This window comes from Homo sapiens, chromosome 6 (genome assembly GCF_000001405.40).
Source record: "Homo sapiens chromosome 6, GRCh38.p14 Primary Assembly".
NCBI classification, from domain to species: Eukaryota; Metazoa; Chordata; class Mammalia; order Primates; family Hominidae; genus Homo; species Homo sapiens.
In genome coordinates, this window is record NC_000006.12 from 4,402,399 (window position 1) to 4,690,756 (window position 288,358).

The following is a 288,358-nucleotide window of genomic DNA, read 5'->3' on the forward strand; positions in this document are numbered from 1 at the left end:
CACACGTCCTGTAAGCATCCTCCAACTAACCCATTGCAGAGAGTCCTTAACTCCAGTTACTTTCCCCAGAGCCGCTCTGCAGATGCAAAGGGCTCGTGCTTTCATTTGTTCATTCATTCATTCAGCCATTCCTGATGTTTACTCATTCACTGCCAATCCCACACGCCTCTATGCTGCTCTCTTCCACAAGCATTTGGCTCTTCATTTCAGAATTTCCGCTGAGTCATAGCTGGAGCAGGCAGTGAGGGTGTCCCTTCAGCTCTCTAAATTTACCTCCCTGAGCTTGATTTCCCATAGTGGCCAGTTGACCTTGACCAGATTGACTTCAGAGAAGCCAGCTGTAATTAAGCAGAGGCAGAAATCTCCAAGGAGGAAGGTGCCTCAGGTCGGATGCGTCCCTCCGGTCCTGTGGCCAGAGCAGTTGCCCTCAGTGTGTGTCTCCTCCCGTCCTGGCACTGCCCATGGCAGGGCTCTTAGTACATGCCTGGCCCTGCAGCCGCATGGAGGCGTGACATGTGACCATGACTTTCGGCTGGAGGTGGGGGTCATGTGCACGTGGCCTGGGGCTTAGCTCTCACCCTGCTACTCACTCAGAATTCTCCTCTGGGTTTGGAGGTCTGTGAGCAAGATGAAAAAACACAGAATTCTGTTATTCTGTTCCTCGTAGTGTAAGCATTCTTTTTCTTGGGTTCTTTTTTAGGAACAGAACAAAATTAAAAGTAAAGGGAGCCAAAAGCAGCAACACCCAGGGCTGAAGCGTAGGACTGAAGGAACACATTTAGAAACACGTGTGACCATCGCTGCCATGGCTGTGTGACTATAGGCCAGTTGTTTAACTTCTCTGGGCTTTGTGCTGCTCATGAGACCCAAGGTCGCTGTTGTAAGACATCTGTGTGCATGTGTGTGTGCGTGTGCATATCCCTTGATCGTTCTATTTTTCTATGTCTGCTTACTCTAGCAATAGAGAGAGCACCCAAAATGCTAAATAACACCAAAGGCCACAAAATGGATGGCACGGTGGCATTGCACTCGAGGAGCCCGGGTTGCTATTATTTTCTGTTTTTCCAGAATGTTAACAGGAAACACAGAGTTCTATTGTGAGGCAAACCTTCTCCTTTTCCAATGGGGCAAATGTTCCAGGCACACACCCAGCTGAACAACATCGACATTCTTGCCTTTGGTCATTGAGATGCTGGCACCTTTTGGAAAACTTGCCAGAAGTTTTTCTCTTGCTGCTCCACAGCGTAGGGGAAGAAGAGGTGGCTGGGTTTTGTTACTCAGCCATCAACAAAAATGAAGAAAATGGGGGAGTCTTCCCAAATAAATGACTCCTGCTTTCCAGGGAGACACATTATTGGAGATAAATACACTAAATTTTGCTGTTTGACTGTCTCCATCTGAATCCATGTACCAGGAATATGACAAAGTCAAGGCAGGTGTATGTAGAATAAAAAACATAAACGGGGGAAGCTGAAACGTTAGAATATGCATAGTGGATATCCTGTGTTAAGTCAAGTTTGCTTCTGAATGCCAACAAGCAGGACAACAGTATGGTAAATACAGAACTTGCCAAGAAGCACAATGTGTCCCACAGATACTATTTCATTCTTCACAGACCAGTGAGTCCTCAGCTGAGGGTGGGGACAAGGAGGGCAGCACGTGACAGTCCCTTGGAAGTTTTTCAAATCCCATACACACACTCATGCTTCTCCTTCCCACCCTTCTGTAGAGATTTCAGCATGCCGCCCCCTTTGAGAAGTGCTGTGCTTTTTAGGGACATTCTCCCAAAGATAGCCTGTGGTGCTTTCATGCTATTAATGGACCAGAGCATTAAAAATGAAATTCTGCTACTTCCTGCCAATCAAATTCTTCCCCGAGCCAAAACCCCAGCCCAGGTGATGGAGTCTTAGCATAACTCTCAAGGCTCACCAGTCTTTATGAACTTGATCCTTTTCATTTAGTTAAAAGAAATCATTTAAGCTTACATCCAACTTTAAGTCATTGATAGTCATGGGAGACCAGAAGGTTATGGATAATTGATATCCACTGATAATCCCCAAGCCTCATTTGGATCAGTAGTTTCAACTCTCCCTCCCTGAAAGCTCTTATTGGAGCTGCTTATAATGCAGCTACCCTCACTGGTTTGTGTTATCTCCTATCCTTGTATCATTCCATCTCCCAGCAGAAGCGGAAAGTATTGAAAAGGCCCATGGGCAGCCAGCCAGCAAAAAGAAGAAGCTGAAACATCCCACAGCAGGGAATTGCTATGTATGTAAGCCCCATTTCAAGAACAACTAATACAGAAAAATCCAAATCTTAAAACCTACAAATTAGTGCACGAGTACTACAACTGATGTGCCTTACAAACAGATTTTTACTTAATAAACAGACTCTGTGAGATCTTTGGCCAATGGTTATTCCTTTGTATGGCTTCTTGAAATTCCCTGAGAAATTAAAGAAAGTGATGGACCCCTTTTCCAGAAAATTGTATTCACACATACAGACATAAAATTTTGCTTATAATTTCAAGGGTTTCACAGAACTACCAAGCAGCTTATAGATATAATGCAATATATTGAACCTAATGCAAACAATAAATAGATGTAGCCAGGCATGGTGTTTCATACCTGTAGACCCAGCTAATTGGGAGGCCGAGGCAGGAGAATCACTTGAGCCCAGGAGTTCAAGACCAGCCTGGGCAAGATAGTGAGACCCCATCTCAAAAAATCAATTATTTATTAATTAAGAAAAGAAATGTAATTCCTTTCTTCTATTAGATTACGACCTATAAGAAAGAATAGTAAACACTACAAATCTGACTGTATTATGGGTTATAATGAAAGACATACAATGCACCAATATGATGTATACATAATTTAATTATATATATTTTATCAGGCAGAGTGGACAAGCCTTAACCAAACCTGTCTCAGTTACTCTAAAGACTACACTCTAGGTGGAGCCAAGATAGCCGACTAGAAACAGCGGCAATCAAAGGCTCCTATGAAAAAGAACCATAATTGGTGCGTAAATCCTTCATGGGCAACCAAGCTACCCAGGTTCTCTCATCAGGACTGACTTAGGCACCTGATGTGATCCATGATAAGGAAGGAAGAGCAGTGGAGTGTGGCAGCCACCTAAGAGCCACACGGGGCAGGGGAGTTCCACCCCCAGCAAAGGGAGGCGGTGAGTGAGCGTGCTACCCAGCCGGGGAAACCGTGCTTTTTACACAGAACTGTGCAACCTACGGATTGGAAGATCCCACTGGCAAACCCATGCCACCGGGGCCTAGGGTCCCAAACTTGGAGCCGCGCACATTCTCAACAGCCCCTCACTGGAATCTGCTTAAGCCTGCCAAGCTTCCGGGGGGAGGGGTGACCAACACCACAGCTGCAGCTGCCTGCTGCCTAAGCCATTTGAGCTCCTTGGGGTAGAGGCAGCAGCCAGCACTGGGACTCATAACTGCCTAACACACTAAGCTCCCTGAGCGGGGGAAGGGCAGAAGCCATTTCTATAGTCAGGCCGCACTTTTCTCCTGCTGGAGTCAGGGAGGCACCACGGCTTGGTCCCCAAGAGGTGTCCCCCACAGCCCAACATACCAGCTGTGGCAGACTGTGGCCAGAGCGCCTCTTCAGGCCTGACACTGACACATCCTTCCTCACTGGGCAGGGCTTCCCTGCAGGAACTCCAACAACTGCAGCCAGAGGCTCAGGGACAGAACCGAGATCTCCCTGGGCCTGAGCCCCTAATGGGAGGGGTGGCCGCACCTCCATTACCAGGAGGAAAGGAAGATTTAGCCTTTCCTCCTGGTAGTTCTGAGGAATCTGGACAGCCCAGATGAATGGGTTTCCCCAAAGCGAAGCACACTCCCTCCACCAAGGGACAGTCAAAATGCTTCATTAAACCAGTCCTGTTCCCTGTGCCACCCAACTGGGTGAGACCCTCCAACAGGGGTTGTCAGAGAGCCTATACAGGAGTGATACTACTGGCATCAGGTTAGTGCCCCTCAAGGTGAGAGGTCCCAGAAGAAGAAGCAGGGACTCATCTTTGCTGTTCTCCAGCCTCCTTGAGTGATATCTGTAGGCATGGGAGCGAACCAGATGAGTAGGGTCTGAAGTGAACCCCCAGCAAACAGCAGCAGCCCTTTAGAAGAGGGATCTGACTATTGAAAGAAAAACAAACAAACAGAAAGCAACAACATCATCAACAACAAAAAGTCCCCACAAAAACCCCATCCAAAGATCAGCATCCTCAAAGAGCAAAACTAGACAAATATGCAGATGAGAAAGAATCAATGAAAAAACACTGAAAAACCCAAAAGGCCAGGGTGCCTCTTCTCTTAAATGATTGCAACTCCTCTCCAGCAAGGGTACAGAACTGGACAGAGGATGAGATGGATGAATTGACAGAAGTAGGCTGCAGGAGATGGGCAACAAAAAACTCTGCTGAGCTAAAGAAGCATGATCTAACCCAATGCAAAGAAGCTAAGAACCTTGATAAAAGGTCAGAAGAGCTGCTAACTAGAATAATCAGTTTAGAGAGGAAGATAAATTACCTGATTGAGCTGAAAAACACAGCACGAGAACTTTGTGAGACATACACAAGTATCAATAGCCAAATCAACCAAGGGGAAGAAAGGATATCAGAGTTTGAAGACCACCTTGCTGAAAGAAGACATGCAGACAAGATTACAGAGAAAAGAATGCAAAGGAATGAACAAAGCCTCCAAGAAATATGGGACTTTGTAAAAAGACTGAACCTATGATTGACTGGAGTACCTGAAGGAGATGGGGAGAATGGAAACAAGCTGGAAAACATACTTCAGGATATTATCCAGGAGAACTTCCCCAACCTAGCAAGACAAGCCAACATGCAAATTCAGGAAATACAGAGAACACCACAAAGATACTCCATGAGAAGACCAATTCCAAGACACATAATCATCAGATTGTCCAAGGTCAAAATGAAGGAAAAAATGTTAAGGGCAGCCAGAGAGAAAGGACAGATCTCCTACAAAGGGAAGCCCATCAGACTAACAGCAAACTTCTCAACAGAAACTCTGCAAGCCAGAAGAGAGTGGGAGCCAAAATTCAACATCATTAACGAAAAGAATTTTCAACCCAGAATTTCATATCCAGCCAAACTAAGCCTCATAAGTGAAGGAGAAATAAAATCCTTTCTAGACAAGCAAATGCTGAGGAATTTCATTGCCACCAGGCGTGCCTTGTGAGAGCTCCTGAAAGCAGCACTAAATATGGAAAGGAAAAACCAGTACCAGCCACTGCAAAAACACACCAAAAAAATAAAGACCAATGACACTATGAAGAAACTGCATCAACTAGTATGCAAAATAACCAGCTAGCATCATGATGACTGGATCAAATTCACACATAACAATACTAACCTTAAATGTAAATGAGCTAAATGCCCCATTTAAAAGACACAGACTGGCAAATTGGATGAGTCAAGATCCATTGGTGTGCTGTATTCAGGAGATCTATCTCACATGCAAAAACACACATAGGCTCAAAATAAAGGGAAATGAAAGCGAATGAAAGCAAAAAAGGGAAGTGAAAGCATACCAAGTAAATGAAAGCAAAATAAAGCAGGGGTTGCAATCCTAGTCTCTGACAAAACAGACTTTAAACCAACAAAGATCAGAAAAGACAAAGAAGGGCATTACATAATGGTAAAGGAAACAATTCAACAAGAAGAGCCAACTATTCTAAATATATATGCACCCAATACAGGAGCACCCAGATTCATAAAACCAGTGCTTAGAGACCTACAAAAAGTCTTAGACTCCCACACAATAATAGTGGGAGACATTAACACCCCACTGTCAATATTAGACAGAATGAGACAGAAAATTAACAAGGATATCCAGGACTTGAACTCAGTTCTGGACCAAGCAGACCTAATAGACATCTGCAGAACTCTCCACCCCAAATCAACAGAATATACATTCTTCTCAGTGCCACATGGCACTTATTCTAAAATCAACCACATAATTGGAAGTAAAACACTCCTTGAGCAAGACTCCATCTCAAAAAAAAAAAAAAAAGAAAAGAAAAGAAAAGAAAAACCACTCCTCAGCAAATGCAAAAGCCCTGCAATCATAATGAACAGTCTCTCAGACCACGGTGCAATCAAATGAGGACACAGGATTAAGAAACTCACTCAAAACCACACAATTACATGGAAATTGAACAACCTGCTCCTGAATGACTACTGGGTAAATAATGAAATTAAGGCAGAAATCAAGAAGTTCTTTGAAACCAATGAGAACGAAGAGACAACATACTACAATCTCTGGAACACAGCTAAAGCAGTGTTAAGAGGGAAATTTATAGCACTAAATGCCCATGTTAGAAAGCTAGAAAGATCTCAAATTGACACCCTAACATCACAATTAAAAGAGCTAGAGAGGCAAGAGCAAACTAATCCAAAAGCTAGCGGAAGACAAGAAATAACTAAGATCAGAGCAGAACTGAAGCAAATAGAGACACAAAAACACCTCCAAAAAATCAATAAATCCAGGAGCTGATTTTCTGATAAAATTAACAAAATAAGTAGACCAATATCTAGACTAATAAAGAAGAAAAGAGAGAAGAATCAAATAGACACAATAAAAAATGATAAAGGAGATATCACCACTGACCCCACAGAAATATAAACTACCATCAGTAAATACTATAAACACTTCTATGCAAATAAACTAGAAAATCTAGAAAAAATTGATAATTTCCTGGACACATACACCCTTCCAAGACTAAACCAGGAAGAAGTTGAATCACTGAATACACCAATAACAAGTTCTGAAATTGAGGCAGTAATTAATAGCCTACCAACAACAACAACAAAAAAGCCCAGAACCAGACAGATCCACAGCCAAATTCTACCACAGGTACAAAGAGGAGCTGGTACCATTCCTTCTGAAACTATTCCGAACAATTGAAAAGGAGGGACTCCTCCCTAACTCATTTTATGAAACCAGTATCATCCTGATACCAAAATCAGGCAGAAACACAACAAAAAAAGAAAACTTCAGGCCAGTATCCCTGATGAACATCAATGTGAAAATCCTCAATAAAATACTGGCAAGCTGAATCCAGTAGCACATCAAAAAACGTATCCCCCATAATTAAATTGGCTTCATCCCCGGGATGCAAGGCTGGTTCAACACACACAAATCAGTAAACGTAATCCATCACATAAACAGAACCAATGACAAAAACTAAATGATTATCTCAATAGATGCAGAAAAGGCCTTTGATAAAATTCAACAACCCTTCATGTTAAAAACTCTCAATAAACTAGGTATGGATGGAACATATCTCAAAATAATAAGAGCTATTTATGACAAACCCACAGCAAATATCATATTGAATGGGCAAAAGCTGGAAGCATTCCCTTTGAAAACTGGTACAAGACAAGGATGCCCTCTCTCACCACTCCTATTCAACATAGTATTGGAAGTTCTGGCTAGGGCAGTCAGACAAGAGAAAGAAAGGAAGGGTATTCAAATAGGAAGAGAGGAAGTCAAATTGTCTGTGTTTGCAGGTGACATGGTTTTATATTTAGAAACCCTATCATCTCAGCCCAAAAACTCCTTAAGCTGATAAGCAACTTCAGCAAAGTCTCAGGATACAAAATTAATGTGCAAAAATCACAAGCATTCCTTTACACCAACAATAGACAAGCAGAGAGCCAAATCATGAATGAACTCCCATTCACAATCGTTACAAAGAGAATAAAATACCTAGGAATACAGCTAACAAGGCATGTGAAGGACCTCTTCAAGGAGAACTACAAACCACTGCTCAAGGAAATAAGAGAGGATGAACAAATGGGAAAACATTTCATCCTCATGGATAGGAAGAATCAGTATGATGAAAATGGCCATACTGCCCAAAGTAATTTATAGATTCAATGCTATTCCCATCAAACTACCATTGACATTCTTCACAGCATTAGAAAAAAACAACTTTAAATATCATGTGGAATCAAAGGAGATCCCGTATAGCCAAGACAATCCTAAGGAAAAAGAACAAAGCTGGAGGCATCACGCTACCTGACTTTGAACTGTAATACAAGACCACAGTAACAAAAACAGCATGGTACTGGTACCAACAGACATATAGACCAACGGAACAGAACAGAGACCTCAGAAATAACACCACACATTTACAACCATCTGATCTTCAACAAACCAGGCAAAAACAAGCAATGGGGAAAGGATCTCCTATTCGATAAATGGTGCTGGGAAAACTGGCTAGCCATATACAGAAAACTGAAACTGGACCTCTTTCTTACACCTTATACAAAAGTTAACTCAAGATGGATTAAAGACTTAAATGGAAAACCCAAAGCCATAAAAACCCTAGAAGAAAACCTAAGCAATACCATTCAGGACATAGGCATGGGCAAAGACTTCATGACAAAAACACCAAAAGCAATTGCAACAAAAGCCAAAATTGACAAATGGGATCTAATTAAACTAAAGAGCTTTTGCACAGCAAAAGAAACTATAATCAGAGTGAAAAGGCAACCTACAGAATGGGAGAAAATGTTTGCAATCTGCCCATTTGACAAAGGCCTAGCATTCAAAATTTACAAATAACTTAAAGAAACTTACAAGAAAAAAACAACCTCATCAAAAAGTGGGCAAAAGATATGAACAGACACTTCTCAAAAGAAGACATTTGGCCGGGCGCAGTGGCTCACGCCTGTAATCCCAGCATTATGGGAGGCCGAGGTGGGTGGATCACGAGGTCAGGAGATCAAGACCATCCTGGCTAACACGGTGAAACCCCGTCTCTACTAAAAATACAAGAAATTAGCCAGGCGTGGGCACCTGTAGTCCCAGCTACTTGGGAGGCTGAGGCAGGAGAATGGTGTGAACCCGGGAGGCGGAGCTTGCAGTAAGCTGAGATTGTGCCACTGCACTCCAGCCTGGAGAGCAAGACTCTGTCTCTAAATAAATAAATAAATAAATAAGACATTTACACAGCCAAAAACACATGAAAAAAAGCTTAACATCACTGATCATTAGAGAAATGCAAATCAAAACCACGATGAGATACTATCACATGCCTGTCAGAATGGCAATTATTAAAAAGTCAAGAGACAATAGATTCTGGTGAAGCTGTGGAGAAAAGGAACGCTTTTACACTGTTGGTGGAAGTGTAAATTAGTTTAACCATTGTGGAAAACAGTATGGCGATTCCTTAAGGATCTAGAATCAGAAATACCATTTGACCCAGCAATCCCATTACTGTGCATATACCCAAAGGAATATAAATCATTCTACTATAGAGACACATGCACACGTATGTTTATTGCAGCAGTATTTACAATAGCAAAGTCATGGAACCAACCCAAATGCCCATCAATGATAGACTGGATAAAGAAAATGTGGTACATGTACACCATGGAATACTTCACAGTCATAAAAAAAAGGCATGAGATCGTGTCCTTTGCAGGGACATGGATGAAGCTGGAAGCCATCATCCTCAGCAAACTAACACAGGAACAGAAAACCAAACACCGCATGATCTCACTTATAAGTGCGAGTTGAACAATGAGAACACATGGACACAGAGAGGGGATAATCACACACCAGGGCCTGTTAGGGGTGTGGGGCGAGGGGAGGGAACTTAGGGGATGGGTCAACAGGTGCAGCAGACCACCATGGCACACATATACCTATGTAACAAACCTGCACATTCTGCACATGTATCCCAGAACTTAAAATAAATTTTAAAAAGACTATAATACTCTTATAAAACATTACTTCAAAACATACACATCTGTTATTAATATCTACCATCTATTGGGAACTTCTACATAGCTGCATATTCAGAGGGCAGAGTAAGAATCAGTTATTTCTAACAAGGACAGGACTGTCAGGAATGACATCACAAAGAAGCTGACATTTAACTGGAGCCCTGAGTGTGATTTTTTAAATAACTCAATAGCCCGAAAGACATAACATTAATGTGTTAGGAATCACAACCAATGGAAGGTGAACCAGCAGTAAATACTGTACCTCTCTGGAATCAAGAGTCATCGGCATTTATAGAAATTTAGGAGCACATGAAATGCACAGATAATAGGTCTATTTGAAAGCCATTTTCTCTTGCCTTTCCTCATTTCCTCATAATTTTATCTAAAGAAATGTGTGGCCTCTACAAAATGGGCCCTTGTGAACCCCCTCTGAAAGGTCTGTCGGCTCTCCAGACCTTGGGTGGCGACAGTCTTTCCCAATAACAGGAGATTGAAATGAACATGTGTAAACCATCAAACTCCAACCCTGGCATGGGGAGAGAGGATTGTGTTGTGCCAGAAGCAGCTGAAGTTTTACAGATAGGATTCCCAGGTCAGAAGAGCCAAAGATGGAGATTTCAACTTTGCAAAAACTAATATTAGACAAATTCAGCATTTATGGTGCTTTGAACAGAGTAGCCTTGCAAAAATTATTTCTTGAATGAATGAAAACTGGAACTGAAAAGAATTCCAGAAGATAACAATGGAAACTAGAATGACTTGGTCGTATGTCTCTCTTTTTTTTAATTGAAAATTCGTCATGAATATTTAGGCCTATTTTTTTAACATTAAATCTGCTTTAAATTAGAGCTGCTTTTTTTTTTTTTTTTTTTAAATAAAATCTGAGATAAGACTTTTGTAAAAAGGCTGGGGGCTACTCTGGTTAAAGCACAGTAGTACAGCTGGGGTGGGGGAAAGCCGGACCCATCCCTCAGCCCTCCGTCAATGTTCTCTTATCTTTAAAAACTAACCACTCCCAGCATGGCCCACAGAGCAGCAGCAGCAGCAGCATCTCCCGGGAGTGTGTGAAAAATGCAGCATCTCAGACCTCACCCCAGACCTCCTGAGTCAGAGTCTGTATTTTGACAGATCCAGGGTGACTCAAATGAACATAAAAATTTGAAAAGCTCTGTTCTCAAGAACTTTCATCCTTGGAGATGTGCAGTGTTTATAAATGAGAAGATGAACTCTTGGTTGGGGTTATTTTCATTTTAAGATGGAAATAAATTACAGGTAAAATTATTTTCTCAGGAAGTTTATGCAAGGAGAGACCTCATTATCAAGCAGCCTCTGCCTAAGATCTGGGCAGGTCAGGTCACCTGCGTTCCACTCGGGCCCTACTGACCTTCTGAGGAGCCATGACACCTTGCTTCTGGCTGTCATGTGCTGCGCTGGGCTCTGCCTTGAGGGATCCCATACTCTTCCCTGCAATCAGAGCCCACTTGAGAAGCAGCAGTCCCCCACCTTCCTCCAGGCCCACCTTCTTCCAGGTGCAGTGGACAACCACTACAGGACCTTGACAGGATGTGCATGTCCCTGTCACCAGTGAATTTCTCAATGACTCTGGGCCATCTTTGGGACGTAGTTAGGAGGCTGGTGAGGAGGTCATACCTAATAAATCCACTTTAATAGTCCCATCTCCCTACGTGTGTGTATGCTTCTTTTACAGCATCATATTGTGAACCCAGAAGTATCTGAGACAGGTCTCAATCAATTTAGAAAGTTTATTTTGCCAAGGTTAAGGACACACCCATCTGGTAAGGTACTGAGAGGTGAAGCCAACTGGACTTCCTGGGTTGAGTGGGGACTTGGAGAACTTTTCTGTCTTACAAGAGGATTGTAAAATGCACCAATCAGCACTCTGTAGCTAAGATTGTAAAACGCACCAATCAGTGCTCTGTAGCTAGCAAGGGGATTGTAAAATGCACCAATCAGCGCTCTGTAAGAATGCACCAATCAGGGCTCTGTAGCTAGCAAGAGGATTGTAAAATGCACCAATCAGCATTCTATAAAAAACGTATCAATCAGCACTCTGTAGCTATCAAGAAGATTGTAAAATGTACCAGTCAGCACTCTGTAAAATGCACCAATCAGCGCTCTGTAAAATGCACTAATCAGCAGGATTCTAAAAGTAGCCAATCGCAGGGAGGATTGAAAAAAGGGCACCCTGATAGGACAAAAATGGAACCTGGGAAGGGACAAATAAAGGAATAAACACTGGCCACCCCAGCCAGCCATGGCAACCCGCTAGGGTCCCCTTCCACGCTGTGGAAGCTTTGTTCTTTGGCTCTTCACAATAAACCTTGCTACTGCTCACTCTTGGGTTCATGCCATCTTTAAGAGCTGTAACACTCACCACGAAGGTCTGCAGCTTCATTCTTGAAGTCAGCAAGACCACGAACCCACCGGAAGGAACCAACTCTGGACACAGTACCATGACCTAGCCAAGTTGACACATAAACTTAAGCATCACAGCCACTTTGATTGAACTGTTTTTCTACACTTAGTTAAGATGCACTTTGTTCTCCCTTAAGGAAACTTGGAAAACTTGCTAATGATCAAGCAACAGACCATCACTCCAAGTGGTTAATCTGATTCATTTTATATTGGATCTTATTGACTTCAGTTTTCAGACTTGACTCCCAAATTTTCCTTGATGTGCCTTCTTTGGGGTGTGTGTCTGCCATGCAGACTATACTGAACATGAGATGGGTGAGTGTAGAAGCTAAGAGCCTGGACTCAAGAGTCAGACCTGGCTTTGAATCTCAGTTCTGCCATGTACATGATCTGTGATTGCAAGAGGTCATTTAGCCTCTCTGAGCCTGTTTCCAGGCAACGAAATAGGGGAATTATAGCATCTTAAAGATGCTGTGAAAAGTTGATAGCATTACACATATTACTTATATTTATTGAACACCTACTCTGAGCCAAGCACTGTGGGAGGCCCTGGCCAAGGAGTGGCAAAACAAGAGGTCTATGCGTGGGAGCCAACGGCCAGCAGCAGAGCTTACATGTAAAACACTTGGCACAATCCCAGACTCATGGTTAGTTGTGGCTGTTATTATTTACTGCTGAGAGTCATTGATTACCAATGAAGTCCTCCTTTGAACAGGCAAAAAACCCTTGTACACTTCCAGAGGAGAGCAAAGAAGTGAAGAAATATTGTCAGCATGCACAGTCCATAGTCATTCAGACCCGACTATGGCCCCTCATGGCTCACAGAGAAACAAAGGTATTGTCCATTCCAGCAGATAAGCTTTAATTTGATGAAAAGGGGAATGCAGTAATTCTTGGGGAGGAGTAACCTATCATTAGCATCTGTTGTGTTCCTTCTCTTATGTAATTGGGATTTGGGGCATCAAAACCAGGACCCACAATCTGAACATATTCGGTAGAACAATGGGCAGGGGCTGTATGAAATTGGTTTTACCCAGTGAATCCATGATTTGTTGCCACTAAAGGAACAGGCTGCACTTCCAGCTCATCTTGAAAAAACTGCCAAATTCTTTTGCAGTGTCACTCCCCCAGCATGAACTTTCTACCTTTTATGTCTTGCCTGTGTTATACACCTCAACCACCCCATATCCTCAGAGATGCCCAAGGCCAAATCCCCAGAACCTGTGAATATGTTACTTACATGGCAAAAAGGAATTAAGCATGCAGGTGAGGTTGATGTGGCTGATCAGCAAATGGGGCAGTTGGTCCCATGTAATTATCCAGGTGATCACAGTGTAATCACAAGCATCCTTAAGTATATTCTTATACTTAAGATATAAGTATCTTATAAGAGGGAGCCAGAAGCGTCAGGACCAAAACCTTGGCATTGTAGGAAGACTCAACTGGCCATTCTGACTTTAAAGATGGGGGAAGAGGGATGGGGTCATGTGCCAAGGAATGTGAGTGGCCTTGAAAAGTTGGAAAAGGCAGGGAAATGCATTCTCTCCTAGAGTCCTCGGAAACAGTAACTATTACACTTTCTTGTGTATCCTGCTATACATGTGCATGTATACGTATATAAAATGTGTGGATAAAGCTGACTTTTCAACAGATAAATAGAATTTAGAAGATAATGAAATGACATCCTTAATGCTAAAAGCAAATGACTATCAGCCTAGAATCCAATACCCAGTGCGAATATCCTTCAAAATAAAGACAAATGTTGTTATTTACTAGCTAGGTAACCTTCAAAGATCTGTGGCAATCTCAGTTTTCTTACTTGTAAAGTGGAGATGGCCAATTCTACTTCCTTGGACTGTTGTAAATATTTAGTGAAAAAATTATATAGAATATTAAATACAGTGCTTGGCACAAGTGATTGTTAAAAAATGATACTATATTAATTAACATTTTCCCAATTAATAAATTAAAAACAAAGTAATGATGTTTCAGACAAAAGCCAAAATAATTTGTCACAAGCATACCAATTCAAAAAGGAATACTGAAGAAATTTACCATGAATGAGGAAAATTATCCTGAAGGGAGCATAATGATGTGGGAGGAATAAGAAACAATAGAATAAATAAGAGGATAAAACTGTTTAAAACAATAACAATCATGATGTTTGTATTTGTCTCTGGCTGACATAACAAAGTACCACAGACTGGAGGGCTTAAACAACAGAAATCTATCTCACAGTTCTGGAAGCTGGAAGTCCAAGGTGTGGGTAGGGGTGGTTTTTCCTGAGGCCCCTCTCCTTGGTTTGCAGATGCTGTCTTCTCCCTGTGTTTTCACATGGTCTTCTCTGTGTGTGTGTCCGTGTCCTCATCTCCTCTCCTTAGAAGCATACCAGTCATATAGGATTAGGGCCCAACCTAATGACCCATTTTTCCTTTACTACCTCTTTAAAGGCCATATCTCTAAATATAGTCATATTCTGAGATGTTGGGGGTTAGGACTCCAACATGTAAATTATTAGGGTGAGGGACACAGTTCAGTCTATAATAATGCCTTCGGGGGTTTAAAATATATACCAAATTAAGATATATAACTAAATAGTATAAAAGTTGGGAAAAGGATAAAAGGAGTTAAAATGTTGTGAAGTTCTAGAGTTGTTCAGGAAGATTATGATATATAGAAGACTGATAATAAGATACAGATGGATGGTATACTCTCTAGGCCAATCACAAAGGGAATGATACAGAAGGAAATAGAAATCATAAAAACATTAATTCAAAAGAAGCCAAGAAAGGAGAAGAAAAAGGAAATTTTAAAACATAGCAAATAGGAAACAAAGGGTAAATGATAAATTTAGATTTAAATATATTTGAAATCACATTAAATGTAAATTAAATAAATATTCCAATTAAAACACAATGATCATCAGATTGGATTTTTTAATAATAGCGACACTAAGCTGCTTACAAAAGAGACATCCTAATATATGGTTAGGTGTAAGAATCTGGAAAGTGTGAAAGTAAAATAATAGAAAACGATATACCCTTCAAATATCAACCAAATGAAAGTAAGTACAGCTATGCAATTATCTGACAAGTTGATCTTAATTGAGAAAGCATTACTAAAAATAAAGAGATATATTTAATAATGATAAAAGGATCCATCTATTAGAAAGTCACAATGATTCTAAATTTGAATATACTTCAAAATATAGTTTTAAATCTGTAAATCAAAAATTGAAAGAATTAAAAGAGGAAATATATAAATCTATAATCATAGTTAATTTAACATACATCTCAGTAACTAATAGAACGAGGAAGCCTAACATCAATAATTATATAAAGAACTTGAAGAACATGATTAATAAGCTGTTGGCATAGTGACATATGTAGAATACTAAATTCAACAACCACGGTATATATTATTTTCAAGTGCACTTGGAACAAACACCAAAACTGACCTGAGCCACAAAGTGAGTCTCTCAAAATTTTAGAGGATTGAAATAATAGAGAATGCATTCTCTGACCAGGATAGAATTAAAACATTTTTAAAAAGCAGAGATAGCTAGAAAATCACCAAGATTCTTGGCCGGGCACGGTGGCTCACTCCTGTAATCCCAGTACTTTGGGAGGCCGAGGCAGGTTCATCACGAGGTCAGGAGATCGAGACCACGTTGAAACCCTGTCTCTATAAAAATATAAAAAATTAGCTGGGTGTGGTGGCGGGCGCCTGTGGTCCCACCTATTTGGGAGGCTGAGGCAGAAGAATGGCATGAACCCAGGAGGCGGAGCTTGCAGTGAGCAGGGGTCGTGCCACTGCACTTCAGCCTGGGCAACAGAGCAAGACTCCGTCTCAAAAAAATAAATAAAAAACAAGAAGAAAGAAAATCACCAAGATTCCACATACAGTGAAGAATACATTCTAAAGAATCTATAGATCAAAGAGAAAAGCACCATATAACTTAGAAAATATTTTGAACTGATTAATGAAAATAGAACATGTCTAAATATATGGGGTATAGCTAAAGCCATAATCAGAAGGATAAAGTGTTAAATGCATGTGTTAGAGAAGAAAGGTTGAAAAAGAATAATCTAAATGTTGATCTAGAAAAGTTAGAAAAAGAATAGCAAATGAAACCAAAATACAGTACAAGGAAGGAAATAATTATGATAAGAGCAGAAATCCATGAAATAGAAAGCAAGCATACAGCAAAGAAACACAACAAAAGGAAAAATTGTTTGTTTGAAAAAAAGTTAATAAAATGGATAATCATTGGCAAAATGAGCTAGAAAGAAGACAATACATAAATTATCAATATTATGAAGAAAAGGGGATGTTATAAAAATGTCATACCAATAAATTTCAAAATATAAATAAAATAGGCAAATTCCTGGTAAAGCATTACTTGCCAAAACTAAGATAAGATGCAGTAGAAAATCTGAATTGTCATCCATGTATGAAAGAAAGTGAGACTGTAATTTAATTCTTTCCCACAAGTAAAATTCTATGCCCAAATTCTTCACTAATGAAATCCTTCTAAACATTTAAGAAGGAGTGACACTGATCTCACACAAACTCACCCAGGGATAGAAAAAGGGAACACTTTCCACTTCATTTTATGAAGCCAGTTAACCTTGATACCAAAATCAGCAAAGAAAGAAAACTTATAAGCCAGTCTCCCTAATAACGTAGTGTAAAAATACTAAATAAAGCATTAACAAACCAAATTGAGGACCTAATCAAAAGTATAATAAAACAAGTCCAAATTGGATTTATTCTAGGATGCAAAGTTGATTTAATGTTCAAAAAATTAGTCAATGTAATTTGCCACACTAAGAAAATAAAAGGACAATCAACTAAATAGATGCCAAAAAAGCACCTGATAAAATTCAACACCCATTCACGATAAAAGAAAAAAAAAAATTCTGAGTGTGGGATTAGAAGGGAACATTCTTTAACTGATAGAGTAGCTTGGAAGAGAAAGAACTCTAAAATAAACATCACACCTAATGGGAAATATTGAAAGATTTTACCCAAATAAAGAATGAAACAAAGATACTCAGTCACCACTTCTATTCAACATTATAATAGGCAGTAGTTGCAATAAGGAAAAAAAAAAAAAAAAAGCTATCAAAATTAGAAATAATGGGAAATGAAATTGTAATTATTTTTAAATAACATGATTGTGTACATAGAAAATCCATTTAAAAATTAACAGAAAATGCATTAGCATTAATAAGTGAATTCCACAAGGTGATAGATATAAGGTCAATATACAAAGTTTAATTATATTGTTATATTTCAGCAACAAAAGAACACTGAAATTTAAATGATACAATTAAAGTAGAAGCTACTGGAGCAAGTAAGTAACTAATGGGCAGGCAAACTTAAGTGGTAATTGACTGATTTATGGAAGCTAAGTGTGGACTAGCTTGAAATTCAAAGACTCTTTTGGGTTCAGGCTGGCAGGAGGGGTGGTGGGAGAGTTCATAATTTCATGAGTTTTACCTCCTAGAGACAACAAAGTTACCAAAGTGAAGATCAAAGAAAAATCACTTCCTTCTTCCAGCAAGGGGAGAGGAAAAGCAACCATTTTTAAATATACCCAGGGAGATCTGTTCTCTTTAACAAAGGCCTTTTCTCAGAGGAAACTACTTTACCAAAACCTGAAGCCTTGAAAGAAGGAAGTACCCAGCTCTATCTCCCTCTAACCTTCTTATCTCACCTACACAAGGGGAAAGCTGAGAAGCACTTGTGAGGGTCACAGCCCAGGGGCACAGGCTTACTAAATGACTAAGTCCTAATCATGGGACTATAAAGATTTTTCCCTCTCCTCATACATTACCACCACATTAACAGGCTCCTGTGTGATAAACAAGATTACAGCAGAAAGAACGATAAAGCTAAGGCTCAATTTAAGAAGGAGTCTCTAGGAAAATCCCAAGACAACAAAGAACACAAAAACAAAAAGGCTAGAGGAAATGGAAGGCCCTAGCACCTCCAGCTACAGCAGCCGTTAAACACAGCTTAACTTCTAGCCATATAAACATAAACGCTCATAAACTAAAGGCCTGTTTAGTTTCTATTACTCAATAAATCATTTCTGGCTTTGAAAACAAAATTATAAACCATACTAAAAGGCAAAACACCAAAACCAAAACAAACAAAATTGTCTGAAGAGACAAAGCAAGCATCAGAACGTGGCTCAAATATGACACTGATTTTGGAATTATTAGACCAGGAATTTAAAAACCCTATTAAATGTGCTAAGGGCTTTAATGAAAAAAAAAGTGGACAACATGCAAGAACAGATGGGCAATATAAACAGGGAGAAAAATTCTACAAAAGAATCAGAATAAAACATTAGAAAATAAAAGCACTGTAACGAAAGTGAAGAATGCCTTTGGTGTGCTCATTAGTATGCTGGACACTGGCAAGGAAAGAATCAATAAGCTTTAAGATATGTTAATAGAAACTTCCCAAACTGATATGTAAACAGAAAAAAATAAGGGGGAAAAAAGGAACAGAATATTCAAAAGCTGTGGGTCAATTACAAAGGGTGTTAAGATACACATAGTAAGTGGCCAGATATGGTGACTTATTCCTGTAATCCTAGCACTTTAGGAAGCATAGGGGGATACTGTTTGAGCCCAGATGTTCAGGAGCAGCCTGGGCAACATAGTCAGACACCATCTCTACAAAAAATACAAAATTTAGCCAGGCATGGTGGTGTTTGTCTGTAGCCCCAGATACTCAGAAGGCTGAGGTGGGAGGAACTTCTGAGCCCAGGGAGGTAGTGGCTGCAATGAACTGTGATCATGCCACTGCACACCAATCTGGGTGACAGAGTGAGACCCTGTCTCAGGGAAAAAAAAATAAATAAATAAGAATATCAGAAGAAGAATGAACAGAAGAAATATTTGGATTAATAATGAGAATTTCCAAAAATCAGTGCCAGAAAGCAAACCACAGATTAAAAGGGCAGAGAACACAATGAGGATGTTTTTAAAAATCTAATTATAGCATATTCAAATTGCAGAAAACCAAACACAGAGAATATCTTGAAAGAAACCAGAGGAAAAAAACACCTTACTTACATAGGAGCAAAGATAAGAAGTATACCAGAATTCTCTTGAGAAATTATTCAAGCAAGAAAAAAAGTAGAGTGAAGTATTTAAAGTGTTGAAAGAAAAAAACCACCAACCTACAATTATGTATCCAGCAAAATTATTCTTCTGTATTTGTCCATTGTTGCACTGCTGATAAAGACACACCCAAGACTGGGCAATTTATACAAGGAAGAGGTTTAGCGGGACTTACAGTTCCACGTGGCTGGGGAAGCCTCACAATCATAGTGGAAGACAATAAAGAGCAAGTCACATCTTACATGGGTGGCAGCAGGCAAAGAGAGAGAACTTGTGCAGGAACTCCACTTTTTAAAACCATCAGATCCCATGAGACTTATTCATTATCCCCAGAACAGCACAGGAAAGACTTGCCCCCATGATTCAGTTACCTCCCATTGGGTCCCTCCCACAGCACATGGAAATTCAAGATGAGATTTGGGTGGGGACACAGCCAAACTGTATCACCTTCAAAAGCAAAGGAGAAATACTTTCTCAAGTAAAAACTGAGAGAATTTTTTACTGGTAGATCTGCCTTGCAAAAAATTATTTTTAAAAAGTTCTTAGAGAAAAGGAAAGTATATAGGTTAGAAACTCAGAAATATGTAAAGAATGAAAAAGTGTCAGAGAATGAATAAATAAAAATAAAAATCTTTATTTTATTCATAATTTTTAACTGTCTGCTCAAAACAATAATAGCAACAATGTGTTCGATGATTATAGCATGTGGATAAATAAAATAATTGGCAGCAGTGTACTAGGGGATGAATCAGGAATACTTTACCTGCACTACCCATTAAGCAGTATGATGTCATTTGAAGGTGGACTTAGATTAGTTGTAAATGTATTAATGTATTGCAGACTCTAGAGAAACCACTAAATTTTTTTTTAAAGAAGTATAATTGATATGCTGAGAGAATAGAACATTGAATTATGTAAAATCCTCAATTAAGACCAAAGAAGGCAGAAAAAGAGGGGAAGATAAAAAACAGCTACAATAAATAGAAAAGTTACAAATATGGTAGATATTAATTCAACTGTATCAATTATCATTTTAAGTGGAAATGATTCAAAAACACCTTCTAAGAGACAGAGATTGTCAGAGCAGATCAAAGAACAGAAACTAACTATATGTTGTCTACAAGAAATACACTTTGAATGTAAATCCACAGATAGATTACAAATAAAAGAATGTCAAAAAGCACACCATGCTAACCCTTATCTAAAGACAGGAAGAGTAGCTACGTTAATGTCAGACAAATCAGACTACAGTTTAAGGAAAACTATTAGAGATAAAAAGCAGCATTAGAAAAGGATAAACTGGTCAATTTTCCAAGAAGACATAATTCTTAAAGTATATGGGCCTAAGAACAGAGCATCAAAATACGTGAGGCAAAAACAGAACTGCAAAGAGAAATAGACAAATTCACTATTATACTTGGAGACTTAAACACTCCTCTATCAGTAATTGACAGACATGGCAAGCATAAAGTAGTAAGAATTTAGTTAACTACATATCATTATCAGTCAACTAGTTCTAACTGACATGTATAGGACAGTTGTTGACTTCATACAAGAAGAGCATAATACACATTCTTCTTAAGCTCACATGGAACACTTAACAAAATATACCACATGCTGAGCCATAAGACACACCTTAACAAATTTAAAAGAATAAAAATCATGTAAAGTATTCTTTCACATCACAATGACATTAAATAGAAATCAATAACAGAAAAACAGAAGGAAAATAACAAATTATTTAGAAATTATACCACACACTTATAAATAATGCATGGGCCAAACAATGAGTCTCAAGATAAATTTAAAACTATTTTGAATTAAATGAAAACAAAAATACAACTCAGTATTTGTGGGATTCAGTGACTGAAAGCAGTGTTATTTACTTCAGTTTCTATTACTCAATAAATGATTTCTGGCTTTGAAAATAAAATTACATATACAGCACTGAATGCATATGGTAGAAAAGAAGAATAATCTAAAATCAGGATCTAAGCTTTCAACAAAGGAAACTAAAGAAAAAGAACAGTATAAGCCTAAAGCAAGCAGAAAATAGAAGTAACAAAAATTAGAGCAGAAATGAATGAAATTGAAAACAGGAAATCAATAGAGAAAATTAATCAAACCAAAGCTGGTTTTTTTGAAAGATTAATAAAATTCATAAACCTGTAGCCAGTCTAGCCAAGGAAAGAGAGAAGACATAAATTACTCATATCAGAAATGAAAGAGGGATCATCACTATTGATTCCATGGACATTAAAAGGATAATAAAAAAAAATACTATGAACAACTTCATGCCAACAAATTTAATGACTCAGATACATTGGACCACTCCCTTGAAAGGCCCAATCTACCAAACTCACACGTGGAAAAAACAGATAATCTGAAGATCCCTATGTTAAATAAAGAAAATAAATAAATAAATAATAACCTTCCGGAAAAGAAAGTGTCCAGCCCAGGCAATTTCACTGGGGAATTCTACCAAACATTAAAGAAAGAAATGATGCCAATTTTTCATAATCTCTTTCAGAAGATAAAAGCAGAAGAAATACTTTCTAACTCATTCTATGAGGCCAGCATTATCTTAATACCAGAATAGGTATAAGGACATCATATAAGGACATTACAAGAAAGAAAAACTATGGACCAGTATCTCTCATGAACATAGATGCAAAAATCTTCAAAATATTAACAAATAGCATCTAACAATGTATAAAAGGAATTATACACCACAACCAAGTGGGATTTATTCCAGTTATATAAGTCTGGTTCAATATTGGAAAGTCAAATAATATAATTTATCATATTGGTAGGCTAAAGAAGAAAAATCATATGATCATATCAATAGATGCAGAAGAAGCATTTGACAAAACTCAACAGACATTCATATTAAAAATTCTCAGCACTCTAGGAATAGATGGGACTTCCTCAATTTGATAAAGAACATCTACAAAAGCCTACAGCTAACATACTTAATGGTGAGGAACTGGATGCTTTCCTCCCAAAATCAGAAAACAGGGGAAGGATGTCCCCCTCACCACTTCTATTCAACATTGTACTTAGAGTCCTAGCTAATGTAATAAGACAAGAAAAGGGAAAGAAGGCCGGGCACGGTGGCTCACGCCTGTAATCCCAGCACTTTGGGAGGCTGAGGCAGGTGCATCAAAAGGTCAGGAGATCGAGACCAAACTGGCTAAAACAGTGAAACCCCATCTCTACTAAAAATACAAAAAATTAGCCAGGCTTGGTGGCTTGTGCCTATAGTCCCAGCTACTCAGGAGGCTGAGGCAAGAGAATCACTTGACTCTGGGAGGCAGAGGTTGCAGTGAGCCAAGATCGTGGCACCGCACTCCAGCCTGGACAACAGAGCGAGACTCCATCTCAAAATTAAAAAAAAAAAAAAAAAAAAAGGAAAGAAAAAAAAGACAAGAAAAGGGAAAGAAAAAAAGCAATATTGGGATTGGGAAGGAAGAACTTAGTTCACAAATGACATGAATGCTAATGTGGAAAATTTCAAAGAATTGACCAAAAAAAAAAAAAAAAAACCCCACAAACCACCTGAAACCAATAAATGAGCAAGCAAGGTTGCAGAAAACAAGATTAATACACAAAAGTCAGTTGGGTTTCTACATACTCCAATGAACAATTGGAATTTGAAACACAATACTATTTACATACCAAAAAAAACTTTACACATAAATATAATAAAATATTTAAAAGATCTATATGAAAAAAAGTACAAACCTCTGGTGAAAGAAATCAAAGAATATCTAAATAGAGAGATCTTCCATGTTCATGAATAGGGAGACTCAATATTGTTTAGATGCCAAATCTTTCCAACTCTATCTATAAATTCAACATAATTCAAATCAAAATCTCACAAGTTATTCTATGGATACTGAAAAAATAATTTCAATGTTTATATGGAAAGACAAAAGGCTCAGACTAACCAATACGCTCCCCAACTTTAAACTTACTGTAAAGCCACAGTAATGAAGATAAGATGATACTGGTAAAATAATCAACAAATTGATCAGTGGAACAGAGTTAAGTGCCCAGAAATAGACGCTCACAAATATAGTCAACTGAAAAAGGGGCAAAGGCAACTGAATGGAGAAAGAACAGTCCTTTTGATAATAATACGGGGGTAACTAGACACCCATATCTTAAAAATGGGAGATAATACCTAAACTAAAATCTTCCCAAAGTTTTAATTACTGGTGTTAAACTTCTTGGAGCGCAATTATTTATTTATTTATTTATTTAGAGACGAAGTCTTACTCTGTAGCCCAGGCTGGAGTGCAGTGGTGCGATCTTGGCTCACTGCAACCTCCGCCTCCCAGGTTCAAGCGATTCTCATGCCTCAGCCTCCCAAGTAGCTGGGATTACAGGCCTGCGCCACCACACCCGACTAATTTTTTTGTATTTTTAGTAGAAACGGGGTTTCACTGTGTTGGCCAGGCTGGTCTCGAACTCCTGACTTCAAGTGATCTGCCCGCCTCGGCCTCCCAAAGTACTGGGATTACAGGCGTGAGCCACCGTGCCCAGCCAAGGAGAGCAATTTTAGGAGGAAGGTATGGGGAGTAACCACTGGGCCCCAGGAGTTGTTTTGTTCTGTTTGTGTGTGGTTGTGGGTGGGGCAGCTGGGAAGGAAATGTCAGTGGAAAAAGGAATGCAGAAATGGATTTTTCTTTGCACCCCATCCTACCAAGCTGCACCTCTGCCTTATCCCTTTCTTCTGATAGCATCTTTTATGACTCCATTTATTCCAGAAAGCCTCACCCCGCAAAGCTCTTCCTGATATCCTTTCCACCTAGGCAAGCAGGTAAGGTACTGCCCCGCACCCACGACCCTGGAATCCTGTTATTGTCCCGACTCAGTCTGACCCGTGGCTGGCTGTGATGCGCTGGGATTCCTCAAGACCCCTTTCTGGGTTGGGTGCAAACCAAGGGTGACTGACTCATGCTAAGGAGCCTGCACTGCCTTCTCAGAGCACAGCTCTGCCCTCCAGGACTTCACTCTGCTTCTGTTTGGGCAGGGTCTGCCCACTGCTCCTTATCTTGGTGCCACAGTAGATCTTTGGTATTCAGGTTAATTAATCTCACCCAAGCGTGCCCTTTGCTTCAGAGAAGTATTTCTCACACTTGGCTTTAACAGAACATCAGGTCCAGGTGCAAAAGGCAACACAAATGAGGTCTATTTATCCACCCACAAAACTGCCTTTCCCTCCAGAAACAGGCTGACAGAGATATCGCCTACTGTCATTCTGATTCCTTCAGTCCCAAGGTCATGAATAGTAAAATAGGCAAACCAGCCACCCTTGCCTGCCATTGGTCAATAATCTATTACCAAGTAAAATCTTACCTGGAGCCTTCCTATCAACCCCACCTGAACAAAGCGCTGCTCTAAACCTTAATTAAACCCACATTGTTCTGGGTGGTGTCTCTCCAGGCAAAGCCGTCCTTTGAAATTCAGATTCCTTGCACAAATGCATTCTGGCATGACGCTCCCTGTTGCGAGTTTGCTAGTCTAGCTATCTGAGAATAAATTATGCATTTGTCCAGGCTACAGAAAGCTACTGGAAAGTGGATTTTCCATTTAGCATTTGTATCACTCAACTCTCTTTACACTGGAAATGGACTCCAATCCACTATTTGCATTTATAGATCACAGGGCTAAAACAAAGTTAGTTTTCTCCTCGCAAAGAAAAAAAAAATTCCCTGTAATATTTTAGCTGATGTGACAAATGAGAGAAACCTGGGGACATGCTGAAGTTTGAAGCTGGTGCTCACTTTCATCATTGCCTGAGTTTTCCCAAGCAGCTTTTGAAGAGTGAGGAACTAAGTTTTCTTAGAAGAGTAAATGTCTCACAGAGGGGTCACCCTTATACCTTGGATGTTGAAACTTTGTACTTCTGGAACTAAAGCAGTTACCACGGTGCTGGGCATTGGGGGTAGGGCTAAGGCGTTCTAACCTCAGGAGGGCTAACAGTTCGGGGACACTCTTTTTATCTTTGGCGACCCCATTTTTTTCAAGCCCAAAATGAGGCCAGGTGATCTGGCAAGTTTTGTGTTTCTAACATTGTGACAAACCCCAGAATGATATTGCATCACGGAAAAAACTCCTAGGCCCAGGCAACTGGGACCCCTGGGCTAGGCCCCACACTTTGGGGGGCCCATCTGGCCTTTTCCAGCCACGTCTACGGCCATACCACCCTGAACGCCCCCGATCTCGTCTGATCTCGGAAGCTAAGCAGGGTCGGGCCTGGTTAGTACTTGGATGGGAGACCGCCTGGGAATACCGGGTGCTGTAGGCTTACTTTGTGTCTGACCCATGTTTCCCTGAGACAAAACACCAAGCTCACACCACACTCACACCACAAAACAAAGAACGGGTAAAAAAGGCACACACACACTTTTTCAGTTTACACCAAACCAGAATCAAAACCAAAATCAGAGTATCCAGAAATCCAAGCCAGGTCAAAACCAAAACCAAAGTATCAAGCAATTCAAGTCAAGTCAAAAACAAAAACCAAAGTGCCAGTACAGGCACGCCGTGGGTGATCAGGCCACGCTTCCACTCAAATGGAGTGGGCAAGTTCCAAAGACCAGTCTTACCAAGTTTCAGATGTCCGGACTCCAAGTGCCAGTTCCTTCCCGGTGTTCAGCCACTGCATTGATCCTCCACCGGGGCCTGCCACGCGCTGCTCTGACGAGGTGTCCAACCGGGGCAACTGCCTACCCCGGAGCGCTCTCAGGATCCGCGTCACTCAAGCTGGCCAAATAACTCTTCGGCCAGTTCTCCCTTGCACGGCAGCAGCACAGTGAGAATGTTCATCACAGAATTTATTCAGTCTCAGGGCGGTGTTTCTCCAGGTGTGGACTTCAGAATACCACCAGGTCAGAACCACCTGGGACCGTCTCCAGACCTACTGAGTTAGAATCCCTAGTCAGTGGCTCGCAGACCAGGGGCTGCAGACCAGCAGCATGAGCATCACCTGGGAACGTGTTAGGAACAGGCTCTAATTCTCAGGCCCCACCCCAGACCTTTTGAATCAGAAATTCTGGGTATGGCACCTGGAAACGTGCTTCACCAGCCTCCAGGGGATTCTGATGCAGAGCAGTGGCCAGGGGTCAGCCCCAGCAATTTCAAAGAGCTCCCCAGGTGCTTCTGACACATGGGTAAACTGAAAAAAAGGAGAAATCAGGGGGGAAACAAACAGAAAGTCCCAGGAGTCAACAGAATCTGACTTGGGATTTATGAGACATGCTCTGGGTCCACAGCCCCCTTCAGGGTCTTGGCCCTGACCTCGTCTCGTTCTTCCCTACCTTCACACGTGAGATGCTACTGTTAACACTCTAATAACAATCGATGCTTTTAAAGCTGCGACCCTTTAGGTCCACCCCAGGAAAGACCAATCCCTTGCTTATACCTAACTGTGGCCTGCCCTCTTTGTTCTGTTACTTTCTGATTATAAGTCTCTTCCCTGATAGATGATTCTGGAGAGAAAACAGTATTGGAGGCTGTTGATTGGAAAAGTAGCTCCTAATACCATCTTTGCATGAGCTCTCTGGAATAGCCAAATGTTCTAGATTCTGTATTTGATATTTTGGCATCTTGGAGCCTGGCTGATGGTAGAGACACAGCCCCTCCCAGAGTTAGCCAGTTCCCACAGACAGTACAGGATTCACCTACAAACACATCTTTCACATTCAAGCCAACCAATCCAGAGCCCACACCTCCAACCACCTCCTTTATTGGGCTCTCACACTCAAGGCCACCAGTTACCAGTCCCAGTCACTCCAGGGCCAGGTACCAGACAACTAAGGCAATTCTATGGCCCAGAGCCTGCTGTAATTTTCCAAGCCAGCCAATCCTAAGCCTGCCTCACCTGTTCCTTCTCACAATAAAGCCTTCTGCCCATAGCTTCCCCCTTTCCCTCTGCCTCCTGACTGACCTGATGCTTCCCTGTGTGGCCCAGTGTACGCCCTCCTCCTGGGAACTGTGAGTAATAAACTATCTCTTCAATGGCCATCATCTCCTGGTCTGTTGGCCTCACCATACCTGAATAATAATAAAACCTACATTTTCAAGCACCTCTATCTTCCCTTAGGAAGGAAGTGGATATCCCTGGAGACATTAAGCTTTGGGCTGATCCTTAAGACATCTGGCATAGAGGTGTGGGAAGGTCTGTGCCACCAACCATGTTGCAAGCAGACTAGGATTGCAACAACTGCCTTCTTCAGAAGCACAGCTCCCCCTCTCCCAGGAATTTTCCTGACAGATTCTTCCCTTTGTCTCTACAGAAGAAAAGGGAGTGAAGGGGCAGCAACTGAGTGAGCACAGGTGGGGAGATGGGTAGGAGATCTGATGCCAGGGTCAGTCTGCCTCATGCAGGCCCACTCCTCCACTAACTGGCTGAGAGATCCTGGGCAGCACCTCCCAGAGTAAGCCAACGCCTAGAGGCATACAGGACTCACCTGCAAACACACTCTACTTACTTACATCTGCTTGTGTCACTGTTTTCTTAACTGCAAAATGGGGATTTAACCCCACCCGCTTCATGTAAGGAATAAAAGAGATAACATACATAGGGCTCCAGGACTGGGTGCAGCCCATGGAGGCACTTCATGAGTGGTTAGCTGTGAGTGAGGTGCACATTAGCCCTGTCCCAGCAATCCCCTAGTCCTCGTGTCACCACCACCAGGAAGCCTTTAACTTTAGAGACTAAGAAACTGCAGTATCACATATTGACATGTAAAACTATGCTGTCACTGATGCAACGGTTTGATGGATTAATTTGGGGATGTAGAGGGCCACCTGAGATGGCCCCTTGAATGGAAGATGTTCCATTCTCTGCTTCCCCATCCTTTGAATGCCACTTTTTTTCTCAACAGCAGTGGTTTTCAAAGTGTGGTCTCTGGACCAGCAGCATCAGCATCACCCTAGGCCTTGTTAGAAATGCAAATTCTTGGGCCTACTAAACCAGACACTCTGGGTTTGGGGTCCAGTAACCCATACCCTAACAAGCCCTACAGAAGATTCTGATGCATGCTTGCTATGGACTGAATATTTGTATCTCTCCAAAATTCCTGTGTTTAAGTCCTAATCCCCAATGTGAGGTATTACGAGGTGGGGCCTTTGGGAGGCTCTGCCTTCATGAATGGGATTTGCCCACATAAAAGAGGCCCAAGAGAGCTCCCTTGCCTCTTCCACCATGTGAGGATGCAGCAAGCTGTGCGTCTATGACCCAGGGAACAGGCTCTCACCAGACATCAAATGTGCCAGTGCCTTGCTCTTGGACTTTCCAGCCTCCAGAACTGTAAGTAATAAATTTCTGTAGTTTTTAAGCCACCCAGTCAATGGCAATTTTTTGTTATAGCAGCCTGAACAGAGTAAGACAACACTCAAGTTTGAGAACTACTGCTTTATCACAGTGGAACCACTCATGCAGTGCTGGATCTAGAGCTAGCTAGGGAATAGGGCAACTTCCTGAGGGGTTTGGAATCCAATTTCTAATCAATGGAGCATATAATAAATAAAGACAATATGGCCATATCTGAAACCTGCTGTCCCTAGGCCCACACAATTTATATCATCCCTGCGGGTGATGAAAAACGTTCCACCTACCATGTCTTCAGCTTGTCCACTGGCCGCTTCTTCAGAGGGCTCCCTCGCCTGCCAAGGCCTGATTGATGCTGTCACAGCACCTGAAAAAGGGTTTAAGGCAGGGAGATAGGGATGAGAGTTTGCTTAAGATAGGGCTATTTGTCCCTGGTGGGTCAGCATTCCTTATCAGAGACTGCTTCAAACAACATTGCTGATAATAACATATCCCCTCAAAGGCACCAAGAGAGTCTGTCCATCTTAGTTTGTGCTGTCCATAACAAAGTATTATAGAGTGGGTGGCTTATAAACAACAGAAATTTATTTCTCACGGTTCTGAAGACTAGGAATCCAAGATCAGAGGGCCGGCATAATCATGTTCTGGTGGGGGCCCTCTTCTGTGTTGCAGACTGCCGACTTCCCATTGTATCTTCACAAGGTGGAAAGAGGACCAGAGAGCTCTCTCTTTCATAAGGGCACCAATCCCATTCATGAGGACTCCACCCTCATGACCGAATCACCTCCACAAAGGCCCCATCTCCAAATACCAACACATTGGGGATTAGAATTCAACATAAGAACGGGGCAAGGAGTGGATACCAACATTCAGTCCACAGCACTCACCATCTCTCAGAAGGTGGAAGGAGATGTCCGTGTCTAAAATCTGAATTGCTCTTGGCTTGTTTAGTACTGTCATGTAAAGTAAAGCACACAAAATCCACATAAACTGCTGAGAAAGAGATCTATTTGGAATGCAAATGGAGCCTGTCCTTAGGTCTACACAGGTAAACATGGAAGATACCTGGGAGAATTTAGCTCTGAAGTTGAGGGTGTAACTACAGTTGCATTTCTGGGACATCGCATCGCAGGAAAACTCTTTTCCCATTGATTGAGACCTCCACTCTCAGCCCCTCTATTTCCTGCCTTCTTGCACCCTTGCCTACCCCTCCTGCCCTAGCTCAGACATGGTCCATCAATTTCAGCCATATTTGCCAGTATCCCCTACCCCAGTTCTCCTCAAACTTGGACCCCAGACCAGTTAAAGCTGAATGTCTGTATTGGGATTGAAGCCTCAGTATATCTTTTAAGTTCCCCAGGTGATTCCCATATGCAGCCAAGTTGGAGGACCAGGGTTCTACTCTGCGCTTCCTTCACACCTGCCACAGACACCAACTCTCCAATAATTGCAGTGTCTGCCTCCTCAACACCTGTCCCTGGCCACAGAGCCTGGTGGGGACAACCACATCCTCTCATGCTCACCTCCTTCAGTTCTTCCTGGGCCTGCCAAACTCTAGTGTGCAGTTGGCCATCACTCCCCCATTTTCCATACTGGTCATTTCCAAACTTCTCCATCCTCCTCAAAAGCTTCTGTCTTCTGCTCAGCATACCCTTCCTCAGGGAATTCACCTAACTCCTGCCACCCCACTTATGGATTTACTGCCCCATTCTTTCTGTCACCCTCTCATCACAGTGAAAGGCTGATTCCAAGTTCTGCCCAAGACTAACCCCCTTTCTAGGTTCTTTTCTTTTTTTTTTCTTTCTTTTCTTTTTTTTTTTTTTTCAGATGGAGTCTCGCTCTGTTACCCAGGCTGGAGTGCATTGGTGCAATCCCGGCTCACTGCAACCTCTGCCTCCCAGGTTCAAACGATTCTCCTGCCTCAGCCTCCCAAGTAGCTGGGATTACAGGCACCTGCCACTACGCCCAGCTAATTTTTGTATTTTTAGTAGAGAAAGGGTTTCACCCTGTTAGTCAGGCTGGTCTCAAACTCCTGATCTCAGATGATCTGTCCGCCTCAGCCTTCCAAAGTGCTGTGATTACAGGCATGAGCCACCGCGCCCGGCCCCCTTTCTAGGTTCTAATCCCCTTCCCAGACTGTCGCATCTATTTCAGTTACCCCTTCTTTCTTTGGTTTTCAGCTCTTCCTCTGGATGGACTTTCCCAGCAGTATTTAAACATGCTCAGGCTTCTACCATCAGTGCTATTTTTAAATGTCCATCACATTCTGTCTCTCCCTGATCAAACTCTTCCACAGCACCTTGTCAGCACTTAGAATAGAAAGTCTGTATGCAGGAAACACAGACTCTTTGGTCTGGGTATGATGGTTAGTTTTATGTGTCAACTTCACTGGATCACAGGGTGCCTAGATATCTGGTTAAACATTATTTTGGGTGTGTCTGTAAGGGTGTTTCTGGGAGAAATTAACATTTGAGTCAGTAGACTGAGTGAAGCAGATGGTCCTCCCCAAGGTGGGTGGGCATCATCCATTCCATGGAGGGCCTGCATAGAGCAAAACGGCAGAGGAAGGGAGAATTTCCTCTTTGCGTGCTTGCTTGAGCTAGGATATCACCCTTCTTCCCTCAGACAGAAACTTGCACTATCAGCTCACCTGCTTCTAAGGCCTCTGGACTTGGACTAGAATTTATACTACTGGCTGTCTTAGGTCTCCAGCTTGCAGATAGCAGATTGTGGAACTTCTCAGCCTCCATAATCAAGTGAGCCAATTCTGCATAAATCTCATATATAAATATATATATAACCTGATGAATGCACTGGACATGCCATACAAATATCTCTTCGTCTCAGAAACCTGACATGGCAGGCCTATTTTAGGCCCTCTGGGCTCTTCCATGGGGGTTAGGAACACAAGTGTCCCCTGTTCTTAGACCCTAAACTTATCCAGGTAATTCCATCTCCATCTCTCCAACCACCAATACTGCCCCTTCTTGGGGACTCACAGCAGCATCTAATCCTCTGGCTTCCTCTCTGACTCTTCTCCTTCCCTCGGTCCAGGAATATGTATCTAGGCCTAAATGGGGAGGAGCTATTGGGGGGAGTCTAGCTCTGGCTGGTGATATAGTCTTCCAAATGGATCATGAGTCTTTGATGGTTTTGAAATCCAAAAGGCAAGAATTATTTTCTTGTCTTTTGCATTCTACTATTTTATCCCTTCTCTAAAGTAAGAAAATAAAAACGATTGGGAGGCCGAGGCAGGTGGATCATGAGGTCAAGATATCGAGACCATCCTGGCCAACATGGTGAAACCCCGTCTCTACTAAAAATACAAAAAATTAGCCAGGCCTGTGGCGGGCAGCTGTAGTCCCAGCTACCTGGGAGGCAGAGGCAGGAGAATCACTTGAACCCGGGAGGCGGAGGTTGCAGTGAGCCAAGATTGCACCACTGCACTCCAGCCTGGCAACAGAGTGAGACACTGTCTCAAAAAAAAAAAAAAAAAAAAAAAAAAAAAGAGTAGCTAGCTGATAGGTAGGAAGATATATAGAGAGGAAAACAAGTATCTGTTAATATTTCAAAATCTCTTTCTCACCTCATGGGTTTAATAATGTAGCCAATAGTAGATCTTAATATATCTAAATCAGAGCTAACAAACGGAAACTGTGGTCAAAGCACAGTGTGATGACACATTTGGGAGTGACAGTGATTGCTTGACCAGCATAGGGGTAGATCTTTTGTGTAGGAGCCCCGTCAAAGCTGACGCAATGGATACAACCAAATCCTTCATGATTTCCAAGAGACTGCTGGCTGTCTACAGTATCTGATCTCCTTTTCTCCATACTAATTTCAGCATTTTTAGCTGAGCACATGGCCACCCAGAACAAAGACTGCATTTTCCAGCCTCTTTTGCAGCTAGACTTAGCTTTGATAGTTCTGGTAGACGGAATGGGAGCGTGTGTTATATAGAGTTTGTAGGAGCTTTCCTTAGAGACAATGATGGTGTGAGTGTGGGTGCGCTTTGCCTCTTTTCCACTTTGTATCTTCATGCTGGCTAGACTATAGATGTAATGGTTGGAGCTAAAGCAACATTTGTGAACCATAAGGTGGCAGCCACATATTGAGCATAATGGAGAATTAGGAGAGAAGGAACCCGGATCCCTGCTAATCATGGAGCTGCAACAGCAACCTTGGCCTGCCTACATTTACCTGAAAGGGAAATAAACTTCTATCTTGCTTAAGATCCTACTACTTTGGATTTTCTGGCCTGTGTAACTGAACCTAATTCTAATATATCATGTAGCACCAGGAATGGGATTCTGAAGATAGCTTATTTCAATAAACTTTTGCTGTGAAGCAAAAGGCAGTGAGGACTCAATATCGCAGTTTGGAAAGTTGGTGACTCCTATTATTTCAATTGCAAAATAGTTAGCAAAACCATCAACTGTGAGCAATGCCATGCCAAAGCACCTTGGAGCCAAAGGCAAAAGGAAAAATCAACAACACTGATACTGTTTTTATTTAAAATTTTGATATTCATCATATTTTTGCATTAATTTTTATTTTAAAAAAAATCACATTAAAATATTATTTATCTTGATTACTGAGACATTCTCTGTGCCCCTTTAAATTTTGCACCTGAGGTGAGTATTTCACATATTACCTCGGTTTTAGCCCTGCTGTGATGTGAAGTATTATGAGGTTATACCACATCCCAGCCAAGGGCATTACCCGTAAGAGGTCTAGAATACTTATTTGTGTTGTCACTTCTGACTACCTTCAACAAAGTCCTATAAGAGAGAAACTAAGTCCAATTATAGCTAGTTTATCTACAGGCAGAGATGAAAGTGAGGCTTTTTATGCCTGTGTTTTGCAATCTAAATTCACTGAGAGCCATTTAGACCTCCTCAGCTGAAAACGTCAACTGCTTCTGCAGCCCAAACTAATGTTATTATAAGCAGTGACTTCAAAGTGACAGCCTGTGGCCACATGTCTTTTTTAAGCAACTTCCTTTAGGTTATCTCTGCTGGACAACAGGAGCCTCTCCAGCAGCAAAGTCAAATTAAGGTTTTTGTCTTTCCACTTAACCCTATGCATCAGATGGCCTCAAGGGAGCCACCGTGGAGTTGAAAGAGAGGTAGGTGGGTAGAGCACAGAGGCTGGTAATTCAGACTAGATCAGGCATGTTCAGAGTGGGATGGCCATAGATAGAGGCTGCTCATTCAGTCTTTAGGTTAAACACTTTGTCTAGACAGATATTCAATAGTGGTTGTTTGCACAAGAAACCAACTGAAGCCAGATAGGTGAAAAGCTTAAACTTTTGAGGAACTTAAATCACTAAACTGACCTGATTTACAAAGCTGACCTGAAATAGCCTGAATTATTCAAACTTTGAACAGCTCTATGACCCCCAGATCTGGTCCAGCTGGAGGTGTGTGCAACCCATGAAAAGCACACACACACACACACACACACACACACACACATATATGTATATATATAGTCTCTGCCTCTAGTTCCTGACACAGAGCTCCCAGTTTCTCAGAATTTCCTGGGGGGTAGGAGCATCTTTTGATCTAATGAGATGACTTTTCCTGGGCTTCTGCATGAGGGCTGGTGACTAGACAAACCAAGCCATGATTAGAAGCTTGAAACTTTCAGTCCCACCCTCTCATCCTCTTTTTTTTCCCTCCGTTTCTTTCTCCAGAAAAGGGAGAGGAGCTGGAGACTGAGTTAATAACTGATCATGACTACATGATGCAGCCTTCGTAGTAATCCCTGAACTATGGGGTTTGGAGAGCTTCTAGGTTGGTGAACACGTGAAGGTGCTGGGAGGGTGGTAAACCAGGAAAGGCCATGGAAGGTCTGCACCCCTCCCACATACCTTACCCTATGTACTTCTTTATCTGTCTCTATCATTTGTATTCTTTAGTAAATAATAAGCCAATAAATGTAAACAAGTGTTTCCCTGTGTTCTGTGAGCCTTCTTAGCAAATTATTGAACCCAAAGAAGGGTCGTGGGAACCCTGATTTGTAGCTATCAGTCAGAAGTAAAGGTGATAACATGGGATTTAAGATTGGTTTCTGAAGTGACGGGCAGCCTTGTGGGACTGAGCCCTTAACCTGTGGGGTCTGCAGTAACTCTGGTTAGTGTCAGAACTGAACTGAATCGCAGGACACCCAGTCAGTGTTCACAGAAAACTGGAGAATGCCTTGGTGGGGAAAAACACACTCTCCTTATTTCAGTGATCAGAAATGTTCTGTGTTGTGAGTGTGATGAAATGCTAGTATAATTTATTTCACACATTTTGAAAGTTCTAGCACATTTTCAAGAGTCAGAGAAAATTTTTTTCAAAAGCATATTCATTGCTTTTTCTGTAAAAAGGCATCAACAATAGCCACACAGTATTTATTATTGAATTAAATGCAAAAATGCATATGGAAATTCTTAGGAAATTTCAAAGCTTGGTATAAATACAAGGATTTTATGTAATGTGGGTTCACAAGTTCATGGCTAACTCAAAATCGAGACTTTTTTACAATTGGAAATCAACCCCTGCAAAATATGCTTGAAAATAACTACAAAAATAAATCACACCAACAATTTTTGGCCAATAGACCAGCTATTTTGCTCTTTGGTAAACTCACTAAAACAGAGGGATTTATTGATATTCCTTCTTTGCTAAACAGAATATTCTGGGAACACATGCAGAAAAGATAAATAAATATGTGTTCTGATAGAGGAGTTGAAACGAATATGGAATTGAAAGCCATCAGAACAAAGCCAATAATCATTTCTGAGACTATGATGATTCCACATATGCCAAATAAGTGTTTCAAGATGCGTCGGATCCATTAACTATCACTGGCCAATTCAGAAGACACCAATTCTGGGTACCTGCCAACCTAATTAGATATTTTTGTTTCCCCAAGAGATAATTGCAACATGCTTATCATGTATTATATACACATTGAGACTAGGTTCATTTGAAAATATACTCATATGTATCCTGGGATTCATTGAACTTGGAGAACATTTTCCTCTATAAATGAGGTACTTTCAGATCTCTACAAGCAAAATTACAAAAACTGATGAAAGAAATGGAAGAGGACACAAATAGAAAGACATCCCATGCTCATGGATCAGAAGAATTAATATTATTAAAATGACCATACTGCCCAAAGCACTCTACAGATTCAATGTAATCTCTATCAAAATACTAACATCATTTCTCACAGAAACAGAAAAACAATCCTAAAATTTATACAGAACAAAAAAATATCCAGACTAGTCAAAACCATTCTGAACAAAAAGAACAAAGCTGGAGGCATTACACTGTGTGCCTCAAAATATATTACAAGGCAATAGTAACCAAAACAGCATGATATTGGTATAAAAACAAAGCATTGACCAATGGATAGAATAGAGAGTTCAGAAATAAATCCACAAATTTACAGCCAACTGGTTTTTGACAAAGGTGCCAAGAACATGCATTGGGGAAAGAACACCCTCTTCAATAAATGGTGATGGGAAAATTGAATATCTATATGCAGATGAATAAAATTGGGCCCCTCTGTCTCAGTATATGCAAAAATCAACTCTAAATAAATTAAAAACTTAAATGTAAGACTAAAACCTGCAAAACTACTAGAAGAAAACAGAGAGAAAACACATTAGGACATTGGTCTAGGCAAATATTTTATGGCTAAGAATTCAAAAGCACAATGAAAACAAAAATAGACAAATGAGACTATTTTAAACTAAAAAGCTTCTGCACAGCAAAGGAAACAGTCAATAGAGTAAAGAGTCAACCGATTGAATCAGAGAAAACATTTGCAAATTATTCATCCAGCAAGGGACTAGCATCCAGAATATATAAGAAACTCAAACAACTCAACAATAAAAAACAAAAGCAAAACAAAACAAAAAACAAATAACCCTATTAAAAAGTGAGCAAAGGTCATCAATAAACATTTCTCAAAAGAAGACACACAAATGGCCTACAGATATATGAAAAAAAATGCTCAAATCACTAATCATCAGGGAAATGCAAATTAAAGCTATTATGAAATATTATCTTATTCCAGTTAAAATGGCTATTACTAAAAAGACAAAAAATAACAGATGCTGGCAAGGATACAGAGAAAAGGAAATTCTTTTAAACTGTTGGTGTGGAATATAAGTTACTACAACCACTATGGAAAACAGTATGGCGTTTTCTCAAAAAACTAAAAATAGAACTACCATACAATCCACTGGGCCCCTATCCAAAGGAAAAGTAATCAGTATGTTAAAGGGATAGCCGCACTCACATGTTTATTGCAGCACAATTCAGAGTAGCCAAGAAATAGAACCAAAGGATGAATGGATGAAGAAAATATGGTTTATATACACAATGGAATACTAAAAAGAATAAAGTCATGTATTTTGCAGCAACATGAATGAAACTTGAGGTCATTATGTTAACTGAAACAAATCAGACACAAAAAGACAAATTCACATGTACTTACTCAACTAAAAAAGTTGACTTCATGAAGGTAGAGAGAAGAATGATAGATACCAGACACTGAGAAGAGTATGTGAGTGGGAGTGGGGCTGAAAAGAGGTTGGTCAATGGGTACAAACATACAGTTAGATGGAAGGTATAAGTTCTAATGTTCCATAGCAGAGTCGGCTGACTATAGTTGGTAATGAATTATTATATATTTCAAAGTAACTAGAAGAGGCCAGGCCCAGTGGCTCATGCCTATAATCCCAGCACTTTGGGAAGCTGAGGTAGACAGATTACTTGAGCTCAAGAGTTCAAGACCAGCCTGGGCAACAAGGCAAAACCCCATCTCTACAAAATATTCAAAAAGTACCATACGTGTTGGCATGCATCTGTTATCCCAGCAACTCGGGAGGCTGAGGCATGAGGATTGCTTGAATCTGGGAGGCCAAAATCACACCACTACACTCCAGCCTGGGCTACAGTGTGAGACTCTGTCAAAAAAAATAAAAAGTAACTAGAAGAGAGAACTTTTTTTAATAGTGAAACAATTATTATTATTTTTTATTTCCACAGTTTTTTGGGGGAACAGGTGGTATTTGGTTACATAAGTAAGTTCTTTAGCAGTAATTTGTGAGATTTTGGTGCACCCGCCACCCAAGCAGCATAAACAGAACTCGATTTGTAATCTTTTTATCCCTCACTTTCTTCCTACCCTTTTTCCCTGAGTCCCCAAAGTCTATTGTGTCATTCTCATGCCTTTGCATTCTCATAGTTTAGCTCCCACTTACAAGTGAGAACATACGATGTTTGGTTTTCCATTCCTCAGTTACTTCACTTAAAATAATAGTCTTCGGCTGGGCGCGATGGCTCACACCTGTAATCCCAGAACTTTGGGAGGCCAAGGTGGGCGGATCATGAGGTCAGGAGCCTGACCAACATGTTGAAACCCGGTCTCTACTAAAAATCCAAAAATTAGCTAGGCATGGTGGTGCACGCCTATAATCCCAGCTACTCGGGAGGCTGAGGCAGGAGAATCGCTTGAACCTGGGAGGCAGAGGTTGCAGTGAGCCGAGATCGTGCCACTGCACTCCAGCCTGGGAGACAGAGCGATACTCTGTCTTAAAAAAAAAAAAAAAAAAAAAAGCCATGAAATTTTCTACCGTGTTGAATGTGGCTTTTTCTTCATTAAGTATTCCATTGGTTGCAATAGATCTTTGACTAATTTTCAGAGCTTCTATACGGTTATTTTAGCCAGTCTCTAGGAGTTTGTTCTTCTTGTTGCTATTGTTATTCTCTTAGTGTTTCTGGGGAAAACAAGGGCCTGAAGCTTACTAATCCACCATCTTGCTAACATTACTTCCTTACATTAATTTTAATAAACTCTTTATTTTAGAATAGCTTTGGATTTATAAAAAAAAATGCAAAGAGAATTCACATGTATCAGTTTCAGTTTCTTGACATTCAGAGGTTTGTTGGGATCTGGATACTAAAGAAATTTATATGGAAAGATAGGAAAAATGGTCAGAGAAAGGGAAGCAAGCACACAATGCTACAGCAATAAACAACCCCAAATTCTCAGTAACTTTGAATAACAAAGGTTTATTTCTTGTTCAGGGTACAAGTCCAACCAGGTTAGCACAAGGACACTATTCATCACTAATGAACACTCATGGTCCCAGACTGACAGCACAGCTATTACCTCAAATGTTGCTGGTCATCGTGGCAAGAGGAAGTGAGGTAAAGGCTCTGCATCTTAAAGCTGTTTTTTTTGTCCATTTCACTGGCCAAGAAAAGTCTCATGGCCAGGACTGACTTCAGTGGGGGAAACTTTAATTCCACCATGTGCCTGAAGTCAGAGAGCCAGAAATGTTAGAGCTGGAGCTACTGGTAATGACAAGGTCTAAGCTATGTCCTTAGGAATGAACAGACAAGATTGGATGAAGGACAAAGCCACTGAAGGAGAGTAGGTCAAGAAAGTGAGAGTTCAGAGTGTAAAACATATTACCTACATGCATATTTAAATCATTAGAAATTAAGACAAGGGTAATGTTGGATAGAATAACAGAAAACCCAGAGTTAAAATTAATAAGAAATAAGATAGGGTTACCCTTGAGGTCAATAGGGTTACCCTTGAGGTCACTAAATGACTATGACCATGAAGTCAAGGTCAAGATAGGATAGGGACAAGATAGGATATTCAAAGCTGCAATATTTTAGGGAGGGAGAAGAAGGGAGAATGGTCTGAGAGAAAAATGAATAGTAAGAAAGACACCCAGGCCATCTCCAGACCCAGGAATTAAAGGGCTGTAGGAGAGAAAATAGCCGCCACTTAAAGGACTGCAGGAAAAACAGGGTCCTCAGGGGGAATCCAGGTTTCCTTAGAGCAAGAAAGTGAAAAATGTTCAGAGAAGAGATGTAAAATATAAAGGATTTTGCTGCATGAGTTTCAGAGGACACAGTGCCAGGGTTGCATCTGTTGTGGAGGAATGGGAGGTAGACATAAAAGAATGTGCTGAGCTATGTGAGCATTTAAGCAAGGGAAATGAGGGGTGATGTGGGAGTCTCAGGCCTCTGATGGAAACTGAAGTAAACATACATAAAGGTCATCAAAGATTAGTCATGATGGACCTGAGAAAATAGCAATGGCAAAGCTGTAAGGGTTAAGAAATACAGAGGAAAGTGTGTCATAGCTCCCTCTGCAAGGTGGCAGTCCAAGTCCAAACACACATATCTGTCTTGATGTCTGTGGATGAAAGGAAGAAAGTATGTGAGGCCAGGTCCTACATTGAGCAATCATAGAAAATGCTTTCTTCTCTGCCCACAGACTGGTCAGCTACAACTGGCCTGGCCTGAAGACAAGGCTAAAGAATTACAGAGGAAGCTGTATCCAAAGTGGACACCATTGCCTCTGACAGAAAGAAGCTCAAATGTTACATTCAACAAAAAATATGTGACAGCTTTTATATATAGTTCCATTAGTTGGAGTTTTAATATTTATGTGTTGTAGTAGAAGTTCTTTTCTTACTTCTGCATTCTTTCCAGTGAAATAGAAATGCAAGGGCATCAGTGGAGGAGGAGAGAGATGGTACAAAACAGTTGATATTGAGTCTTTTTATCCATGAACATTGTATCACTCTCTATTTCACTCTTTTTTTCCAATAAGATTTAACAGTTTTCTGTATAAAAGTCCTAAACACCTTTTGTTACATTTATTCCTAGATAATTTATATTTTGTTTCTATTTCAAGTATACCTTTTTGATAATGACTTTTTAAATTTATTGCTGGTTTATAAAAGTGCATTTGATTTTTGCATATTGTTCTCTATTCTAGCCACTTTGATAAACTCTCATTAATTCTGACAATATTTTTCTGTAAGTTCTCTTGAGTTTTCTATGTAGACAGTCATATCACCTGTAAATAATGAATTTTGTTCCTTCTATCCCAATGCTTATATCTTCTATTACTTTTTATTTCTTCTTTTTCTCTTTTCTTTCCTTCTTTTTTTTTTGAGATGGAGTCTCACTCTGTTGCCCAGGCTGGAGTGTAGTGGCACTATCTTGGCTCACTACAACCTCCACCTCCTGGGTTCAAAAGATTCTCCTGCCTCAGCCTCCCCAGTGGCTGGGACTACAGGCGTGCACCACCATGCCCGGCTAATTTTTGTATTTTTTAGTAGAGATGGGGTTTCACTATGTTGGCCAGGCTGGTCTCGAACTCCTGACCTTGTGGTCCACCCGCCTCAGCCTCCCAAAGTGCTGGGATTACAGGTGTGAGCCACTGTGCCTGGCCTTCTATTACTTTTTCTTACCTGATTTTTCTGGCTAGGCCTTCAAACCATGCAGAATAGAGGCATTGACCCATGAGGTTTTAACTTCAACAATTGCAATTTTTTACTTCTATAAATTCTATTTCATTTTCTAGTCTACATAGCTGTTTTGCATTCTGATTCATTATTTTTAATTTTCATCCTTTATCAAGTTTAATCATTCCTTATGTAGCTATTTTACACTCTGCATCAGAAAGTAAAATATGTGATGTCCTTGGGGGGTCTTACACTAAAATTTATGTTACCTATTGGCTCTGCTTTATGGTGAGGTGTTTCCTTGTGCCTTTGGTAAATTTTTATTTTTTCAGAGGCAGGGTGTCGCTCTACTGCCCACACTGGAGTGCAGTGGCATGATCATAGCTCACTGCAGTTTCAAACTCCTGGTCTCAAGAGATCACCTCAGCCTCACAAAGCGCTGGCATTGGAGGCATAAGCCACCACATCTAGCCTGGTGATTTTTTTTTATTATGAGCTCTTACTTGGTTGAACTTAATTTGTGGGGATCCTGAAAGCCTAACTGGGCATGCTTTACTCCAGAGGTATTCAAGAGACTCCACTTGGTTCCAGACCTCCCATTCGCCATGGACTTCACATGTACTCTGTTGACCATAACTGTGCAGTGTTTGCTTATCATTCATCTTTTGGTTTCAAAGCACTGTTTTATTTGTTTACTTTTTAAACTTAATCTTTTTACTTTGAGATAATTGTAGATTCACATGCAGTTGTAAGAAATAATACAGAGACATCCCATGTATCTTTTACCCAGGTTGTCCCAATGATAACGTCTTGCAAAACTACAGTACAACATCACAACTAAGACGTTGCCATTGATACGGTCAGATACGAAACATTTCCAACATCACAAGAATCCCACAGATTGCCCTTTTATAGTCACATCCACTTCCTTCCATCCTTATCCCCTCCTTCACCCTTAGCACTAATCTATTCTTCATTTCTGCGATGTCGTCATTTCAATAATTTTATATAAAAGGAATCAGTCAGTATGTAATCTTCGGAGACTGACTTTTTTCATTCAGTATAATTATCTGGAGATTCATCCAAATTGCTGCATGTATCCATGGTGTATTCTTTCTTAGTGTTATTCCGTGATGTAGATGTATCATGGTTTGTTTAACCATTCGTCAATCAAAAGAAATCTGGGTTATTTCCAGTTTGGGGCTGTTACAAGTAAAGCTGCTGTATGCATTCAGGTATAAATATGTATTTCTCTGGGTAAATGCCCAGGAGTACAATTCCTGGGTTACAAGGCAATTACATGTTTCATTATTTTTTTTAAATTGCCAAACTGTTTTCTGGAGTGGCTGTACATTTCCGCCAGTGATGTATGAGGAATCCAATTTCTTCTCATCCTCACCACCATTTTGTGTTGTCATTGTTTTTTATTTTAACCACTCTGATAGATGTGTAGTTATTCTTCATTTTGGTTTTAATTTGCATCTCCCTAATGGCTAATGATGTTGAACATTTTTTCTATCCATCACTATATATGTTTATTCCTCAATTAAAAGTATACATATGGGAATTTATTCTGAAAAAAAACAGAATTATATGAATTGTTTGTATTCTTATTTAATGGTAAGGATACAGTAATCTTTTCAATCAAAGCATCGTGTTTGAACAATTAGGACTAAGTAATGACATATTAAATGGTAAGTTATTTTTTTCTTTTTTTGTTATTATATCTCTTTTATTATTATTATACTTTAAGTTCTAGGGTACGTGTGCACAACGTGCAGGTTTATTACATATGTATACATGTGCCATGTTGGTGTGCTGTACCCATTAACTCATCATTTAGCATTAGGTATATCTCCTAATGCTATCCCTCCCCCCTCCCCCCACCCCACAACAGGCCCCGGTGTGTGATGTCCCCCTTCCTGTGTCCAAGTGTTCTCATTGATGTTGAACGTTTTTTCATGTGTACATTTTCCATCTGTGTATTCTCTTTAGTGAAATAGCTCTTCACATCTTTTGACCATTCTCAAATTGGATTGTTTGGTTTTGAGAGTTCTTTATATATTCCAGATTCTTGTCCTTTATCAGATATATGGCTTGCAAATATTTTCTCCCAGTCTTCAGCTCACCTTTTTATCCGCATAATCAGGTCTTTTGCAGAGCAAAAGTTTTTACTCTTGATTAAATACATGTTTTCGTATTTCATCTCATGGATCATGCCTTTGTTGTCAAGCCTCAGAACTCTTTGCCTTGTCCTACATCCTAAAGATTTTTCTCCTATGTTTCCAAAAATTTCATAGTTTTATGTTGTATATTTAAGTTCAGGATCCATGTTGAGTTAATATCTTTTATAAGATGTGAGAACTCTGGTTTCTTGAAAATTTCTCAGACTCTCTCACAAGCCTAGCAGTGGGTGAAAAATAATTTGGAAGGGGAGCAATTTATCTAAAATCTAGCTATATTATAACAGAAAATTTAGACTAGCCCTGTAGAATATCAAATTCACTATACTCTGTTTTAATTCTTGAAGTAAGTAAGTTGAGCTCTGTTACTATTTAGTATCTAGACTAATAGTGTAGCTTTTGCTCAGTTTGTATAATACACAGAGCAAGCCTGCTGGCCCCTAAGGAAGTGGAAGATGTTCATGTTTACTGGGGAAGGGAGGTTGGGAAAACTGGGGTTCTCCCTTGTATGTTTGCTTTCAGATTAGATGTGCCTTTTGCACTTTATATTGCTGATTATGTGGACATGTACATTATAATATTTTAATTAAAGTAACTCTCATAAGATTAAACAGTGACTTAAAAGGTTTCTTCAAAAAAAAAAAAATCCCCTGGACTGAAAATAATACTAATATGGCAAGCATAAAAGAACAGCATGACTGTACCAGAACTGGCACCTCAGCTCCAGTCCTGAGCTCTTACACAGCCCCACTGTGAGTAAAAGCAGTGAGAGTCCAATCTGATTTGACAGGGGCTTAGCCAGAAATCTTCCAAATTTCCAAGAAAACTTTCTAAAATGTGGATTTACCTTCGCTATTATTACCAATAAATCCTGCCCTGTGTATATAATGTTTCTTATATTAGGCAATCATAGCTCTGCACGTAAATTTGATTAGGGAGGCATTCGGTTGCAAGGAACAGAAAACCCAACCACAGTGACTTAAGACAGAAGGAGATTATTTTCTTCTTGTAACAAGAAATCTGGAGTTGGGCAGTCATAGGCAATTGTCAACTGCCTAAGGGAGTTATGAAGAACTCAGGCCCCTTCTGTCTTCTAACTCTACTTTCTTTTTTTTTTTTCTCCATTTATATATTTATTCAATCATTTATTTGTAACATTATGGACTCATAGTTTTTATTATTATACTTTAAGTTTTAGGGTACATGTGCACAACATGCAGGTTTGTTACATATGTATACATGTGCCATGTTGGTGTGCTGCACCCATTAACTCGTCATTTAGCATTAGGTATATCTCCTAATGCTATCCCTCCCCCCTCCCACCACCCGGGCTAATATCCAGAATCTACAATGAACTCAAACAAATTTACAAGAAAAAAACAAACAACCCCATCAAAAAGTGGGCGAAGGATATGAACAGACACTTCTCTAACTCTGCTTTCTTTACCAGGTAGCATTTGTCTCCACGGTTGGAAGACTGCTGCTGCAGCACAGACTGGTGTCTCTATTAATAGATATCTCAGTTGCACTACAGACAGGAAGAAGGGCAAAGGGGAAGAACACGATGGTGAGTAAGATGCAATTCCACATTTCAAGCAGCTTTCTTTTTCAGCGAGTGTCCTCAATTATTTCCCAATTTTTATCTTCTTTCTCACGGGAACGAAAAGCCCACATCTCTGAGGATGTATGCTCCAGGCTACACGCCAGGAATTCTGGATCACCTTCTTTTTAAGAGTCATTAAAAACAGCCCAGCTGTGCCTTGCAGTGGAAATCACTAGCCGCTGTTGTCTTCATGTCAGTTTGTCATTGTTAATAAGATAACATTGGTTTTATTATTCTTAATCTACCATAAAACTGTATGTCAACTCTCCTATCAGGAAAACCTTACCAGCAATGGAAACATGTTAATATTAATATAGCATTGCCATTTAGTAACAGATTATGTGGTTGACATAATATGTCTGAGTTTCTTTGAGGGTGTTATATATGCTCTCTTCACTCAGGGCTGTTGCCTTTCTGAAATATCTCGAGGTGGCGTTTTCCTCGTACTGGTGACTCCATGGTAATATGGAAGTGCCTTCCCAATAGTGAGGCTACTACAGGGATTCCAAGGTGATTCTTGGACACACCTCTTTCTAGAAAAGAGAAAAATACAAATAAATGTGCTTTCTGGCAGGAAACCCTGAGTTGTATGGCGTGTGTGTGTGTGTGTGTGTAAACAAAAATGTGAAATATAAATAGCCGTTCAAGAATATGTATATGCATAAATGTGGTGAGTATGAATCACAGCTCATATTCCCAAATATGCAAGAAACAGAATTTTCTTTGATTTCTTGAACCATTTAATTCCCATTTGGCTACTAAGTTGTTAAGAAATGCTGACTTCAGTCTTTATTAGCCTCTGCTGCACCATGATGGCCAGAGTTGTGCATGGTTTCAGAGTCCCATACAGGGACAAGGCATGGGGAGTTATAGGAAAATGCCTTCCTTGGCCACCTGTCCACACGAGTTGCCATGGAGAATGTCCCCATCCCAACACAACAGCTCCTTCAGGTCCAGATGCCGTCTCCCTTTCCTGAGTCATGTTTGGGATGCGAAAATCTTCTCAGTTTTGCCCACATGACTACATGCCCCTCCCACCTCCTTCTCTGGGATCTTGCCACCTCCCAGCACCATCTTCCTTTCTATTCCTTTTTTTTTTTTTCCCTAAGCCTGGGTGAATCTTTCTCTTGCCTGGAGAATGGAACATTCTGTGCTCTCCACAGTTTCTGGCAAGACTTTCTGTCCATACATCAAATCCTTTTGCCTGCTCTGAAATTAGGCTGCTCTGAAATTAGGCTTTTAGAGATGAAAGTAAAAAAGACCGATAGGTCATTTCTGCTTTTGATCCTGATACATCCCTCCCCTCACACAATGCAGCAAGTACCAATGAGCCAAGTTATCTGATTGAAAATGGTAGGAAAAGGAGACATTCGGAGAGGAAAAGAATCAAAGGTTAATATGTAAAAAAAATCCTCCTGCCATATGTTCTACAGGTGTGTGCGTGTATATATACACACACGTATATATGTTTATAATATAATAATATGTATAATATACACACATATATACATATATGTATATGTATGTGTGTATAGTGTGTATATATATAATGTGTGTGTACAGTATACTTGCCAAAGTTAATAGCTACTGTAACAAAGAAAATTTTTTAAAATTATGCACTATGTTTCTGTTAATATATTCAATTCAATGTTTTTTGCTTCTAATCAGAGAAATAGGGAAAATAAGGTATACTAAAGAAGTATAAATCTTGTTTCTTGCCCCCAAAAAGTCTTAATTGAATTGGGATTTAGGTTATATAAGTATACACATAAAAATAGACAGGAAATTACAACAATTCAGCACACACAAGCATACGCAGATGTAATTCAAGCAGCATATGGTAATGTTGAGCAGGGAGACTCATAATAATTAACATTTGTGAATTGCTTTCCATTTTACTCACATATATAACTTAATTTGATACTCATAATAGCCCTGAAAAGGGTAGTGTGATTATTATCTTCGTTTTACAGAAGAAGAAAAAATGCAATGCCAAAATTAAGTAATTTTGTCAAATTTACACAATTAGCCAATGGAAATTAAAGTAAAGGCGGTTCCTATGAAAAGTTTGTCTGAATATGGACTCCAAAAGGAAGATAAAAGATAAACTATATATGTGTGGTATACAGAGATGTACTTTGCATCATTGAATGAGCAAGCTCGTCCATCCTGCCTTAGTTTGTTGTTGTTGTTCTGTTTTGTTTTGTTTTAGGCTTTTAGCAGCCTGACGCCTTGGTTTTTAGTTTCTGTCTCTAGTGACAGGTGGAAAAGAAGGATGAGGAAGGGGCTTTACTGGCCCAACCAGAAATAGTAACTAAGAACCCATGACTGTATTCTCTCCCTTGGACACCCCTGGGAAGCTCTGTACTGGTAAGTTGAATTGCTTTAAATGGTGACTCTAAATTCAACTTAATCAGAATCTCTAGAGGTGAGTCACAGGGTTGGGTATGTTTTAAATCTCCTCAGGTGATCCTAATCAGCAGCCAGTGCTGAGACCACTGGGTTTTGTAGCTGCTGCTCTATAAATAGGTACTATCTTGTATGTTTTAAAACTCTTTAAAAAAATGTCCTTATGCTATATGTGCCCTTTTGCAACTTTCTTCATGGCTCAGGATTAGGCCTAATATTTTGATTTATTAAAACTGGTAGGAGCAATTAATTTACTTTAACTGCTACATGACATTCTACTATAATTTATCCTCCTACTAATGCAAAGTTTATCTTCTATTCTTATACATCTTTTCTTGTCTTCATGATCTCCTTGTGCTAACTTTACCAAATTGGGAAAAACTAAAAAGTCCAATGACACTAAGTGTGGTAAGAATGTGGGAAAATGTAATCTCTTATACAATGCTAATGTGAGTGTAATTCTGTACATCTGCTTGGGAGTCAATCAGTCGTAATACTTAGTGTTGACAAATGATCAGATCATTTTGTATTTTGGCAAAGAAACTGTCAAAACCCCTTTTATTTGGTTCTAGTTTTCTGTGGACAGTAAACAGCTTATTATTCTAGCCATCTGTACTTTTAGGGGAACAGAGACACCAGGGGGCTGGAAAAAATTTAAAATATTAAAAAGGTTTTAGTAAGTTGATTATATGTTAGATTATATCTGAAATTATTAAAAGAAAGTAAAATTACTGCTCTCTAACTATGTCCTATACTAGCGATGCTTTATGGCTTTCCAAAGCTATTTAAAACATGGTTTATTTAAGTGAATTAGCTCTTAGTGCATAACCTCTTCAACCTGCACCTCCTCTTTGCTCCAACAGGATCACTTTCCAGCCATGTTCTAGTAAATGGTACTAGGCTAAAACACTGGGCTCCATATACAGAACAGTTATTAGACAAAAGGAAGCAGAGAGCTGTAATCCCTGGGAGAAGGAAAACAAGACACAAGCCTTACAATCAAAAAAATTTCTCCCATCCTGGGCAACATAGGAAACCACATCTCTACAAAAAATTTAAAAAATAAAAAAATTATCCCAGCATGGTGGTCTCTGCCTGTAGTCCCAGCTACTCAGGAGGCCGAGGCAGGAGGATGCTAGGCGGAACCTAGGAATTCAAGGCTGCCGTGAGCTATGATTGCCCTATCTCTTAAAAAAGAGACCCTATTTTAAGATGAGAAAGGAAAGAGAAAAGAAAGAAAGAAAGAAAGAGAGAAGGAGTGGAAGGAAGGAAGGAAGGAAAGAAAGACACTTTGCCTAGTGTCTATATTAGAACTTAAAAATTAGAAGCTTGCTTTTTTCATAATATTTCCCTAATTTCAAAGGAATCAATTTCTCTATAAAAACAAGGAAGGAAGAGAGAAAGAGAGGGAGGGAGGGAGGGAGGGAGGAAAGAAATTTAGAAGCTTCTGCCTGAAAAACACTCTCCAGACCAAGAGGTGGGGCAAAAAAGCCCGCACAATGCATGGTAGTCTTTCTGAACTGAAGAGACACATTAAAGTTCAGGGATCCCAAGGTAGCTAGGATTTGTGTGAAAGAATTCAGAAAAGTGATAGCTATGCTGAGAAATCTGCGTAAGTCTACAGAAATTCCATAAGTCTACAGAGGGGGATCTCCATGAGGCCAGACAAATAATTGCTAAGGAACATTATGATCAACAATTCCTGGAACTCACAGAGGAGCAATAGACACTTGTGTTCCAATAATGCAGAGTGGAGGAATTTCAAATAGCTGAAGCATTCAGTAGAATCTCCAGAAGGGGTAGTGAGACAGCTTATCTAGCCCTAGACTAAAGGCTATTCTAGACCTGTCCTAATAATGCTTAAAAGCAATCCTCGAAAGGATCAAGCTGATTTGCAAATAACTTAACTGCCTGACACAACAAAGCTCAGTGCTATTTACAGGGAGACAACAAAATCCACACACTCAGCAACCTAATAACACAATGGTCACCATCCAGTAAAAACTTACTAGACATGAAATGGCAAATAAGACCCATAAACTGGAGTGGAAAATCAGTCAATAGACCCAGAACCACAATCGACACCAATTGTGGAATGAGCAAAGACGTTAAAACAACTATTATACGTATGCTGAAGGATTTAAAATAAAACAACTTCATGTGTAGGGAAGAAGGATATATAAAAAAGAACCAAATGGAACTCCTACAGATAAAAAATATAGTATCTGAGATGGAAAAAAAAAATCACTAGATAGGCTTGACAACAACAGTTTAGACACTGCAAAAGAAAAGATTAATGAACTTGAAGAAATAACAATAGAAATTATTCAAAATAAAGTAAGTAGAGAAAAAAAACTGAATCAAATTAACAGAGCCTCAAAGACTTCTAGGATAACAGCAAGTTGTTTAAATGTGTAATTAAATCCTAAAAAGAGGGAAGGGAACAACATATTTAAAGATAAAGCGGTTGAATACTTTCCAAATTTGATGAAAATTAGAAACTCACAGATCTAAGAAATTCAGTGAACCCCCAGTGAGAATATACTCAGAAGTATGCCCTACAGTCTGTGGCTTTAGCACCACTTTGTATTGTATGCCCCACCTGACCAGCTGTGCAGAGATATAACCCAGAGACCTGGCTAGGCTCATGGTCTTGGGAGTCAGTATGGGAGACTAGTAACAGAATTCACAATCAGGAGATCAGAAATCCAAAAACTGGGACAATGTCAAGTTGAAGACTAAAGGGTTCAAAAAATAGCATCAGGAGTGGAGAAGGATTAGGTCATTGGGAGGTGTAGCTGAATTTCCCAAATCAGATGGGTTTGTTAATTTCTAATTGGACCGAACACTTGTTGTGGCAGTTTTGGGTCACAATCCTAAGGGTCTTCTTGATTTTGAACAGGTGCAAGACTGAACAGTGTTCTCTGTGACTCAGTTCAAGATTTCCCTGTCAATTTTCTTGCCTCAATAAGCCAACAAGGCCCTCCTCTCTTTATCCACCATAATGGTAAAATCAGCTGTATACTCTTCAGCTGCAGGTTAACTTTACTATGCCTGATCTTGGGTCCCTGACTTATTCACAGAACTTCTGAGAACTGTGACACCAACTAACAAATCACTTCTAAGAAGGAAATTCTCCCTAAGGGTGTTTCATGCCTAGAAGTTCTTGGAAAGAGAAAAAGAATGTTCCTTACATTTAGAACACATTAAGGCATTTGAAAGAAAGACGACATTACATCTTGTGTGAATGGTTGATGAGTAGCTAATTTTTGGACAGCCACAAGGAAAATGCCAGGAAAGTTAACCTTTGCCTAGTGTCTATATTAGAACTTAAAAATTAGAAGCTTTCTTTTTTTCATAATATTTCCCTAATTTCAAAGGAATCCATTTCTCTATAAAAACATGAAATAAACACAAGAGCAAAATAAAATAAAATTCATCTATAAAATCATCTCCCAAAAATAATTATTGTTAACATTTTGGTTTCTATCTTTGAAGAACAATTTTGGGGAAAACAATATATAATTAAACTTGGATTCTAATGTATGGACATTTGCAAACCAATTTTCTTCAGCTATAAAAATTTTCCTCATTCATTGAATATTATTTATTTTCTTTCACTAAATTGGGATTATGTACTACATATTCTTTTTTGTCACTATTTTTTCTCTTAATCTACCATAAATATTTATCCATGTGATTCATTCTTTCATCCATTTCCTCAAAAAATCAATAAATACTGTGAGATAATTTTGCCTGTCTTTATAATGGTTATATCTATTTTTTCTGTCGTATTTTTCTTATTCTTTTTTCTTGCTATTAATTATAATGATTATAATGATATAATGATATATATAATTATATAATAATGATATAATGATATAATTATAATGATACCTATTTCTGTCTTATTTTTCTTATTCTTTTTTCTTGCTATTAATTATGAAGAGCATCTTTGTCCTGTTCATGGCTTTAAAGAGAATGCCGCAACATTTGACTGATAAATATGATGTTGGCTGCCAGTCTAAGATAATCTTCGTTATGTTAGTTGTCTTTTTATTTTCAGTTTGATAGGAGGTTTACTTGATTGTGTATTTATTATTTATTTTTAAGTAATGAATGGGTGTAGAATTCCATCAAATTATTCTTTGGCACCAATTGGGGGCTAGGGCAAGGATAAGGACAGAACTTGAGAAGACCAGTTGAGGAGCTATTTCATTGTCTCATTGTCCATATTAGAGGAACCAGGGCTAAGACACCAGATGTGGAAGAGAAAAGAAGAGGAGGTCTGCCACCTGTGCAGCAAAGGGAGCTAAAAGAGGAGAAGATAGAGATGGCTGGGAGATTTAGAGCCTGGCTTCTTGGGAGGCTGACCCCAAGTTCAATGGGAAAGATCATGTGTTCAGCTGCTTGTTGAGCTGGAGGTAACTGAGACATTCACATGGAGGTATCCAGCTGACAGATGAAACTCTGGGTCTTCAATAACAAAAAAGAAGGAAAGTTAGATTCACAAACTTACTGCAAAGAGACATATCAGGATCCCAAGAGGACATGAGACAGACAAGGAGAGAGCACATAGGGTGAAAAACACTGAATTTGAGGAAGGTAGAACTTTTAAGGGGCTCTTGGTAACCCCTTGGTACTTAATGTGTTTATTTTCTGAATGCCTAAGTGCCATTTAACAGGCACAAGGGGTAGAAAAAATGTCTTGGTTTGGGAATTAGGGGTAGAGGGATCTCAAATAGAAAACAAGTCTTTCTCATAGATAAGACAGAGTGGTAAAGACCCACATAAAGTAGGAAGGGGAGAGAGATTGCACTCAGGAGTCTACAAGAGTGACCCTGATCTACCAAGTGGGTAGCGAGGTCTTTGGCTGAAAGAAGGGGATAGGACAAAGTTTAAGGTGTTAAAGAAGTAAGAACAGGAACAGTTGTGGTAGGCGGTTTGTAGGAAATTGGGAATGAAATGAAAGATTGTTCCTCTGAAATGCCAACATTGCAGAACGGTGTTGGAGGGTCAATCAATTTCCACCTCTTAACTTTCTCCAGAAGGGCTCAGCAATTTGGGATTCAGAGGAAAAAGAAAGAATGAGGAGTCAGGATGTCACACAATTTTCACAATCACCCTATCGGTAAGATACATTACTGGCCCCATTTTGTAAAGGAGAAAATTGTCCAAGGTCATGGGGCAAGTAAGTAAAGGAGTCTAGATTCAGACAACCGTGTCTAGGATGGCAAAGCACACCCTAATCTGACCTTGCTCACTCTCCCATGCCACATCCTGTGTTCTCTATGGCCAGCCCCTTATACATGTGGTTTCCTATTTAATTCTCATGACAACCTTGCCAGATAGGTAGTGTGCCCTCATTTCACGACAGATGGCAAAAGAGGGATTTAAACCCAGTTCTCTTTCACCCCCAAAGTCCATGTTAGTGCCTTAAACCCAGTTCTCTTTCACCCCCAAAGTCCATGTTAGTGCCTTTACCCAGCCTCCTTCCTACTGTTTTGATCACTGTGTGTGGATTCTTAGGACTTCCCTTGGCTAGATTAGGTTTATAGACAGTACAGTACTCTGGACCAGACTTATAGACATATCTTCATTTTATTGGAACTAAAATGATGCTAATAGCTTTATCTTGATATTCTTGCTTATTATCTTTGTTTACATCAAAAACCCACTCAGGAGACTTGAAATCCTTAAACCTTGAACTCCCTCCCCCCAAAAATAAACAGTTTTGCACTTCCTCCTCCTATACAATTGTGAAATTTTCCTAGTTTTCCCTTATAAGCTTGTTATTCACTACCAACAAAACGTTAGTGTCAACTGCAAACTGGAAGATTAAAGCCTATATAATTAAAACTCAAAGGTGACTGCCTTTGAGGAAGAAGATCCCAGGAATAATAAGTTCCCAGCTGTGTGTTTCCTCTGGGTACAAATTAAAGAGCCCATGACCACCCTCCAGGGTTTCCCAAGCACAGCAGGTTTACTGAAGAATTTGAAGGCCCTTTTGGTTGATATCACAAGTAGCTAGTGAGCCCAGCTTCTTGCTCTTCAAGTAACTTAAAAGATTGAATAGCATTGGGCAGAGAGCACCAAGGACCCTGAGGAACTGGGCACAGCAATTGTAAGAGTGGAAGGTGAGTCTTGCATCTCTCAGGTCAAGTAGACACCAAACAAGAAATTTATAATGGACGATCGGCTCACAAAACTAATAATCTCAACCCATATGATTTAGTCAAGAGTAGGATCAAATGCATATACAGAAAACCTATCTATCAGTGGCTTAAACGACATAGGGGTTTCATGGTTGTTTGTTTTGTGTCTCATGTAAAAGAAGCCCAAAGGTGGGCAATGTATGGCCAACATGCTGGCTCCATTATGTCATGGAGACTCTGGCTTTGTCTAGCTTTCTGTTCCCTGCTCAGGGCATCCATCCTTGGTTGTAGAATGGCTGCTGCAACTGTAGTCAGTGTTCCAGGCTGCAAGAAGGTAGGGCAGACACAGTGACTTCTGTTAAATCTCTTCAGTCACCCTATTTACAAGGGCGACTGTGAGGTGGAGTTTTCTGCTGGGTGCATTGTTGCCTTTCGTAAACTCAGATCTCGTTACTGAGGAAGAAAGGAGAAATGGCTGTCAGGCATGGTGCACCGTCTCTTTCTATCTGGGTCTGCCTTTTGCATCTTGCAAAGCCCTTTAGCTTGATCCTAGATTCCAGCAGGTGGTTCTCTTCAAGTTTTAGAGCATTATGTTCATTGATGCTGATACCCAGGAAGGAGAACTCTGACGATATTCGCGTTCTCTCTTGTATACCATTTACCAGCAACACGTTGATCACTGTCTTAGTCCATTCTTGCTACTACAACAAAACACTTTAGGCTGGGTAATATGTAAATAATAAAAATGTATTACGGTTCTGGAGGCTGGGAAGTCCAAGATCAATGTGCTGACAGATTCGGTGTCTGGTGAAGGCTTATTTTCTGCTTCACAGATGGCACCTTTTGCTGTGTCCTCACATGGTGGAAGGGAAAAAAAGAACAAACTTGCTCCCTTAAGCGCTTTTATAAGGGCATTAATCCCATCCTTGAGGGCAGAGCCTTCATGGCCTAATTACCTCCTGAAGGTCCCACTTCCTAGTATATTGCATTGGGCATTAAATTTAAACATACATTTTGAAGGAACACAGACATTCAAACCATAGCAACCACCAAACAATCAAACACCACTATGTGCCAGGCCCTGCTCTGGTGTGGAGTCAACAAAGATGAAGGGCAATGCTCTTCTTGAGGGTTCAGACACTAGTGGAGACAGGAAGATAAACAAATTACAGTATGGTATGGCAGGTGCTCCAGTAGAGATTTGAAGAGAGCCCGGGAACACTGAGGAAGTCACCAGCTGCATCCTGGTGGATCCCAAGCTCTAGGAAATATAGGAGCACCCGGCCATCTGGGCAGTCTATAAAAATTGAGCTTCCCAGACATTGTCCCAGGAGTTCCAATATTACATATTCAAATTCCAGATCTACCAAATCAGCATCTCCAGATGTGTCTTAGGAATCGACTCTCTTTCCCCACAAAAAGTCCCAGGTAATGCTGGCACAGAAGTGGACCCCACTTTGAAAAGTTCTGCTCTAAGGGGGAAGGTAGGAACGGACACGCTAGAGAAAGAAGGCTCAGAAACAATGACTTGTGAGTTAACAGGGAGGTCATTCTACACAGAGGAGGGACAGCTTGGGCACTCAAGCCAGGCAGAGTGTGGTTTGTCTGAGAAGAACAAGACACAGGGACCAGAGCATGAGCCAGGGGCTTGTGGAGGTGCCAGAGCCACAGAGGATGAGGCCAGACTGTATTCACAGCGTGTCATGCTGCAAAAGCTGTACAGTTTTCCTTCTGTAGGACAAGGCTGTAAGTTGGGGACCCAGGAGTCTGAGCTCTAGGTTTCCCAGGGCAGGGCTGACAAAAAGAACCAGGGTGCACTTGACCTAAGCGAGTCTGACCCTGAGGCCATGCTGGCTCCTGTGCCCTGCCTTTTGTTCCCTCCTCACCTCTGCTTCAGCCTTGCCTGCCCACCACTCTGCCCTCTGCTCCTCTGAGAGGTGTTGTACTCTGTTGCATGTCCCTGGCTTAGAAACCCTTTCATTTCTGTCTGTGTTCATTACAGGCCAATTAGCTGCTTCTCCATGAAGATAAGGACCACCCTCTCCGTGGAACCAAGGAAAGGCATTTGCTCCCAGCCCGGGCAGCACTTATGCTCACCTTGTTCTACCTGTCTCATCACTAGGTGGGCAGCCTGGGCCGACATTCCTCCAACTAGGTGCACATTTACCTGGGGGACCTGAAGACTTTCCCCATAATACTCAGGCAAGGATAGTTACAGGGGAATCAATTTCCAGTAGTATTTTTCTAATATTAATCAGCTTGAAAATGAGCTATGTTCAGAATGTAGCTTTTCTCACTTTAGAAAAAAAGATGTATCCTTTATCCATCCCAAATCTTGCTTTGGTGCTTTGCTGCAGGAGGGAGTTTAAAGCAATGAGATAAACTTAAAGATAAATCAAGGCCCTTGAGCTCACAAGGCTTTCTGCCTTCTCCTGTCTTATACGTATTTCTGCAAGAGAGAAGGCATATTGGCCCATGAGGGCTCATAATTCAGAATGTCTAAGTCATATAGGGCTGCGATACTGATCCATTTAAATAAATGTAACTGGAATTTTTTGCAGGATGAGTGGATTTTTCAAAATACAATAAATCAGACAAACAAAAATTTCACCTGATATATTTCCGATATGTCATCCTTTAATCAATAAACTAATGAAAATATTTTTTTGAAATAATATAAAATATGTATTCCAATTATAATCAATTCTCATCTTATTTTACCATATAAAATATTTAACATTTTTTATCTCCTGTTAATAAGAAGTAAACTTATTTAACCCTATGATGATGAAGATGTTAGATGTCAATTTAAAAATGTCTGAAGGAGTATGTAGATTTTCAAAATTTTTTAACGAGGTTCACATTAAAAGGACATTTCAGTACAATGAGGTAGGGCGCTGGCCATCAAGGATCACAATTGCTTTTAATTTAAATCAACTTATGTTAAGTTTCTACTCTGTGCCAGGCGCAGTAGGCATCTTTAAAATAAGTGTCTGTCTGTGTCCAGTAAAATGTCTGGTCTCCTGGTGTTGGGTTTCCTGGTCTCAAAGGGTTCCACCATCAGCCTCCTATACTGAGAGATACATGCGTCAAACAACAGGACCAGAAGTTCCAACTTGCACAGAAAGTTATCCCAAAAAGGCAACACCCCCAGCCACACATTTTAGGCCTTATGTTCTCTGGTGTCCAAGAGCAACATGAGATGGGCTAAAGTGCCAAGCGGTGCCTTGAAGCCCCATGGCCGCCAGTGTGCATTCTGTGTTCCCCTGAGAGTAGACCAGTGATCCAGAGAGTCAGGGTACAACAGGACCCACGTCAAGTTCACAGATCATGGACTATGTGTGTTTACTGGGAGTGTGTGCTCAAGCATGTCATCCCAAAAGGGGTGAGAGTTCCACAAAGTGTGGATTTACACCATGAGCCAGGCATGAGGTCAACGTGGGCATCATCCACAAAGCTACCTCAAAGGAAGCCAGACTTGGAACAATGGACAGGATGTAGATAATCAGAGAGAGGCAGGAAAGTTGCCCAATCATAGTGAGTCAGACATTTATCGAACAGCTGGTCTGTGCTCAGCTCTGCTCAGGGCTCTTAGGAATTTAGGAAGGTGGATACAGATTTGATAAGGGAGGCCAGACTTGGGGAAAATTCAGGTCACACTGCAAGGTAGCATGTGTTAGGGCCTGCATCCGTGGTGCAGGGAGTGCCCTAGGAATGTGGAAGCGGGAGAACTCAGGGCAGATCAGATGGGCCAGAGATCAGGGGTCAAGGGCGACCTTGTACAGGATAAAGAACTGAGTGGGGGCTAGCAAAGGTAAGTGGGATGTGGATGGGAAGAGGGAAGGCCTTCTCAGGTAGAGAAAGCAACAGGAGCATAGTCTTAGGGGTAGAAACGACGAAACAGAATGGATGTGGAGTATTAAAAGGCAGGGCCAGCTGGTTGTTAAGAGGAGTCATTCCTTCAACCGGCAAAGACTCACAGAGCACCTCCTTACCAGACACTGCAGACACACAGGGAGGAAGATGGCTCAGCTCTGGCCCTCACAGGGAGCTCACAGAAGCGGACAAGAGGTTAAATGAGAATTGGGATTGTGAGGAGGGCTGGGAAGAGGAGGTGCAGAACATCACGAAGTTTCTAATGGGGTCCAACCTGGTCTGGGAAACAGGAAGAGTCGGGGGCCACAGAGGCAACCCTGGTGGGGTCAGGAGAGGGTTTGGAAAGTAGGATTATGGCAGACAGGGGAAGGTCTCAAAAGCCAAGGAGAGGCAACTGCTGTTTGTTCCCCGTGCATTTCACATGGTGGAGCATGAAGCCATCTCATGTAGGGAAACGACTTATTGCTGGTGAGGCCCTGGGAAGATCCGTGTCATGGCCATTTGCAGGCTGGATTTGGACAGAAAGGAAGTGGAAGCGAGGCAGCCAGTTAGGGAGATGCCGAGAGAACCTAAGAGGGGCATTACGCATCCTGCACAGCTGGGCCCGGGTCCCAGGAGGAGGACAAATGCATTCGTGCGGTTGATTTCCTGTGTCTTACCCCTCAGCTGCCAGAGGCTACCTAGGTGTCACTGCTGACATTCCTCCAAGGGAGAGCTTTAGGCTTCCGCAGGGAGAAAATGCCTGTATAAGTTTTAATCGAAAGCAAATATGAGACGATGCTATCATTTTCAAAGTATACTTGCATTTTCCACATATTCATTTCAAGCTAATACCAGCTTTTTCTGTTCTCCTTGCCCTCTTTTTAACACTTTTAATGTTCTTCTATGAGTTTATTACATTCAAACTACTTACAGCAAACCCTAAAACTACAACCAGAGCTGTTCAGATCCTGCCCCATTAGGGAAGGGAGGCCCAGCAGCACAGAGAGGAAATGAAGAGATGGGGTCAGCCCTTAGACTGCCTGGTGATCAGACAGCAACCTCAGGCTGTTTGCTCATATTTATTTCTGTCAGGCCTTTAGAAAACACATGTGTTTTTCGGTAGCTGTTTCCAGGGCTCTCGGTTACAGGGAACATCTGGGATGTGTGAATAAGTCACCTTCAGCAAAACAAAGTACAGCTCCAGTGAGGCCCTGTGTGCAAAAGGCCAGCGGCTGTCAGTTGCCTGCCAATTGGCTGCTCCGTGCAGAGATTCCAGCCCATTCACCAAGGTCTCGCTGAGAAGCCTGTGCCGGGCAGCAGACGCCTTGTGCTCCGAAGGATTTGTTCCTACATGACTTGGAAACAGTTTGTCCCCGTTAGCTCAGTCAGTCTGTGGCTGGTGCCAAGAAGGCCGAGGTTGCAGGTTTGATCCGGGAATGGGTCAATTAGCTTTGCACAGAGGAAAACTTTGTTCCTCTTCACTGACTGCGCCCCAGCCTAGCCGGCATCCGCCAAGTAGGAGCCAAGTGACAATAGCCGTGTTCTTCCCGGGAAAACCAACAGTGAGTTCATCCACTCTGCACCGTGGGTCGGAAATGTCCTCCTCGCCCACTAAGAACATTTTATTGTATTTGCAGACACATCATCTGTAATGCTTTCAGTTCCCCTCCTGGGAGCCACACTGTGAAAACGAAATGCAGTCTCCTTGATGCTTTAGGAAAGCAGCAAGATCCACTGGGTCGATCAAAGCCTTGCACACTGAAGGAGCCTAGATTTGCTTCCCAGTTTTATAGGAGATAACCAGTATTTGATGTGAAGATGTATTTGGGGCCAAGGGAGATTTGGTGTGAATCATTTTAATCAGAGGCTCAAGAAACCTGAACTGGATCTGACCCCACCTGCCTCCGCATGTGAACAGAAGCAAACAGAAAAGGCTGCTACAAATGAGGGTCTTGAACAGCAGATGTTAAAAGCAAGTGCTACTTAGCGATCTCAGAAATACTCGTGGCTACTGAAGTAGCATTTCTCGTCCTCTTACCACAAGATTTGACAAGCGGACTTGACGCTCTTCATTGTAGCCATTCTCTCTCTCTTTTTTTTAGAAGTTTAAAAATGTGTGTGCAATATGCAGTCATGATAGTTAACTTTCAAATGGTTCTCTGTCTACCTACAGGAAAGAGAAGATATTAAATTGTTTCAGAGCCAGATGGGCTGGCGTTGTCTTTGTTTGGCTCAGAGTAAGACACAGCCAGTGAGTTCTCCGCTGAGGCAACGTATGTGAGTGTCACGCAGGGCATATGTGCACACTTAAGCCATGATCACCCCTTAAAGATCTTCTTAGTTGCTACAGCTAAAGCTATGCCCCAAATGCTGTCAGGCTACAGTTTTAGTTGTGTATGGCATCAAGGATAATAAAGGTGTACTGTTTTAACTTGTGTTACTGGCACCTGTAATTCTTCCAATGATATTTCCTATTCTCCAAAATTGATACCCAGCCTTCACCTATCTCATGAAAATACATCTTTCTGGATTCAATCCTGAGGGGTCAGGAGAAGAGTAGGAAGAACAAAAGGGACAAATAAAACACAAAAGCAGGAAAGTTTTTTTTAAAAAATAGTCCATGGCAATCATTAGCATGCCATCTTCATTACTCAGAGAATTTCCAGATGATTGGATGCTCATTTTGGCAATTAAAACTTCTATATCAAAACATCAACAAAAATATCTATAGCCAATGTATCTAAATTAATTAATATTCTTAATGCATTTGAAAAAACATTTGGCTGAGATGATATTCAACAATGTTTGACTTACAAAAATTTTAATTACACGTGGTTCAATTAAATACTAAGACCATTACAAATAAATGGCTCCAAATTTTTAGTAGAAAATACAAACGACTTGAAACATCGAAAAATGTGTAACTTAGCCAGGCACAGTGGCTCATGCATGTAATCCCACAAACTTTTGGGGAGGCCAAAGTGAGATGATCACTTGAGCCCAGGAGTTTGAGACCAGCTTGAGCAACATGGCAAGACCCTGTCTCTACAACAACTTTTTGAAAAATTGGCTGGTGTGGTGGCACATGACTGTAGTTTCAGCTACCCGAGAGGCTGAGGTGGGAGGATCATTTGAGCCCAGGAGTTCAAGGCTGCAGTGAGCTATGATTGCACTACTGCACTCTAGCCTGGGCAACAGAGCAAGATCTTGTTTCTAAAAAGGAAAAAGAGGAAAAGGGGGGAAAGAAAAGGAAAAATGTGTAACTTTACTAATACTCAAATAAATGCAAAAAGAAACACAAAAAAACCAATCCATTTCCAGCTATCATAAATAGCAGGGAAGTTCACAGAGTAGACCGTCCTGTGCTGAGTGTGGGGAAATCTGCTGTCTCCTATAGTGCTGGAAGGGATGTAAATTGGCACAACCTTTTCGGAAAACAAATTAGCAGTAACAAAAATGGTGGGGTTTCTTTGAATGTTCAATTCCTGGCTCTAGTATTTCCAGTTCTGTGAATTTATCATAAGAAAATACAGGGGAAATAAAATGTTCTGTGCAAAGATGTGCCTTGCAGTATTCACGACAGTAAAAATGAGGAGGTAAACTCCATGTCCAGCAATAGAGAAATTAGGCAGTGATTAGAAGCATGGAAAGTGGAGTCAAGCCAACTTGTGTCTAAATCCCGCTTTGGCTGTTTAATAAGCATTGTTAAACACATTGCTAAAACCTTGAGCCTCAATTTTCTTATCAATTTATATGATGAGACTAATTCCTACCTCACTGGGCTTTTGCTAGAGTCACATGGGAAGAATGTATGTACATTGCTTGGAATAGTGTGTGGAAAGCAGAAAATAGCAGCTTCTCTTTATTATGATTTAGTCATCCTCAATATTATACAACTATTGAAAGAATGTTTAAGAATAATTTATAATAACATAGGAAATATCCATTATATAATGTGGAAAATCTAAGTATGTAGATACAGAGAGGCTGTGGTACAGACTGTAAAATATGCCTTAAAAAAGAAGACAAAAAGGAGTAATATATGAGTCAAAATTTTACAGGGGTTGTCTGGGTCTTGGAATTAGGGATGATTTTCCTATGAGCTCTTAACTTTGGTGCTTTTTCCAACTGTGCTATAATGAACATTATTTCTTTTGTCATTGAAAAGGGATAAACTGTATTTTCTAAAACAAAACACCAGCCTCTGGTGTTTGGCCTCCAGAGACAGCAGTAATAGTTTTGATCCATGGCTCCCAGGAAGGGATGGAGGGCAGCTGGCATGCAGGAGACAGAGCATCAACGAGGAGCTACAGCAGTTGGCTTCTGGGTCCTGGAGCTCCACGGAAAACTCTGCAACCCTGGTCATCATTGGCCATGCTGCAATGAAGACAGCATTAGTTGAGATCAAGCCTTCACTGCAGAAACCACAAGGCTCTGTCTCATTACTCCCTCTTAGGATGATGCACCATACCTGGTTCTCTGCCGTTCTGTGACACACCTTTGGTCTCCTCTCCTGCTAGCAGTTGGCTGGAACCGTTTGGCTGAAATACTCTGTTAGTTCTTACCTTTTGTTATGAGTTCAGTTGTGTCCCCACCAAACCAAATTCATATGTTGAACTCCTAACCCCAAGTGACCGTATTGGGAAATACAGTCATCGCAGATGTAATTAGTTAAGTTAAAACGAGGTCCTTAGGGTGGACCCTAATCCAATATGACTGATGTCTTTATAAAAGAGGAAATTTAGGCACAGAGACATGCAGAATGTGGACACATCCTCTACACAGGGAGAACACCACGTCAAAGTGAAGGTTGATGTTACACTGCCACAGGAGTTCCCAGGAGCTGGAAGACAGGCCTACAACAGATCCTTCTGTGCCTTCAGAGGAAGCATGGCTCTGCCAACACCTTGATTTCAGACTTCCAGCCTCCAGACTGTGAGATAATAAATTTCTGTTGTTTAAGTTCACTCAGTCTGTGGTACTTTGTTATGGCGGCTCTAGCAAACAAATATACGCTCATTTTCTCACTCAATGTCATGTCTTCCTCTTTCCCTCTTTTCCAAAGAAAAAAAATGAAAGCCTTCCAGATGTGTTCTGCTATGGTCCACAGGCTGGAGGGTGCATGGAACCCACCCAGAGGTGCTCTGCAATCAGCAATTCAGTGAGCCATTCACAGTCCAACCAGTTGCCTTCTGATGAGAATGCATCACACCGCATGTGGGGAGGGCCATGTGGGAATTCTCACACCTGTTGCCTAGATGCCTGTGTCTGGTTAGAACCACTGCATGCTTTCTTTCAGTGAGTATTTACGCTAGGCACCAAAAAACAATGGCAAGAACAAACATTAGTGTGATGTCAGTAAGAATGAAACCTAAGTTACTATACAGATTAAATTATAAGTTTCTCTGGATGTAAAAAAGTTCCCAAATGTAGTGTAACAGGTTAGAAATTCACTTCTCAATCACGCAAAAGTCCAAGCAAGCATGGGGACCTTGCTTGTGATGTGTGTCTTTCTTATGAATTGAATTTTGTATCTCCCCGCAAACCTGCAAAATTCATATGTTGAACCCCTGATGTGATGACATTTGGAGATGGGGTCTTTGAGAGGTTAAAGGTTAAGATTGAATGAGGTCATAAGGGTGGGGCCTTTATGCAATAGGGTATGTGTCCTTATAAGAAGAAGAGACACCAGAGATCTCTGTCTGCCTTGTGAGGGCACAGCAAAAACTCAACCCTCTGCAAACCAGCAGGAGAGCCCTCACCAGGAACCGAATTGGCTGGCACCTTGATCTTAGACTTCCCACCTCCAGAAATAAGCTCCCATTGAGAAATAAGCTCCCGTTGTTGAAGCCATCCTATCTGTGGTATTTTGTTATGGCAACCCGAGCTGACTGAGACAATCGTCTTGCCTGTCAGCCTTGACCTTGCTGCTCTGTGGCATCCCCATTTCCATGATAGCCCCTGTCACACTGGCATTCCACCCAGCAAGAAGGAAGAAAGAGACAGGAGCACACACACCTTCCCATGGAGGTGAACAGCATACCACACAGCCCCTCAGGGCCCACTGGCCAGAATTCAATCACATGGCTGCACTCAATGCACTGGAAGCTGGAGAACAGAATCTTTCTCTGTTCTTCAGCCTGTGCCCAGGTTAAAGATTCTATTTCTTTTTCTTTTTTCTTTTTTTTTTTTTTGAGACGGAGTCTTGCTCTGTTGTCCAAGCTAGAGTGCAGTGGTGCTATCTTGGCTCACTAAAACCTCTGCCTCCCAGGTTCAGCAATTCTCCTGCCTCAGCCTGCTGAGTAGCTGAGATTACAGGTGCAACATGCCCAGCAAACTTTTGTATTTTTAGTAGAGACGGGATTTCGCCATGTTTGCCAGGCTTGTCTCGAACTCCTGACCTCAGGTGATCCGCCTGCCTCTGCCTCCCAAAGTGCTGGGATTACAGGCATGAGCCACTGCGCCCGGTCTAAAGATTCTATTTCTATAGAAGAAAGGGACAATGAATATTAGGAAATAACCTGCTGTGTGGCCCTTAGTGACCAAATAGATTCTTTATGAGATGACCTTTTTGTTAAGGTGGGAAAACTTGAGCAGTGCACAGTTTTCCTGGCACTGGAGAAATCTTTCAGCAAGGTGCTATCTGGAAAAGTGGAACCCTGGTCACATGGGAGGACATGGAGTCTCTCAGGCACAATGAGCCATGACATCCCTTTTCCTCTTTCTCTTAGGTCTACATTGAATACGTCTTTGCTGCTCTGGGATCCATCCTCCAGTCTTCAGTCAGCTAAGAAAATGACCTGTGGGCACGTTGGCTTCCTTTCTTCGGATTAAGTGGTTGTTCAGAGAGAGGCTGAGTCTGATTGTTTACACAAGAAGGAAGTGAACACTGGCTGTGTGCCTGGCACTGTTAGGAGCCATCAAACCATGTCCAGAAAGGACGCAGGGAAAGGAGATGTCGATGTTTCCAGACATTTTGTGATGTGAAGAGAGCGCCTGAAGGTAAGTTGGGAAAAACGGTTCTAGTTTTTGTTCTGCTGTTTTCAAGTTTGACTTCTCAGAACCAGTTTCCTCGCCTATAACATGAGACATTTGGATTCTATCTATAAACTTTGGGCTCTTTCTGTAACAGAAACTACCACCTTATCTGGAAAAACAATTATTTTCCTTTTTTTTCCTTTTATCCCCCTTCTTTCTATGCTAGGTTTTTGATGATGCTTAACTCACGTGCTTTGCTTAAAGAACTGCAGGGACTGACCTGAAACGCTAAGCATGGAATCCAGGTTGCAGAACATCCCACTCTGGAAAGAAGGCTGAGCCGTTCATCTGTATTCCTGTTGCAATCAAGCTAATGCCAGCCAGACCACCAGGTGGCCCATTATTCAAGACAGTCATTGAGACTAGACAGACTGACCAGCATGTATTCAGCTCTTGTACATAATTCCCCCAGACTCCCCCTCGCATAACACCCCTGGCCAGCCTGAGAAATTCGAGATGGTCTTTGTGACACTAGCCCACCATCTCCTCAGGTTGCCAGCTCCTCATAAACCTACTTCTCCTCCGACCAACTCTTGTGTCTCCAGTTTGGCTCTCAAGGAGCGAGCAGCCGAACCTAGGTTCAGTGACATTTCTAAATGCTATGACATACAGGCTGTAAGCACTCACAAGGCAAGCAACATGAACTCAATTCCCTGAGTCATGGGAAATGACGGGCTCCTATGACTACCTTTGTTTAAAGTGAAAAGGAAATACAGGTAAACTTAGAGTGCCCAGAATTGAGATGGAAAGCTTTTATTCTTGGGGAACTGTAAGTAAGATGATGTGCATGTGAAAAAAACCCACAAACTACAAGTCCCAAAGAGTAGTGGAAAGCCTGCCCTTTAGATTGGAACAGTGAGCCCAATGGGCAAGGGTTCCAGTTGAGACTCATCCTGTGGAGTGGAGCCCAGGTTTCCATAAAGGTCCCACGATGACTGGAAGTGACTTCGCAAACCCCACCCCTCTACTCCCTCCATGCTGCATCTCAGGGTCAGGGCTGGGGCAGGAAGCAAATTGCACACCTGTAACATGAAGACAAGCGAAAGGATTTAAGGTGAAGAAGGTTAGGATGGAAGCCCTCCTAGTAATTCATTGGTGTTGGAGAGATGACTGTATTTCTACCTCGGTGAAAGCCAAGCTTTTAATTCAATATCACTCCAAAAACACAAATTACAAGTTGTGTGATACACAGACGATTAACCCACCTAATAATTAAATTAAAAAACACTTTTTGAGGGAACAAATTAGATTATGTTTTCCGAATCAGCAGCTTAGAGATTTTTATTACCTATTAATAAAAATTATCTAAACATCCATCACCATAACTTTTCCTCTACTTTGTTTCCATTTCTTTCTTTCTTTTTTTTTTTTTTTTTGAGATGAAGTTTCACTCTTGTTGCCCAGGTTGGAGTACAATGGTGTGATCTTGGCTCACTGCAATCTCCGCCTCCTGGATTCAAGTGATTCTCCTGCCTCAGCCTCCCAAGTCGCTGGGATTACAGGCATGCGCCGCCAAGCCTGGCTAATTTTTTATATTTTAAGTAGAGACTAGAGACAGGGTTTCACCATGTTGGCCAGGCTGGTCTTGAACTCCTGACCTTCAGGTGATTCACCCGCCTCGGCCTCCTAAAGTGCTGGGATTATAGGCGTGAGCCACCGTGACCAGCCTTTGTTTCCATTTCTATAGTATAGTTTCAATTTTGTGTCTGTGCAAATAAAAGTGTCCAGCAATATGAAAGAAAAAAAATTTTTAGGCTTTTTACATTTTTCAATTGTTTTCTTCAGTGTGTCTTGATTCATTTTTTATTTCCCTCTTCAGATTCTCTCCTAGTTTTGTTGTGTTTTTTTTTAAGTTTTAATCAGTGATTCACCATCAATGATTCTCCACCTTATAGCTCTCCTCTTCATCTGTAGTAACACAGTGCTGGCACGTAGGAGGCACTCAATGAATATTTGACAAGCGAATGAACTCATGTCAATGGTTCTCAATATTTGGAATAAAGGCCACTTTAGGCATGTGGTGATAGCAATAGATTCTTTCCTCTGGTAATGGAACACACACACGATTTTACATGACAGTTTCAGGGGATTCATAAAGCCCATCTTCTGACCTAGGGTTCTTTAAACCCCAGATATCACATTAAAGTGCTACTGTGTTTGGAAACACTAGAAGATATTTGTTGTAGGTTCCGGGTATAAGGGAAGATGGTGTCCGATATTAAATTTATGACTTGGTAATTCGAGACACTCTCCCTCACAACTGATCTGGGAGGCACTGTCTGTAATGAAGAAAAAATGGTACCCAAAGCATCAGTCCATAAAACTAATTTAGCACACTCTACCCAAAGGGACGCCATCTGTCTGAATAACAAAGTGTAAATAAGCTCAGAGGATGTAGATATGGTATCTTCTCAGACTTTAGACCTCCACAGGAATCCCACGGGAATCATGTTAGAATGCAGATTCTGACTCAGTGGGCTCGAGGTGAGGCCGATATTCTGCATTTCTGACTTGCTCTCAGGGGTTGCCATGCAGCTGGTCTATTCACAGATCACAATTTGAGTACCCAGGCCTCAGAGCATCCTCAGTACCCCAAGTGTACTGTTCCTCTGCACCTCTCTTCCAAAACGTATCCTCACATATACCAGCTTTCAAAAGCACATTTCAAACTTTGTTACTTGCTCATATAAAGTTGGGTGTTAAAATATGCCCCCTCAAAATAATACCAACAAACAATCCTTTGAATTATCCCATGCAGATGTCACCGTCCTCTTGTTACAGACAAAAGCCAAAATTGACAAATGGGATCTAATTAAACTAAGGAGCTTCTGCACAGCAAAAGAAACTACCATCAGAGTGAACAGGCAACCTACAAAATGGGAGAAAATTTTCGCAACCTACTCATCTGACAAAGGGCTAATATCCAGAATCTACAATGAACTCAAACAAATTTACAAGAAAAAAACAAACAACCCCATCAAAAAGTGGGCGAAGGACATGAACAGACACTTCTCAAAAGAAGACATTTATGCAGCCAAAAAACACATGGAAAAAATGCTCACCATCACTGGCCATCAGAGAAATGCAAATCAAAACCACAATGAGATACCATCTCACACCAGTTAGAATGGCAATCATTAAAAAGTCAGGAAACAACAGGTGCTGGAGAGGATGTGGAGGAATAGGAACACTTTTACACTGTTGGTGGGACTGTAAACTAGTTCAACCATTGTGGAAGTCAGTGTGGCGATTCCTCAGGGATCTAGAACTAGAAATACCATTTGACCCAGCCATCCCATTACTGGGTATATACCCAAAGGACTAAACTTAAAGTATAATAATAATAAAATAAAAAAAATAATAATGAAAAAATAAAAGAAAACTGAGGATACAAGGAGTTAAATAGGTTCAAACTCTAGCCGGGAAAGGGCAGGCCTCCCACCCAGTTACTCTTTGACCAACTCACTGGCTCACATGTGCGTTCAGAAGGCGTTGCTGAACACTGGCAAGGTGCAGGCATCCAAAGGATAGGGAGGAAATTGGTTTTGCCAGTTTAGCACTCTTTCCCAAACGACTTTCTTGGTGAGGCCATGCCAGGCCTTTTTTCCCCTGCACCTCATTGTTACGTAAATGAGTATGTGTTTCCAAGAAGGTTAAACCCCGGGCCAAATAGATGTGGACATTTGTTTGTTTCTTTTCTCTCAGATTGGGGATATTTGAATTGTTTCCACTGACCTCGCTTTAGGGAAAGTGTGGAAAAGCAGGGCATAGTTCTTGCCCTAAACAGAGTTCAGGCAAAGGGCTCCCATGCAAACTTTAGTATCTCTCCTATAAACCCAGAACCCAGGCTTCTGGGTCATAGCGGTAATACTTTGGTCTATATCAGGATTTTCCAGCCTTGGCACTATTGACATTTTGGGCAGAATAATTACTGGTTGAGGGAGGGGCTGTCCTGTTGATAGGGCTCTGCTGAGTGGAGGAACACCAGGACTCTTGTCTCATGCGACTTTGATAAAATGACATGGACACACATGAAGTGGTTTTAAGGAGCAGAGAGTTTAATAGGCAAGAAAGAAGGAAGAAGAAAGAAGGAAGAAGCTTCCCTGTACAGAGACAGAGGGAGGGGGGCTCCAAAGCTGACAGAGGACACCCCAGGTGCAACAGCACAGGGACTGCTTATATGAGGAGGCTGGAGAAGGCGGTGTCTGATTTGCGTAGGGCTCAGGGGATTGGTTTGACCAGGCATGTCATTCACGTAGCCTGCGAAAAAACTGGCCCTCCCACCCTAGCCTTTTAATATGCAAATGCAGGGCACCAGGACGTTCTACACACAGGGATATGTGAGGGCGGCCATGTTGCCTGACACATGTTGGGGCAAGGGCAAGAAGAAGATGGAAGGAATCACCATGTTCGGGTGGACCCAGTTTCTAATGGTTGGCATTTGCATATCAAAGGTTGCCAGCCTGGCTCCTAGAGGCAGGGCTTTCCTGCTAGATGAGAAATGTTTCTGGAGCTGCTTTAAAAGAAACAACTTTCCAAGGACCCCTTTTCCTCTCTATCTGCCTAAAATAATTTCTTAATAACTCCTATAACACTGCGCTTCGTTGTGTTAAATAGAGCGAACTCCAGGTTTCTCTTCAAAGAATCAGTAGGTTAGTATGTTCAGCTCTCTTATTCTTTGTTCTCCATTTTACAGTTTAACTTCCTGGTTCTCTTCGCCCCCTTGCCTCTAGTTTCAGTAAACAAGTTTCCTGCCAGTTCTAATTAGTAGTTCACATCTGTTCCCCTGGTCACCTTCTCCGTCCTGAGTCACCCCGGTCACCTGCTCTGACCTGAATCATCCTGAGTCACCTGTTCCGTAACCGCCCTTCCCGCCAAACTACTCACCCTACCACTCCAGCTCGTACCCCTGCTCTCTTTAAAATAGCCAATCGGAATTAGCTTAGACTGTGCGGTCCAACCCTAGCCAATAGGGGAATGACACAGCAGTAGGGGCTACCTGTGTCAGGAATAAGAACCCCTTCCCTTCCCCTGTTCAGGTGTGCTCTCGCCACTGCTCCATCTGCAAGTCACACCCTTCTATAGAAGTAAAAATTGCCTTGCTGAGAAAATTAAATTTATGTTTGAGTGCTATTTCTTTGGTGGTATCAAAAATTTATTTATAATAGTAGGATGCCCAGCAGTTTCCCTGGCCTGTGCCCATTAGATGCCAGGAGCACACATTCCCCACCCCACATCAAACTATCAAAACTGACCATCAAAAATGTCTCCAGACATTGCCAAACGCCCCCTGAGAGGCAAAATCATCCCTGATTGAGAACCACTGGTTTTGCTTATGCTTGGTCCTGTGAGGGTTGAAAGATGAGAAGCACAGGATTGTTGAAGTCCTAGGAGCAAAGCTACTTCCTGGAGATTTGTAGAGGACAGACCACCAGTGAGTCACCCTTCCCAAAACTCACATTCACACTTGCCTTACCCAGCTTAGGGTCCTCACCATCACTACAAAAGGGAAAAGAAAAAGCAAGACTTCCTTTGCTGGATGCCTTGGGCACGAATTAGCAAGTGAATTGGCTCTGCCCAGCTCATAACTACTCTAGAGAGAGCTTTTTAGGGGAGGGGAGAGAGACAGAGAGACAGAGACAGCAGGGGAAACAAGAAGGCCACACCCACTTAAAAGGGAGCAGCAATTTGCTCCCAGGAGAGAGACAGCACAGCAAAAGGCTCGGGGAGAAATGGCTCCCATCATACCTGGAAAGAGAACAGGGATGTGCTGCCCAGAGTGTCAGGTATCAATGTGCCAAGGTCCAGCTCCTCTAGCATTTCCCAGTGGCTCAACTGCAGGGATTCCTTGGATGCAACTCAGTTATATCTGGCCCCGCATTCTAGCTCTTGCCGAGGTCTTGCACATCCATGTTCTACACTACAACACACATACATCCACTCCTAGAAAATTCCAAAAGTACAGTGTGCTGCCTTCCCAGAAGCTCCCATTCTACAATAAAGCTAAACAGTGAGCTCAGGCACAAGGCCCAGTCAGCACTGTCAGGAACTAACGCCTCAGACAGGATCCAAGATCAAGCCATGGTGCACCAAACCCAGCACCGAATGACAGGCCTTGGTGTGGCCTGGAGTCACCACTATTCACAAAGTGCCAAGTGTTTAACATGGAGAAAAGAAGCAGTAAGCCAACCACCAAAGCGAAACCCAAGCCCACAAAGATCAATGGGTTTTCAATCCCTTTATTGAGCTTCTTACTGCAGGCAGGTTTTATGCCAGCCTAGGACAGTTTGCTCAGCCACCAAATCTCCCAGCAAAGGGAATTTTTCCTTTTCTCTTCCATCATGAACCCTCTTTCCCCCATCCTCCAACTCTGCCTTCCTGCCCATTCCTGGTGCAACTTCACTTTTTTCTCATCCCTTTCCTTTCATTTCAAACGTTTGTTCCAGGAGCTGTTGTGAAACTATGTTGATGGCATAATCAAACCCTTGCACCAGGCCGTGATAGTGTGAGTCTGGGTAACCTGAGACAAATGCCACCTCCATTCTCAAGAAGCCCTAAGCCAGAGCCCTGTAGGGGTGTCTCACTTTCCTCGATAAATACTGGTGTGAAAAATTGTGTTCAAATAAAAACTAATTTGATTTTTCACATAACTTGTTCAGGTTGGGGATGCTTTTCATTTCTGATTGATTTTTTTTTATTGTCATCTGACCCTATCACTTTAAGTGTCTCTGCCCCTAAAGCTTTGAGTGAATAGCGAGCTCTGAACAAGCACTTAAATGTGCTGGAGTAAATTCATCAACATTATCTGCAAGTAGCTAAAAATGGAAGCAACCGAAGTGTAAAAGAGAAAGTAAATAAATCAAACCGCTGTATATTCACACAATGGAGTGCTGGGAGCCATATTCATATTCTTCTCAAAGAACATTTAATCTAATGGCAAATTTTTTTAAAAAAAATTCTAAATGATGATCCCATTATATAAAAAGAAATAAATCAGAATTATAATGGTGTTTATATTTGGGGGGGGGAGTGTGATATTATGAGTGGATTTTAATTTCTTTCTTTGTACATCTCTACAGATTCTAGATTCTTCCCTATGAATTCATGTTCCTTTTGCAATCAGAAAAGAAAAAGAAGTACTTTATTTCACTTCCCCAGTTATGAATGCCTTGGGAGCCGGGATTCTACCACGGCCGAGCCTGCCGTTCTCCCGGTGAGCATGGCTGTGTCATTCCTCTTGAGTTTTGGGTGGTCTTAAACATGATTGGTGTCACTCCAGTGATTAGGCTATGTTATCTGGCAAGGTTGAAGAGATTTTGTAATGAAGTCTCTAATCAGTTGACTTTAATCAAAAGGGATTTTATCCTGGTGGGCCTTTTGAAGCTGGTACAGAGATAACAGACTCTTCTGCTGGCCTTCAAGAAGCAAGCTGCTGTGAGCTCTACAGCTGCACTGAACTGAATTCTGCAAACAACTGTGCTTGGAAGAGGACCCTGAGCCTCACATGAGACCCCAGCCCCATCCATTCCCTGGACTGCAGCTTTGTGAGACCCCCAGTTAAGTGTGCCTAGACTCCTGACCCATGGACACTGTGAAATAGTAAGCGTGTGTTGTTTTAAGTAACTTTGTAGTAATTATTTTTTACATAGCAATGGGAAATCAATACAAATACTATTTTAAAAATCCAAAGTAAATCCAGTACCCCCACCATTACCTCAATACCCACAGTCATTGGCTGGGAGCAGCCTGGGAGAGCAGGCTCTTGTTAAGGGTTCAGGAAGGAATCAAAGGTGTGGTAGCTGGAGGCTGTCAGCCAGGTTCTTTCCAAGGGAGATGGAGCAGCCCAACTCCAGGTCCCCACACCTCCTGCTGACATCTCCACCCACAATTCAGCCGCTTCCCTCCCTCTTTATTAAGACTTTTCTTGTGAAATCACTAAAGACCTGCAAATCCCCAGGCCAGGATGAAGCCCACCATCTCCTTTCTCTGTGCCTGCAACTGTGCCTCTAAGCCTTGGCAATGGAAACGAAAGACACACCTTAGTAGTCACTGTAAATGGATCATTGTCACCTTCCAATGGACACACAACACTGCCCCTAACTCACAACACTCTCTAATAAGTATGTTCTTCTTCTCTTTGCAATGGCAACCTCATACCTTCTCTAAACTTCTCAAACCTCCCACCTCTCCTCCTCATCCCCAACCCCTACCTGGCCCTTCACTTGAGACTCCGGCTGCTTAATTATACTTACTTGAGAAAATGAAATCTATCAGTTTAGCACTCTCATTTCCCCATAACTGTAACCGCCCAATGGGTTCACCTTGCCCGCTGCCTAGACAGAGCCTATTTCCCAAGACAGGTGAATTGCAAAGAGAAAGAGTGATTCACACAGAGCCGGCTGTGCAGGAGACCAGAGTTTTGTTATTACTCAAATTAATCTCCCAGAGCATTCAGGCATCAGAGTTTTTAAGGACAACTTAGTAGGTGGGGGGAAACCAGTGAAGCCAGGAGTGCTGATTGGTCAGGTCAGAGGTGAAATCAGGGGAAGTTGAGGCTGTCCTCTTGTGCTGAGTCAGTTCCTGGATGGGGGCCACAAGATCAGATGAGCCAGTTTATCAATCTGGGTGGTGCAAGTTGATCCATCAAGTGCAGGGTCTGGAAAATATCTCAAGCACTGATCTTAGGAGCAGTTGAGGGAGGGTCAGACTCTTGTAGTCTCCAGCTACATAACACCTAAACCATAATTTATAATCTTGTGGCTCATTTTTTGGTCCTATAAAGGCAGTCTAGTCCCCAGGCAAGAAGGAGGTTTGTTTTGGGTAAAGGCTGTTATCGTCTTTATTTTAAACTATAAACTAAGTTCCTCCCAAAGTTAGTTCAGCATACGTCCAGGAAGGAGCAAGGACAACTTAAAAGTTTAGAACCAAGATGGAGTCGGTTACGTTAGATCTCTTTCACTGTCTCAGTCATAATTTTCCAAAGGCAGTTTCATAACTAATTTACAAAGCTCCCCCGGCCTGTCCCTTTCTTATTTCTTCTTCCTGACAAAATGAAGGGGGCATTGCTTCTCCTAGCAATGGCCAGTCCCTGTCATGGCTCAGGGCCAGGTCTTCATAAGGATGTAACCAAATCCAGGTTGAAAACCAAACGTTGAGAGACAAGAGTTGGGAGGAAAAGCATGTTTATTGGAGAACCAGCAAACTGAGAAGATGGTGGGTTAGTGTCCTAAAATACTGTCTCAAGTCAGTACAAATTCCAGGCTTTTTTTAATGTTAAGGTCAGGAGGAACAGGAGGGCCTTGGTATCAAGATGTAACCGATGATTGTCGACAACTCTGCACCAGCAAGGGTCTGAAGAAGTTGGGAATTTCTTTGTCTTTGGTCAGGTCACAACGCTCCAATAAATCTTTAACCAAACATAGTTGTTTGCAGACTTCTCCTTTAATCCTAGAATTAGTTTTTAAAACTACATGATTGCTGTTTTGCATATCATCTCAGTACCCTAAAATTACCCCAGCCTATGTGCAGGGATGGGTAAAGGATCCTTAAACAAAAATGGAGCTAGTTATGTTAGTTCTTTCGCTGTTTCACTGTTACAGGGACTTTCCTTCCCTGGTGATGATTCTCATGCTGATGACAAGGATGATTCTCTCTCTCGTCTCTCTCTCAGCTGCTGGTGCATTTTCATCAGTACACAGCACCACTTTGGTACCTCCCAACCTATAAGACCCTCCCCCAATTCCGCATCCCCCTTCAGCCACTGCTTCATCTCCTTGTTCCTTTTTATAGCCTGACTTGTTGAAATAATTTTCTACACACTTTGCCTCCACTTTTTCCAGCTTCCATGCATCCTTGATCACACTCTGTTCTGGCTTCTGGCCCTACTCACACCTAAAGAGGCCAACAACCTTCATCAACCTCTTAACCCTTTCTCCTCACCTCTGACTCTACACTTCACACTTCTCTCCCAGGCTTGCCTCCATCACTGAGATCACACACTGCTTTCCCTCTGTGATGCACTCTGCCTCCTGCCCTCTCTTTCTCAGTCTCTTATGCAGGCAAATCCTCCACTACCAGCCCTCAGGGCTCCATCCCTGCCACCTTCTTCCCTCTAAATTTTCTTTTCCATGTGATTGCTTCTATTCCTTAGGCTTTAAATACCAATCCAAATATTGATGCCCCCCAAATGTCTATCTGTAGCTCAGCCCTCACTTCTGAGTAATCTTTAGTACCTCCTGCTTCTCTGACACTCATGACCAAAGTGCCTTTAAAGCTGCTATTTCTGCCTTTAAAATGTATCTCACATATCTGTGCGTGACTTAGCGTCTCATGGCCACAGCATTAGTGCACAGCACCATCAGATTGCTACTAGATCACATCTTTAACCTTCTGGATTCAATGATACACAAACTGCTGCCCATTAGAATCACATGAGAAGCTTTTACAAATTCCAGGCCACACCCAGACCAATTAAATCAGAATCCCTGGGAATAGGGGAAACTGAGACATCAGTATTATCTTACACACTCCAAGGGGTTTCAATCTGCAGCCAAGTTTGGGAGCCCAGGTTCTGACTGGGCATCCACTTGTGCCCGCTTCTGTCCATTCTCCAAAAGAGCCAAAGGGAGGATTTTTAAATGGAAACTGGCCAAGCACAGTGACTCACATCTGTAATCCCAGCACTTTAGGAGGCCAAGGCAAGAGGAGCACTTGAGGCTAGGAGTTTGAGACCAACCTGGGTGACATAGCAATATCTTATCTCCATAAAATTTTTTTAAAAAGTTAGCCAAGCATGTTGGCATGTTTTTCACAGTTCTGGAGGCTGGCAAGTCCAAAATCAAGGTGCCAGCCAATTCAGCTTCTGGTGAGGGTTCTCTTCCTGACTTGCAGACAGCCACTTACTGACTGTGTCCTAAATGGTGGAGAGAGAAGATCTCTTACTATTTCTCTTCTTATAAAGCCACTAATATAAAGACCTACCTCACGACTTTATCTAGCTCTCATTACCACCAGAAGGTCTCATCTCCAAATCATCACACTGGTAAGGGCTTCAACATATGAATTTTGGAGGGACATGGTTTAGTCCATATTTCCTGAAAAACTTGGACTCTTCCTGATTCTGCTTTAAGATAATCTCTTAAACTATTATTTGCTGCCTCCCATTGGGTTCTGCCCCTGTGCCCCCATAGCTTTCCGTAGTTCTTGTGCATTCTTCTCTTAGAGCATTCATCAAACTCTGTGGTCATTATCTGCTACCCTATCCATCCCTCTCATGGAACTGGGAACCCACGATGACTGGGACCAAATTGTGTTCGGCTGTTAATAATTTCTGACATTTTAGGAATGATTGACTAGTAGATGCTTATAAGTAAGTGTTTCTGTTGCAATCAGAAAGGAGAGGAAAAAGGGATAGGGGGAAGTAGAAAACAGAGAATGAGAAAAGGCATTGAACTCCACCTCTAATAGGCAGTTCAGGGACCCCAGTCCTGTAAGTCACACAAAAGGAGGCAGCAGCAGGAATAAGGTAGGTCATATACTCCTTCATAGCCAGGGCAGGTAAGGCACTGAGTACAGTCTGTATTTCTTATCTAAGTGCCCAACAACTACCTTGGACAAGTTACTCTATTCCTCCGTCCCTATGTTCTCTCATCTGTAAAACAGAGATAAGAAAAGCACCAACTCACGTGGTTATTTGGAGGCTTAAAAAAAATAATGCATCTAAAGTGCCTGATACATCATCATTCACTGAATATGGCAAATAAAATAAATATGTGCATATACTGTGCATATCACTTAGCTAGATTTTTGAAATGGCATTTTCAATGCCTGATAAGGTCGAAATTTTATTAACTAGCTATGATTTAGAAACGTATGCTGCGAAGTTCTTGTGGGAAAAAAAGGTTTTAAGTCAACAATAAAAGTCAAATATTAGGAAAAGAGCAAAGAAGAAAACTAATATTGAAAGCTGCTTCTTTCAACAAGTTGACCTTTCCTCCTGTACATATTTTCCTCTATTAGAGCTGAGATAATGGAGTTATTCCTAAGCTTTGCCTTCCCTCTCCCCTGCCCCTTGTCTGTCGAGGAAAGGTTATGCCCAGCAGATGTTTGTTTCAATAAACACCGCATTAAGCCTCCTAGGCAGCCAGGATGGCACAGATGGTCTTCTCAAACTATTTATGTGCTCTTTCTCGATGCGTGATTTTTTCCTTTACAATGATGACTTGGGTGTTAGAGAGATTGACAGCAGCACAGTCCTTGTGACAGGAAGCCCATGATTCTCACTAACATAGATCAGCAGCCAGGCACCCAACACACAGCCTGGGCCTCACCTTGGTCACCTGTGGGTAGCACTGAAATATCACCTCCCTGAGAAACGAGTGGGAATATTGACCATCTACTCACTGCACTCAGTGAGAGGCCCCTAAAAATGGCCAGGGGGCTGCGAATGAAGCCCTCTGAATTCCTGGTTCTGCAGCTCTGTTGATTCACAGATCCTGGAAATAGGGGGAAAGCCTTCCAGGGCTCAGGAAGAGGGCCAAAGGTCCAGGAGGGCATGCATGAGTCAAGAGGAGGTCCATTTTTTCGGTAGCTTCACCCTGAGCCCCTAGACCAGCAGCTCCTCAGACCAGTTTCTTTCACCGATCACTGACCTGTGCTTAAAGGGACAGCTCCACAGAGGACTACAGGCATGTGCCACCATGCCCGGCTAATTTTTTTTTTTTATAGTGACAGGGTTTTGCCATGTTGCCCAGGCTGTTCTCCAACTTCTAGGCTTAAGTGATTCTCCTGCCTTGGCCTCCCAAAGTGCTGGCACTACAGGCGTCAGCCACCGTACCAAGCCACGTTGTCCATTTTCTAATTGATTTTTGTTTTTTGTTTTTTGTTTTTTTTGCTATTGAGGTGTATGAGTTCCTTACATATTTTGGATATTAACCCCTTATTGGATATAGGGTTCACAAATATTTTCTCCCGGTCCGCAGGATGCATTTTCATTTTGTGGATGGTCTCCTTTGATGTTCATAAGGTTTTTTTAGTTTGATATAGTCATATTTGTTTTCTTTTGCTTTTGTTGCCTGTTCTTTTCATGTGATATCAAAAAAAATCATTGCTAAGGCCATTGTCAAAGAGCTTTCCCTATGGTTTCTTCTATGATTTTTATAGTTTCACATATCAGTCTTTAACTCATTTAGAGTTGATTTTCATGCGTGGCGTAAAATACAGGTCCAATTTTATTCTTTTTCATGTGAATATTCAGTTTTTCTCGGCACCATTTATTGAAGAGACATCCTTTAGCCGCAGTGTGTTCTTGGCACTTCTTCATCTTCTTATAAGGGCACAGCCCTACCCGGTTATGGCCCCACCCTCACAACCTCATTTAACCTTAATTACCTCCCAAACACCTCATCTCCAAACACCATCACATTAAGAATTAGGGCTTCAAAGTACGAATCTGGGGAGAATGTAAACATTCAGTCCATAACAGGCATGCTGCATTTCCCCCGGTTAGGTGCTTTTTTCCCTGGATGGGTAATCCCCTACGCGTGCAGCAGGGATGATCTTCTCTGACTAGCTCATTCATGATACTCAACTGTTAGACATATTTTCTTGACACGGAGAGTTTCTTAGATTTCGTTCGCAGGCCTTTGCTTTGAAATCTCTCTCGTCTGGTTTCTGTGGTTTCTGTCTTGTCAGCTCATCCCTTCAATCTCTCTCTCTACTTAGCCCCTCTACAAGGGCAGCGTGTTCAGCATTTGATTTAGCTTCTTCCAGATGCTGCCTCTTGAGCAGGTCCTTTCCCTCTGTGCTCTGCAGCCTGAGGATAACTCGTACAGCCCTAGGCTGTGTCTACCACTGGCTTGGTTGAGGACCTTGACAGTCAAGAGAGCTGGGGCCTGCAGGAAGTAGGACATGGAATGGATTGAATAGTGATCGACAGAAGGGAGATAGGAAAAGATGTGAGCTTTGTCTTAGGCCTGTAATATAGAGAGATAAAGGCAGATATAAGGAAATTTGATTACATAATAAAAATAAGGAGACATAAAATAAAACAGACTTTTATAGCTGTCTCCCCACGTTGAGTTCAGGAGTGCTCAGAGACTTGGATCCCCTCCCATCAGGGAGGGAATGCACATTGCCATTTTACAGATGACCATAAAGGACAGGGAAGAAGGGAAGGCACTCTTCCTCTTGGAGTCAGGCCCCTGTCTTAAGGGAGATAGCCCATGCCGGAGAGAGCCCTGCATGCAGTCAGTGCAAGGAGAGGTGCTCCTTTGCACACACCGAGTTTGCCTTAAGTGAAGCTTTTCCCAGCCCATGTGTTTTCTCCAGCCCTGCCCTCTGTTCGCTCAGGTCAGTGCCTCACCGCCACACTGTCTCTGCTTCACTTAGAGTCCTGGGAATTCATGGATCCAGAACATGCTGAGAAACGCCTGGAATTTGCATGAAATTTATTCAAGTACCTCTTTATCTGCGGCAGTTGATGATCAGGCAGCCTAACCTATCTCACAGAGAAGCAGCAGGCAGGTTGGATGTCAACAAGCAAGTCCTAGAGACACACAGTGCACACCAACGTGGGCATGCACACTCACAGTGTCAGTGAATCCAGTCATGCTCTTTGCCTCCTCAATGGTTTTAGCCTTGTGCTCTCCCCACTCACACCTCTGCGTGTCTATGCAAGAGTGAGCTACTGAATGCACTACAGCAGTACTGCTGATTTTAAGATATTTCCCTGCAGATGAGAGGGTGGTCTTATATGAGGAAGAAGTGCCAAGAACACACAATGAGGAAAGGATAGTCTCCTCAGTAAACAGTGCTGAGAAAACTGGATATTCACATGCAAAAGAATGAAATTGGATACTTATCTTACACCACTGACGTGCTGATAAACAGCAATTCTTTCTCTCTCCTTGTTTCTCATGCTGATAACCACTCCTGTGCTCCTCCCATTTTCTTAGTATAACAAGCATAATTCAGCTTCTCAAATGTGGAGAGGAACATGGTGTGGAGAGGGGGATAGAGAACATTTTATTCTTAATACGTGAATACTGGAACCTCATTTTATATATCCCAAGATTCTGATTATAGGATTCTTCTTGGAGGTAAGACAATGGTTTCCAAATTAAGGACTGTGCAATGTAGTTCACTTGGATGAGAAACTGATGGAGATAACAGGTACTTAAAGAAATCAAGGAAAGCTAAGACCGAGAAACAAATAAGAGCCTCATTCACTAATCATTTCTACTCATTCACTTACTCATTACCTAAATACTAGAGGAGGACCAGGCTAGACATTCATGACGCACATGCAAATATATTTATGCTCCCATGTGCTTACAGCACGCTTCTGCCAAGGAGCTAGAGCTACTGCTGACAGCCTATGGCCAACTTACAGTCTGAGGACTGATCAGTTGATCGTCTCCCTTGCATGGCTGCTAGGTGCAAAAGCGATGGCCTCAAGGGTCAGTATCTGCTCTGCTGTCCTTTCCCCCTGTTCAGCAGAACATAGGTCCTGTAGAGCCCTGGTAGCATCACAAATCAAGATATCCCTGAGGACCCAGCTCCAGAGCTGACACCCCCCTGGAAATTAAGCGTCCTGCCCATGAGGAACTGCCCACCTCTGGGAAGACCCAGGACCCTGAGTGCACAACCCAAAGGGCAGGCACGCAGAGGCATCCAGGATGCAGGGGTCTAAGCCTCAAGGAAAGGGGTTATAACCAAGAGATGGTTTATTAAATTCAACCTTTTAATTCAGCTTTGTGTAAGAAATGAAACTCCCCAGGCAGCCATGCTTTGAACTGTGTTCAGTTCGTGTCGGGAACGGAGCTCTTCCCCCGCCGGCACACAGGCCAGAGCAGCCCAGGCGGGAGCAAGGAGGCAGGAGAAGACCAGGTACCAGGCATCCAGATGGCTGGGGATGCTGCTGGGAGGCGCCGGGGACTCCTGGGAGACGGTGGGCACCTGGCGGTAGTCAGAGCATTGCTGTACTGGGCACCTGTGAGACATCCCAGGCGTTGGAGGAGTAAGAAGCGCCCGCGGTCCTTCCCGCGGCGAGATCGCAGCGCATGTTCCACGTGAGCGTCGGCGCAGAGCTCCGGGTCATGGGAGGCCAGGGGGCTCGGGGACCAGAACGCAGGCCTCCGGCTCCCGCTGCCCTGTGCAGCCTGCCATCGTTGGCAGTGCCAAGGGACAGCGCATTTGGCTGGACGGAAATGGGGCCGACCTAGTTTGTGAAGCAGAGGAAACAGCTGCTGGGGTCCCAGGACCGTGCTGAAAAGCTCACTTGAAATAGCTACGACTTGAGAGTGAGAAAGCACGAAGGAAGGAAGGAAGGAAGGAAGGAAGGAAGGAAGGAAGGAAGGAAGGAAGGAGGGAGGGAGGGAGGAAGGTCCGGTTTCTCCCGCAGATCACTTTCCCTGAACATCTGCACCCTTGCCCTAGAGGTCTTCCCCTGGCTGGTTTAGGGGTGAAAGGAACAGAAGGGAGGGAGCCTCTGAGTGAGTCACAGTGACGGGAACAACTGGCTCCTCCCATCCCCCACCGTCCTTGTCCACCCCTCCCCACTGTAGCATGTGATCTTCTCTCTCTCCTCCCCATCCCACCCCCTCCCCACCACACAGACACACACAGACACACACAGACACACACACACACACACACACACACACACACACACGTGATGTCCTGTCATAATTCAGAAGGCGGATGACTCCCCAGGCCGCTAATTGGATGGGCATTTGGGCAGTGGCTCCCCGTCTATTCTGAGCTTTGTGCTGTGCACTAATTAAAACCATCAGCGTTGAGTCTTTGCTTTATAAGCATTGGCTTCTCTGCGACGTCTATTTGAGAAGATGCATCATCTTCTAGCATGCAAAATAGGCTAACCCCTGTTGATGCATGAAGAGAAACGCCATTCTTGTGCTTTTAGAAAAAGAATGTGGTTGTTTTTTGTGGGCAGTTACCTCCCTAGCACCTTGGACTTCAATGCGACTTAGTGATTGACACAAGCCCCATGGGCTACCATTTTGAGGGCGGTTGCGGCCGAGCTCTTTGTGTCGGGCTGGGGCTCCCTGATCCTCTAGACCACGGGAGCACAGGTAAGGGGGCCCAAGAAGGTAAAAGGGACCCAACTGGGTCCCTTTTTACATATATGTATGTACATATATATACACACATACGCATGTATACAGAGAGAGAGAGTAAGAAAGAGACAGAAAATTCTAAGGAATTGTCCCGCAACATTGTGGGGGCTGGCAAGTGTGTAATCCACAGCATGGGCTGGCCGACTGGGACATTCACCAGGAGTTGACATTGCAGTCTTGAGCCCCGTCCCAGGACAGTCTGGAAGCAGACGTTCTTCCCTCTCTGAGGTTTTCGGGTTGGGTTAGGCTCACATTATGGAGGGTGATCTGCTTTACTCAAAGTCTACTGATTTTTATTCAGATCCAATGAATACCTTCACAGCAACATGGAGACTGTAGTTTGATCAGATATCTGGATACCATGGTCTGGCCAAGGTGACCCATAAAATTCACCATCACACATATCTCAGCTAACCAACTGCTCATACCATTCAACAGAATTATTGGTTTTCCGAGTTTCTGTTGGATCCTCACTCTTCTGAGGAAGAAGCAAAGCATTCATGATAACAGCAGAGTGGGAGCCTCAAGTTTAACTTGATTCTCGCTTCTGTAATCCCAGCACTTTGGGAGGCTGAGGCAGCAGATCACCTGAGGTCAGGAGTTCGGTACCAGCCTGGCCAACATGGCGAAACCCTGCCTCTACTGAAAATACAAAAGTTAGCCAGGCATGGTGGTGTGCACCTATAATCCCAGCTACTCAGGAGGCTGAGGCATGAGAATCGCTTGAACCCAGGAGGCGGAGGTTGCAGTGAGCTGAGATCGTGCCAGTGCACTCCAGCCGGGGCAACAGAGCGAGACACTCTCTGAAAAAAAAAAAAAGCTTAACTTGATGAATAGACCAGCCATAGTTTAAGCAGCAGGAGCTATAGGCTAAGCCACACGAGGTCCCTGCAGGAGGGGACACCCCCCCCAACACACACCAGGAGAAGCAAAAAGGTCTTATTCCATCCCATCTTCCTTAGAATCACTGGCAGAGAAAGGGGTGCCTGTCACCCACCTGGGGTAACATCTGCCCACTGGTTTTCTTTTTCATGAACTTTGGGGAAGGATTAAAAACCCAGAAATGTCCTACTTATCAACATAGCTTTACCTTTTCTTTCATTGGTTATATCAATAGCTCTAATGCCAGTTAAACAATGTGAGACTGTTTGGGGCTTCAGTTCTTCAGAATGTCAAAAATCTCACAGCAATATGGATGGTTTGTACAGTCTGTTCAATTTAACAAACACTTACTGGGCAGCTAATATATCAGACATTGTGCTAGGTAGCATGAGAGATCCAGAAATGAATCAAAGTCTCTGCCACCCAGGCATCTGCCTTCTCTGAAACAACTCACAGATGAGGATGAGAGCACAAGTAGTTCTAGAGTCTGTTGGGTTAGATCATTCTCCCAAGCACTCCTCAGACCCTTGAACAGTCTCCCAGCCCATGCAGCAAAAGGCAAAATCTTCATAGTGACTGCAAGGGCCTATTTAACCCCTCAAGCCTCTTTCATCTCCCTGACCTGCTCTCCTTCCCTGTCCTCCTGCCCCACTCTGCCCCAGCCACAGTGGCCTCCTGTGCACATCAGTGGCCAGCTTACTCCCACAACTGTGGTCTCAACACTTGCTAAACCTTTGTTGGGATTGCTTTTTCTACAAGAGCACACATGCAGGAAGTGACAAATCCACTGCTTTTCCCTATAATTTTTTTGAAGCATTTCTTCCGCATCTTCTTAAAAGGATGGCTAAGAAGTCAAAATAGTTGCCTATTCTTAGGCGCAAATGGTGCTTTCAAAGAGGCTTACATAGCTTTCCTTATCTGGTAGCTGCACAGCACTCCTGTGATGCGGGTTTCCTTATTAATGTATTCTGCATGCCCCTTGTATTTATTATCAATTGCTATGTAACAAATTACCACAAATTTAGCAGCTTTGAACAACACACATGTATTGTCTCCCAGTTTCTGGGAATCAAAAATCTGGATATGGACTGAGTCTTCTGCCGCAGGGTCTCGCAGCTGCAATCAAGGTGATGGTCAGGCTGTGTTCTCATCTGGAGGCTCAACGAGAGAAGCAGCTGCTTCCAGGCTCACTCGGGTTGTTGGAAGACTGTCTTTCACTGTAGCTGTAAGACTGAGAGCTTCCGATGTCTTGCTGGCTGCCAGCTGGAGGCTGCCCTCAGTTCCCTGCCACATGGCCCTCTCCATAGGCACTCCACAATGTGGCAGCTTGCCTCCTCAAACCCAGCACAAGAGTCAGAGTGATTTGCTAGGATGACAGTCTTATATATGTTATGTAATGAAGTCATACAGTCATCACCCTTGCTATATTCCATCAGTTAGAAGCAAGTCACAGGGACTCCCCAACACACACTCAAGAGGTGGGGATTACACTCAGGTGAAACTATCAGGAGGGAGGATCATGGGGACCACCTTAGAGGCTGCCCCTTTTGCTTCTAACTCACCCCAGCCTAAATTATCATCCCAAACTAATGGACAGAAGACTCCAAAGAGTGAATATTTACCCTATTTGATTTATTTTGGCCATAGCGTGAGCCTTCACAGATTTTCCCAAAACCCTTAGAAAGTGCTGATTTGCAAAGACACTCAGTGCTGGGAGGAGCATGTCCATGAAGAAGACAGGGGTTCTCTGTGTTTTCCTACAGGAAATGTGGCCTGGAAGGGCTGGAACTAGCACTTAACCAAGAAGTAGTTTTAGAGACCAAATAATACGTCACTGCTGCTCCCGGAGGCTTCTAAATCCATATTTGAAGTCATTAGCTCCACATGTCTCAGGGAGAGGCTTCCTGGGCAGTCGGGGCCCTGGGAGCCAACAATTCAGAGTCAAGGCCAGACCAGTTTCCAAACCCCAACCCGGTTATGTTTTCTGCCATAGCTGAAGAGCAGAAAGCCCAGAGCAACAAGAAGCAGGGATGGTGACAGGCAACGCAAATAACCCTTAAGCATAGATAGAAAAATCTGCACTTCAATGGCAGGCTGTTGTTTACCAGTTTATTGCACTTGACCTGAGAGCTCTGAAATGTCCCTCTCATGACAAATGTCTTAGCACTGTGCAAATGAAAAAAAGGACTCAAGAAAAACAACTTCAGCTCACATTCTTTAAATACTCCAGCCTTCCAGTGGCCACAGTTTTACAGCCTGGCTAAAAGGTGATCCTTCTGAAAACTTAATCGCTACGACAAGAGCTTTTCTTCTTCGTTTATAATAAATTGTGAATTTTTAAAAGACAACATGCTGAGCTTTAATTTTAAATGGAGGCACCCTGGAGGTGGTAGAAACACAGCCGCCTTTGACTTTCTATTTGGCTTTGCAGCAGAGAGGCCTTGTGGGCTGCCAAAGTGGGTGTTATTGCCTTCAACCTGCCAAAATCACAGCACAGTCCTTCAAGGGGAGGAGGGGAAAGCCAAGGAGCAGAGAGGACAGAGGGTGGGTTCCTGGTGCCACACACCTGTGGGGAACCCAGCCCACCTCCACCAAGTGGTGGAAGAAGAATTTCAGTGTTTTCATCAAGGAAGAGGCTCCAGGAAAAAATGGAGAGCATGAACATTGTGCAGCTCCAGGACCAGAATTTATGTCCTGTCTCCACATTTTACTCTTTGAATGGCTTTGGGCAAGAAGCCCACCTTCACCGTCCTCATCTGTGAAATGGAAATAATACCTACTCCATCCACCAGACAGGCCCAATAAGGACCATTGGTATTAACTGCTTTGTAATGTAGGATATAATAAATTCCTCTTCAAAGGTTTTAGCCTATAAATTGTTAAGTACAATGAGTTCTGAGATCCTCTCCAAGGAACCAATGTATCCGTATGTTCAGCTCCCCTGTCCTTTGTTCTTCATTTTAAAGTTTAACTTCCTTGTTCTCTTTATCTCTTTGCCCCTAGTTTCAGTAAACAACCCCTCCCCCCACCACAGCCCCTATCACCTGCTCTGTCTTGAGTCACCCCTGGTCACCTGCTCTGTCCTGAGTCACCTCTGGTCACCTGCTCTGACCTGAGTCATCCTGAGTCACCCTGAGTCACCTGTTGTGCCAAACTACTCACCCTGCCACTCCAACTCATACCCCTGCTCTCTTTAAAATAGCCAATCGGAATTAGCTTAGACTGTGAAGTCCAACCCTAGCCAATAGGGGAACAACACAGCAGTAGAGGCTACCTGCATCAGGAATAAAAACCCCCTCCCCTCCTTTGTTCAGGTGTGCTCTCACCATTGCCCCATCCATGAGTTACACCCTTCCACAGAAGTAAAATTTGCCTTGCTGAGGAAATTAAATTTATGTTTGAGTGCTATTTCTTTTGCAGCACTGAAAATTTATTTCTAACAGTAGCCTCTAATGCATTTCACAAATAGAAGGTAATATTACCACTATTGGATTAGAGTTTTCCCCTCATTTCCTCCATTTTCCTTGTTTCTTCCATTTTCTATAAGGATTTTTTAAAAACAGTCTTAAGCAAAGTCTTCATAAGATTTGGGAAGTCAGACCTCACATCACTGGGATACTGGTCAGAGGACAGCCCTTGGATGTCTTCTAGAGTCTCCATTCCCTCCTTCGCATGAGTCCTTTCTGTGATTAGGGTATGGCAGCAACAACCAAGATGGGGGCTCTGAAAGGAGGGCAAGGGTTCAGGGGAGGAGAGCATGGCCCCACATGGAATGCTGCCCTTGGTCACCCCAGCCCTCTCTCAATTTCCCTCACAACCCACCATCAGGAGCCTCAGAGTAGGCCAGCGTTTGAAACAAGTTTTCAGTGCCGCAAAAGAAACAGCACTCAAACAGAAATTTTTTTCTCAGCAAGGCAAATTTACTTCTGCAGAAGGGTGCAGCTGGCGCCAGACATGATCACAAGAGCACACTGAGTAGGGTGGGGCAGGAGTTTTTATCCCTAATGCAGCAGCTTCTGTAGCTGTGTCCTTTCCCCATTGGCTGGAGTTGGACTGCACAATCTAAGCTGAGACCTGACTGGCTACTGTTTAAAATTGAACAGGGCTAACTAGGCAGGAAGGGAGAGGCTGTCCCTTACAATTTTAGGGTGCAGTAAAGGCAGAAAGGATAGTTGCAGAGTAGGGAATAGATGTGAGTTATAGATTAGGACTGATGGGAAGATTGTTTACCATAATTAGAGGCAAGGGGGCATAAAGAACGAGGAAGTTACTCTTTGAAAATAGAGAACAAAGAACAAGGAAGCTGAACAAGCTGACTCTTCTTTGAAGAGGAACCCACCGTACCCAACACCAGAAAGACTATAACCTTGGTGAGCAATTTTAAAAACTGGAGTAGTTTGCTAGGGTTACTTTAACAAAGTACCATAGACTGGGGGCTTAAATGACAGAAATTTATTTCCTCACAGCTTTGAAGGCTGGGAGTCCAAGATCCAGGTGTCAGCAGTGTTGGTATCTCCTGTGGCCACTCTCCTGGGCTTGCAGACGGCGTCTTCTCCCTGTGTCCCCACATGACCACCCTTCTCCACCTTAGCATCCCCGGTGTCTCTGTGTGTCCGGATGTCCTTTTCTCATGAGGTGAGGACACAGTCAGATTGGATTAGGGCCCACCCTAATGGACCTGTTTAAAGGCCCTGTCTCCAAGTACAGCCACATTCTGAGATACTGGGAGTTAGGGCTTCAAGATACAAATTTTAGAGAGGCCCACTCCAGCCCATCACAAAGACATAAGGGTGGGGGCCCCATAATGAAGACAGAGTTGGGTGGGGAGTAATGACACATGAATATGCCCCTTTTGTCATCCTTTTAAAAAGTTGTAGAAGGAATAAGTTAGGTCACATATGTAAAAGTTCAATAAAAGGCCATCGAATAAGAATTGGAACTCTAGAAAATCTCCCAGGTTGTCTTTGTTGACAAACTGGTTTCTCTTTCTCTTCTTTCTACTATTATAACCCCAGGGAAGTGAACTTGACATGGTTTAGCAACCAAATAAAGCCATACGTCACTGCTGCTCTTTGAAGATAATGAAATCTGGCATCGAGATCTTTATCTTTGCAGGAACCAAAGGCCAGAGACTTCTCAGCAAACACAAGTGGGTGTCTAGTATCTGGGGCAAAGGACCGTGAGGCTGGAGAGAGAAACAGAAGGGAAGAAGGGTCCCTTACTGGCTGTCACAGGAAGCTGTGGGATGCAGACACATCCAGGGAAAGGCAGAGGCTGCCTCCAAGGCTACATGACCTGCAGGCAGCCCCGGACCCCCTGGGGAGGACTCAGGTCTCCACTGAAGGGACAGCCGAACAGAGGGAAATGGAAGTAGAGCCGTGGGGACTCCTGGGAGGGGGAAGAAGGCATAGGAGGGGAGAGTGACCAGGGAGACAAGCCCCTCAAGGTCAGAGAGGGAAGCCAGTGGGTCCCCGAGGGTGGGGTCGTGCAGTGAAATGTACTGTAGGAGGTGGGAGCAGGTGTTGGGAGCACGTGAAAGTCACAGCCAGCCTCAGGCAGCACCACTCAAGTCTATCTCAGTTGCTTATCTGGTCCAGAGAGGTTGAAAGGATGGGAAAGCTTCAAGACTGGATTCTTCGCATCTGCTCTATGACAGAGAAGGTTAGGACCAGAAAGTGGCCTCTGCAAACACAGCCATTTATATGTTTGGACTACTGTGTTTGCTTTGATTTTCCAGTTTCCTAAATAAGAAAGGCTGCTGCTTAAGAGTCCAGTCTGATCTCAACTAAGGGGAAAAGACATTTGTTTCATTTCCATTAAGGGTGGGATGTGGAGAGGGATCAGTCCCTCTTTGGTGACACCCTAAGGCAGGTCCTGGGCATCCAATCAGCTCCTGAGCCAAGAGGGTCAGTAGAACTAGATGCCAGGATCCCAGAGCAGACACCAGAAACCAAGGGCTTCTGGGGCAATCAACCCCCACCTGCTGCCTGAAAGGCTTCCTTTGCCCACTACTTTCCAGGACCAGAGAGAGAAGCATCCCTGCTGATGAGAAAGAACAGACACTCCCAGAGGACAAGGTCCACCTGTCAGGCAGCCACAGCCCAGCATACTCTGGAGTCTGAGGTGGGGGTCAGTTGTGAAGAAAGGGAAGAAGGAAGAAAAAGGATACGTTGTGCTCCGACCACAGGCCAAGGTACAAAGAAGAGGGGAAAAGAAAATAGCTGGGCCCTGAGACTCATACCTGTAATCCCAGCACTTTGAGAGGCTGAAGCAGAAGGTTTGGTTGAGTCCAGAGTTTGAGACCAGCCTGGGCAACATAGTGAAACCGTGTTAAAAAATACAAAAATTAGCTGGGTGTGGTGGCATGCACCTGTAGTCCCAGCTACTCAGGAGGCCAAGGTGGGAGGATTGTTTGAGCACAGCAGGTTGAGGCTGCAGTGAACCATGATTGCACCACCGTACTCCAGCCTGGGAGACAGGGTGAGACACTGTCTCAATCAATCAATCAATCAATAAAAATAGAAGACTTACCTTGCCCACTAGGGAGGGGCTCACTAGTGAGAGAACCACAGGGTTCTCTTTCACTTACTAGGGAAATGGCTTCCCCAGAGAATGGTCTTTAATTTCAAATGAGTCCTACACAAATATGTTTTCAGGACCCCAGGATTGGCAGAACCCATGCACCCTCACAGGCACCCCAAAAGTCTCCCCCGGGGCCTACCTACAGTTGAGTTGTCAGATAAAATACAGGATGCCCAGTTAAATTAAATTTCAGATAAACAAGCAGTGGTATTTTCATATCAGTGTGTCTCATGCAATATGTGGGACATGGTAATGCTGTAAAAATTATTTATTGTTTATCTGAAATTCAGATTTCACTGGACATCCTCTATGCTTTCTTGTTAAATCTGGTAGCCACCAGCAGTTGTTGCTTTTCAAGCTATAAGAGATGGATTATGGCTTAACAGGCTGCCAGACAAGATGACATCACAGATGATTGGCTGGGTTACTGCAAGAGTTTCAGCCCTTCCTAGACATGTCCATACTTTTGACTGCCATTTATAAACATCTGATTCAACTGGTTTAACCAGAAGAACAGTTATTGTCCCTGTAACCAGGAATCCAGAGACAAGGCGAGCTCCAGATGCAATGTGATTGATAGTGAGTGTCACGGAGGACTTTCCATCTGTCCCTCTGTCATCCTCAGTATTGATTCCACCCCTGGGCTGAGGGCAAGTGGTGGCAGCAGGCACAGCGTCCCCTCCAGACACAGCTGTGTCATTGGCATGGCTTCTGAGATGTGGTGGAAGGACAGGACTAAGACACAAGAGCTATTCAGGATCCCACAGCATCCGGATGTCTTCGGACTTATGGCCAGTGAAGAACATGAAGAGAAGGGCAGAGCTGAGTCAGAGTCAGCATGTCAGCTGGAGGAAGTCATCTGACATTTTATGATGTGTATTCACATCTGAAGGGAACAATGGGAGTGAGTGCAGCAACCACGAAAACATGCCCCATGGAAACTGGCTGGTGCGTAGCAGTCATAAGCAGTGGGCATGGCACTGACATCCATTGTCCTTAGGTTATTTTCTTTTATTAAAGCATTCATTCTTTTTTTTTTTTTTTTTTTTTGAGAAGGAGTCTCACTCTGTTGCCAGGCTGGAGTGCAGTGGTGCGATCTCAGCTCACTGCAACCTCCGCCTCCCAGGTTCAAGCTATTCTCCTGCCTCAGCCTCCCCAGTAGCTGGGACTACAGGCGTGCGCCACCATGCCCAGCTAATTTTTGTATTTTTAGTAGAGACAGGGTTTCACCATGTTGACCAGGATGGTCTCGATCTCTTGACCTCATGATCCACTAGCCTCGGCCTCCCAAAGTGCTGGCATTACAGGCGTGAGCCACCGTGCCTGGCCCATTCTTTTTTTTAATTTTTTTTTTTTGAGACGGAGTCTTGCTCTGTCGCCCAGGCTGGAGTGCAGTGGTGCAATCTTGGCTCACTGCAAGCTCTGCCTCCTGGGTTCACGCCATTCTCCTGCCTCAGCCTCCCAAGTAGCTGGGACTACAGGCACGCGCCACCACACCTGGCTAATTTTTTTTTGTATTTTTAGTAAAGATGAGGTTTCACCATGTTAGCCAGGATGGTCTCGATCTCCTGACCTTGTGATCCACCCACCTTGGCCTCCCAAAGTGCTAGGATTACAGGCGTGAGCCACTGTGCCCGGCCTCTTTTTTTAAATTTTTAAAATTATTTTAAAATTTTTTCTGGGTACATAGTAGGTACATGAGTATGGGGTACATGAGATGTTTTGATACAGGCATGCAATGTGAAATAAGCACATCATGGGGAATGGGGTATCCATCCTCTCAAGTATTTATCCTTTGAGTTACAAACAATACAATTATACTCTTTAAGCTATTTAAAAATATACAATTATTATTGAGTATAGTCACCCAATTGTGCTATCAAATAGGTCTTATTCATTCATTAAATTGTTTTCTAAACTGTAGGATGATGCTTAAATAATGGACTGAAAGTATGGTTTTGCTCATCCCACCTCTGGGAAATTACCTGTTGCTGACAAATGCACCAGATACAAACCTCTCAGCAGTACTTTCCTCTCTGGCTTTCAAAGGAAAACACTCTGGTTGATTTATGAAAATACTTCTTTGCTGGTTCATCTCAGCCAATGAGACATCACATGAGCTTAACCCTCATTCTCTCTTTTATCTGAGTCTCTTTTATAAGTCACTTCCATAAAGCAGAAGACGATTTATCCAGGAACAAAACTACGTGAACAGGGTAGATGGTTTTCAAATGTCATTTAAAGACAGTTCTTTGAGAAATATTGCCAAAGGGGCCATATTTTAACACAGTAGGAGAAAATCAAGACAATACACACTGACAGTTGTATCCGCAGCCTTTTCTAGACTTTCCTAAAAATAAAACAACAAAAAAATATGGAAGGCCATGTCAGAGTTTTAAAATATCAAATGCCAAATCCAATTTTTCAGGTTCAATGTTTAATTTTCTATGAAATATGAGGACAGGGTTAACAAAGCTGATGGCAATCTAAAGAAAAAAAAAACGCCTTCTAATATTTTATCTTCTCTCCTACTAAGTAAATATCCCTCCAGGGAGCTCATATCTAGACTAGAGCCTATACTATAAAGGTGAAACCCTTGTGTGCATAAGTATTCTCATGAAATCCTTTTTCCCCAGCAGGTCAGAAGACGGTATTTACCAAGTCTCTTCCCAAAATACTTGCAAATGCACATAATCTCAAAGTGTTTTTGAGGGCTCTTCCGATCTAAAATTGGTCCTAGTGACAAGGGGTGTTTGGGGAAATCAAAGGGCTGGCTTAACTATGTAGACCTAGGTCTGGTCTTATTTCTGGCCCATACGATCATCATGACCTTGGACAAATGAAACTTCCTGGGCCTCAAGTTCCTTGTATCAGAAAGGATGGCATTCAGCTGCGTACAACAGAAAACCAAATCACAGTGGCTTATCCAAGAAAAGTTCAATTTTTCTCAAAACTACAGCGTCCTGGGCTGATGCGGCAGCCCCAGGACGACCTCAGCATCTCACTCCTCCTTTCTTTACTCGGCCCCATCCTCAGGCTGTGACTTTCATCCTCAGGTTTGTCATCTTTTGGTGGTAAGATGGTTGCTCTACCTCAAGCTCACAAAAAGAAATGGGGGAAAGCAGGAAAGAAGAAAATCTGCTTCCCCAGAGACTCTGAGGCTGCACTTGCACATCTTATGGATCCAAACTGTGTCCCATGGCTGCCCCTAGATGCAAGGGGCCTGGGGAAATGAGCGGATTCATCAGGTACACTGCAACCGTACATGAAAGGAAAGTTCTGTCAATAAAGAAGAGCGAAATCTACATTTGGTCAGGAAACAGCATTGCCTGCAATATGCCTCATATGAAATAAAGCCTTTCTTGCCCCCATTCTGCTACTCGGTCATTCTTGCACTCAACAAATAGATGTTGAGTGCCCACTCTCTCCAGGCCATGTTCTAGGTGCTGCGGATGCAATCCTGAATCTATGAACACGATTGGCAGAACAATAAATATTGATTGTCTTGGCCACTCACCAAATAAAGTGCTCCTGGGAAGGCTGAGATCTAATGCAAAGCAGCAGCTTGACTTTCTCACTCCCTGGCAACAATGCCAAGCAAGAGAAAGCGATGGGTAAGGCCTGGCTCAAGAGTCTCACTGCAACCTGCACTGTAGATTCTACCTGCTAATTTCCTCAGCCTTCTCTGGTTTTGGGCTTCAGAATGCCCTAACTCTGGGCCCGGCGCGGTGGCTCACGCCTGTAAACCCATCACTTTGGGAGGCCAAGGCGGGTGGATCACAAGATCAAGACCATCCTGGCCAACATGGTGAAACCCTGTCTCTACTGAAAATACAAAAATTAGCTGGGCATGGTGGCTTGTGCTTGTAATCCAGCTACTTGGAAGGCTGAGGCTGGAGGATCGCTTGAACCCAGAAGGCAGAGGTTGCAGTGAGCTGAGATCACACCACTGCACTCCAGCCTGGCAACAGAGTGAGACTCTGTCTCAAAAAAAAAAAAAAAAAAAAAAAGAATGCCCTAAGTCTACTCTGGACCATGAGCAAGGATAATCTGTCTTAGAGGAGAGAAGGTGAGGTTATGATTCCAGAGCATTTGGTGACCCAGGAAGTAGACCTGCCTCCTCCTATCTGTCCACAGAGCAGTCCTAGGGGCAATAGGCCATGAGAAGATCATGCCAGGCAGTCCATTTCTATATTACCATGTAAACAAAAACTCAGCTGTGAACCCTGGAACGTTCGTATTCTGCAGCTGCCAGTGTAAACTGGTACAGGCCTCTTGAAGAACAGTGGGGAAAGGCACTCTGAAAGCATCCACGCCTCCATACCTGCTGATCCAGGGCTCTGATTTTCCTTCTGGGAACCAAGCCTAGGAGAATGATTCAAGCTGCAGAAAACCTTTCTCCACTAAGATGTTTGCTGTGGCATTCAGTATAATAGCACACCAGAGAAACAATCTAAAGATTCATCAGTAGGAGAATATCTAAGTAAATTATGGTACATACACTCAATAAAATGTTATATGACTACTAATTATGGTGGTTACAAAGACTATCTCTTTAAGAAAAATGCTTCTGTGAATGGTTAAGTGAAAATTGCAAGATACGGGCTGGGTGCAGTGGCTCACACCGGGTGCAGAGTCTCACTCTGTTGCCCAGGCTGGAGTGCAGTGCTGCAATCTTGGCTCACTGCAACCTCCACCTCCCGGGTTCAAGCGATTATCCTGCCTCAGCCTCTGGAGTAGCTGGGAATACAGGTGCGTGCCACTGTGCCTGGCTAATTTTTGTATTTTTAGTAGAGACGAAGTTTCACCATGTTGGTCAAGCTGGTCTCGAACTCCTGACCTCATGATCTGCCCACCTTGGCCTCCCAAAGTGCTGGGATTACAGGCATGAGCCACTGCACCCAGCGATAATGCCTCTTCTGAATCTACCAAACTTGATAGGACTCACTCTTTTTAATCTACTCCTAGTACTTCTACAGAACTTAAGAAAGCTCTTGTCTCTGTACCTAGATTTCTATGTTCCAAGAAAACCATTTTCCCAAGTCAATCAGAATATTATGGCAACAGTCCAGATTTCAGGCCAAAAATGCCACCAATTTTCCCTGAATCTCTTGGGCAAGACAAGCAAAAGATTTCTTTTAGCCTGACAGCAGTTTTATTTTACAATGCATAACAGGTATTACCTGCTTTGCCCTTTCTCTTTCCATCAAAATTGCCTCAGTGAGGCTAGCCAATGCATTTGCGAGCAAAGTTGTTATTTCCAGTTTTACCAACTTGTCCCAACCTGTACAAGCAATCACACTGGAGAAAGGAAACTTGTACCACCAGAAGATGGAAATGAGTTCAACCCCAAACTGGGATCTGAGTCTGTGTATTTCAGATTATCCCTCAATTCTTCTCCCAACTTGGGTTGCAGAGTGATGGTTCCTGGAGGTTCCTCAGGACACTGCTCTAAGGAACCCCGACATCTAGTTATTTCATGAGTATTTCCAGAGCATTTGCCTGGTTTAGAGATCTGTGCTTAGCCTCCCATTATTGGGGACACAGGAAAAATTAAGCCCTGGCCTTCGAGGAGCTCACAGTTCAGCCAGGAAGGCAGCTGGCCACAATACACAACCTGCACACAAATAACACGAATAAAAGGCCTGGGGTGGGGCGCTGGCTGTGGACTGAGAAGAGACTTAATCTCAAGGTTTCAAGTTCAAACACAGGAAATAGAGCGTGGACAGGGCAGATTTGCAACCCCATTCTGGAGCTTGTGTCTTGTGTTCATGAGGTCTTCATGTCTAAACATCTAGGTTCTCAACTTTGGGAAACAGGGAGATGGACTTTTTGTTCTTGTTGAGTTAGGGCTCACTGTGTCACCTCGGCTGGAGTGCAGTGATGTGATCTCGGCTTACTGCAGCATCAACTTCCTGGGCTTAAGCAGTCCTCCCACCTCAGCCTCCTGAGTAGCTGGGACTACAGGCACGTGCCACCATACTGAGCTAATTTTTAAATTTTTTGTAAAGATGGGGTCTCGCTATGTTGCCCAGGCTGGTCTGGAACTCCTGGGCTCAAGCAATCCTCTCACCTCGGCCTTCCAAAGTGCTGGGATTACAGGTGTGAGCCACCATGCCAGGCCAAGGTAGACTTTTTGAGAATCAGATGAGTATTATGGAAACTTGTCCCAGAAAAGGTTCACATGATAGACACACAAATATTTGCAAATAATTGCAGAAAATTCATGGGCTGCATCCCTCCAAAATTATTCATAAACTTATAAACTTTCAAGAGTACACAGTAAGATTATAATAATTAATATTGAGCATTTTCTGTATTTCATGGTCTGACTTAACCTCCATGCATATGTTCTTTTCTTTAATCCTCACAACAAAACTATGGCATACAAAGCATTGCTTCCATGGTACAGCTGGGGAAACAGAGGCTCAGAGAAGTTACTCACCCCAAACTCATAGAAAGTGGGTGGATTCATGTCAAGTCAAGCAGCCAAGTCTGTGCTGTTTCAAATAACAGCTGAATGAAGTGGGTCCCATTCATCACCCTACCACCACTATTTTAAAGATGAGGAAACAAAGGCCTTGGGTGGTGAAATAACTTGTCTGAGGTCATGTGGACCACAAATGAAGAGCCTTTGACACAGAGGAAGACAGAAGGTAGATAGATGCTTTGAAATCCCAAATGAAACACATTTGTGTGGAAGGTTCTTGAAGCAAAATCCTTCGAGCCTGGCTTGCCCCTGGGGTAGTTGTTTCTGTCTGGTGGGGTGCAAGGTAAGGCTATAATCGGCATGACCTAGAGCATCTGAAAGATCAGGAAGGAGCCCAGAGCCCCAGCCAAGGTGAACGGGAGCTGGAGGAGACTCTCTGTGAGAGCCACATGCCATCCTGGAAGTTCTGAAGCCCAGGCCAGAGCTTGACACTCCAATCCAAACGGACAAAGGGGAAAGATGAGCAGTGACTCTCTGACATGTAGGAGATGACAGTGTGTCACTGGGTGGTCAATCTGCAGTATGCTGTTATCAACCATAACTTCAACCCCAGCACATGGGGAGGTCATTCATTCCTCCAGGGATGCAAAGAAGCTGGGACAAAATGAGAGAATCATCACTGGCCAGAACCAAGCATCTGCAACAGCTGTTTTCAGAAAGTCAACACTTTCTTCCACAAAGGGTGCAAGGCTTCAGTCATGAAAGATATGTAAGCTCTATAGATCTAGTGTGCAACGTAGGGCATATGATTAAAATACTCCATACTTAAAAATGTACTAAGAGGGTAGATCTGATAAGTACCCTTAGCACAAAAGGAAAACAAGACAAAATGAACAGAAAAACAAAGGTGGCAAGAGGAAACATTAGGAGGTGATGAATAAGATTACGGCATAGCTTGTGATGATGGTTTCATGGGTGTACACAGAGCTTCAAACACATCGGGTTGTATACACTACATTTCTACCGCTTTTGTATGTCAATCATATCTCAATAAAGTGGTTAAAAACAAAGAAACAAAACAAAACAGAAGCTAGTCACAAGGAACCACATATTAAATAATTCTGTTCATATGAAACATGCAGAAAACAAATCAATAGAGACAGAAAGTAGATGAGTGGTTGCCAAGGGCTTGGGATGAGATGGGGGACTGAAGAGTGATGACTGAAGGGCATAGGGTTTCTTTGGGGGCTTCCAAAAACTGTCTGAAATTGATTGTGGTGACAGTTGTATAATGCTGTGATTATACAAAAATTATTGAATTGTATACTTTAAGGGAATTGAATAGTGTGTAAATTATATTTCAATAAAGCTGTTTTTAACAAAATAAAACATTTCTAAATGCTTCACTTGGAAATGTTTTCAAGTCAGTGGCAATACTTCAGTCTCACCATATTTCAGAATGGCAGTGGTAGTGACCACCACACCTGCCAGGCTTGATGCCAAGGATGTTGGCTGTTTCCAAAAGTCAAGTTCATTTTCAGAGGATAAACACCTGCCAACAGTAAAGACAGTCGGAAAATGTGGCTCTGACAGCAAGAGGTTACTTCAGATAGGATCAATCAACAATGCTCTATTTTCACTTGTGTGTGAATCTCATTTCTCATATTAAATCTAAAGGAGACAGGATAGAGCGATGGTTAAATTATAAACTTTAATGGCAAAAATATCCCTGCCCGGCCATTTGCTAGTTATGTGACCTTGAATACATTCTTAACATGCTCTTACAGCCTCAAGTTTCATCCATTTTATGAAATGGATAATATTGATTATTTCAGAAGTGTTACTGGGAAGATTGAACAAAATTACGTGTACAGAGTTTGGCATAGGATAAGTCCTCAACAAAATAGTAGTTATTATTTTTACTCTAAACTTGTGAGGACAAGGACCTTCATGTCCTTAGAATATCCAGCTCAATGTCTAGACATTAAAGCATTTAATGAATAAAGATACCATTTTGAAATTGTATGGCACAATTTCTCCCACAAAAGGCTCTCCACTGATCTATCCATTTGAGCAACAATCCAACATACAACTAAGCAGATTTTTTTTTCCTCCAGGCCAAGGAAAACCATGTGACTCTCCTAGAATTATTCCTGAACCTGTTATGTGTGAGGGCTCTCTGTGCAGTTCAGAATTTACAATTATTTCTACTGAAAACAGAAATAAAACACATTTTTTCCTAGTAGCAGAAAGAACAGAGACACCCCATCTTGTCTCATTTTGATCTCATAAAATACATAGAAAAGAAAAACAAACAAAAACAAAACACTTCAACTGTTCCATTGCTGTGAACTCCAACTGAGTTAAAGAATCCAACAGAACAGAAACCATTGTCTTACTTGTCCAGTTCTCCTCACAGAGCAAATAATTCAGGAACAGGAATCAGAAAGACCCTGCACCCAGCACACTGCCTGGCACAGCATAGCCTCGGTAAGTGACTGTTAGTAAAATCTCATCATTATTTAATGGCAACTTGTAGAAAAACAATATATCACCATTATGTGCTAAAGCCCTGAGAAGGCAGGATCAGCTCTTCTTCCTTCCTCCTCCCCAAAGCACTCTACACCCAGAGCTGGGTAAGCCAATAACCACACTACCACCATCTCCATTGATCCTACGTGGTGGACTTGGCAGAATGTTTCCTTTAAGGTTCCTGGCTTCAGCCTTTCAGAATGTCTGCTCTTGACAAGGTGGAGCTTCTCATGCCAGGGATTGCGAGGGTCAGGGAGGTGGCAGGTGTGTGGCGAGGGGTGTATGTCTCCATGAAAGGAACCAACTCCAAGCAGAAGTGGATGTTGACATCCAGGAGCTTGGGTTTCTCTGATTGTTGACTTTTTTGTGTATCATTTATGTAGGAGGGGGCAGATGAGTGACATCGCATGAGTATACTGGATGACATGTCTACGCAGATGCAGTGATCCAGTTAATTCAGTGAAGCATCTGTTTTCTGTAACTCACCCACATAATAAAAGTCACACAGTGGAAGCTTTTGTAATTTTGGCCCTGGGCTGCAGGGAAGATCTCGATATCATGGCTGGCACCGTCTCTGAGGGCTTGAACTCCCCCTTGGTTCTTGCCCACCAGTTGCAGTTCAGTTCTTAGTTTATCCTGGAGGTCAGCCTCATAACCTGTAGACCAAATCCAGAGTGTGGCTGGGTCTGCTTGGCTTCTGTGGTGTTGGGCAGCATGGGGCTATTGAGAATTGGTGTGTTTGCCGAAATATTTTATCCAATTTTTTAAACCGCTTTATTGAGATATAATTGACATACAAGAAGCTATAGATATTTAATGTATACAACTCGATGTGTTTGGAGATAAGCATACACCCATGTAACCATCATCACTACCAATATTAATGCCATAAACTTTTCCATTATCTCCAAAAGTGTCCTTCTGCTGCCTTTGGGTTTTTTGGTTTTCTTTGTTTTTCTTAATCTACCTTCTTAGCAAATTTTTTAAAACACAATATAGTGGTGTTAATCATATGCCCTATATCGCACAGGAGGTTTCCAGAATTTACTTATTTTGCACACTGAAACTTTACACAAATTGAACTCTTTGGCCAATACTTCCCCATTTCCCCTTCCCTCCAGCTCCTGGCAACTACCATTCTATTCTCTGCTTCTATGTGTTTAACTAGTTTAGGTTTTATACAGAAGTGAGATGAGGCAGTATTTGGCTTCCTGTGTCTAGCTTATTTCACTTAGCATAATGTCCTCCAGGTCCATCCATGTTGTCATAAATGGCAGGATTTCCTTCCTTTTTACGGCCAAATAATATTTCATTATATGTGAAGTTGGCCCTCCATGTCCGTAGGTTCCACATCTGCAGATTCAATCAACCATGGATCAAGAGTATTGGGGGGAAAAGCAACAAAAAATAATGCACATTTTAAAGCAATACAATATAACATCTATTTACATGGCATTTACATCATATTAGTTATTATAAGTAATCTAGAGATTATTAAAAGTAGACAAGACAATGTGCATAGGTCATATGCAAACACTACACCATTTTATATCAAAGACTTGAGCATCTGTGGATTTTGGTGTCTGGGTGTCTGTAACCAATCCCCCTCAGATTTGGGGGATAATTGTTGCATCACATTTTCTTTATCCATTCACCCACCAATGGACATGTAGGTTGTTTCCATACCTTGGCTATTGTGAATAATGCCGCAATGAACATGGAAGTGAGATACCTTTTTGAGATCTGGATTTCAATTTCTTTGGATATATACCCAGAAATGGGATTGCTGGATCCTATGACTCTATTTTCTAGTTTTTTATTGTTGTAAAATACACATAACATTAAATTTACCATCTTAACCATTTTTAAGTGTTCAGTAGTATTAAGTACATTCATATTGTTGTGCACTCATCACCATCATCCATCTCCAGAAATTTTCATCTTGCAAAACTGACACTCTCTACCCATTAAACAATAACTCCCCATATTTCCCCTCTCTCCAACCCTTAGCAACCACCATTATACTTCCTGTCTCTATGATTTTTATGCCTCATTTAAGTGTAATAACACCGTATCAAATTATTTGTGACTGGTTTATTCCACTGAGCATAGCCATCCTCATGGCTCATCCATGTTGTAGCATGGGTCAGAACATCCTTCCCTTGCAGAGCTGCATAATATTCCATTGTGTGGATAGACTACATTTTGCTTATCCATTCATCCATCAATGGGCACTTGCAGATGTATTTTAGAATTTGGAGACGTGCACTAAAAGCCCAGATTTCTGACTTTCCTTGAAAGCTCAAGAGATCTGATAATGTGATGCCCTCATTCTCGAATGGCAGCAATGTGGCTGCATCTGCCCTTTGAATGAGCTCTGTAGTCCCCACCATGCCCTGGTGTAGCTCATGTAGCTCTGTAGTCCCCACCATGCCCTGTTTTCTACCTAACTCAGTATGTCACCCATGTGTATAACCTGCTGGATTTTCATATGAGTATGAATCACTGCCCCTCCCTATGTAAATCCCACCACCGGACTTTTATTTGACCTCAGTTTCCAGGCCAACTGTGCATTTAAGGAAGACTCCACTTTACTGGTGTGGTGTTGTCCGGCTCTGAGGACCAGACCAGAAAGTGAAGATGTCAACCACCTGGAATCCTACCTGGAGTCTACCACACAAGCCCCATCATCCTCGACTCACTTGATATGTCCAGGATGCTCAGAAGCTCTCAGTTATGACACCCCTGAGTGATCCCCTGGCACTGGAATCTTCAGGGACCTTGAGAAGGAAAGCAACCAATCCATTTATCCATCACCTTGGTCCTCAGGGGACAGCGCTCATAATTGTAGCTATGCCATCTCTCTGTTTTCACGTTGGGCTCCACTTAACAATTCCCATTAAATAGAAAAAGCCCTCTAGCAGGCAACATATTCATGAACTTGCCTTGGTAGCACATTCCAACACTGAAAAACCCTCTGTATTAGAGACTTTTTCATATCCAACCAAAATCACATTTGGAGTAAAGACATTTCATCTGAGCAGATCCTCAGAAGAAATATGAAAGAACTGCTCACTGCTTCCTTGAGAAACACACCCCTTTGTAGACAAAATACTACTGCAGCCTTCTCTTCTAAACAGTAAATCTTATTTCTCAACCATTTAATAATTCTTGAGGCTCTCACCTGAACCTTCTTTGAGTTCTCTGCATCTTTCTGGGTTCATATAACTCAAAACTAGTTGCAGAATTCTAGCAAGTTTCTGGGCAGTACTGAATATAATGGATATTACTTCAGTTTCTAATTGTGTATTCTACTTTTGTACTTGATTTCCAAACCAGAGCACTGTATTATTAACTCATGATCAACCCAGGGTCCACGTGATTTTTTAGAGTTTTTCAGCTCCACATGCATCTACCCTGTCATTGCCCATGACAGACTTAAAAGGTTGGATTTTTTCTCTGCAAACACAATGCCCTTTGCTTGTGTTTTCTGAACTTTGCTTTTGTTGGTTTCTCTCCCCATCTCTCAGCTACCAAGGCCATTTTGAATTCTAAATCCATAGCAAGAGACTGATTCCTGTTGTCCTCATCAGAGTTTAATGAAGTCCTGTGGCGTTTGTGAGGCATGCTGTCTCTCCTATCATCGCCTTCCTGAGAGCTCCTTCCCACCTTCAGCGATGGTGGCTCTGTGATTAACCTCTTCCAACCACTTATGCAGGCCAATCTTTTGTGAACTTTGTTAAGCTAATTGCGGTCCAGGACCATGAGCATCAGCATTATCTGGGAGCTTTTCAGAAATGCAGAATCTCAGGCCTCACTCCACACCTGCTGAGTCGGAATCTGCATTTTAAGAGCACCACCAGCTTATTCATATGGAGATTGAAGCTTGAGAAGTACTGATTTATGTTATCCAATGTTATTATTGATAGGATTATTATTGGGGGAGGAAATGGAAAGCTTTTCCCAAATTATAGCAATAGGTATCAATTTCTATGTCCACCAATATGTCCCAGAAGAGTTGCTAGTTTTATGAGACAAATTTGTTAGAAAGTAAAGATACTATAATTTCAATGGAAATGCATGTCAATTCAACATTTACTGAGTACCTAGTGTAGACTGAGCTATTTGTTGTGAGAGATGCAGATATGCACAAGCTAGTTCTTGTCTTCATTAACTTGCAATCTGGCAGGGCACATACACTGAGAACTCTAACATGCGTTGAACTCTAAGTGGGTTAAACACACGTGCTATGCATTCAAAGGAGGAGGACTGTGTCAGTATTAGCTCCCAAAGAAATAACAATTCGCTTTTTCTCAGGGAAGGTCTTCAGTAAAACATGGTTTGTTCTCTGGTAGCCATGTACACAGTTTGCAGTGCTGTCCCCTCCATAGATGACTAATTTCACTAAGAAATACAAGAAGAAAGCACATGCTCCCATCAGCACATCCATCACTTCTCTTTTCCCCCACCACAAAGAATTATTTTTTCCAAAATGTCCATAATGCTGAGGTTGAGAAACTCAGTGCTAGATCACTCTCATTCAACACCCAAATATGATATAGTATCCCTGTTATGGACTGAATTGGGTCCCCCCAAAATTCTTTCTCTGCTCCCATCTAGGGCCAGTCATTACACTGAATTCCATCTCCTGCTGTCTATTCAAAGACTTTGTGCTTGCAATTATCTGCTCTTTCTCTCTCTTGCATCATTAATTTCCTTTCTACTCCATCAGTGGTTCTCAACCGAAAGCAATTTTGCCTCCCCACTCCAAAAGAAACATTTGACAATGGGTGGGAACATTTTTGGTTGTCACTGCTGAGTTGTGCTACTGGGATGCAATGGGTAGAGCTCAGGGAAGCTGCTAAACACCTCAGGATGCACCGGACAGCCCCCACCACAAAGAATTATTTTTTCCAAAATGCCAATAATGCTGAGGTTGAGAAACTCGGTGCTAGATCACTCTCATTCAACACCCAAATACGATATAGTATCCCTGTTATGGACTGAATTGGGTCCCCCCAAAATTCCTATGTTAAAGCCCTAATCCCCAAAGTATCAGTGTGACTGTATTTAGAAATAAGTCTTTTAAGGAAGTAATTAAGGTTAAATGAGGTAATAAGGGTGAGACTGGTGTCCTTATAAAAAGAGAAAGAGATGCCAGAGCATTCTCTCTCTCTCTCTCTCTCTGTGTGTGTGTGTGTGTGTCTCTCTCTCCTCATACACACAGAAAAGGGTTCTCACCAAATCACAACCATGCTAGCACCCTGATCTTGGATTTCCAGCCTCCAGAACTGTGAGAAAAAATATATGTCTGTTTTTTAAGCCACCCAGTCTGTGGAACTTTCTTATGGCAGCCCCAGCAGAGCAATACAATCCCCATATTAAATAATCTTCAGTTGATGCCCATCAACTGATGAATGAATAAACAAAAGGTGGCATAGCCTTACAATACTATTGTATTAGTCCATTTTCACACTGCTATAAAGATACTACTTGAGACTGGGTAATTTATAAATAAAAGAGGTTTAATTGACTCACAGTTCTGCATGGCTGGGAAGGCTTCAGGAAACTTAATCATGGCAGAAGGAAAATGAGAAGCAAGCACCTTTATCACAAGGCAGCAGGAGAGTGTGTGCAGGGGAAACTGCCACTTTTAAACTATCAGATCTCACGAGAACTCCCTCACTATGATTAGTACAGTATAGGGAAAACTGCCACAATGATCCAATCACCTCCCACCAGGTCCCTCCCTCCACATGTGGGGATTACAATTAGGGATGAGATTTGGGTGGGGACACAGAGCCAAACCATATAATTCCACCCCGATGCCTCCTAAATCTCATATCCTTTTCACATTTCAAAACCAATCATGACTCCTCAACAGTCCCCCAAAGTCTTAACTCATTCCAGCATTAACTCAAAAGACCACAGTCTAAAGTCTTTTCTGAGACAAAGTCCCTTCCACCTATGAGCTTGTAAAATAAAAAACAAGTTAGTTACTTCCAAGATACAATGGTGGTACAGGCATTGGGTAAACGTTCCTGTTCCAAATGGGTGAAATGGGGCGAAACAAAATGGCCACAGGCCCTATGCAAGTCTGAAACTCAGCCAAGCAATCATTAAGTCTTAAAGCTCCAAAATCTCCTTTGACTTCATGTCTCACATCACATCCAGAGCATGCTGATGCAAGGGGTGTGCTCCCACAGCCCTTGGCAGCTGCATCCCCGAGGCTATGCAGGGTACAGCCCTTGCAGCTGCTTTCATGGGCTGGTGTTGAGTGCCTGTGGCTTTTCCAAGTGCACAGTGCAAGCTGTCAGTGGATCTACCATTCTGGGGTTTGGAGGATGGTGGTCTTCTCAGAGTTCCACCAGGAGTGCCCCAGTGGGGACTTTGTGTGAAAGCTTCAACCCCACATTTCCCCCCTACATTGCCCTAGTAGAGGTTCTCCATGAGGGCTCTGCCCCTGCATCAGACTTCTGTCTGAACATCCAGGCATTTCCACACATCCTCTGAAATCTAGGCAGAGGCCCCCAAAGTTCAACTCTTGTCTTCTGCACATCCACAGGCCAAACAAGGCTTGGGGCTTGCACCCTCTGAAGCAACAGCCCAAGTTGTACCTTGGCCCCTTTCAGCCCTGGCTGGAGCCAGAGTGGCTGGGACTTGGGGTACCAAGTCCCAAGGCTGCACAAAGCAGCAGGGCCCTGGGCCTGGCCCAGGAAACCATTTTTCCCTCCTAACCTCCTGGCCTATGATGGAAGGAACTGCCTCAAAGATCTCTGACATGCCCTGGGGGCATTTTCTGCATTGTCTTGGCTATTAACATCTGGCTCCTCTTTACTTATGAAAATTTCTGCAGCCAGCTGGAATTTCTCCCCCAGAAAATATTTTTTTTTCCTACTTCATGGTCAAGCTGCAAATTCTCCAAACGTTTATGCTCTGCTTCCCTTTTAAACAAAGGTTTCAATTTCAAATCATCTCTTTGTGAATGCATATAACTACATTTTCAGGAAAAACCAGGTCACCTCTCGAATGCTTTGCTGCTTAGAAATTTTTTCTGCCAGATACCCTACATCATCTCTCTCAAGTTCAAAGTTCCACAGATCTCTAGGGCAGGAGCAAAATGCCACCAGTCTCTTTGCTAAAGCATAGTATGAGTGACCTTTACTCCATTTCCCAATAAGTTCCTCATCTCTATATGAGACCACCTCAGCCTGGACTTCATTGTCCATATCACTATCAGCATTTTGGTCAAAACCATTCAACAAGTCTCTAGGAAGTGCCAAACATTTGCACATCTTCCTGTCTTCTGAGCCCTCCAAACTGTTCCAGCCTCTGTCTGTTATCCAGTTCCAAAGTCACTTCCACATTTTCAGGTATCTTTATAGCAGTGCCCCACTCCCGGTACCAGTTCCCTGTATTAGTTCATTCTCACACAGCTGTAAAGAAACTACTTGAGACTGGGTAATTTATAAATAAAAGAGGTTTAATTGACTGACAGTTCCACATGGTTGGGGAGGCCTCAGGAAACTTACAATCATGGCAAAAGGAGGAGAAGCAAGCACCTTTGTCACGAGGCAGCAGGAGGGAGACAGTGTGCAGGGGAAGCTCCCACTTTTACACCATCAGACCTCCTGAGAATTCCCTCACTACCATGAGAACAGCATGGCAGAAACTGCCCTCATGATCCAGTCACCTCCCACCACACATTGGGATTACATGGCGATAAGATTTGGGTGGGGGGACACACAGCCAAATTATGTCAACTATTCAGCAATAAAAAAGAACAAGATACTGATACTTGCCACAACATGAATGAATCCCATGTTAAGCAAAAGAGACCTGACACAGAAGACAATATATTGTATGATTTCATTTATAAGACCTTCTCATGGGAGTTGAATCTATAGAGGCAAGAAGTATATTAGCATTTGCCTAGGTTTGGAGGTGGGAACTGGATTAACTCCAAGTGGGCAGAAAGGACTGTGTTGGGGTGATGGAAATATTCTAAAACTGACTTGTGGTGATGTTTGCACCATAAACCAGTACATTTATAAAAAATCATTGAATTGCATACTTAAAGTAGCTAGATTTTGTGGTCTGTAAAATATACCTCAGTAAAGGTGTTTAAAATAAAGTTAAATTAAATTTACAAAAGTATTTTAAAATCTCTCCATCCCCCTTTTCTCTCCAACTACCAATCCATTTCTGAGCTTCTATTTACAGCAAAACTCGTTCAGAATGTTATATAATGAAGTATTCCACATTCTCACCCTCGTCCCCACCCCTCCACATACACTAGCTCAGTCAACCAGGCTAACATTAGTCTCATCAAGTCATAAAGACCTTCACATTGCCAAATCTGATGGGCAATTTCCAGTATCACCTTACCCCCTCTCAACATTTCATGCCTGGGATCATCCTCAGGTCTCTTCCGTGTCTACAGTCACCCAACTGGTCTTTTTCCTTCATGGCACTCATTTCCTATTTCTTACTGGAAACAGTAAGGGATTGGACATAAGACATGGGTTTTATTCCTTCCCGTGGGTTCAAATACCATTTACACACTCTAGACCCTAAATTTATATCCCCACGTCACTTTCTCCCCTGAGCTCCAGATGGCCTGGGCTGAGCCTGAGTAAATCTCATCTTAAATGTCTAGTAGGCATCTCAAACTAAAGTTGCTCGAAGCTGAGCTCTTTAGTCCCTCTCTTCTCAAACCTGTACCCTCACCAGTTCACCATGTCTCAGTAAACAGCACCATGATTCACCCAAAGACTGAGGCCAAAACCCTGGAGTCATCTTTGACTTTGTACCCTGCCCCTACACAGTCCACAGCAAATCCACTTTGGTCTCATTCAAAATACTAGCAACCTAACCACAGTCACCCTCCACTGCATTCCCTTTGCCAAGCTGCCATTGTCTCTTGCCTGGACTGGTACAGTAGCTTCCTAGGTAATATGTCTTCCACCTTGCTTCCTAGACTCAATTTCCCACACAGCAGTGCTATGGTTTGCATGTGTCCCCCAAAAATATGTGCTGTAAACTTAATCCCAAAGTAGCCATTGATGAAACCATGAGAGCTATGCCCTGGTAAATGGATTAATGCTGTTACCACAAGAGTGGGTTCATTATTGTGAGACTGGGTTTCTTATAAAAAGACTAATTTGGCTCTCTCTTGCTCTCTCTCTCTCTCACTCTCTCTTAGCCCTTCTGCCATGGGATGTTGCAGCAAAAAGGTCTTTGCCAGATGTAGGTCCCCGATCTTGGACTTCCTAGCCTATGGAACCATGACTCAATAAATTTCTGTTCATTATAAATTACTAAGTCTGTGCTATTCTGTTACAGCAGCACAAAACGGATTAAGACAAGCAGCTGGAGCAACACTATTAAAATGTAAATAGCGTTCCCCCCTGTTCCCCCAGTAGGGTCAGCCTGCCTTCTTTGGAGATGATGGCAAATTTAGGGGGTGAGGACAGTCACCCTGTCCTGAGGGGCCAACTAGCTACAGAAGATAAGGACAAATGCACATGTAATAGTGAGCAATCACAGAGGGCAGTAGAGGATACATGTGGCCCAGCAGGAGGGGATGTTGAGGCCAACGAGAAGGCCCAAGAAAGACAGGCAGCTGCAGTGTTTCCCCTTGCTGAGACCATGGTCTGGGGAGCCCTTTGAGTGGATCAAGTTCCAGAGGCAGAGCTATCTTTAAAAAAGAAAAACAGAGGCCAGGCACAGTGGCTCACACCTATAATCCCAGCACTTTGGAAGGCCAAGGCGGGCGGATCACCCGAGGTTAGGAGTTTGAGACCAGCTTGGCCAACATGGTGAAACCCTGTCTCTACTAAAAGTACAAAAATTAGCCAGGCATGATGCGGGTGCCTGTAATCCCAGCTACTCAGGAGGCTGAGGCAGGAGAATCGCTTTAACTTGGGAGTGGGAGGTTGCAGTGAGCCAAGATGGCACCACTGCACTCCAGCCTGGGCAACAAGAGCGAGACTCCGTCTCAAAAAAGAAAAGAAAAGAAAAGAAAAACAGATAACATGAGCAGTGGATGGATGCTGCTGCATCCCACAGCCCCCAGTGCCTGTGCAACAGGCATGCTCAGCGCCTCCACAGGGACCTGCAGTGGCACGAAGCTGGGGAGACTTCAGTATGTTTATGAATATACATACCAATGTCTGACTTCCTCCAGATCAGTAAAAGAGGAGAAGGGGCTGATGAGCGCACTGTGATTCAATAGCGACTGCGGGCATTGCATGACCAGCCCCAGTGTTCCACTGCTGGCACTCACTGCTGGCCTGGTCAGCCACAGGCCGTGAGCTGCATGCAGCATGAGGCCCAGAGTGGCAGGAGGCTCCTCCCCTTGAAGTCTGTCAGGCTCTGTCCATGGCTGAGAGAAACAGCAGCTACACTTGAAGCTTGCCACTGGCCACATCCCTTTCCAGGCACCTAGGAAGACCTCTTTCATACTAGGAAAGCCTCACTTTATCTCCTGAGACCCTGAGCGTCAGTGCAGCAGTATCCGAAGCACCCAGCCGGGGACGCAGTGGGCACAGCTGGATTGCAGAAGGCAGGAAGAGGTCAGCAGCCACAGAGCTCCAGAGAAAGGCATGGGATCCAATCAGCACGAGGACACTCTGCATGGTCCGTGAGGTGTCTGAGGCCACCTCTTCTGATGGCATCTGCTGGGTACAGGGAAGGGAGAATCCAGCCTGCGCCCCACACACATACTCTGCTGATGGAATGTCCACCGTATCCACCCCAAGCACAGGAGCCTCTGCAGCCACCAAGTTTGCAGGGCTTGCCAAAGGGGCCACAGCAGGGGCTGTGGGCACTGCAGGTGCGGTGGGTACACAGCACCCAAGGCTGCAGGCCCAGGCCAGGCAAATGCAGCAAGAACAGGAACTGCCACCCAGAAGAGGCAACTCAGGGACTGTGTGGGAGGGGCGGCCGGCAGGTCTTCAGAGAGAGGGCAGCGCCAGCATGGCCATCACGGGAGGAGAGAGGACCAGCAGGTCTATTTGGGGGCAGCTGAAGGTGGGGAAGCCAAGAACCTGGAGCCTTGGCTCATCCTTGCTCAGTGAAGGCGACAGGAGCAAAGGAGGTGGAAGCCGGAGAGGGCCACACCCAGAAGGAAGGAGAGGAGGGCGGAGCTTCCAGGAAGGAGAGCGCAGTCACCCTAAAACCACCCCCCAGCTGCTCCTTGGCCAGCTGTTCCTGGGGAGAGAGATGCCGAGAAGAAGCCTGGAGCAGCCCACAGGTGCAGACTCGGTTCCTCTCTTCACCAAACCACCAACAGCTGAAGAGTCTGGGACGTCTTCCAAATCGAGGGGAGCTGACATGGCCAGTCCAGCTCTACAAGTGACAGACTCAGAGGGGTCAGCTCTTCCTGAGGGACTTCAAAGCCAGCCCTCCTCAAAGCAATCAGTGGTCCCACCAAAGGGGTAGGCCGTGGAGAACAACACTGTGGAGCCTTCCTGGAGAGAGTGGAGGGTGGTTAGGGGCTAGGGTTTCTGCTACAGGGATGTTGGAGACCAGGGCAGCTGTAACCTTGGAACCCCATTAAGCTGGAGCCACAGCAGGAAGCTGCAGTTCCTGGACAGGTGCCGGGGAAGCCGGTCCAGCTCTCCCGCCACAGGCTCAACCCAGGATTCCATGTCTCACAGTGCAACAGTGGTCGCTCAGTGGATTCCATGATGTCACTGTGCTGCAGCCCTGTTCCCTGGTCTCCAGTCAGGGGACCACCCTCACACCCATGCTCTGCAGAGGCAGCATGAGGGGCAGCCTTGTCTGGGCTGATCTCAGCTTGGGCTCCCCAAGGCTACAGCCTGGGAAGCATCCCCTGCCACCGCCATCTCCTCTTCTCCCTCTTTTTCTCCCCCTACCCCAGAGCCACTGAGCACAGACAGACAAGCCATAGACAGCAGAACAGGATTCAGGTTTTCCCTCCTGGGATGTTCAGGGGCGGGAGGAGGGAAGCATCTGATTTTGTTGGCAAACAGCGTTGGAAAGTCTGTCGTGTGGACTTAGTGATTCCAGAGGTCTGGGCACTGGAGAAACACTCATGTGTGGGAGAACGTTCATAGCAAAGAAGTTTGCAGCAGCAAATCCTGGAAGCAGCCAAATGTCCCTGAACAGGAGAACAGATGAAGTGTGGGATGTGCACACAAGGGGACTTGGTGCAAAGGGAAGGCGCACAGCAGCAACACACAGGAGCCAGGAGACTGCTGAGGAGACTGCAGGAGCCAGGAGACCGCAGGCACTGCTCAGTCAAAAGGCCAGGCGCAGAAGAAAACGGCCCACACGCGCGGTGGCGGGCGGTGGCGGGCGATGGCGGGCGATGGCGGGCACCTGTAACCCCAGCTACTCAGAAGGCTGAGGCAGGAGAATTGCTTGAACCTGGAAGGCAGAAGTTGTAGCGAGCTGAGATTGCGCCACTGTACTCCAGCCTTGACGACAGAGTGAGACTCCGTCTCAAAAAAAAAAAAAAAAAGAAAGAAAAGAAAAGAAAACGGCCCACACAGCTCAAACACAAGGCCATGATGAACACAGAAGTCAGGAGCATGCATGTCCGCAGCGTGGAAGGAAGGAGTCACACCAGGGGCTTTGATAGTACTGGGAATTGCATTTCTGAAGCAAGGTGCAGGTACACAGGAGGGGACCAACGTTATCTTTTCACATTTTAACATTCCTGGTCAGGATGGTCCTTAGGTCACAGTCCGCCAGGTGACGGTTGTGATGTGGTTTCATTGCCTTAGAAAGACCTTAAGCAATTGCTTTCACTTAATATTTTCCTTTTTATGTATGCACAAGAGCAATCAATGTATGACAAAAATCCATTCTGGCTGGTGTGAAGGATCACTTTCAATAAGTAAAGAAATTCTAAGTGACAAGAAAAAAAAATGGAAGCCAAATCACATCACTCTCCTGCTCAGACCCTCTCCATGGCTTCTCACCATGCTTAGCCGGGAAGCAAGGTTCTCACAAAGGCTTTCGAGGCCATCAGGATCTGCCCAGTCCCTCCTCTCTGGTGAATCTTCAGCCCTGGCCTCCCTGCTGCCTTCCTGGCATACCAACCATAATCCTATCTCAGGACCTAAGTACTTGCGTCCCCCTGCCAGGAATGCTCTTTCCCTGGATACCCCATGACTACTCCTCTACTTCCATTTACGAAGACACTCGATGAATCTCAAAGTCTCTTGACATGGATGCATTTGACTTCTCCAATGTCGAAAATCCTAGAAAGGGAAAGCAGACTCATTTCCATGGAAAATCTCATAATCCGCCTATCTATGATTCAAACAGGCCTTCCAAACTCATTTTTTGATCAAATTGAGCACCACCAAGAAAACAGAAACCGCCCTTGTGAGCCTCCTGGTGTGACAGCAGGAATGTGCAGCATTGCCTCAGAGGGATTCTTGCCATATTCTTGCCAAATGCTTTACCTGGATCTAATCATGAGGAAACCATCAGATAAATCTAGATTGTGGCACATTCTGCAAAACAACTGGCCTGCCTTGTCAAAAAAGTCAGGGTCAGGAATAGCAACAACAAAGGCAAGGGAAATGTTCTAGATCAAAGGAAATGGAAGAAACATCACAACCAAGCGCTATGAATGAAATGTGACTGAAATGGAGGGGTGAGCCATAGAGAATAATTAGTCAACTGGGAAATTTTGAATATGGACTGCAGGTTAGATTATATTGAAATAGCGAGTTTGTTAGGTGTGACAAGGGCACTGAGGACGCGTAGAAGAATGTTGATACACAGGCAGAAATATGTGCAGGGAGCCTCGTGGCATCTGCAACTTACAAATGTCCCAACAGCAAAAAAAAAAGTGACAGGGAGCGCATTCGGCAAGACACCAACAATTGGTGAATCCGGGTGAAAAGATTTTGATGGTCATTGTATTACTCCTCTAACTGCTTTTTATGTTTGAAATTTCAAAGTCAAAGGATTAAAAATCAGTTTATTTTATATTAGAAATAAAATATCATACCTAAGGAAAAAAACAAGCTTGTAAAACCAAAAGAATACTACGGCTTTTTCAGTATGTTAAATGACATGCATAATTTGAAAAATGACAATGAAAATGAATGCAACGATGACACCGAATTCTGCCATTAAAATTGACTGATGACTATGGTGAGGAATAAGACAATGGTAGAACTTTGATGTAGCGTCAGAACCAAAATCCTTTAGTATTACTCCTTTTGAAGTGCTGAAATTTATTTCCAGCAATAGTCACCTGGATACATTTATAAGATGTTGTAACTATCAGGTTCTATTTAATTTTGCCAATACCTGTCATCAATACTACTCAACATTAAAATTTATTTTAAAAGTACTTAAGGTCTACAGTGTCATAAGAAAGACAAATATGGCAACTACTTCTGCAGAAAACAAAACACCGGAACTAGTAAATATTAAAAATGTCCCTCAGAAAGTGGTTTTCAGGACGGCAGTACACATAACTATTTTATAACAAAGCATTTAGCTCAAAAGTTTTCTAATTATCATGATTTAAAACTTGAACTGTCATTTTATGTTCAGGAATTTGATTTGTATAATTCATTTAGAATGACTGTTGTCATTATTATGAACAGGAAATAAATAATACGGTTCTTTTTTTTTCTTACTTGAGGAAGTACTGCTGTTTCTCATTCACACAATAGCACTGAATTGTTAGCAGCCCTGGTTAGGTTTGGTGAGCAGAGAAACAATAATGGTAAAGATAATGACAAGAATACAATAGAGGAATGAAAATACAGACAACGGAGTCACAAACCTAAACCGCTGTTAGCACATTGGTGCCCTTTTTAAAATCAGGTACAATTAAAATAGCTTGGCAATCTTTGAAATGCTGCTTATGTGTTTTAGCTCTTTCTTAACTCATTTGAAACAACCAAGAGTATCTTATAAGACTAGATTCGTGCCCATATGAATTCAATTTGCAATCAATATTTAAATTTGGGAGAAATCAAATTTGTTAAATTCCTAAGTTCTTTATTTAATCATTGTGTAACTAGTGTCTGAATATTTAGAGGAATGTTGGTTGTTTGAAGATTAATAAACTGGACATTAACAAAGTAGAAATCATATTATTTCTATCCATACATAAACATCCCTGAGAAATTCCAGATTCTACCAAGATCAACCTCACTACATGCAAGACCTGGTGCCCAGGCCATATACAAAGGCTAGGGGTTCAGAGGGTGCTTGGCGTGAGACCTCTGCCCAAGAGCAGCACTTGACACTAGATAGAAACCAGCCATGGGGGTCAGATCCTCCCTCCTAGAGTCTAAGATAAGCAGCATCAACAGTCCGTGGTATAAAAGCAGACAGGAATGGAAGAATGGAGAGACACCTGTTTGCAAGAAGAGTGAAGTCACTGCAATAAGGAACACCTACTCCAAGCAGCAGCGAGGAGCCCTGACACCACAGGTGCTGCAGGTGCCCCAGAGCTGCTGCTGAGCTCCGAACGTCAATGAATGACAGTCCAGCATCCCATGAGCCTGCTGCGGTGACCTCCTGGATGTTCCACTTCTCTGCAGTGCCATGGGGAAACCCAAGAACTCAACATAGAGTGGGATCCAATCTACGAGCCATTCAGGAAACACATAGGGAGCAGCTACCATTGTCACCAGTGCTGTTCCAGGCACCGAGGGTGGATGAAACGTGCCTCCTCAACCTCGAGGCTCTTGTAATCTAGCAATTTAAATACAATGTCCTAAATGCTTCAACAGTACATGAGCCAAGTGCTATAGGGACAGCTAGAAGGTAATGATTAATGACTCAGGAGCCAGAAGCAGTAGAAAACAAGGATCAGAAAAGACTCCAGGGAGAATGAGCCATTTGGCTTTGCCTTGAAAATCACCATAAGGGATTTTACCAGGATGCAAGAAAAAAAAAAAAAAGAGGGAACACAAACAAGTGGCACAGGGGGCAGCGGAACCTGCGGGTGGGGGAGGCGGTGGGAGGTAGGAGGACAAACTCATGCCTATTTTCAAATCCTGCTGTATGCTCTGGAGCAAGCTGTATAAACTCTCTATCTCTCAGTTTCCTGTCTGCAAAATGCGGATAAAACTAGTGCCTACTCTAAAAGCAGGACAAGGATTAAGTGAGTTAAAGCACATCACGTTCTCAGATCAGTGCTTCACCCGTGACTCAACTCAACCATGTCAGCAGCCATCATCGCCATCTCCACACTTGCTAATTTAGCCACTCCCAACTCTCCTTCCTTCCTTCTGCTGTTGGTCATTCTTGGGCCACCTCAGTCTCTGTTCTGCCCACCTGTGTGTGCATTTTGGCCAGGTGCCTTCAGGCTGCTCTCTTGCCCAGCAAGGCAACCAGCTTTCCAAAGGTGTTCTGCTCCTCTGTTTGCCAGCAGCACCTTCCCGCATGGAACACCTCCCAGGCCAGATACCCCATCAACCTCAGTGGGTCCCGGGAGTGACTTAGAACAGGAGCACTTCATTTTGAGACAGGTTCAAATCCCAACTCTGCCTTTTACTACCTTGTACACTGTAAACATTCTGAGCCTTAGTTGTTGTTTTTTTTTAATCAGTAAAATGAGGGTAACACTATCTACCTCATAGGGCTATTGTAAAGCTTAAAATAAAATTCATACATACAAAAATAAGTACGCAGAGCTGTTCCACCCAATGCCCAACACACAGTAAGTGCTCAATAAATGGTGGCATAAACACACACACACACAAAAACCCACTTTGCGGGTATACAACTGTATACAAGTTGCTAGGTGTTTGCTCATTTTTCTGTCAACAGAATCATCACATTTGCTGTGATGCTGCTCGGTATTTTCCTAGATAGAAAGGAACTCTTCCTCAGCCTGGAATGTATATCCCATATGCCTCTGCTGGGACTACCCTAAGTGTATAGACTCTGCAACCAAGAAAACATTGACGAGAAAGCTTCCATACACCACCCAGCTTCCTTGCATGGTATCACATGCCATGATGGAACTCATGGAAAGGAGACTCCAGAAACAACGGGGAGCAAGCTGAGGAGGGGCCCCAGTCTCTCCTTTCTTCCCTCCTCCCACCCTCACCCCCAGTGTTCAGAGCCTTCAGTTTGGTCATCTTCCTATCTCAGCTAAATGCATTCCCTGAAAAGGAGCTGAGAAATTCACTAGCACTAAGACTGGATGGAAAAACACACACAAGATTCCCAGGAATATTTACATCTGAGCAGATGGGCAAAGCAAAAATCAAAGGGATGCAGGTTAATTAGGGAATTATGGGCCTCAGGAATGCCAGGAAGGAAAAAATATTGTGTAACTGGGAGATGTTCCCAGGGCCACCGTAATTAAATCACACTAGGCCTGTCCCAGGTGTGGCGGCCTGTGGCCGGTCAGAGCAGGAGGCAAAAACGAAAAATAGGTTTCTTATTCTTCTTAAAATTAAATTAGAATGTAAAAGACAAGCCTAACAGCTTTGAAAAAGAATGAGGTGGAGATCCATGAGCTGATATAGAAAGAAACAAAAAACAGAAAAATGCATGATACAAATCAGTATGCATAGAATGAATATCCATATATATGTTCCTAGATGCGTGGAAAATTGCAGAAAGACACAAAGCAAACTGGTAGGAACGGCTAACTCTGTGGAGGTGGCTTGGAGGACTGGAAATCAGCAGTGAAAGAGAAAGCCTTGTCTCTGCTTCTCCACTCATATTCTTCTATCAATTTTTTAGACTATGTGTATGTATCACCTTTTCAATTTAAAAAATAGGTTAGAAAAGATAGCATGAAAAAATTCAGTGAGCTGTGAAGTCTTTTAATAAAACCAACAGCGTGAGATGTAATTCTTAAAAGACTAATGAGAGACCACAGTTAGCAAAACGATACCATGAATAAAACCCCAAGTCAAAATATTTTGCTAGGATCCAGAATTCACATTAAATTCTGTGATGTAAAGTGTCATTAAAGGTGGCTGAAGAGCCAGGGGAATGGAGAGGAAGGATCCCAATGCTTGATCTGGCTTTCTTTCTTTTTTTTTTGAGATGGAATCTCGCTCTGTCGCCCAGGCTGGAGTGCAGTGGCGCGATCTCGGCTCACGCCATTCTCCTGCCTCAGCCTCCCGAGTAGCTGGGACCACGGGCACCCGCCACCACGCCCGGCTAATTTTTTGTATCTTTTAATAGAGACGGGGTTTCACCGTGTTAGCCAGGATGGTCTCCATCTCCTGATCTCGTGATGTGCCTGCCTCGGCCTCCCAAAGTGCTGGGATTACAGGCATGAGCCACCACGCCCTGCCAGTCTGGCTTTCTTAATGATGTAGGTTTTTCTCTTAGAAAGAACATCCACCACATTTCCATACCTATTTTTGAACAACAAGACAGGGTTTCAGAACTCATGTTCTTCATTAGTCAAATTCACCCCTGCCCCACCTCACCATGCCTGCCTTCAGTCCTAAGCCTGAGGATGAGTTCTGCAGGCACCAGCTGCTTTGTTCCTTATAAATAGGGGTTTCCCAGCTAGTCTGGAGTGATGAGTACTAAGACGGGTCAAAGTCCAAAGTTGCAGACATGTGGTTGTGTAAGTATGAATGTTGCATATTCTCAGACCTGATCATCATACCCTTAACTTAGAGACTGCTCAGAATTTTTGCTCAGTTCCTCATGTTTCTGCTTTGGGGATTTGGTGATTACATTTGTTGCTAAAGCAAAGCAAAACGCAAGCCCCTCAAGTCCTGAAAATTACAAAATTTCCCAGTGGAAATTATGAAGGAGGGGGAGAAAGAAATTTTAAAAACTTCACATCTTGACCAGCCAGACAACATCAATTCCCAGAGATGTTGAGAACAGCAAGAAAAAGTACACCTGGAGAAATTACATAGAAATACTTTGCTTCCCCAAGTACTACACAACTAAAATTAAACTGAGGGAAAAAAAACTAGCTTTGAAATAACTATTGACATCCATAATACCCATATCCTCTAGGCATCATGAAAGTACTAAACAAATTGATGAACTAAAAAGGCAGCAGAGAACCCAAAGAGGCAACTGACAAACATTTGAAGGCAGATGGGTCTACGGAATCAGAGAGTAAATTCCACATTCCAGGTAGTTTCCTAGTAAATTTCTGTAAGCACGCTGGCTCCAACATGCCAGTGTCATGTGTTAAGATATCGATCTAGAGAACCAAATTCACCAGCTGAAGAGTCTTCTGTACTTGGCATTGTGGGACATAACAGAGAGACTCTCTATCCTTAAGAAATTAGTCTTTTAAACTTGGAACCAACCCAAATGCCCATCAATGATAGATTGGATAAAGAAAATGTGGCACATATACACCATGGAATACTATGCAGCCATAAAAAAGAATGAGTTCATGTCTTTTGCAGGGACATGGATGAAGCTGGAAGCCATCATTCTCAGCAAACTAACCCAGGAACAGAAAACCAAACACTACATGTTCTTATCGTAAGTGGGAGTTGAACATTGAGAACACACGGACACAGGGAGGGGAACATCACACGAGGCCTGTCGGAGGGTGGGGGGCAAGGGGAGGGAAACCATCAGGACAAATACCTAATGCATGTGGGGCTTAAAACCTAGATGGTGGGTTGATAGGTGCAGCAAACCACCATGGCACATGGCACATGTAGACCTATGCAACAAACCTGCACATTCTGCACATGTATCCCAGAACTTAGAGTTTAAAAAAAAAATAGTATTTTAAGAGAGATGTATGGAGATGCATTGCAACAAGTAAAATAACACCCTGTAGAGAACAAAATGAGAGTGAAAGCCTTTGAATTTTTTTTCAAATAAACATCTATAAACAGTTTTCAATACGTGCCATGCACAATGCTCAATGCTCTAAATTCATTGTCTTATTTAATTCTCACCCTATCTCTATTAGGTAGATGCTATTGCTGTTCCCATTTCACAAGTGATAAAACAGAAGCTTAAAAAGATCAGGTAACTACAAAGTGCGGAGCTCAGGCTCTTAACCACCAGAAGAGATGCTCAGATTTCCTGATCATTTTATCTGATACATGCAACAATCAGAGCTATTAATCTACAAGCCACACGTTGTCAGGCATTGAATCTTTACTCAGTCCTCAATCAACATCAAAACCAAACTCCCCAAATCTACTAAATTTTTCTATCATTTATCAGACGGCTCTACATGCAACTGTGCTAAAAACCAGGTGCCAAAACAGTCATCTCTGTTGTTTGAGGTCAGCTTGTACACACTTCTTTGTCAGTTTGATACAGTAAACATAAAACTCACCAAATGCACTCACCAGAAATGAAAGGGAAGCAACTTGTTCTAAGTTATCTAACATTAGATTGTTCAATTTAACATAAGGAGGTTATATAAAATTTTATTTCTTTTTCCTTACCTTAAAATTTTCTGTTACTTACATAACAAAAATAAGATCAAATAAAAAATACATTTCTCTTATATAATAAATGTGTTTTGGGAAAGTGGCATATAAACAGAATAATATCTTCAATGCACTGGAGAAATTAGTCATTGGAGAGAAGGTTATAATGAATCATTTTGTAATGTAAAGAATTCTTTTATGTGAATGTATTTATAATCTACCCTGTACCAAACACATGTTTCGGGCAACTTAGGAAGATACATATAATCCCAGATAAAATAAATTTTGAAAATAAGTAATGAATTCCAGGCAAATGGAAAATAATGGTAGAAAAGGGCAGGAGGAAAATGAACGCAGGAAACCCATAAAGGTCTATGTACTTCGCAGAGGTGGGCCCCAAATTTAGCTGCAAAGCTGTCTCCAGCCCCAGCACCTAAAGGGACACATGATCAGTTACACAATTGTAGGCGTCTACACGATTTTAGAAAATCAAACCCACCAAACTGGTTGCTGTTTTCTGAGTGTTTCCCACACCTCCCGACCAAAAGGTGATCCTAGATCCCTCTGAGACCCCACTTCCCTCGGCTCCCTCAGTGGAAGGCCGCTCTTTCTCCCACCCCCACCTGCAGCAGGACACCTCAGAGTCAGTGTCATCCCCCAGTCATGGTTGTTTCCAGATCACTTCTTGGCTCCATTCCACCTCAGCTGTCTGCTGTGCTCTCCGTGCACCCTGCATCTTCATACTGCCCTGCTGAAATCACCCCTGCAGACTTCCCCAGTGCGGAGTCTCCACCCTGACTCCACACTAGAACCACAGGTCACCAAATTCCAGTCCCTGGCACCCCTTCCCCTGAACACTGAAAAAGCCTAACTTAATTGACCCCAATTGGGGCCCAGGCATCGGTCCATTTCTAAGAACCCCAGGTGTTTTCAATACACAACCAGAGTTGAAGACTATGGTTTCTCCCTGACCATTCTTTCTGTTTCATTTCTTCACTCCAACTGTGCCTGCTTTTCAACATCCTTGGGTCCTCTGATTCAGTGACTCTCTCCTTTGCTCATATCCATCCAGCCTCTCCTCTTTTTCCCTCTCATGCTTTCTGTCTCCCTGCCTGGTTTCAACTCCATGCCTCATCGCTTCAGCTGCCCCTTCACTAGTATCCTAAACTACCTCGCTCTGTTGTGCTTCCGTAACAACCACCCAAAACACCCCAATCTAAACCAATCCAACTGTTCTCTTTCTCCATGTCTACACTGAGACTTCTGAGCAGTGCTTGCGTGGGGAAAGCAATACTCTTCAAGTCAATTAAAATTACTTTTAGCAAATTAAAAATGGAACGGAACTTCCTTAATAGAATAATGGAATTTGCAGCAATTATTTGTGTACATAAAAATTCCAAGTAAATCCTTGTTAAACTATTGGAATTAAATATGGTCATGTGCCACATAGCCATATTTTAGCCAACAATGGACTGCATTTTCTACAGCGGTCTCATAAGATTATAATGTCTCCTTGTGTTGCCCAAGCTGGTGTAGAACTCCTGAGCTCAAGCAGTCTGCCAGCTTTGGCTTCCCAAAGCGCTGGGATGACAGGCATGAGCCACCACACCCAGCCCAAATTTAGCAAGTTTTCTAGGTAGATTGTCACTATACAAAACTCAATTTTATTTCTCTATCCCGGCAACAAATAGTTCAAATATGAAAAAAAAAAGTTAGATACCATTTACTTCGTCAAAAGTTATCAAGTACTTAGGAAGAAATTTGACATTTTATACAATTGTCCAACTGAAATTAAAAACTTAAAGTCACCCAAAAACTAACACACAAAATGTTTTAGTGGCTTTATTCATAATTGCCCAAATTGGAAACAACCTACATCTCTCTCAAGTGGAGAGTGGATAAACACACTAGGGTACCTGACTTTGTTAAAAGAAAACCTAGACAGATTACATTTAACAGAGTTTAGCTGAGCAAAGAACAATTCATGAATTGAGCAGCCCATAGAACCAGAATCGCTTCAGAGAAGCTCTGGCACTGCCGCGTGGTTGGAGAGGATTTATGGCCAGAAAGAGGAAAGTGAATTACAGAAAACGGAAGTGAGGTACAGCAACAGCTGAATTGGTTACTGCCTGGAGTCTGCCTTATTTGAACACTGTTCAAGCAGTCGGCCGCCTGTGAGTGGTTGAAGTACGGCTGCTGGGATTGGCTGCTTGTTACAAGAGTGAGTTGCAGGCTGTTTATACATCCAGTTAGTTTACACTTCACTATGTACAGAAAAACCTCTAGGCTGAACTTATAAGAAGGCAGCTTTAGGTAAACTTAATTTAACACCTTCAGTGGAATATTACTGAGCAATATAGAGGAATGAGCTAGTGGCACACACAAAATAGATAAACTCAAATGTGCTCCAATGAAGCCAGACTCAAAAGGCTACATGCTGTATGAGCCCATTTATATGACGTTCTGGAGAAAGCAAAATTATAGGAACAGAAGACAGATCAGAGATTGGCAGGACAGAGGTGGGAGGAAAGTCTTACTAACAAATAGGGCAGGGGATCGATAGGTCTGTTCTGTATCTTGGTGGTGGTGGTGGTTACATTTGTAACTATTCAAAATTGCTATTTATATTTCCTGTGGTATTACAAATTCCTGTGCTTAAACAGTAGATTCAAAATAAACAATGATAATATGGTGATTGTAAGACAAAGAAACAGAACTTAAATTATTTACATTTCGTCTTTCTATGAGATCACTTGGAAATTTAGATCAGTGTTGAAATTTTTAAAACAGTAAGAGAAAAAGAATGAGAACTGAGGTTTTTGTAGCAGCTGAATGTAAATTTTTGTCAATATATAAAATATTTTAGAAAATTTGGTTGGTATCTTTAAAATTGCAATTGATTCTTTTTAAAATTATGAATTGTTTTAAAACTTCAGACTAAATTAAGAAAATGCAATATTACATCATTGGTACAACGGAGAGCTGCCTAAATTATACCTCTTGCAGGATGTTCAGCTTTATCAAAATTTATTTATTAGCTACAGGATATTTTTAAAGAATTTCTGTAACTATTTTCATATTTGTTGCTTTATGTGTGAAAGAAAATTTTGAAATTAAAATTAGTAAAAATATTCCTCAATCAATTATGAGGAGATAGGTTGAAAAATCCAGTTATACTCTCTTGAACGTGAATATACCATGAAGATAAATTTTGACAGTTATTGGCAAATTTGCAGAAGTAAGGCTTGAAAACAGGAGTCATGGGGAAAAGATCATCTTTTCAATAAATGATGTTAAGTTAACTGGATATCCACATGGAAAAAGAAAGAAAGAAATTCACTTCTACTCCATACATAAAATCAATTTAATGTAGGAGGTGGGACATCTGACTATCACAGAGTAAAGAAGTCAGCAAATTCTCTCTCCAAAAAAGCAAGTATAAAACTGGACAAAATTATTAAAAACCAATAATTTTCTGGCTCTGGAAATTTACCAAAGGCAAACAACAACAGAGGTATTTAGTAATGAAAAGTTGCTAGAACTTTGGGGAAGGAAGAGTAAGAGTCTTTGGACTTATTGCTGGGAATAGCTCCAAAACCCTGCCAGCCTGGTCAGCCAGGTACTTTTATCAGGTAATGAAAAACAGTAACATTATTGCTGACTATTGATGGGTTTAAATCACACATAGATATTACATATATATATATATATGATGTAAATATTTATCATTCTATGTTTATACATATGTACAGTTGGCCCATTAACAACACAGGTTTAAACTGCACAAGTCCACTTATATGTGAATTTTCTTCTGCGGCTACCACCCCTGAGACAGTAATACCAACCCCTCCTCTTCTTCCTCCTCAGCCTACTCAAGGTGAAGATGACAAGGATAAAGACTTTTATGATGGTCCACTTATGCTTAATGAATAGGAAATACAGTCTCTCCTCCTTATAATTCTCTTTTTTTGCAGGGGGGGATGGAATCCCACTCTGTTGCCCAGGCTGGAGTGCAATGGCTCCATCTTGGCTCACTGCAACCTCCACCTTCTGGGTTCAAGCGATTCTCCTGCCCCAGCCTCCAAGTAGTTGGGATTACAGGTGCACACCACCACGCCCAGCTAATTTTTGTATTTTTAGTACAGACACGGTTTCACCTTGTTGGTCAGGCTGGTCTCAAACTCCTGATCTCAGGTGATCCACTCGCCTTGGCCTCCCAAAGTGCTGGGATTACAGGCATGAGCTACCTCACCCAATCTCTCCTCCTTATCATTTTCTTAAGAACATTTTCCTTTTTTTTCTGGCTTACTTTATTGTAAGAATACACTCTATAATACCTATACAAAATATGTGTTAAGCAACTGTTGATGTTATCTGAAAGCTTCTGTTCAGGAGTAGGCTATTAGTAGTTAAGTTTGGGGAGAATCAAAACTTATTTTTTCAACTGTGCAGGGGGTTGGCACCCTGAACACCTGCAGTGCTTAAGGGTCCGCCGTGGTCATTCTATGTATATATATGCCAATAAAAGCACAAAGAAAAGAAAAGGTGGTGGATTTAAATTGAAGCGAAGTTTCTACATTTGACTAGAATTAAGTCAACATTAGTCTGAAATAGGATACTAACAAGTTGATATGCATATTTTAATCACTAGAGTAACTACTATGGAAATTATTATAAAATGCAGTTAAAAAGTCAGCAGAGGTGAATTAAATGCAAATGGAGGAGTAAGGACCTCGAAAAACCCTCTTCTTCACAAAAACTATGAGAACACTGTGCAAAAAGTGTCAAAATTAACTTTTTCAAAGCTCTGGAAATCAACCAAAGGCTTGAGATAATCTAGGAGCATGTATGCTAGAAAAACAGCTGATCATCTCCCTATGGAAAGGTGAGGGAAGAATGGGAAGGACTTCATATCATGAATTGAGTGCCAGCTTAGCCACAGTAGAATAGAACATCAGGCAAATTTCTAAGATTTTTGACTCCAATCTCTGGCTCCTAGACAGCATCTCTGGACCTGCCTAGGACCTGAGGGTACTTGCTGCCCTGAAAGGAAGGACACAAACCCCGCTGGCTTCACCACTTGCTGATTGTAAAGCCCTAACTAAGGCCTTGAGTGAACACAGGTGGTAGCCAGGTAGTGGTAAGAGCAGGCCTTTGGCAAGTGGTAAGAGCAGGCTGCGCTGGCTTCAGGTCTGACTCAGTAGTGGTGGCCACAGGAGTGCTTCCATCACCAAACCTCCAGTTCCAGGCAGCTCAGCACAGAGAAAGAGTGACTTCATTTGTTTGGGTGAAAGAAATGGAAAAGAACAAGAGTCCTCGCCTTGTAATCTAGAGAATTCTTCCAGATCTTATCCAAGACCACCAAGTTGGTACCTCCATGAATCTGAAAGAACCACAGTATTGTTGGGCTTGGGGTCCAAGTCTCTTTGAATATCTGGGAAGCCCTGTCATGAAGGATAGGCACAAAAAAAGCCCAGGCTCCAAAGACTACAATAAATACCTAACTCTTCAATGCCCAGACACCAATGAACACCTGTCTACAAGCATCAAGATAATCCAGGAAAACATGACCTCATGAAATGAACTAAATAAGGTACCAGGAACCAATCCTGGAGAAACACAGACATGTGATCTTTCGGACAGAAAATCCAAAATAGCTGTGTGGAGGAAACTCAAAGAGATTCAAGATAACACAGAGAAGGAATTCAGAGTTCTATCAGATAAATTTAACCAGGAGATTTAAATAATTAAAAAGAATCAAGTAGAAATTCTAGAGTTGAAAAATGCAACTGACACCAGTCACCTAATAAGCAGAACTGATCAAGCAGAAAAAAGAATTAGGAAACTTGAAGACAGGCTATTAGAAAATATACGGTCAGCAGAGACAAAATAAAAAAGAATAAGAAATAATGAAGCACACCTACAAGATCTAGAAAATAACCTCCAAAGGGCAAATTGAAGTTATTGACCTTAAAGAGGTGGTAGAGAAAGAGATAGGGGCAGAAAGTTTATCCAAAGGGATAATATCAGAGTACTTCCCAAACCTAGAGAAAAATATCAACACTCAAGTACAAGAAGGTTATAGAAAACCAAGCAGATTTAAACCAAAGAAGACTATTCCATGGGATCTAATAATCAAACTCCCAAAGGTTGAGGATAAAGGATCCTAAAAGCACCAAGAGAAAAGAAACAAATTACATACAATGGAGCTCCAATACATCCAGCAGCCGACTTTTCAGAGGAATGCTTACAAGCCAGGAGAGAGTGGCATGACATATTTAAAGTGCTTAAGGAAAAAAACTTTCATCCTAGAATAGTATATCTAGGGAAAACATCCTTCAAACATGAAGGAGAAATAAAGACCTTCCCAGATAAACAAAAGCTGAGGGTTTTCATCAACACCAGACCTGCCCTGTAAGAAATGTTCAAGGGAGTTCTTCAATCTGAAAGAAAAGAGTGTTAATGAGCAAGAAGACATCATCTGAAGGTACAAAACCCACTGGTAATAGTAAGCACAGAATACTACTACACTGTAATTATGGTGTGTAAGCTACTCTTGTCTTAAGTAGAAAGACAATGATGAACCAATCAAAAATAATAACTGCAACAACTTTTCAAGACATAGTACAATAAGACATAAAGAGACACAACAAGAAGTTAAAAAGCAAAAAGATGAAGTTAGTGTAGAATTTTTTTAGTTTTCTTTTTGCATGTTTGTTTGTTTATGCAATCATTGTGAAGTTGTCATCCGTTTAAAATAATGAGTTATTAATAGTATTTGCTACCCTCAGGATAACTTCAAATCAAAAACCATACAATGGAGACACAAAAAATAAAAAGCAAGAAATTAAATCATACCGCCAGAGAAAATCACCTTCACTAAAAGGAACACAAAAAGAAGGGAAAGAAGAGAGAGAAGACAACGGCACAAACAGAAAATAAACAACAAAATGCCAGGAGTGAGTCTCTACTTATCAATAATAACATTGAATGTAAATGGACTAAACTCTCCAGTCAAAAGACATCGAGTGGCTGAATGGATGAAAAAACAAGACCCTATAATCTGTTGCCCACAATAAACAATTCACCTATAAAGATACACGTATACTTAAAATAAAGGGATGGAAAAAGATATTTCAGCATTTTGGGAGGCCGAGGCAGACAAATTACCTGAGGCCAGGAGTTCGAGACCAGCCTGGCCAACATGGCGAAACCCCGTCTCTACTAAAAGTACAAAAAATTAGCCAGGTGTAGTGGTACATGCCTGTAATCCCAGCTACTCCAGAGGCTGAGGTGGAAGAATGGCTTGAACCCAGGAGGCAGAGGTTGCAGTGAGTTGAGATTGCACCGCTGCACTCCAGCCTGAATGACAGAGAAAGACTTCATGTCAAAAAAAAGAAAGAAAGAAAGAAAGAAAAAGATATTTCATGCTAATGGAAACCAAGAAAGAGCAGAAGTAGCTATACTTATATCAGACAAACTAAATTTCAAGACAAAACTGTAAGAAGAGACAAAGAAGATCATTATATAATGATAAAGGAGTCAATCCAGCAATAGAATAATTGTAAAATATATATGTGCCCAACACTGGAGCACCCAGATATATAAAGCACACATTATTAGAGCTAAAGACAGAGGTAGACCTCAATACAATAATAGCTGGATACTTCAACACTTCACTTTCAGCATCAAACAGATATCTATCCCAGACAAAAACTCAAAAAAGAAATATTGGACTTAATCTGCACTATAGACCAAATAGACCTAATACATATTCACAGAACATTTCATCCAAAGGCTGCAGAATACACATTCTTCTCCTCAGCACATGGATCATTCTCATGGACAGACCATATGTTAGGTCACAAAACAAGTTTTAAAACACTCAAAGAAATTGAAATCATATCAAGCATCTTCTCCAACCACAATGGAATAAAGCTAGAAATCAACAACAGGAATTCTGGAAACTATACAAACACATAGAAATTCAAGAATGTGTTCCTGAATGACCAGCAAGTCAATGAAGAAATTGAAAAGGAAATTGAAAATTTTTTGAAACAAATAATAATGAAAACACAACATGTCAGTATCTATGGGATACAGAGAAAGCAATACTGAAAGGAAAGATTATAGATATAAATGCCTACATCAAAAGAGAAGAAAACCTTCAAATAAATAGCCTGATAATGCATCCTAAAGAACAAGAAAAGCAAAAGCAAATCAAACCCAAACTTAGTAGAAGGAAAAATAAAGATCAGAACAGAAATAAATGAATTTGAAATGAAGAAAACAATATGAAAGATCAGTAAAACAGAAAGTTGTTTTTTTAAAAAGATAAACAAAATTGACAAACCTTTAGCCAGACCAATGAAGGAAAAAAAGAAGACTCAAACAAATTAAATCAGCAATGAGAAAGGAGACATTGCAAGTGATACCACAGAAATCCAAAGGATTATTAGTGGCTACTATGAGAAACTATATGCCAATAAATTGGAAAACCTAGAGAAAAATGGATAAATTCCTAGACAGGACAAAGAATACAGGATTTACAGAATTTGTTTGGAGGATTTATTAAACAAACAGCAAAAACAACTATTACACCACCTACAAAACAACACCAACATCAAGTGCTGGGGAGAAAGAAGAATGTGATTTCCAGAGTTACTACATTGTATTATTTAAAATGTCTAGTTTTCAAAAAAATTACAAGACATAAAAAAAAAAGTGTGGTTCATACACAGAAGAAAAGTAGGCAATAGAAACTGCTTTTTTTTTTTTTTTTGAGATGGTGTCTTGCTCTGCTGCCCAGGCTGGAGTGCAGTTGCGTGATCTCAGCTCACTGCAAGCTCCGCCTCTCAGGTTCACACAATTCTCCTGCCTCAGCCTCCAGAGTAGCTGGGACTACAGGTGCCCGCCACCATACCCAGCTAATTTTTGTATTTTTAGTAGAGATGGGGTTTCACCGTGTTAGCCAGGATGGTCTCGATCTCCTGACCTCGTGATCCCCCCGCCTTGGCCTCCCAAAGTGCTGGCATTACAAGCATGAGCCACCACACCCGGCCTAGAAACTGTTTTTAAGGAAGCATAGATGTTGGAATTACTAAAATAAACAAAGACTTTAAATCAGCTATTTTAAATATGTTCAAAGACTGCATTCTGGGAAGACTATTCAAGAGATGAAGATGTATAGCCTACATCATAGAGCTGCTAGGCAGTATCCCAAAGCACTTTACTCTATTTGTAAAATGTTTTGGGGAATTCTTCAATTACAAAGGAGAACTGCAGCACATCACCAGGCTAAAGCCCTAGACCCTTTCTGATGTACTTGTGGAAAAGTATAGCTGGTCCCGTGAAGATGTGGCACAGTTTATAAATTTTCTGATATTAGAAATGCTTCCAGAAAATTAAGCTTTGGTTGGCAAATGTCTTTGGCATGCTTGGTTGAATTTTTAGCAAATTCTACCAATATACCACTCTGAGCTAGCAAATGTTCCCAGTACATTTGACCTAAATGGTGACTCTCTTTCTTTAGCAAATTACAAGTGAGCTGGCTTCATCCTGGCCTTTATTTTGCTTTGAGGTATTGTTGTTTGACATTTTGCTTTTTGTGCACTGTGACCCTGGGTAAGGGTAGTCTTTTGTCTTCAGCTAAGTAGTTCACTGACCATTTTCTTCTGGAGACAATAACATGTCTCATGTCTCTAAGCATTGTTTTTTGTGCTGTGTAATGTTCAAATGTCTTTTTCCCCCCTTTGTGTTTTGGTAGATTTTATAGCTATTTATGAAATGTTTTTAGCTGAGTACTATATAATTTACAATCTTAAGAAATTATCAAGTCAGAACCCAGAAATAGCAAGGAAATGTACAATTTCATCTTCTGGCAAAGGAATATCATTCCTGTATTACAGTGTATGTGAATGCAACCTATAAATGTTAATTTCCATTAAATATGAGATTGGGACTCAAATTTCAGAAAGCTACCAAGTCTTAAGTGTTTTGTACGCTGTGTTGCATGTAGCGAACTTTAACTTATCCAAGGAGTTGTGTGAACTTTTCATTCCTTAACAGTCCTTTTATATTGGATTTTAGACAAAGTGGCTCAGGGTTACAAGACGTCATTTCCCACGTGGCACTCTGAAGGAAGAAAAGACATGTTTCTCATTCTAAAATATCCATTGTAATTCAGCAGACCCATTTGTATTTTCACACATTTTTTAAAGTACTTTTAAGGAAAAAGAGTAATTTCCCTTTGAAAATGTGATGGCCCAATACCATGTGATGTTACCTCCCTCAAGCACTGAAAGTTAAACTCTATATAGATTAAATTGCAAAAGAGAAATATGTTCAGTGTGCGTAATAAACTTATACATGTGTTTACTTATATATATGAACAAATAACTGAAGGAAACCATGTCTAAAGAGCTAAAGGAATGTTTCAAAACAACACCTCAACAAATAGAGAAAAACAATGAAGAGATGGACATTATTAAAAAGAAGCAAATAAAAATTCTGGAGTTTAACAGTTCAATTGCTGAAATGAAAAATTCTCTAGAGGGGCTCAACAGCAGATCTAAGCAGGCAGAAGAAAGAACCAGAGTACTTGAAAATAAGTCAATTGAGATCAGCTACTCTGAGAAACAAAAAGAAAAATGAATAGAGCCTCAGATACTTGTCAGATATCATCAAGCATACCAGCATATGCTCAATGGGAGTCCAAAAGAGCAAGGAAAAAGAGAAAGGGTCAGAAAGAGTATTTTAAGAATTAATGGCTGGAAACTCCACAAATCTGATGAAAAACATTAGTACACATCCAAAAGGTCATCACAAAGTAGCATAAATTCAAAGAGATCCACACCCAGACAAATGTTTGGAAAAACTCAAAACATGTTTCCTCTGCTCTCATACCACAACGTAACAGTCAACACAGAAGACTTCTGTGAGTCCAAAATATATAAAGATTTCTCCCCACCTTCAGCAAGCAATCCATTCTGCAGCAGACACCAGCTGGGTGTCCTCTAGTTCAATTCTGACACAACCTACTTGGAGATTGTGTCATATCCCACAGCTGTGGGGCTCAGTCCTTGAAATTTCCCCACCTTCAGACACCAGTCACAAGGCCAGGACTCTGGGACTTCTGACTGACTAGCTTCAAGTTGGAGTTTCTGCAACCAACTCTTTGGGTTTGATTAATTTGCTAGAGCAGCTCACAGAATTCTGGGAAACACTTATGTTTGCTGATGTATTATAAAGACTATTACAAAGGATACAGATGAAGAAATGCATAGGGCAAGGCATAAGAGAAGGGGCATGGAACTTCCAGGCCCTGCCCAGGCACACCACTCTGCAGGAACCTCCATATGTTTAGCTACCCAGAAGCTCTCCAAACTCAGTCCTCTTGGGTTTTTACAGAGGCTTCATTACATAGGCATGATTGATTAAACCATTGAGATCAATTTGATTCTCAGCCTCTCTACCTTACTCAGAGGTTAGGGTGTGAGGCTGAAAGTTCCAATCCTCTAATGATGCCTTTGTCTTCCCTTATTAGTCAACATTAGCATGCAAAAATATAGCACTTTGGAAATTCGAAGGATTTTAGGAGTTTTATGCCAGAAAGCAGGGATGAAGACCAAATACATATTTTACGATACCACCACACATAATAACCAAATCTCTGAAAGACAAAGGAAAAATTTTGAACAGCCAAAGAGAAATGACTGGAATAATCACGTTCAAGGCATCCTCTATGAAATTAATACTTAACTTCTGATTAGAAACCATGGAAGTTGGAAATCAGTGGGATGACATATTCAAATTCTAAAGAAAAAATAAGGCTTTCAACTAAAAATTCTATATCCAGAAAAACTGTCCCTCAAAATTTGGGAGAACTTAAGATATTGCCAGATAAACAAAAACTGAGTAAATTAATCACCAGCTGACCTGTTCAACAAGAAATTTGTCCTTCAGGCTGAAATGAAAGGACACCAGACAGTAATGTTAATCTATATAAAGAAATAAAGAGCACTGGTAAAGGTAACTACATTGATTTAAACACAAAAGACAGCAAAAATATATTTTTTGTTTGTAACACTTTCCTTCTCTCATCTTATTTAAAAAACAATTGACATTTTACTTTTTTGGCACTATGATCATGGGGAAGAGTAGTCTTTTGTCTTCAGCTAAGTAGTTTATTGACAATTTTCTTCTGAAAACAATAACATGTCTCTAAGCACCGTTTCTTGTGTTGTGTGACATTCAAGTGTCTTTTTTTAATGAAAAGTATTTTCTCCTTTGTGTTTTGGCAGGTTTTATTGGAATTTATGAAGAGATATTTTAGCTGAGTACTATATAATTTACAATTTTAAGAAAGTATCAAGTTAGAACCCAGAAATAGTAAGGAAATGCACAATTTTATATTCTGGCAAATGGACCTAATTCCTGTATTACAGTGTAAGTAAATGTACCTAATAAATGTTAACTTCCCATTAAATATGAGATGGGGACTCAAATTTCAGTGATAATTACAAGTTTGTGTTGATGGGCATGCAATGAATAAAGAAGTAATCATGGGACAATAACAGCATGAAAAAGGTGACAGGGAATGGAACTACATAGGAATAAAGCTTTTTACACTATTGAACTTAAATGTATGTTAATCCAAAATAGATTTTCATAAATCAAGATGTTAATTGTGACCCCTTAGGCAACCATTAAGAAAATAAATCATAAAATATATAGTAGAGTAAATGACAAGAGAGTTAAAATAGTAGACAAGAAAATATCTGTTTAACACAAAAGAAGGCAGTAACAAAGGCGTAGAGAAATAAAAATGACATAAGACAGAGAGAAAACAAATGGAAACATGGCAGATATAAATCATACCTAATCAGCAATTAGATGAAATGTAGATGTTTTAAATACCCTAATCAAAAGGCAGAGACTAATAGTATGTACTTCTAAAAAATCATCCAACCATATGTTGTCTAAAGGGACACAGTTTAACTTAAATCTAAGACCTGAAACCATAAAAATTCTAGAGAGTAACCCAGGAAAAATTCTTCTGGACATTGGCCTAGGCAAAGAATTTATGACTAAGACCCCAAAAGCAAATTCAACTAAAACAAAAATAAATAAATGAGACCTAATTAAATTAGAAAGCTTCTGTACAGAAAAAAAAAATCATCAGAGTAAACAAACAACACACCAAATGGGAGAAAATATTTGCAAACTATGCATCCGAAAGATGACTAATATCCAGAATCAACAAGGAATTCAAACAATTCAACAAGAACAAAAACATAATCCCAACAAAAAGTGGGCAAATGATATGAACCCACATTTCTCAAAAAAAAGACATACAAATGGTCAACCAACATATAAATGCAAATTAAAACCACAGTAATATACCACTTTACCCCTGTAAGAATAGCTATTATTAAAAAGTCAAAAAACAATAGATGTTGGCATGGATGTGGTGAAAAGGGAATGCTTACACACTGCTAGTGGGAATGTAAATTAGTACAACCTGTATGGAAAACAGTATGGTGATTTCTTAAAGAACTAAAAGTAGATCTACCATTCAATCCAGCAATCCCATGATTGGGTATCTACCTAAAGGAAAAGAAGTCATTATATCAAAAACACATCTTCACATGTATGTTTATTGTAGCACAATTTACAATTGCAAAGATATGAAACCAACCTAAGTGTCCATCAACCAATGAGTAGATAAAGAAAACATGGTATATATATATACGCCATGGAATACTACTGAGCCATAAAAAAGAACAAAATAATGTATTTTGCAGCAGCTTGGATGGGGCTGGTGACCATTATTCTGAGTGACATAACTCAGGAATGGGAAACCAAATACTGTATGTTCTTACTTATAAGTGGGAGCTAAGCTATGGGTATGCAAAGACATTCAGAATGATAAAATGAACCATGGGGACAAAAAAAGGGGAGGTTGGGAGAGGGACAAAAGATAAAAACTACATGTTGGTTATACTGTACACTGCTTAGGTGATGGGTTCACTAAAATCTCAGACTTCACCACTGCACAATTCATCCATGTAACTAAAAACTACTCACACCCCAAAAGCTATGAAAACAAACAAACAAACAAAAAAAACAGGCCAGGCACAGTGGCTCACACATGTAATCCTAGCACTTTGGGAGACCAAAGTCGGCAGATCACTTGAGACCAGAAGTTTGAGACCAGCCTGGCCAACATGGCAAAACCTCATGTCAAATAAAAATACAAAAAAAAAAAAAAAATTAGCCAGGCATTGTGGTGCATGCCTGGAATCCCAGCTGCTCAGGAGGCTGAAGCAGGAGAATCACTTGAACCCAGGAGGTGGATGTTGCAGTGAGCCAAAATTACTGCACTCCAGCCTGGGTAACAGAGTGAGTGAGACTATATTTCAAAAAACAAAACAAGAACAAAACAAAACAAAAATACCCTGTGAATAGATTTGTAAATAACCACATCAGTGGTTCTCAAGGCTTTTCATCTGGGAAAAAAAAGGGCTTTGATTTACACTGATATTTACAGTATTGGAAATTTAAAATAAGAAATTCAAACAAGACAGAGAGATACACTTTAAGACCAGGCACTGTGGCTCACACATGTAATCCTATCACTTTGAGAGGCTGAGTCAGGAGGATCACTTGATGCTGGGAGTTTGAGACCAGCACAGGCAAGACCCCAACTGTATATTAAAATTTTTAAAAATTTTTAATTTTTTTAAAAAAGACACAGTTTAGATTCAAAGAAATAAATAGGTTGAAGGTCAAAGGATAGGAAAATATATACCATGCAAACAATAACAGAAAAAGAGATGGAGTGGTTATACTAGTATTACACAAAATGGACTAGAAGACAAAAATTTTATGGGCAAAAAAAGACACTTTATAACAATAAAGGGGTCAATCCATTTATGAAGAGATAACAATCATAAACATGTACACATTACAACAGAACCTAAAAATACACGAGGTTAAAAACTGACAGAATTGAAGGAAAAATATACAGTTTAAAATTAATAGTTGGAAACTTTGCTCAACTTAGAAAACTCCACAACAGCAAAATATGAATTATTCTCAAGTGCATGTAGAACATTCTCCAGGCTAGATAATAAGCTAGTCTACAAAACAAGTCTCAATAAATTTAAAAGGATTGAAATCATTTAATGTATGTTCTCTGAACACAATGGAATGAAAATTAGAAATAAATAACTGAAGAAAATCTAGAAAAATTACAAATAGTGGAAACTAAATAATACAGTCCTAAACAACTGATGAGTCAAAGAAGAATCACAAGAGAAATTAGAAAACACTTTGAGATGAACAACAAAAACAATATACCAACACTTACAGGATGCAGTGAAACAGCATGCAGAGGGAAATTTATAGCTGTAAAAGCTTACATTGAAAAGGAAGGATCTCAAATGAATATCTTAAGAAACTAAAAAGAGAAAAAACAAAAGCAAACAGAAGGAAGAAAATATTAAAGATTAGAACCTTGATTAATAAAGCACTAATTAAATAAAAATAGAGACACATAAAGAAAATCAAGGACAACAAAGGTTGGTTTTTTGAAAAGATCAACAAAACTGACAAATCTTTACATTAAACTGACCAACAAATAAAGAAGACTCAATTACTAAAATCAGGAATGATTTTGTAATTCATTTAGCAGTGATTTTAGTAATTCAAAAGAGAGAACACTGCTATCAACTTTACAGAAATAAAAATAATTTAAGAGAATAATATGAGCAATTATACAATAGTAAGTAGATAACATATATAAAATAAGAAAATTCCAAGAAAAATGCAAACTTCCAAAACTGACTCAAGAAGTAGAAAACCTGAATAAATCCATAATTAATAAAGAGATTGAGTGGGTAATCAAAAATTTCCCACAATGGAAGTTCAAGACCAGATGGTTTCACTGCTGAACTCTACTTAAAATTTCAGAAAGAATTTACACCAATCCTTCAAAAACTCTTGCAAAAAACAATAAAAGAGACAGGAACACTTCTCAACTCATTTCATTAGGCCAGTATTACCTGGATGCCAAAACTAGACAAAGACATTACAAGGAATAAAAAACTACATATCAATACTTCTTATGAATATAGATATAAAATGCCTCAATAAAAAACTAGCAAACCGAATCTAGTAACATATAAAGGATTACATATCATAACCAAGTGATATTTATCCCAGGAATACAAGATTAGTTACATATAAAATCAATTCATGGACAAATTATTTATTTATTATTTATTTGTGTATTTATTTTTAGATGGAGTCTTCCTCTGTCACCCAGGCTGGAGTGCAGCAGCACAATCTCTGCTCACTCCAGCTTCAACCTCCCAGGTTCAAGCCATCCTCCTGCCTCAGCCCCTCAAGTAGATGAGACTACAAGCATGTGCCACCACACCTAGCTAATTTCTGCATTTTTGGTAGAGACAGGTTCTCACCATGTCCCCCAGGCTGGTCTTGAACTCCTGAGCTCAAGCAATCTGCTTGCCTCAGCCTCCCAAAGTGCTAAGATTACAGGTGTGAGCACCATGCCCAGCCCAAACCATATTTAAAAAATGAAAAACAAACACCATGTAATCTTTTCAAGAGATGCAACAAAAGACAAAATCCAAAATATTTTCATAAAAAGAAAACTATGCAACAAACTAAGACTAGAAGGTAAATTTCTCTATGTGATCAAAGACATCTACAAAAGTCCCAAGGCTAACACCATTCTTAATGGTAGAAGGTAAAAATCTTTCATTCTAAGACCAGGAACAAAATGTCTGCTCTTACCACTTCTATGCAACATTTTACTGAAGGTTCTAGCCAGGGCAGTTAGGGAAGATAACAAAATAAAACACATTAACATTGAAAAAAAGAAGTGAAACTATCTCTGTTTCCAGATAACATGATTTTTTGTATAGAAAATCCTAATAAATCCACTATACACACACACACACACACACACACATATACATATAACAAATTTTAGAAAAGTTGCAGGACAAAAGATCAGTATACAAAAATCAAGTGTATTTCTATGCACTAGCAACAAATAATCTGAAATAAAAATTAAGAAAATAATTCCACTTAAAATGCATCAAAAACAATAAACTACTTAGAAATAAATTTCACAAAAAAAAACTGTAAGACTTGTGTACTGCAAACTACAAAACATCACTGAAGAATAAAATTAAAGAAGACATAAACAGAAACATATCCCATGTTCATGGATTGGAAGATTTAATGTTGTTAAAATGGCAAGACTCCCCAAATTGATCTGCAGATTCAAAGAAATCTATGTCAAAATCCCAAGTGCTTTTTTTTTTTTTGGTTGAGACTGATGAGCTGATCAAAAAAAATTCATATGGAAACGCAAGGGACCCAGAAGAGCCAGAAATAAATAAAAGCTATGATGACATACTTCTAGATTTCAAAAGTTAAACTACAGTAATCATGACTCTGGTACTGGCATAAAAATAGACACATAAATCAATGGAATAAAATTGAGAACCCAGAAATAAACAGTCATATCTGTGGTCAATTTATTTTCAACAAGGGCACCAAAAACATTCAATGAGGAAATAATTGTCTTTTCAGCAAATGGTAATTGGACAAATGGATACCCACATGCACAATAATGAAGTTATAACCCTACCTCACACCATATGCAACAAATTAACTCAAAAAGGATTAAAGATCTAAATGTAAAGCTTAAAACTGTAAAACTTTCAGAAGAATGCATAGGAGTAAATCTTATGACACCAAAAGCATAAGCAACCAAAAAAAATAGATAAGTTGGACTTCATCAAAATGAAAAGCTTTTGTGTTGCAAAGGACACTACTAAAAAGGGAAGACACAACCCACAGAATATTAGGAACTATTTACAAATCATGTATCTGATAACAGACCATATCCAGATACATAAAAACATATACAAACATAGAGACTTAAAACTCAACAATAAAAAGGTAAGATAAATAAGCCAATTTTAAAAGGGGCGAAGGATTGAGATCTACATTTCTCAAAAAAAAAATATATAAGGCTAATAAACATATGAAAAGATGTTTAACATCACTAGTCATTAGGAAAATACAACCCAAAAGCACAGTGAGATATCACTTCACACCCACTAGGATGGCTATGATCAAAAAAATAGACAATAACAAATGTTGAAGATAATGTGGAGAAACAAGAATCCCCATACATAGCTGATGGGAATGTAACATGGTGGAGCCTCTTTGGAAAACAGTTTAGCAGTTCCTCAAAAAGTGAAACACAGTTACCATATGACCCAGCAATTCTAGGTATACACCCAAGACAATTAAAAATATGTCCACACAAGAACTTGTATGTGAATGTTCATAGTACCATTATTTATAATAACTGAAAGGTGAAAGCAACCCAAATGTCCATTAAGATATGAATGGATAAACAAAATGATATAGACGTAAAATAGAATATTATTTATCCACAAAAAGAATGAGACACTGATACATGCTACAAATGAGTAAATCTTGAATGTATTATGCTAAGTGAAATAAGCTAGGCACAAAAGGCCACATATCATATGATTTCGTTAATATTAAATGTCCAGAATAGGCAAACTATATAGAGACAGAAAGTAACTTACTGATTGCCAGGGATTAGGAGAAAGGGAAGCGGAAAGTAACTGCTAATAAATACAGAATTGTTTTGGCCTTTGGTGTGTGTGTATGTGTGTGTGTGTGTGTATATGTGTGTGTGTGTGTATGTGTGTGTGTGTATGTGTGTGTGTGTGTATGTGTGGTGATGAAAATGTTCTGTAATTAGATAGTTGTAATGGTTGCACAACTTTGTGAATATACTAAAAACCACTGAATTGTATATTTTAAAAGAAAAATTGCATAGTATGTGAATTATATCTTAATCTAAAAAAGAAAAAAGTCAACAGTAAATTAAAATAATCAACTAAAAAATATTAGCTAGATTAAGCAAGAAAAAAATGAAAGAAGACCTAAAGGGCCACTATCAGGAATGAAAGCGGAAGCATCACAAGTGATCCTATAGAAATGTAAATGCTTATAAGGAAATAAGATGTATAACTTTTGCCAACAAATTGGACAATTTAGATGAAATGGACAAATTCCTGGAAACACTCCAAACACCAAAACTGACTCAAGAAGTAGAAAATCTAAATACAGTTATAAAAGGTGAATAAATTAAATTTATAATAAAAAACCTTCCCACAAAGAAAAACCCAGCCCCAAAATGGCTTCACTGGTGAATCTTATCAAATATTTAAATAGGAAATAATGACAATCATATGCAAACTCTCTTGGGAAACAGAGAGAAAAACCTTATCCAATCCATTATGTAAGGCCAATATTACCGTGATACTAAAACAAGATAAAGATATCATAAGCAAAGATAATTAGAGACCAACAGTTACATAGACACAAAAATTCTTAACAAAATATTAGCAGACCAAATCTACCAACATCTGAAAAGGAGTATACACCATGGCCAAGAAATTTAGCCCACAAATGCAAGGTTGATTTAAGATCCAAAAATTGATATGATACATTATGATAGTAGAATAAAGGACAAAACAAGATTATTTTTGCCAGTAGACATAGATAAAGCATTTGATGAAGTCCAATTCCCACTCATGATAAAAACTCTTAATAGGGATAGATGAGAATTTCCTCAATCTTTTTTTTTGAAAGAAAAAAAATTTTCGAAAGAAAAAAAAAGAAAAGAAAATTTTCTTTTTTTTTTTCGAGATGGAATCTCTGTCTGTCACCCAGGCTGGAGTGCAGTGGCACAATCTTGGCCCACTGCAACCTCCGCCTCCCAGGCTCAAGCAATTCTCCTGCCTCAGCTTTTCAAGTAGCTGGCATTACAGGCGTGCACCACTACTCCCGGCTAATTTTTGTATTTTTAGTGGAGACAGGGTTTCACCATGTTGCCCAGGCTGGTCTTGAACTCCTGACCTGGGGTGATCCACCCGCCTCGGCCTCCCAAAGTGCTGGGATTACAGGCGTGAGCCACCACACCCAGCCGAGAATTTCCTCAGTCTTATAAATGCATCTGTGGGAAAGTCCTACAGCTAACATAATACTTAATGAGGAAAGACTGAATGCTATCCCCCATAAGATCTGGAACAGGAAAAAAAGTTGTCTCACCTCTTCTATTCCACATTTTACTGTAGGTTCTGGTCAGTGCAATAAGGCAAAAATAATTCAAAGGCACGTAGATTAGAAAGGAAAAAGTAAAACTTTATTCATATATGACATGATCTTGTATGTATAAAATCTTAATGAATCTGCAAAAATAATAAAAGCCAATTAGAACTGAAAAGCAAGTTGCTATGGTTTGAATGTGTCCCCCAAAGTTCATGTATTGGAAACTGAACCCCCAATGCAACAGTATGGGGAGTTAGGGCCTACTAAGAGGGCTCTGCCCTCATGAACGGATTAATGTCATTATCATGGGAGTAGATTGGTTATCTCAAAAGTAGGTTTGTTATAAAGTGAGTTCAGCACCCTCTTGTTCTTTTGCACATGCTCTTGTTGCCTTCCACCTTCCACCATGGGATGACACAGCAACAAGGTCCTGACTAGATGCATCCCCTTGATCTCAGACTTCCCAGCCTCCAGAATCCATGAGCCAAATAAACTTCTATTGTTTATAAATTACCTAGTCTGTGGTATTCTGTTATAGTAACAGCAAAATGGACTAAAAGTTTAGCAAGATTGCAGCCTACAAGATCAAAAAGTCAAATGTATCTCTATATCCTAACCACAAACTATACAAAAATGAGATTAAGAAAACAATGCCATTTACAATAGCATCAAGAAGGATAAAATATTTAGAGAGTACATTAACAAAGAAGTGTAAGTTGAAAGATTAAACACTGCTAAGAGAAATTAAGGAACATGAAAATAAATGAAGAGACATTTCATTTATTGGGCTGGAAGACTCAATATTATTAAGATAGCAACACTCTCTAAGTTGAGGTAGAGATTCAATGGAATCTGTCAAAACCACAGCTGGATAAAGTTGCAAGATACACAATCAACATACAAAAATCACTAACATTTCTATGCACTAACAGTGAAGTATTTGAAAAAGAAATCAAGAAAACAATCTCATTTACAATAGTTACCAAAAAAATACTTAGGAATAAATTTAACTGGAAAGGTGAAAGACCTCTACAGTGAAAACTATAAAACACTGATGAAAGAAAATGAAGAAGACACAAGTAAATGACATGATATCCCATGCTGATGGTTTAGATTAATTAATACTGTTAAAATATTTATACTACTCAAAGTGAGCTATAGATTCAATGCAAAACCTATCAAAATTCCATTGACATTTTTCACAGAAATAGTAAAAACAATCCTAAAATTTGGAGCCACAAAAGACCCAGAATAGCCAAAACAATCTTGAGGAAAAAAAATAATAATAATTCTGAAGGCATCATATTGTTCAACTTTAAAATGTACTACAAAGCTATAGTAATCAAAACATCATAGTATTGGCATAAAAACAGGCACGAACCAATGGAACAGGATAGAGAGCCCAGAAATAAATTCATGCATTTACAGTTAATTGATTTTTGACAAAGTATCAAGAACAATGAGGAAAGAACAATTTCTTCAATAAATGATATTGGAAAACTGGATATTCACATGCAAAGAAAGAAATTAGGCCAATAGCACAAGGAACAAAAGCAAAAATAGACAAATAGGATTACAGCAAACTAAAAAATATCCTTCACAGCAAAGGAAACAATCAAGAGTGAAGAGACAACCTACAGGATGGGAGAAAATATTTGTAAATCATACATCTGATAAGAGATTAATATCCAAAATATATAAGGAACTCAGCTTAATAGCTAAAAAACAAATAACCTGATTTTAAAGATGGACAAAAGACCTAAATAGCCATTTCTCAAAAGAAGACATACAAATGGCCAAAAAGTATATGAAAAAAATGTTCACTAGGACTGAACATCAAGAGAAATGCAAACTAAGACCACAATGAGACCTCACACCTGTTAGAATGACTATTATCAAAAAGATGAAAGATAAATGTTGGTGAGGACGTGGAGAAATGGGAATCTTTGCACACTATTGTTGGGAATGTAAATTACTACAGTCATTATGGAAAACGGTATGGCTATTTCCCCAAAAATTAAATCTAAAACTACTGTATGATCCAGCAATCCCACTACTGAATATATATCCAAAGGAAATGAGATATACGTATTGAAGAGCTGTCTGCTCTCGAATGTTTATTGCAGCATTATTCACAATAGCCAAGATATGAAATCAACCTAAGTTTCCATCCACAGATAAATAGATAAAGAAAATGTGGTATATATACACAGTGGAATATTACTCGGCCTTAAAAAAAGAAGGAAAGAGTGCCAGTTACAATAGCATGGATGAACCTGGAGGACATTATGTTAAGCGAAATAATCCAGACACAGAAAGACAAATACTGCATGATCTCACTCATATATGGAATCTTAAAAAGTTGAATGCATAGAATAGAGAGTAGAATGGTGGTTACCAGAGGCTGGGGGATGAGGAGGAAAGCTGCTGGTCAAAAGGTAAAAAAATTCAATTAGATAATAGAAGGAATAAGCTCAAGAGATCTACTGTACAACATGGTGATTATAGCATACACCAATGTATTATATTCTTAAAAATTGCTAAGAGTAGATTTTAAGTGTTCTCACCACAAAAAGATAAGCATATGAGGTAATGTATATATTAATTAGCTCAATTGAGCTGTTCACAACGTACACATATTTTAAAACATCATGTTGTACACAATAAATATATATGACTTTTATTTATCAGTTATAAAAAAACAGCTGGCTTTTTTAAATAAAAATTGACAGGCTCATCTTAAAATTCATATAGAAGTGTAAAGGGCCCAGAATACCCAAGACAATTTCTAAAAGAAACAAGAAAAAAGTCAGGGTATTTACACCTGCTTGATTTGAAAACTAACTACAGAACTTCAATGATCAGGACATGGTAGTGTGGGTGCAGAGATACAGAATACAGTACAGAAATAAACCTTTAAATTTATGGTCCATTTTTTTTTACCATGTTGTCAAGGTGATTCAGCAATGGGAAAAGTGTAGTTTTTTCAAAGTTTTTCATGCTTCCTGTTTCCACTGTTTTCTCATGCTTCCCTGACAACTGAATGTTCATATCTCACAGACAACCACACACACTCACACTCACGAACTTAGCCCCTTGTCTCACAACTCATACACAAATATTAACTCAAAATGTATCACAGACAGAAATATAAAGGCTAGAACTACAAATCGTAAGAGAAAAACATAGTAGTAAATCTTTATGATCTTGAGTTAGGCAAATATTTTTTAGATATGATACCAAAAACACCACCTATAAATTAAACATTAATAAATGGACTCTATCAAAATTAAAAACTTTTGCTTTTCATAAAGCACCATCAATAAAATGAAAAGACAAGCTACAGACTGGGTGAAAATGTTTACACACCACATATCTGACAAACGACTTGAATTCTACATAAATAAGAAACTCTTTTAGCTCAAAAATAATAAGATAAAACAACCCCATATGAAAACGGACAAGATCTAAAGAGCACTTCACCAAAGAAAGTGTCAAATGAGCATTTGAAGAAATGTCCAACATCAGTAGTCATTAGGGACAGGCAGATTAAAGCCTCAGTGAAAGCCAGCATGGTGGCATGTGCTGAAGCGGCTGAGGCAGGAGGCAGGAAGGTCACCTGAGCCCAGGAAGCCTGGGCAACATAACACCATCCCATCTCAAAAAGAAACTCAATGAAGTATTACACTCTTATTAAAATGATTAAAATAAAAATACAAGCAGTACCAAGTACTGATGAGGATATAAAACAGATCTCTCACATATTGTTGGTAGAAATGGAAAATGTTAAAGCCACTCTAGAAAGTAGTTTGGCTGCATCTAATAAAGGTAAATATATATTAACCCTTGAGAAATGAAAACACAGGTTCACAAAAACCTGTATGCATTTTTTATAGCAGCTTTATTTATAACCATCAAAACTGGAAACCATCCACATGTCTTTCTACCAATGAATGATTTAGGAAGCTGTGGTAAATCCATTGAATGGAATACTACTCAAAAATAAAAAGGAAGAAACTACTAATACACACAGCACAACGGATGAATTGTAAATGAATTTTGCTAAGTGAAAGAAGCCAGAACCAAAGGTTACGTGTTATATTACTGTATTCCATTAATGTGACCATCTGGAGAAGGCAAAACTATATGGATGGAAAACAAATCAGAGGGCTCCAGAGGCCAGGCGTGGGGAGAGGGTAGCTTTAACTACAAAGCCGGCAATAGAAGTGGATTTTGTGAGTGGCAGAACCATTCTAAGTCATGATGCAGGGTGGATATGCGACTCTATCCATTTGTCAAAACCCATAAAACTGTACACCACAAAGAGTGATTTTTACTGAGTGTAAACTTAAAAGAAATCAACCACAATATGGGAGAAACCCAAAATGGAATACAAATTGTAATAAATGAATTTAACTATATTACAAATGAATAAAAGCAACACACTGAGGACAGTGGGAAAGAGTTACTTTGGGAAGCATCATTTTGAATATATATTGTGAAACTGAAGACAAAAACAACTGCACAAATTCTGTGTTTTAATTAATAAATTAGTTTCTCACAAGGGCATAGGTTAGCAATTCTGACACTGCTTTATATGCATACCAGGGTTGAACAAACAAACCGTGATATTTTCATTTTATTAAGTCACTCAGTGTTAGAAAAAGGTATTAGAAACAAGGAAAGAGGAAAGTTAGAAAAAAAACTCTGGGGTGTGAACCGGAGTCAGAAGTATCATTATCCAACTCAGTTTTTAAATAAATATTGATGTTTGTGTTTGCATGGCGGAGTATACATATGTATAATTCCAAGATCTGTCCCGCTAAAAAGACACACAAGTAAGAAAGCAACAAGCACATTTAGTGCCTGATCTTGTTTCTAAATACCAGTCTCCAATAAAAAGGAATCAGGACTCCACCAAAAATGCTGTTTCTAGGCTCTGCAAGTTCCTTCAAGTCTTTGCTCAGATTGTACCTTATCAATGAGGCTTTCCCCTGACATTTCTATTTAATACTGCAACCTGCTCCCCCATTCCAGAACTTCTGATCTGCTTACTCCTTTCTCGTTGTTCCCTAACGCTTATCACCTTCCAACATACTAGAAAATTTATTTATGTTTATTGTTTATTGTCTTAACTGTCCCCTAGTCTACTTCATTCTCTGATGTGACCCAAACATGTAGAACAGTGATTGGCACATAGTAAGAGCTAAATAAATATTCATTGAAATGAATGAATGAATAATGAGACAAAGACAAGTAACTATAGTGCAGCTGTGTTACAGTGCCGCTGAAGAGCCATTGCACTGACAGCCAACATCTGAGCTGGTTGAGATCCTTTGAGCAGAGGACTAGAATTCCAGAACACTAGCCAGCAAATAACTGCATGCACTCAGGGCCACTGCAAACTCATGAAGTGCCTTTGTGTAAATTAGAAAGGACACCCCTTCCTCGTGGCGGATGCAGCTCTGCTCCAGGGTGAGGGCTTGGCAACTGAATTTCGCTCCAACCCAAATCCCTTGCCTGGGAGATATTGTGCAGTGCACAACCTGCCCAATTGTGCATGATGGCCGTGCACAGGGCGTAGTGGCCACACACAGACTTTCAGAACCAACAGTTGCAAAAAAACTCTGTCCACTGCCATGGCTGTGTCTGGGGGCATCTTGTAGAAACGTCCTGCTCCCTGGTGCTTGGCCCCTATGGCTTCACCCAGAACCCCATCCTGAGCCTGCTTGCTCAGAACCACCTGGGCACCATGGCAGGCAGGGCCTTTGCCTCGGAGTTGGTTCTTCCTCCTTACTCCCTCTTTTAGTTTCCAAATCTTAGCCCATGACACTGTCTCTGGATTCCATTGGCTCTATGCCTCAGAGTAACAGCCTCTCCTCTCCTCTTCCAGGCTAACCTCTCTTCCCAAAACCCAGTCTAAGCCCAGCCGTGCCGACTTTCTGCTTGCCTTGAAGTGGTAACCAGACTGCACTAAATGTCCCCATCACCCCCTCTCCCCTGTGGTCTTCAAGTTGTGCTCCAGAACCCTCAGGGCTGCTGCCTGAGCTGTGTGGACTTGGAGGGAAGGGGGAAAGGAAACCCAGGGCCAGGACACAGGCTCCCTCAGCCTTGCTTCAACAAAAGCACCTCTGCTCACAGTATTTATAGCTTTCAAGTACAATTTTTGCCTAGGAAAAAAAAAGTTATATGTCTAAACATTAGGATATAGACATTCTATGCCTTCAGAATGCAGTCATTTTAACTTGGAGAAAACTTTAAGTAATACTCATCTCCCACTTAAAAGAATTTTAATAGAGAGCCTAAAGAATGATTGGCTTTGAGTGATGGAGTTACCTGGTGAGCCCTTCCAGATTAAAATTCTACAAAATGCATGCCTTTGGTGACTTGCTATCTAGTATTAGAAACCAGATTAAAGTTTGGACAAATCTGCTGTAGATAATGAGTTTGATCTTAAAATGCTTGATCTGTAGCTGTTCTTCCTGAAAATCATTATCTAGCAAGGCCAGAATTTTTTGGTAATCTAAGTGTTCACCTCCTAATTTATCTACTCTGGAAGTTCCCATCTTAGTATGTTTGACGGTGCACAGCTATTCTTATGTGGGACCCAATATGTGAATGAGGAAAGTGACCTATTGTGAGTCATATTCCTACTTTGTTTAAATTTGACATAAATGTCCCATGGGGGTAAGATGGCCAGTTTGCCAGACCCTAAGGAAGAGATGGGAGTGGAGGATTAGAGAATGGGAATCATGGGAGCCTCTAAAAATGACCCTCTGAATCAACACCAAAAAAACAAAAACAAAAACAAAAAAACAACCCAAACAACTGGATTCAAAATGGGCAAAGGACTTCAATAGGCATTTCTCCAAAGAAGACGGACAAATGACCAAGAAGCATAAAAAAAGATGCTCAGCATCACTAATCATCAGGGAAATGAAAATCAAATTTACAGTCAGATACCACCTTACACCCATCAGGACGGCTACTGTCAAAAAACAGAAAATAAGTGTTGGCAAGGATGCAGAGAAGTTGGCACTCTTGTGCACTGTTGGTGGCAACGTAAAACAGTGCTGCCACTGTGGGAAGTAGTATGGCAGGTTCTCAGAAAAAAAATTATAGAATTACCATATGATCCAGTAATTCCACTTCTGAGTATACACCCAAAAGAACTGAAAGCAGGGTCTCAAAGAAATAGTACACCCAAATTTATGGCAGCATTATTCCCAATAGCTAAAACATAGAAGAAAACCATGTGTCTATCAACAGATGAATGGGTTAGCAAAATGATGTATGCCCATAAGTCAGCCTTAAAAAGGAAGGAAATTCTGACACATGCTACAACATGGATGAACCATGAGTACCTTAGGCTAAGTGAAATAAGCCAGATGCAAAAGGACAATACTGTATGATTCCACTTATATGAGGTACCTACAATAGGCAAATTCATAGAGACAGAAAGCAGAATATTGGTTGTCAGGAGTTAGGGGTAGGGAGGAATGAGGAGTTTGAATTTAATAGGTATAAAGTTTCCATTTTGTAAAGACACACAAGGCTGGCAGGAGTCGACCCTGGTATGATCTTTCTGGAGGGTTGTGTGGGATTATGTATGAAGAGCCTTATACTGTGTCTGTACATGCCCTCTGTGCCCTCCCACACAACAATTCCGCTTTTTGGCCTTTCACCCTTAGAAACAATCATAGATGTCCACAAGGTGTATCTGTAAGGATGAACATCTGTTTATAATATCAAATGATCAGAAACAAATGTATAAAAGTGGGGCATAGTAAAATAAAGTATTACACTACCTATCTATATACAATTAACGTAAAAAATTTTTCAAAGAATATTTAGTAGCCTGAGAAAAAGTTCTCAGTATATTGCTAATGTTAAAAAAGCAGATTATAGAACAATCAGTTCAAAATACATACATTTTTACTAAAAAATTATATACACGTACATATGTAAAGAGAGGAAGAGTTACAATACCGGTGATTTTAGATTCATCTTTCTATTTTTCTTTATTTTCCACATTTCTATGCTATATATGTATTATTTATGTGATCAGAAGCAAAAATACTTTATAAATATTTTTAAGTTAAATCAGTCTTCTCAATTTTTTATTAAAGAACACTGAACCTAGGTGAGGTTCAAATTTTTCCTTCACAAGTGTCACCAAAAAGGGGTGCAAAAAATGCCACATTTTTATTGTTGTAAGTCAGAATTTACTGTAAAAAAATCAGATTGTAAGAGAGGGTTTAAAAATGTTTAAAAGAATAAATTTCACAATCACTTCAGAAGTACCTATTTGCATGCAAGTCAATAGTATGCTAATTTCCAATCATTCCCTCTTATTCATTAAAACCAGTCACCCAAGGCTCTCCCCAACCTGATAATTCAGGGTGAGGGTGGGAAGAGGGAGAGAGGGAGGAAGGAAGGAAGGAAGGAAGGAAGGAAGGAAGGAAGCAGGGAGGGAGGGAGGGAAGGAAGGAAGCAGGGAGGGAGGGAGGGAAGGAAGGAAGCAGGGAGGGAGGGAGGGAAGGAAGGAAGCAGGGAGGGAGGGAGGGAAGGAAGGAAGGAAAGAAGGAAGGAAGCAGGGAGGGAGGGAGGGAGGGAAGGAAGGAAGCAGGGAGGGAGGGAGGGAGGGAGGGAGGGCGGGCGGGCCTCTGGCACTGGGAAATAAGAGCTACACTGACTCTCATGTCAATTCTCCAGTTGGGCCTGCCATTCGGATTCTCATTCTCCCCTGTTCACCCAAGAACGTCCATGCTTTAACTTTTAGGCTCTAAACTGACCTGTTTGCATTAGTGCTCCATGTGGACTTCTGCTGGAAATCTGTATTTTTTTATTTGTCATAATATTAATGCGGTTTGGATTTGCGTGCAGCATTATGGAAAACTTTGCCAAACAATAACTGAGATGGCAGCTCTGGGATCCCTGAGAGAGGGACACAGTAAGAAGAGAACAGACGCCCGGCTGTGCCGGCCTGGCCAGTGGTTTCCGGGGCGCACTGGGGCTTGCGGGGTCCCCGGAGCACCGCCTGAAACGCACCAAAGAACCCCACTCTCCTCGCCCCTTAAGAAAATCAGGACAAACCAGCTGCCACTCAGGCAGAGAACTCAGGAAGGCCCAAGGAGACCAAGACGCGGCACGGCTGCAGGAGAAAGCTCAGCCTTGTGCAGTCCAGAAATCCTGCCTTGAAGCTCACAGGGGCCCAACCCAGCTGCCCCAGAAACACGGAGACGCTCTAGAGCCGCATGGAACCTCAGCACAAGAACTTCAAAAAGGACAAACCCAGGTGACCCTTGAGCCCGTACTCAAGGCCAGGCATGCGTACCACATTCTGTGAGGGCAAACAATCAGGAAAGGCTACTCAGGGAGGAAAAGCCATCGAGAAGAGCCGTGTTGACTCAGCCAGGAAGCATGAATGTGGCATTTCTCAAAGGACAATCAGCTTGGTTCTCCCGATTTCATAAAGTGCAGAGGGAGAGGCCGTGGGCTCAGGTTGGTTCCACCATCTGGGGCTCCAGCATGTGGGACTCCACCACCTGGGGCTCCACCCACCTGGGGCTCCACCCACTTGGGGCTCCACCCACCTGGGGATCTACCCATCTGGAATCCCCCACCTGGGGCTCCACCCACCTGGAGCTCCACCCACCTGGGGGCTCCATCACCTGGGGATCCACCCACCTGGGGCTGTGTCCACCCTGTGGGACTCCACCCACATGAGCCTTCACCACCACTCCACTTAACTGGGGCTCCATCAGGTGGGACTGCATCTACCTAGGGTTCCTGGCTTCCCTTATCTGGGGCTTTTCCTGGCTCCAGTCACCTAGGGCTCCACCTAACTGGACAGCACTTCTTCTCAAGCACCCAAGGGTCTCCTGGGTGTCCTGGCCAAGGTGCCATCTGCAGGGAATCTTTGAAAGACACCGTTCTAACCACCCCCTGCACCCCACATCCTCCTCAACACCCTCAGGAAAGTACCTGTTCTTAGAATGGTGTGCCAGGCCCTTTTGTTACCCCACACGCCTACCAGGCAGGACTTTGGCAGCCCTAGGTAGACCTTGCAGCTGGTTTTTCCCACCTCTGCACGTGTGGTACCCACCGCCTGGGGTGCCCATCTCGCTTGTATCCGCATGACAAACTTCTATTCCGGCTGGAACACCAGCCCAAAAATCACCTCCTCCAAACTCCTCATCTTACTCCAGCTTGGCTGCACCAACTCTGACTTTGTCACATAAGACAAAGAAGGTAAATATCTCTTTCACCTACCTCTTTGAACTACAAATCAAAAAGATCTGAGTTTGAATTCTGGCTCTTTTACCTATCAGCTGGGTGGTCTTGGGTGCATCAACCTTGCAAAGCCTCATGCTACTCACCTGTCAAATATGAATAGTAGAGTCCACTCCACAGAACACTTTGAGAGATTGAAATAATCACACTGCCTTCACCCTCCCCCAAACAGTAAGACCCTCAGAAGCATCTTATTCATGTTATCCCCAGGAGTTTGCAGGGCCTTTACCACTGGAGGAGCTCCCAAACTATCTTGTGAATGAATGATACTGGTGACTCAAGAGAGAGCCAGTTTATAGAATTTTCCCTAACAGGCCAGAGTCATGGCATAGCTCTGCCGTGGGTTTACAGGGTGGTTCTTTACTCAGATCCACATAATAATGCCTGAGGAGGTTTAGAAAGATTCTGCTGCTCCCACTCAAAGAGACTACTTCTGGGAGAGATGCAGAGCTGGGGAGGGAGCTTTGTTGATAGCCCTCCAGGGACTGCAAGGTGCATAATGGTGGGTTTACCGATGTTTCCCTCCTCTCCTCCCTCCCAGCCCCTCTCCAGCTTTGCCTCTCCTCCTTCCTCTTCCTGGGCTGTCACAGATAACAAGCAGCCACCTTCCAGGGACAGCCAGAGGTAAGGCAAGGATCAGCAGGAAGTGGGAGGAGGAATGAATGAGCTTTGAACACAAAGCACAGTGGCTCAGGGTGACATGTGGCTCACCTCAGTTGCAGGGACTAAAGGATGCACTTGTCCATAAAACATCCTGCAAATGTATCCTGCAAATGTATCCTGCAAATGTATCCTGCAAATGTATCCTGCAAATGTATCTTGCAAATGTATCCTGCAAATGTATCCTGCCACTCGTGGATTTTGGCAACTGCATGCGTGGATTCCTGCAAAGTCAATGAACACAACAGTGTAGCCCGGGATCCTTTTCAGGCAATGCCCTGCGGACCAGTACAAGTATGGAAACTGTGCAGGTGGTGGTGGGCCAGTCAGCTAAGCACGTTCCCAGTCCCCAAAAGGTCAGCTTTGCCCTCCCAAGCTGGAAGGCAGCAGTGAAGGCATCCCAAACAGTCACTTCAAGACTCAACCCTGGCTCAGTTTACCTCAGCCACTGTGATTCCTGCTTCCTTCTGCAAAAATCTCAGCAGGGAATGTTCTCTGCCACTTGCACTTGGGCTGGAGAGAGACTAGGGTCAGTCGATCAGTCTGCATGTGTGGTACCCACTGCCCAGCGTTGCTCACCTCTCTTGTATCTGCCTGACAAACTTCTATTCCAGCTTGAACACCAGCTCAAAAGTCACCTCCTCCAAACTCCTCAGCCTACTCCAGCTTGGCTGCACCAACTCTGCCTTCGTCACATGAGACAAAACCCAAGAACAAAACCACAGAAATTGGCTCACATATTCCTCTTCTCTCAGACTTTGGGCACAAAGTGCCAGCCACCTACTCCCAAGAAGCTGCTGAGGATTTTTAAAATGCAAATGCCAGGTAGGGGATAGGACTTAAGAGTTTATTCTGAGAGAGGTGGAGTAAGTGCCTTACCCCGGTCGCTAGTAAATGGCAGTCCTGGTGACACGTAGCCATTTCCCCCATTCCTCCTCCCTCTTTTCTTCTCGGCTTAGACTCACCCTAAGGTGAGGCAAATTGCTGCTGCCCCTCGGCTCCCTCTGCCACTCCATTCCTGGGAAATGGCTGCCACCACGGCTCCACACCCTACCTCTCCTCTGGGAGGGAAGGATTAGCAGGATCAATGACCTCTGGCTCCAAGAGGGTGATCACCCATCTTGAGACTTTCAGTTCTAGGGACACAAGCATGGCCTTCATCCACCTCTCATGACATCACCCGGTGTTATATGGGTTTTTCTCCTATTGTTAGACCACAACTCGGCTCCCTGGATTCTCTGACAATGCCACAATTGGCAGCATCATTGGCTCTTAGCTACTGAAAACATAACAGAGACAAGTCTTGCAACAAAAAATCAATATGATGGATAATAGGCAGGAAAAGCAGCCCCCACAGAATAAGGGAAGGCCCCAGTAAGTCTAATTTTCATTGACCCAGTTTCATTGTCAAAGCACAGAACATAGCAAGACAGAGTGACCTCCACACCCAAAAAGCTTCAGACTATTCTGCAAATGAAGCCACCACGGACCATCTCTCTCTTCCTCCACGAGCCCATGGATGTTAACCACCAATGAGTGAGTGACAAAGAGAATTCCCACCTTAGAAAGGAGCAGCTGAGTCTGCTAGTCATTTAAGACAGGTGATTTTCATACGTATAATGGGGGAAAAAAATCACTCCACCCCATTCTTATATAGGAATGTAATGGGATGGGGAAGGGGGCTCTAGGTGGTAAATGGAGCCAATCATGCTTGCATTTCACTTCCATGTATCACTGCACTGGCGGCATTAGCTCCCAGAAGCAGAAAGGAGTGTGAGGTGTGGATTGATTCTTTCTTACAGGACCACAGTCTCATGAGCAGTCAGCGCACATTGCCGAAATGTGGAAAGAATGTCGGATTGATTTCAAGAGTTTCGGGTTGACTAATACAGCCTCAAATTTCTTTATCTAGGCAGTGAGTGACGATGGCTGCACTAGCATCCTGGGGAGGAAATTAAAGCATTCGTCGAGGGCCTGACTCAGGAAAGGGTAGAGGAATGGATTATGTCAGCCACAGGAGACCAAGGTGAGAGCACGAGGGAAGGAGCAGGAAGTTCGACCCTTGAGTAGCATCCGGAAGCATGAGAAGTGGTGAAAAGCTTGAGCGATGAGTTTTTTAATATGATACTTCTGTGGAACAAAAATTGGTCTGTCTCCCCCAAACTTCAGCAAAGTCTGTTATCCACACAAAAGCTTTAGTGAGAGTTTTTTTTTTTTTCTACCTCAGAGCAAGGGGAGTTGTGAAAATGAGTAAAACGGCTGAACTCCCTCATCTGGGTCAAGGCGATGGGGAGCATGGGATGGCGCGATGTAGAAGTAAGGCCCCCTGTGAGCTGGGGAAGACATGGTCGGGAAAACCCATACCAAAGCCTTCCATAAACCTCGAGGAAGAGTCGGGTGAGGTGGCTCACGCCTGTAGGAAGCCAAGGCAGGCGGATCACCTGAGGTCAAGAGTTCGAGACCAACCTGGCCAACATGATGAAACCCTATCTCTACAAAAATACAAAAATTAGCTGGGCGTGGTGGTGGGTGCCTGTAATCCCAGCTACGAGGGAAGCTGAGACAGGGAGAATCACTTGAACCCAGAAGGCAGAGGTTGCAGTGAGCCAAGATTGTGCCACTACACTCCGGCCTGGGCAACAGAGCAAGACTCCATCTCAAAAAAAAAAAAAAAAAATCTCGAGGAAGACCTCTGATTCTCCATAATTGGAGAATCATAAGCCACAGGCCCATTTTGTTCCTAAGGGTCAGGGTAGCCCAGGTAACATCTGGGTTGTATACCTAACGTGAATTGAATTTGCATTGCAACTACATTAATACTTCTGATTTTTATACAAGGATAGAAAAGAAAAACACAGCTATTAATGTGTCCTATCTGTAGTGTTTATCAATGTACTAGCACCTTGGGAGCACCTGCAGTGTGCAGGGTTCCATTCTACAGGTGCTGCTGACCAAACTATCTAAGGTGAAGGTGCAGCTGCTGTCATTCCCAATCCATGCAGTGTGATGTGTGGCCCTACTATGAGTGACTTGTATGCAGTTTGCACCAGATGGGACTCACCACAAGAATTCAACAGCACCCAATCTGGTCTATTCCCTGTTTAATAAAAGAAAGCCCATGACACATGCTTGGATGCCATGCCAATGTCCTGTTACTAGGAACATTACTCAACTCTTATTCTCTCTTGCTGTGTTCTCATTTCAGATCTTGCTTGCTGATGGACACTGATCTGCACACCAGCATGAATAACACTGCTCTAGGGCATACAAATAAGTACAAAATCCTTGCTCTCAGGGAGCTTACAAACTTTCCATTATACTAATACCCATTGAAATATGTTCACTCTAAGACAAGGCAATCATAAAATCTACTTACAAGACAGAAATGATGAATTGCAAAGTGAATTCATAAATAACACAAATTAGGAGTTTAAGAAAGGAAGCCATTTGGAGAAACCAGAAGATTAGAAATGAAAGACAGAAAACTAGATTTCAGGTCTGTGGAGGGGAGAGACCTTGAGCTGAGTCTTGAAGGTTGTTTAAGATCAAGTTACATCTCACCACAAAAAGCATAAGTAGGTGAGATAATGCATACATTAGTTATCTCCATTTAGCCATGTGACAATATACACATATTTCAAAACAACATGTTGTACACAATAAATATATACAATTATTTATCTGTCAATTTAAAAATACTAATGGGCTGGGCGCAGTGGCTCACGCCTGTAATCCCAACACTTTGGGAGGCCGAGGCAGGCGGATCACTTGAGGTCAGGAATATCTAGAGCAGCTCGGTCAACATGGTGAAACTCCATCTCTACTAAAAATGCAAAAAAAAAAAAAAAAAAAAAAATCCAGGCATGGTCGCTGGCACCTGTAATCCCAGCTACTAGGGAGGCTGAGGCAGGAGAATCACTTGAACCTGGGAGGCGGAGGTATCAGTGAGCCCCGACTGCAACATTGCACTCCAGCTTAGGCAACGGAGTGAGACTCAAAAAAAAAAAAAAATTAATGACCCTAAAACCTTATGAAAAAAACAAAACCCAAAAAGGATCAGGATAGTTCCAGAGAAATCAGAAGCATATGAACAAAGGTCCAAACTTTCTGTGTGAACTGAAGAGAGAGTAAGCAGACCTGTTTGGCAGGGATGGAGAGCTGGTTCAGAAAAGTAATGGGAAACACAGGTTAGGGTAAGGAGGTAGAAGACATTGAACGCCAGAAATACAGAGCATAGATGTCATCCTGTACATCATAGATCACAGAGAGAAATAGGGGGACAGCATTTCATGATGACTTATTTAGCCCATACATTATCCAGTAAACACTGTGAGGCACAAGAGACTGTGTGAGATGCTGAAGGAGGTGAAGGATGCACGAAAGGGCAGGGAAGTGAGTTCGGGGGCTGTAGCCCAAGGTTGAGGAATGACCGTCGTGCCTGAACTAGGGCAGTCATGGATAAGGAAGAAATAGAACAAATCATAGAAGTGATTCCAAGAAAAAAAAGAGGAAGGGTATATTTAATGACTATTTGCATTGTAAATGAGGAAGGCCTTCTTCACACTATGCCTACCCAATTTGCCAAGCTCTCTGTGTTAGTCCAAGTTCTCTACAGGGACAGAACTAATAGGATAGATATATATATAAAGGGGAGTTTATTAAGGAGTATTAACTCACACGATCACAAGGTCCCATGATAGGCCACCTGCAAGCTGAGGAGCAAGGAAGCCAGTCCGAGTCCCAAAGCTGAAGAACTTGGAGTCCAATGTTTGATCTTCTGCCTGCTTTTTATTCTGGCCACACTGGCAGCTGATTAGATGGTGCCCACCCAGATTAAGGGTGAGTCTGGCTTTCCCAGTCCACTGACTCAAATGTTAATCTCTTTTGGCAACACCCTCACAGACACACCCAGGAACGATATTTTGCATCCTTCAATCCAATCAAGTTGACACTCAGTATTAACCATCACACTCTCCATCACCCTTCAAGATTCAGCTCAACAATCCCCCTTCTGCAAAACCTCCCTCAAGAGGGATTACTGACTTTCTCCACAGCACATCTCTTCCCAACCAACTTTGAACTTCTCACTAAAAAAAGGATGAATGAAAAGTGGAGAGAGGAGTTGCAGATGACTCTGAAGATTTCAAGAAAAGGTAACCTGGAAAATAGTAACATGCAGTGCCGTTTCTGGGCAAGGTCCCTACCAGAACCTCTTCCTGGGAATTATGCTGGCAAACAGCCTCTTGGGCCCTTATTCTTAGTAAATGCTAGTTGCCACTATAGTAAAGCATATATAAAATGCTAGGTTCACATCAAATAATAAAAATACACACCTATATACACACTTAACCTCTATTTGTATATAAATAATCCTATTGTATTTGGTCTGCTGTGATGCTTGCCCACTTCACAGTTGACATCATTGGATAAATACTAGGAAAAAGGAATAGCAAGTGCAGTAGCTAAAAAGTTTCACAATCATAGTAACTCCCCAACTCCTCCTGGGTCTGCAGCAGTCAGGAAGAAACTGTGAGGCACCATCAACTTGTAAGGTTTCCCTTACAAAGTGTATTCAGTCAAGGACACTGTGTGTGTGTGTCAAGATGCTGTAGGTGCTAAGAGGAAGAAGAAAACTAGACACATAAATCATGACAACATGGCTGCCAAAAGGTCAACTTTCTTGTAGAGCATACTTTTCTGTTGTTAGGTTTTGTTTTTTGAGAAAATAAATATTATGTGAAGGAAACAAGCAAGCAAGCATTATGTATATAGAGAAATTGATTGCTTGATTCTTAAAAATGTTTATGTGTATACCTGTGCATAGATAAATAGATGTAGGTATATAGTTATAAATAGAACCCTCATTAATAAATGTCAAGGTAATAACTAATTAGGTTTTTTAAATTAAACACTGAACTCTAACATATTAAGTTCAAATATTAAAGTTTTATATTAGCATATAGTTTGATATTAACATGAAGGGAAATTTTTGTTTCCTACAAAAAGTAGTGATTCTCCCAGGTGGAGATAGTGGAGAGGTGAACAGGGATTATCTCTCCATTCTGCAGAAGATGATTCCAGGTTCTGCAACCCAGGGATTGAGGAGGGGTGTCTTCCCCGAATACTGGGGGGATTCCAAACTCCAAGGAGGGAGAAGAGCTGGGACACTTATGTTAGAAGCCAAGAATGGAGTTCAAATAGGTTAACCCAATCAAAGGGGACAGAGGCCAGGATGGACACTGGAGGACAGGGTCAAGGTCCCAAGAATGAGCAAGGGTGAATCTGGGGCAATTGTCTGCACCAGCTATGCTGTGGCATGGCATGGCATGGTATGGCATGGCAGGGTGTGGTATGGTATAATCTGGTGTGGCATTCTCTGGTATGGCATAATGTAGTCTAGGATAGTGTCTTCTGATGTGGTGTGGTGTAGTATGGTGTGGCATCTTTTCATGGCATGGCATAGTATGGTAAGTGGAGCTGATAGGAGAACCAGAGATAGGATGGACTGTGGCTTCGAGAGCACAGCTGGGGACTGAACTAAAAGGACCAACAGGAGAGCTAACCAGAAATGTCCTGCAGCAGCCAGAGAGAGATACAGAAAGAGTTGCACTCTAGGGAAGAGCAAGCCCTGGACGTGTGGACTTGAGTCTTCCTCTGGAGGAACATGTGATGTGCCAAGCACTGTGTACAAGGATCCAGGTGCTTCACATACATTCTCTCACTAAATCCTCTCAACAACCTGCATGATAACGCACTCAAGAAAGTGAGGCTCAGAGAGCTGGAGTATTTTGTCCAAGGTCATACAGCTGACAAATGATGGAGGCATATGTGAACCCTGATTTATTTTATTCCGAACGTAGGCTTACAACACCCATTATCTCCAAGTAAGATTTCCCTGTCAGAGAGTTCTGAGCAGTGATTCTGGAAATGTAGCACAGCACAGAAGAAGAAAATGAGTACACACCCCTCAGACGACACAGTACGACGTTTTGCAGGCCAGAGATCGGGGGGACAGGGAATGCATATAGTTTGATACCACAGCCATTGTTCCAATGTGTTTTTAAATCCATATTTACTTGATTTTTTATTAGAGGCATGGGTTTTTAAAAGCTTGAGGAACACTAGTGTAAAGAGAGAAGAATGAGGTCAAATGCTTTGGCAACATCTTCATACAAGAGATAAGCTGATAAAGAGAAAACAAGTGAAGGTCGCGGCAGCAGGTGTGGAGAGAAGTTATCACTAAGCTCATGGGCCTTGGAAACTGAGTGATCATGGTGACCCTCAAGAAGACTATCGGGAGCAGGCGGCAGAGTCCAAAGGGCGGCCACAGCAGCATGGCTGGACCGACCACCACACTGGCCCAGAACTCTGCAGGCCTCAGCAGTGCTGGGATTGGGAAAAGACATCAAGCCCAAAATTCACCTGTAGATGCCAACAGAGGGACTCCATCACCAGAGATGAAACGAAGCCCATGGATAATGGCACCGTGCAGAAGGAAGAGGCCAAGAGGGTCAGCAGAGCCAGAAAACAGAGGGGGCCTCACAGCAGATAAGAGGATGCACAATCACACATATATTCACACTCACACACACACATGCTCGTACTCACAGTCATATTTGCACTCATCCATCACATTCACATGCTCGCACATGCTCACTTCCACTCTCACACTCATGCTCACTCACGCACACTCACGTTCACACGCACACACGCATATTCACACTCTCGTGCACTCACACTCATGCACACTCCCATTCATACACAGTTTTGCGAGTGTACTTCTGGAGTGCTTTGCTGGCAGCTCTAGGAAGGAAAGAGAGACGCTCCAATTAGGTCTGGAGAAGAACGAGGGGGCATGGCGAGAGGGCCCAGCGGGCCGCCACTCCATTCCAGAAAGGAGTGCCCCTGCTTTCCCTGGGGCTCCCTGCACCAGCTGGTATGTGGCGTGGCATGGCACGGTATGGTGTGGCAGGGTGTGGTATGGTATAGTCTAGTGTGGCATGCGCTGGTATGGCATAGTCTAGGGTAGTGTGGCCTGATGTCGTTCGGCGTAGTATGGTGTGGCATTGTTCATGGCATGGCATAGTATGTTGCTGTTGGGTTTTGTTTTTTGAGAAAATAAATATTATGTGAAGGAAACAAGAAAACAAGCATGATGTATATAGAGAAATTGATTCCTTGATTCTTAAAAATGTTTATGTGTATACCTGTGTATAGATAAATAGATATAGGTATATAGTTATAAATAGAACCCTCATTAATAAATGTCAAGGTAAAAACTGATTAGGTTTTTTAAATTAAACACTGAACTGTAACATATTAAGTTTAAAGTTTTATATTAGTATATAGTTTGATATTAACATAAAGGGAAATTTTTGTTTCCTACAAAAAGTAGTGATTCTCCCAGGTGAAGATAGTGGAGAGAGATGCTTGCATAGAGAGACGCTCTGATTAAGTCCAGAGAAGAACGAGGAGGCGTGGCGAGAGGGCCCAGCAAGCTGCAGTTCCGTCCCAGAAAGGAGTGCCGCTACTTTTCTCTGGGACTCCCTGCACCAGCTGTGACATGGTGAAGGCACAGGATAAGTGCCTTCACCCGCCAGCCTGCTGCCAGGACCCTGGAAGCCTGTCCCGTCGTCCACCCTTTGTTGTATATCAGGAAGTCTGGAAGAGAGGGTTCCTGCTTACCGAGGAAGTTCCTCTTTACAGGGTGAGCTGTGGTTCACTGAATTAGGGGTGAGTGTCTCTCTCTGCCTGACCTGCGCTGCTGCTGCCCCAGAACTTAGGGAAAGTTCTACTTCATGCAACTAGAGAAAGGCACTGAAGCCCCACATTTTCCAGACTCAGGTGTGGAAAAATCCTTTCCTACTTGGCCTGGTGGACACATGACAGTTGGTTTCTAAATTTGACTTGAGTTTCTGCTGCACCCCACCCAGAGCCCAGTGCTCACTGCCTGCAAACCTTCCTGCCCCACTCCCTGCCTTGGCAAATGAGCTCCCCTTGGGCCAGACCCTACATCAAAGCGCTCTCCTGAGCCACTCTAGAGAGATTCCACAGTGAAAGGGTAGAAAGGCAGCCCCAAGCATTGCATTATCATGTTCACTTGGCCCTAAGAGGCTGGCTTCAACCGCGTCTCTACACAACTTCGCATCTCCTGGATGATCCCCTTCTGAAGGACTTTGGAAACCACTAGAAGCAGGGGTGGCATGGCATAGCAAGGCATAGTGTGTTGTGCCATAGCATGGCATGACGCACTGTGCCATGGTATAGTGAGTGAAGCCAATAGGCATGAGAACGAGAGATAGGATAGATAGTGGCATCATCAGAGAGAGGGTGGTTGGGGACCAGGCTAGAAGAGGCCAACAGAAGAGCTAACCGGAAATGTCCTACAAGCAGCCAGAGAGAGATCCAGGAAGACTTGCACCTGGGGGAAGAGTAAGCTGGACACCTGGACTTGAGTCTTCCTCTGCAGGGTTAAGTAATGTCCTAATAGCAGGAGGGCCATGTGCCAAGCCCTGTGTACAAGGTTCTAAGGGTCCAAGCCGGGTGCTTTACATACATTCTTTCACTAAATCAGCCCAACAACCCTGTATGATGGCACACAAGACAGCGAGGCTCAGAGAGCTGAAAAAAGTTTGTCCAAGGTCACACAGCTGATAAATGATGAGAGAATATGTGAACCCAGGTGTGCCCAAGTCCTCTCATCTGCTTTTCTGATGGGTGGAGGGGGAGCCTATTGATTTTCAGAAGATCCTGTACCTGAATCTAGGGAGAATAATAGAATGATTCTAATAATTGCAACTCACCTGCATCAGTTAAATAATAATGTTTGGTGGTGGGTAATAGAAACCCCAAATAGTGGCTTACATAAAACAGGGATTCACAGAGCCACTAGGTGACCTATGCCAGGAAGGGCCATTCACAACTGTGCTCCAGGCTGAGCCATTGGAGAGGCCAGCAGCCCTGGGGACTTGTTTTTTCCCCTCATGTGAAGAGAATTCAGAGGAGGCCAGAGCTGGTGTGACAGTTCCCCAAGGTCATGAGGAACCCAGTTTCTGTCTGGATCACCACTCTACCATCTTCATGTTCATGCTTACAAGGTGGCTGCTGGTACTCCAGCCATCACATCCCTGTTCTAGACAGGAATAAGGAGAAATGGCAACAAGCAAATGGAACGGACTGCCTGAGCTCTCTGTAAACTTTCCTGAAACCTGGAAGTCCACCTAGTCATCTCTGTTCCTACCTCCCTGGCCAGAACTGTATTGCATCATCATTCTTACCTGGAATGCGAGGATGAAAGGTATAGCTTTTTAAGCTGGACATATTCCTAAACCCAAATAAAATTAGGGCTCTGCTAGCAGTGAGCAGAGAATGGATGTCGGAGCTCCATTTAGCAAGACTTGCCACCTCATTTTCGTCATCCAGTTATGCCTGGGTGCTCCACTACACTCACAGATGTCAGCCCTGGGCATGGAAAACCCAGCCCCTGAGCAAAGAATTGCATAGTTAAATGCAACAAACATTCACATAGAATATGGATTTGAGGCCAGAGAATGAAGACAATGCATTCTAGACCACGTATGTCCTCACCGAGGGACTGGGTTGTGGGAAGTGTAAGAATCATTGTCTTATTGTGCTATCACAAGACAGGACCACTTCCCAAATTTGAGGAATTTGGGCCTTGTGTCCATTGGTATGTCCAGCTTAATGGAGTTAGTTCCTAAGGTAGTATTCTTTAAGGGGGCGTTGTCTATCTGCTGTGCATAGCCTGTACTCCAGGATTGTGGCAGAAACTGTCCCCTGGGAATAGCCTGACCAGACATCCATCCTTAACAATACCAGGAAGGGTTCTGAAATGGGGCTGAATTGTGTCCCTCCAAATTCATAGACTGAAGTCCTAACTAACCTCCAATTTCCCAGAATGTGACTGTATTTGCAGAGAGGGTCTTCAAAGAGGTAGTTAAACTAAAATGAAGTCATTAAAATGGGCCCTGATCCAATACGGCTGGTGTCCTTACAAGAAGAGGAGATGAGGACACAGATGCACACAGAGGGAAGACGAGTGAAAACACAGGGAGAAGATGGCAACTACAAGCCAAGGAGCGAGGCCTCAGGAGAAACCAGCCCTGCCCTCCTCTTGATCTCAGACTTCTAGCCTCCAGCACTGTGAGAAAATAAATCTCTGTTGTTCAAGCACCCAGTCTGTGGTACTTTGTTATGACAACCATAGCAAATTAATACAGGTTCTTTGGCAAAATAATTCACTAAGCATGACTGAACCTATGCGTGTACAGTTGTGTAGAGTTAACCGAGCATAATTCTTCACATACGGAGCTACACTTTCTGCACACTGGAATTCTGTTACTGTCAATTCCTCCTCACCAGGAAAGTGGACCTGGCTGGGGTCAACGTCTCTTCGTTTGACTTGGATACATCGATCCTTTCCATCTGTCTCATGCTTCTTTGGATTTTTAATACCAGTCACATAGAAAGCTTCATCCCATTGTCTGCCAGTCTTCAAAGCTCTGTTTGTCAGTGCAGCGTTTCCATCAGCTACAATTCTAGACTCTGGGTAAAGCAAGCCCCCATGTGCTGTTGAAATGCACAATGCTTTTCCTTCCCTCCAGCTGCCCGCTCCTCAGTGTTCGGGCAGCAGCTGCTCGTTAGCTGGGAAATGGCTTCTCTCTCTATTCATGCTCTTGGCTTTGTGGCTGTGAGCCTGGAGCTCTGATCTGGCCTCTGATTCTGCAGCAGGAGGGGAAATATATGACCCCCGCATTTTGGTGGGAAGAAAGCAACTTCCTGTTTGGATACAGTCCCCCACAACAAAACACCTTTCTAGCTTCCCCCCAGGCTTCCTTGTTTCCACGGTGCTTCTCATTTGACGACAGCACACACCACCTCCCTTCCACGCCCTAATTTTGGTATGTAACTATTTTATACCCACTCTGGGTAGGTTACAGGAGCTTTGCCTACCCTTCCTTGCTAGCTGTCTTTGAATCAAAATATTCACCCAAGGAGAGAAAGAGAATTCCATGAAAGAGGGCCAGAAGGGGGTATTCTGCAGCTGAGTGAAGCCCAGGCTCTCCCCGGCTCCTTGCTTAGGACAGAAACTGCCCCCGCAGCTGATACCCCATCCACCATGGAGCCTAGACCTCTGGCTCATCATTTACGGGGGAAATCAGTTCAATAATTTGACTAAAATTAGCAGAGAGAGTAAATTATAAAGGTAACAAAGGTACTCTGAAATAACAGAAAACAGACTGAAACTAACAATTACAGATAAAAGCTAGAAAGTTTTGAAAAATAACTAACTAAATGTTCGCTAAAGGATCACATTAAAAGAGTAGAACAGGATGACGTCATTCTTTTAGGTACCATGTTTGCTAACAGAGTGCAATGGCCAGGCATGGTGGCCCACACTTGGAATCCCAGCACTTTGGGAGGCTGAGGCAGGAGTTCAAGACCAGTCTGCACAACATGGCAAGACTCTGTGTCTACAAAATAAAATTAGCCAAGCACGGTGCTGCACAGCTGCAGTCCCAGCTACTCCAGAGGCTGAGTTGGGAGGATCACTTGAGGCCAGGAGTTTGAGGCTACAGTGAGCCATGATTGCACCACTGCACTCCAGCCTGGGCGACAGAGTGAGACCCTGTCACACCAGAAATTTTTTTTTGTAATAATAAAGAAAATGCATAGCCGGACCTTGTGGCTCACGCCTGTAATCCCAGCACTTTGGGAGGCCGAGGCGGGCAGAACACGAGGTCAGGAGATTGAGACCATCCTGGCCAACATGGTGAAACCCCATCTCTACTAAAATTTAAAAAATTAGCCAGACGTAATGGTGCATGCCTGTAGCCCCAGCTACTTGGGAGGCTGAGGCAGGGGAATCACTTGAAGCCGGGAGGCGGAGGGTTGCAGTGAGCCGAGATGGCACCGCTGCACTCCAGCCTGGTGAAAGAACATGATGCCGTCAAAAAAAAAAAAAAAAAGAATGCACTCACAGAGGATAAAGTGGAAATAAGAGCCATAAGAGCCATGGGAGCCTTGGGCCAGTGATGAAGCTCATCAGCAAGGCCCTGAGGCTCTGCTTCCCTGGAGGCAGGGGCTGAGGCCCCAGGACAAGTTCTGTGAGGGCAGAAGGCATCCACGCCAGGCACATCTGCCCTGGAGGCTGAGAAGTCTGAGATGAATGAGCCCCTTAGCTATTCCAGATGATTTCCCTGCGGCCCAGCTAGCATGTAAATCCAGCACCCAGTTGGCAGGCAGGATAATTCCTCAAACAGAGAGGCCACCTGCCAGAATGGGGCTGAGTGTTCCGAGTAGCTAACCAAGGAGAATAGAAAATCTGCCAATGAGGCCGTTTCTAAACACACAACTGTCTCGAGGAAGGGGAAAGAAGGGACTGTAGTTCAGTCATGGAGAAGGATGTATAAAAAGGCTCTGGACAGGGCTTTATTCCCAGCTCTGCTCCTAACCAGCTGCGTATTTACTCTGCATTGTGGTGTCCTTGTAAGTACATGAAGAGAGGAGCCTGCAGGAGCTGTGAGGTCACTTCCAGCTCCTGCATAGTAGACCAGCTCCACTCATTCTCCTCAGTCTGGTTTGAGGAGGTGCAGTTGCCGCCTTTGTCCACCCCACCTGTGCACAAAGCAGACCTTGCATCCTGCCTGGGGCCAGGGTCCAACCCAGAGTCAGCAGGGGCCCTGGGGAGTGAGCGCCATGCCCAGGCACCCCAGCCTGTCTGCCCAGCAGGGCGGGCTCACCACAAGCTGTCAGCACCAAGGAGCGAGGCCCAAGCACTGAGGTCAGATGCCCCGAGGATGCAGGCAGAAATGTCCAACCTGGGCAGACAAAGCGGAGTCTAACCTGGGTGGGATTCAGGAGGGAGCCTGCCAGGACCTTCAGCCGTGAGTAGGATGAGCTGGAGACTTGGAAGCTACAAGCAAAGCTGAGCAATGGGACAGGCAGGGACCAGGTGAGGAGCAAGGCTACAGGTAACGGAGGACAGGCACAGGTGGCCGGGACTACCGCTGAAAGCTCCAGTAGGGGCTCCACACCCCAACTTGGGTGTATCTGGACATGCCAGACACTGGGCAGTGCCACCCAGCTCTCCCTCTGAAGCAGGACTCCTTGCCCAGGTGTGGGGCATGTGGTCATTAGGCAGCCTCCTCTTGCCAGCTCCTACAGGGTCTGCCTCAGCTGCACCTCTCCCAGAGGAGCCCTTGTCCTGAGACTGAAGGAGCACAAAGGCTAGCTTCGAGGCCCTTAGAGGACGGGGTCACAGTTTGGCTTCTCCCTCTGCCCAGTGCTGCTTCCTCCCCAAATTCCATCTCAGGGCCTGCTTCTAGAAAACCCAATCTGCAGCTCTGAATGGCTCCGCTAGCACCCACGGTGTCCAGCTTGAAGACTCTGCCTCGTGGGGCCTCTTCAAATGGAGGTCACAGTGCTGTGCTGCAGTCCGCCGACACTGACCTTCCAGAGTCAACTGCATGCATCTCTTCCCAACTCTGTGTGCAGTGATGGAGAGTGGTAGCTTGAAATCAGCCATGGTGGCGGTATTTGCACCATGGGAGTTAACAAACACCACAAATCAGAGCTTTTTTTCTCCTGGAGATCTGGTTGTTAAACACCTACCAGCACACAACTGTTTCTGGAGCATAGTAGGATTAGACCATTTCTTGAGACCCACTTTGCTCTATGTCACATTGTTCAGAGAGGAGAAGTTAGGGAAGAGGAGGGAAAATCAGGAGAAATGTGGAATGAAATTGCAAACAGATTATTTCAAGAGCAGACATTCGGCAGGGTTGGGGAGTGGGTGTGTCTCAGACGCCCTGTTCTTAGGGAGGACGCAGCTGAGCTGGCAGCAGCAGCATATGAAAATCCCAAACCTGGCATTCCACATCACCTGGAGGAAGCTGGCTGGGCAAGAGTGTCTCTCTAATGCAGGGAATTGAAGACTTCCCCACTCATCCCAAAGGTGGTTTGTGGGATCATTTCTTAGTAGTGTACAAGGGAGCCACCACCACCATGCTAAACTCCACCATTTCTGCTGTCCTGGTGAATTACTTCTGGTCTCCTCATCCTGCTAGTAAGGTGAACACAGTCTCTCCTCATTTTTCCAGCCCCCAACAATTGCTAGGGTCACAGAACAGGCACCTTCACATCCTTCCCATAAGCCTAAGAAAGTGGGGTCCCTGACTTGGCATTGCACTTTGAAAATGTCACCCGTAACGCAAGAGGGAAGCTGTGGAAAGTATTGAATACAATCTTTAGAAAGCAAAGCCTTTTTAGTGAGGAATGCACATTTATTTGACAGTGTTCAGTGTTCAGTGCCCACTGCAAGGCATTTTGCTAACTGTCATATTCTATGAAGAGTGGTGAAAGCAACCCCCTAAAGAAGTCTAACTGGGATGGGTCCCGGCATAGAAGACAATAAAGCTCTGGGCCCTGGAGAAGGTGTAGAATATATTAGCTGTCCATTAGGTAAGTATGGAGAGAAATTTTCCATTAGGCTATTACGTTTGCCTCAGAAAGAATGGCTCATAGGAATGCAATTCACCCATTTTCTAACAGCATTCCAATATGGCTCATAGTGGAAACATAATAGACATTTGTTAAGTGAATAAATGACCCAATCTTGACTTTCAGATTACCACGGATGATTAATTCTGCCTTGGGATATGCAGATTGAATAGACACTTAAAAGATCACCAGGGATCATATGTATGAGCTGAGAGCACGCATATTGACTTAAAGAATGTATATGTTAAGAAAAACAAGAAGCTTGCCAGGAAGCCAAATCAAAACTGGAAAAAAAGATGTTCCTGTCATCTGCATAGCTTAAAAGTGACAGAAGTCAGAGTGCACTTATTCTCTTTTCAATTATTTTCCTTGATAACCAGAGGAACAAGTAATATAAACCTCCTTGAAAATGGGAAGAGGCAGGTTTTAAAATTGAGGTCTCCCCCAATGATGTGTTTTTATATAAAGACCGAAATATCAGGGTCCTTGCTTTGAAAACCCCAAGCACCCAAAAGAACTCTTTCTTAAGGATTGAGTGGCAGGCTGTAGAAAACCAAAGGGAAGTTATGATGGGGGCAGCTGTGTGAAGATGAGGGCGTCGTCAGTACGTGTGGCATGTTTTCTTTGAAGAGTTCTAACCTCTCCAGAAGTGTGTCCTCTTCCTTTTTTGGGAGATGGATGAGGGGCAGAGAACTTTCCTGTGCATTGAGAATCCTTCCCAGCCTCCAGTGAGAGGTGAGTCTGGCGCCCTTGTCCCCAGGTGGACCTGGCTGCCCACTTTGGGTCTTGCCACATGAAGAAAGCCGTTCTGCCTGGCAGAGTTGCAGCAAGCCTGATGTTTAACCCCGAAAGCAGAAACTTCTTTGCCCTAGCCACATTCTTTTTGAACTCCATAATAGGGGAGGAAGCTAAGGAGAATCATGCATCAAGAGAAAAAATGTTCATATTCCCACTGGAAAGGAAGGTGGGTCAATTTGAAAATACGGTATAACAGCAAGTGGTACAGAAGCCCAGCCTGGAAAACAGTGCTGTGATGCCCAGGAAATGATAAAACCACCCCGGCGCTCCCTGGGGTCAGGCCAAGGTCTGCAGTCATAACCACCTGCTCTCCTTCCATTCCCTCCAGCCTCACGGCATGTGGTTGGTGTCGATGGCCCAAATACAAAGGTTATGTATATATCAGAGCCCTCAGACTGAGAAAGAAAAATTGTTCCAAGAAATCAAGTATTTTATCTACATGGAGAAAACCAGAGCCCTGAGAGTAGTTAACCCAGGAGCTTCCAGAGTCCCCCAGAGTGGAAGCCCAACCTCCTTGGGCTCTGAGATCCATTGTTATGAGCCCAAAGGGCAGCCCAGAGGTTGAGGGGTGACAAGGAGGGAGGAGAGGGCCGGCAGACCTGAAGCTCCCCTACCTGTAAGTGTGAGTCCCCTCCATGTCATCATCTTGAGGCCGTGCTTCCAAAGATGGTGCTTATCCTAGACATTAAGGAAAAGGGGGCTAACAGAATAAAAACACTTGGGTAAAATAATATCCACAAGGTAGGAAATTTGGAGAAGATTTTTGAAAGGTTAGGGAAGAAAAACTTTTGAAAGGACTAAAATATTTAAATATAATTATTATTTTAAAAGAGTTTGGAATAATGCGATAATAATAGATACGTAAAAGATTAGATGTCTATGAGATTTAAAAGTTAAAAATACAAAGGTTAGCACTGAAAGCCAAAAACCGTGAAGACGGTAAGTTTACAATGTAAAAGCAGAAGGTATTGAGGATAAAGAACAAGGATAAAAACACAAAAGCTATACAAGTAAAGAGGGTTTCTGAGAAATGTTTTTTGAGCAAAATAAAAGCAAAAATCTTGACAATTAGAGAGGTGGTAGAGAGGTAAAATGAAAACATAAGGGGAACTGTTCAAGCATAAGTCAAGGTAATAAGATAAGCTGTTACTTTAGCAAGGTAACAAGTTAATACGTATATAACACATGTCAAAAGCAACAAGTGTTCCCTTGCCAATTTCTATTATGATTTCCTCTTTAACCCAAAAACTATTTTGGGGAATTGGTTTTATGGTTTTCAGATATATAGATTTATCTCTTGTCATATACTCTTTTTTTAACTGTGGATTTCTAATTTAACTGCATTATAGTCAGAAGATGTGATTGTTTTATCAAGAGGGTCAATTTTTATAAATATCCAAAGTGTGTTTGAAAATAATGCATAATCACTTTGTTAGGTGCAGAGTTCTCCATTTATCTAATTTGACCAACTTTTTAATTATGCTATTGAAATCCTTTATATCCTTATGTTTTTACCAGCTTAATCTATTTCCTTATAAATATTCCTTGTAATTCTCTTGGTTTTGCTTTATAAATACTGAGGTTATCCTAAGAACATACAAATCTGTTACTTCTTGCAGGATTGTTCTTTTCTTATTGCAAATGTTCTTTCTTTTTTTTTTCTTTTTTTTTTTTTTTTTGAGAGGGAGTCTCCTCTATCGCCCAGGCTGGAGTGCAGAGGCGCGATCTCAGCTCACTGCAGCTTCTGCCTCCCAGGTTCAAGTCATGTTCCTTCGTCAGCCTCCTGAGTAGCTGGGACTACAGTTGCACAACACCATGCCCAGCTAATTTTTGTATTTTTTGTAGAGATGGCTTTTTGCCATGTTAGCCGGGCTGGTCTTGAACTCCTAACCTCAAGTGATCCGCCCGCCTGGGCCTCCCAAAGTGCTGGGATTACAGACATGAGCCACCGCACCCAGCCATAAATGTTCCCCTTTATCCCTATTTATAAAATTTTGACCTAAAATTTATTTGATCTGCTATTAAATTTGCTATGTCAGTTTTCTTTTTATTAGTGTTTGTCTGATTTAGCTTTTTTTCATTTAATTTTTAGCTATTCTATGTCATTTCTTAACTATGTCTCCTATACATAGCACAAAGCTGAATTTCAGTTTTAAAACTCAAATCTAGGCTGGGCACAGTGGCTCACACCTATAATCCCAGCACTTTGGGAGGCCGAGGCAGGAGGATCACTTGAGCCCAGGAGTTCGAGACCAGTCTGGGCAACATGGCAAAACCTGATCTCTACAAAAAATACAGAAAGTTAGCCAAACATGGTGGCATTCACCTGTGGTCCCAGCTTCTTGGGAGGCTGAGGTGGGAGGATTGCTTAAGGGAAGTTGAGGCTGCAGTGAGATCGTGCCACTGTACTCCAGCCTGCATGACACAGCAAGACCCTGTCTCAATAAATAAATAAATAAAAATAAAAATAAAATCTGAACATCTATGTCATTTAAAAGGCCTTCATCTGCATCTATTGAGGACTGTAGCTTGAAAAAATAAAAAGAAGAAGTAAAAAGGCTTCAACAATTTACATTTATTCTAACTACTGACTTATTTGGGGACATTTCTACCATCTTATTCCTGTGGTTTTGGCTTTGGTTTTTCCTTTTTCTTCTTCTTTTATCCTTTCCTAACTTCTCAAACTTTGATAATGTTTTCTTTATTTCTTAACTTTTGCTGCTTTGGAAGGATATATTGTGGTCTGTTCTTTAAGTTTTACTCCTTGATTTTTAGCAATCATAATTAACCATAAATATTTATAAGAAAGTTAAATTTATTCAGCGTTTTTATTCTCCTCTCAAGACAAGAATCTCAGCATGTTTCAACTACTCACTGAACATCCTCTTCCTTGTGAATGCTGTCTAAATGTTGAACATTTCTTTTTTTAATGTACACACAAAAAGTAGGCTTTTTTCTCATTGATTATCTTTGTAAAATATATATTACCAAGTACTTTATTTGTGTGCATCATTGCTTCTTAGATCCTGTACTTTCTCTCTTGGTTCACTTTTTGTCTCATGGAATTTCATGTCTATTAGTTCTTTCTGTGAGAAACTGTAAGTGGTAAACTCATTTAATCTTTGTTTGTCTGACAATTTATTTTGCCTTAATTTGTAAATAATAGTTTTGCTGGGTATAAAATTTTAGGTTGTCCATTTTTTCCAACAGCACTTTGAAGATATTACTTCATTGTCTCCTCAAATCTATCATTGTTAAAATGTCTGATGTCATACTAATTATCATCTTGTATAGATTTACTGTTTTTTTTCCAGTACTCGTTAATATTTTATCCTTATTCTTGATATCCAATGTTTTGTTACACTGGCATTGCGTATGCACAAGTCATTTATGTGTGGATTTATTTTTACTGATTCAGTGTACACTTTTAACCTAAGAGCCAATGGCTTTTTTCAACTCTTAAAAATTCTCATCAATATACAAATGCTCTTCAACTTACAGTGGGGTTATGTCCCAATAAAGTTTCAGAATGAGTTTGTTGAGATATAACCCCATTGTAAATTAAGGAGCATATTGCTTTTACCCCATCATAATGTAAAAAAAATTCATAAGTTGAAATATCGTAAGTCAAGGATTATCTGTATCTTCAAATATGACAATCCACCATTGAATCAATTATCGACTTTTTCTAGAACTCTCATTATATGATTATTAGAGTTTTTTGAACTCCCTTCTGTGACTCTTCACTTCTCTTTCATATTTTTTGTTACTTTTTCACTCTGTAGTACTTTCTGGTGATATTTCCAGCTCATCAATTTTCTCTTCAATTGTGTTTGGTCTAGAGTTCCCATTCAATTTGATCTATTGAATTTTTAGATTTCATTTATCATTGTTCTTATTTCTAGGATTTCAAGTTGATTCTTTTCCATATTCACCTAGTGATATTTTATTTCTGCCTTTTTAAAATTACTTTTTATTCATCTTTTAAATAAGTTTTTCTTTCCTTGATATCTTTGACCATCCAAAGAAGTAATGGCTCAATACAATAGCAGCTATTTTTGATGATGTAGCAGCCCTAGGCAGGTGAACAGCTGTCCTCAGAAGAGTCATTGAGGCCAAGATGGACAGATCACCTGAGGTCAGGAGTTTGAGACCAGCCTGGCCAATACGGTGAAACCCCATCCCTACTAAAAAAATACAAAAATTAGTGAGGCATGGTGCCATCCACCTGTAGTCCCAGCTACTCAGGAGGCTGAGGCAGGAGAATCGCTTGAACCTGGGAGGCAGAGGTTGCAGTGAGCCGCGATTGTACCACTGCACTCCAGCCTGAGCAACACAGTGAGACTCTATCTCAAAAACAAAACAAAACATTTGTCAATTTTGGCTTTTGTTGCCATTGCTTTTGGTGTTTTAGACATGAAGTCCTTGCCCACGCCTATGTCCTGAATGGTAACGCCTAGGTTTTCTTCTAGGGTTTTTATGGTTTTAGGTCTAACGTTTAAGTCTTTAATCCATCTTGAATTAATTTTTGTATAAGGTGTAAGGAAGGGATCCAGTTTCAGCTTTCTACATATGGCTAGCCAGTTTTCCCAGCACCATTTATTAATAGGGAATCCTTTCCCCATTGCTTGTTTTTCTCAGGTTTGTCAAAGATCAGATAGTTGTAGATATGCAGCGTTATTTCTGAGGGCTCTGTTCTGTTCCAGTGATCTATATCTCTGTTTTGGGATCTAATTAAACTCAAGAGCTTCTGCACAGCAAAAGAAACTACTATCAGAGTGAACAGGCAACCTACAAAATGGGAGAAAATTTTCGCAACCTACTCATCTGACAAAAGGCTAATAATATCCAGAATCTACAATGAACTCAAACAAATTTACAAGAAAAAAACAAACAACCCCATCAAAAAGTGGGCGAAGGATATGAACAGACACTTCTCAAAAGAAGACATTTATGCAGCCAAAAAACACATGAAAAAATGCTCACCATCACTGGCCATCAGAGAAATGCAAATCAAAACCACAATGAGATACCATCTCACACCAGTTAGAATGGCGATCATTAAAAAGTCAGGAAACAACAGGTGCTGGAGAGGATGTGGAGAAATAGGAACACTTTTACACTGTTGGTGGGACTGTAAACTAGTTCAACCATTGTGGAAGTCAGTGTGGCGATTCCTCAGGGATCTAGAACTAGAAATACCATTTGACCCAGCCATCCCATTACTGGGTATGTACCCAAAGGACTATAAATCATGCTGCTATAAAGACACATGCACACGTATGTTTATTGTGGCACTGTTCACAATAGCAAAGACTTGGAACCAACCCAAATGTCCAACAATGATAGACTGGATTAAGAAAATATGACACATATACACCATGGAATACTATGCAGCCATAAAAAATGATGAGTTCATGTCCTTTGTAGGGACATGGATGAAATTGGAAATCATCATTCTCAGTAAACTATCGCAAGAACAAAAAACCAAACACCGCATATTCTCACTCATAGGTGGGAACTGAACAATGAGAACACATGGACACAGGAAGGGGAACATCACACCCTGGGGACTGTTGTGGGGTGGGGGGAGAGGGGAGGGATAGCTTTAGGAGATATACCTAATGCTAAATGATGAGTTAATGGGTGCAGCACACCAGCATGGCACATGTATACATATATAACTAACCTGCACATTGTGCACATGTACCCTAAAACTTAAAGTGTAATAATAATACTAAAATAAAATTAAATTAAATAAAATTAAAAATAATGAAAAAAAAAACCCAAAACAAAAAACAGTTTTAGTTTATAGGCTCCTACTGAGTGGAAATCTCTCTCTCTCTCTTTCTCTCCCCCCTTCTTCTCTCTTTCTCTCCCCCTCCCTCCTCTCACCTCTCTCCTCTCCTTCTTCCTCTTTCCTCTCCTCTTTCTCCACTTACCCCACCCTGCCTAGCAGTTTGCTGGTCACCTCCACCTGCCCCTCTCTCAGATCTCCCAGTCTTGAACCAAAACTTATATTGATGGCTTAGAAATTCCATGTTGTGGTGAGTGAGATACCTCACATTCTGCCTTTGACGCAGCAGGCAGCTTGGCTCAAGTCCTAGCTATACGGCTGGATCTCCTTTCTCCAGCCCTCCCTGGGTAGTTGCATAAGCCAGAGGCCCTGAAACAGAATATGCAGCCAGCAGTAACTTTTTCCAGCCTCCTTTGCAGGGAGAGCCCAATCCCATTGCCTAGGTGCATGAATGAGCCTGGCCCAGGACCACTGCCCCATGTGAAGTACATTTAGTGGCCATGACTTTGCAGCATATAAACTCTCATCCACTGTGCCTGTTTCAGGACCTAAATCCAAAAGTCCTGTGACAGCACATCCCCCTGGCTTGTGCTTCTGTTACACTTCTGGTCCGTAGAAATTTTGTCTTGATTTTTAATGTGGCTATGATCTGTTGTCTTCTCTTTATATGTTATCTATCACTGATATGTGATTTTTTTTTGAAGATTTATGGTGGGAATAATGAACTTACAACACCATCTGGATCCTGGTGAAACACAAAACCAAGACTCATTGTTGGGAGGGGTAGAAAAAGTAGATGGAAATTAACTGAAACTGGCAAGAAGTGAGAGGGACCAGTGGCCCTCCCTGTCAGCTGTTCTCTGTCATTCAATGCCCTGCATCCATAGAGAAGAGATACAGGTAGCATGGTGCCTTCACCCATAAATCAAAGGCTCCTCCGCAACTCATAGATGTCTCCGTGTAAGGGCAGGGAGTAGAGTCTTTATACAAAGATCCCTGGGTCCCAGGAGAAAATAAGTTGTAGTTATTCTCACTCCTATAAACTTCCTTGACAATCAACATGCTGTATAAAGTAGCAGCATAGCACAGTGTGGTGGTAGAGGGCATGAGTATTGGGGCCAGAGAACCTAGGTTCAAGCCTCGTCTCTGCCACTTTGACCTGCAAGACCTTGGGCAGGTTGGTGAACCTCTCTGAGCCTCAGCTCTCTCATCTGCAAAATGAGGGTAATAATAGTGTCTTCCTAAAAGTTGTATTTGTTTTAAATGAACAAGTATGTATAAAGTACCTGGTCGATAGCAGGTGCTACGTAAATATTTGTTAAATTAAAACATACACATAAAGCTGAGCACGGTGGCTCATGCCTGTAATCCCAGTACTTTGGGAGGCCAAGGCAGGCAGATTGCTTGAGCCCAGGAGTCCGAGACGAGCCTGGACAACATGGCGAATCCCTGTCTTTCCAAAAAAATACAGAAATTAGCCGGGTGTGGTGGTGCGTGCCTGTAGTCCAGCTACTTGGGAGGCTGAGATGCGATAATCACCTGAGCCTGGGGAGGTTGAGTCTGCGGTGAGCCATGATCATGCCACTGCACTCCAGCCTAGGTAACAGAGCGAGACTCTGCCCTTAAATAAATTAAATTAAATTAAATTAAATTAAATTAAATTAAATTAAATTAAAATACACACTTAAGATGCAGCACTTCACACCACTACTTGGCCATCCCATCCACTGTCAGGGCCTCCCCATCACTGATGACTAATTCAAATCTCTGTCTCCAGCCTAGGCTCTCTCCAGACCCATAGCTGTTTATTCCCAGTGACGGCCTATGGGTCATCTCTACTGGGATATCGCACTGACTCCTTAAACACAGTAAGCCCAAAACTAAACCACCTTGTCCTGTGTTCCCTCCTCAGTGTCAGCAGCACCTTCCACACTGAAAGAGACTCGGAGTCCTCCTCAATCCTGCATTCCATGTCACTCCCCACTCCGCCTCCTTCTCTCCAATATGCAAACCGCCTCCTTCTAATACACCCAAACTTCACTAGTCTTCCTCCTTCACACTCATCCTCTGCTCTCCACCCTCCTATTACTCACTGTTAGGTCCTGGCCTTCTGTAAGTGTCACATGAACTGTGGTTTTGTATCCGGTCTCTGGGTCTCTAATTCTGCCATTCCTCCGCCATCCCTCCACCCTGCTGTCAAGAGCAGTGTTGTATTACAAGCCTGATTACCTCTCTCTTCTTAAAACCCTTCAGTTGCCCTCAGAGCAAAGCCCAACCTCAGGATTCTGTGATCTGGACCCTCTTGCCTGGCAGATGTGCCCTCCCTCTGTGGCAGCCACACTTGGACCCCAGATGCTTCTTCTCCCTGGAATGCCCTTCTCCACTCACTCTTGATGTACCTGGTGAAAACCTGTGGCACTTCCAAGACCCAAATCAAGGGTCACCGCCTTTTAAAAACTTTCTTGACTTTGTTTTGTTTTTGGCTCCATTCTGCCCTGTACAGACTTTTATCATAGACTTTATTTAACTTATTTGTTCACACAACCCGACTCTGAGCTCCTGGGAGGCACAGGCTGGGCCTTCTTCACCTGAATCTTTGCATCCCCAGCACCTAGAACAGCATCTAGAATACCATGGGCTGTCAGTTTATGACAAAGGAACATCATGAAAGGCCTCAGCTGAGTGTCCATCCTGACAGAGGAAGGGCTAAGATCTTGGGGTAGAAACCAGACTGCTTGGGATGGATGCGGACAGGGAGGGGCAGGGCTTAGCAGTAACACGCTTTATACAGAATTTAATTCTTCAAGTCATAAGGCCTTAAGCAAAAGATTGATACATCTGATAACATAAAAGGCAAAAAATGTTAACCAGAAAAAACTACCCTAAAAACAAAGTAGGTGAAATATTTGCAATTCATATCACAAGATCATATTGTAATTTTCTCAATATACAAAGAGCTCTTACAAATCAGTAAGAAAAAAAATAATACATGCAATGAAGAAAAGTAGAGTATATAAATAGGCTTTCACAGAGAACATAAAAATGATTTTTTCTGAGACAGGACCTCACTCTGTCACCCAACCTGGGGTACAGTGGCATGATCTTGGCTTACTGCAGCCTCAGCCTCCCAAGCTCAAGCTGTCCTCCCATCCCAGCTCCCTATCCCCTGAGCAGCTGGGACCACAGGCAAGCACCATCATGCCCAGCTAATTTTGTTTATTTTTTGTAGAGATGGGGTCTCACTATGTTGCCCAGGCTGGTTTGAACTCCTGTCCTCAAGTGATCCTCCCACCTCAGCCTCTTAAAATGTTGGGTTTACAGGCATAAGTCACTGCACCTGGTCAAAAATGATGTTTTAACCATATGAAAACATGTTTTACTTTATTTATGATTAAATAAATGCAAATCCAAACAACCACAAGTGCCAATTTTCAGAATGGAAAAAGTGCGTAAGTCTGGCAATATTAATACATCATGTTGGCTCAGGTGGCCCAGGTATGGAGGAGCCCGCATTCATCAACGCTTTGGTGAAAATGGAACTTTTTGCAACATTTCCATACAGAAATTTGTCAATGTCTTTAACATTTTGAATTCACATACATTTAATCCAAATAATTGTATGGGGAAGGGAACAGGGAGGGGGTTGAGATAGGGAAAAGCTGGGCTGTGATTTCAGAATATATTTATTCTGCCATGACTTAAGCCCTGGGCTCTGCTCCAGAATTCTTGTCTGAATAGTTTGCTGTTCATGGAGGCTGTTTACATTATTGGTTCTTTTCTCAGCAGTCAGACATTGTTCCTTGGCTCTAGCACCAAGGAGTTGTGCTTCCCATCGTTAGAAAGATGATGCAAGAGGTCTGCCTTCAGTTTGACATGTTTGTTTTCAATAACAGGAATGTGTTTGTACAGCTCTTTAGTGAGCACTGTTACTGCTAACTCAACATCGATTCTCCCTTCTTTTTTTCTTAGAGAACTTTGAATTATTTTTAGATATCTACCTCTCCTATACACAGCCCACGTGTCCCAATGAAAGATGACCCCACCCCAGCTCCAGAGGCAGCTTTGATTTGTTGGTCTAAATAAAGGTTTTTGCATCCCCTTTTCAGTGACTGGATCAGACATGGCTGTGAAAGCCGATTAGAAACAAGAGGATGCTACTATCAAGGGAGGGCAGGATGTTGGGAGGGGAAGACTACAGCAATGGGAAATTGATTACACATTGGGGATTAGTCAAATGAACAAATAGGATGAGAATTATGGTAGCCAAGTTTGTCACTCTTGGAGTAGGGAATCACAAACATGGAAAGAGAGAAACTAGTTTGACCCTGTGGTGTGTTGGAATTGGAGACATTGGTGTGAAGTCATGGATTTCAATATATAGATTGATCGGTGTAGAAATAGACATAGATGTAAATGCAGATATATATAACAGTATAGAGTCCCTAGCCCTGTTCACTGAGAGACTCTAGAAGCAATAACAACCCAGTAGCAATAAGAATACTTAGTATCCAAATTTTGGCTTCTAAATATCTTTCTCCACTAAATGGAGCTAGGACTACTTACCAAAAAAAATGGCTGGTTCCATGATTTGAGCAAGGAAAGGGCAAAATGAGTCTGGAACATCTTATTCTACCAGAAAGTAAGATGTGCCCAAAGAATTAGGAGACATTTCAAAAGGACACAGAGTCCAGCTTAAAGGTTCCTACCAGTCAAATAAAGGAGAATCTCAGTATCAAAATAAATAACAGTAGTTAGAGATCATAACCCATTAAATGAATTAGGAATTCATGAGTCCATACTAATATAAATATATAGATAAATTAAGACATTAAATGTTTGATAAGAAGGTATGTATTCACAGTGTCTCAAAGTACCTTCCTACAACTTAATAATGACAAAGGAAAAGTAAGTTAACTACAGTGAAGAAGGCTGGCAGATACTGCTTTAATGAAGTGGTCAAAACTAACATCTCCCATGATGAAACAAATCAAAATCATGTGCCAGGTGATAAGATGCAATGAAACAAACACCACATTACCTTTTGTGGTATTCCTGCCACAGATGCAAAACTTGAATCCAATCATAAGGAAACATCAGATAAACCCAAACCAAGGGACCTTCAATAAAATAACTGGGCTACAGTCTTTTAAAATATCAAGGTCATGAAAGTCGGACATCCTTTACAAGGACATTATCAGTACAAGTGGCAAAACTGGAATGGAAGGCCGGGCGCAGTGGCTCACACCTGTAATCCCAGCACTTTGAGAGGCTGAGGCAGGTGGATCACCTGAGGTCAGGAGTTTGAGACCAGCCTGGCCAATATGGTGAAACCTTGGCTCTACTAAAAATACAAAAATTAGCCGAACATGGTAGCATATGCCTGTAATCCCAGCTACTAGGGAGGCTGAGGCAGGAGAATCACTTGAACCCAGGAGGTGGAAGTTGCAGTGAGCTGAGACTGCACCATTGCACTCCAGCCTGGGTGACACAGTGAGACTTCATCTAAAAAAACAAACAAACAAACAAACAAAAAACCTTGAATGGTGTCTGTGATTTAGAATTTTGGCTTTGTAGGAGAATGTCTTTGTTCCACAGGAAGTATACGCTAAATTATCCTGGTGCACAGAATTTCACGTCAGCAAATTACTCTCAAATAATTCAGAGAAATAACTTTTTTGTACTGTTCTTGAAGGTTTTCTCTAAATTTGAGATTGTTTCTCAAAAAATAGAAAGAAAATAAAACAAATGGAAAGAAATGTTCTTAAGATACAAGGAGACTATTACTATTACTGAAAACTTCTAGAAAAGTCTTTTTTCCTTCTATGAAGACTTTCTGAAACTTTTTTCCTCCTCTGGATAATGCCAGGCATTGAGATGAGACCCCAAAAATCATGTGATCGTCTCACTGCCAGCCTGAGAAGAAGGCAGAGCGAAGAGGATCACAGGGAAAGATCTGGGGCCACTGGATCGAGCCTGTCCTGATTCCTCTGGACTGTCAGCCACGGGAGTGATTAAAATTCCTTGTTGTTTAAGCTTCTCATGTTGGGTTTTCAATTATTCTCCACAAAAGACATCCTGACTTACACATAGTCATTGAAGAAGGATTCCAGTGTCCTCTGACAATGAACTCCAGCCTCATTGTGACACAGGTTATCCATTTATAAAATCCTTATATAGAAATCTCCCTCCTGGCCGGGCGCGGTGGCTCACGCCTGTAATCCCAGCACTTTGGGAGGCTGAGGCGGGTGGATCATGAGGTCAGGAGATCGAGACCATCCTGGCTAACAAGGTGAAACCCCGTCTCTACTAAAAATACAAAAAAAATTAGCCGGGCGCGGTGGCGGGCGCCTGTAGTCCCAGCTACTCGGGAGGCTGCGGCAGGAGAATGGCGTGAACCCGGGAAGCGGAGCTTGCAGTGAGCCGAGATTGCGCCACTGCAGTCCGCAGTCCCACCTGGGCGACAGAGCGAGACTCCGTCTCAAAAAAAAAAAAAAAAAAAAAAGAAATCTCCCTCCTGCGTAATAATGGGTCCTTGTTATGACATGGATGATGGGTAAACAAGCACAGTGTAACCTCTTGAGCACCTCCACAGTGACTTTCAGATTCCAAGTAAAAAGCATTCCAGAATGTGAAGGAATACGCTGAGCTTATCACACAGGGGCATTGCAGTATGGAGCTATCTAGCAACCAAGTTGAACTCAGTCCAACATCATTTTTACCACTCTGCAACAAATGTCCCCAGGCCTTCCCTTTCTACCTAAAAACCTTATTTGATTCTATTTAAATGTCTGTTAACTTTACTCTTCTGATTTAATCTTATCACTCTCTTCTCAGAAACCTTGAATAACTCACCCATACCTAAGAGATAGAGTCTTTTATCTTATCATGGCACTCAGGGACCTCCCTGGCAGATCCCAAACCATCCTTCACATCTGTCTTCTCTATCTCAGTGCACTTTATTCTCCAGGAACACTGTGGAGAAGGGAGTTACAAATATGGAAAGTGAGGCCAGGCACAGTGGCTCACGCCTGTAATCCCAGTACTTTGGGAGGCCAAGGCAGGTGAATCACCTGAGATCAGGAGTTCAAGACCAGCCTGTCCAACATGGTGAAACCCCGTCTCTACTCAAAATACAAAAATTAGCCAGGCGTGGTGGTGGGCGCCTGTAATCCCAGCTACTCAGGAGGCTGAGGCAGGATAATTGCTTGAACCTGGGAGGTGGAGGTTGCAGTGAGCCGAGATCGCGCCATTGCATGATTGTTGCCTGGGCAACAGAGTGAGACTCCGTCTCAAAAAATATATACATTTATATATGGAAAGTGAGAAAACTAAACTGAACCCTGAGGTGCTGTTTGGAATTGAAGACATTGGTGTAAAATCATAGATCTGAATCTATGTAGACAGCTATGGGAATCTATGTAGGCATGTTCCTGATATAAATCTAGGTATGTTCCTGATGTAAATCTATCTGATGTAAATCAGGAACATTCCTGGATAGATTCCGTGTCCACTGAGAAGTAGAAGCAACAGCACCCCAGTAACAATGCAAACGCCTAGTTGCTGGAAATATCATGAAGTTTTACATCTTTTTGCCCACGTATACCTAATCCTACAGTTTTCTACATTAAAACACCTCGGCTGTGCTCTGCCTACCAAAATTCCATTGAAGTGAAATTACAAAATGTAAAGCACCAAATACATGTCACCAACAATTTTTTATCCCTGACTCTCAATCAAAGTCTGGCTCAAATACTCTCTCTCCTGTGACACTTCGTTGGGAATATGCAAGCAGAATTCATGTCTCTTACCTCTATGCCCATGAATCATTTCCTGTGAGCCTCTAGAGAGCATCAGTGCATCCTTCTTTGTGTTGATGATGGCTGTTTACAAGTTCGGCTCTCCGACATCTCATGGATTTTTGTGGGAGGATGTGACTCTGTTTCTCTTTGTCTTCCTAGCCCCTAGCACAGGACCTGGAAAATATTAGGTGTTCAATAAAGGCATTTGGAATTAGAGGGAGTCTTTCTCCACAAAATAGACTGGAGCTCACTGGCCTGCCTCCAGAGCCAAGCCTTGACCTCATTTGCACTGAACTCTGCCCAAGGAAGCTGACCATTCATAGGGAATCCAGGACAAAGCCACCAGGGCCCTTTGTTCCAGCCCTATTTCTATAGACTATTTCACTTTGCTGAACAAGAGGACGTCTTCAGAGAGCTGACATGCCCGCTTGCCAGGTCTTTCACAGAAATGTTTTATTTGATGCTTTGCTTTTGCTGCAGAGTAAGTCTCTCTCCACTTTGCAGCCAGAATACTGGACACATGAAAGGAATGTTCCTGTTTTGATAACAGCTTCCTTAGAGCTTGGCTCTACTGGGCTGGGCAAGGAAATGACCACATTCTGGCTCCCAGGGAAGGCTGTGGAACTCCAAATATGTGGGACTGAGGGAAGCTCCTGCCCAGGAAGAAAGCTGTTGTCAGACGGAGATGAAAATCCCAGTGTTCTTGGCTCAGGGGGTTTTCTTCATTAACTGTGCAATCAGCAAAGAGCAGTAGAGAGATACTTTGCAGCCCAAGGATCTTAGATGGCGAGAGGCAATGGGAAATCTTCCCATTGAGGTCCCATCTGACCTCCGTGATGGCCTCCATTCATTTTATATTGCTACCAGAACAAACCCCCACAAATTCAGTGGCTTAAAACAACACCTATGTATTATCTCACAGTTCTGTAGCTCAGAAGTCTGGGTACAGTGTGGTTCAACTGGGTCTTCTTTTTACTTTTATTTTTATTTTATTTGTTTAGAGATAGTGTCTTGCTTGCTCTGTCGCCCAGGCTGGAGTAGAAGTGGCACAATCATAGCTTATTGTGAAACCACCATTGCAAAATTATAACTGAGACAGTGAAATAGATCTGATCTAACCAACTCCATCTTGCTTCTAACCTCCAAGCTGTCCTTGCTCATTCCTGGGTGTAGGCCAAAGTAACTTTGGGAGGAATTTAGTTTGTAGTTTATAGTTTAAAACAGCCCTTTCCCAAAACAAACCTTCTTCTTGCCTGGGGACTAGACTGACTTTGTAGGACAAACAAATTAGCCACAAGATTAGAAATTATGATTTAAGAGTCATGTAACTGGAGGCTACAAGATTCTGACCCTCCCCAAATTGCTCCTGGGATAACATCACTATTGTAAAAACTAAGATCAGTGCTTGAGATATTTTGAAGACCCTGCACTTGATGGATCCACTGGCACCACTCAGATTGATAAACTGGCTCATCTGATCTTGCGGTCCCCACCCAGGAACTGACTCAGTGTAAGAGGACAGCTTCGACTCCCTATTATTTCATCTCTGACCTTACTAATCAGCACTGCCGACTCACCGGCCCCCACCCACCAAATTATCCTTAAAAACTCTGATCTCCGAATGCACGAGGAGACTGATTTGAGTAATCATAAAACTCTGGTCTCCTGCACAGCTGGCTCTGCGTGAATTACTCTATTGCAATTCTCCTGTCTTGATAAATCAGCCTTGTCTAAGCAGCAGGCAAGGTGAACCTGTTGGGCAGTTACAATTGCAGCCTTAAACTCCCAGACTACCACCTCAGCCTACCTGAGTAGCTGGGACTACAGGCAGGCATCACCACACCTGGCTAATTTCTGTCTGGTTTTGTTTTGTTTTTTGTAGAGATGGGATCTCACTATATTGCCCAAGCTGGTCTCAAACTCCTGGGCTCAAGTGATCCTCCCACCTCAGCCTTTCAAAGTGCTAGGGTTACAAGTGGGAACCACCACACTCAGAGTGGGTCCTCTTTAGAGTTTCATGGGGTGAAATCAAGCTATCAGCAGAACCACAATCCTTAGTGGGGGCCCCAGAGAAGAATCTGCTTCCAAACTCACCCAGATGCCTGGCCGAATTCAGTTGCCTGTGCTTGCCAGTTGAGGGCCATCCTCAGTTTCTAGAGGCCTCTCCTGAATCCTTGCACAAGGCTCCTACTTCTCAGAGCCAGCAACGGCACACTGAATCCCTTCTCAGAACTGCACATTGAATCTCCTTGACTTCCTTTCTGCTGCGTCTCTCTGACTCCACCCAGAGAGAGTTTCCTGCTTTTAAGAGGGCAGATAATTGAATTGAGCCCACCTGGAGAGTCTCCCTATCTTAAGGTCAGTCATCTACTTCCATCTGTAAACTCCCTTTGGCCATGTAAGGTAACATATTCCCAAGTTCCAGGCATTATGGCGTGGACTTCGCTGGGGGACCATATTGGACCTATGACAAGGCCCTACATTTTCATTACAAAAGTAGGACTCCACCTGGCATGAGTATAATTGGGCTTTTTCTTGGGAGAGTACAGCTGGTCTTTGTTTTGCAATTTGCAGAAAAAAGTTTTAAATCTCCAAATATAGAAAATCTAGGTCTTTGAGCATGTTTCCGAGACACATTACTGTTTATCCTTACGCTTATGAGATTGTACCCACAGCCAATCCCTGACATCTGGGAACTGCCAAGAGGGACAGACAGATCCAGAGAGCCCAGGAATGATGTCCAAGAGGTTCCTCAGGGCTAGGTGAGAGACCAGTATTAGAATACACAGAGCCAGGCATGGCAGATCATGCCTGTAATCCAAGCACTTTGTGAGGCCAAGGCAGGAGGATTGCTTGAGTCTAGGAGTTTGAGATCAGCCTGGGCAACATAGCAAGGCTTTGAATCTAAAAAACAAAACAAAACAACAACAACAAAAACAAACAAACAAAAAAAACGACAGCATCAGTTATTAAAGGACATGCACTTAAAGGTAGGTCCAAAACATGCTGAAATTCCCATTTTTTGAAGGCATGGCCAACACTCAGGGTCTAGGATCATATCTAAGACAAGCTGGAAAAACTGATGATGGGCACAAGTTCTAATGGAAGCAACCAGCCTCCATTATCAGAACTGGGGAGACCTACTTGCAGGTATTTGGTACAGCCAAGGGAAACTGAGATTCAAGAAAGGAAATCCATTTTCTGGAAGAGCTGGGGTAGCAAGCAGGGACTATATAATAAGGAATAAATGCAGAAAGTGGGTTTCTATGTCAAAGCAGGTCCAAAAATGGGATCAGCTAAATAAGAATAGGTAGGCCCTATAGCGGCCCGGCTTTGGGGTTAAATCAGATCCACTGGGCTCTGGGACAAAGTCAAAACTTTAGGGAGTGGGAAGGAGGCCACTTATATGTCCTGTTCAAGGCACGGTAGATATAACTGTGTGCAAATCACATCCCTGCCTTCAAGGATCATATAGTCTAGGAGGCAGTTATTCTACCACGTGGCAGGGCTGTGGCAGCACACAGGAAGAATGAGAAAGGCTTCTAGAAGTGGTTCTGCGTAAAGACCTAATGATCAAGGAAAAGTTAGGTTAATGAATAGGTAGTCTCCAGCAAAGATGGGGCAAGACCTAGAATGGGAAGAGAACATGGCATTTTAGGAGTTTAGCAAGTAGTTTATCAAGAACGTGGCGTATGTAATATGAAGTCCACTTTCCTCCCACTAAAATCTCACTGTCCAATGTTTCATTTTCACTTCGAGCATTTGGACAGTGTTTTAATGCTGTTATTGTTGTGAGAATGTCTGGAATTGGCTAGAAATGTCTCCCTCCTTCTCCCCTCTTCTTCTCCCAATACCCCTGACCCTCACTCCAAATGTCAGGATTCAAGACTAACCAAGTAGCACAAAATTTTATTTCAGCACTGAAAGAGATGGAGCTGAGACTGCTCCTTCAGTGCCTCCTCTATTTGCTGAGGTCCAACTCACTTCTTGGCCCCCCTGGCGGCCTTGGGTGCCATCATGACTGGCACTCCTCTGGGGTTCATAGTCACCAATTTGGAAATGAATCTTGGACCAGAAGGACACACTTCTCTGTTTCTCAGAAATGACTTCCAGCCAGAAAGACATGTGCTTTATTTTTTTTCCACTGAATCTTTATGCTACCTACTCTCTATGTTATCTACTTGATTTGTCTAGTCACGGTCCCTGCTCAATCTGAATGGTCAAGACAATCACTCCATTCAACAAGCATGGTCAAAACCATAAAGCTATGCATTGTCTTACACCAAGTCAGGAATGCTAATTGGCTGAAATTTTGTTGGGCCAGAATATGAAGATAAACTAGAATACTTGAGGGTTAAACCATCTACTTCAGTTAAGTAAAGTTCATTATTGAAGAGAAATGTTGTTCTAATGCTGTGCCTTCTGTTTCATATCTGTTTTTTAATGTTGAGTCAAGGGAATCCTGCTTGGCAAGTAATTATCATGCTCTGCTTTCCCTAAATAACATTTAAACATCCCCTTGTAAATGTAGCAAATACCTCTCCCCGAATTTTTAGCATGCTTGGAATTGTGTATGGCTTGAGACCAACCAAGTTTTGCTAATAGCACACGTAACCAAAGGCAAGCAGGAGTGAAGCAGTGGCTTCATCAAGGTGCACTAACTCTGAAAGGTCTGTCTGCTCCAGCTGGTTTCTCCTCCTTCCTGGGTGCGGTCCCAAGAATGCAGGTACTAGAAATCTGTGGAGCTGCTGTAACTAAGCCTCTAAACTAGTCCGGGTTCTCCAGAAAAACAGAACCAGTAGGATGTATATACACACAGAGGGTACAAAGGGAGGTTTCTTTTAAGGAAATGGCTCACACAATTATGGAGGCTGGCTAACCCAAAATCTGCAGGGTGGCCTGTAGGCTGGAGACCCAGGAGAGCCGATGCTGCAGTTCAGTTTCAAAGGTCATCAGGCTGAGAACCCAGGAAAGAACCAATGCCTCAGTTTGAGTCCAAAGGCTGTCTGCTGGCAGAATTTCCTCCTGCTTGGGGAAGGTCAGTCTTTTGTCCTATTCAGGCCTTCAACTGATTGTATGAGACCCACCCATACTGTGGAGGGCGATCTGCTTTACTCAAAGTCGGCTTTCCTCAAACTGATTTAAATGTTAATCTCATCCAAAACACTCTCATAGAAACATCCAGAATAATGCTTGACCACATTCCTGGGCCATGACCCAGCCACACTGACACATAAAATTAACCATCACAGCCTCTAATTAGGATATTCTCCCTTTCCTTCTCTGACAAAGGCCCCAGGACCTTTGTAGCTTCTCTCCTTTCTGTGGCTGTCCCACCTCTTGCTCCCCTGGGTTGTTCTGTCCCAAACCTGGCTGAAGAGAGAACTCAACCTCCCTACCTTGTAACACTGAAGACGAGCAGGTGTACAGGCCCATTCTGTCTGCAAGGTTTTCTACTAATCATGACCAGAAACAAAGTATAATAACAACTAAAAATGGGGAGGATCCAGGGTTAGACAATCACACTGTGCTCTTCCCATTTGTTCTGTCTCCCTTTCTGACATTGTAACTGGACATTTTGGGCTTCTGTTATCTATGTATGTCCTTGAAGGTTGATCTTAACTGACCATGATTCTCCGAACACGGCAAGTTCCAACAGGGCAAAACAGAAGCCAACGCGAAGGCCTTTAATCTACAGAGGGTGGTTTGCATTTCTGAGGAAACTTCCAACTGCTCCCTCTGGCTCTGTTCTTGCAGGGACATTCCCTTGGGACATATTCTCCCTGGAGGCTTGTCCTACAGAGGAATTTATAAAATCTTTAGAACATTGTGTATAACCATTTCAAAGAACTTAGGTTTTTAACTTAGCAGAAAACAAACAGTTATTAATCCTTTCTCTTCCTCTACCCCTCACTTTATAACAGTAAAGTCAAGAATTCCACCTTTTCTGAAAAAGAACGCAGTGGATCTGTGCTGAGGCCATCAGCACTGCCCGCTGTCCAGCCCTCTCTCCCTTCCAGATCCAGTGCCTGCCATGTTCCTTGTCCCCATCCATTCTTGGGCTCACCTTCCAGCCCTTTCCACAGCCAAGCCAGGTGGACAAAACTGTGGCACGTTGCAGCTTTTTCTCACCTCTTCTTAATTATTTAGACTCTTTTCCGACTTTTACTATTATTATATTAGTGGGGGAAAAAAGGATGTAGAATCTTAAGCATGGTAGAAACCATCGGAAGAGGACACGATATGAAAATGTTTGCTGAGTGTGTGTTTAATTCCTGTCCTGACTGTGCTTTCTTTTTCCATCATCTCAGAGATGAGTCAAAAACCTCACCTGGTCGCCTCCTCATGGTCCTCCATCCTATCTGCTCTCCCTACCCCTCAGTCCACCCTGCACATGGCTCTCAGGTTACTCTTCCCCTAATGCATCCCCTTGAGAGATATTTTCCCACTCAAGCATTTCAATGGGTCCCCAGTCCCTACACAATACCTTCCACAATCCGGTCATAATCTGCCTTTCTCAACAGATTCACTCACTCTCTCATTCACTCATTCATTCAAATACATCTGTATGGAGCACCTGCTAGGTGCCAGGCCCTGGAGACCCAGGTCAAGAGTAAGCTAGGGTAGACCCAGTCTCTGCTCTCAAGGGCTCACAGCCTGGCTGGGAAGATGGGGGCGCCTATAAATCATTTCGATGAAATGTGATGATGATGATGATGATGATGATGATAACGATGATGATGATGACGACAAAAAGGAAAGATGGCACTGGGATCTTCTCCCCATTTGTGTGGGTAAACTCTTTGCACTTGGCTGGTTTCCTCATCAAACACTGAAAACGCAACACATTCCATCCTCAGAGCATTTGCTCAGCCATCCCTCTCCCCCTTTGGTTCCTCTTCCCATGTGCACACCCATCTGTCCTTCAAGGCCCAGGTCCTGTCCTGCCTTCTCTGTTGAGTTTTTTCTCATCCACAAAGCCCGCAAAGAACTCTCATTTCCACGCACCCACAAACACTCATAATGAGCCCAAAGCAGGGTCACACAAGAACTTCTAGGCCCCACAAATGCAGCATCCTACATTCCACGTTGTCACAAGAGGAATCCACGTCCAAGTACTCCCAGCCCACATTTGGGGGTAGCAAGAGACCACACATCCCCACTCAGCCCTCACCCAGCCCTCAAAGCTCCAGGCACTGCGCACGTGCTACCTGCCTCTTCACAGCCACACTGCAGATATTTGTCACTGTCACTGCTGCTTTGCGGGAGAAAACATGAGGCTGCAAGAGGTGGAGTACAGTGCATGAGTGTCCCCATGTTGTCTGGCCACCTGCAGGATGTGACCAGGCCTATCTCCTGCAGCCTTCAAAGCTTTCCTCCCACACTGCCCCCTCACCCAGCCCCCCACCCCCAGCTCGGGAGCTGGTTCCCCACCAGGGAGGAGCACCATGGATATTCCAAGAACCCCTGACTTGCTGACTTTCTAGAGAAGGCACCACTTTACTGCAGTTATCCCCCCAGGGCTGAGCTGCAAACAATGCCACATGTCAGCATATGAAGGCTCTGGACCCAACTCAGGAACCCCAGCCCATCATTCAGACACCTGTGATCAGCCTTGTTATCTGTCTTCCTTCAGAGGTGCAGTGTCCAGTGGAAGCTGGACCGCAAGACACAGGGACCCCAGAGAACAAAAGCAGTGGCACGGTGGGTGCATGCTGGCCTGGAAGGTGGGCTGGGCCTCAGATTCTAGCCCTGTCTCAGCCACAAGGATTCAGAGCTATCACTTACTGTGGCTTATGTGTCCCGTGTGAGCTACATTCTTCACATGCTGTGTCTTGTCAACTCCTCTAGTCACCAGAGTCTGGTGTGCAACAAGGGAGGGAGCTTAGCCAGTAACACTCACTGACTGGGTGCCACACACAAGCATTTCTCAGTTCTCTACAGAGTCCTTGTGTCAGCTGGCAAGTGCCTGCACTGCTCCAGCTAAAGGGTGAAGCAAATACACATCACTGAAGGCAAAGACCTGTCCAGGTGAGAAAGGATTCCAAACCATGACACAGGAATTCTGTCACTCTGCCCTTCCTAAAAATATGCACACATAGCACGGCCATCTGCACTCTCTTTGTTCTCCATGAGCTCCTAGAGCTTCCCAGTTGGTTCCATACCATCTCCATTATTCTACCAGGCCCTGGAGGATGTGCTGACTTCACCCTGTGTCTACACGTAGGCACATACGTGCACAAACACATGTGCACACCCACTCTTACTCTTCTTATCTCAGATTCGCAAAATGAGAGTGCTGCAGGAGTCATGAAAGAATCTCCAATGGGCAATAACAAAACATCCTTCCATATCAGTAAGTGTTTCCCCATGACACTAATCCATTTGTAAAAATAAAATTGGGAGGTAGAGCTGGCCTATCATTTCTAAGGTTGCCTCTCTCCCTGCCCTTCTGATCCCAAATGGCTTAGGCTTCCTGGTAATGCTTTGGAATCGACTTTTCCCTCTCATCAGTCTATACTAGCCCACCCCAGGAGGCCAGCTCACCTGTGGGAGGTGGGGAAGCCATCTCCCACCTTGCTACCTTCAAATCCACAATTTCTTTTGGATGGAGTGACTTCTCGAGTCCCTTGGATGTCTTCCCAGAGATGGTTCCTGCATATCCTTAGTGGGGAGATTGGCACAAAGCACCAGCAGTCCCAGGAGACCCTAAGCCCTCCTTTATCTCTAGGGGATAAAGACCTTCTGCTGGCTTTATGGACTTGGAGACCTCTCCCACTCTCAGTTCAAGGTATCTTTGGCAATTACCACTTTCAACTAACCTTCTGGAAAGTTCTCTCACCCTCATCTCTCTTACATCCCATTCTCATTCCTGTTTCTTTTCTTTCTCAGGATAACGTAGCAGTTAAAAGCTAGGGCTTTGGGGTCAGGCTCAGTGGGTTCTGCCTGTAATCCCAACACTTTGGGAGGCCAAGATGGGAGAATTCCTTGAGGTTAGGAGTTCGAGACCAGCCTGGTCAACATAGTGAGACCCCATCTTGATCAAAATAAATAAATAAATATATTTTTAAAAAAAGACCAGAGCTTTGGGGTTAGCCTGCCTGGACTCCAGCCCTCTGTCACCCACTAGCTTTGAGATTTACCCACTCCGGGTATCCGTTTCCTTTCTGTTAAATGGGAATAGGATAACACCTGATCCAGTGGAGTAGAGATTAAATGAGATAATGCTTGCAAAATGCCTAGCAGAGTGACTGACATATACAAAGAGCGCTGTAGGGATTTTTTATTATCCTTTCTCATGCAGACTCACAGGCATTCATGTTCACAATGCTTTTCCCCCCTGCCATTACAGGTTTTAGCAACAAAGAGAAAATGTGTAACAGAGGCCTACTCAACAAGCCAGTTAACTTCTTGGAGTCACTTAAAACCAGAAAGATGGGTGTCCTCATAAAACACAGGACTGGCCCAGTCCTAAAGATGAAGCTAAACATGGCTTGGCTGTGGGAACTGTAGGGCCGAATGGACAGAGCTGAAAACCAGATTTCTTCATCTACAGACTGACAAAATTGTCTATGATCCTTTGATTCTGGCTCATGCCATCTTCTTTTTCCGTCTTCCTAAGCATGGACCTTTGCCCAATACCATCTTCTCTGTTTCCTGCTTCACACTCTTCCCTCTGGGGACAATCCACATCCAGGGCTCCCTTCTAGCCCTTGTCTCCTGAATCTGTTGCACCAGCCCCAATCTCTCTCCAAATTCCCAGGGAGCTGCAGATGTTTCCACCCACGTCCCACCAGCACCTCAACCCAGCAAGTGGGAAACAGCTCATTATCCGCCCCACACACCAGCTGTTTTTCCATTCATTCTCCTCGTCATTGGATCTTGAAAACCTAGGTCATCTCGGTCCCCACCCGCAGCCCTCAACTCACTCTATAGCCAACACCTGCTTTTTCTTTCTTGGATCATCACTTGCTTCTTGCTTTCTGTCTTCCCTCCCAACTCTGTGTATCTGATCCTTTTCACCACCTGCCTAGACCTCCTGTACCGGCCCCTAACTCATTCCCCTGGCTCCAGCCAATCATTTGCTCAGCCCAGCCTATATTCTGCCGCCAGGCCAGTATTTAACCCAGGCATGCCTCTATTTCAACATAATTTGCCTTCTTAATCGCCTACGAGATGAAGTCCACTGTCCCTGTTCGTAGCAGTAGTAGGGACCTCCTCAATTCTACCTCAGTGTAACTCCTCCCCTCTAATCGTCCACAGACCCAGGCAAACCAGCATCACCCCACTCCCCAAACACACCTCATCCTTGCTGCCTTGTGCCTTTGCAACCTGCTCTCTCAAATCCAACTTCATCCCCACTCCCCAGTTATTCTTCAAGGCCTACCTCAGGTTTTTTCCCTTTCATGAAATCTATCCCCATTCCCCTGGCCAAAATAATCCCTCAGAAGGTCTCATTTCTCTGACTCCCCAAAGCTCTTTGAGCTCCATTTGGACGCTCGCAAGAATTTAATTCAACAAACACACATTAGCACAGATCACATGAAAGAAGGTTGTCCTTGGTGCTGGGGGAAGGGAGTGGAGGGAGACCAGTTCCTCTTCTCTCCATCAGATCCTTGAGTCAGCAGCTATGAGAGATGGTAGAGCTAGGCTAGAGTTATAAGAATGTGTTATTAGACAAAAGTGGAGGCAAAGATCTGACTGCAGTTGGCATAGTTAAAGGGAAGAGCCTGAAGCCCCATATGTGAATCCTGCCTCCACTATTTCCTACCTTGCAGAACATGGGCAAGTCACTTCACTTTTCTGAGCATCCATTTCTTCACCCCTAAAATAAGCATAGTAATAATTCATACCTGTTGTGAGGATTACATGGGCTTAGCTCAGCATCTGTCATATAGTATTATTCACTAGCCATGCAACCTTAGGAACAATACTTAACATCTGTGCCTCAGTTTCTTCATTTGTGGGGGAAAAAAGAGATAGTAATTTCTACCTCAAAAGTTGTCATAAGGATTAAATGAGTTAATGTATGTAAAGCCCTTCAAACAGTTCCTGGCCCAGAGAGAGGTTTAAGAAATGTTAACTATTTGGATATGATGATGTGGATGCTGCAGATGCTGCTGATGATGGTGGTGTTGATGATGATAATGATAATGATGTTGATGATGATATTGATGCTGCTGAGTTGAGGCCCTTCTCATAATCCTATTCTTCTGGCCTTTCATTAGTCTTACAAAGGCAGTCCCTGAGCAAGGAGGGGGTTAGTTTTAAGGCAGGACTATTATTGTCCTTGCTTTCAAGATAAACTATAAACTAAATTCCTCCCAAAGTTAGCTTGGTCTATGCCCAGGAATGGCCAAGGACAGCTTGCAGATCAGAAGCAAGATGGAGTCAACTATGTCAGATATCTCTTACTGTCATAATTTTGCAAAGGTGGTTTCAATTGTGGTCTCCAGGTCAGTAACATCAGTGACACAGGGAGCTTGTGAGAAATGCAGACTCCCAGGCCCCACCGCAGGGCCTGGCTCTGGGGCACAGGTCCATTTGCTCTGGGGATGGTGCTTTTCCTTCAGCCTCACTGACTTCACATGAAAGTAGCATACCCAACCCTTCATTCCCTTCATAAATCCTTAGATTAACACAGTGGGAAGGGCCCGAGGGGACATCTCTATCCCTTTGTTTTACTATCAGAGAAGTTGTTCAACAGCTCTGCTATTTGGGGTGGTAATAAACCTTTCCTGTTCTCTTCTGGCTGCCCTCTTTAATGTCTGTCCATGAGCTACAGCGCGGCTTTCAGTCCCTGACATTCTCCACTCGGGCAGACTCCTCATCTGCCCAGGACTAAAGAGACCCTCAGCCCCACTATCTCACCCACTCCTACAGCCACCTGACTTTCCTACAAGAGGATCAGCGGCCCTTTTCCCCACTAAGACCCCATTGCTGGATCCTTGGGTACTACAGCAGGGTTTCCAAACTCCTTGCCAAAAGCCCAGCTTTTTCTGGGAGCTTGTGGAGGTTCCAGGGGGACCTTTTTGGAAGTACAGGCAGGCTTTGAATATTTTGTGAGATTACCTCCCCTTATTATGCTTTACATATTGTGATAAGATTAAGTCTGAATCCAATTCCTTTCCCTGCCTTTATCCAAATTATAAAATACCTAGAAAATGTTCATTTTCTCCCAAATACAAAGACTAGGCCAGAGAAAAAACCCAATGTCACCCAGAAGAGGAAAATGCATTTGATTTGTCACACTGTGGTTTAGGTAACAAACAATGTAAAATGAAAACTGTTATAATAGCTCCTCAGAGCCTCTATTCTTAACCTTAATATATTGGTATTTCCTTTTTATCATGTTTTTTCAGACACCCCCTCTTCTCTTCCACCCCAGCTCCACCTTGACTATGTCACCAGATTAACCACTGTTCTCTGTTCCCTCCAGAAAACATTCCATGATGCTTATGAACCCAGACAGCAAGGAAGCCACTCACCAACACACCCACATTCTTATTTCCCCATTTTTTGTGTGAATTATTGCATCAAAATTTACATACACTTACATAAGCAATGCCATATACATAGTGCTTAATGAATAATCAGAAAGCGAACTCTGTAACTCCTCTTGAGGGTTCATTGCTAATACCCAGAAGCCCTCTTGTTCCCCTACTCCTAAGAGGTAACCACCTAGGTCTACATCACCAAGTGATATGTACCAGAGTTTCATTTTACCTGCTTTTTAACTTTATATAAATGTGATCACATTGTATTCTTTGTCTTGCTTCTGTTCTAAGATTCTCTCATGTTGCTTGTGTAGTGGTGTGTCCATTTTCATTGTTTTGTAGTATTTTATTGTTTGGCCATGTGACACTTCACATGTCCATTCTATAGGTGATGAATATTTGGATTGCTTCCCAATGCAGCTGAGGTGAACCAGGCTGCCATGAGTATTCTTGTACGTTGCAGACCTTGCTGTGCATTTGCCTAAGGTTCTCTAGGTATGCACCTAAGAGTGGAATTGCTGGGCCATAGAGTATGTGGATTTTTTTTTTAATTTTTTTATTTCCATAGGTAATTGAGGAACAGGTGGTGTTTGGTTACATGAGTCAGTTCTTCAGTGGTGATTTGTGAGATTTTGGTTGCACCCACCACCCGAGCAATACAGACTGCACTCTATTTATAGTCTTTTATCCATCACCCCCTTCCCACCTTTTCCCCGAGTCCCCAAAGCCCATTGTGTCATTCTTATGCCTTTGTATCCTCATAGTTTACCTCCCACTTATGAGTGAGAACATATGATGTTTGGTTTTCCATGCCTGAGTTACTTTACTTAGAATAATAGTCTCCAATCTCATCCGGGTCACTGAAAATGCCATTAATTTATTCCATTTTATGATTTTATGGCTGTGTAGTATTCATATATATCACGGTTTCTTTATCCACTCTTTGATTGATGGGCATTTGGGTTGGTTCCACGTTTTTGCAATTGTGAATTGTGCTGCTATAAACCTGCGTGTGCAAGTATCTTTTTCGTATCATGACTTATTTTCCTCTGAGTAGATACCCCGTAGTGGGATTGCTGGATCAAATGGTAGGTCTCATTTTAGTTCTTTAAGGAATCTCTACACTGTTTTCCATAGTGGTTGTACTACTTTACATTCCCACCAACAGTGTAGAAGTGTTCCCTGTTCTCTGCATCCATGCCAACATCTACTACTTTTTATTATTTATTTATTTATTTATTTATTTTGAGACAGAGCCTTGCTCTGTCGCCCAGGCTGGAGTGCAATGGCATGATCTTGGCTCACTGCAACTTCTGCCTGCTGGGTTCGAGCAATTCTGCTGCCTCAGCCTCCTGAGTAGCTGGGACTACAGGTGCACACCGTCATGCCCAGCTACTTTTGTTTTTGTACTTTAGTAGAGACGGGGTTTCACCGTGTTGCCCAGGCTGGTCTTGAACTCCTGAGCTCAGGCAATCTGCCTGCCTCAGCCTCCCAAAGTGCTAGGATTACAGGCATGAGCCACCGTGCCCAGCCTATTTTTAAATTTTTTTTATTATGGCTATTCTTAAAGGAGTAAGGTGGTATCACATTGTAGTTTTGATTTGCATTTCCCTGATAATTAGGGTTGTTGAGCATTTTTCACACTTTTGTTGGCCATTTGTATATCTTCTTTTGAGAATTGTCTATTCATGTCCGTAGCCCACTTTTTTCTTTTTTTTCTTTTTTTTTTTTTTTTTTTTTTTTGCAGTTGCAAGATTTAATAGAGTGAAAACAGAGCTCCCATACAAGGGGAGGGGACCCAAAGTGGGTTGCCGTTGCTGGCTCGAATGCCTGGGTTTATATACTGATCAATGTCCCTCCCCCTGTGCTCTCAGGCAACAGATGATTGGCTATTTCTTCACCTCCTGTTTTTGCCTAATTAGCATTTTAGTGAACTCTCCTTACCATCTGATTTGTCGGGTGTGAGCTAAGTTGCAAGCCGCTTGCTGATTTGTTTGAGTTCGTTGTAGATTCTGGATATTAGCCCTTTCTTTGTCAGATGTATAGATTGTGAAGATTTTCTCCCACTCTATGGGTTGTCTGTTTACTCTGCTGACTGTTCTTTTTGCTGTGCAGAAGCTCTTTAGTTTAATTAAGTCCCAGATATTTATCTTTGTTTTTACTGCATTTGCTTTTTGGTGCCTCTTCATGAAATCCTTGCCTAAGCCAAAGTCTAATACGGTTTTTCCAATGTCATCTTCTAGAATTTTTATAGTTTCAGGTCTTAGATTTAAGTCTTTAATTCATCTTCAGTTGATTTTTTATAAGGTGAGAGATGAGGATCCAGTTTCCTTCTCCTACATGTGGCTAGCCAATTATCCCAGCATCATTTGTTGAAAAGGGTGTCCTTCACCACTTTGTTTTTGTTTGCTTTGTCAAAGATTAGTTGGCTGTAGGTATTTGGGTTTATTTCTGGGTTCTCTGTTGTGTTCCATTTGTCTATGTGCCTATTTTTATACCAGTACCATGCTGTTTTGGTGACTATGGCCTTATAGTATAGTTTGAAATCAGGTAATGTGATGCCTCCAGATTGGTTCTTTTTGCTTAGTTTTGCTTTGGCTATGTGAGCTCTTTTTTGGTTCCATATGAATTTTAGAATTGTTTTTTCTAACTCTGTGAAGAATGATGGTGGTATTTTGATGGGAATTGCAATGAATTTGTAGATTGCTTTTGGCAGTATGGTCATTTTCACAATATCAATTCTACCCATCCATTAGCATGGGACAGGTTTCCATCTATGTCATCTGTGATTTCTTTCAGCAGTGTTTTGTAGTTTTCTTTATAGAGATCTTTTGCCTCCTTTGTTAGGTATATACCTAAGTATTTCTTTCTTTCTTTTTTTTTTTTTTCTTTTTTGCAGCTATTGTTAAAGGGGTTGAGTTCTTGATTTGATTCTCAGCTTGGTTGTTATTGGTCTATAGAAGAGCTACTGATTTGTGTACATTAATTTTGTATCCAGAAACTTTGCTGAATTCTTTTATCAGTTCTAGGAGCTTTCTGGAGGGATCTTTAGGGTTTTCTAAGTAAACAATTATATCCTCAGCAAACAGCAACAGTTTGACTTCCTCTTTACCAGTTTGGATGCCCTTTATTTCTTTCTTTTGTCTGATTGCTCTGGCTAGGACTTCTAGGACTATGTTGAAGAGGAGTGGTGAGGGTGAGCATCCTTGTATTGTTCCAGTTGAAACGGCTTTCACCTTTTCCCATTCAGTATTATATTGGCTGTGGGTTTGTCATAGACGGCATTTATTACATTGAGGTATGACCCTTGTATGCTGATTTTGCTGAGAGTTTTAAACATAAAGTGATGCTGGATTTTGTCAAATGCTTTCTCTGCATCTATTGAGATAATCAGGTGATTTTTGTTTTTAATTCTGTTTATGTGGTGTATTATATTTATTGACTTGCATATGTTAAAGGATCCCTTCATTCCTGGTATAAAGCCCACTTGATCATGGTGGATTATCTTTTTGATATGTTGTCAGATTCAGTTAGCTAGTATTTTGATAAAATTTTTTTGCATATAGGGATATTGGTCTGTAGTTTTCTTTTTTGGTTATGTTCTTTCCTGGTTTTGGTATTTGGGTGATATTAGCTTCATAAAATGATTTAGGGAGGGTTCCCTCTTTCTCTATTTTGTGAAATAGCATCAGTAGGATTGGTACCAATTCTTCTTTGAATGTCTGATAAGATTTTTGCTGTGAATTATCTGGTCCTGGACTTATTCTGCTGTGAATCTGTCTGGTCCTGGACTTCTTTGTTGTTGGTACATTTTTTTTTTTTTTTTTTTGAGATGGAGTCTCGCTCTGTCGCCCAGGCTGGAGTGCAGTAGTGAAATCTCAGCTCACTGCAAGCTCTGCCTCCCAGGTTCACACCATCCTCCTCCCTCAGCCTCCCGAGTAGCTGGGACCACAGTCGCCCGCCACCGCGCCTGGCTAATTTTTTGTATTTTTAGTAGAGATGGGGTTTCACCGTGTTAGCTAAGATGGTCTTGATCTCCTGACCTCATGATCCACCGGCCTCGGCCTCCCAAAGTGCTGGGATTTCAGTTGTGAGCCACCATGCCCAGCCTGTTGTTGGTACATTTTTAATTACCATTTCAACCTCGTTGCTTGTTATTGGTCTGTTCGGGGTATCTAATTCTTTCTGATTTTAGCTAGGAGGGTTGTATCTTTCCAGGAATTTATCCATCTCTGAGCATGTGGATATTCAATCTCATAGACAGGGCAACTGCTTTCCAAAATGGCATTCATAGAGTTTCACTAGACTCTATGAATTCTAAGTTCTAAGTTCATAGAACTTTCGCTAGAGTTGCTGTGGCTCTAAACCCTTGCTGACGATTAGTATTTTCAGAATTTTTAGTTCTTTCCTGTCTCCTGTGTAAGGCTATCTCATTGTAGTTTTAGTTTGCATTTTCCTGATGACTAATAAATTTGAGCCACTTTTTCATGTTTGTTGACCATCTGAATTTCCTCTTTGGTTTTGTGCCTGTCTAATAAGCCCCTTTTCTTATTGGGTTATTTCTTTTCCATATTAATCTGGTTAAGTTCTTTCTGTATATTTGAAATCCTAGTCATTTGTCAGTATACGTGTTGCAACTGTCTTCGCCCACCTGATGCTTGTCTTTTCACCCATTTTACAGTGTGCTGTACACATCTGTTCCTCTAATTGAGTTCTGTGCTTACAAACTGAGAACTGTGTTTGTCCACAAGCCCATTGAAGTGGGTGGTGAATGTTATTGTCATTTCCATAATAACTTGAATGCTTTGGGAAAACTTTATAAAGCTTAGTTGTTTAAACTCTTATATAAACTGATAGTGATATAGATATAGATTTGATATAGATATGGAATTAGGTGGGGCAATGCAATTATGAAAGAATTGGGCTTGGGGAAGGGTCAGGAAACCTAGAAGGAATCTGCATTCATTGTTCTTCTTAAGTGTCTCTAAGATCTCTAAGATTTCTAACAAATTCTATGTTAAAGACTCTGAAACTGGAATTTGTAAATGATGTACTTTGAGTGTGGTTTATGTAAGAAAGACCATGCTGAATTCTCAGCAAACCTAAGTACGAAGAAAGAATCTGATGATTGGTGAATAAATAGAGTATAGAAGCATCATTCTAGTAATTTCCCACTTTAATTTTTCAAATTAATTATTCAATGATTAGTTTCACTCATATCAAACAAGAGGGCTATATGCCAGCACAAATTATGATTTACAATTATTTCTTATACTAAATTTAACATGTTAAGATACATAAACATCCTAGTATTTGCATTTCGGTTTGTTTTTTGTTTTGGGTTTTTTGTTTGTTTTTTGGTTTTGGAGTTTGTTTTTTGTTTGTTTGTTTGAGACAGAGTCCCGCTCTGTCACCCAGGGGCTAGAGTTCAGTAGCATGATCTCGGCTCACTGTAACCTCCACCTCCCAGGTTCCAGCCATTCTCCTGCCTCAGCCTCCCGAGTAGCTGGGATTACAGGCGTGCACCACCACACCCAACTAATTCTTGTATTTTTAGTGGAGACAGGGTTTCACCATGTTGGCCAGGCCGATCTCAAACTCCCGACCTCAAGTGATCCGCCCGCCTCGGCCTCCCAAAGTGTTGGGATTACAGGCATGAGCCACCACACCCGGCCATGCTTTTTGTACTGTGGTAAATATACATACCATAAAGTTTTAACCATTTTTAAGTGTAAATTTCAGTGACATTAAATACATTCACATTGTTGTGCAACCTCCAGCACCATTTTCAGAACATTTTTCATCTTCCCAAGGTGAAAATCTGCATCCATGAAGAAGTAACTTCCGATTACCCAGTGAGTGCCCCAGTCCCTGGCAGCCACCTTTCTACTTCATGTCTCTAGGAAGGTGATGACTCATGTAAGCGGAATCATACAGTATTTGACCTTTTGTATCTGGCTTATTTCACTCAACACATTGTCCTCCAGGTCCATCCATGTTGTAGCATGTATCAGAATGTCCTTCCTTTTTAAGGTTGAATCACATTCCTTTGTGATATGTCACTTTTTTTTATCCATTCATCTGTTGGTGGATACTTGGTTTGTTTCCATCCTTTGGTTATTGTGAGTAATGCTGCTATGAACATGGGTGTACAACTATCTGTTTGACACTCTGCTTCCAATTCATCTGCATATGTATTAGGAAGTAGAATTGCTGGATCATATGGTAATTTTACGTTTAATTTTTTTGAGGAATGCCATATTCCAGTATTTGCTTTTAACGTGAAGATTGTACAGCATCAGAATGTGTGTAAACCCCCGTCTCACAGGATCCAGCCATATAGGCCGTATTGCCTCTCAATATTGTCTTAGAAACGAATCTTGGATCCTAGAGCAATCTGACAGCAAGTCGGAAGGGATTCTAGAGGTCATCTAGCCCAACCTCATCGTCTTATCAAAGAGGATGTGGCAGCCCAGAGAAGTGATGCGACTTGCCCATGGCCACACAGTCTGTCGGGAAGAGAACCAGGGCAGAGCCTGGGCCACAGCCAATACTGTGTCCACAAGACCACAGAATATATGCCAGAAAAAGCAGGTGCTCAAATCCCTGAAATCACAACGGACATGTGGCCCCCTAAGAAGGAAGTGCTCTGGATTGAGTTCACCCTCTCCCTGCACGGTTGCAAGGGTAGGGCCTGCCCCACTGCACAAGCCCTGGGTGCTGGGCCTGACAGATGCTCTAATGGCCTCATGAGCCACCACACCCTAGGTCCGGCCTACCTTGCCTGGTGCCAGCCAGTCAGTTCACACCAGGGAGGCCAGGCCCAGCTGCACACAAGCCTGCTTCCTTATTGTCCTTTAGGGCGTCTCCTGTGATGCCTGCTCTGCCTGCTGGTCTGTGTTATTCTTGTCAATGGCCCATCCTTTCCTACCGAGTCTGAAACACACACACACACACACACACACACACACACACACAGCAGCTTCTGGAAGGCTTGCCATGTCTTCATCACCTGTCTCAGGATGGGCTGAGCTGTTGACAAAATGCAAAATAAGTGAGTTCTCTTTCTTCTCCCTTTTAATTTTCTTTCCTCCACACTTTGGCTGCCTTCTCCAAATTCCCAAAACTCTGAGGTAGTCCTCAGGATACCAGGAGCTTCTCACCACAGCATTCAACCTCAGCCACATGACCTCTATGGGCAGGAATTTTCTCTCCAAACTTGCCCTTCAGAAACTGAAACATTCTTTGTCTTTCTTGCTCTCAGTCAGTTGCCATATTGGAAAGCAGACCAATACAAATTTTTTTTCCCAGTGACAGTAATGAAACTATCTCACACATTGTCAGACGGACTTTGTTGTACAAAAATCAATTTCTTGTCCATTATCTCAAATGATCCCAACCTCAGTACTGTAGAAATATGTGAGGAAAAGATGAAACTCATCATTTCATTGACAAGAACACTGGTGTGCACTGGGCCCAAGAGCATGGAATTAAGACTCTAGGCCTCAGAGGACTTTCATGCTGTATTACGGAGTTCTACAAGGGATCACGCCAGACAACAGGCAAATGGACAAATCATCATGGATTCTAAACACTTCAGCACAGGACTCTTGGGGATGGCATAGTTTGGGAAAGGAGTGGCTCTTCAAGGAACCTTGCTGAGCCTCAGCTTTCTCAACTGAAGATGAGGCCAGCATCACCCCCAGGAGCATCACGAGGGTCGGTGGAGCCCAGGGTGAGGTACACTGGGGACCTGCAAGAAACTGGGAACTGCATGGATTTGGGAGGACTCATTGGGGCACAATAGGAGGGTCTCTTCTGTAAGGTCTTTCAAATCCCACCAAAATACTGGATGCCTAAGACTTGGAACGTCAGAGCCTTACCTTAGGGCAACAGCCTCTTGCGGAAGTACCTGGGCCCTGAGCCGGGTGGATTCCAGTTCCCCTGTAACAGCCTAGATGAGGGGCCAGGGGTTGAGGAAGGTGCAGGCCACAGCTGCAGAACGAGTGCTGTTGGGGTGTGTATGCTCCTGCAGGCTGAGGCTGTGTGCCACCCATGCAGGTGCTGCCCATGCTCCTCCCTGTGAATGCGCAAAGCAGAGGAGGCTGCAACTGTTAGAAGATGCGAAGGAGGTGGGGGAAGTTACATCTCCTCTCCCACCTCTAGAAATCCTCTTCCAAATGCACCAGAATGCAGAGATGGAGGTGAGGACTCCAGTGTGACCTGCGGGGCCCAGGCACAGCTGCCTTTCTCAGCAGCGGTGGCTTTTCCATCAGCAAGGCACTGGATGCTCTGGGGAAGGAGGTGTGCATGGCTTTATTTTAAACCACTGCCCTGCCCCTCCCTAGTTACAAGGAAACTTGCTGAGTCTCAGCTTTCTCAACTGAAGATGAGGCTAACGTCATCCATGGCAGCGTAATGAGGGCCGGTGGAGCCCAGGGTGAGGTGCACTGGAGACCTTCAAGAAACACTTCTTTGAGAAGACTGTTCAGGAGCCTGGTAGGTTGCCTGGATTCAAGCAAAGGGCTCTGTGGGTGGGGTAACAACATCGCTCGCTAACAGATGAATGGGGAGTCCTTTTTCTAATTAACCTCCAGGCAACACTCAAGTTGTGTTTTCAATCCAAGCTATACAATATAATACCTGGGGTGTCTGAAGCCCTCCCCCAGAGATTCTGATGCAATCATCAGTGGAAGTCCCAGCATGGGGACAGTGAAAGCTTCCCCAGTGGCTCTAACATGCAGCTGACAGCGAGGACTCCTGTCCAGTAGGAATGGCATACAGCGGGCATGTTTTGAAGGACAGACCATGCTTGCAGGCTCTAGGTGGGATACAAGAAGGAGAGTTTGGCCGGGGAGGAGGCAGGATGAGGGCGCTGGGGCACCTTGAGGGGAAGGAGGTGGCAGACAAAAGCCCAGGGACACCCAGGCCTACTTCCCCACAGCCTTGCTGCGCTCTTAATGATAGGGGATCTGGGGTTTGAGTGTCCATGAAAGAAAGGACTAAAGGGATGGGCTAACATCCTTCTTATAATACAAAAGTGTGCCATGGATGCACACATATTTTGCTGCTGCCACGTGAGATTAAAGAATTGTTCTGTATTTTGCATTTCTGCGGCACACTTGCAGTTTACAAAGTGCTTTCACAACACTTATCTCATTGGAATCCTCCAGGAGCCCTGGGAGGGGCAGGGCACCCACCGGCGTCTCCATGTTTCACAGATGAGGAAACAGGCTCAGAAGATTACGTGAGGTGCCTGGTTCTGGGAGGGTGCTGAGGCAGAGCCGGGCTGGAATTTGGCCTTCACAAGGCCAAAGTGCTCCTGAGATCTCCTCTGGGGGACTATGAGTCATGGTGGTTTCTACCAAAACTCCGGCCGCAGCACAACCATGTTCATACACGAAGTTGAGAAATTTGGCCCAGCTCTTCCCTGTTTGCCCAGGACTTCCCAGTTTTTGCAGGGGAAGTCCCATGTCTCAGGAAACCCCTCTATCTTGGGCAAACCCAGATCTATTCCTTACAGGAACAGAATATATTCAACTATTTGATATCTTTGAACACATACACATACCAAAATGTGTTTCCTGGTAAATGATTCAGATACTCCAAGGCATATCGAGAGTTTCCAAATGAACTCAATATTTAGACAAATCTTTCCTTGGTAATGTGACCTATTTATAAAGAATACAGTGAAAACAATGGAAGATTATTGGATTAATGGAACATTTTGTTGTGCCTCTGTGCATTTTATTTTTATATTTTGTCCTATTTTGATATTTTATTTACAAATAAAATGATGATATCCACATTTGACTGATTTATCAGTTGTATTTTAATTGTAAAAATGGAAAGATTCTGCTATTGTGTATCTCTTGGTTAAACCCTCTGTGGGAAGCTGGCCTGTTTGGGCTATGAGAGCCATAAGTGGAGACAGAGATTCTTAACATTTTTAGGGCATGACCCCTTTGGCTGGCTGGTAAAGCTTACGGTCTCTCTTCTCTTCTCTTTTTCTTTCCTTCTTCCTTCTCCCTCCCTCCCTTTCTTTCTTTCTTTGTTTCTTTTTCTCTTCCTTTCTCTCTCTCTTCTTTCTTTCTTTTCTTTCTCTCTTTCCTTCTTTCTTTCTCTTTTTCTTAACAGGGTCTCACTTTGTCACCCAGGCTTGAGTGCAGTGGTGCCATCATGGCTCACTGCAACCTCTGCCTCCCAGGCTCAAGTGATCTTCCCACCTCAGCCTTCCAAGTAGCTGGGACTACAAGTGCACACTACCACACCTGGCTAATTTTGGTATTTTTAGTAGAGACGGGATCTCACTATACAGTCTAGGTTGGTCTCGAACTCCTGAACTCAAGTGATCCTCTTGCCTTGACCACCCAAAGTGCTGAGATTACAGGCATGAACCACCACACCAGGCCAGAATAGTGTTTTCAATAAACAAAACACAAATGATTAAAAGGAAATACAGCTATCAAGATACTAAAATATTTTACATTATTACATTTGTTTCCTCATTAACACATTAAATAAGGTCTACTGGCAGCTCTAATAACCACCATGATTTTGAAATGGCAACGAGAATAAGTGACTTCCCAAGATATCTGCAACAACTATAGTGTGAGAAGAAAATTTCTGTGATTTCTTTGGTAACAAATTCACAGGAACTACTGATATTACTGTGGTTTGTTGCCTATGCTCATACGTGAAAGAAATGCTAAATTTCAGTTAGCAATTAGTACAAATAAATAATTTTTTTTCTCATTCAAGACCATGAATCCCTTGGTATCAGGTTCAGAACCCCTGGCCTAAAGGTTTTATCATGTATCTGGTTAGTGAATCCTAATTATTAATAAATTTTCAATTTTGGGGACAGCATTTCCCAAGCCCTGTTCATTGGAGTCCCACTTTTAGGAAACGTTAAAAACTGTCTGCTGTAGGTTGAATCTGTGTCCTCCCAAAACATATGGTGACATCCCAACCCCTGGTACCTGTGATTGTGACCACATTTGCCAATAGGGTGTTTGCAGATGTAATGAAGGTAAAGTGAGGTCATAATAGATTTGGTTGGGCCTTGATCTAATAGGATTGGTGATTTTATAAGAGAGAAGAGGAGACACAGAGGCATGCAGGGAGAGCATACCTGATTGTGAAGGCAGAGGCTGGAGTGACGCTGATGCACCACGGAACCCCACGGATTGTTGGCAACAGCAGAAGTAAAGGCAAGGGCATGGAGCTGACCCCCTCCCTAGAACCTGCAGACAGCATGGCCCCACCAACACCTCGATTTCAGACTTCCAGCCTCCAAAACCGTGAAAAAATAAATTTCTGTTGTTTTGAGTCACCCAATTTGTGGCACTAGGAGACTAATACAGTATTTAAAAAAAAAACAACAAGATGATTTGCAGTTAAAACATTTGGGAATCCATGAGCATTGAGTTTCCCTTTTGGAAACAGACATACACAATGTACCCTGGACTATCAGAGATTCTAAGGAAAACTCATAGTAAAGTGCTAGTTTGACCTACAGTGCACTCCAAGTTTGTGTAGCCAAAAAATACCTTGTTTGTGGCACAGCTAAATAGTGATGTTCAGTGGAGCACTAGGTGTCCCAGGAGTACAAAAACCAACAATCAAATGTATAAAGGGATTGAAGACTTTATGGAAAAGTGTGGGGAAACGGTGCCCTGGCACCACTAGCGTCCCAGAACCACAGCATGCCAGGACAGACAGAAGCCTCAGACCTCAGTTCATTTCTGCCACTCATTTTTGCACTCAGGAAACTGAGGCCTAGCTTAAAAAGCGTGTTGGCCAAAACACAAACACAGCACTAATGGTTGCATAACTGGAAGAAAAATTTATTATTAGATACTCAATTCTTCACTCAGAGTCACATGAATTTATTTCTGAATAAGCCCATCCTATAGAATTATAAACCCACACTACCTAAAAGCTGGGTTCTACCTTCCCCACAATTGAACTGAATTCCTACTCCTGCAATTGGCTTTTTAAAATTATGCATGGAGCCCGCTAGGGGAGGAATCTGAGGCCAATACATGCTCCAGCGAAGTGACAGCTCCTCAACGGCTCCCTCCAGGAGACAAGCAACCTGCCCTCAGTGCTCAGCCTGCCTGCTGGAACCCGAGACCTCTGCACTGCAGGTGCAGCACGCGTTGCTGATGCCACGCAAGTGTAGAAGGGGGTCTGTAGGAAGACCACCAGCTCTAGGGACTGCAGGGGTGGGGCCTGAGTGGGTTAGGTCACCTGGGACTGGGATGCTTGTGATTGGTCAAGGGAGTGCTGATCCTTGGAGAACTTACAAAAAAGGGAGGCAAACGAAATAGGGCAGGGGATGGGTCACTCCGAGACACTTGCTTCTCACCCCAATATCCTTACGTAAACTTTAACTTTGCTTATACATTTGCCTGATTTCCGTTTTTAAGCCACTCAGTGCCTCTTTGGAGCCAACTCACACAGGCTCTAAAGAGAAGAGTATCAAACACCCAGAAATTTTGCAAGCCAGTTGTTAAGCTATTGGCAATTTGAAATTGGCCACAGTGGGAGTATTTTTTACACCACAGATATTGGCAAATGTTACAAATCAGGGTTGCTGAAGGATTTTGGTCCATAGAGCTGACTTTCCACTGCACCAAGTCATTCTCCATTGACTTTGCTTTCCTCCAGCATGGTCTGACACGTTCCTGCCGGGATTGTGGGCAGCTGCCCCTTGCTGTCTTTCTAACATTAGCCCATGCATCTGTAATCTTTCTGTGGGAACCACTGTTCTTCTGCCCTGCCCTTTTGTAAACTCTCCCCACTTGGAACGCAAAGTGAAAATGAAGCCCTCGCTGCCAGAAACAGGGACACAGAGAAACACCTTGGAAACACTGCTCCTCCCAGTCGGCAGCACCAAAGGCTTCACAGCTCCATGTAATTTCACGCTCAACATCAAGTGATTCACAATAGCACCTTGTAACCAGAAAAGGCACAAAGCGCCATCCTCATTGCTCTGCTGTCTGCAGGAAGCAGGAGGCTCTATCTTCCAGCATTGGTGGCCGCGGCCCTTGTGCCAGGCTGCCTGCACTTGGAGCTCATCCATCCCTGGTAGGAGCACCCGGACTCCACTCCAGATGGTGGGAAGCCTGGCCAGTGGAGCGAGTTACCAGCTTCCGCCGAGTGGTGAGAACGAATGACTCTAATGTGTGTTTCCTTGGCGGCTTGACTTGCTGCTCCTTCATTCTTGACATTCGGCCAAGATCCCTCCTGATTTTCTAATGATCCCCCTGTAACAGCCTTGGAAATCTCCCACTCACCAGAACTCATGCAAACGTATGCCAGATGAACAGAAAAAGAATATGATCTAATTGTTTTTTCAGGCAAAATGTGCAGTAACCAAGAGCAGGTTAGACCTGTTGAAAATTCTTATAGGCTGGTCATTTGTGAGTCATACTTACATGACCCTGAATTGCCTTGCTTGGGGTTAATTGCATGGTTTGGCCAGCTGCCTCTATAATTGGCTCGATTTGGTTACAGAAGCCACTAAAACAATGATCTGAGGTCACTGGCTGTTTCAGACCAAGGGGCAGCAAAATTGAAAGCAAAGCGACCAGCCAAATTAACCAATAAAAAGACCAATTTGACGCTACACGGGAAATATAACCTTATATAAATCTGGGGAGAGCAATTAGTTTGAAACATTTGCAATTGTTGATATTTGACTGTTTTAATCTTTTAAAAACGGCAATTTTAAACAGCTCAGCCAAATAGTCCCCTTGGTTCTCAAGCAATCACTACTCTAACATTTCAGAATTGTCTGGGCTGGGGCTGGGGAGAAGTCAGCAGGAGAAAGAAACACATCTCTCACCATGCTTCCTGTGGTTCTGACACCTTCTTCTCAAGTACAGTTTAGTGGAAAGAGCCCTGGTTTAAGACTCAGGAGACCTAATTTTAGCCCCAATTGACTTCCTATAGGGCCTTCGACAAGCCATTTCTCCTTTAAGTCTCGTTCTGTTCAACTGAAACAATATCATAAACATTCTCGTGATGCCGAAATGAACTGACGGATGGGAACATGCTTTTTTAAAGTGAAAATTATTACACAGATAATTCATAAAGGCTACACACATTATAGTTATCAACTCCTATTGATATGTGAGTGTGTATACTCCCGCAGGAGAGAATAAACTTTGAATGCAACCATAACTTATTACCCCTTTGTTCCAGTGTCACTTCTGATAGCAAACAATGCCAAAACAGTAACAAATTGCCATTGTATTTTCCATTAGTCATCAGAGTATAAAAGATTTGATAAATAGCGAGAAAACACATTGGCTCTTTCGGGTGGGAAATCCGTGTTATTGACAGTAGCAAATTACATGTCTTTGAAAAAGATGGTGTCACGGTTCTTAGAGATTATTTGCATTGCTACTGAGACATAAGAAAACCTCAAGGAGCTTTTAAAGGCCGTGTCTGTGAGATGAATGGTCTGGTGTCCTCACCCAGCCCCCCTTGTTCCAGCATTCGTGTGACACTGCCGGGCAGCTGCCTTGGCATGAGCCTTCTCTGTCCAAGAACAGACTGCCAGGCCTGAACACGGAGAGGAGGAACAGCCTCTGGGGTATTCCCTGACTTTGGGGAGGCACGATGACCAGGCTGGGGCCTGTGCTTTGGGGGAAAGCACACAAGGAGATCGAGGGTGTTTTTTCTGTGTCCTCTGCTCCTGTCCTTGCCATTGCCTCTGCGCAGCTGCCTCCTGTTCTTTCACTCCGGTGACAGCCCGGGCAGATGCCTCCCTCCAGAGCCGCTGCCAGCCCTACTCCATGGACAGCTGTCGCCACGGCCCCAGGAGAGCAGCGTGACCACCGGCACCAGCCATGAGGAGGGCACATCTGCAGAGAATCCCCTACCCCTGGCTGCGGGCCTGAGGGCTCAGCGCCCTACTGTACAGGACGTTCCCAGCTGGCGCCACTTAACACGAGCCTCTTCTTCACTTGGTTTTTCACCTCTGAGATGTTCCGCTCTGCTGCAAGCAATAGGGTGTTTCACAGATCCATACTTGTCTTTACAATTTCCAGGCTTAGGAAATATTTTTAAATTTTATTGATGACCTTTCCAAAGTTTAAATGAGTTAGCCCTTGGATGTTAAGAGGAAATAGTATTTTAAAGACAAAGTAAAAGAATGCCAAATCTATGAGGACATTATGCTAAGTGAAATAAGCCAGTCACAAAATGACAAGTATTGCTGATTCCACCTATATAAGGTCCTAGATTAGTCAAACTCGTAGAGACTGAGAGTAGAAAGGGGATGCCAGGGACTGCAGAGTGGGGCTAGGGAAGTGGGGAGTTAGGATTTAACGTGTACAGAGTTCCAGTTCGGGAGGATGGAAAGACTTCCGGAGGTTAGGCACAGGGGCTCATGCCTATAATCTCCACACTTTCAGAGACCAAGGAAGGAGAACTGCTTGAGGCCAGGAGTTTGAAACCAGACTGGGCAACATAGTGAGATCCCATCTCTACAAAAAATTTAAAAAATTAAACAGTGTGGGGACGTGAGCCTGTAGCCCCAGCTACTCAGGAGGCTGAGGTGAGAGGATTGTTTGAACCCAGGAGGTTGAGGCCACAGTGAGCTGTAATCACACCACTCCACTCCAGTCTGGGTAACAGAGCGACACCCTATCTCAAATAAATAAATAAATCTTTTTAAAAATAAAAGAATTGGATATGATGTTAAATTTTATGTTATGTGTATATTGCCACAATTTAAAATTTTTTAAAGAATACCAAATCAAGAAGTGCTAAAGTTCATGGAATTACCTATATCAGAGGTGGTGGGAGTCAGGAGTATGGAAAAGAACCCTTCAAATGAAAAGGTTCATGATTATCGAAAACAGCTTGTCCTGTTTTTACCAACTGGAAACTTTCTCTAGGAAAGCAGCTATTCCTAATGGCATTTCTAAAATTATGCAAACACAAAACCAAAAAGAAGGCAGGCACCCAGTAAAGTTATCTAAGACTTTGGTGGGAAAATAAATAAATAAACCTGCCGCCTCACGGTTGTTTCTCCTCACCTACAAGGCTTTGATTTCTGAGATGGGGCCTGAAGCAGGAATTCCTCACACAATGGATGCTCAATTTGTCACAGGATGTGCCTCTCCACTCTCATACCAGATAAAAGGTTAGCCTGGTTTTTCATCTAGCTGTGTCTCCCTCAGAATCAAAACTATCGTCCTCCTCAGTGCTGGATCGAGTCCTTTCATCTTTAATTTGACCAAAATGGAAACCAGGATCATGAGAATTCCTCGGGGCTGGTGTTGAAAGGAATTTCCCCTGCTCTTGCCAGAGTCTCGAGGGGTGGCCTCCTTCCACGGGTGAGTAACCACAAGTCCATGTGACCGAACAAACAGCATATTCTTTTGTTCAAAAGAGAAAAACAACATTGAAGGAAATCAGCTGAAGAAAATTGAGATGAAAGCCAGTCCACGCCTCAGCATCCTGAGGAAATGTTCTTCCTTGATGCTCTGAGCTCTCTAAGAAGTTACCACAAAACCAAACCCATCAGAAGTTTGCAGGACGTCCTTGTTTAGAGCTGGGAAATAAACCACGAAACAGCGCAAAGGAGAGTCCAGGCCTGCCAATGCTTCCGCGAACTCCTCGCCCCGACCTCATCCTTCTCCAGCTCCTACCTGCAGGCCTCAGGTGAGCTCCGGAGTCTAGTCATTCCTGTTGGGAGGCAAGTGTGTGACTGGTGTGCAAGTCAGGTCAGGAGGCTGCCTTGGTGTCCAGCAAGTCTTGTTTGCGGAGGCAGGGACTGCTGGGTTGGGGCACTTCCCGACCCTGTTTCTGCTCTTCTCCCCTCTGCAGGCCTCCTGACCTCCAGGCTCCTTACCCTCCCGCTGGCCTCTGCTCTACACTCATCTTTGTGCCCTGCTTCCAATCATGCCAGGCCTCGGGGTCCCTGTCTCTAACTTCACCATGAGACTCAGGTGCTTCTCTACACTCCACCCTCTCCAACACTGTTTGGAATCTCAGGCTTGGTCCCAATCCTATGGGCTAACTTTGAAAAGACCGCTGTTCATAAGGAGAGAGAAAGGAGGAAGAGATGAGAAAGGAAGACAGAGAAAGAAACTCTATGATCACGGTTTTTCCAAAATTCATGGTTAAATTAGAACTTACTATGTGCAAATATAGAAGCACGGGTCCACAGAGTTCCAGAGAATGAATGCTGACGACTAAGCACCAGCCTCCACTCCCTGCCCCATAGTGAGTATCCCTCCTCTGTGTGCTCATGCTGTGAATCCCCCCCATTCTACCACTTCTCCCCTCATCACTGGCTTGCTGTAGGATCAGAAGTTCCTTAAGAACAAGAACCTTCTCCCAGTGTATCCCCAGCACCTAATACAGAAGGTAATAAGGAGGAGGCATCTGCTAAACGCTTGTTGAAGGAGTGAAATTGAGAGACCAGGAAGGGCCTGCAGGCATTGTGGTGAGCCTGCCTGTTGTCCACGTGGCTGCAGCAAGCAAACATGGGTTTTCCTTGGAAGGACTGTGGGCCATCAACCCATTAATTGCCGAGTTGCTTCTATCAGGGCAAGGCTGTGGAATCCTGTTATCCTAGACAATGAGGTACAGGGTGCAAGCAGATCTGTGTGCTGCTGTCTTCCGGTAAACGGACCAAGTTCTCACTTCCCATCCTCCTCCCCAGTCTCACCCACCCGTGCTCCCAAGAGAGCAATTCATCATGTCAGTGTCTGGTGTTTTCTTGAAGGCCTGTGCTAAATAAAGTGGATTGTTTATAAAGTGGGATTATTCTCCAAGCACAGAAGCAGATTCCTGGGCAAGTTGTTGCGCTGAGTGTAATTAATGAAATGCTTTTTGGACCAAATTGTCCAATGGAATGAGATCACCCACTGCCAGACTGGGTCATTCAGACCCAAAATAGATGGTCTGTATTCAATCCTAGATTTAAAACACACACACACACACACACACACACACACACACGTTGCTTAACGTCCTTCGCATCAGGAAACTACCAGAATACAGCAGACTGCGATTGTTAGAAGTGTAGAGTCAAGGTACCATTTCTAATTTTCTCTTTTTTTCTATAGTCAACACTTATTCAGTGAGCCGAGATCATGCCACTGCACTCAAGCCTGGGGGACAGAGCGAGACTCCGTCTCAAAAAAAAAAAAAAAAAAAAAAAACAAAAAAACAAGAAAATTTTCTATGCATCCAGGTTAACATCTTTGAAGCAGCATTTTCTGTCATCCACTGGAGCACTCATTTAGACAGGACTGCATAACTGCAAAGCACCCTGGGGCCTGGAGCAATGGTGAGCATGAGGCATTGTAACTTAGATGTTGCTTCAGTGAGAAAATGCTTCTCCTTCCTTCCAGAAGGAACCAACAGAAAATGAGAGGAGAAAGAAAAGGGCTGAGAAAAGTAGCTTTGACCACTTAGCAACAGTATTTCAGAATCATTACTCTAGAGAAAACAAGGAGAACTCAAAACTTTCATAGATTATGTCCCACGCAAAGAGTTTGCAGTGACCTTCAGAAACATTTTCAGTGACTTGGAGACCTTCCTGCAATGCTGTGCATAAATCTGTCAGCATTGCAATCCATGCAGCCTTATCATCTGAATTCAAATCCTCCCTGGACATTCTGCAGACTCACCACTTAAATTAGACAACCAGCTAGAAAACACTGTTGCAACACGAAATCCATTCCAAAACTCCACAAAGTGTTGCTCATGGGGGAGATCCATCTGTGAGTCAAAAAGAGATGAGCTCAAAGGATTTGGGGGTTGCCTCTGTCTTCCCAGAATGTAGCCGTTGCCTGGCAGACAGCATTACAACAAGGGCTGTGCCTGCACTTGGGCCAAAGAGCTGTCGCTCCTGCTTTGAAATCTTGGCATGACCTGGAGGTTTCCCTCACTTTCTCCCTCCATAACCCAAACCATGGCCAAAACCCACTTTCTCGTTTTTCACATGGCTGCTCCTACAATGTTGCTGCTGGGAACCCAGTGGAGTACCTGCCCATTGTTCTCCCAGCCCTGGCCTGTCTATGTGGCCTCCTCCCACAAAGAGGTGGCTTTTTATCTTCAGTCCAGAGCAAAAGGCTCAGACAGTTACCACGGAAAGAAATGTCACCATAATGAGCAGGCCCTCCTTTTATCACAGGGTGCTGGGTACTCGACCTGACCTCAGCTGGGCTAGAGAGCCCATGAAGCTCAGGCGGGAGCACTAAACCACCACCCACCTGCATGACCCACCTGCAACTCCTCAGCTGTATCCCTCTTCTGCCCAAGCATCCCATCCTGCTCCTTCCCAGCCAGCATCCTTAGTGACCATGAAGCACAGCCTGGCAAGCTCTTGCCCACAAAGAGTGTAGACAGTTGTTTGCTTCCTCCCCAGAAGGGCAAACCGTAATCACCATGGCATGAGAGAACCCAACCCAGAGAACCCACATTCACATGTGCCTCTGCCCTCATGTGACCTTAAACAGCTAAATGCACATTTCTGATCTCCAATGACATCATGGTCACACAACAGAAGCCCCTTAAAGGCACCCAACACAATACCTCATTCATCAGGGTCATGCCAGTCACCTGCTAGTTGGCTCTCAGCTCCATCTGGGCCCTTCGTCTCATTTTCCCTTCTTGGTTTCCTTGACAAATGGCTTTCCAGAAATTTGTGCGAGCAAAAGGTGCTGGAAATAAGGACCTGCGAGGGTATTTCTTCCTCTTACCTCTAGCACCATCTCGGACAGTAGCTCCATCTCCCATCAGACAGTGCCCTCCTCCACGGTTCTAGCTCCCACTCAGCAGCCCTGGTTTGGTTTCTGTTTCCACCTGGTGCCCCAGCTTCTGGTCTCTGGCTAATCCCACCTCTGAGGCCACAGCTGGTGGAGGCTTCCTGCCTTATTCGTCTCTCACCTGCCTCACCATCTGCTGTGTGCCTTCTCAGCTCCTCCTGGGCAACCAACTCCCTGCATTAATTTCTCTCTGTTGAAACCACTTTGAGGAACTTGTTTCCTGATTGTACCATGAAAGATGAAGTGCCCCTCTCCTTTCTTTCTCATCTATGAATCCAGTTCATTAGGCATCCCCAACTCCTGAGAGCATTTTGTACTTGAAGCCCTTCCCACATATCAAACTCCCCTCTCCCTATAACAGAAGACCACCCCTATACAGCTAAATGACTCCCCACTAGACCCCTCTCTGCCTTCTCTGGATAGGGAAGTCTTAAACACTTTCCTACCAGGGAAAAACAATCCACTCCAGCTGAACAAATTAGTCCCCCGAGATGTGTCCAGAGTTGGTTCCTGCCGGTAGGGTTGTGGTCTTGCTGACTTCAAGAATAGAGCCGTGGACCTTGGTGGTGTGTGTTACAGCTCTTAAAGATGGCATGGACCCAAAGAGTGAGCAGCAGCAACATTTATTGTGAAGAGGAAAGAACAAAGCTTCCACACCGTGGAAAAGGACCCCAGTGGGTTGCCGCTGCTGGGTGGGGGCGGTGGCCAGCTTTTATTCCCTTATTTGTCCCCCACCATGTTCCGTTTCTGTCCTATCAGAATGCCCTTGTTTCAATCTTCCCTGCAATTGTCTACTTTTAGGATCCTGCTGATAGGTGCGTTTTACAGAGTGCTGATTGGTGCATTTTATAGAATGCCAATTGGTGTGTTTTACAGAGCGCTGATTGGTGCATTTTACAATTTTCTTGCTAGCTACAGAGTGCTGATTGGTGCGTTTTTACAGTGCTGATTAGTGCATTTTACAATCCCCTTGCTAACTACAGAGTGCTAATTGGTGCACTTCACAATCCTCTTGCAAGACAGAAAAGTTCTCCAAGTCCCGACTTGACCCAGGAAGTCCAGCTGGCTTCACCTCTCACCACCAACTCTGGTGATGTAGGCAAGTCAGCAGACGAGGTAGTCCTAAGTTTCAAAAAGCAAACAACTGCATGCTCTTTCTGTTGGCAAGGGCTTGCCGGGCTGTGCATTGTGGTAACTAAGGATTCTGGCTTGGAAGGAGCAGGATGGAGAAGTAAACACCGAGCTCCAGGGGATATTTTTTAATTCCGGGCTTCAGCATCATCCATCCCCAAGAGCCCCAGATTTTATACATTCTCTCACATCCAAGGTTGTAGAACACCTGACAGTATGGTCTTCACTGAGACAAGAACAAGCTAATGGTGGTATCCTGGGTGACGTTGCAGGGGGTTCCAGGCATTGTACAATCAGGGACGCATTCCTTCCTAATCAGATTCAGCAACCTGTTCAGATGAGTCTGGTGTGTCTCCACGCCCATATTTCCCTGGTCAAGGATCCTGGCACCAACCTCATAGTTGTTGAACTACGTTTAACACACCTTCTTTAGTATTTGCAAGAATTTGGGATGGTGTCCACAGCTGGTCTGGACACATTGTTTCTCCACGTGCTTCATCTTTAGAAATATCCCTTTTTTTTTTTTTTTTTTGAGACAAAACTTCACTCCTGTCGCCCAGGCTGGAGTGCAATGGCACGATCTCGGCTCACTGCAACATCCGCATCCTGGGTTCAAGTGATACTCCTGGCTCAGCCTCCCAAGTAGCTGGGATTACAGGCGTCCACCACCATGCCCGGCTAATTTTTGTATTTTTAGTAGAGACAGGGTTTCACCATGTTGGCCAGGCTGGTCTTGAACTCCCGACCGCAGGTGATCCACCTGCATTGGCCTCCCAAAGTGCTGGGATTACAGGCATGAGCCACCATGCCTGGTCTCCCTTTTCATCAAAAAGAAAATTATTATGCTCAGCTCTTACCACAACAAAACCCTCTTAAGTGGCAGCCCATGACACAAACCTCACATCTTTTACATAAGAAGCCTCCAACTCTCTGCCCAGCTGTCTTCATAGAAGCAGATGGTGTACAGGCTGAAAGCTGCCCCAGCCACTGGGGACCAGGAAACTGCGGACTTGCTTTCCTGACTCCTGAAGTGACCAAAATGGAGAATAAGCCAAAAATATCTTGGCAAAGTTAACAAGGGAACGTCATAAGTTGAGCTTAGAGAACACTCAGAAATTGCACCATGCACTCCAGCTTGAGCAACAGAGCGAGACCTGTCTCAAAAAATAATAATAATAATCATTTAATCTAATGTAAAAACTTTTTTAAAAAAATGGAGGGATTTACTTCGGGCTGATTAACTTAGGGATGAAGACAATTGTCGGAGAAGTTTTGTTTCCATGAAGCTTTAAATCCTGCTAAAATCTGTATTAGTTTGCTAAAGCTGCCATAACAAAGTACCAGAAATGGATGGCTTATACAACAGAAGCGTATTTTCTCACAGTTCTGGAGGCTGAACACCTGAGATCAGGTGTAAGCAGGGCTATTGAAGGAGAATCCATTCCACGCCTCTCCGCTGGCTTCTCATAGTTGCGGGCAACCTTTGGTGTTCCTTAGCTTTAGACACATCACTGCAATCTCTGTCTTCATCTTCTCATGGAGTTCTCCCTGTGTGCATGTCTGTGTCCAAGCGTCCTCCTTTTATAAGGATACCAGTCAAATTAGATTAGCGCCACCCCCAGCCACCAACTCCAGTATGACCTCGTCTCAACTAATTCCATTTGCAATAACCTTATTTCCAAATAAGGTCACATTCTGAGGTACTGAGGATTAGGACTTTAACACTTGAACTTAGGGGACACAGTTAACAGTTCCCCACGCCACCCCGCTAAAATGCACGTGCTTCTCATGGGCAGAATATATTTCACCCCTTCCCTACATCCCCAAAAGTCTTAAACCGTTCCAGCATCAACTCTAGGTCCAAAATCTTATCCAAATATTCTATAAATCAGATATGGGTGAGACCTGAGGTATGATTCATCCCTGGGCAAAATTTCTTTCCATCTGTAAATCTATGAAACCAGACAAGTTATCTGTTTTCAGAATGGAAATATCTATCTTATTCCTGTCCCACAGTGGAGCAAATAGTCCCATTCAAATAGGGAGAAACTGGAAGGAAAAAAGGGGGTCTTAGATAGCAAGCAGGTCTGAAACCCAGCAGAGTAAACTCCATTAGAGTTTAAAATGGAAGAATATCATCCTTGGCTTGATGCTCTGTGGTTGATCCTAATATAGGCAAAGCCTTTTTCCTCAATTAATACCTTAGGTCTGGTCCTAAAACGGCACCTTGCCAAACCTCCCAAGTATAGATTCATAATCTATTGATTCTAGACTCAACACAAGCCTCCTTCTCTCAAGAACTGTAGCCTGGGTCTGTGACTCTGACACTCAGCAGAAGCAACATTCAGGCTTTAGGTGCAGCCGAACCACCACTGACTGTTACCCCACTCAGTTAAACCTGTCCAGGAAATCAGGATCAATCTAGGCTTTTCACGGCGTTTGTAGATCTATCACTGGCCAAGCTGTAGGATCCAAGTGAATAACCAATGCTTTCAACACTCTTTCAAAGAATTGTTTCCATTTGACCTCCAGAATCAGAGCAGGAAGCACAGTCCTTCCAGGAAAGCAGATTGCTATTTCAAATGGTGTGAGGTAGACCTGTGCTCTGCTTCTTAACACCAAGTTGAAAGATTTCAGGGCCTCCTTAGGATGAAATGGATGCATTTCCTCTTGCCACAACTAATAAAAATGAAGTTGTCATTTGTGACAACATGGATGAACCTGGAGGACATTATGCTCAGTGAAGTAAGCCAGGCACAAAAAGACTAATACCATGTGATCTCACTTATATTTGGAATTGAAAAAGATGAAACTCATAGAAGCAGAGAGTAGAGAAATGAGGAGATGCTGGTCAAAGGGTACAAATTTTCAGTTAGACAGGAGCTATGAGGTCTGGAGATCTATGGTACAGCATGGTGACTATAATTAATAACAATGTATTGTGTATTTGAAAATTGCTAAGAGAGTAGATTTTAAATGTTCTCACCACAGGAAAAAATATATATAATTATGTGAGGTGATGGATATGTTAATTAGCTTGATTCAATCATTTTATAAGGTATACATATGGGTGAGACCATATAACAAAATTAAGGAGTACATTGCAATGTACTCCTTAATTTTTTAAATTGTCAATTAAAAATAAATAAATTTTAAGGCCAGGCGTGGTGGCTCATGCCTGTAATCCCAGCACTTTGGGAGGCCGAGGCGGTAAGATTGTTTGAGCCCAGGAATTTGAAACCAGCCTGGGGAATATAAAATAGTCAGGTGTGGTGGTACATGCCTGTGGTCCCAGCTGCTCAGGAGGCTGCGATAAGAGAATGGCTTGAGCTTGGGAGGTCGAGGCTGCAATGAGCCATGATCATGCCACTACACCCCAGCCTGGGTGACAGAACAAGACCCTGCCTCAAAAAATGAATAAGGACATAAATAAATAAATAAATGTTAAAAACAAGGCAAGAAAATAAAATTAAAAGAATTATGATTTATAAAGAAGAAAAAAAGGCAGCATTATTTTCTACACTCATGATCTGGTCAAATAATCATGATCCCAAAGCAGCTGAATGTACTGACCACATCTCACAAAAGGAAATCTGAAAAGTCATCACTTGAAACAGGGTAGTCTAATACAGTGTTCCAAAACACACCCACAGCAGAACCACCTGAACTTGAACATGCATGCTCCCAGGCCCTGCCTCAGGACTACCGAGGCAGCATCTCTGGAGTTGGTGCCCATTTTAAAGTAGGTCACAATGAGTGGTGATTCTTTTGGGTGATTCCATTTAAGAACCACTGGTCTTTTAAGAGCACAACTTTTGGTATAAAACCAACAGCAAGGCTTGAGAACCAGTTCTGTCTTAATTTACTATGTGATCTTGGGGAAAACCATTTAATGTCTCTGAGCCTCGGTGTTTTCTGCTGAAAAGTGGGAATAATAATATCTACCACACAGAGTCCTTGAGACAGATCAGCTAATGCATGTGTAAAAGGTAAGAGAAATAGAATGAAGAGATGCATCAGACATGGTTTTGTAGAATCTGCTTTGTAGGTTGTTTTCAGTAGAGGAGACAGCACGCAAAGCTCTTTAAGGTTGGAAGGATGTAGCTTTGTAGGACCTCTCTCACAGAGTTGTGAGGAGTCCATGAGCTAGGGCATGCAAAACTCACGGCATCGTGCCTGGCACCCACATAGGTGTCAATAAATGCTCCCCATTGTTACTGATCACTAGCCCCATAAAGCTGGGAGGCCAGCATTGTCCAGCTCAGGTGGAGTGAGTATAGTGTGTCTGGTGGGAGGTAGAGGCAGCCAACACAGGACAAGTGAGACAGGGCCAGAGGAGGAGGCCTGGAGTCCAGGCTAGGAAATCCGTAGTTCCCTGTGCGTGTGTTGGGCATCCACTGACATTTTCTGAACATGGGAATGATGAGATTCATCTAGCAGTAGTTGGGGAAGGGACTATTTGAGGGAAAACTCAAGAGACAGAAAGATAAGGCAGGAGACTGTTGTACACACCAGACAAAAACCTCTACAAAAGTCAAATGATACAGGAGTCAGCCAGCACAGCAAGCCTTTAAGAAGTCCATGTATGGGCTGGGTGCAGTGGCTCACGCCTGTAATCCCAGCACTTTGGGAGGCCGAGGGGGGTAGATCACGAGGTCAAGAGATCAAGACCATCCTGGTCATCATGGTGAAACCCTGACTCTACTAAAAATACAAAAATTAGTGGGGTGTGGTGGCTGGCGCCCACAGTCCCAGCTACTCGGGAGGCTGAGGCAGGAGAATCGCTTGAACCTGGGAGGTGGAGGTTGCAGTGAGCCAAGACCATGCCACTTGCTCAGCCTGGTGACAGAGCAAGACTCCATCTCAAAAAAAAAAAAAAAAAAAAAGTCCATGTATGAATAAGGAAAAGGTGCCCCTCTAGTGGATGCAGCCCATGCTGGAGCACCCAGCAGAGACAGCAGAGCTGAGAGGAGAGGGCGGCCCATTTACCCACTGACCAGGGCCTTCGGTGTAATGAGCAACACACATCATATGTGAGAGCTCTGAAGTCACTACGAACAGAAAGAAGAGGGAGAAAACATTTTTTTTCATGTTAATACAGAGCCATTAACTCTTACATTATCCTGAGAATACTTCTGCCCTTTTCCCTCAAAGTGCTATTAAATTGTCATAAATTCTTATTTTAATTCCTGCTCATTGACAGCCAAACCCCTGACAGTTAGAAAGGGTTAGAAGACATTTGGTTGAGAAACTTTTATTGTAGAAAATGTCACAGATTAAAATGACATACCAATATTTTATACAACTGGACATTGTCCTCTAGGCAAATACATGTGAAAATATGTCCTTCCCAAATTGATTGTCACTGTAGGGACACTCCCTCCGCTTAAGACAAAGTTAGCCAGTCAGTCAACAGATGCCATATTCCCTTCATCATGTAGCAGGAAGAGCCACAGACAAAACCCCTCAGACACTGAGTTAAAGAAGGGAGGGGTTTATTCAGCCGGGAGCATTGGCAAGACTCCTGTCTCAAGAGCCAAGCTCCCCGAGTGAGCAATTCCTGTCCCTTTTAAGGGCTCACATCTCTAAGGGGGTCTGCGTGAGAGGGTTGTCATCAATTGAGCAAGCAGGGGGTACGTGACTGGGGGCTACATGCACCGGTAATCAGAACGGAACAGAACAGGACAGGGATTTTCACAGTGCTTTTTCATACAGTGTCTGGAATCTACAGATAACATAACCAGTTAGGTCAGGGGTCATCTTTAACTACCAGGCCCAGGGCGTGGCACCGGGCTGTCCGCCCGTAGATTTCATTTCTGCCTTTTAGTTTTTACTTCTTCTTTCTTTGGAGGTAGAAATTGGGCATAAGACAATATGAGGGGGTGGTCTCCTCCCTTATTCATAGGTACCCATCAACTACATGATGCACGAGGAAATTGGTCACATGTGAAGCCTTCACTATGTGTTTGGTGATGTGCCAGGTGCTAGGAATTCCTTGAGAGTGGGAGGGGACAGCCTCTGCCTTCAAAATATGCAGTCTAACAGGGAAGACACACAGTGAACAAATACACAAATAGCTACAAAAATGCAAGAGACAGGTAGCCTTCCTGAAAGTGAGTAGTTGAGTAATTAGAGGGGCGGTATGGACACAAGACCAAAAATACAGACGATCTGGCCTTTTGCAGGGAAAGTTTGCCAGTGACTGCTTAGTGGGTCAGTTTTCTGGAAGAAAGTCAGTAGTGGGAGCACCCATTCTATTTTATGGAATCAAGGTTGTCCGACTAAAAAAAGAAGGAAAGTTGATAGCCAATTTGCCATCTCTCTTCTATTGCTTTCTAGATAGACAAGGCCAAAAGAAACTTAACCAGATGAATAAGTGTTTGGAAGGTGAATTCTTTTAAAATTAATTTGTAGAAACAAAATGTGGCATGTTGTTGTGCCGAACCCCTATTAACCTCGGTAGGGAAGGCACCAGGGTCAAGAGGCTGAAGAAGAGACCCCAAGCCAGCAAACGAGACCTGTGGCTTTTTTAGGGCCTTACATACAGTGGCAGCAGGCTGGACAGGAGAACCCCCTTACATACAGAAACAGTCCAGTGGCAGCAGGCTGGGCCCCACATCTGCAGGAAAACCACTTGCAAACAGCATGCAGTTTACATAGCATTTTCACTGAATACCCTTCCCTTAATGACTCCTACTTGGCAACCTTCAGCCAACCCAAAACTTAGGACCTCAATCCTCTATATGGCCCAAGTTCCATGGGATGGGTAGGGGGCTCAGATGTCCCTCATAGACAAAGAACAAATCTCCAGGTTGGCCACACCCAGATTCTCTAGTTCAGAACACACATTCAGGGGCATCTGCCACACGGGGTGATTCTCAGGGTATGCTTGAATTATTGCTCTCAGGTGTGTTTACCCTACATATGTACATTCAATGGAAGGATATTCAACCTTAAAAAGAAGGAAGTCCCATCACATGCTACCATGTGGATGAATCTTGGGGACATTATGCTCAGTGAAATAAGCCACGCCCAAAAGAACAAATCTAAATGATGCCACCTGTATAGCATATCTAGAGTAGTCAAATTCATGGAGACAGAAAGGAGCCTGGGGAATGTTAAGGGCTGAGAAGAAGTGCAGTGATGACTTGTTTAATTGGAATAGTTACAGTTTTGCAGGACTGAAAGTTCTGGAGATCTGTTTCACAACAATGTGAGTATACCAAACACAAAAACATGGTTAAAATGGTAAATTTTATAGGATTTTTTTTACCACAATTTTAAAAATTTGAATTTTTAAAAAAAGAATTTTTAGAATCTAGAGAAATGATACAAAAAAAAACTTAGAGTTGTTTAGGGTTTCATATGAAGCATCATGCTGTTTGACAAATTTTAGTGTTTCTGGATAATATATCATGAAAACTGGATTGAGAAATAATGATTAGATCTCCCCATGTTCTTGCCAGAGATACGCACAGTTTTTATGAAGTTGCATTAGCCAATAATAACCCCCATTAGCAAACAAGCCCTTGGTTGGACAAGAACACTCCATCTATCACTGGCCAAGCCGGCCAATGTACAGTGAAAGCTCACTAAAGGACACTGTTTAAGTCAAGCACTGCTCACTGCTCCCTCCTTCTTAAAGCATTCTTTGCTCATGGACTCCGTGAGCCTACTCTGTCCTGGGTTTCCATACATTGCTTTAGCTGAGCCTTTTCAGTTTTCTTTGATCACTCATCTTCTCCAAGCTTAGCCTTTAAATATATGAATTCTTCAGGGCTCTATCCCAGACCACTCTTCTCCTCTTTCTGTAATCTCTCCCTCTAGACAATCTCATCCACAGTCATGGCTTTCATTATTCCTACATGTCAAGAATTCTCAAATTCATATCACCTGTGCAGATTTCTTCTCTGAGCTCCAGGTCCATATATGCAAATGCCTTCCTAACATCTCCCCTTGGATACTGTATGGGTTGAGGTACAAAGAGACCCAAAAATACAATGCCTTAAGAAAGGTAGAAGTACATTTCCCTCTCAAATCACAGTCCAGCAATAGGCAGGCCCAAGCTAATGGAGGGGTTCTGCCATCCTCAATACAAGGTTCCTAGCTCTGGATTCAAGAAGACCATGGCAATTTCTATTGCCACATTTGCTTCCCAGCCAGCAGGAAGGGGAAGCGGCAGGGGGGCGGGGGAAGGAGGGACGCCATAAGTTATTTCCTGCCAAGGGTATGACCCGGAAGCTGCACACATCACCTTCACTCACATCCCACTGGCCAGAAGTCAATTGCGTAGACACACCTAAATGCAAGGAAGGTTAGGAAATGTCTCTAACTGAACAGGCGTATTCCCAGTTAAATTCAGGAGGACTTCTCATTAAAAGAATAAGGGGAGAACAGCTGTAGTAGTGTATCAGCATCCTCTGCTGCAGATATCTCAAAAGCTCTTCAAGTTGACATGTCCAAAACCAAAGTCAGGCTCATGCCCTCCCAGGTCTGAACCTCTATCAGTGAGTATTATACGCCGGTGAACGCCACCACCATCCACCCCGCTATTGCTCCTCAGAAATCTCAGCACCTGTATACACTCCTCTCTCCCTCACCTGTAGATCTAACTCAGTACTACGCCCTGCTAATTGTTAATCATGAAGCTTCTTCTCTTAGTCTTTCCTGCCATCCTAACGTGAGCATCCATGATCTCTCACCTGGACCACTGCAGTAGCCTCCTAACTGGGTTCCTTGCCCTCACACCGTGCCCTCTCCCTCACCTCTAGATCCAACTCAGTACTACGCCCTACTAATTGTTAATCATGAAGCTTCTTCTCTTTGTCTTTCCTGCCATCCTAACTTGAGCATCCATGATCTCTCACCTGGACCACTGCAGTAGCCTCCTAACTGGGTTCCTTGCCCTCACCCCATGCCCTCCCTTCCATTCTTGATACGACAGCCAGGGTGGTCTTTTCCCAGTGCCAAAAGGGTGTTCCAGTCCCCCCATTAAAATCATGCATTGGCGGCCACGTGCGGTGGCTCATGCCTGTAATCCCAGCATTTTGGGAGGCCTAGTGGGAAGATCACCTGAGGTCAGGAGTTTGAGACCTGCCTGGACAACACGGTGAAACCCTGTCTCTACCAAGAATACAAAAGTTAGCCGGGCAGGATGGTGTGCACCTGTAGTCCCAGCTAGTAGGGAGGCTGAGGCAGGAGAATCACTTGAACCCAGGAGGCAAAGGTTTCAGTGAGCTGAGATCATGGCACTGCACTCCAGCCTGGGCAACAGAGCAAGACTCCACCTCAAAAAATAAAAGTAAAAATAAATAATCCATTGGCATCCAGTGCTTTTCACATAAGCTACAAAACCTTACAGGTCTGGCCTCATCCCACTATGCAATCTCACCCATCCCCATCCATCTCTGGAACCTCCTCCCCTTCTCTGACTGTGGCCTCCTTCTTCCAGCACCATCCCTCTGGCAGGAATCCTCTCCTCCCTTCTCCATTCCCACCTTTGCTGGTTAACTCCTAGCTTCCTTCAGTCCACAGGGCAATGACTGCCTCCTAAGGGAAGCCTTCCATCACCTTCCCAAATGGGGCAATTTCCTCTTTGAGGCTCTCAAAATCACGTGGCATCTCCCACTCTAGCCAAGCCTGCACTTCTGGTGTGGTTCTCTGAGGCCACGAGACATTTAGCCACAAGAAACCAGGCACTGTGTTTTGGGGTGGGGGGCGGGGGTTGATGGTTTGTTTTTGGAGTTTTGTTTGCTTTTTTTTTTTTGCTTGCCATTGTGTCCCACCACCACCACACATAGCACAGTACCTTGCAACTAGTCAGATCTCAAAAATGCTGAATAATTGAATCCCAAGAATTCAGAACAACTGGGAGCAAGCAAGTCTGAATTACTTAATCTGAATCACTGCATTTTTATGAAGGAATGCAGTGCTCTTGCTTACAAATATGGGCATATAATTGGATGAAACGGGTCGTTGTGGAGCTACCTGTAGGCGTTCAGGACAAGGAGGGGAGCAGGAGGAACATCTGACGTGGCCATTGAGCGCACACCACATGCTAATGCAGAGAGAAGAAATAAATGCTCACAAAATGGCAATTCCAAAAGATAACACATCATGTAAAGCCTTGATAAACACAAACACAGATCCTCAGGAAGCTCAGGTGCAAGAGAGATCAGCATAGACCCAGAAGGATCGGGGATGTCTTTGTGCGCAAGCACATCCCTGATCGAGGGCACAAAGGGCAGGGAGACAAGGATGAAGCGTTCAGGAGTAGAAGACCCTCTTGGCAGGAGGCTGGTGAGCAGACTTGGGAGGAGGAGAACGGCTGACCGCTCTGTGAGGCAGGGTGGATGCCAGTCGGGGGATCAGCTTATAAAGCTCCCTGATATGTGTTTGTTCTTTATGCAGAAGATGGTGGGAAGCTTGCTAACCGTCTGGGAGGGAAGTAGTTTAAGAGAAAGTTTTAGAAAGACAGGTCTGGAACGGTGTACAAAGTGGACTGGAGGTTGAACCCTGTGATTTCTTAGCTGCGACCTGCCTCCCAGAATGGAGGCAGGGTGCTGGGTTGGCCTTATCCACATGGGGGAGGAAAGCTGAGGTGGCCACACTCAGGTCTCACACCTCCCCTGGGGAGGTAGGGGAAGTGCTGCCTTCTTCATGGGGTCGGGAATGAAGGACGGTTCATTTATGACGCAATACAAAATGTCCAGCTTCCAAGAGCCAAACCTGTGCACCAGGACCTGAAGCTTCCTGGGCATACGGTAAAGGGAGAAAGAAAGACCTACCCCCTCTTCATGGTGAAAGGATCACATCTCATAATCCTAGGCTAATTCAATGCACAAAACAGTCTACACTCCAGCACTTTTTTCTTCCAGTCTTAGGACGCATCTACATCCCATTGAGATTGTTATGGATGACCAATTCTAGAAACTGCCAGATTCGTTAATGGGTTGGAGTATATTTTGTGAAAAAAATTGCTCCCATTAATGAAGTTTTAGGGGCCCGTCAATCCTCAAAAATGGAAAAAGATCAACTGGATTTTGGAGCTGTAGAGGCATAAGAAATACACAGTATGAAATATTGAAACTTTATTCCATTATGAATGAATACAATGTTTTCCTAGTCACATTGGAGTGACATTGATCTAGCATTGGTGCCATGTGGCAATGCCCTCTTAGTTTTTTAATTCTAAAAGAAACCAATATACTACAATTAAGCAACTATACTATTGAATATAGTGTAATTCTTATAACCCTCTTTGAATATTTTTATTTTTAGGTAAAGGCACATCTCAATTTTTAGAAATTTATGTAAACTCAAAAAGTGAAAACTTCTTTTCTGTTAACTTTTTTTTTTTTTTGAGATAGGATCTTGCTCTGTGGGCCAGGCCGGAGTGCAGTGACACAATCACAGCTCACTGTACCCTGAACTCCTGGCCAGCCTCCAGTGATCCTCCCACCTCAGCCTCCACTCCCGGCTCATCTGATAATTCTTAAGAGTTTATAAATTTCCAGTGAGGCTTTGCTTTTAAAGAGTGCTAAGCCTTAGGAGTTATTTTAGAGAGATTTGTTCAATGACTACATTGTGTCCCTTAAATAAAAAGATGGGTGAGAAGGGCTACAAAAATAATTTTCTAATAACCAAATAGGCAATACACAAAGAGCTCTGCTGAGATATTGATAGAAAAAATGAATTTTTCAAAAGAATACCCTGAAGAAAATTTATCAAAAGAAATGAACAGTTGATTTGCTGAAGATAAAATATAAATATCAAAAGAAAAGGGCAGGATTTTACAACATCTGTTAAAATTGTAAATGCCCATACCCCCTTGAACCAGCAATGCAATCTTTGAAAACTCACACTTTCAGAAATAAAAATCGTAGCATATTAGAACATACATACAAAGGTGCTTATTGCAGACGTGTTTGTTAAGAAAAAGGGAAAATTCTAAATGTCCATCAAAAAGAATGTATTCATACTATGAAACAGTATGCAACTATTAAAAAGAATGGGCTAGGTCTCTCTGTGTTACCCAGAGCAATGTCCATGATATATTAGCTGTTTTTGGCTTTGGGTTTTGTTTTTTGTTTAAGAGACAAGGTCTCATATGTTGCCCAGGCTACTGGAACTCCTGGGCTCAAGCAATCCTCCCACCTTGGCCTCCCAAAGTGCTGGGATTAGAGGCATGAGCCACTGCACCCAGCCATGATACACTGCTAAGCAAAAAAAGTAAAATCACACAAACTGCAGATTCTTGTTACACACATACACACACACAGAGATTTTAAGTTATAATTGTCATGCAATAAAATACATCTATTAAGCATACCATTCAATGAGTTTTAACTAATACATACATCCATTTCCCACCACCACAGTTAAGATACCAAACATTTCCATTACCCAAAATTGTTCCTTTGTGCCTCTTTGCAGTTAATCTCCCTACCAGCCCCAGGAAATCACTGAATTTCTCTCTGTCCCTATAGATTAATTTTGCCTAATTTAGGATCTGATATACATGGAATCATATAGTGTGTGCCCTTTGTGTTGCTTTCAGTTTTTACCTGTTTTATAAAGCTGATATTAACATGTGTGTACATGTCTTTGGACAAACATGCTTTTTCATTTTTCTCGGGTAACTGTGAGAGAAATTCCTAGGTCACATGCTAAGTGTGTGTCTAACTGTATAAGGAAATGTCAAACAATTCTCCTACCAGCAATGCATGAGATTTCCAGTTGCTCTACATCTTTGCCTACACTCAGTATTGTCAGTCTTTTACATTTTAACCATTTAATTAGATGTACAGTGGTATCTCATTGTGGCTTTAATTTGCATTGACATGAAAACTAATGCTGAGCATCTATTTGTACTTATCAGCAATTTATATTCGCATTTATTGCTTTGAATATCTTTTGCGAACTGACTCTTTGCCTATTTTTTAATTAGATTGTCTTATTGTTGAATTGTAAGAGTTTTTTATTTTTATTTATTTATTTTTTTTGAAATGGAGTCTCACTCTGTCCCCCAGGCTGGAGTGCAGTGGTGCAATCTCAGCTCACTGACACCTCTGTCTCCCAGGTTCAAGCGATTCTTCTGCCTCAGCCTCCCGAGTAACTGAAACTATAGAAGCGTGCTACCACACCCGGCTAATTTTTGTATATTTAGTAGAGATAGGGTTTCACCATGTTGGCCAGGCTGGTCTCAAACTCCTGACCTCATGATCCTCCCGCCTCGGCCTCCCAAAGTGCTGGGATTACAGGCATGAGCCACCATACCGGGCCTTTTATTTTTATTTATTTATTTTTTTGAGATGAAGTCTCACTCTGTCACCCAAGCTGGAGTGCAATGGTGCAATCTCAGCTCACTGCAATCTCCACCTCCCAGCTCCCAGGTTCAAGGGATTCTCCTGCCTCAGCCTCCCAAGTAGCTGGGATTACAGGCACCCACCACCACACCTGGCTAATTTTTTGTATATTTAGTAGAGACGGGGTTTCACCACATTGACCAGGCTGATCTCAAACTCCTCACCTCAGGTGATCTGCCTGCCTCGGCCTCCCAAAGTGGTAGGATTACAGGCATCAGCCACCACGCCTGGCAAGGGTTCTTTATATATTCTTGAGCCAAGTTTTTAGATATATGTATTGCAAAACATCTTCTTAAAGTCAGAGGTTTGCATTTTCATTTTCTTTTTAATAAGACAGAATCTCGCTCTGTCTCCCAGGCTGGAGTGCAATGGCACGATCTCAGCTCACTGCAAACTCTGCCTCCTCGATTCAAGTGATTATCATGCCTCAGCTACTGGAGTAGCTGGGATTACAGGCGTGTGCCCCCAAGCCCAGCTAGTTTTTGTATTTTCAGTAGAGACAGGGTTTCGCCATGTTGGCCAGGTTGGTCTCAAACTCCTAGCTTCAAATGATCTGCCTGCCTCGGCCTCCCAAACCGCTCATATTTCAGGCATCAGCCACCATGCCCAGCCTACATCTTCATTTTCTTAATGGTGCTTTTTCAAAGAGGAGTTTTTAACTTTGATGATAAGGCCCAACTTTCTAATTGTTTATTTTATAACTGGTGCTTTTTGTGTTCTAAAAAAACTTTGCCTAGTTTTACCTTTAAGTCTGTGATCAATTTAGTTTTACCTTTAAGTCTGTGATCAATTTCATTTTAATTTTTGTGTATAATGCAAGATAAGGATAGAGGTTCATTTTTCCTATGTGGTATCCAGGATGTTCCAGCCCCATTTCTTGAAAGAACTATCCTTTCTCCATTGGATCACATGCACTATAGGACCCATTTTTTAAAAACTATACACAAGCATGGAGGAGAATACGGAAAAGTACACATCAAATTGTTAACAATGATTACCTTCAAGGAAGTGGAATTGGAGGGGAATTGAGAGGAAACTAACACCCTTTTTTCTTACACATTTCTTTGGGGACTGCTCACCTTTTAATTTCCAAAGAAAGGAAACGTAACGTATTACCATCTGATATAAAAATAATGTAGAATTAGAAGGGGTCTTTGCTGAAGACAGTGAGATCATTTCAGCACCAAGCATGAGGTGATGGAGCCTAGACCAAAGGATGCCATCCAATGAGTGGGGGTGACAGAGACAACAAATGTTTGGAAGGTAGCACAGTGGACTGGGTGGCTTGTAGGAGGAAGGGGAAGAGGAAAGCAAACAGGACTCCAAGGTTCTGTTTTCTTTGAGTTTTTGAGACAGAGTCTCCTTCTCTCACCCAGGCTGGAGTGCAGTGGCATGACCATGACTCACCAAAGCCTTGAACTCCCAGCAATCCTTCTACCTTAGGCCTCTGTTATAAGTAAAATGTTTATTTAGAAACAGAATGCTTGTTCCTTGGTACCACAAGGAAAAATCAGCATTTAGACAAAAAGTTTTCTCAGCAAGGCAATTTTACTTTCTGCAGAAAGGGTGCTCCTTGCAGATGGAACAATGGCAAGAGCACACCTGAACAAAGGAGGGAAGCAATTTTTATCCCTTACGCAGTTTGTCCCTGTTACTGTGTCCTGTCTCCACTGGCTGGAGCCAGACTGCACAATCTAAATTAAACCCAACTGGCTAATAATTAAAAACTTTCCTAAATAGGTAAAGGCAAAAGAGAACAAAGGAAAAGAGGAAGTTGCTTGTGAGAGGACTTAGAAAAGTAATAATATTTCCAAATAAGGAAGGGGCATAGGCTGTGAGCTGGAATGTGCCTGTGAGCATGTCCACTACAAATATCTTGGTTAAAGTACAAGGACAGAGAATGTACTTATCCCCTTATATCTAGCAGCCACATAAGATAGGGCTTAACAAAGAGTTATTAGCACAAAGAGAAGAGGCTTGAAGGAAGTTAGTCTTTAAAAGAAACTATTATTTCTAACATTTATGATTTATTCTTTAACAAGAAGGGAAACTTTGAAGAGGAAACTTTTTACTTTCTACACCCTCCCAAGTAGCTGGGACTACAGGCACACACCACCACACTTGGCTAATTTTTGTATTTTTTGTAGAGACAGGGTTTCGCCCTGTTGCCCAGGCTGGTCTCAAACTCCTGGGCTCAAGCCATACTCCAGTCTCAGCCTCCCAAAGTTCTGGGATTACAGGTGTGAGCCAACACACACAGCCAACTCCAAGTTTTTAGCCTGGAAAAATGATGATGCCTGGTGAAAAACAAAAAAGGAAACTGGGGTGAGGAGCTAATTTTATAAATGAAACAATGCACGTAGCTGAATTTGAAGGGACCACAGAACATTTGACTGGGAATGTCCAGCCAGCTGTCAAAGATAAATCAATCACTTGATCTAGAATAACGAAGTGTCTCTAAGCAAGGGTTCTTGGGACATATTTGTTATTTCCACATGTTCTGAGCACCTGCCAGGAGCAGATTTGCCATACTGGGCACACAGGGAACGGAGATGGACAGGGCTGGACCTGCCCTCAGACTCATACTGAGTGCAGAGAGAGAGTGCTGCAGAATTAGCTGTAATTACTACTTCAAGAATGGAGATGAGTGGTGCAGAGATCTCAGATACATTGTCTGTATGTAGATGGTGCTGCTAAAGTATTTAAGCTTGCTTAGAAATAGTTCCCTTAATTATTTTCAGCACTCTGCCCGAGTCTTGTTTACACTATTAATTTATTTCACAAACCCTTTCTTAGCAAATAATGCCAACAGATCCAGTGGGACTTAGCAAGAATAAATGGAATCTAAATTAAAGTAAGCAGCCTGTGTCGATTTTTATTTCTGCTTTTTCAGATAAAACAGCAGAGATTCATTAGGTATACAAGAGTATATCAGTGAATACAGTATAGCTGAAGAACTAACCATACCTGGTTTTCTTGAAGAAAAAAAAAAAAGGGACAGTCCCCCATTTATGAGGAAATAAGTTTAGGATTCTCAGAAGAACATAATCAATGAGAAATCACTAATATTTATTAAGAGTTTACCATGTGCCAGACACTATGCTGAGGCAGGCTTCATTCATCATCTCATTTAAATATCACAAAACCCCTGAGGGTTTTATAACAAGGCCTTTACATATGAGGGAACCAAGGCTCAGAAAGGTAAAGCAACTTGTCCAATGTCACCCAGCTAATGAATGAAAGAGTGGAGACTGGAACTCAAGTCTGTCTTACTTCACAGCTCATGCTCTGAAATAAGAATACATATACGAATATAAATAATAGCTATCACTTATGGGGCTAATACTATATGCTAAGAGCTGTGCTACAAGTATTTCAACATACAAGTCATTATCTTTTTTTTTTTTTTTTTGAGATGGAGTCTCACTCTGTCACCCAGGCTGGAGTGCGTGGAGTGCAGTGGCGCAATCTCGGCTCACTGCAACCTCCGCCTCCCGGGGTCAAGCAATTCTCATGCCTCAGCCTATCAGGTAGCTGGCACAGCTGAGATTACAGGCGTGCAACACCACGTCTGGCTAATTTTTGTACTTTTAGTAGAGATGGAGTTTTGCCATGTTGGCCAGGCTGGTCTCAAACTCCTGACCTTAAGTGATCCGCCCACCTCAGCTTCCCAAAGTGCTGAGATTGCAAGCGTGAACCCCCGTGCCCAGCCTATTTTTCAAAGCTCTCTGACATTAACTCACCGGAGCTTCTTGGTAAGAGCTGAGGAGGACAGCCTGGGAGTCAATACGTAAGAACGAAGAATATATATGGAAACAAATCAGTCATCTGATTAGGTTACAGGATTTGGAGTAATTTTTATCTTAGTTGTTTATTAAAGCATTTTGCCATGAATCAACATTTTATTACAAGAAAGAATAAGAGCTTGTTTAGTATCCATTCCGTAAACTATTAGGTGAACAATCATGGGGAAAAGTCCCCCAACCTCTCTGAGCTTCAACTTCCTCATATGCAAAAGGGGGCAACTTCTACCATCTGCTCCTCAGAGGTACCATAAAACTCAAGTGAGATGAATGTCTGTGAAAGTACTTCAGATGTACTTTACATGTAGGCCTAAAGCCAAAGATGGGTTAACCACATTGATACTCAACATGAGTTTGCTCACTCAGATGCTGTAAACAACATGTAAGAGAGTAGGCATTAATAATGAAAACAGCTTGGTGCTGGCATGTGAATGCACAGACGGAGCAATAGAGAGACTAGAAATAGACCAACCGCATATGGGAATTCAATGTATGATCAAGTGGAATTTAAATCACTGGGGGAATGAGATATTTCAATGAGTATCTCAGAACAACTGGGCAGCCAAATGGAAAAATAATATCTGATGCCACTTTATCACTTATCTAACAGAATTTCCAGATGTTTCAAAGATTTAAATATAAAAATAATCAAACTATAAATTCCTAGGAGATCACATCAGAGAATTTTTCTTTTTTTCTAGAAATGAATACCTTCCGCACGGTGGCTCACGTCTGTAATCCCAGCACTTTGGGAGGCCAAGGCAGATGGATCACCTGAGGTCGGGAGTTCAAGACCAGCCTGGCCAACATGGCAAAACTCCGTGTCTACTAAAAATACAAAAATGGTGGCGGGCGCCTGTAGTCCCAGCTACTTGGGAGGCTGAGGCAGGAGAATGGCTGGAACCTGGGAGGTGGAGTTGCAGTGAGCCGAGATCGTGCCGTTGCACTCCAACCTGGGAGACAGAGTGAAACTCCATCTCAAAGAAAGAAAGAAAGAAAGAAAGAATACCTTTCCAAATAAGACACAAAGGTACAAAAGCTATAGAGAAAAAAGTTTTAATTTGCCTATCTAAAAATTAAAAATTCCTGAAAGGACAAAAAATGCCACAAAGTAAAAGACAAGCGACAAACTGGGAGATAATAAGGTAACATAACATACCCAACAGACAAGGGGCTAAATCCCATAATAATTAATTAATTAACAAATATTTAATGAGCAACTGTTATGCGCCAGGCACCATTCCAAGCATTTGAGACTTCAGAACAATTAGAATTCCCTGCCTTATGGAGCTCATATTCTGTTGGGGAACATACAGAAATCTTGCATATTAGTAGGAAAGCACAATAAAAAATGAACTATAAATAGCTGACAAGGCTGTTAACACAAGTGGTATTAAACACCAGAAAAGTGTTCACTCTCCCTCAAAACAAATGAAATGTAAGATCTCCCTGGTTGTCTAGTGGATAGGGAAAAAAATAAGAATAAAAATGAGTCCAGTGCAGTGGCTCACGCCTGTAATCCCAGCACTTTGGGAGGCCGAGGTGGGTGGATTACCTGAGGTCAGGAGTTCGAGACCAGCCTGATCCATATGGCAAAACCCCGTCTCTACTAAAAATAGAAAAATTAGCCGGGCATGGTGGCATATGCATGTAGTCCCAGCTACTTGGGAGACTGAGACAGAAATGCTTGAAACCAGGAAGCAGAGGTTACGGTGAGCCAAGATCACGCCATTGCACTCCAGCCTGGGTGACAGAGAGACACACAAAAGATTATAATAAAAAATAAAAATGAAATGCAAGTTAAACTTTAGTAAGATACCATCTTCATCCATTGACTTTGCAAAATCAAAAAGTATAATAAGGCCAGGCGCAGTGGCTCATGCCTGTAATCTCAAAGTACTGTGATTACAGGTAAGATGAGGGATAGCTAGAAGCCAGGAGTTCAAGACCAGCCTGGGTAACATGTTGAGACCCCATCTCTACAAAAACTTTAAAAAATTAGTTGGGCATGTTGACACATGCCTGTAGCCCTAGCAACCCAGGAGGCTGAGGTGGGAGGATCGCTTGAGCCCAGGAGTTGAGGCTGCAGTGAGTTATAACCATGCCACTGCACTCCAGCCTGGGAAATACACTGAGACCCTGTCTTTTTTTTTTTTTTTTTTTTTTTTTTTTTTTTTTTTTTTTTTTGAGACAGATTCTCACTCTGTCGCCCAGGCTGGAGTGCAGTGACACTATCTCAGCTCACTGCAAGCTCTGCCTCCCAGGTTCACACCATTCTCCTGCCTCAGCCTCCCGAGTAGCTGGGACTACAGGTGCCTGCCACCACGCCTGGCTAATTTTTTGTATTTTTAGTAGAGACAGGGTTTCACCGTGTTAGCCAGGATGATCTCAATCTCCTGACCTCACGATCCGCCCGCCTCGGCCTCCCAAAGTACTGGGATTACAGGCGTGCGCCACCATGCCTGGCCAACCCTGTCTCTTAAAAAAAAAAAAAAAAGTATAATAATATGCCATGTTGACAAAGGTATACAGAAATGGGCACTCTCTTGCATCCTTGATATGAGTATAGATTGGTTCAACGTCTTTGAAAAGCAATTTGTCAATATCTATCACAATTGCAAATACTTGTGCTCTTTAGCCCAACAATTTTGCTTCTAAGAATTTATGCTACAGATATATTTGTATATGTGTGTAGTGGGAGGTATAAAAGGCTGTTTGCTGTATGTACCATTGCTTCCAATGGAGAAAGGTTGACACACAGCCTAGATATCTATCACTAAGAGAGTATTTAAACAAACAGGGACTCTAAAATACTAGAAGTTGTTTAAAAATATAGAGTTGCTGAAAAGAATGAGGCAGGTATATATGTACAAAAGATTCTTCAAAATATATGAAGTGAACAAAAGCCAAGTTCTGAACAGTTATGTACAATGCTATACTGGTAAATGCTTAACAACATAAAAACACTATAAGTACACAGATATGTACATGAGATAATTACAAAGTTTACTAATAAAAAGGATGTATAGTACATAATTTGCAAATAAAATATACAAGTCTTTATTGTAAATTCCATTCTATAATGTCAATGTGACTTGCTATTTCTTAAAAATTCCAATGTCGTTAATAATTTTATCATCCATGATTGTGTCCCAAAATAATACTCTGAATAAGCTTAATTATAATTTGATCAGCAGAGAAGTTGCTCATATCATTGACAAATGTGTGTGGTTCAAACATGAATGTTGGTTGATATTTCATTTTTATTCATAATTAAAATGGAAATGAGACAACAAATATGTATGTTGGAACTTCACTTGTCTATCAATGACATGAGCAACTTCTTTGCTGAATTAGATGATAGTTTTTGAATACTGGAAGAATATTTCCTGAAGTTTTTGTGCTCATCACAATGTAACAGACTCAGACATAACACTCATGTTAATTCTTCTTCTTATTATTTTCTCCATCACTTTCTTAAGTCTAGACCAAGAGTCAGCAAACCATGGCCCTTGAGCCGAATCTAGCCTGCTATCTGGCTTTGCCAATAAAGCCTGGAACATAGCCACGTTCATGACTTATCCACGACTGCCTTTGCACTACAACAACAGGGTTGAGTGTTGCAACAGAGACCGTGTGGCCCACAAAGCCTAAAATATATACTATCTGGCCTTTTACAGACAACTTTTGCAGACCTCTGGTCCGGACAATGAACAACCCATAGAACAAGATCTGATTTGTAATGTTTGCTGATCTCCAAAGTGTAAATACTCCCACCATGACCAATTGGAAGCCACTGACAAGTCCTCACTAAATGCAGAATTGAGAAGAAACACGAATAGCACATCATTGTATGGTATTTCCACTCTACCAATGGATGTGAATAACCTCAAGAACACATAATGTTGAGATGTGGAAAAATCATCAGGAAGCCGTGAGTTTTGACTATTTGCTTTTTAGCTAATTAATTATAAGGTCACATAATTTAGTGTTTAATAATCACTATGTTAACAACCAGCTCACAGCATTCCTGAAAATTTCACAGTTGGCTCCTGTAAGCTGATATGGCCAGCCCCAGCTCATGACAGGTTACGGTATGCTGTCAATTGTGTGGAAAACGTATCGGGAGGTCATGACTGTATATCCACATAAGCTTCTCTATGCACAGAGTATCTCTGGAAGATGCATAAGAAATTGCAACAGCTGTTGCTTCCGCAGTGGGCAAATGGAGGTCTGGGAGTTGAGTTGGGGATGCACATTTATTTTTTACTATATGTTCTTTTGTAGAGAATATAAATTGGTATGAATTTTTTAAGCATATGTCTGTGTTACCCTTAAATCCCAATGGATCTTTTATAAGCAAGCTCTTCCATCTTTTTTTTCCCGAGTCTCCCCTTCACCCTGCAGTGTCTCTGCAATGCTGGTAGAGTGGGCTGGCACAGCCCCCGCCTCTGGCCTGGTCCGGGTCCAACCTGCCTGCCTCCTGGGGCAGCAGCTCCCTGAACGAAGAGCCGCGGAGACCGAAGAACTCAGTGAATCAGCAGTTCTCCCAGATGAAACGCTGGCCTGAAAGCAGCCTCAAGAGCTTTGGCCCGTCACCTTGCCTTGCCTTCTCTTCCTTCCTCGTCCTCTGTTTGTTCATCTTTCCTGAAAAAATTAAGTCAGCTGTTCCCCTTAACCAATTTCCCTGGCATTCTGAAGGGTAGGCCACATGGCCCACCTGCCAGCTACTCCCACCTGCCAAGCCTTCCTGACTATATTTACCCTGGTACTCCCATGTCCCGGGGCTGCTTCAGCAGAGCCAAGGACACACCCAGGTGTTTGTTTTCTAGGTCAGATTTCCTCAGCCATGGGTGTATCTGTGCTTGTCCCTCAAAATCCTCATAGCTCCTTTCCCCACCCCAACTTCCAGGCCAGACGGGGTTCAGGGGTGTCTCAGCTAAGGTTCCCCTGAAGCAGACACAAATTAGTACAAAAGGGACTTATTAGGAGGTGATCCTTAAAAATTTGGGCAGGAGAATGGAAAGGGTGGACACAGACAAAAAGGATGCCAAGTGAGAATGTGATGATTACTGCTGCAGTTTTCTACAGCTGCCTGTCAAACTATCCCAACACAGTGGCATTGACCAGCAGCCATTTTCGCTATGCCCACAGCTTCTGTGGGTCAGGCGTTTGGACAGGGCAATGGGAACAGCTTGTTTCTGTTCCATAGTGTGTGAGGGAGGCCTCAACTGGAAAACTCAAAGACCGGGGTGGCTTGATGACTGGAGGCTGGAACCATCCGGAAGCTTCTTGAAGCTGGGTTGACTTACATGTGGTCTTGCATGTGAGTTGGGCTTTTCACATCATGGCTGTTGGGTTCCAAGAGGCAGTGTCTGGGGAACAAGAGTTCCAAGACACCAAGGCAGAAGCTGCTAGACCTTTTTTGACCTCGCTTCGGATGTCAGCAATGAAGTTCTGTGGATTCAACTGCATTCTATTGGTTACCAGCAGTCGCTTGAATCTGATTAGCTCCAAAACTGAGTGAGCCTCTGGCAAGAGTGCATTGCAGAAGGGCACATCCAATGAGAGGCGCTGCTGTAGTAACAGGGACCTCTCCAATGGCCTGTTTGAGTGCTCTCAGAATATGGCACCTGGGTTCCTCCAGAGCAAGTGATCTGAGAGAGAGCAAGGAGAAGGCCACTCTGCCTTTCATGACTCATCTCAGAAGTCACACACTATCACAGGTTCTGTTCTGTTCATTGGAAGTGAGTCATGAAGTCCGGCCCACACTCAAGAGAAAGGAAATTATGCTCCTTCTTTTGAAATGAGTGTAAGAAAGTAAAACTTTGTCAAATGTGTATGTGTGTGTGTGTGTGTGTCCCTAAACTATGTGTCTTTTTTTTTAATCTTTCCTAAATGGAATCACACTGTGAGTGTTCTGTGACTTGAAGTTTCACAAGACATTATATTTCTGAAATCCATTCATGTTGACACACTGTATTAGTTTGCTCCAGCTGCCATAACAAAATACCACAGACTAGGGGCTTAAACAACAGAAATTTACTTTCTCACCAGTTCTGGAGGCTGAAGTTCGAGATCCAGGCATGGGCAGGATCAGTTTCTCCTGGGGCCTCTGTCCTCGGCTTGCAGATGGCATCTTCTCCCTGTGTCCCCACATGGTCCTCCCTCTGTGTGAGTCTGTGTCTTCATCTCCCCTTCTTATAAGGACACCAATCAGGTTGGATTAGGGGCCACCCTAAAGACCTCACTTTAACTCAATCACCTCTTTAAAGAACCCACCTCCAAATATAGTCCTGAGGTCCTGGGGGTTAGGACTTCAACAGAGGAATGCTGGGGAGACACAATTCAACCCATAGCATGCATATAATTGTAGTTTGTTAATTTTCACTACTCTATAGTATCCCATTTTATGAACAGACAAAAGTATATTATTTATTCTACCAACAATGGATATTTTGGTTATTTCCAGTTTTTTGTTATTATAGATGATACTGCCACAAGCAACCTGGCTCCCATGAACATGTAGCATATATGCATCTCTATATTTACTGTTAATCCCAATTCTTTTACAAAGTGGTTGCACCAGTTTACACTCCCACCAGCAGCATATCGGAGTTACTCCACATTCTTACCAATATTTGGTATGGTCAGAATCCTTAACTTGCTAATCTCATGGTTGCAAAATAATATCTCTTTTGTGGCTTTAATTAGCCTTTCCCAGATTACCAATAAGGCAGTGAATCTTTTCATTTGTTTATGAAATGCTTTTTCATTTCCTCTGTCCATTTTTCCACTGGGTTGTTCACTCTGCCTTACTGATTTGTCAAAAGTCTTCGCATATTGCAGTTGCAATTACTTTGATCACCTGTGGCTTGTCTTTTCAGATTCTCTTGCCAATTTTTGTCCACCTTGGCTCCTCTTCTTTTGCCCGTCTCTTGTTCGTGTCCCTCTTGGGTCCTGTTCTCTCCTTGTTCCACATGTGATCCCATGTCAATCAGTCCAATGAATAAAGTTTCCACTGCATATGCACCTGAATCCTAAGTCTATATCTTCAAAATAGCTCTTAAAATCCACTGAACTCAGCCAGGTGCAGTGGCTCATGCCTGTAATCCCAGCACTTTGGGAGGCTGAGGTGGGCAGATCACATAAGGCCAGGAGTTCGAGACCAGCCTGGCCAACATGGTGAAACCCCTTCTCTACTAAAATTACAAAAATTAACCAGGTATGGTGGTGAATGTCTGTAATCCCAGCTACTTGGGAAACTGAGGCATGAGAATCGCTTGAACCCAGGAGGCGGAGGCTACAGTGAGCCAAGATCATGTCACTGCACTCCAGCCTGGGAGATAGGGCAAGACTCTGTCTCAAAAAAAAAAAAAAAAATCCACTGAACTCTTCATGCTCTTTTCCTAACCTGTGAACTTTTGAACATGTTTACTGCTGTTCAGGGAATACCATCTCCCATCCTGGCCCCTGCTCCTCCCTATACTCTGTATAGCTAACTCCTGTTAACCTGCAAGTCTCAGGTCTCAGCTGAAGGGACCTCTTTTAACCATGCTCCCAGAGTGCCCTATAACTGTCACATCACAGCACTTAGCACACAGTATTGCCATTATCCTTTTACTCGGCTGTCTCTCCCACCAGACTGTAAGTCCCCATGACACTGTACATAGCAGCATGTCTGTACAAAACTGACATGCAATAAATCCTTGATGGTGAATTAATTAATAATTCTTCATGGGTAAAAAATTAGGCTCACCAATAAAACACATGAGCACTCAAATCATTTGTACTATTAAAACATGTATGTAAATTCTACACATTAATCATCAAAACAATGTTAAAATAACCTCTGAACCCTGATCTCCCAAAATAAATGTATTATAAGTGTGTAAAACAGTTACGTTTCATCAATAGCCTCCCCTCAGCCAAGATCACACCCTCTGAAGGGAAGATCCCGGCAGAAGTTTCCACCATCCCCTAAGGATTCTATCATGGGCTCCTTCCCCTCCCCAACCCTGCCCATGCATACCACACATTTCCTCCAGAAGGAAATGGGAACTAGGAAGAATTGCCTAAACTGCTCACACCTGGGAAGCTGGGTGCTCCTGACCAAGGAGAAACTAAACAAATTAAAGTGATGACGATACTGCTCAGCAGTGATTCAGGAGCACGTTTTTCCTGAAGTCATTTGTTTGGCATTGCTACATGCCTAGTCAAAGTCAGAAACGTCAGTTTCCCACTGAATAAACAGCCAGGTGGGAAAGAAAGGGTTGGCAATGGGGCATTTTAACAAATGAGCTGAACTTTTCCTTCAACTTTATTTTCTGGTAGAAATGTTGTAAGTTAAACAGATTTACTATTTTGTTTTCCTTTCCTCTGAGATCAATTTTTCCAAGCAACTTTCTCTTAACTGGGTGTCAGTCAGTAACTTCTAAGTTCCTCTAGTGCAAGGTTTCTCAGCCTCAACACTATTCACATTTTGGGCCAGACAATTCTTTGTTGTGAAGTCCTGTCCTGTGAGTTGTAGGATGTTCAGCAGAATCTCTGGTCTCTACCAGTAGATGCTAGTAGCACTCCTCAAGTTGTGCCAACCAAAACTATCCCCAGACGGTATTTCTGGGATCGAGAGTCTAAAGAGATCTTTTGATTTGCTGCCACTGGCAACTGTTAAAAGAAAAATCTTAGACAAATGAAATTTAACAGAGTTTAATTGAGCAAAGAACAATTCACAAATCGGGCAGCCTTCCGAACCAAAGTAGGCTCAAAGGGACTCCAGCCCTGCAGTGCAGTCCAAGAAGATTTATGGACAGAAAAAGAAAGTGATGTACAGAAAATAGAAGTAGGCACAGAAATAGCCAGATGGGTTGCAGTTCCGCGTTTGCCTTATTTGAGGATGATTTGAATTGTTGGTCACCTCTGATTGGCTGAAACTTGGTTATTGACACAAAAGCAGGTTACAGTCTGTTTATGCATCCAGTTAGGTTACAGTTCACTATGTATGGAGAAACCTTTAGGCTGAACTTAAAATATGTAAGGAAACCACTTTAGGCTAAACTTAATTTAACACTATGATTATCTTGGCTTTAGCCCCCTCCTCAGATAAGGGGCCAATAAATAAACACGGGTATACCTCAGAGATGCTGTCAGTTCGGTTCTAGACCACTACAATTAAGCAAATATCATAATAAAGTCAGTCACAGAAATTTTTTGGTTTTCCAGTGCATAAAAAAAGCTATGTTTACACTATACTATTTTCTATTATGTGTGCAATAGCATTATGTCTAAAAAAGCAATGTACATACCTTAATTTAAAAATATTGCTAAAAAATGCTAATGATCTGGACCTTCAGCCAGTTGTGTTTTTGTCAGCAGAAGGTCTTGCCTCAATGTTGATGGCAGCTGAGTAATCAGGGTTGTGGTTGCTGAAGGGTGGGAAGGCTGTGGCAGTATCTCAAAATAAGACAGCAATGAAGTTTGCCGCATCGGTTGACTCTTCCTTTCGTGAAAGATGTCTTTGTAGCATGAGATGCTGTTTGATAGCATTTCACCCACAGTAGGACTTCTTTCAAAACTGGAGTCAATCCTCTCAAACCCTGCCACTGCTTTCTCAACTAAGTTGATGTAACATTCTAAATCCTGTGTTGTTATGTGAATAACATTCATAGCATCTTCACCAGGCATAGATTCCACCTCAAGAAACCACTTTTTCTGATCATCCATAGAAGCAACTCCTCAGCTGTTCAGTGTTTATCATGAGATTGCAGCAATTCAGTCACATCTTAGACTCCACTTCTAATTTTTGTTCTCTTGCTATTTCTACCGCATCTGAAGTTACTTCCTCCACTGAAGTCTCAAACCCCTGAAAGTCAGCCATGAGGGTTGAAATCAACTTCTTTCAAACTTCTGTTAATGTTGAGATCTTTACCTCCTCTCATGAATCACGAATGTTCTTAATGGCTTCTAGAATGGTGAATCCTCCACAGAAGGTTTTCAGTTTACTTTGCCCACATCCATCAGTGGAACCAGTGCCACATCCATGGCACCTGTAGCCTTATGAAATGTATTTCTTAAATAATAAGACTTGAAAATGGAAAATACTCCTTGATCTACGGGCTGCAGAATGGATGTTATGTTAGGAGGCATGAAAACATTATTCTCCTTGTACATCATCGGAGCTCTTAGGTGACCAGGTGCTTTGTCAATGAGCAGTAATATTTTGAAAGGAATTTTTTTAGCAGTGGGTCTCAACACCGGGCTTAAAATATCCAGTAAAACATGCTGTAAACAGATGAGGGGTTATCTGGGCTTTGTTGCTCTATTTATAGAGCACAGGCAGAGTAGATTTAGCATACTTCTTAAGGGCCTTAGGGTTTTCAGAATAGTAAATAAACATTTTCTTCAACTTAAGGTCACCAGCTGCATTATCCCCTAACAGGAGAGTCAGCCTGTCCTTGAAGCTTTGAAGCCAGGCATTGATTTCTCCTCTGTAGCTATAAAAGTCTTAGTTGGTGTCTTCTTCCAATACATGGCTGTTTCTTCTACATTGAAAATCTTCTATTTAATGTAGCCACCTTCATCAATTTTAGTTAAATCTGCTGGATAACTTGCTGCAGCTTCTCCATTAGCACTTGCTGCTTCACCTTGCCCTTTAAATTACAAATACGGCTTCTTTCCTTAGACCTCATGAACCAACCTCTGTTGCTTCAAACTTTTCTTCTGCAGCTTCCTCACCTCTCTTGGTCCTCAGAGAATTGAAGAGAGTTAGGGCCTTGCCCTGGATTAGGCTTTGGCACAGAGAAATGTGGTGACAGGTTTGATTTTCTATCCAGACCACTAGAACTTTCTCCATATCAGCAATAAGGCTGTTCTGCTTTCTTATCATCTGTGTGTTCACTAGAGTAGCACTTTTAATTTCCTTCAAGAACTTTTTCTTTGCATTCACAAGTTGGCTAACTCTCGGGCACAAGAGCCTAGCTTTCAGCTATCTCAGCTTAATCATTTCTACCTTTTGATTTAAAATAAGAGACATGAAACTCTTCCTTTCACTTGAACACTTAGAGGCCACTGTAGGGTTATTAATTGGCCTAATTTCAACATCATTGTATCTCAGGGAATAGGAAGGCCCAAGAAAAGGGACAGTGGTGGGAGAACAGCAGGCTGGTGGAGGGGTCAGAACACACACAGCATTTGTGAATTACATTCATCATCTTCTATGGGCATAGTTCGTGGCCCCCCAAAACAATTACAATGGTAACATTACAGATCACCAGAACAGATATTATAATGATGGAAAAGTTTGAAATGTTGTGAGAATTGCCAAACTATGACACAGAGACGCAAAGTGAGCAAAGGCTGCTGGAAAAATCATGCTGATAGACTTGCCCCACACAGGGTTGCCACAAAACTTCAATCTGTAAGAAACGTACTATCTGCAAAGTGCAATAAAGCAAAGCACAATGCAACCAGGTTTGGTTGTGAACTCTTTAGCCCCTTCTCAGATGTCCAAGAGAAAAACAATAAATAATAATCCTTTTGTAGTTCATAAGCTGATGGTTGGGTTTTCACGCTCATGTGTGAGATGTGTTCCTTCATATCTGTCAACACACTACCGGGCTGTTGTGACAACAAATGAGTAAACAGGAGGCACAGGCCCATTGTATTGCATGTCTGGAAACAATTCTCTTCTTATAACACAGCTAGGGTTCATGTGTATCATTTCACAATCTCATTCAATAGTAGGTAGTGATTTCCAACAACAGAAAGTGCACATTTCCAAGCCACACAGTCAAGGACCTCCACAACCTGAGTTTCGAAACTTGGGGAGAATTGTGTTAAGTGAACAAAAAGGTTAGACATTTTAGGTGGAAAAAATCATACTGGCAAAGGTGTGGTGGTAAGCAGGAAAGGAAAATTCCACAGATGCATGGCCACCATGGCTGGAGAAGAGGGTTCCTACAGCATACAAAGATGTGGCTTTCCCATAGACTAGGTGCCATCTCTAGGGAATCACTCCCTCCTCTCCCCAACCCATGTGGTCATGCCTGCTTCTCAATTCCTGACAACTTGGGTTTCTACCACCTGTTAGCACTGCTAACTTACACTGCTTTGTATTGCTAATGATTTTTTCCTACGTGGTGTATCATCCCAGTTCAGTGGTAAATTTCCAAAAGACAGTGATACCATCTAGTGTGAAAGTTTACCCGGATCCTGGCTAACACAGTGAAACCCTGTCTCTACTAAAAATACAAAAATTAGCTGAGCGTGGTGGCATGCGCCTGTAATCCCAGCTACTTGGGAGGCTGAGGCAGGAGAATCGCTTGAACCCAGGAGGCGGAGGTTGCAGTGAGCCAAGATCATGCCACTGCACTCCAGCCTGGGCTACAGAGTAAGACTCCATCTCAAAAAAAAAAAAGAAAAAGAAAGTTAACCTGGAGCAGGGACTTGAAAAGTATAAACAACCGATTCCTTCAGAAAACAGAGAGAGGGGCACTCGAATTATTAATAAACAGTTGGATTAAGATCAACCTCTGGAATGAAAATGGCTGATTAACTTAGTTGTAAGTCACTTATGCTGATTAGCAGCAGATGAAACCTGCTATATTGATAGAGGTTTGTCAACATTACACAAAATTTAATTTAAAAACCATTCCATCAGTAGGATAATTTTAATAATCTGATGGTACTGAAGCCTTTGTCACACTAAATGATTTTTTTAAAGTTCTTTTTCTTATGTAGAAGATAGGATCAAGCAAACACCTGCAGCTGGTCACATGTGCATTACTATGTGACTCTACAGTGCCCCACTGAAGCCAATGTCACTTCCTCCAGGCCCCAGTCAGTCATCCTCCCACATTCCACAGTGCCTTTGTCCAGACCTGCTATGCTGTAATCTTGCAATAACCTTTGGAGTTGCCTCTTTTTATTCAATGAAGTCTGCTGTCAAGCAAGGAAAGCTGGTTGTAAATGCAGCATTCAGGGATGCAGGCCAAGTTCATCGCACTGAAGTCCTATCATTGTTAACAAAAACAAAATAATTGCTGCATGTTGACATACCGCAAGCAAGGGAAGTAACTAAACTGACATCAGTGGAATGGGGTGGGAGGGCCATGAGATGAGACAATCTCTACATTGCATTAACAACCTCTGTGTCTGCATTTATTCCAGCACCTTCCTTTGAACTCATTATGGTCCTCTCCAGACAACCCTCTCATTATCTCAAGGTTGAACTACTTCTCCTGGAACAGTGTCTCTTCACAATTATGATGGCTCCAGACATTTGAGAGGGAGCCAGTTTCCCTTTAGAATACATTAGTGTCTTTCAAAAGTAAATAAATGTTTACTTTGTCAAGCAATTAATTAAAAACAGCAAAGTAGGTGAAAGAATGACAGAAAGAAAGAATAAGGAGGTGTTTTAAGGAAAATCCTGTTGGAAACTTTAGGTGGAGAATGACACCCATTCTTTCATTCATTTGGTTTTATGCTGAAAGCAGACAAGGTATTTTACAATAAATGATATATGAATTCTAAAAATATTAAGGGAAGGGAAGCAAAACAGCAAGAGACAAGAGACAAGAAAAGAGACAAGACATGAAAAGGGTGCAAAAATTCTGTCAGAAAACCTAGGTAAAAGGAGCACAAATCTTAGCTCTGTGATCCCAATCAGGGACTACAGGGGGAGCTGACCAAGAGCCACAGGAGGGGTTCCTAGCCCTGGCTGTGCCTCGGACTCAAAGGGAGGGGGCATCTTCAAAGTCTGGTCATCTCACCCTACTCAAACGCACTGAATCAGAATCTCTAGGCCTTAGACCAAGACATCCGTCTAATGAAAGGAAGCACAAAAAACCATCAAGAGAAACAACCTTTAACTCCCAAAGGAATTTATGACATATGGTTTTCTTTTAAAGCCACTAGACAAGGAAATGGACCGCAGTCAATAACAGATAAAGAACACCTTCAGAGATGTTTGTCACAGGGCTGTTTCTCACACCAACCCTCAATAAAGGCTGAGGACATAAAGGGTACCTTAAGCCTTGGAAAGAACTTTCTCCTCTGCAGCCAGCCTTGTGCTCATCTCATCAGAGCAAGCATAAGGACTAGACTAGGGGATGTTGGATGGCACGTGCTTTGGGCTTCTTCGCCTAGGCTTGTGGTGAGACCCAAATGAGTAAGGTCATGCACATAGCAGGTATCCAGTAAACATTAGTTGATTATTGTTATCATCATTACTTTTTTTTTTTTTTTTGAGACAGAGTCTCACTTTGTCACCCAGGCTGGAGTGCAGTGGCACAATCTCGGCTTACTGCAACCTCCACCTCCTGGGTTCAAGCAATTCTCTTGCCTCAGTCTCCCGAGTAGCTGGGACTACAGGCGCACACCACCACACCCAACTAATTTTTGTATCTTTAGTAGAGACGGGGTTTCACTGTGTTGGCCAGGCTGGTCTCTAACTCCTGACCTCGTGATCTGCCCACCTCAGCCTCCCAAAGTGCTGGGATTACAGGCGTCAGCCACCACGTCCGGCCAAAGCAACCTCGAATGGGGCCAGATACCCAACACATGCACGAGTTTTGCTCTGACCTTGGCCTGGAACACTTTGGAACAGCCTTTGTCTCCCACCCACATTTCTGATGACCCATCAGAAAGCTCAGCTAATTCCTCAGAATCTGTCATCAATAATCTCATAAGGTTCCCTTTCTTCGGAACATGGCCTATGACATCCTTTTTAAATGTTCTCAATTCCTGTGAAAGGCGGTTCTTGGCCCTATAATCCCAGCACATTGGGAGGCCTAGACAGGTGGATCACCTGAGGTCAGGAGTTCAAGACCAGCCTGGCCAACATGACAAAACCCCATCTCTACTAAAAATACAAAATACAAAAATTAGCTGGGCATGATGGCGGGTGCCTGTAATCCCAGATACTTGGGAGGCTGAGGTGGGAGAATCACTTGAACCCAGGAGGCAGAGGTTACAGTGAGCCGAGATCACGCCACTGCACTCCAGCCTGGGCAACAGAGTCAGAGTCCATCTCAAAGAAGAAAAACAAACAAACAACAACAACAAAATTGGGGAGGTTCTTCCCGGGAGTCATCTCTTTTCAAGTTTGTTATTCAAGAGAGTGTAAAGGTTGAGAGTTAAAACCATACAGATGTCATAAACTGCTGCCCAGACAGTAAGTGACAGTAAGCTCACACTTGCCACCAGGGCGGTAGCCAGCTTCTGATCACTCGTGAAATAAAAGCCAAAGGGCATCCCACGGGCAGGTTTCATTTGCTGAGGGTGTGAGGAATTGGCTCTATGGCTTTTATATAGACTCACAGGTACCAGTCAGTAGCAGAGGGCGCCTGTAGCCAGGACCAACACTTCAAAGTGTCCTCCTTGGTAGAGGCAGTGCCATTCTGGAGAATGAGGACATCTTTAGGACCTTAGGTGAGGTCTGAAAGCCCTGGACACTGCGGGACGCTAGGCAGCCAGGCACCCTTGGAACCGAAGCCGCCTGGGGAGGCAGGAAGCCGCAGCTCGTGCTGCTGTTGACGCCAAAGCCGCCTGTCCCCACCCCCTCTCGCTCCCGGGAGAACCGGGCAGAGGGAAAACCTGGAGAGATGGAGCTGGAGTTGAGGAAGGGAGCTTTGGCTAGACCCCGGATGGGCAGGAAGGGGAGAGAGAGAGAGACTAAAATTGAGTGCAGCATTGGTTTTAGAAATAACTTTAGGAATAACTGAAAACGCAAAGCTTGAATGTCATCTTGGGGTGTGAGATAGCAGCCACAGTCCCTTTTTAACTCTGCTTATAAATATGTTTAACTAAAATGGCTTTGACTACAGTAATGCCCACAGCCGGTCACAGGTCATAGCTGGAAAGACCAGCAGTGAAATCTCTTCTTTAAAGCCAACACATTTTCTCTGTTCCTAAAATGTTTTGCCTACCAAGCCCAGGGAGCCCCACAGAACACACCTCCTACGTGGAAACCAGATGCAAATTCTATGGTACAAGTGGTTCATCGGTACCTTTGGAAATCCTAGAACTAGAGACCTGTCAGCGGGATGTCAATCCTCAGGGAGATCTCAGAGCATTTCACTAGAAGCCGGTGTGGGGCAAGTCATGTCAAACATTTCTGATAAGGCTGTGATTTCTGTAAGGCTTGTTTTTTACATAAACATTTTTAAATCATATTTTTTCAGATAATAAAAGCAGTATATGCTTTCTATTTTTTAAAAAAGCACTAAAAACAATAAATAAATTAGATCAATGCACCCCTACCATGATCCCAATCCTTAGAGATAACCACTGTCAACTGTTTGATATGTACTTATCCACATTTTTCTCTGCATATATGCTATCTTACAAAAGCAGGATTTATATCTATGTACTCAGATTCTTAGTGACTCACATTACTAGGAAGGTGATCTTCAAAAGTAAATTAATTTTTAAAGTAATTTCAGTTTAACTTTGATGTTCACATATGAACGTGTCACTTTTTTAACTGAGCATTTCACTAGGAGAACTCAATATCATCATTTGATAGTGAGGCAGTATTGCGGTTCTCATACAAAAGATAGCAGGCAGTAATTATCAAATAATCTTAGTTATTTGTATAGTTAACAAAAATGATCTAATATTAAGCAATTATTGAGTCCATACTAACTTCTAGGTACTGTCATAAGCATTTTACTTACGTTAACTCTGAAGAACAACCTTATGAGAAAGGTAGTAATATCCTTTTTCAGGTGGAGAAAAAGAGGCTCAGATAAATTAAATAATGTTCCCAAGGTCACACAGCAAGTAATTGCTGCACAGATATTGAAATGTATTCAAAGCAACATCAATATATGTTCTATCCTGCTACCAACTGTTCAAGTCATCAGGTTATAGTTATGAAAACAAGCAGATAAATAAATCAACATGTTTAAAATTGTTTTGTGATTCAACTATGTATATTATGGAGTTCTTAGTGACAGTGATGAGTTTGTAGTCCATCCCCAGGTACTTACCACCAGTGTGACCCTCAGCAGATCTTTTAGCTGAAACACAGCTACAAACTGAAGATGCTGTCTATAATAACACTGGGCTCACGGAGCTAAAGTGAGGTTTAAAGAAGGCAATGTATATGAAATCTCCTTGAAAACTGTAAAGAACTATCTAATATGATGTTAAGGACATATTTATGTGGCAATTCCTCATTCAATTACAACAGGCTTTATAACTTCACATTTATAATAATTCCATCAGAATACAACAAATGCAGAATTTTTTTAACTAACTGAAAATAAAAGGCGGCTTTCCACACTACTCAAAGTCACGGCATATTCCCCGAGATCATGTCTGTAACCTCTCCCAGGCTCGGAAAACCTTGTTTTCCAGCCATACTTTTTCCCATTCTGATACTGAAGTGTTAGATTAATTTTTATTTTATCAACATAATAACACTCATATATTTTGTCAAATACTCAATACAAAAAAAAAAAGTTTCTGACCTAACTCCCCAATTTTCTTGCTGAATACTACCATTTTCCTTTCCTTCCTCTCTTTCTTCCAGTATTTACGTTCACATTTCAAAATGATACGTTTATTCTGCAACTTGTTGATTAATCTATTTTAGTGTATTATTGACTTCCTATTAGAAAGATAAGGATATTGTTTTCATAAACTACTTCTCCTCCTCCATTTTCCTCATACTCCAAAATGGGGTTACATCATAATCATGAGTCATGTGTTCCTGAGTCGGTATTAACATTGTTATGGTTATCTAATATTGTTTACCACTGAGACAAAGGGTAAACTATCACTACTATTTCCTCTCCTGTAAAAAGAAACCAAAAATGGCAAACAATAGAGATAACCAATGAAACCAAAGGCTGGCTCTTTGAGAAGATTAATAAAATCACAAAGACTCTAGACTGAGCAAGAAGACACAAATTACCAAAATCAGGAATGAAAGAGAGAACATCATCACAGATCCTACAAATATTAAAAGAACGATATAGGGAAGAATATACACACGTATATGCCAATGAATTTGAAAAATTGCATAAGTGGTCACATTGCTCAAAAGATACAGATTACCAAAACTGGCACAAGCAGAAATATAAAATATGATAAGGCTTTATATCTATTAAACAAATTCAATTGTAATTTAAAATCTTCTCACAATTATAAATCCAGGTCTTGATGGCTTCTCTTATGAATTCTAACAAATACCTAAGTAAGAAATAATACCTATCCTATACAAATATTTTTATAAAATAGGAATCAAGGAACATTTCCCATCCATTTTATGAGGCCAGTATTGCCCTGATACTAAAAACAAAGACATTAAAAGAAAATAAAACTATAGCTAATATTCTTCATGAACATAAAGGCAAAAATTCTTAATAAAATATGAGCAAAACAAATCAAACAATATTTTAAAAGGATAATATATCATGATCAAGTGGGATTTATCTCAGGAATTTAAGATTAGTTTAACATTTGAAAATTAATCAATGTAATTCATCATATTAATAAAATAAAAGTAAAACCCTATGATCATCTCAATAGACACAGAAAAAGCATTTGGCAAAATTTAACATTCATTCATGATAAAAACTCTCAGCAAAAATGAACTTTCTCAATCTGATTTTTTTTTAAATCTATGAAAAACCTACAGCTAACATCACACTTAATGGTGAAAGACAGGACATTTCCCCCGAGATGAGGAACAGAGCAAGGATAGTCACTCTCAACTACTCCTATTCAACATTGTACTAGAAGGCACAGCCAGTGCAAATAAAGTCATCCAAATTGGAAAAGAAGAAAAACTATTTATTTGTAGACATGATTGTCTATATAGAAAATCTTAAGAGAAATATGAAAAAGCTACTAGAATTACTAAAACTAATAAGAAGGCTTAGCAAAGTTGCAAGATACTGTTAATATTTAAATATCAACAGTATTTCCAAACAATTGGAAAATAAAAAAAAAATTTTAACTTCACATTTACAACACGCACACACAAAAATTAAATACCTGAAATACCTAATGATAAGCTTAACAAAATATAATCAAGATGTGTATGCTGAAAAGCATGAAACATAGCAGAGAGATATAAAAAGACTCAAATAAATGGAGAAATAAATAATATTCATGGATAAGAAGACTCAATAGTTATAAAATGTCAGTTATTTCCAAACTGATCTTTAGACTCAAAAAAGGAATTTTTTTGTAGAAATTGACAAACTGATTCTAAAGTTTATATGAAAATTTAAAGCATCTAGAATAGTGCAATTTTGGAAAAGAAAAAAGTCTGAGGATTTAACACTACCTGATTTTAAATCTTACTAAACTGCTACAATAATCAAGGTAATGAGCTATTGGTATATAGACAGACACATGGATCAAAAAAACTGATTAGGGAGTCTAGAAGTGGACTCACATGTACATGCCCAACTAATTTTCAACCAAAGTGACAAGGTAAGCCAATGGCTCAAAGACAGTATTTTCAAATAAATTGTGCTGGAACAATCAGATATCCTATGACCCTTACCTCAAACCATACACAAATGTTAACCCATAGACTTAAATGTAAAAGATAACACTATAAAACATCCAGAAGAAAACATATCCAATCTCAATCTAACAAATATCTCACATACAGAACATAACAACCACTAACCATAAAAGAAAGTATTAATATGTGGAACTTTATCAAAATTAAAACCACTATTCTTCTGAAGACAATGTTTACAAAAAAAGGCAAACCACAGAATGGGAGAAAATATTTGAAAATGTACATTTGAGAAAAAAATTGTATCCAGATTACGTAACAACTATTACATTCATTGTTATATTCAACAATATAAACAACCCATTTTTTTAATAGGGGAAAGACTTGAATAAACACTTCAAAAAAGAAGATATACAAAAGTTTACAAGCAAATGAAAAGATATTCAACACATTATTCCAAAAAAAGTAATTTAAAAATACCATGAGATATCACAACATATGCATTAAATTAGCTAAAATTTAAAAAACCTGATAATCCCAAGTGTTGACAAGCAATGGAGCAACTGGAACTCTCATATATTTTGATATGCATGTAAAATGGTACAACCATTTTGGAAAGAAGCTTGGCAGTTTCTTATAAAGTTAATCTTATATTTACTATATGACCTAACAATTCCATTCCTATCCATTTATTTAAAGGAAATGAAAATGTATGTTCACATAAAGTCATAGACACAAATGTTCATAGCAGCTTTATCATTAATCGCCCCAAACTGGAAAGAACCCACCCAAGTTTCCTTCAATAGATGAATGGATAAACTATGATACAGTCATAGAGTGGAACAATATATAGCAGTAAAAAAGAATATATGGCTGGTATATGCACCAACATGGATGAATCTCAAAAACATTATGCTCAATAAAAGAGATCACGCTCAAAAGACTATAGTTATGTAGTCCGTGGGGAATGGATCTGGGACCTTACTTGCATACCAAAATCCTCTGATGCTCAAGTCCCAGATATAAAATGGCATAGTATTTACCCACATCCTCCCATATCCTTTAAATCATCTCTAGATTACATATAATACCTAGTACAGTGTAAACAAAAATCATTGTCATGGTGTATTGTTTAGGGAATAATGGCAAGAAAAAATAAGTCTATACATGTTCAGTACAGACACAATGTTTTTGCCCAAATATTTTTGATCCATGGTTGGCTGAATCCATAGATTTAGAACCCATGGATACAGAGGGCTGATTTATTTATATGACTCTATTTATATTAACTTCTAGAAAAAGTAAAACTATAGTGGTGGAAAGCAGATCAGTGGTAGTCAGGGTTCAGGAAGTAAATGAAAGGATAATTAATCCCCTTGAAAAGGAGTCCAAGAAATTTTCTCGGGTGATAGCAGCATTCTGTATCATAATTGTAGTGGTGGATACATGATTGTATATTTTCAAAACTAGGGATTCTCAGCCTTGGCACTGCTGATGTTCTGGGCAGCATAGTTCTTTGTTGCAGGACTTTACTGTGCACTGCAGGATGTTCAGCAGTGGCCCTGGCCTCTATCCAACACGAGGATCACACTCACACCCCCTCCCAAGTTGTGACCACCAAAATTGTCTGTAGACATTACGAAACATCTCCTGGAGGAGTGAAATCACTTCTGGTTGAGAACCACTAGTCAAAACTCATCAAATAGACTGGGCACAGTTGCTCACATCTATAATCCCAACACTGGGAGGCTGAAGCAGATGGATCGCCTGAGCCTAGGAGTTTGAGACCAGCCTGGGTAACATTAAATTAAATTTAACAAAATAGAATTAAATTTTATTTTTAAAATTCAAATTAAAAAAAAATTTTTTTAGATAGGGTCTCACTCTGTCACCCAAGTTGGAGTGGCATGATCTTGGCTCACTGCAACCTCCACCTCCCAGACTCAAGTGATCCTCCCACCTCAGACTCCTGAGTACCTGGAGCATAGGTGCATGTCACCACCCCGGGCTAATTTTTGGTATTTTTGGTAGAAACTGGGTTTCGCCATGTTGCCCAGGCTGGTCTCAAACTCCTGAGCTCAGGCAATCCACCCACCTCGGCCTCACAAAGTGCTGGGGATTACAGGCTTGAGCCACCACACCTGGCCAGAAATTTTCTTTTTAATTTCAAAAAAAGAGAAAAAAGACCAGGCACGGTGGTTCAGGCCTGTAATCCCAGAACTTTGGGAGGCCAAGGTGGGCAGATCACCTGAGGTCAGGAGTTCGAAACTAGCCTGGCCAACATGGCAAAATCCCATCTCCATTAAAAATATAAAAATTAGCCACAGGTGTGGTGGCGTATGCCCGTAGTCCCAGCTTCTCAGGAGGCTGAGGCATGAGAACTGCTTCAACCTGGGAGGCGGAGGTTGCAGTGAGCTGAGATTGTGCCACTTCACTCCAGCCTGGGCAACAGAGGAGACTCCGTCTCAAAAAAAAAAAAAAAAGAGAGAGAGAGAGAGAGAAACTCATCAAATAGTAGACTTGTAAAATAGAAATTAGTGAATTTTAGCATACATAAATCCTACCCCAATAAAACTGATTTTTAAAATTTAGGAAGCAGTTTAGGCCCAGGAGATATGAGTTCACCCTTACACATTTTGCATGTCCCTCATTATAATCGAATGAGAAGCTCTACAGATACTGAAATAATTTTTCTGCAGATTTTTAGAAATATTCAATTTTTTGAATTAATTCAGCATTGTTACTGAAAAACCTGATGTGATCTTAATGCCTGATTCTTTGTGACCATTTTTATTCCTCTGAAAGTTTTTAGTCACTAAATTAGGTTCTTATAATAAGCCCATTAAAACTGGAAAATTAAGTCCTTTTCTAGGAAGTTTTCATGCACGCTTTATTTAAAATTTTTTCCTGTCTGTTTTCTCTATTCTCTTTTCCTAGAACTCCAGAAAGATATTGGGACTCCAGAAAACACCTTCCCATCTTATCTAATAGTTGTCTGTCTTTTTGTCTTTTCATTCTAGGAGAGGGCCTTTGTCTTCCAACTCTTTCTGAAGTCTTTGTTTCAGATTTCTTATCTGTAATTCCAAAGAGTTTTTTCTTGTTCTCGAATTGTTCATCTTCTCTAAGGACGCTATTGTAATTCGATTCCTTTTCCTCCAATCCCTGCAGGTGTGTCCCTTCTAGAGATAATGCCACTTTCAGCCTCTCATGTTGAAAGTTGTCCTTGGATGCATGGTGATCACCTTAGCTGTTTGTTCATATTTAACTAAGATAGGGGCCTTAAAATTGGCTGTCCTGTAAGCATGGGTAGAACGTGTTGAGTGGTTGCCTTCGGAAAATGATAAAGCAGCAGAAAGATGATTTTTCTTTTGGGAAAATGTCAATGTCTGAAGGTGTTTTCTCTTGAGAATTTACAGTCCCTCCAAGGGTGAATTTTCCATCCCCCTGCGTAGGAAGAACATCCCGATTTCTGGTGTTCCAGGCAGAGAGCAAGGGAAGCAGGCTGATGCAAGGAAGCATCATTCTTCCCAACGTTCCCTTATAACTCCCATTTTGAGCCCAAATATCATCCTTGCCTTCCACTGAGCCCTGTGTCCCTGACTCTGAAGGCTCTTAAATCAGGATTTTGAAGAAAATGGTTCTTCCCCTGAAACAGAATGCTGTGAATAAGACTGTCCTGGAGGGGCAGAGTGGAAATAGATGCTGTGGGGGAGGGGAAGGGCTGTCAAACGCCATGACCAGGTTCATCATCGCCTCTCTCCTCCCCTCTACCTTTCTCCCTGGTTTCCATAGAGCAGAAATCTGGGTCAAGGTGGAGTGCATTGGATCAAGAGTTGCTATGATTTGGGAAAAGCTCTGCAGGATAAGTCGTGAGTTGAGTGGAATGTGGTTTTGCAGAATAAAGGAAAGGCTAAGGAGAGAAAAACAAGAGGAGCAGCTGAGGGCAGCCCGAAGGGCACCAGCTCCAAGGTGCAGGCCGAGCTCCTCGGGGAGGCCAGCGTGGCTGGAATGTAGGGTGGCAGCAAAAAGAGAGCGCTCCACATAGAGAAAGGGACTTGCAGGATTTCTTTCAAGGGGCTGTCAATCTCCAGCATAGGCCCTTTCCTGAAGGTAACCTGGGAACTTAGAAGATGTGCACTGAGACATTTTAAGAAACCCAAGAGTAAAAGGGGGTGCTTTTATGGACATGTGTGGCTGTAGGAGGAGGCCTGGGCTTAGAGCAAGAGCAGCTACAGGCGATAACATGGGCAAGGAATCCTCAGGGTTCTGCTCCTGCCCTCGAGCCTCTGCTTCACGTGTCCTCAGGAATAAAATCAGACCTTGCAGAAACTCAATCTGGGTGAGGAGCTGAAAAAATATATAAGTTGAAATTTTAAAGCTGCAGGCTTCTCACTCCTTCTCCAAATCCCAGGGCTAGAGAATTATATTCTAAGAGCATCTATCTCTCCTAATTCTGCTTCTCTCTAGAGGGCAAAAGTCAGGACCTGATTTTAGGAGTTGTTTTTCAGAGTAGGGAGCTCAGCACCTCATGCATTCACCCCCTCCTCCCTGAGCCCCTGGGAACTCTCCGGTGTGGAGCTGGAGGAAAAACCAGTACAGTACTCTCTCAGGAAAACAAGCTCAGAGGCGGAATCAACAAGACAGCTGACGAACACATCCTCTTCAAGAGAGGCCAGGGGTAAGGAGGATGGCTAAACTCAAGTTCTTATCTCATAGGGAGGGAAATTAATATTCATTTTTTTCAAAAGCAAGAAAAGATAAAAAAAGAAAACTTGAGATAAAGAAGGTAGAAACAGGTCTAATATATCAATAATTAAATAATTATAAATGATTATATTTATAATATATAATATAATAATTATAAATAATAAATGTATTTGGAAGGAATTCACCACTCACTTGATTAACAAATTGAATTTTTAAAATCCAGATATGTGCTATTTATAAGAGACACTCAAGCATAAGGACATACAACAGTTGAAAGCAAAAGGATGGAAAATGACATGATAGGCAAATATGAACAAAAAGAAAGCTGTGTAGCATATTAGTATCATATGAGCCAGGCTCCTAGACAGGAAACATTATTAGGGATCCAGAGGATCACTACAAAGTAGTAAAACTTTAATTCATCAAGAAGAGAACAAGCCGGGTATGGTGGCTCACGCCTGTAATCCCAGCATTTTAGGAGGCCAAGATGGGCAGATCGCTTGAAGTCAGAAGTTCAAGACCAGCCTGGCCAACATGGCAAAACCCTGTCTCTACTAAAAAGTACAAAAATTAGCCAGGCATGGTGGTGAGCACCTGTAGTCCCAGCTACTCAGGAGGTTGAGGCAGGAGAATCACTTGAACCTGGGAGGCGGATGTTGCAGTGAGCCAAGATCATGCCACCGCACTCCAGACTGGGAGACAGAGCGAGACTGTCAAAAAAAAAAGAGAGACAACAACTTTAAACATAAATGCACAAAATAAAATAGCCTCAAGTATATTAGGTAAAATTTTTTGGAACTAAGTGAATTTAGCATGGCTTTCTCAGTTACTGATAGATGAAGACAAAAAAATCAGCAAGGATATTAAAAATATGAACCACTCAATTTCAAGTTATGACCCACTCAGCTGACATCTAATGGATATATTGAGTTCCTTCAAGTATTAGAGAATATACATTTTTCTCAAGAACACATGGAATATATGCAAAAATTTGAGCATGTACTAAGCCATAAAGAAAGTCTCAACACATTTTGAACTTAGATATGAAGCAGACTAGGAACTCTGACCACAATGAAATTAAATTAGAAGTTTAAAGTATACATTTTAAATGACTACATATTTAGCAGTACTGCTAAACAACACATGGGTTAAAGGAGAAATATCATAATAAAAAATTTAATATATCTAAAACTGAATGACAATAAAAATAGCAAATATCAAAATTGCTCGGATGCAGCCAACGTGTACTCTGAGGGAAGTTAATAGATAATTACGTATATTAGAATGAAATAAAATCCCAAAATTATTGAGCTAAGTGTTAGTCTTAAGAAGTGAGGAGGAACCAACAAACTCAAAGACATTAGAATTCAGAACATAAAAATAGGAGCCAAAATCAACAAAGTAGAAAACAGAAATACAATGGAGAAGAATCAAAAGGCTAAGAACTGGTTCGCCACTAAAACTAACAATACAGATAAACTTTTCAAGATTTGTCAAGACAAGAAGATAGAAGTCACAATAAGTAATATTATGAATGAAATGGGGGGTGTTATACATAAAGTATCCATAATACATAATAAGAGAATATGACCAAAAACAATATGCCAAAAATTTTGAAAACTTAGATAAATATCTACAAAACATAATTTATTAAAACTGACTTAAGCAAAAAACCAAAAGGTAAAACTTGAATAATGCTATAATTATTAAAGAAAAATTATTCTCACACACACACAAAAAGTACCAAGCCCCCATGGGTTTACAGGTGAGGTGAAATTTTCAAGGACCAGATCATCTAGACAAAAGAAATTCTTCCGGACAAAAGAAAAATTCTTCCAGACAAAAGAAAATGAGGGATTACTCCCTAACTCCTCTTATAAGGGGAGATGTTAAAGGAGAATGGACAGTGAACACAATTAAGAAAAATCGCTGCCCCATGGAACTTACGTTCTAGGGTGAGTATGGGAGGGACACACAGTAAATAGGTAAAAGATACAGTATGATAGATGGTGGTAACTGTTACGGAGAAAACTAAAACAAGAAAGACCCAGGGGAAGTGGGTGATGCCATTTTAAGTAGGATGGTCAGGGTGGACCTCACATTTCAGGAAGACCTGAAGGAGGTGAGAGAAAGAGACCCATTTTTGACTGGAGGAAGAACAGCGCAGTCAGAGGGAGCAGGAAGTGCGAAGGCCCTGAGGTGGGAACACCACTGGCATGTGCAGGGGTGAGACAGAGGAGTGTATGACTGGGAGAGGGCAGGTAACAGGAAGGAGAGTAGGAAATGAGGGGCCAGACCTCGACTGTGACTCAAGAGAGTGCAGCACAGGAGTGGCAGGATCTGGCTTACATTTTTGCAGGATCACCCTGCTATTATGTTGAAAATGCACTGAAGGAGTGACGGTGGAAGCAGACCCTTTAGGAGGCTATTGCAGCAATCCGGACAGGAGATGATGGCGGCTCAGATGAGGTGGTGCCGTGGAGGAGGAGGGCTTACATTCTGGGCAAACCTGAAAGATGCAGTCTACAGGATTTACTCGTGGATTGAATTGGGGTGAGAAAGACAGAAGGAGTCCTGGGGGATCCAGGGCTTTGTTTGGGCTGGAGCAACTGGAAGGATGAAGTTTCTGTTGAATTTGATCCTTCAAACCACAAAGAGAATGAGAAGAGAGTGGGGAGAGAGACAGGGAGACAGACAGAGGGGTAGAGAGACAGAAATTTTCACATGCTTCTCTTAAGAAAGCCAGCCTCCCCAGCACCACCCCAAAGTCAGCCATGAGGCAAGAGCAAATGGCTGTTTGAGGAGACAGAGAAACAGCATCATAGACAGGCATGACGCAGGAGAAGCAAGATGCCAGTTTTCAAAAAGTAGAACAGAGATTGTGCACATAGCCAGCAAGAAAAAGCAGTGGATTTTCATAAAACCTACATTTTTTATTATTATACTTTAAGTTTTAGGGTACATGTGCACAACATGCAGGTTTGTTACATATGTATACATGTGCCATGTTGGTGTGCTGCACCCATTAACTCATCATTTAACATTAGGTATATCTCCTAATGCTATCCCTCCCACCTCCCCCCACCCCACTACAGGTCCCAGTGTGTGATGTTCCCCTTCCTGTGTCCATGTGTTCTCATTGTTCAATTCCCACCTATGAGTGAGAACATGCAGTGTTTGGCTTTTTGTCCTTGCGATAGTTTGCTGAGAATGATGGTTTCCAGCTTCATCTATGTCCCTACAAAGGACATGAACTCATCATTTTTTATGGCTGCATAGTATTCCATGGTGTATATGTACCACATTGTCTTAATCCAGTCTATCATTGTTGGACATTTGGGTTGGTTCCAAGTCTTTGCTATTGTGAATAGTGCCGCAATAAACATGCGTGTGCATGTGTTTTTATAGCAGCATGATTCCTTAATTTTTTTTTTTTTTTTAGAGACAGGGTCTTGCTATGTTGCCCAGGCTGGTCTCAAATTCCTGGGCTCAAGCCATCCTACTGCCTCAAAAGTGCTGGCATTACAGGCATGATCCACAGTGCTGGGGCAAAACCCATATTTTAATATTGCTTACCAAGACAGACTTATAGCACCTCAGTGAGGCTGGCAGTGCAGTGATGATTAGGTGAACTTACAGAGGGAAAAATGGAGGCCTAGTGGTTAAGTGACTGGCCCAAGGTCACACTACCAGTAAGAGCGATTACTGGGACTAAGCCCAGAGCTTCTCACTTGCAGTCTGGGGCTCCACCCAGCCCACACTTTCTTCCTGTAAGGTCACTGCAGAATTCTCTCATTTGTTTCTTTCTGCAGCTTGTTTTCTTAAGCCACTTATTTCAGGGTTGCTTTTATGAACAGCCTGAGTTAACCTCAATAGCTATGATTTCACTGTCAATAAAACAGCTTTACTTGATGCTCTCTCTCAACCCTCTGAACATATTTTTGTTCAAAATAATGTCCTCAGCAAATGGGGAAAAAAGCAAACTCCACTTCCACCCTGCCCACCACCCACCACCCCTCCATATTCTGACATAAAATAGACACCAGCCACAGTTAACTGTGGCATTTGAGTCCATTTATGACACCATGCAGCTCCCATGGCCAGGCGAGGAGCCTGGCAACCCCAGCCCCAGCGGGCAGGAGCGCTGGTCCCACCATGCCCTGGAGGAAGGGAAGCCCCAGAAAGCTGAATGCCCTGTGCCCGATTTATAAATAGCTCTTCAGAGGCATGGGCTCTCACGGGCGGCCCCTGCCAACTCCCTTCTGGCGGCCTTTAATTTTTCCATGCCAGGCCCACCTTGTACCCGACCCCGCCCCACAAAACAAAGGTCCACCCTGTGTGGGATCCTCAGCCCAGCAGCCCCCCTCCCACCCCAGGGGCACGCCCCACCTTTACTCAGGCCAGAGATGGTTGAAAAGCAGCAAGACCTCGGGAGGGCACAAGAGGGCTGAGGAGGCAAGAAACTTCACTAGGACGCCCCCGCAGCAGGGATTGGGGGGGCCAGCTGCCAGCCCTCTTGGCTGGTCCTGGCCTCCCTTCCTCCCACAGTTCCGTCTCTGCTGTTGTCTCCAACAGGCAGGGTCTGATCTGCCCCCACCCCACACCCAACACTTGTTCTTAAAGGAGGAGGAGGACCATGACGTCTACCAGTAAAAATAATCCCTGTGTGCAACGATATTTACATTCTTCTTCCACTGTACAGTACAACCCTTCCAGCAGCGCTGGGGACAAGCCAGGAGACGGTGACTGTGCTCCCGGGGCCCGACCCTGTGGAGACTCAGCTTTCCTCCCATTCTCTGGCCAGGGAGCTCCACGGTCCATCTGTGGACAGCTCTCTTTGCAGGAAAGCTCTTCTCTATGAGGATGAGCACCACCTCCTCTGGCCCAGGATCGACCCCCACAGGGACTTCTGCCCAGACAAGCCATTTGGACTTTGCCCCCCATCACCATGGCCATCAGCTATCAGGAGAGAACCAGCAGCAGCCCTGGCTCCCACCAACCACGACACATGACTCCGTGGCCCCTTCCCAACATACCTGGGCTCTGAGCTTTGCGTGCGTCCCCCGCCTCTCTCACTGCCTATTTATGTGCAAAGTGAGCTACCTCTTCCCAGGAGTCCTGAGCCAGCTCCCAGCCACATGCAGGCCCTGAGCATGCGCTCTTCCGTGGTTTACCTGTATAGCCCCCCAGCAGTCCCAGGAGGCAGGGGCTACTACTCTTCCCTTTTCACAGCCTAGGCCAGGGAAGCCCTCAGTTAGGCAGTCTGCCTTGAGAGAGGTGAAGCTCCCGGCCTGGTGTCTAGAAAGCAGCAGCAGCAGCACCAACAGGTACTAAAGATGAACCCAGCTGTACATGCTCATAGGCACCTGTCTTCCCTGTTGGGAGGCTGAGGCAGGAATGTGAGACCAGCCTGGGCAAAATAGCTAGACCCCATCTCTAAAAGAAAAAAAAATTAAAAACTTAGCTGAGCATGGTGGCTTATGCCTATAGTCCCAGCTACTGGGGAGGCTGAGATGGGAGGATCACTTGAGCCCAGGAGTTTGAGGCTACAGTGAGCCATGATCATACCACTGCACTCCAGCCTGGGAAACAGAGAGATCCCTTCTCTACCAAAAATAAAAAAAAATTTTAATGACCCCAGAACTCTGAGTTCATAATTGGTTGAGTGCAGACTGGATGCAGCAAGTCACGCCTGTAATCCCAGCACTTTGGGAGGCTGAGGCGGGAGGATTGCCTGAGCTCAGGAGTTCGAAGCCAGCCTGGACAATGTGGTGAAACCCCGTCTCTACAAAAAATACAAAAATTAGCCAGGTGTTGCAGTACACGCCTGTAGTCCCAACTACTCGGAGTGGGGGCTGAGGTGGGAGGATGGCTTGAGCCTGGGAGGCAGAGGTTGCAGTGAGCCAAGATTGCACCAGACTTTGTCTCTAAATAAATAAACAAACAAGTAAATAAATAAATAAATGGGTGAGGCCAACATGAAGAAGAATGAAGGAAGTGTTACTGGAGAGGACTGAAGACTGTTTTGGATTCTAGCTGGGTCAGACGGTTGGGGGCTGGGGGACGCACTCCAGAGACAGGAACCGGAGCGGGCACAGGCACACAGAGGCGTGTCTTGGAACATCTGCTATTTTAACAGGAATGTGGGAAAAGGAAAATCTGGGGCGTTGGGCTGGATGGAGGGCCCTTTAACAAATGCCCACCGAGCTCCCCGCAGGCTCTCTCAGGATCTGGGGAAGGAGGACCAGCCATGTGGCAGTTCCACATGACTCATTCATCCTTTAACCACATTCCCTGTCACACAGCTCAGGGAGGAGGACTACGTGGTGGCAGGCTGGGGAGTGATCTTCCGTCCCACCAGACAGGAGCCCACCCAGGACACTGCAACCCAGACCCTTCCCCTCAGAGGCCAAGCCCCAGCTCAACCAATTCACTTGCTCCTTCTCACTTCAACTCCAATGAATGCCAATAAAATCTCAGCCATGAATGGAACAGATGCCTGCAAACATTTTTATTATTAAAATAATGCCTTCCTTGTATGAACATCTCATAATTGAGGGTCAAATATAAGCAAAAAGCAGACTCAAAGCCAGCCATCCCTGGTTGACTTGTTGACAAAATAATTCACAGACAGTTCCCAGGCCCTCGGCCACAGAGCTGTAAACAAGCTTCCAGTTGCTGAACGAACCATAATAGACCCGAGATAAAACCATTCGTCTTCAAGTCATCTCAGGACCCAGGAGTGCCAATTCAAATGGTCACGCACAAGCACAAAACACCGAGCATGAAACATCACGTTTCTGCTGTATTTGATTTCTGTACATTTTCAATGAAATGTCTGGGCATTTCAGTATGGCTAAGTCAGTCTAGGGGTATTAGGAATCAGCCGGGTAAACCAGTGCCCTGGGAAATGTCCCAAGCCAGCTTAGGCATGATCTGAAAAGTCCCTGCAAGTTTCTCTTGCTTTGTATGTTACTCAGTGATAACAGTAATTCAATTCCATTCCAGAACAACAATATACATTGGGTTTCCATTGCATCTTCAGGATCCTGTTCCGGGATATTCCTGAAGACTGCCGGTATCCAGTATTTTACCCACTTGATCCTGGTGCATGTACAGGAAGACATCTCAGACCACACGCTCTGATTTGAGACGGTAGGCCCTATAGTTAGCATAATTATAGAGTGAGCAAGATAACTATAACTTAACCATGCCCTGAATGAGTATGCAGTCAGTGCCTACAGAAGGCCACGGGAACATGTGTAACTACGATACCAGCAGGAGGCAAGGAGTGACAGGGTCTGGAGCTAACAAATTACTAAAGGAAGGAAATCATTGCAACTCAGAGGAAGGCTCTGTAAAACCAGTGGCATGCCTCTGGTTAGCTTAGAGCATGAGTGAAATTTCAACAAGTCAGTAGGTATTGGGAGGAGGAATACTCTTAGGCCAGGTGCAGTGGCTCATGCCTATAGCCCCAACTATTTGGGAGGCTAAGGTGGGAGGATTGCTTGAGCCCAGGAGTTAGAGGCTACAGTGAGCTGAGATTGCACCACTGCATTCCTGCCTGGGCGACAGAGTGACACCCTGTCTCAAAAAAAGGGATATTCTTGATGGAGGGGGAAAGTGAATGTACGTGGTATGTTTAAAGAGCAGTTAAGTTATGCTCTCTTGTGCCTTGGAGTTGGGTCAAACTCCAAGAAGATGGAACTGCAAAAGCAGACTGGGTTCAAGTTTGCAAGGCCTAGAAGGTCATGACTACCAGAGCCTGGCTACGTTTCTCCTTTCCTCGCGTGACTCAGCTGGACTGCATTCCCCCAGCTTCTCCCACAGTTAAGTCTGACCATGTGACTCAATGCTGGCCAACAGAAGGTAGTAGAAGTGATGTAATGTACACCACTTCCAGGACTGGCCTGAATCCCACCTCCTCAGGCCGTGACTGGGCCTCCATCCAGGGGTTTCTGCCTGGACACACTCTCTCTCTGCTAGTTTGGATGGCAACACCCATGGCAAGCTTGGAGCACACCATGGAGACAACAGAACCTCCACCAACGTCATCCTTGGTTGATTGTGTGCCGGGGAGCACACCACCGCCTCCCACCCAGCCCCACTTCCCAAGGGACTTTTCCTGAGTGAGGAAGTTACAGGATGCTAGGCTGCTGAGATGTCAGGATTCACTTGCATGAACTCTGAAGTCAGCATTTCTCCAACTAAAATACCAGGGTTGGGGTCGCATGTTCTTCCTTAGGCCGTGCTTTGGGAAGGGAAGCCTGGGGGCAGCGTGGAAGCTGGTGTGGACGCAGGAAGAAAGCCACAGCAGGACCCTGTTGAAAGACTACTGAAGGGCAGATAAGAGATGAGAAGTGAGGAAAGACAGTGACTGGGAGAGGAAGGAAAGGAGGAGATATTTTTCATCATCCACTCCCTCTTTCTATTCAACTTTTATATCACTGTTAATTGAAACAGATTTCTCATAGCTCACCAGTGACCTCCTCATCCAGAACCAAGGATCATCTTTCTTATTAGCGGTGCCATCCTGTAGCATTTGACCACTGCCTCCTTTTTTGGAGGCTGTCTTCCCTTTCGCCACCCCCAGTCCTTCTTGTCTCTGAACCTCCGTTCTCTCTCCCTCTTTCTCTTCCACACCACCCCCCGACCCCGCCACACCACACACACTCCTCTCTTCCACCTCAAATGTAAGCTGTCCCAAGGTTCTGGCTTTGCACCTGCTCTTCTCTTTTCTCTATGTGTGGAATCCCCAGGGGGCTTCATTTGCCATCTGCCTTCTCCCTTTCTACTCGCCTTCCCCCTTTCTACTCACCATCTCCAGAACTGCCTCACCAGCCCCAACTTCTCTTCTGAGCTCTAGATCAAAATGTTTGATTTGCCATCTGAACAGCCACACACAGATGGTCTGCAGGCACCTCGAAAGCAGCCTGGCCAAAACAAAATTCATTCCCTTGTCACCCCCTCTCATTACTCCCCACCCACTGAGCAATGCTGCTGTTTCTCCATTTCTAGTTGTCTGAGACGGGAGGTTCAGCCACAAGCTGGTCATGAAGGGCTCTGTGGAACACCTTGCTAACATCAAGGTGTGATATTTCCCTGGAGGGTCTAAGACCTCCACCCTGGATCCCCCACACCTTTCCACAATTGCTCCAACACTCATTCCACTTTTACAGCATGTCACCCCCTTGTCACAATTCCTCCAAAAGTAGAACTTGTCTCCAAATTACATGGAAAGGTGTCCACACTCCACTGGGATGACTCAGCACGGCTCAAATAAGCTTGTTCAAATGTTGGTGGTCTTTTCTTACTGTTTTCTCGTTTATCTTGGATTTCAATTTCCCTTTTAGCCAAGTTTATTTGCTCCTCTCAAATCTGAAGAAGATTCTTGTTCAGGAAGTAATGACCAAAGATAATTTAAGGTGTTTTGATATTTCTTAATCATCAGATGGCACTGTGCCATTTTCTCTGGGTCATGGACCGATTCCTTTTCTCATTCTTCCTGCTCATGACATAGCTTTCCAACCCTTTTCGTTCTCCTTATATTCTTCACAAGATTTAATGCAACCCAAGCTCTACCTGAATTAGTCAGGACTCTTCTGGTTGCAGAAATCCAAGTGGCAGAAATCCAAGCTAAGTTCATGGGAGCAAACCAAGAGAAGGACAGGCAGAAGAGGAGACAGCCACGCAGACCACCAAGCTGGGGACTCAGACCCCATCGGGGTTCACCCACTGTGCTCTGGCCTCAGTTTCTCTTTCTGTGTGGACTTCACCCAGCCAATCCACTTTCTCACTGGGGTGGGTTCATGGGAGCAGCTCTGATTCACATCTTTAGCAGCTCTCCAACCAGAGAGGAAGAGCTTTCCTCCCAGCTCCAATTTCAAAACCGCAGGAAAACACAAGTTAGCTCAGCTTGGCTCACTTTGAGTGTACCCCTCAGAACAGTGACCATGGTCACATCAGTGAAATTATTTACCCATCCTGGGTCACATACCCACTTCTGGTGTCAAAGAAATAGGGTATGCTGCCAGAAAAAAGGAAGAGAGATTGATGAACAGATAACAAATAGGAGATATCTGCTATATTAGCCACCGTTTAAACATACTTCCCTCCACACATGTGCCTTCCTGACCTGTCCTCTCCATATTCAATATTGTGGACAGCTGCCAGTTGCCAGGTGGTATGTAGTGAATGGAGATTGTAGAAATGAGTCTTCTCTGTGCCCCGTGAAGAGAAGACTTCCAGCCCAGGAACACTGCAGGGAGAATGATCTCCAGTGATCCCTTCTGGTTGTAACAGCCTAAGGTTCTGAGAGCCTAATTCTAGGCATGGTGTCGTCTCTTCCTTCTTTCTGCCCTAACCTCCACTTACTCTTACTCTAATACCAGCTTCTCAGCTCAGTCAAACCTGGACCACTTCTCCCGTGCTCTCCCAAATTCCCAGTTATGGCGCCTTTCCTGGAAATATCCTTCTCCAAAGTCTACTCTCCAAAAATACTAAAGTCACTGTGGCTGATCTCAGCCAGGTGCTTGGGAGAAGAAGAAACTGAGCAATTCACACCCTAGCACAAGGGTCCCCAACCCCTGGGCCATAGACCTCTACCTGTCCACCTCCTGTTAGAAGCTGGGCTGCACACTAGGAGGTGAGTGGTGGGAGAGTGAGCATTACCCCCGCCTAAGCTCCACCTCCTATCAGATCAGCAGCAGCATTAGATTTTCAGAGGAGCACAAACCCTACTGTGAACTGTGCATGCCAGGGATCTAGTTTGTGTCCTTCTTATGTGAATCTAACTAATGCCTGATGATCTGGCGTGGAACAGTTTCATCCCGAAACCATCTCCCCCATCATCCCTCCCACCAGTCCTTGGAAAAACTGTCTTCCACAAAACTGATCCCTGGTGCCAAAAAGGATGAGGGCCACTGCCCTGGCATGAATGACAGGTGCCCTCCAAGAGTGCCTTAACCCCACTGAATTTCTAATGGGTAGAAGGTTGTTATGGGCTGGACTATGTAACACCAAAAATTCATATGTTGAAGTCCTCACACCCAGTACCTCAGAGTATAATCATATTTGGAGAGAGAGCCTTTATATAAATTGAAACAAGGTCATTAGAATGGACTCTGATCCAATCTGACTGGTCTCCTTATAGGTAGGGGAAGAGACAGACACACACAGAGGGAAGACCACGTGAGAACACAGGGGAAAGATGCCATCTAAGCCAAGGAGAGAGGTCTCAGAAGAAACCAACCCTGCCTACACCTTGATCTTGAACTTCTAGTCTCCAGAATTATGAAGAAATAAATTAAGCCCCCCAGTCTGTGGTATTTGTTTTGGCAGCCCTAACTAACTGATACTAGTTAGTGAGAAAGTGAACTTTCAGCTGACAGGCCTTGTCAGCACTCCCAATCTCTCCACCCCTAGCCTTCTTCTCTCTTCCCACAGACCTGGAAAAGTAAGGCTCTGTCTCCCCTCATCAGAAAAGCTGCAATTTCCCCTTCCAGCAAATCACTCCACAAGTGGACCAGGGCACCCCACTTACACTTTCAAACACGCTGAGAAGCAGGATATACGTACAAGAAATATTTAGCCTTCCTCTCTTCCTTGGCAGAATCTTTGTAATTTAGAACTGAGATTAACCTAGCCCCCAAAAAGGGGGAAATAAAGTTTAAAAATAAACACTGTCAGGAACTCACCAGGACTCATTCAAAAGTCATGGGTATTCAGTAAACACAAAACATTTTGAGAAGCACGAATAGGATGCAATTCAGAGTCACCCATTAGACCAGAATATCAAGTAGGCGGCTGTTAGCCATTCAGATGCAAAGCCACTCATCTGTACGTAGGGAAATATATGTTTCCAATTTAAAATAAAGTTTGTAAAGCTTGTAATCAGTTTGGTAAGATTTCCCTAGAGGGTCACTAGTAGCTACCAGCACAGAAGTTTCTGGATGTTGAAGGCCTGGAAATTAAATCTTTATACTTGTCCCAGTGATGAGGTAGCCAGATGAGAGCAGAGACCACCAACGCTGGCCACGCAAGGTTGCCCTCGGGCAGGCGAGACTCTTCCCTGGGCTGTTAATTTCACAGAGGGGCAACACCATTGTTGATCTTTCTTTTTCTTTTTAAGGAAAGCATTAATAAGCAATGGAGAGGGCACATGAGTCAGGCTCAAAACAAAACCACAGGGGACAATGAAGAGCTGCATCGGAGCAGGCCCTGTGGACAGGCGTGGGAAGTGAGGTCTAATGCAAAGGGGAGAGAGGCCTTACACAACTTCTCCATTTCACAGAGCGGCAGACTGAGTCCTGGGATGTCAGGCGACTTGGGTTAGCTCACATGAAAAAGACCCAGATGACTGCATTTTCTTGCTACCTTATATTTTCAGTTCTCTGCCACTCTTGCTTTCTGAAACCTTCTTTGTCACCCTTTGACCAAGATGCCCCATGTCCAGTGGCTGCCCTCTGACTGCCTGTGCCTGCCACTCCAGAACCCTTCAGGAGCCTTCCTGCCCATAATCTTCCTTTCTCCTCCGATCTCATGTGTGCTGAGTCACTTGCTCCCCATCAAGCTCTGTCCCTAGACATTGTCACAGCTTCCCAGCTGCCTGCTTTCTGGCCTAACTTGCTCTCTCTTGCTCACAAATCACTCCCAGAAGCTTCTCTCTACTGCATCACCAAGCACCTAAGATCCAAGTCCAACGTTCTACCTGCCTGGTGGACATCTCCACAGCTGTCTCCCTCCACAACTACAGGTGGCATATTACCCTTTCCAAGTGAGCCAATGGAGTGTGACATAAAAGGCAGGACTTTGGAATCCAAAGGTCTGCCTTGGGTCTTGGTTCCATCACTCTCTGGCTGCATGATCTTGGGTGAATCTCATTACTTCGTGAAGTCTCCAGCATTTTGCAAAGGACACGATAACTGTCCTCACTCTGAGTGGAAGAGGCAGCATAGCTGAGTAGTCAGGGATCAGAGCCAGTTCATTTAGATTCTAATTTTGACTCTTGTCTCTTGTTAGCTGTAGAAACTTAGTCAATTTCCTTAACTTCATTGGCTGTCAGTTTTCTTTTTTCTTTTTTCTTTTCGAGACAGAATCTTGCTCTGTCGTCCAGGCTGGAGTGCAGTGGTGCGATCTCGGCTCACTGCAAGCTCCGCCTCCCAGGTTCACGCCATTCTCCCACCTCAGCCTCCCCAGTAGCTGGGACTACAGGCGGCCGCCACCAGGCCTGGCTAATTTTTTTGGTATTTTTAGTAGAGACGGGGTTTCACTGTGTTAGCCAGGATGGTCTCGATCTCCTGACCTCCTGATCCGCCGCCTCGGCCTCCCAGAGTGCTGGGATTGCAGGCATGAGCCACCGCGCCCGGCCCACTGGCTGTCAGTTTTCTTTCTGTAAAATGGGGATAATCACAGAACCCATCTTTGGTTGTTCTGTGTAATGGATTCATAACAGTGCCTGGCACGTAGTAAGCACCTTAGAAATGTTCAGTGTCATTATTTACAAACTATGATGTGCTATGCAAAGGTTGCCCATGAAATTTTACAATATTAGTGTCTCCCCACTGTTTCATATTGTACTGGACAGGTCTCCTCTGGTTGTACATGAGAGAAATCTAACTCCGAACTCCATGATAGAAAGAGGACACTTTGGGGCCTATGCTATTGCAAAGTCCAGATGCAGCTATGGCCCCAGGCTTTATGAAAATCTTGCCTAGAATGAGAAGGGGAGAAAGCTGCAGAGAGAGTCAGGGAACCCACTCATCAGAAATGCAGCTTTGTGCCCATCTCTGTATTAGATAAATGCACCAAACATAGGATTGTTTCCTCCCTAAATTTACATTCAAATGGCTCAATTTCACTATAAGAATATGAAATAGGGCAAGAAGACACGGCATGTGGCATTTTGATCAAATGCAAAGGACATGTGCCATCTGGCGTCTGTGTGCTTTTTATGGACACTCGCGTCCTGCTTCCAGCCCTGTCGGGAGGACTATCAGAGCCTCTCCTCTTACACACACACACACATCCACACATGTACACACCCGCACACAGACGCCCTCACACTGCATGTAGGGAAATCTAGCCTGAGGAATCACATGGTCATTGAGGTGGGAGGAGAGACCTAGGAAGAGAGGAGGGAGGTGATAGAGAGAGAACCACAAGAGTGGCCGTGACAGCCAAGCAGCTGCCCAGAAACCAGAGAAGAGATGCTACACTCCCAGAGACTCTCCTTCTAGATCCCGTGGCAAGTCTATTCATTTCCAGCGCACAAGTGGGATGTCAATTTCAATTTCTCAGAATACTGCATCTTCACCACCCTAATCCACCCATTATTAAACCACCCCAGCCTCATGCATGGTTTGGTTATGGGCTATTAAGGGCTGCCTTGGGTTCCAGAAGGCACACTTCATTTGCTGGTGAATTAATTCTTAGATGTACTGTGTATAACACATTTAAGGCTCTTTCCAAGCAAAGACATTGTGTAACCTTCGATTACTTTTGCCTGTGCAAAATTGTGTATGTCCAGAGTTGAGTCACTCTAAGCACCTCCAAGTGACTGCACTGGCTAGTCCTGACTTAGGAACTGTGGCAAGAGGTGGTGTGCCAATTTTCAGTCCAATTCTCACTCCTCCACTGCCTGGGGGCAAGGTTCTTGGCAGCCTGAGCCCCAGTTTCTTGATCTGTGATATGGGGATGATCATGTCCTCCACCTGGTGTTGTTATGAGAATTCGAGCATGTTTATGAAGTGTCTCCTGCCTATAGATGACACTCATAAAATGAGTCATTGGGCCAGGTGTGGTGGCTCACACCTGTAATCTCAGCATTTTGGGAGGCCAAGGCAGCTGGATCACTTGAGGCCAGGAGTTTGAGACCAGCCTGGCCAACATGGTGAAACACTGTCTCTACTAAAAATACAAAAAAAAAAAAAAATACCTAGGTGTGGTGGCACATGCCTATAATCCTAGCTACTCAGGAGGCTGAGGCATGAGAATCATTTGAACCCGGGAGGTGGAGGTTGCAGTGAGCCGAGATCATGCCACCACACTCCAGCCTGGGCGACAAAGCAAGACCCTGAAAAAAAAAAAAGTGAGTCATTAAAGACTGGATTTGCAAGTTATTTTCTCCAGAAGAGCTTGTACAGGTGATTCTGGCTCTCCAATTTGGCCCATTCCGATGTCTAACTCCACTAAGGCTCCCCGGCCTAGAAGGCCACACTTCTTCCTTTAGAAATAATAACGATCATAATAATAGTTGACATATAGTGTGAGGCAGTGTTAAATGTATTCACCCACTAAATCCTTGCTATAGTTCTCTGATACTATGATTCCCATTTTACAGATGTGGAAACTGAGGCTCTGAGAGGTTAAATCATTTGCCCGTTGTCACACAGCTGGGATGTGGTGAGCCTGCATGCCAACCCAGGCAAGTGGCTCCAGACTCAACACCCCAGAAAGGTGCCACACAATCCCGAGGAGCTTCCAGGCTTTCCGCCGAAGGTGGGTTTGTTCCCTTGTTGAGGGGACTCTGCGCTCAGCCCTGGGAGCATGTTGATGTCCAGCCTGGACGACGGACGCCTTCCTGAGGGGGCCATGCAGACAACCATGCCCAGGCCGCAGCAAGTCTGCTTTGCTCTGCTTCTCATGTTTCTCTCACAATGAAAATATACCTTGACGATGACACCATCACACTCTAAATCAGCTGGGAACTCCTCACCCCCTTGCCAGGGACGAAAAACAGCACAGATATATGACCAGCTGAGCAATCTGGCTTTCCCCACCTCTTCTCCCAAAATTTATTTCTAAGTCAATGACTAATGGCAAAGCTTAAGAATGAGTGACCCTGTTAAGGATGGGAGAGTTACTAAAAGAAGTTACCATTGCAGGAGGCAACGATTTCTGAGGGTGGAATAAAACAAACAAACAAAAAAAAAAGCAGAGTGAGAAAAGGAAAAGAATCCTCCAATTGATTTAAAAAGTGTCTGACTGATGAAAAAGTGGAGAAAAATGAGAAGTATTGAATATTAGTAGAACTCCACATTAAATTCCCTGGGTTTTTGTTTTGTTTTGTTTTACTTCTTCTTCAAGTATTTCCTCGCACCCCAATCTCTTCCTGCAGAGATTTGGTAACTTCAACTTGTGCCAAAGAACATAAAACATTCTCTCTGCCCACCCTTCTTGCATCTGTACCTGTGCTCCAGCTTAGAGTTGTTATATTAAAATGTACCAGTGTGCAGGGCACAGCATCAATCTTGGGAGCTCTGGAGCCGAAGCGATCACGCTCTTTGATGGCCAAGACAAAGTTAGGTGATAGGAAAATAGGATGAGGGTATAAGACCTATATTTTTTGGCAGTGAATTTGAAACTCAGTGCCCAGATTGTACTTTAATAGTCTCAAATTAGCAAAAAGGACTTTTCCCTCTGTCTATAGCAAGTAATTGGCCCAATTCTCCCAGGCATTTTTTTTTAATGCAGAAACCACTTGGTATTCACCCAAGGCAACACAAAAGCATCAGAACTATTTGCCTCTTGCAATTCACATGACTTTCCAGTCCACATGGTGTAAACTAGATATCAGCATATTTTAGCTCTCACAGTGGAAATTCCCCCATCTACCCAATGCCAACGGAAGCTAGTCCTCCCTTAACCCGCTGCAGCACAGAAATGTCCCCTAGAAACCTCAGGGAGAGGAGCTCAGAAGGTCAACCTTTGACCACCAGCCCACTCGTGTGATTTTAATAAGGAAAATATGGGAGCAGGTTTTCTGTCTTGCCTTACTTTGAGATTTGCATGATGGAAAAGCAAGAAAGAAAAGAGAGAAAAAACTGAGCTGAGGAAGAAGGAAAGAGAAAGAAACAAGAAGAAAGAAGAATGGAGAAAAGAATGGTTTATGACTCAGCCATCCCTTCACCTCTTCCCATAGGCTTCCCTGTGCCTCTTCACAGCAGGCTTATGAGGTCAGAAATCCCAGTAGGTAAACCCCGTGTCTCTGCTGGCCAGCAAGGTGGAGTGACCTCTTGCCCACTGGGGCCAGTGCCTATAGGTTCAACAATGCACTACACTGTCTGTCCCAACAATGCACTATAGGAACAGGCATCTGGCCCTTCACACTAGCCCTAGACAACCGTCAGCTTCTCCATGTTCTCCAAGCCCTGATCAACTGTCCCCAGGGCATTAGAAATATCCCAGCAGCCAAAATAAGGGCCCTCCTGAATAGGGCTGGCAGGAGGCCTGGGGCTACCCATGTGTACCCTTTGGTCATGTTCAAATTGTTGCTTGAGGTATTCCATCACCAGTGCTGCCTGACTGGACCCTCTCAAACCCTTTTCTATTTTGCAAGATGAAACAGCAATTTATGCTAGTTCAGCTCCTCCATCTCCAGGATGGAATTAAACACGCAAGGATTTTCAGAAAGGAAATGCCTGCATTAAGGGAAATAAGAAGGGAACCAAGGAAGGCTAGGGGGTCATCAGACCACAGTGCAAGTCTGACCTGGAGGGAAGGACAGAAGGAGGTTAGGTGGAAATGCCCTAAACTACCGTGCTGTCAAAGGGAGCTTTGGCAAAACCACTGGGGAGTCTTTGAGCCCAAGGTAGCTGACAAAGGAATCCCAGCTCTCCTAGACAGGTCATTGGCAGGGAATAGCCCGGGGAGGCATGGTCCCAGGGTAAACTCGGCAAAGGACTTAGTGCCCAATCAGTGATGCTTCCCAGAGGCCAGATGCCAAGGTCTTCAGGGCTCACTCTTGCAGTGGTCACCCCAAGTGACCAAGTCTCCACTGTGGAGGATTTCCTCTTGCACCTGCTCCATCACTTCTGAAAGGTGCTAATGATTGGGCTGTTGTGATGGGATGTGCTGAGGCTCAGTCCCCACCACATAGGTCATGCCTTCACTATAAAGATGCAGGGAAGATGCCAAGACAGTGGGCGGGGGGGGGGGGGGGGTGTCTGTTGTGGAACTAAATAAGTGCTCCTTTGTTCTCTGAAGCCCAGGGTCTAGCTTCCACACACTCTTGGAACATTTCTTGGTTACAGTGATATTCTCAAAAAGAGGGCATACCTATCTACTCCATATCTGGCCTTTGCACAGTGTCAATAGCAGAAGACAAAAACTTCCCAAAGAAGAGAAATGCCCAGCATGGTCCCCATCTCCAAAGGGAAAAAAATCAAAAGATGGTTCAATTTTGGCCACCAATTGTGGTCACTTTGGAATCTATGACCCTTGTCAGAAGAATCTGCCATGTGGCCTCTAGTCAATCCAACAGCTGCAAGGACCCCACAAAGTGATCCCAAGCCAGCCTCCTCCTGTGGGGTACGTGTGAGGCTGGCTTCCATCCTCCCCACCCCACAACCAAGGGCATCACAACAATTCTCCCAGGAAGGAAGATGCAAATTCCAATGTGTCTCTTCCCCATAAACCTGTGGCTCCCGCAGGGCTCAAACAAGAGTCAACTGAAAGAGGCCCCAGGGTGCAGAATTCCAGGAGGCATCATTCTCAGGATGGAGTGAGTGCAGAGTCAGCACTGAGCATGAGAACCATCCTTTGCAGGCCATGGGTCACCTCCCTCCAGTCCACCCAGAGGACCAAAGTCTGCCTACCCTTCAAAGGCTACCCAAGACCTGCGCTCCATCGAGCCTTCCCTGAGGACCCGTCAACTCTCATGTCATTCCTCTGAGATCCTAGGGCCCTTTGTTTACCGCAGATGGATGGCTTTTTCCCATAGTACCCTTGCATTGTCCGTGTTTGTGTGAACACCCATTATCCCTCCCAGTAGACTGCAAACAGCTTCCGGACAGGGGCCATCTTCCCACCTTCACACCCCTTTCCCATCTGCAGCACCGGCAGTACAGTAACTGAGGGGCTCTGTGTGTGGCTTCTTTGCATCTCTGGCAAGCTGCCAACAGTGTCCCCACGGCCACAGATGCTGAATCCCTCTGTACTAATGGCTTGAATTACAAAGAGAAAGATGCTATGGACACACCATGATAAAAGAGTGTTGCAGAGTAGAAGTTATGCATATGGTTTCCTCCCATGCCATCAGGACCAAAGGAATCGCATCTGGCAGTGTTGTCCCCCTCCGTGTCTCCCTCTGGGAAACCATTAGGAGTGTCCGTGGCTATCAAAGGCTTTTCATTGTAAAATACTGTACTTAGGGAGCACTGTCACTTGATTCTCAGCTGTGGCAATTGTTCTGCACAAATTCGGTGGGATAAGGTAGTGTTAAGGTTATTTTTCCCTTGTCTTGAAGGCCATGTAATGTTAGGCAGGGCTGATAAAGATGTCAGAATCAAGAACAAAAAATTCCAGTACATTGGAAGCACTTATGAAGTTTCATGGGAATGACTCTGCATATCCACCAGCACTTCAGAAAAAGCTCGGAAAAGAGCTCTCACAAATTGTGTTGTTTCTGCCCATTATAAAAAGAGGAGCAAAATCTGTCATTCATTGACACATAGGGAGTTGGCTAGTTTTCAGCCTCTGTAGTCACCTCTCTGAAAGTGACGGATGCGGAGGGGGAGGTGGGGGGGGGGGGGGGTTGGAGGAGGAGCCTGAGGCTCCTCTGCTTCCCCTCTGCATCTCCTTGGAGTTCGCATTTGTCCCAAACCATGGGTCTAAAGATTCCTCAGGCATGAGAATCCCACCGGCACTTGTAACAAATGCTGCTTCCATGGTCCCATCTCCGGAGATGCTCTTTCAGTAAGTCTGGGGAGGGATCATGGAATCTGCATTTTTAGCCAGCTTCCCAGGGGATTCTGATGGAGGTGGCACAGGGCCTCACTTTGAGAAGCGCTGCTGTGCCGACCGAAGGTTGAGGGAGCTGCTCGGAGAGAGCCAGAGCATCTGGGCAGGGCAGGAGGCGGCAAGTGAGGCTGAGCTGCTGTCACCTAAAAGGCAGTGGGTACCACCAGGCAGCTTGAAGCAGTTACGTGGGGACACCTTTGCAGCCTCTCAGTCGGCAGCCCCAGGAAAACCCCTCCACCAACACTCACAGCTGGTCACTCTGTATTACGTAGAACACAGGTTCTGGGTTTGAATCTTGACTCCAGCTACTCATCAGCCACCCTGAGGTTACTCAGTCTCTCTGGGCCTTGTTTCAAAGACGGGGTGAAAGACATACCTTATGTTACAGAGTTGCCACAAGGGTAAAATGAGATGATCTGTATAAAATGCTTAGTGCAGGGTCTGAGTACACAGTAAAGGCTCAATTCATGGTAGCTGTTCATCTTTTCTGATGTTACTGTTATCTATTCCAGTTATCTGTTGCTACATAGCAAACTATCCCAAAACTAAGTGCCTTAAAACAACAATGGTGGTGTGGCGCAGTGGCTCACAACTTAGTCCCAGCATTTTGGGAGACTGAGGCAGGAGGACCCTTGAGGTTGAGAGTTTGAGACCAGCCTGGGCAACATAGCAAGACCTCACCTCTACAAGAAATTTAAAAATTATGTGGGCATGGTGACGCATGGCTATAGTCCCAGCTACTCAGGAGACTGAGGCGAGAGGATCACTTAAGCCTAGGAGTTAGAGGCTACAGTGAACTATAATCATACCACTGCACTCCAGCCAGGGGGGCAGAGCAAGGCCCTGTCTCTAAAAATATTCAAAAATAAAAAACAACAATGGCATTTATATTGCTCCCAAATCTGAAATCTGGACAGATCTCAGCAAGAACAGCTCATCCCAACCCCACTGGATATCCGCTGGAGCAGGTGGAAGACTGGGGCTGAAAATACCTGCAAACAGGCTCACTCACCTGGAAGGTGGGGGCGCTGGCCCCAGCAGGGCCTTATCCAGGGCCTTACCTGGAACACCCATACGGGCCTGTCCATGGCAGCTGGAAGCCAGAGAAAGGGGGAGATAGACAGACATGCAGAGACACATGGGAAGTAAGCGGGACACAGACAGCCAGGTGGAAACCATGTCGCCTTGTGTGGCCTAGCTTTCAGAAGTCATGCACCATCACTCTGCCACACGCTGTTATGCAAAGGGAGGCACTAGCACTGGCCCATATTCAAAGGGATGAGATTAGAATTCACCTGTTAAGGGAGAAGTGCCAAAGAGTCTGTGGAAATGCTTTAGAACCACCACATTACCCAACACCCCCAACATGAGCCAGTTCCTCTGATCTTGCTTCCTGGCTTCATGGGGTAATGACAACCCAAATCCTTGACTCCACACAATCGGCTCTATGAAGCTTAATTCAGCCTTCACAGCCTGGTCCGGCAGGCTAGTCCAGGTAGCCCGTAGGTTACCTCCCATGCATGTCATAAGAAAATACACACAGCACAACGTTTGTGCAGAAAATGACCTCAACTGAGTGGGCACGTGGGAAGGGGGAAGACAGGAATGGAGGAGGCACTGGTTCACTGTACTCACTGGGACTGGTGAGGCAGAGTACAAGGCAGTGAGGACAACAGCCATGTCACGCCCTGCGAGGCAGGTTGGACCAGCAGCTGGGGTGGAGAGACCCTGTCTGCAGGCTCCAGGCACTTCCATCTAGAACCCAAGGAAACAAGTTGTTTGGAATCCTCATTCTTGCCAGAGAAAAACAAAGTAAATCTGCTATCAACCAAACCCGACCAACAAGAATCACTAGTTCACTGGCGTTTCCCAGCATCTACATTTTACCTTAGAAAGAGTTCAATCACAGCCAAGGAAGCTAATGTTCGTATTTTATTCTTTCTGGCTTTAAAAATACAACCCCAATTTTTTTGTTGTTTGTTTTTCTTAAAAAGAGGTGGGGTCTCGCTCTGTCACCCAGGCTGGAGTGCCATGGCGCAATCATAGCTTTACTGCCTCACTGCTGCAGCCTTAACCTCTTAGGCTCAAGTGATCCTCTCACCTCAGCCTCCCAAGAAACTGGGCACATGCCACCATGCCCAGCTAATTTTTTTTTAATTTTTTGTAGAGACAGGGTCTCACATGTTGCCCAGGCTAGCCCAATTTCTAATATATCTCCTAGGGCCCATACAAATTGCTAATGAGTTGGTAGATTAATCAAATATGTATTTGTAATTGGGGCATCTTTTGGCCTAATTCTGGAAGCCAATAATGGGGTCCTGTCCCCAAAACGCACAGTGCAAGCCTTCACATGGCCAGTCCTTCCCTCCAAGGCCTCAAGGCTCTGACACCAGTGATATGGTTTGGGCTCTGTGTGGAACTAATCTCATCTTGGATTGTAATCCGAATTGTGATCCCTGCTTGTTGAGGGAGGGACCTGGAGGGAGGTGATAGTATCATGGGGGCGGTTTCTCTCATGCTGTTCTCGTGATAGTGAGTGAGTTCTCACGAGATCTGATGGTTTAAAAGTGTTTGGCACTTCCTCTCTTGCTCTCTCTCTCTCCTGCCACCCTGTGAAGAAGGTGCTTGCTTCTCCTTTGCCTTCTGCCATAATTGTAACTTTCCTGGGGCCTCCCAAGCCATGTGGAACCGTGAATAAATTAAGCTTCTTTCCTTTATAAATTACCCAGTCTCAGGTAGTATCTTTATAGTAGTGTGAAACTGGATTAATACAACCAGGTACTCTTCAGTGCCAAAACATGCTGTGAGTTAGGCCTGGAGAGTCCAGCTGGGCTCACCTATCTCAAGGCACTGTCTACTCTTCACCTTAGCAGACAGAGCCAAAGCTTCATCACCAGCAGGTGACAGACACAGCATGGAGGCATGTGCAGCAGCAGGGAATGTGTGGGGCTCCCAGGTGTGGCCCCAGGAGGCCCCACCCTGGTCGAGGGTAACACATGGCCCACTCAGGCAGATGTTGTTTCTGCAAGTCTGGGAGGGAGCTGATGTGAAAACAGGCCTCTGCTTCCCCTACGTGGGGCCTGAAACTGAGGGGGGTGGTTCTTGGGTTTACTGGGGAAAGGGGGCCTGCTGCTTCATGCTGGTTTCAGACCTTGGCAGGCCTGGAGGTGGACCTCTCCTGTGAATACAGTGCCCCTCAATTAGGAGTGATTTTGCTCCCCAAAAGATATTTGGCAATGGCTGGAGACATTTTTGGTTGCCACAGCTGGGCAGGGGTTGTTCCTGGTATCTAGCAGGTGGCGGCCAGCGATGCTAATGAGCATGCTGCAATGCACAGGACAGTCCCGCCGCAAAAAGGGTCTGGCCTCAAAGGTCGATAGTGCCAAGGTTGAGAACCCTATAATCTCCCCTCTCAAGTACCCAGCAGCCCCCAGAGACGAGAGGAAGCCAGGCCTATCTCCCAGAGCTGGAAACCAATTGTCCTTTTCCTGCCTGGAGACCCCCACTCCAGAGACAAAAAGGCACTCAAAGCCCCTAGCATAATGTGCCTTGCCTAGGCCATTCTTGTAAGGGAGACTCCATTAGCAATTCTTCCCAGGCCAAGGAAAACCTGTGATCTTCTATCCTGCCTATACCTTCAAGCCATTGCCAACTTCTTTCTTGTACAAGAAAAACCAGTCTCGAAGGGTAATTCTGATTAGGGCACTCCTCAGGTAAAGCAGTCACGATGCTCTCGTTGAGCGCCAGCTGCATGCTAAGCACTTAGTGTTGGCACCTCCTAGACACATACCTCCCTGAGCATCTACGGCTCTCATCGGCAGTACAGACCAAGGTCTATGCCATGGCCTCCCAAACCTGGGTAGTTCCACGAACTGTCCAACAAAGTTTCAGTTAGGGTAAGTAGCATCTATTTATGATGATCAAAAAGAGGGCTATCTTTTTAGAAAGGTTTGCACCAAAGAGTTGAAACTTTACTCAAATAGACAGCTCAATCAGTATAGTACATACCATCTACCTACATGGGAAACTTGTGATCCGTAAATTATTTTGTTGTTGTTGTTGTCATTGTTTGAGACGGAGTCTCGCTCTGTCGCCCAGGCTGGAGTGCAATGGTGTGATCTTGGCTCACTGCAACCTCCACCTCCCAGGTTCAAGCAATACTCCTGGCTCAGCCTCCGGAGTAGCTGGGATTACAGGCGCACACCACCACACCTGGAAAATTTTTTGTATTTTTAGTAGAGACAGGGTTTTACTATGTTGTCCTGGCTGGTCTTGAACTCCTGACCTCAGATGATCCACCTGCCTCAGCCTCCCAAAGTGCTGGGATTACAGGCGTGAGCCACGGCACCTGGCTATCTTTAAGCCCTTAATTATGAGCGCTGTGCGGAAGAGTACACAACCTTTAGGATCTTGGCTGACACTTCCTCCATGTAAACCCCTTAATACCCACTGCAGCACTAAGTTCTATAAGGCAACTAAAACAGGCAGTTTATAAACCCAACACCAGGCAGAACCCATAAATAATAATGATGGTTTATAAAAGCCATTTCATTGAGGACTTTTTAAGCTTATTAAGCAGAGACTAGTATGAAGAATCCCCCTGCCTCCATCATTCAGTTTCAACAACCATCAACTTTCTGCCTTACTTATTGACCCCCCTCCACAGAGATACACACACAATTTCTTCTGGAGCTTAAAGGAGATCTCAGCCATCACATCATTTCAGCTGTAAGTACTTTAATATGTATCTCTAACAGATGGGGCTTTTTAAAAATAGCCATAACAGCCGGGTGCAGTGGCCTGCACCTGAAATCTCAGCGTTTTGGGAGGCCAAGGTGGGCAGATCACTTGAGGTCAGGAGTTTGAGACCAGCCTGGCCGACATGGTGAAACCCCATCTCTACTAAACATACAAAAATTAGCCGGGCGTGGTGGTGCACGCCTGTAATCCCAGCTACTTGGGAGGCTGAGGCATGAGAACTGCTTGAACCCCGGAGGCAGAGGTTGCAGTGAGGCGAGATCGTGCCACTGCCCTCCAGCCTGGGCAACAGAGCAAGGCCCTGTCTCAAAAACAAACAAAAAAATAGCCATAACACCACTGACCCACCCAACAAAACTAACATCTAATATACAGTCCATCCGTCCATCTTACATTGTCCTCGGCTCTCTCAAAAAATGTCTTTTTCCAGTTGGCAGCTGATACTCAAAGGAGTGCTGACCTCACAGAGAATCACAGTACAGAAACAAAGGTTTGTTGTCTTTGGCCTTCTCAGGGGCAATGGCCCTTCCTGCCTACCTCCACCCTACCTGCCATTCTCTAGGCAGAACCAGGGGTTGGGGGGACATAGTCAGAGCATTGATGGAGCAGGTGTCTTAAGCGTGGTCCTGATATCAACTTCTCCTCCAGATCAGCTCCTCATCAGAAAAGCCACCCTTTCTCAGGCCACTTTCCAGGTAGGCCCAAGAGATCAGGAAACATACCTGGCCGGAAGAGCCAGCAAGGCTCACTGCAGACCCTTGGCAACCCTATGGGGGCCACGAGGTTCAAGGATTTTGTGACATACTTAGAATGCAGTCCCTGAAGAGCTTGGGCTCTCAAGGGTGAGGGGGAAAGACACACCTAGTAATTTATAGGTTCAAATGAATACTCCCCTGTTCTGAAAAGCTTAGCAGGCTCTGCATGAGCAAATTAATTCATGCATCTGTCATGGAGAAGTTAGGGGCAGCCACCCAAGATTCTGGGACTTTAGGTAACAAGCCAGGGCAACATGGAACAAGCCTGTCAGACTTCCCTCCTAGAGCTCTGCATGCTACAGACTAGGATCAGTGCTCAAGCTACAGGTTCTAATAGAAATAGCACTATGTGTTAATTATAAGTTTAAAAAAGGAGAGAAGAAATAACTTTGTTTAAACCTGATCTTCTCTGCTGATAAAAATGTTTTTAACACCTTTAGTAACCCTAGTTTCCAGCAGGTATAAAAAGTTAACTCATCTGCTTATAGATATTTTAGGGGTTCCTCCCCATCTTATAAAATAAGTTCTTGAGTCCAGGGGAATGGATTCTGAAGGCAGTATTGTGGGAGATTAAAATCAAAAGCTCAAAACTTACACTCTTCAGAGCTGTTTGACCTTGGGCAAACTAATTAGTTTCTTTGCTGTTGTTTTCCCACCTACGAACTGAGGATGAGACTATCTCCATTGCAGAGTTGTTACAAAGGTGTAACAAGATAACATATTCTCATTCAACACACATTTATTGAGTGCAGGCACCGTCCTAGGTGTCAAAGATAGAGGCCGTGAGCAAGTCAGACAAGGCTTTGGCTCTCTCAGAGCTTTTGTTCTGATCAGGAAGACACACATGAAGAGGAACAGAAATATCCAGTAGGAATAAATTCTATTCTGAGAATTTTTTAAAACACTGTGCAATGCAGAGGATGTAAGTGACTCTAGGGAGGCCTTTTCAAGGATGTGGTAACCAGCCGGAATGATAAGGAGCCAGCCACACAAAGGTCTGGGGAAATGCACTTTAGGCAGAGGGAACAGCAAACACCAAGCATCAAGGATGGATGGAAGTTTGTTGTGTTTGAGTGGCAGAAAATGTAGAAACGTACAAAATGCCATCTGTGAGTGATATGGTTTGGATCTGTGTTCCCCGCCCAAATCTCATGTTAAATTGTAATCCCCAGTGTTGGAGGAGGGGCCTGATGGGAGGTGATTAGATCATGGGGATGGATCTCTCCCTTGGTGCTGCTGTTCTCATGATAGTGAGATGTGGTTGTTTACGAGCGTGGGGTCCCTCCCTCTCTCCCCCACGCATGCTCCTGTTCCTGCCATGTGAGATGCCTTGCTCCTCCTTCACTTTCTGCCATGAATGTAAGTCCCCTGAGGGCTCCCCAGAAGCTGATGCCACCGTGCTTCCTGTACAGCCTGCGGAACCCTGAGTCAATTCAACCTCTTTTCTTTATAAATTACTCAGTCTCAGGTATTTCTTTATGGAAGTATGACAAAGGACTAATACAGTGAGGTAGGCAGTGTCTAAGCATGAGTTTCATGGGGCTTCAGAAGGGGTTTGGATTCACTCTAGTGGTAATCTGAGGCCTTTAGATTAACATTTCAGAATCACTGGCCACTCTACTTTTCAGAGAAATGATTGGAGGGGATAAAAGGAAAAGCAGTAGGACCAGTTAGGAGACTTTCGGAGTAGCCCCACTAAGAGAGGACAACGGTATAGAGTAGGACTCGAGTGGTACAAATGGGGAGAAGGGTCAGGTTTGGAATACATTTTCAAAACAAATCTCCCAGGACTTGCTCCATACATTTTGTAAGGAGCAAAAGGAAGAAAAGCATGAAGAATGATTGTTTGAGGCCCAGAGAGTGGGTAGATGATGGTGCCATTTACTGAGACAGAAAAGACAGGAGAAGCAGCCATGAGGAGACAGAGAAACAAGAGTTCTGTGTTGGCCACACAAGCCTGAGATGCCTGATACACCTCTAAGTGATGTCAAGCAGGCAGATGGATTTAGGACTCTGGAGATCCAGGGGGAAATTAGGCTATCAGAAGTCTTCAATAGAAAGATGGTCATGAAAGCTGAGAGTGCAGGTAGGATCACACAGGGAGAAAATGGGGAAAAGAGAAGGGGATCTAGAGTTGGGTTTTGGAATATTCCAACATTGAGAGGACAGACATTGAGGGGGGATACTGACCAGGAGCAGCTGGTGAGGTAGCAGGACAACCAGAAGCATGGGATGCCATGAAATGGCATGGAATGGGATGGAATGGCATGGAATGGGATGGGATGGCATGGAATGGGATGGGATGGCATGGAATGGGATGGGATGAGATGAAATAGAATGGAATGGAATGGAATGAAATGAAAGCTCCAAAAAAATGCTTCCAAAAGGAAGGAGTGGTCAGTCATGCCAAATGTCACTGCAAGACTCAATAAAGAGGCTAGCAGATGGACCATGGGACTTGGCAGGGTGGAGGTCTTCATTGTGAAGACAGTTTCAGCTGAAAGCCTGACTGAAGAAGACTCAGGAGAGAAGGAAATGTGGAAAAGCAAACAGACAGCAAGACACCCTCTCTCTGGGAGGGAGAGCAGAGAAATCAAGTGGTATCTAGATAGGCACAGAGATCAAAGAAGAGCCAACGGCATGTCAGCATGCCCTCCGGAGGAATGGAGCAGAGAGGAAGAAACTGATGATGCTGGACAAAAGGCAATTTTTGTAAAAGCTATCATTGCGTTAATAATTTGTGTATAGGTGCGTGTATTTATAATTTTTTCTTTCACTTAGGGATTCTTCAGCTTAGAGAGTCTTTATTTCTGTTGTACTAATATACAGTTACACTTTTTAATAGAAAGAATATCTAATCCTCCATTTGTGAGAAAGTGCCCCAAAGGATGGGCTTAAATGGGTATATGAGATCCTCAGCTGTGCAAATTCTCACAGTCTTAAAATTATTCATTTCTAGTGTTCTCTGTGTATACCAGGTAACACATGGTCACTCCTGCTTATAACCTCAGCTTCTGGCAAGCTGAATTCCTCACAATTCCCCAAAGGCCACATGGTTTCAGGCAGCTGTACCTTGCACCCTCACACAGGCACCTCACAGCAGCAGGGGTGCCTGACTGCTCTGGCTCTCTGATGCGTCTTACCTAAGGAACACCCTCTGGTCACTCTTGGAATCCTCCCTAACCTCTGTAGATTGCTTCTTGCTGTTTTCTTTTCCTAAAGGTACTGTGGAACCCCAGAGAGCGTTATGAACCAAGGATTACAACTAAACCAATTCTGTGAAACTGAGGTCTGTTAAAAACAAAACAATCATGCTAAAAAAAAAAAGTGTATGCTTGCCAAAAATATAAGCAATACAGAAAGGAATAAAGCAGAGATCAAAATTCAACTGAGACCACACCCCCAGAAACAACCATCATTAACATTTTGCACAATGTCCTCCAGAACGCTCTATAATCCTGCATGAAAGAGACCCATCCTAGGACAGAAGAATCACTCCTAGACTAACGTGTCATTGGCTTCCTACAGTGACTACTGCAGGGGGCTTGCCTTGTTTTTTGTATCCCCAGTGTTTAGCACAAACACAGACACTGCAGAGGACCCAAACATGTTGGTCAAATTAACAAATAAGAGCATATGTGGCTGCAGAGCTTAGCAACAGCAAGAATAATGCAGTTCCCTAACATCACTTACAGAGCAAGAAGCAGAGACCCAGAAAGAAAGATGCACTCACCTAGCATTAAGGGAGAGGGTGAAGCACTGGAAGGCTTATGGTCTTTGCTCCAAAACAGATCCAAATAAAGTTGCATTTCAAATCAATGTAGAAAATATATTTTTAATAAATGCCTATGATTCTAGCACTTTGGGAGGCCAAGGTGGGAGGATCATTTTAGCCCATCAACCCGTCACCTACATTAGGTATTTCTCCTAATGCTATCCCTCCCCTAGCCCCCCACCCCCCAACAGGCCCCGGTGTGTGATGTTCCCCTCCCTGTAATGTGATTTTTAACAAAGAGAATGGGTGGACAGAAAAATACTTTCCTTTCTTTTGAGACAGAATCTCACTCTGTTGCCAGGCTAGAGTGCAGTGGCACGGTCTCAGCTCACTGCAACCTCTGCCTCCCAGGTTCAGGCAATTCTCCTGAGTCAGCCTCCCAGGCAGCTGGGATTACAGGTGTGCACCACCACGCCCGGCTAATTTTTGTATTTTTAATAGAGACGGGGTTTCACCATGTTGGCCAGGCTGGTCTTGAACTCCTTACCTCAAGTGATCCACCAGCCTTGGCCTCCCAAAGTGCTGAGATTACAGGTGTGAGCCACTATGCCCAGCCAAAAAAACATTTTGAAAGCTGGAAAATGAAGGCGAAGTAACTAACTTAAGCAAACCTGAACCAACCATAGGTAAAGCTGAGACACAACCTGAATCACATCCTGAACTTCAAAGGCTCAGGAGGCAGCAACACCCAGCTCCTTTGGAAGCAGAGAAAAAGATGGGGCAGAAAACAGAAGGTTTGACTGAAAAGTCTGTTTGAGAAGCAGTTAACTCCACCAGCTTTCTTTCCCAGCTCCACAAAGGGCAGGAGCCTGGAGGGTTTTTTCCCTCTGGAGAGGTAAAATCAAGCCTCTCTGGGCTGGGGAACACCAGGCAGAGATAAGGGCAGGAGTACTGTATGGAAGAAAGGGACGAAGTCAAAGCTGCATGCTGAGCATCTGATTCCCAGCCTTCCTTCCCATCGTGACGCTCAGAAGGCAGACAGCCAAGCTTAAATCCTCCAGGCAGAAGATTCAAAAACTCTTCTCTTGGGAATCCAACAAGTTCATGAGAAAGTCATCATCAGAGGGTTTCTTAACAAAACTGTCAAGCTGGGCCAGACATAGTGGCTCACACCTGTAATCTCCATGTACTGAGAGGTCAAGGCAAGAGGATCACTTGAGGCCAGAAGTTCACAACCAGCCAGGGCAACATAGTGAGACCCCATCCCTACAAAAAATGTTTAAATCAGCCAGGTGTAGTAGTGCACACCTGTAGTCCTAGCTACTTGGGATGCTAAAGTGGGAGGATCATTTGAGTCCAGGAGTTCGAGGTAGCCATGAGCCATGATCATGCCACTGCACTTCAGCCTGGGCAACATATCAAGACCATGTTTCTTAAAAAAACAAACAAACAGGCTGGGCGCCATGGCTCACGCCTGTAATCCCAGCACTTTGGGAGGCCAAGGGGCCGGGCGGGGGAGGCGTGGATCATGAGGTCAGGAGTTCGAGACCAGCCTGGCCAAGATGGTGAAACCCCATCTCTACAAAAAATACAAAAATTAGCTGGGCATGGTGGCGGGCACCTGTAATCCCAGCTACTCGGGAGACTGAGGCAGGAGAATCATTTGAACCTGGGAGATGGAGGTTGCAGTGGGCCGAGATCATGCCATTGCACTCCAGCCTGAGTGACAGTGTGAGACTATGTCTCAAAAAACAAAAAAATGAAAAAAAAAAAGAACAGCCGAGCTGAATCATCTTACAATTAATTCCACTGTCAGTAAAGCCCTCCACTCACCTACTACCACCAGCACCATGCAGAGCAGACTATAAACAGATTTTTGGTGCACCACTCTTAAACTATAAACAGTATAGGCAAGAATCCCAAGATAACTTGAGAAGCATTTACCCTGTTTCATTGATCCTAAGATGCATGTGTCCGAATGAACATCTCTGAAATCCGCCTTACAAATCAATAGTATTGCAAAATCATGGTCAGTCAGGAGGCAGCCGTGATACGGCCATGCAAAATAATTTCGTGGACACTTTCTCGTAAGATTAAGAGCACCAGCATCGAAGGTTCTCAAAGTCGATAAAATACGGTAATCTGAAAGCCAGAGACCAAAGCAAAGTGGAAAAAGGAGGTAAAAACAGAGAAAATAGCCCCCAAACCCTTATTAATATCCTGAGAGAGATAACGGAATACAATATACTCATTTTTAAAAAATATGAAAGAACATTTAAATAATCCTTGGAATTTAAAATAAGGCAGCTTGCAATAGAAGACTAGGTTGGGAAAATTTCCCAGAGAGAAGGGTAAACAGAAAAAGAGATAGAAAATAGACAAGAAAAAAATAAGAAAATTAGAGAACTGTCCAGGAGTTTCAAAAAGAGAAAATAAAGAAACCATCAGCAAAATTATTCAAGAAAAATCTCTCAGAATTGAAAGACATAAGTTTCTAGATTAAAAGGAGCCCACCAAGTCCCAGAAGACAAAATAAACCCACAACAAAGTGCATCATTGTGACATATAGGAACACTAGGGACAGAGAAAGAGTCTACAAACTTCGAGAGAGAGAGAGAGAACAACGCAGGTCTTAAGTAACAAGGCAGAATATAACAGAGCAGAACTTCCAAATTCCAAATTCCAAATTTTAAAACCTAGAATTGAATACTCAGCCAAACTATCAATGAAATGAGATGACACGATAAAGGCCTTTTCAGACCTGCAGGGAAAGAAGTGAAGAAATCACCCAGATAATGGGTGGAGGCAGAACGCAAGATGGCAGATGAGTCACTGCTGTGTGAGCAACCCGTGCAGTTTGGAGCAGATCAGAAGATCCAGAAGAGATTTCTTCAAGAAAATGAAATTAAACATATTGAGAGGTATGCCCAATTGAAAGAGCTGGCATTGAATTAGTTACAAGTATACAGAAAAATAAGCAAATAGAACTGGAAGACAATTATTAACTCTATGGAAAATAAAAAAGTGCAAGAGGAAGGAAACGTAATGATTGTGTACCGCGTGACTCAGCAAGCATAGTCACAATAAACACTGAAAAATGAGCCAGCCAAAATTAGAACTTAACTGGATAAAGAGAATGGAGAAGACTTAAATTGTGTTCTGAGAGACAGGCGGGTAAAAGACGGTGAAATCTTTGTATTCCAGCAAATACTTACTACCCACATTTTTTCTTCAAGAAACATGCTAGCATTTTACATATTTACCAATTTACATATTTTACAAATACGGAAATGAACATGAAAACACTCAGGTGAAAGTTACAAGGAGGTGCTTCTGGAAAGTGGGACAGGGAACTGCTGCAATGTTTGACAATCAGCCATGTTGAGTGATCTTAATATTTGCACTCTATACATACGTGGCTTTAACAAAAGTAAAAGTTAAAGTAGAAAAAAAGGAAAGAAGAATGAATGAGCATGGGCTTTGAAATCATGCGTAGGTTTGACCACCAAGTATAGTTGGCCCTCTGTATCCATGGATTCCACGTCTGTGGATTCAACCAACCGATTTCGATAATCTGATTTCAGATTATTTCCGATTGAAAATAGCTGGAAAAACGTGTCTGTACTGAACATCCCACTTTGAGAGGCTGAGGTGGGTGGATCACTTGAGGTCATGAGTTTGAGACCAGTCTGGTCAACATGGGGAAACCCCCATTTCTAGTGAAAAAAAAAAAAAATTAGCCGGACGTGGTAGAACACACCTGTAGTCCCAGCTACTCGAGAGGCTGAGGCAGGAGAATCTCTTGAACCTAGGAGGCAGAGGTTGCAGTGAGCCGAGATGGCACCGCCTGGGCAACAGTAAGTGAGACTCCACCTCAAAAAAAAAAAAAGAAAAAAAAAGTTATGCTCTCTGGTAGATAATCAGAAATAACATGAAAGTAAATAGAAATGTTTTAAACCATTTCTTCCTCATGTAAGATATTTTCTGATGGAGTCATAAGAAAAGGAGGAAATGTACAGAAAACAGGAGGGCTTTGGAAGAAATTAGGGGGGTTCTACAAAGTGTTTGGGGCTGGGAGCAACTATTCAAGGAATTTCCATTTCCAAGCTACCAACGGTGTATTGGTCCATTCTCACATTACTATAAAGAACTACCTGAGACCAGGCGCAGTGGCTCACGCCCATATTCCCAGCACTTTGGGAGGCCAAGGTGGGTGTATCAACTAAGGTCAGGAGTTCGAGACCAGCCTGGCCAACATGGTGAAACCCTGTGTCTACTAAAAATACAAAAATTAGCCAGGCATGGTGGTGCATGTCTGTAGTCCCACCTATTCAGGAGGCTGAGGCAGGAGAATTGCTTGAACCCAGAGGCGGAGGTTGCAGTGAGCAGAGATCGTGCCACTGCACTCCAACCTGGGCGACAGGGCGATACTCCGTCTCAAAAAAAAAAAAAAAAAAAAAAAAAAGAACTACCTGAGACTGGGTATTTTTTTAATTTATTTTTATTTTTTGAGACAGCGTCTTGCTCTATTGCCCAGGCTGGAGTGCAGTGGCACAATCTCAGCTCACTGCAACCTCTGCCTCCTAGGCTCAAGGCATTATTCTCCCACCTCAGTCTCTCACGTAGCTGGGACTACAGGCACCTGCCACCACACCGGGCTAATTTTTGTATTTTTAGTACAGAGGAGGTTTCACCATGTTGGCCAGGCTGGTCTAGAACTCCTGAGCTCAAGCAATCCACCTGCCTCAGCCTCCCAAAGTGTTGGGATTACAGGCATGAGCCACCATGCCTGGCCAAGACTGAGTAATTTATAAAGAAAAGAGATTTAATTGGCTCACCATTCCACAGGCTCTACAGGAAGCCTGGCTGGGGAGGCCTCAGGCAACAATCATGGTGGGAGGTGAAGGGGAAGCTGGCACGTCTTACTTGGCAGGAGCAGGAGGACCACCAAGAGAAAGGGGAGGTGCTACATACTTTTAAACAACCAGATCTCGTGAGAACTCACTCACCATCACGAGAACAGCAAGGGGAAAGTCGGCGCCCGTGATCCAATCACCTCCCATCAAGCCCCTCCACCAACAATGGGGATTACAATTCCACATGAGATTTGGGCACAGACACAGACCCAAACCATATCCAATGGAAAGTGACAAATACACCACTGCAGTAACTTACTGTGCAGTTACTATGTCGAAAACCTGGGTGAACGCCTCCCACCATCTGAGGTTCTCTTCAGCCCTCCCCCGAGGCTATCAAGTCACCAGCAACCTTCACCTGCCAAGCAGGGTGCCCACCGCTCTGTCCTAGCCTTCTGTGACCTTTCAGCAGCACTGACGTACTGAACGACTCTCTCCATGAACACTTTC

At 42.9% G+C, this 288,358-nt stretch overlaps 6 long non-coding RNA genes and 2 pseudogenes across 10 annotated transcripts, besides 10 other annotated features; 7 read left to right on the forward strand and 1 right to left on the reverse strand.

Moving 5' to 3' along the window:
• Positions 223–1,096: an enhancer, noted in NCBI's record as "H3K27ac-H3K4me1 hESC enhancer chr6:4402855-4403728 (GRCh37/hg19 assembly coordinates)". NCBI's record gives its function as "activates a minimal SCP1, AML or CMV promoter by ChIP-STARR-seq in naive H9 embryonic stem cells {active_cell/tissue: H9 hESC(naive)}" and the evidence as "EXISTENCE:reporter gene assay evidence [ECO:0000049][PMID:30033119]".
• LOC107986560 (uncharacterized) lies at positions 13,002–40,389 on the forward strand. The gene is made up of 3 exons (XR_001743934.1): positions 13,002–13,060; positions 38,808–38,930; positions 40,018–40,389. It is a non-coding gene; the product is annotated as an uncharacterized LOC107986560 (long non-coding RNA).
• RNA5SP202 (RNA, 5S ribosomal pseudogene 202) lies at positions 25,565–25,683 on the forward strand (annotated as a pseudogene).
• On the reverse strand, positions 26,450–181,447 carry LOC105374894 (uncharacterized). 5 transcript variants are annotated; one of them, XR_007059418.1, is made up of 4 exons: positions 181,326–181,447; positions 179,241–179,405; positions 28,998–29,077; positions 26,450–26,553 (listed from the first exon to the last, which is right to left on the reverse strand). It is a non-coding gene; the product is annotated as an uncharacterized LOC105374894 (long non-coding RNA). The 5 variants fall into 5 exon arrangements; XR_007059417.1 differs by lacking the exons at positions 26,450–26,553; positions 28,998–29,077 and adding an exon at positions 58,961–61,581; XR_001743940.2 differs by lacking the exons at positions 26,450–26,553; positions 28,998–29,077 and adding an exon at positions 64,980–65,264.
• On the forward strand, positions 44,607–62,381 carry LOC107986561 (uncharacterized). Its single transcript, XR_001743939.2, has 3 exons — positions 44,607–44,746; positions 46,995–47,152; positions 62,270–62,381. It is a non-coding gene; the product is annotated as an uncharacterized LOC107986561 (long non-coding RNA).
• On the forward strand, positions 62,415–64,980 carry LOC124901247 (uncharacterized). Its single transcript, XR_007059419.1, has 3 exons — positions 62,415–62,502; positions 63,936–64,206; positions 64,409–64,980. It is a non-coding gene; the product is annotated as an uncharacterized LOC124901247 (long non-coding RNA).
• Positions 64,228–65,427: an enhancer, noted in NCBI's record as "BRD4-independent group 4 enhancer chr6:4466860-4468059 (GRCh37/hg19 assembly coordinates)". NCBI's record gives its function as "activates an origin of replication core promoter dependent on BRD2, P300/CBP, MED14 and CDK7 cofactors, and independent of BRD4, by STARR-seq in HCT116 cells {active_cell/tissue: HCT116}" and the evidence as "EXISTENCE:reporter gene assay evidence [ECO:0000049][PMID:35650434]".
• Positions 84,804–86,003: an enhancer, noted in NCBI's record as "P300/CBP strongly-dependent group 1 enhancer chr6:4487436-4488635 (GRCh37/hg19 assembly coordinates)". NCBI's record gives its function as "activates an origin of replication core promoter dependent on BRD2, BRD4, P300/CBP, MED14 and CDK7 cofactors, with strong dependence on P300/CBP, by STARR-seq in HCT116 cells {active_cell/tissue: HCT116}" and the evidence as "EXISTENCE:reporter gene assay evidence [ECO:0000049][PMID:35650434]".
• On the forward strand, positions 86,400–93,373 carry LINC02533 (long intergenic non-protein coding RNA 2533). The gene is made up of 5 exons (NR_149117.1): positions 86,400–86,632; positions 86,729–86,897; positions 87,278–87,411; positions 88,282–88,455; positions 91,484–93,373. It is a non-coding gene; the product is annotated as a long intergenic non-protein coding RNA 2533 (long non-coding RNA).
• Positions 101,193–101,878: an enhancer, noted in NCBI's record as "OCT4-NANOG hESC enhancer chr6:4503825-4504510 (GRCh37/hg19 assembly coordinates)". NCBI's record gives its function as "activates a minimal SCP1, AML or CMV promoter by ChIP-STARR-seq in primed H9 embryonic stem cells {active_cell/tissue: H9 hESC(primed)}" and the evidence as "EXISTENCE:reporter gene assay evidence [ECO:0000049][PMID:30033119]".
• A 26,719-nt stretch (positions 181,448–208,166) lies between the features above and the next one.
• On the forward strand, positions 208,167–209,521 carry KU-MEL-3 (uncharacterized LOC497048). Its single transcript, NR_122107.1, has 2 exons — positions 208,167–208,414; positions 208,580–209,521. It is a non-coding gene; the product is annotated as an uncharacterized LOC497048 (long non-coding RNA).
• Positions 209,522–241,363: 31,842 nt separating this feature from the next.
• LOC124901549 (uncharacterized) lies at positions 241,364–241,456 on the forward strand (annotated as a pseudogene).
• Positions 245,257–245,551: an enhancer, noted in NCBI's record as "tiled region #6592; HepG2 Activating DNase unmatched - State 4:PromP". NCBI's record gives its function as "activates a minimal TATA promoter and a strong SV40 promoter by Sharpr-MPRA in HepG2 cells {active_cell/tissue: HepG2}" and the evidence as "EXISTENCE:reporter gene assay evidence [ECO:0000049][PMID:27701403]".
• Positions 245,257–245,551: a silencer, noted in NCBI's record as "tiled region #6592; K562 Repressive DNase unmatched - State 1:Tss". NCBI's record gives its function as "represses a minimal TATA promoter and a strong SV40 promoter by Sharpr-MPRA in K562 cells {active_cell/tissue: K562}" and the evidence as "EXISTENCE:reporter gene assay evidence [ECO:0000049][PMID:27701403]".
• Positions 252,757–253,328: an enhancer, noted in NCBI's record as "OCT4-NANOG-H3K4me1 hESC enhancer chr6:4655389-4655960 (GRCh37/hg19 assembly coordinates)". NCBI's record gives its function as "activates a minimal SCP1, AML or CMV promoter by ChIP-STARR-seq in naive H9 embryonic stem cells {active_cell/tissue: H9 hESC(naive)}" and the evidence as "EXISTENCE:reporter gene assay evidence [ECO:0000049][PMID:30033119]".
• Positions 253,329–253,900: an enhancer, noted in NCBI's record as "H3K4me1 hESC enhancer chr6:4655961-4656532 (GRCh37/hg19 assembly coordinates)". NCBI's record gives its function as "activates a minimal SCP1, AML or CMV promoter by ChIP-STARR-seq in naive H9 embryonic stem cells {active_cell/tissue: H9 hESC(naive)}" and the evidence as "EXISTENCE:reporter gene assay evidence [ECO:0000049][PMID:30033119]".
• Positions 258,044–258,862: an enhancer, noted in NCBI's record as "H3K27ac-H3K4me1 hESC enhancer chr6:4660676-4661494 (GRCh37/hg19 assembly coordinates)". NCBI's record gives its function as "activates a minimal SCP1, AML or CMV promoter by ChIP-STARR-seq in primed H9 embryonic stem cells {active_cell/tissue: H9 hESC(primed)}" and the evidence as "EXISTENCE:reporter gene assay evidence [ECO:0000049][PMID:30033119]".
• Positions 261,677–261,971: an enhancer, noted in NCBI's record as "tiled region #4929; HepG2 Activating non-DNase unmatched - State 21:Repr, and K562 Activating DNase matched - State 8:EnhW". NCBI's record gives its function as "activates a minimal TATA promoter and a strong SV40 promoter by Sharpr-MPRA in HepG2 and K562 cells {active_cell/tissue: HepG2 | K562}" and the evidence as "EXISTENCE:reporter gene assay evidence [ECO:0000049][PMID:27701403]".